Consider the following 267,322-nt stretch of genomic DNA (forward strand, 5'->3'; position numbering starts at 1 on the left):
GACTCCTTCATTCACGCTGGAGTTCTTCCCTTATCTGAGACAGGGGACTTTGCTCCGGCTCGGGGCATGGATTTGAATGTTCTGTTGGTTCCGTTGCACAAAGTAATGCTCCAGTGTGATTTCTTCCAGGGTGAGGCTGAGCTAGCGGTGCGCCCAGCTTTTCCAATACAGGGGATTTCGGTCATCCTGGGTAACTGTTTAGTTGGGGCACAAGTCTGGGCAGATGTACCTTCTCCAGTGTTGGCCCCTGGGCCACTGAAAGCCGGCCCAGGCGAAAAGGAGCGAGGCTGTCCGGGGGGTTTCGCGGCCTGTGAGGTCACTCGGGCGATGGCAGCTTCAAGACCGGTGTCTCAGACAGATAGGGAAATGCCAAACCGATTAGACAAAGGTTTTATCGGGTAAATGCGAATAAGCGCAAGTACTTGGATGCCGAGGTGGATTATATGCTGGAGAACCATATTGCGGTACCATGTTCTTCCAGTTGGTCCTCGCCTTGCTTGTTGGTTCCGAAGGCTGATAATACGCTTCTGCTCTGACTTTCGTAAGGTGACTTACGACGTGGATGACGTGGTGGTTTATTCGGACACATGGGAAACCCATTTGGCGCGTATCCAGGAACTGTTTGCTCGTTTGGCGGCGGCAAGGCTCACGATAAACCTTGCAAAGTGTGAGTTTGCACGGGCTGCCGCGACCTACCTTGGCCGGGTGGTAGGACAGGGTAACGTGCGGCCGGTGAGTACAAAAGTTCGGACTGTTGAGCAGTATGCAGTTCCAGAAACCAAAAAAGAGCTGATGCGCTTTCTTGGTCTCGTTGGCTATTACAGGAGCTTCTGTAAAAGCTTTTCAACGGTTGTGGCGCCACCGATTTGCTTAAGGGGAAGGCGAAATTTGTCTGGTCACCGTGCTGTCAGAAGGCGTTCGATCAGGTGAAGGCACTCCTCTGTTCTTCACCAGTTCTGGCTGCCCCTCGTTTTGACAGACCATTTAAGCTGTTTGTGGATGCCAGATATGTAGGAGCAGGATCCGTCCTCATGCAGGCAGATGACCGGTGTATGGACAGGCCTGTGGGCTTCTTTTCAAGGAAGTTTAACTCTTGCGGCAACTCTGAGCAGCACCCGGGCATAAAGCTCTGCCCCGGTGACGGCTCTCTCTCTCTCACTGTAGCTGCGCCGATGTATGGCCTGTCAGCCGGCAGCGATTCTATGTTTGTCTGTATTCTTGGCTGCGTTGGGGCTTCGCCAGCCACTTTACTTAATTAATAAACCCTCTTTTTGGTTGGAACGCTGCGTCTCCCGTACGTTTTGTCGCGGCGCCTGAGCCGGGTTGTGACAAGGGGTGACTGTGACTCATTGGGGAGCAGGGATGTCCTTCAATTAGAGGACTGGTGGTTCGAACACCTGCTCCGCTAGCCCATGTCGAAGTGTCCTTCAGCAAGACACTAAACTCCAAAATTGCTCCTGTAGCTGTGCTGGAAAGTCTACTGTTCTCAGACTTTATTGAGGAAAATCAAGAAACTATGTATTCTTCAAAAAAATCCACTTTTGGCATCGTTCCAGCCTTAACGTCTCTTCTGAGCATAAAAGGTGGAAATGCAGCTTTAAGGTAGTAATGTGATAAAAGCATCAGGTAAATATGATGAAACAGGAAAGTCTACTGTTTTAAGACTTTGAGGAAATTCAAGAAACTATGTATTTCTACAAAAAATCCACCTTTGACCTCTTTCCAGTCTGAAATGTCTTTTCAGAGCCTAAAAAGGTGGAATGCCACTTTAAGACGCAACAAAGTGATGAAAGCATCAGGTATTCATGAAAAGATGTGCCTACGGTATGTGAATGTCTGTGAATGTTACTTAGTCCTGAAGGGCAGGTGACTCCTCCGATCAGTGTATGAATGGGTGATGTGTGATGTCTTTAGAGCTCGGGATCGGCTTGCGAGGCACACAATCAGGACGACAGTGGTTTCTAACTCAAAATTCTGTAGTTACCAAAAGATAAACTTGCCACAAAGGTCGCTACACAACAAACACAAGTATTCTCAGTTTTCTTCTGGTTGATTGTCTTCAACATAACATAAACACTCTTTCATCTTGTCTGCTCCTGTCCTTTGTTCTCCCTCATGCCAGCCTCTCTAGTGTAATCAGCCAGCTCCCTTTCAGCTAGACAGCAGCCCTGGCCGTCCTGCTGACTATGGGAATTGGATTTCATTAACCAGCTGCCATGATGGGTTGTAGTATCGGCTGCAACCACTGGAAGGGGATGTATCTCCCATTGATGACACTTTCTCTCATGACATCACTTATGTTAAAGCGCTTTGAATGGTCGGAAGAGTAGAAAAGTGCATTCCCAATACAGGTCCATTTACAATTTACAACTCACATATAAAATTACCACAAATTAAAATTCATTATTGGCAAGAATGGTGACAGTGGAAACAAAATTAAAAAGTCTAACGCCAGCTCGTCCGATAAATGATTAAAATGTAACTAACTATAAACCTGAGCCAGCCCTAACTATAAGCAATATCAAAAAGGAAAGTCTTAAGTCTAGTCTTAAATATGGTGACTGTCTTCCCCCAGGACTGAACGTGTAAGCTGTTTCCAGTATGTACATGTGTGTGTGTGTGGTAGGGGATGGACCATTACTTGTAAACCCTCAGGACTTCCATATTGTATGGAATGTGGGGATTAGCAGTTCAAACTGTGAACTTCTCAAATTTGATTTCTAGTGCTGGAATTTATGTATTATACCCAGACCCTTACTCACTCAATAAAAAATAAAGAAGTAGAAAGTAAGAGAGAATGGAGAAGAATGACGGAAAGTGTGGAATCCTGACTTGTGAGTCCGAAACTCAATACAGGCGCACTTCACACATGTTGCAAGCTCATTGCAACAGCTTACATATTTATAGTTGGTTGGCTGTGATAATTATACACAGACTGCACAGGCTAGCCTGTTTATTAACACATACAATATCAGACTTTAAACCATTAGTCAAAGTCTACAAAAGATCAAACAAGCATGTCGTCCAATTGGAGGAACTACACAGAGTAGAAGTTATCTGATATTCCAATCATGCATGTCCTTTCCTCTAAAAAAAAAAAGAATAACAGTAATTGGGACGAAATCTTTTATTTTACTTAATATTTGAAAGGGATAATTCTGGAGTTTGTAAATGTGGATGTACAAGGTATGTATAGGCAGTGTATTCCCTACAGTTGATGGAGTTTGAAGAAACAGACAGGAGACCCATTACAAGAGCAAAGTGATGTGCTGCTCTTCATGAACATTGTCACAAACTTCATGATAACGCTTATAGTTAGAGCTGGCTCAGGTTTGTCCTGTTTCCTCATTGGCCCTGACTCATGCCTCTGTGGCTCTCTCGCAATGCCTAATGGGCCGACCTCCTGCCCCCGTGGTCCTGCCTCCTGCCATGGCCCTGCTGATGCCCCTCCACTCTACCTCCTTCTGTTTACATCGATTGTGGAAATCTGGATCGTGGTCCATGCCTACTACTCATTATTCATACATTTAATTAGAAGGGTTTTTTTGGGGAGTTTTCCCTAATCCGATGTAAGGTTCTGGGACAGGGATATCGTATGTGTACAGATTGTAATTGGTAATTTATAAATTACCCTTTGAAGGTAATTTATAATTTGTGCAATACAAGATAAATTGAATTGAATTGAATGTCGACTTGCATGAAAGGATATGAAATGAATGACACACATGTCTCAAGTTGATCAATTTCACAAAACCTGTTCTCAAACTCTTGCACTAGTCTTTTTATGACTTGAGAGTACTTTTCTACAGCTTTGTCTAAAGCCCCAGCTGTAGAAGCATTGCCATTCAACACTGACTGTACGGAGGGAAAGTACATCCAAAAAATTGCACACAATTTTTTTTTCATATTTGCTTTAAATGGATTAACAGGGTTGATCATGTCGGCGACAGTTTTACCTTTGCCTTGCAGCTCAAATGGTTCAGTTTCCCAGTGATGACTGTTAAAAATGCAAGGTATCCACTCAGTTTCCTCGAGCTGCGAGTCATCAGTGAGTCCCACTTTTGCCATGAGTGAGATGTTCCATCATTATCATGAACACACATATTGCAGTTACATTTTTGACACAATTCCACATATACCTTCCACAAATATAACTAGATTTAGATTAGATTTCACTTTATTCATCCTCAGGGGGAAATTACTTGAAGCAGATGCAAACATTTTTTTACAAATATACAATACAATAAAATAAAATAGCAGGGCATATTACATTTAAGAATTTAAATGAAAATAAACAAAATGAAAATGTAAAAGATAAAAATGAAATTGTATATAAGTTAGCTTGGGTTAAATGGCTGACTGTGTGTGTGTCTATGTGCGTGCGCAAGTACGGCCACGTGCACGTTTGCATGTGTGTATGTCTCTTTAAATACAGAGATGAGAGGAGTAACCGCTCCAGTCGCTCACGGTCACATTTTAGCTCCACAAGCATTTCAGCATGTTCGGCAGAGTCTTTCCTCTCTGTTGATTGTAATATTTTGGTGATTTGACCGTGTTTTTGCCTTGGAAGCCAGATGGTTCTTGTAGAACATCCAAGATCTTCACCCTGGTTCCCCAATCACCATGGGTAACCAGTGACCTTTGTCTATGAAGCAATAGCTGCTCTCAAGTCCATCACAAATACAGAAATGATACCTCAACCTCAAATAACACATCTCACTACTGGTAATGTTGATGTATATTGCAGTAGTCGCCACATCGAAATTGCTTGTGTAATGTTTATTTTCTGCTACTGTCATGATGTAACATACATACAGAATGTAGATTTTTGTTTTGATTTTATGTAACAAATAATGTGTGTGAGTGTGAGAGAGTGTGGCACAGTCGTCTGAGGGAAGTTATTGAAGCTTCTCCATGTGGCCCTCAGGAACAAACACAGCTGTGGATGTCCAGTCCACTGACAGGCCAGACCTCTACCGTGGAGGCCAGAGCATCCGTCTGCCTGAGGGGTCCAAACCCCATGATACATTCCCGCCACATGCCGTTCGCTTTATTTACTCTCTGGTCACATGTTACCTGCTTGGTCGCAGCGGCTCTGGCAGAAGTTAAATTCACCAAGCCTCCCCTCTCTCTTTCTGCAGATGTTACTGAGGTTTATTTGTATTTAGAAGGCCTTTGTTTTCTTCAGTTGCATCAGTAAGCTGTTTCTCCACCGGTGGGGTCATATGCCTTTGTGTCAGGCTGTTTCTAGCAGTGGGACAGCTGAATCTTCTGGGGCCAGAGTGCTCACGTGCTCCAGTCGAACCTCAAGAGGGGTCTTACTGCCTGTGATGCACCGACTCAAGATCTGGTGGTGAACTTCGAGAATGTTTTTTTTTAAATGTCTGCACTTTGAATTGAGTCAAAGAAGTGAAACATATTTGCTGTTGTCCTTTTTACAGAAGTGATTCTTTGGATAGTTGTTGTTATTAAATGTACATTTTTACAAATTTTCTCTAATATCCAAGACACTTCATGGTCCTTGGATCTCATTTTGGAAACTGTCTCCTTTTGGTGAACGGTAATCTACTACTTCTAGTAATCTACTGTCGAGGTCACTTAGATCATCCCCCTCCATTTAAAAAGGGGATATATGATGAAACATTTGCTAATACATTTGGGATTTGGAGTCCCTACTAACTGAGATATAAGACAACCCAGGTTTGGGGCTGCATAGATCAGAAGACATGAGATGCAAGAAGCCATTCAGATTTGGCTCCCCTTTTGTCATATGCATTAGGGGTGGGAGGATTGACCCACAGATATCGATACTACACTCTCTCTTTTATTCTCAATTTTTATTTTAAAGGTATCTGTATAAGTGATTCTGGCTTGCCCCGTTGGTATAGGAACAAAACCAAATTATGCGGTGTCACTCACACAACATGCAAGCTCATTTGAATAGTATGTCCCTAATCTGAGGATGAGCCATCTCTTGACTTGAACTGTCTTTTCCTTAAGTAAGCACTCACCAAGAAGATGTATAAACCATACCACACAATAGACTTAGGCAGTTAGGGACTGGCTACAGGAGAGGATGCAATAGCAAAGTAGTTTGACATGTTGGTAGGAGGACGTGTTTGCTGATTGAGCGGTGCAGGACATGTTAGCTTTGCATGGGAAGGTGACCAGCATCAGTCTAAATAGCCGGACATGTCCAGCCTTCAACTCTAAATTTGACTTATTTAAATGTGGTGTCTTGTTGGCTGGCTAACTAGTCCTTACTACACTGAAATACAAGGGTTCCTTCAGAAATGGAGGGTGTGTGAGCCCCAAGTGTGAACAGGACACCCGGCATACCTGGAATCTTCCCCTTGGGTCAAGTGGCCTTTTAGGCTAATGCATGGGTCGGCAACCCGCATCTCCGGAGCCACATATGGCTCTTCAGCGTTTTGACCCTTTGACAAAAGATTACATGGAAATAAATATTGGTTATTTTTATTTTATTTTTCCACAGTGGACGGTCTTTCAAACGGAACACCTCTTATCTTGGAGTTTAAGGTGATACTGTGTCACTGAAAATAAAAATTAAAAAATGTAATATTTTTAACATCCTATTACGTAGCTGTCAAGTTTCTTTCACTGCAGGTGGCTAATCATGATTTGACGAGCCCGCCCTCAGTAAACTACCAATGGATAAATGTAAAATACAAAAAGTACGAGAAAAATAGAGTTTAATTCTGTGCAGACGTATTAATTTGCTTTCACTGCCAACAATGCTGTATTACCTCTATGCTTGATATGTGGTGAGAAATTAGCAAACAACAACAAATGTAATGTTGAAAGACTCTTCCAGAACAAGCACACAGCATTTGCTGAAAAGTATCAAGCTGTAAACGAGCGAAAAAGAGTGATTTCTCACCTGCTGCAGCAAACTGAGCAAATTAAATATACTTTCTCGAAGTGGATCAAGTCTCCAAACTCAACTACTGTTGCTGGTTCTGTGGCAGCTCGTGAGATATTAAGGCGTCCGTTAGTAAAAATGTATCCTTCCTCGGGAGCGTTTCTAAACTCCTCCGTTTTCGGTGCTCTAGTCTAAAACTCTGGCGTAGTGTAAACGTACCAGAAGATATGAGTTTTTAAATGGAAACGTAGTAGTATGGACATGGTCTATTTATTTCAGAGTTATTTTATTTAAACAATAAGTTATTGCATTTAAACCATCCTTAGCATTCTAGGAGCAGTGGGCTGCTGTGAAGCGCCCGGGTAGTAACTGGGGGTTCAGTGTCTTGTTAAAGGACCTTCGGCATGCAAACTCTGTGGAGGACAGGTATCGAATCTGCTACCTTGTGGTTACAGATTGACCATTCTACCCCATGAGCAACAAATATGGGGAGTGGTCAAGAACTGCATAGTTGGGTGTTTAATTGACCTCAATGTAGGACTACACATGACAGTGTATTTTTTTTCACCTCTTCATATGAGTTTGATATTGTTATAATTTCATAAATACCCAAAAAGTTTTTATATATATAATATGACTATATATAACACTTTATAAGCTGTGATATCAATTGGCTTTGCAGGGCCCAGACAATTTTTATTTGGTGAAAAATAGGGCAAAATGGCTTTTTGGATAGGAAAGGTTTCCAACCTCTGGGCTAACACAACTGTCTTTTTTTCTTTCTTTTTTTGACCAGCCCATAAAACAGGTAGCCTATATCAACCCATTGTTTGTTTGGTTTTTTTCTTCATTGACACCAGGTTGGCCCAGTCACATCTTTGGACCTGGAATTGGAGAACAGCTGCTTCTCCTGAACAAAGAATTTCAAGTTGGCATGGATTGTACACTGCTGAGTAAATCGCCACCTTTTTATACACACCACCTTCTGTAGTGACTATTTGGATGGTTTAATGGGGTCCTTGAAATAGTCCAAATATGGTCGGTCACAATTCTGGTGGAGAGCAAAGAAGAGGAAAAATGCCAATAGACACATTGTCCTCCTTATATACACACCCATCAGCCATGTTGGCTCTTCTGTAGAGTAGAAGTTTATGATTGGTGGCTGCCTCTCCCCTTTCTTTCTTTTCATGCTCTTCAAAGTCTGTGGCCAATGGACGAAGGATTCTGCCTGTGATAGATTCTGCAATGAGCCTTATCCCTTTACAGTAATTTGGAATGTTCACAGTGCTCTACGTGGAGCAAGGTTGCTGCTTTGTTGTCAGATTTCCCTTTCAATCCCTTTTTGTCAGAAAATAAATAAATAAGTAGAGGTAGTAACTACTTCTTGTCTAAGGGCTGCACTGGTCAAAGGCTGGGCTGTGCTTTGTTGCTTGTCACTCGCAACATTAGAATGCTTGAGTATACTGTACTTTGTATTACTTCTGTTATCTTGCACTGATTGAACAGGAGGAAGTTTATCGTCTTTTTCATGTTGTAAGAATCAGCTTTTTAAGATTTAAAATATATCCTCTGAATACGTGCATGTGTTTTGGGCAAGCCTAATTCAATTCAATTCAGTGTATAGCCCCAAATCACCAAATCACCTCAGAGGGCTGTACAATCTGGACACAGATGACATCCCTGTCCCAGGACCTCACATCAGATCAGGAAAAACTCCATCATGTCACTTCCTCCTGGCTGCTGAAAGTCATAGCATCTTAAGTTTTTCCACCTACTCCTCTGCTTCTGGTGTTAGGCCCGCCAGAGCAAACCGTCGGAAGTCAAAGCCTCCATGTTGATTCAGCTTCCTCGCATCCAAGGCATCCCCTGAGGAACAGATCCTGTGTCAGGAAAATCAGGAAAAAGAAAAAACCCTTTCACAGGAAAAAGAAGACACCTTCAGGAGAGCAACAGAGGAGGATCCCTCTCCCCAGATGGACAGAAGCAATAGATGTCATGTGTACAGATGAACAGCGTTACAACACATTCAATGAATGTGACAGAAATGATTAATAATGAGTAGTAGGCATGGACCACGATGCAGATAACCACGATCCATGAAAACAGAAGGAGATAGAGAGGAGGGGCATCAGCAGGGCCATGACAGGAGACAGGGCCAATAAGGCAGGGGGCAGACACAGACACGATCCATGGAAACCTGTGAGGCGAGAAGGCAAGAAGGGAAGAAGTAGAATTAATAATGTACAATGAAGAGACATGAATTTGTTCAGAAGGAGAGAGAAGAGGAGAGGGCTCAGTGTATCCTAAAACATAGCCCAGAAGCCTATCAGCCTATAGCAGCATATCTAGAGGCTGGACCAGGGCAAACCACAAGGGACCCGGTTCGATCCCTGCTCTTCCTGTAGTTGCATGTCGAAGTGTCCTTGAGCAACACACTGAACCCTCATTTGTTCCCCAGGCGCTTCACTTCAGCCCACTTCTCCTTAATGCAGAGAATAATTTCCCCACAGGGATCAATAAAGGATATATTATTATTATTATTATTATTAAATTGTGGGGTAATATGGTACTACAAGCTCCTTAAGATATGATATATGCATCACCAATTAAGGCTTTGTAGGTGAGGAGAAAAATATTAAATGTGAGTTTTGATGTTACAGGGAGCCAGTGCAGAGCAGCTAATACAGGAGTAATGTGATCTTTTTTCTCAGTTTTTGTTAACACACAAGCTGCAGCATTCTGGATCAACTGGAGAGGACAGCTACGCGTCGGGCATAACAACACCCTTGAACAGGACATTATTGACGATACAGTACTGCCTCTCGTACCTTATTGCTTTTATAATACGGTTGCCTGCAACATTATAAATAGTAAGTAAATAGTAAGCTGCCTTTGAGCACAAAATAGTTGTAGCCACCAAATGTTGTGTATCACATTTTAGTAGCCTAGAGAAAATAGTCCCCGTGTGTGGGGCTGTTGCTATGCAACAGACAAACAGCATTGGGAACATCAAGTTTGTTAGCCTAGCTAGATCTTGCACCATCTCATTCATTCACATTGCTCATTTTATAAAAGTTGACAATGGGACACTTGCAATACGGTAATATTAAATTTAAACATTAACCTTTGTTCATGTTGATTTGGATATCTCCATTAATTGTGCATCAGTGGAAAACGTTTCTCATGTCCCCTTCATCTCTAATGATATCGCTTCCGACCACTGTTGCTCTTTTTGCCGGTGGCTCGGTGTTGGAAGTGCCTTCTCCAGCGAGGATATTATTCTAACGCCGTCTTTCATTTAGATTTGGTCCACAACATTTCATAGGTCTCGCATGACGTCCACCTGAAGTATCCTCTTCAGCTAACCACACATCCAAAGTCATTCCCCGCAAAATATGAAAGTTCACGCGAAACATGTTTGGTAACTGTCAAGCTTGAAATGACAACTAAAGGTCGCGCAAAATCTACCTGTTATTTTGTGTGCGCACTGTTATGGAACACTTAGATAAATGTAAACGGGTGTACAGGTCATTATGGCTCAATAAAGTACACCCCGTGACTCACACTCAACCAATCAGAATGCTTGATTTCATCTACCCATATTATGTCTGTTCACTTCTAACTCACTACTCTTAACCTGCCCCCGGCCGTTAGGGTCTGCAATTGATAACAAAGCTGAGTGCACCACCAAACAGTAATGTTTTGAGTTATCCTGCAGGTTCTCAATCGTATTATCAAGGATTCAATAAGTTTGTAAGTACCTATGGCCTAAAGACGTAGATACAAATACGCCGACATTTGTTCCATGGATTAAAGAGTTAAAAGTCTCCCACCGACCATCCTTTTTCTTGCAGAGAATATGTTGGATTGGAATTTAATCAGAATGGGACTAAACATTTTCAAACACATTGGTTTGTATACTGGTTTATTTATTTATTCTGTGGCTGTTCTGGAGCTTTCAAATGTATGAACAGGAATCGTAGAATTGTCATGGAATTGATCATTTTCACCGCATACATGTAAAACCATGGCACAGAAATAGTGTAGAGTTCAAAGGTCTGATTGTCATTGGAGATCTATAGTACAAATATATGCTCATTATACTAAGATGTGCTTTGAATAATCTTTTTTAGCAATCTGTGGTCATCAGCCACCTGGGAACTCAGGTAATAAGTACTGCCTGGCATCCAGAGATATATCTCACTGCTGCGTGTTGCTCTCTTGGCTGGAAAACAAGGCTTTTTAGCCTGAAAGATGTTCCAACTCAGTTCCCTCACTCGTTACACTGTCTTCCGGGTGGTCGAAGGGAATTGGGAGTTGCAATTCCAATGGGTGGGAAGTTTGAGCGCTTCACCAAGAAATCAATGACTAATTGCTATTGATTTAACAAACCTATCAACCTCGGCAAATATATGATAGACATTTTGTGTTGATGGCCAATACAAACTTTACTAAATGTATCTCTAAAATAATTAGAAGAAATCATAACAACTAGCTGTGGGAAATACATACAGCCATAGCCAACAACAGACTAGGCTGTCAGGATCTGGAGTTTTGTGTCTTGTTTCCTGTTTTATTTTGAAGTCCCCATCTCTCGTATCCTCTGTTTCCCTGCACTTCCTGTCCCTGTGATTGTCTGCCATGTCCCTGATTGTTTCCTCCTGTGTCCAATCACCTGCACCAGCCCTGTGTATTTAAACCCTGTTTGTGTCATTCTCCTGTGTTGGTTCGTCCTGGTTAGATCCCTAGAGATTGCGTGTGGTAGTCCTGTCGGTTTTTGGTGATTAAGAATAAAGTTTATTTTGTAAGTTGTCGCTGTTTGGGTCCTGTCTCCCGGTGGCTACACATGACATAGGCAAATTATACGAGTTTACTGTTAAAATAACACATCAGCTTGTACTCTGCAGCAAGCTGATTTGCTTTACATGGACACCTGTTTCCCTTTACTATCACAGTGGTTTCAAGTAAGCACGACATAACAGGAAGGTAATGAAAGAACAAGCGGTCGATCATTTATAGTGGTGTGCATTAAGGGTACATATTTGGACTTCATATGGTGAATAAGATCCTTGCTTCAGAATTTGGAAATTGAACGGTTTGTCAACTGAGAAAAAGGTGGTATGTCTACTACACTAAGAATCAGAAGAATAGCATTGGGACAACACTGAATCTCTTCATCAATTCCTTTTTTTTCTATGTAATACTATTTCCTGAAAGCGCTGTTAATTCTAGGTTAATTCTTGGTAATGTATACGGTAGTTTGAAAAGGTTTGCCTACTTTTAAAGCAGGAAACTCCCTCCTGGCAGGTCTACCTGCTAAGGCCATTCGACCTCTACAGCTCATCCAGAATGCAGCTGCTCGACTGGTCTTCAACCTCCCTAAATTCACCCACACTACTGCGCTCCTCCGCTCCCTTTACTGGTTACCAGTGGCTCCAGCATCCGCTTCAAAACATTGGTTCTTGTGTACCATGCTGCGAACGGATCGGGTCCCGTCTACATCCAGGACATGGTCTAACCTTACAGTCCAGCCCGTTTACTTCGCTCGGCATCTACCAATCGACTCGTGACTCCATCATTGCGAGCTAACCACTCGACAAAATCAAGACCCTTTGCTGTCCTGGCTCCTCAGTGGTAGAACGAGCTCCCCACTGACATCAGGACAGTAGAAAGTCTCTATATCTTTTCCGACTATACCTTGAATAGGGAAGGTAGCACTGTAGTAGCACTTTAGTAGCACTTAAATGGCTCTTACTGATAGCACTTTGTAGTTTTACTTTATTGAAGAAATTGTACCTTCTCGATTCTTGTTGTTTTGAGTTGTACTCATGGTTTAATGCACTTATTGTAAGTCGCTTTGGATAGAAGCGTCAGCTAAATGACATGTAATGTAATGTAACATTCAAACCGAGTAAAATGCCTTTACAGAGTTTGGCTTCCCAACCATTCAAATCACTATTATCACACAGGTAAGGGAATACAACAATCAGTACAATTAATGTCATCAATGTCAATGATTTCACACAAATCATCTCATCAACATGCCAAAAGCTTGTACGCAAAGCAAATATGGTCATTTACATTCATCGGTCAGTTGGGTCAGTCTTTATACAATCTTTTCATATTTCTAAAGTCAAAATATGACCTAGTATGTAAATCATCTCTAGTTGGTTGTATTTATTTCATTATTTTTACTACGTGTAGATGTCTAACTCTTAAGTTGTAACTTTCTCACCCCCTCCTCCAATGGGCAGGGTCCTGTCCTCCTTTGTTTGGTTTTGGCTTGAAAATCAGAGCAATCCAGAGGAGTGGAGTCTATTTATCACAATCAACAACCTTATCTACATTCAGAACCTATCCAGAACACAATGTTATTCTTTTTACACTAGCTTAAAACAACGTTGTACTATTTCCTTTCCAACCCATACACAGTCCCTGTCAACTCTAGCTGGTTCAGCGAACCACTTTTCAATTATCAGGAGCCTGATCCTGTATAGTTTAATTTGTTACGTATGTCCACATGTTGCCAAGTTTGTTACACAATTATTCCCACTTGCACATTGGAGTCGTTGTTTTCCTGAACCTACGGCGCAATTGTGGTACTATGTAGACGGCCGTCACCGCTACCCGTAATACACCCACAACACGTGGTCTGCCCAGTTGACTCAACACTTTAGAGTCACAGACTTTTTAACAACTTCCCCTTTGAAAGATATATTAGATATATTATTGTTCTTCACGCTAGCGTCAGACGCACCGTTCCCAGAACGTATCAACCCTGTTGATTTACTTTCGCAAATGCCCTCAAACGTATTTAATGATTGCAAGATATATTAGCGTCCTCCACGCTAGCATCGCAGACGCACACTCCCGGAACACCAAAACTGGGTTGGATTTTTTTTGCAATTAGAAAACACAGATATCGTATTCAATGTGTAATTATGCTTTAAATTTGAGTTTTTTACGGATCCTTCAAAATGTAATTAAAAAAGTATTTACTTTGAATTTGGTAGAAAGCAATTACACATTAAATCATACAGTATAACGAAAAAAGAAAATATAATATCCTATGGAATAGAGGACCAACACAAATCAGCACTTCATAAGGCTGCGACGTGGCGATTCTGAAGTCTTCCGAGTTTCAGCACTTCATCACGCTGCGTACCTCGCTCTTTTTCGACTCCACGTGCCGATTCCCGAATACTTCTGAGTTTCAGTACGTCATCATGCTGCAATCTCGTTCTGCTCCACTGTTGGGGGTCATTCAAATCGAAAGCCCGTAGGAGGAAGAATACAGCCGAACAACTTCTCTCCTTCTGGTAGATTTATTCGTCTGGTCATCAGTAAAGCACACACACTGCAATTGCAAAAGCAGGATGGTTCGTCCAGCTCGCAGGCTGGAGTCGAAGCACACACACAAACTGTAACTTTCAAGTTATATTTCCTCGAATTAGTCATTGTCATCGATTTCTAATTGGCCCTCTCTGCCAAAAGGGAGGAGTTCAGATCTGCCCTGGTGGCCTTTAGACACCCCGCGTTCAACACAGCTATGTCTTCTATTTAAGTGTATAATAAAAAACACATGTCTGTTGGAAGGTGTGAATATGTTTTATCATTTGGCTTAATTTAAGCCCCATGGCACCCAATTATAGTTACACTGTGTAAAACCTTACAATAAACATGAGCAAATATATTGATGTTATACATCAAATTAAACAAGAGAACTTGGACTCCACACAGATTCTAAATATCTTTTCAAAAATCCCTCTGCACCAAAGCATCACCAAGATATGAGCCAAAGAACACAGCAACATGAAACGCTTTAGCGCTTAGTCACAAATGTTGCTTATCTTTGGCTTTTTTTTTTTTAAATTCGATTTTCTTCTTCTAATCAACAAAGACTGGTATATTTGGATGTATTGAACACCATAAGTAATATACAAGTGAAATTTATGGTTGGTACATGAGAAAATTAAAATTGCCCAAATGCCCATTTCGCCTAATTAATCTGTACTAAAACCTCTCTAACTTTGTTCTGCTTTACTTTTTCAAAGTCAAACTTTGCAGAGAGACTGATCACATATTGTGCTATGTCAGAGAAGGACTGCCTTGCATTTCTAAGTTCCAAATTATAATTGTGAAGTCTCTCTTTATAGATAGCACAATTAACCTATAGCAAGATGGCGCCGTGCCTGTCGCAGTAGCTCATGTGTGTTTTAATTTAGTGTCTTTTTTTCACTTTTCTGCTCTTTTCTTTCATGATTGGTTTAAATTCCGGTCGGAAAACGAACCGTCCCTTTTTTCGTGGCTTTTCTGTTACTTTTCTGTTTGTAACGAGAGCCACACACAATGGCCATTGTCTATTCCTGCGATCAGCTGATTGCGGGCACCAGGCCTGTGATCAGGGCTGCAGGTCAGGTGCTAAGCGGAGAGCTAAGGCGAGGAAATATAAACCCTCAGTACCAGCGATTGTAATGGGGAACGTGAGGTCTTTGGCGAATAAGATGGACGAGCTTGGCGCGCTGGTAAAGCCTGAGAGGGACTTCTGTACGTGTCAACGGACTGGGATCTGCTGTGGACCACATGGGGAGGACATCAACAGCATGACGGACTGCATCACAGAATGTCCATTTTCTCATGTGTTTGTCATACTGTATTGTATCTGTGCTGTTTGTGTCACTTATCTGGACTGTGCTACTGCCTATTGCCAGGTCATCATTGTAAATGATAATTGTTTCTCAATTGATTTTACCTGGTTAAATAAAGGTCTAATTAAAAAACAAACAAACAGGGGGCTTCCTGGAGAGGGCCAACGAGCTAAACTGTTTCTTCAATAGATTTAGTTCACAGCCTTTTTTTCTTGAGGAAACTTGTATGATTTGATGTGTGCAGCAAGATGTTGGAGATGTTCTACCAGTCTGTTGGACCAGTGCTCTGTACTTCTCCGTAGTCTGCTGGACACTGAAGAAACTATTGTCCATATTGGATAACCCGGACCACCCTCTCCACCACCTAATGCAGGGGCAGAGGAGCACGTTCTGCAACAAACTGCTTCAGCTCCACTTCACAAGGACAGCTACAGGAGAACATTACTGATACAGGAGAACATTCCTGCCAACTGCAATTAGACTTTATAATAAATTACCTCTGGCCAGATCCTCCTCAAGTTGAACATCAATAAACTGCCCACTGTTAAGTTATTTACATATACCAAAAATGTGCAAATCAAGCAGAAAGGGAGCGATTTGGGTGAATGACGTGGCCCCTGATGTAGTCCAGGCTGACAGTACATACCCATATGATGGATTAGTGCAGCTGGCAAATTAAATCCCTCTAAAGTGTGTTACAATGTTTGGCTTGCCTTAATCTCAGCTAAACACAAGGTTGATGCTTTATGAGGCAAGTGAAAGTAAGCAGCACAGCTTAAGTTAAATTCTGGAATTTATTTTTATTTTCAATTAAGGTTTTGTGCAAAGTAGGATGAGCTATATATATAAGAATGATTCTGGTGTATCGGACCTATTTTTGTAGATCTTGCCATCATAACAGTGTTTTATGACAGCCAAGAGAAAACAAAGCCAAACAGTAATTATGACCTAAAATAATTACCTAAGCTGTCTGTTGTAAACATCTATCTCTGCTTGATGGTGTTCATGGTGTTGCACTCTGTGCGTCACAGAAAAACTGATGGAAGTAGTTATGTAAAGAATTAAATATCTGTCACTTCTCACTGTAAACTGTCACACCGATGAAAAAAGTGAGCTTGACAGAGAAGTTCAAAGCCTGCAGACTTTCTCACATACAAACAAATGATGTAGTTAGAGCTAGCCTGACTCTTGGGTTTTATATTTGTATATCTGGTCATCAGTTCAATCAAAAGTGAATGCATCTGCTGACATTTGTAGTATAATGTTATTTACACTAATAGAGATTAAGTAATTGTGGTCACCAGTGACAAGTGGGTGAGCTTAAACATCGTGACTCAGTATTGTCAGTTATGCAGCAATATCTAATTAAAGTTTTAGAACATAAGCAACATAAGCTTCTGGTCATACCAGACCAATTAAAGCTGGAACAGAAATTGAAATTAAATTGAAGCAGAGTTCTGTTTATAGCTTCAGTTTACTTTTCATATGAGGAGGGATGCATCATTAATTCTTAAAAAGTAAAAGCCAGAAATATCATCTCAGTCGATTTTTTAACAATCTACATAAAATTCAACGCATACAAAAACAATCACTCGTGTTTTTTCTGTGTAAATCCACAACATCGAGCGGGCTGTGGGCCTCCTTCTACTAAATGGTAATAACAGGCAGGGTCAGTCAAGGTTAGGCCTGTCAGTGTAGCTCCCAGGAGAAGCTCTCAAGGCCAAAAATCCAAACTATTTTTGAGTTCTATACAGGGGGCTGAGGCTGAGGTCTGAGACCAATTTGAGAAGGACTGTAGGGTAGGAAACTAATCAGTTAAATGCATGTAGGTGGAGTTTGTGCCTTCTCAGAGTTTAGTTAAAGTGTCTTACTTCACACAGTTTGTTTAATTTTATTGAAAAGCATACCTCTCTGTCTGATGTGATTCTACTTACTATATCCATTGATGCTTTTATTTTTGGTAGTCGTACCTTTTTCATCATCCTACTACTCTCATTATATGAATCATTTCTGTCATAAGCATTGAATGTGGTGTAACTCTTTTACGTTGTTCATTCTGCACACATGACATCTATTGCTTCTGTTCATCATGATAGAGGGATCCTCCTCTTTTTGCTCACCTGAAGATGTCTTCCCTTTTCTCCCTGTTAAAGGTTTACTAGAAACAAGACATAATTTGAAGATATGACAGTCAATAATTTCCTAAAACATTAGAAATAAGAATTTGTACAAAAGTATGGTTACAGGTGTGATTTTGAAAAAAATGCTACAAATGTGCTTATTCATACAAAACTGTCAATAAAGATATTTATAAAAATATCAGATGTTATACCGCTGACTTTCAAATGTTGAAACAGATTAACAGAAATAAATGGTGCATGTTTAAATGTGTTTCCTACCATCATTGTTGTGGAAATAATTATTAATAATTATGCTGAGGAATAATTAACATTGACGTGATCAGACCGTCACTTCACATGTATTATTATTATTATTATTCTAAGGTGATCTGTGCAACTTTGTTATTCAGGAAGTTTGTATCAAACAAGTAGCCGTTCGTACTACTCGGTACCCTTGAAGTAGCTCTTAGTTTCAAAAAGGTTGGTGACCCCCGCTCTAATCTGTGCAGCAGCTGTATTGCACGGCTTCATCTCTGCAGATAGGCGTTAATCAATCTCAATCTGACCCGCAAAACGTCAACTTTATGCATTAGTAGTCACATAAATGTCAGAGCTCTCCAAAAGGCTGCTCCTGCTGCTGGAAGTAGCTAGAAGCTGTCAAGGGTGTTCACTTTCTCCCCTGGTCGCAGTACCGCCCTGAATAAAGACGGTACTCTTCCAAACAATGTTCTTTATTATTGAATATTAGCAAAACGAGTAACCCTTCTTAAAGACGTTAACTGTCTGCGCACACACACATACCTTTGGGTACATTGCAATGACTTGCAATCATTTCCTGAAGACTGGCCTGAACCACTACCAGTCTTACACTAAACTTTAAATTAAAAGTATTCACCCTGTAATGTAATGATACCTTTTATGGGGACATGGCGAGTCCATACAATGTGACAGTGAAAACAGATTATTGTCCCCACAAGATGGGTAAAAGCCACTAGCAAACACATACACTCAACACACACAGTTAGCCTAGTGTTTGGCTGTACTGTGCAGAGTTAAATTAATCCACAGTTCCAAGATTGAACCTATTTCCATGCACTTCAAGCACTAACCAGCTGAGTGTTTAAGTTGGCCAAGTTATGTTTAAAAATGCAAATGTAAATTTTTGTTGGTTAGTTTGTAATGCAAATGTCAGGACATGGTGATGTAGGTTGGTTGTCATTTCTGTGCTGGTTTATAGTTGTGTCCCCTCCCTGGATCCTTTGTGGATGACATGCAAGGTAATCAAAGTCTGCATCCCATCGGTTCATATGTTCAACAGAAACAGGCGTGAAAGAAGGGATTAGATCCGTGCAGTTCTACTTTCTATTTAGAGTGATTATCCTGGTTGCTTGTGGTGTTATGGCAATTACATTTAATTAAAACAGTTTGGTCCCAGAGTTCCACTTAAATTCAGACGAATATCCACCACTGGGAGCAGAAAACACGTTGTGACTTCTTTGTCGTAATACATCCGAAGCAACAACTGATCCTAACCCCTAACCCTTAGCCAAACAACGCGTCATTCATCACCTCACATGGTTTTAGTAAAGAAGACTGGAAAAGACAGTAAATCATGTCAGATATACGGTAATAGGGAACTAATACTGAAAGTATAGTTTGAATGACCAAAGCATGGCAATTTTTGCTTTACAATTCATGTCCAGTTGCATAAAACAAAAAATGATGACTACAGATCTATACTTTTCTTGTTTAGTCATTAAAGTAACCACTAAGATCACTTTTGTCTCAGTCTAGCTATGCCTCTTGGCCAGTATCATTAAGACGCGTAGAAGAGCTGGTTAAGATTAACGGCTCAGCATACAACTTGAAGCATTAAAGTGTAGTGCAAGAGGCAGTCAAGCAGCATATGGGACAGTATGCGCTCAACACCTGAACATTTGGGAAAAGCTCAAAGATCACCAGATCACAACAGACAGTTAACAAACCATATATTTTAATTGTTTATTTGTTTCAATGTGAAACATTCCAACATTTCAGCTGTGAGACTGCTGAACACTCAGTAGTTGTGGGTGGCTGAGGGCTAAGGTGAGGGCTGCCTCTTATTCAAACATCATCAATGTGTTGTGGGCCTGAGCAGTCACCTAGAGGACTTGATGGGTCACACTGGTCAGGGCTTGTGTAGATGAACGTGTGTCCTCGGAGCGCTCAGCTCCAAGTGTTGAGCTCCACAGTTGAGGGCGACCAATCAGTATTTCTTCACCTCCACAATGAGCTTGACCCCCATTTATCAAAACCAAGTCTTGGCCCAGGCTAATGACACACTGCGACTGCGTTTGTCATCTAGACCATACATTATGTCAGTTAAAGCTGTTTGGATGATAGATAGTTCTTTATTGTTTTGTTATTTTTTTCTACTTATGTGAGAAATTCCAAGTTTAAACGTGGGAATGCATCGACTCTGCTATTGCTATGTTTAGATAGAAAAATGGGAAAATCTTACAGAACACATGTGATAGGATTTCTAATGTGGTGATATACGGAAAGCTGATAGTACAGTGGCATGTATCCAGTTCCTGAGACATGGCTTTAGTTAAACATGTAACAGATGGCTTTATTATACATCAAAAACTTGATCAGTGTGTGGAGTTTAATCTCTCAGACTAGTGGTGGGGAGGTTATGGTGCTGTGTGCTCACAATACCTTTATGTATCACTAGGATATAACAAAACACTTTAGTCTCATGAAGCGAGCGTAATCTTTTGGCTTGGGTCCATTTAGAATTATTTAATGTCTACCTTTGACCTGTCATCATCACAGCGTTGCCAGGTCTGGGCAACTTGAGGTTTGAATTTGTACTCCCCTGGTTGGGTAGACTCATTTTGCATGCAAATCACATGATTATTGATATATATTAATAAAAATCCAATTGAAATTAAAGCTGCAAGCAGAGATGAACGGGTCCTCGCTCCTTTGCATTAGTCGGAGGTGCTGGCTGGATGCCGGCCTGCTGAGCCCAGAACGTTCACCCGCCAGTCACACGTTTTTCCCCTCGTGGAGTGCGTGACACAGGAAGAAACAGTTTGCAAATACTTCACCGGTTCCTGTATCTGCCGTGCGGCGCTTGACGATACACTCAACAACATGCATCGTGTTTCTCTACGTGAAGTGTTGACCACGTTGTTTACATGTCATGTAAATCTGTAGCTGTTTGTCACGTAACACAGATTTGCTTTCGGCAGTGGGTGGCGCTTTGACTATGAGTGAAAATAGTCTTGTCAATATCCTCAGGCCGTGACTTTTATCAAGCATGACAAGTTTGGGGCAGATTCAAGGAAGTCCAGTGGAGCCAGTAGGTGGCGCTGTGACAATATGAACATATACATGCATCATGTGTCTCTAGTTAAATGTTATATTGGTTGGTTTGTATAATTTGTTTCTTCCTTCTTCCAGTTTAACCATAAATTGCATTTGAATTTGATATACAGCATGATATTATCATCTAACTGTAGGTTTAAGGGACTGCTTGCTTTTAACTGCAGCCATAAATGTGCTCATATTTTTCACATAGTTTGTATAAGGGTATAGCTTCGAAGCAGCTACTGGTTTGATGGGAAGCTGCAGAGCTGAAGCAGAGCAGCAGGGCCGGTCCCAGGATTATTTTTCTGTTACAAGCTCTGCTTTAGACCTGATGTTTTCCAGATGTTACAGATGTCGTTACCACATTATTGCTGCTGGTAGAGCCCCAACTGTGAAACCAACCACAACAGTCCCAATCTCAGCACCAGTGGTGGAAGTGGAATAGTTTGACTGTGTTGTTTCTTTTGGCTACATGCCACTGGTGCCTCTAAAGGCTTTAACTGATTTATTTAAGAAATCTGAGACAAAGAGATGATGATGACGTTTTTCAGTAGAATCTTGAAGTTGTAGAGTCTTGTCTACTATATGTACTTATACTTTATTTATAACTATAGTGCCACATTAATGTCCATATAATAATTGTAAATCTAATGTTTAATACAAATGATTACTGATTCCTTATTTAAGCTTCAATGCAAAAAAGAATATACCACAATAAGTAGTACAGATAACTACATAATACACATAACGAAAAAGCATCGCTGGCTCAGAAGTAACCCTCAAATGCCAACAAAATTCCTGCATGCTGTTCTTATTTACCACAAATGAAGCTATACATATCATGTTCGCTGGCTGTGGACAGTTGGTTTAAACAAGAAACAGATCCCAAGGTCAAGAATGAACATCTATCTATTAGTAACAGTGGGTATTTAACAAGGAGGTTGGACCCAATCTCAGCTGACATTGGGCGAGAGGTGGTAGATCCTGGTCAACTAGTCAGTCTCATGCTGCATTCACACCAAAAGCGTTTTTTTTCGCACGAGTAGATCCCATGCAAAGTCAATGCACAGACGCGAATGGTTGCGAATGACGCAAATGTTTGACGGGCGGCGCAAATGATGCGAACGGTGGGGCACGAATGACAGTATAAAGCAGAAATGGTGGATGGCGGAAATGATAACTGTTTCCACGGCAATAAGCCACGCCCACTCTAAGGCGTGAATGAAGCAAATGACGCGAATAAACCACAACTTGTCGGGCGAGTATACTCACACGAGTATATATACATACTGTACATACCTGCAAACTTGAAATCAAAATATGTCATCCACGTGAATCGTGTAGATCCGAAGAGTTTTTGTTTGAGGGGTGGGGGTCAACTGGCCAGCGTTTCTGAGATTGAGTGAGACAAGGAGAAAAGGTGATGTTATGATCTTCGCAATAAAACATCTTTGATGTGACGTATTGGCCAATCAGCATTAAGATGTCAACAGCGTCTTCATTGGGGGGTTAGGGTTAGCTTGAATGTCAGCCTGCAAGATCTACTGCTGCAGAGAAAAGGAAGCAGGAGGTGATGTTGCACGATACCCGTACGTTCAAAACGATACGATTTTGCATATTTTTAGTATTGATTGTTCATTCAAATTGCGTGCGGTCAGAAGGCAGTGTTCACTCACAGCGAGTGATCACTGGGGAGACATGGCGTCAAGTCAGAAGCTTTTGACGACCGTCCTCTGCATTTTGGAATAGAAAATGCCAGAAGTGAAATGTGGAAGTACTTTGGCTACATTGCAGACGGTGAAGGAAAGCCCACTGACATACAGAGAGCCGTCTGCAACACTTGTTTCAAAGCCACACAGACCAAGATTTTTTTCACCTCAAATACACATCTGTAAAACTATGTATCTCTACAATTGCTCATACTTGTGGAAGGAACTATGTAGCCATGTATAATCAATGCTAGCCTTTGATGGCACCATGTAGTTTTCATTAATATCTTGCTGTAGGCTAATACTAATATTAATGTTGTTCTGAGTTCGGACTCATGGTTTAATGCACTTATTGTAAGTCGCTTTGGATAAAAGCGTCAGCTAAATGACATGTAATGTAATGTAATGTAATTAATGCCATTTGTTAAGTGTTCAAAAAGCTGGGCAGGAACAAGCTTGTAAAAAAGTGAACCATGTTTTATTTATTACTATTATAGACCAATTTACCAGTAGCGTTTCGTATTTATGGTATCATATCATATTTCTGGTATTGTATCATGATATTTATGGCAGGTATTGTATCGAAGTTATAATTCGTGACAAACCTAGCAGGAGGTTGAGGCAGAAAAGACAAGGAAAAGGCTCATGGCTAAGCAGCGCAAACGAGTCCTTGAAGGACTTGTTCATGCCAAAAAAAGGAAGTTGGTTCATGAAGGACATTAACTATATATGTATATAATGAAAATGTATATTTGTTATTATTATTATGTGGGCCCGAGCACTGACGTAGTCAGAGCAGAGGACCTATTGTTCTTAAAATGTTTGTTGTTTACTAAAAGGTGGGGGTAGGTATGAAACCTCAATCCCGTATTGGTTCAGTCCAAAATGTGTATTATTATTACCGTACATGTTTCTATGTTCTTAATCAGATCAGTTTAGAACTTTGGTCAGAACAATCACCGTAGTTATAAAAGCTTGAGGTTTCATCAAACGACGAGGATGTGGTGTGGCAAACAAACATGGTCAAATCCACGCCCGGTGTCACCTTTTTCACCCCTTATGAGTTTGCAGGAATGAATAAATATGTATGGTCTTCTAGTCTTCTGACCACTCAAAGCACTTTAACATCATTCACACCCATTCATACACTGATGGAACAGCGGGAACAATTTGGGGTCTCGCCCAAGGACACATCAACATGGACTAGAGGAGTCCGATCAGCTTGAAGGTCAACCGCTCTAATACTGTGAGGTATATACCAATTTATATATATACACACTTTACATGTCACCCAGTTTATTAGAAAATGACGTACATTAAATGAGAGCGGCACAAGAGAGAATCAAATTTAAAATCCAATTGAAAGATGCATCTATCAAAGCTGAGTGCTTACTGTAGGAGCCTGGATTCAAAACCCGCCAGTGGCCCTTTGCTGTTGGAGCTAAGAAAAGGTCAGCAGGTCACCACAGACTAAATGTTGTGTTGAGATATCTAGTTCCGCCTCACATAATTGGACAGACAAAAGGATGGATCAGTGGACCAACACCACCCTCTCTGGGCCCTGCAGGGATAATTTCAGCTTTCTCCTTTCATCACACAGCTGTTCAGTGCTACTACTTTATAGAAAGAAATAGGATTAAACTGGTCAGGATGTGTGTGCAGACACATTTTCATCCTTTAACATACCATCCCCTGGACATTTTTTGGTACACAATTTGATGCAATCCAATAAAAGCGATCCGCCACCATCTCTACATTTAGGACGGTTATAATTATTATGGTGGTGGTATTGTTCTTGCTTGCATTCTATTGAACTGTGTTTCAGGCCTAGTGTGCAATATGTTTAAGAACCTGTAAAATGGTAATGCTTGAAATGTCTGCAACTGTGGCTCAGTGATAGAGCGGCTCATCCTTCATTCAATTCAATTCAGTTTATTTTATACAGCCCAATATCACAAATTACGAATTTGCCTCAGAGGGCTTTACAATCTGTACACATACGACATCCCTGTCCCAGGATCTCACATCGGATCAGGAAAAACTCCCAAAAAAACAGAAAAAAAACCTTTCACGGGGAAAAAGGGAAGAAACCTTCAGAGGATCCCTCTCCCCAGATGGACAGAAGCAATAGATGTCACGTGTACAGAATGAACATAATTACAGAGTTACATAAACACATTCAATGAATATGACGGAATGTATAAATGGACCTCCACAATCCATGAAATGAAGCGAATGATGCAAATAAATGATAATAAAATAGTCCTGTGAGTAATCTCTCGCGGGTTTTGGTGAGAACGTAGCATTAGCAAGCATGGCGGAGGCTTCACAAAAGGCAAAAACCTGATTGATGAACCATCTCAAAATGTAAATGAAAGTGTCTCAGAATATCATTTGGTTACCATGTGTGCATTTGGAGTCTCCAAATGTTTTTGGAGCTCCGCCTGGATCTTTTCATGAAAAACAGTGTAGAATGGTCATACTTTGTCCTATCTTCTTCAAATTTCAGGCATGTGTTTATTGATAGTGTAGTTACATGCCTATAATGTCATTTACCTGTACAGATACAGACACAGGCAGCTATTTATACTGAAAGATACTTTTTTATTTTAGGCTTCAGGATTTCTGACACTTTCACAATGGGTGTTGTCTTTCTGGAAAGACCTCATTGATGCATAAAGTCAGAGTGGTTCAGAAACTAAAGCCATTTTAATTTCGTTAGGTAATTTTAGGCGTTTTTGCTCCAAAATGTGTGTGGGGGGGGGTGGAAGAGGTTAAAAAACAAAGAGGACATAAAAGCTGCATTCCGTGCTGTACCGCTTGGTCCTGCAACAGTGACACGAAGGGTCGAGTTACTGTCAGAGGACGTTGGTCAACAGGTGTAGAAGAACTTGTCACTGTGAATATTTGTAACTGCAGTTTGATGAATCGCTGGATATAATGGACACAGCTCAGCTTGTTGTATTTGTCAGAATGGCTTTCCAGGACTTTACAACAAATGAGGACTTCCTCACTCTTCTCCAAGCAGAGAACAAGATGTGAAGATATTCACAATGTGTTTAAAAGCTATCTCCGTGAAAATAACATCCCCATTCATAAACTAGTGGCAATCACTACTGATGAGGCATCGGCAATGTGCGGTGTGCACGCTGGTTTTATAGCACTGTGCCGTAATGATCCGGAGTATCACTGTGATCACACAGTGATACTTTATCAGCAAGCCTTGGCTGGGAAAGTTGTGGACTTTTCTTCTCATGTAATGACACTGGTGGTCAAAGTGGTAAACTCGATTCGAGCAAAAGCGCTTATTCAAGGCATATTGGATGAGCTCGATTCCGCGTATGGAGACCTGCTTCTGCATGCTGATGTCCGGTGTTTGAATCACGGCAAAGTGCTGCAGCGATTTGTTGACTTGCTGCCTGAGATAAAGGAACAAGGAGCACGAGGAACTATCAGATGATGCGTGGCTACTGGACCTGGGGTTTCTGACAGACCTAACGGCAAAACTGAACTTACTCAACAATGAGCTCCAGGGAAAAGACCGGCACCTGCACCACATGATAAGCGCAGTGAATGTGTTCAAGGCCAAACTGTGTGTTTGGAACATGCATCTTAAGAAACGGAGGCTGACACACTTTACCAACCTGGAGAAAATGTAACATGCCATCAAAGACAATTATGATGTTCACCCTGAGCAGTACTGTGTGCACCTGGACAAACTGGGAGCAGAGTTTAGTCAATGTTTTGATGAGTTCGATGTCACGGAGGATATTGCTGCATTCGTTTCAAACCCATTCCTGCCTATTGATACAGAGGAGGTTGCACCTCCTTCACCTGGTTCTCACGCCCATCTCAACCCTCATTAGTCACTCACTACTTAGGTCCTGAAAGATATGTTCAGAACCTCGGGTCCCGTGGCCGCAGGAAATCCATGATTCAATGAATTAAAGTTTAACAATATTTAATGGCAAAGATAACATTCATATAGCGTTCACGATCGTGGAGCTGGTAAGGGAGCGCTCTCCACAGACGGACCCCTCTGCTCCCAAGGCCTCTCTCTCAGCCAGGCGCAGCGTAGAGCCCGGGGCTGTCTCAAGATCTCCCAAACCATATAGAACTCTGACTCCAGAACAAAGGTTACGACTATTAGTCTGGTCATACAAATGAATTCACACCTAAAGGTTAGTTCCATTGGCCAGTTCAAAGAATGCCGCCGTTCTGTTCGCTAAACTAATAGATAACCTGGCGGGGTCAAAGCTCACACTTCCAGTCAAGGCCAGGAAGTTCCCCTTCAGAATAAAACCTATTATCCTGCCTTCAGAATAAAAGCAACATCTCAGGTTTCAATCGGCATCCATTTTAACTATTGTCTAAACAATAAAACATAATTCTCATGCATTATACAGTTAATCATTACATTTGTCATCAACAAACAGAATAATAAAACTGTGATCCTCTCTATAATACATTCCTCATAATATCCCAAATTAATTACCATAACTTTCTTTATGTATTAATTTAAAAACATAAACTCTTATTTACATTACATTAAATTACATGTCATTTAGCTGACGCTTTTATCCAAAGCGACTTACAATAAATGCATTAAACCATGAGTCCAAACTCAGAACAACAAGAATCAAGCAAGTACAATTTCTTCAATAACGTTAAACTACAAAGTGCTATCAGTAAGAGCCATTTAAGTGCTACTAAAGTGTTAAACTACAAAGTGCTATCAGTAAGAGACATTTAAGTGCTACTAAAGTGCTACTACGGCTCTACCTTCCCTATTCAAGGTATAGTCAAAAAGATGTGTTTTTAGTTTGCGACGGAAGATGTAGAGACTTTCTCCTGTCCTGATGTCAATGGGGAGCTCGTTCCACCAATGAGGAGCCAGCACAGCAAACAGTCGTGACTTTGTTGAGTGTTTAGCTCGAAGTGAAGGAGCTACAAGCCGATTGGCAGAAGCCGAGCGAAGTGAACGAGCTGGGGTGTATGGTTTGACCACGTCCTGGATGTAGACCGGACCCGATCTGTTCGCAGCACGTTCATTGGCAAGTACCAATGTTTTGAAGCAGATGCGGGCGGCCACCGGTAACCAGTGAAGGTCGCGGAGGAGCGGAGTAGTGTGGGTAAATTTCGGGAGGTTGAAGGCCAGTTGAGCAGCTGCATTCTGGATGAGCTGTAGAGGTCGAATGACATTAGCAGGTAGACCTGCCAGGAGGGAGTTGCAATAGTCTAGCTGTGAGATGACAAGAGACTGGACCAGGAACTGTGCCGCCTTCTGAGTGAGAAGAGGTCGTATTCTCCTGATGTTGTACAGCATGTACCTACAGGAGCGTGTTATTGTGGTAATGTTGGCAGTCAGGGAGAGTTGACTGTCGAGTGTCACACCGAGGTTCCTGGCAGTCGGAGTCGGAGCCAACACTGAGTTGTTGAAGTTAATAGTCAGGTCGTGGGTGGGAGAGCCTTTTCCTGGAAGGAGGAGAAGTTCAGTCTTGTCTGGGTTAATTTTTAGGTGGTGTGCGGACATCCACTGAGAGATGTCAGTCAGACAGGCAGAGATTCGTGCTGCTACCTGTGTTTCAGATTGGGGAAACGAGAGGATCAGTTGGGTGTCGTCAGCATAGCTGTGGTAGGTGAAGCCATGTGAGCGAATGACAGAGCCGAGAGAGTTGGTGTACAGAGAAGAGAAGAGGACCAAGGACTGAGCCCTGAGGGACCCCAGTAGTCAGAGGACAAGGCTCAGACACAGATCCTCTCCAGGTTACCCAGTAAGTGCGGTCAGTGAGGTAGGATGAGAAGAGTGAGAGTGCAGTGCCTGAGATACCCAGGTCCTGGAGGGAGGAAATAAGGATCTGGTGGTTCACTGTGTCAAAGGCAGCGGAAAGGTCTAGAAAGATAAGGACAGAGGAGAGAGAGGCTGCTCTAGCCGTGTAAAGTTGCTCAGAGACAGCAAGAAGGGCAGTCTCTGTTGAGTGGCCTGCCTTGAATCCAGACTGGTGGGGGTCTAGAAGGTTGTTGCTGTGGAGATAGGAGGAGACTTGGTTAGAGATAGCTCGCTCTAGAGTTTTGGAAAGGAAGGGAAGGAGAGACAGGTCTGTAGTTATTGACTTCAGATGGGTCGAGAGTGGGTTTCTTCGGGAGAGGGTTGACTCTTGCCTCCTTCAGAGAGTTAGGGAAACAGCCGGTTGAGAGGGAGGTGTTAATAAGATGAGTGAGAAAGGGAAGAAGGTCAGGAGCAATAGACTGGAGAATGTGAGACGGGATGGGGTCAAGGGGGCAGGTGGTTGGGCGGGCAGAGGTTACCAAGGTAAGAACTTGATTGGGAGACAGGGGGATAAAAGAGGAAAACGAGGGGCAAGAAGATGAAGTTACCGGAGGTGTAGTTATAGAAGATGGATTAGTAAATGAGGAGCGTATGTCGTCTATCTTTTTTGTAAAGTAGTCAACAAAGTGGCTTGGTAAAAGGCTGGAGGGAGAGGGGGGTCAAGGAGGTTGGAAAAAATAGAGAAGAGCTTTTTGGGGTTAGACAAAGATGATTCGATTTTGGATTGGTAGAACAGACTTTTGCTGCAGAGATAGACGCAGAGAAGGAGGAGAGAAGAGATTGATAGGCGAGCAGGTCGCCTATCAGGACTTTTACTTTCCGATGCTCGCATAGTGGCTCTCTTGGCACGCACTGGTTCGGACAGCCACGGAGCCGGAGACGACTTGGGGACCTTTCGAGTCATAAGAGAATCAAGAGAGGAAGACAGCGTAGAGAGGAGAGTATCAGTGGCAAAGTTAGGCTGCATGAGTGCGGAGGAGTCAGTTGAAGTGAGAGCTGACAGAACAGACAAGGCCAGAGAGGAGAGTGAGAGGGTGCAGATGTTGCGACAGACAGGTGCAGAGTCCGTTGTGGGAGGGTTGTCAGTTCCAAAGAGTGGGAGAGAGTAAGAGATGAAGAAGTGGTCAGAGACATGAAGTGGAGTTACAGTGAGGTTAGATGTAGAGCAGTTTCTGGTGAAAATATAGTCAAGGTGGTTGCCAGCTTTGTGAGTAGGAGGGGATGGGCTGAGCGAGAGAGCAAAGGAAGACAGTAAGAGTAGCAGGTGGACGGTAGAGAACAACAATGGTTAGTCCATTTGGGTGAGATGAGTAGACCTGTGCCCCCACTTCGACCAGAGGGTCTGGGTGTGTGGCTGAAGGAGAAGGCCGAGGAGAGAGTAGCAGGGGTTGATGTGTTGTCTGGTGTGATCCAAGTCTCAGTGAGAGCCAGGAAGTCCAGCGATTGCTTGATAGTGAAGCCAGAGATGAAGTCCGCCTTGCGGTTAGCTGACTGGCAGTTCCAGAGGCCCCCTGTGACGAGGTGCTGGGTCTGTGTGGAGCGGGTGGGATAAATAAGAGAGGAGGGATTTTGATGCATGTGTGAGCGAGTCCACGGTCTATAGTATCTACGAGTAGATGTGCACACAGGTATGGAAAGAAAACACATTATCACAGGGAAATGTTCATACTCAGCCGCCCTCAGCCACCACCGAAGACTCCCACAAAAGACTCCCTAGTCTTTATCCTCCAAGTCCCACGAAAGACTCCCTAGTCTTTATCCTCCAAGTCCCACGAAAGACTCCTAGGTCTTTATCCTCCGAGTCTTCATACGAGGAGTCTTCCCTGACGCTTCGGCTGACGCTACAAGTCCCAACCTGGTTATACTCCCGAGTTGGCGATAATTAGTTACAGCTGTGTCAAGGCCGCCCACAGGTCGTTGAAGGAATTGCCAACTTAACGATCGATACTGGTAAGAGTCGGCACTCAGGCAGGGGATTCCTTGCTACCAGTGAAGTCTCAGTTTGCTAGAATGTGAAATTCTTGCCAAACTGATTAAGGACAAAAATCTGTTTACCTCAAGGTAAAAAGTAGAATATAGTCCCTAGTAGATTTGGATTACAGAGCAAATACTTAAATCCTAGCTGGTTTCGTTGACTTTTCAGTCACTTGTGTAAAAAAGCAAGAAATCGCAGCTCAAAATGTTCGAATTAGAAAGACAGTACAGACTAGCATTCTAATATACCTAAATACAGCAGATACAATAGTAGTATAGCAGAGAAACCTCTTTAAAGAATATACTCAGCAAGATACAGGAAGTCCCAGAAGGCAATGGACTCACAGCTCAGATGCACTACATGTGCAAGTGAGCTTGCCTTCTGCCAGATTGTCTTGTGTTTTCGTGCCAAGCTCGCCAGCATTACTTTAGTCGCTATTCCTGATCTGCCTGTTCTGACCCTGCCTGCCTTGACCCTGCCTGCCTTGACCTTCGATTCTCTGCCTGCCCCTTTTCGGACTTGTTTGCCTTGCGGACTGATCTCCTGGTTTTGACCCTGCCTGTACAAAGTAAAGACGTTCATCTTTGTTACCCCTGTCTCGAAGTCGTGCTTTTGGGTTCCAGTTTGTCAAACCGTCACAGAAATGGCATTTTCACAGATGACAATCACCAAATCAAAGTACAGGATGACTGACAGACACCTCACAGACTGCCTCAGACTGGCTGGCTGTGCTTATGAGTCCAACTACAAGGCACTCACAGACAGTGTTCAGTCACAGCCATCACACTGACTTGAGGGATGAACTGCACTGTTTTTTCTTGTTCATATTGTGTGCGGTTAACATATACTTTTCTTTTTATGTTGCACTGAAATTAAGTGTTTGAATTTATTCAATTAGGCCGATATACTCCCTGAAGTATAGTGCCTGAAGTTGTAAGTACAGTCTGGATAGTGTTTTTCTCTCAACGCCTCAATAGGGAGATCTTGCCTGTTACCGAGGCAGAGGTCAGGGATCTTGGGCTTAAAAAGGTTGGGGACCACTGATTAATAGGAAATGCAATGGTACTCCATTGTAGTTTCTGTAACTAAGCAACCAACTGCAAAGTACATAAGCTGCATCCTGTTTACACCGGTACGTGTATGCTTAGTGTACGTGTGGATGTAGCCTCCGGCATAAGGAGGGACAGTGTCAATGTAGCCTCAGGCTTTAGGGGGGACAGTGTCCAATCTAGCCTCAGGCTTTAGGGGGGGACAGTGTCAAAGTAGCCTCGGGCTTTAGGGGGGGCAGTGTCAATGTAGCCTCATGCTTTAGGGGGGACAGTGTAGATGTAGCCTCAGGCTTTAGGGGGGACAGTGTGGGTGTAGCCTCAGGCTTTAGGGGGGACAGTGTGGGTGTAGCCTCAGGCTTTAGGGGGGACAGTGTGGATGCCTTCACACCAAAAGCGAAGTACATTTTTCTAATAGTCAACAATCAAGCGTTAAGCATTATTACAACTACACATAAAATAAGAATATTCTACAACATGTGATTTTTGCTGTTAAATCTAAGAGCCAATCAGCTCTGTGATGTGGCGACAACCAGGCGTTTCCCATCATGCACTGGGCCATGCAGTCGGAGGAGAGCTACTGTGGCGCCTGGCTCTAAAATCTGCGGCCATTACTGTTTAACCCTACATGGAGATAAGCCACTCCCCCTCTCCCACGCGAATGAAGCGAATAACCACAAATAGTCCCGCGATTGAAAATTTGCTTTAAGCTTGAATGCAGCATTAGGCTTTAGAGAGGACAGTTGTCAGTTCTCTTTATGCAGCCACTATTTTAATTGTCACTTTTACGAGCTTCAACAAAGGCAACTGTCAGCCGTTGAGAATAGTGGCCATTTCTCAATATGCGTTCTTGTCCGTACTTGTGTTCTCGTGGACTTGTGAAACGTCATCAGTCGCAGTCCAAGTACTGTTCCAATTCAAAGTCTGCAGGGTAAAAATGCCCGCATATGACTTGATCCGCCCATTTCCCAAAGGATGCATCAGAGTTGACTCACGGAATGTAAGTTTAGGATGTTTTCAGGCAAGAAGTTTTTTGTTTAATCATCAAATCTGTGGTCGGTTTGTCGAGATTCAGCCGAGATTTGAGGTCATGCTCGCGGGACCAGTGAGCCTCGCAGCACCGGGCGGTCAGCGCTCACTGTGGCCGCCGAGAACAGCCTGATCTCGGCAGGACTTTTAAATGATCCGCTGGCTCTGATGTCTCCTCAAAATATTTTGACGTTGACCTAAAGCGGTGTCTTTTTACCGAATTTTTTGCAATTACATGTGTAATATAACTATTGTGGCAAAATTAGGTTTGTACAAAGTCTTACAGACTCGGACGACACTCAGGTTTCTTGTACGTAGTTCCAGTACAATCTTTATTGTAATCACAATGTTCAATAATACTATTAAATGCACTTTACTAATAAAAGAGCCGTTAATGAAAAGGAGTGTAGGGCGGGGACTGACCAGTGGCGAGCGAGGTGGACCAGCGCAGGTGAGGGTCCCGAAAAGAAAAGAAAGCACCCTGATCACACAGCCACACGTGAGGGTTACCAGGGGTAACCTAAAACACACCACACGAAGAGAGACCCCAACACCCGGAGGCACCACTCTCACCACCTTGGTCTAGCCGCACCTACAAACACACAAGAAACACAATTAACCCAGGCTCTGGTTTTCCAAACAAGACAAATAAGAAACAAAAGACAAATAAGAAACAGACAACAGAGAAATAGGGTAACCTAATATAAAACACACAGTAAAAGGGCTCGAGCTAATAGAGGTAGTTCCGTAAACACAAGGCTGATGGCGTCACACACCCGAAGCGGGACCACCGTGCTGGTTCAGTTCCACGTCCGGCCCTGTAGGTCAACACAGGAGGCCGACACAGCCGAAGCAGTCACTTATGCGCAACCCGACGTAGGTCAACGCTGGTCGGTAAACCGTGCACTATACAAAACGAAACAGGCGAAACCGAGCGTAGACAAAACCCGCCATAGGCAAAACCACAGCGTTCCTCCCAACCCGGCCAACAGTCCCCTCTAATCAGGGATGACATCCAATCAAATAGTAATAATTAACCCCTAAATTACAGGATTTAGCACAAGGAAGTCACCTACCGATCAGGCAAGAATTCCCATCTGCTCCAGAAGGAGGCAAGAGGCCATATGATGATGTCACCGCCGGCTATATATAAAATCAGGAAGAGTTACGAACATGTCAACATGAGACTATACAATCAGGAGTTACTCTGAACTCACCAACACCGATCTACGAGTGAATCTCCTGTGCAGGAGGAGGGGAGCCCAAGAGTGTCTGTAATCATGGCAGAAGTCCAGCCGACCGGAACACGGGCTTGACGTCAGGGAGGGAACCAAGGGGATCCCCGTCCCCTTTATAGGATGCCCGCCCACCGTGATTGGCTTATAAGAAAAAGGGTGGGCCGAAACTCAGCGAACACACACACACACACACACACACACACACACACACACACACACACACACACACACACACAATACAAAACAATACTTATGTACATGTTATGTTTTCGTTCTTTATTTTTAATAGATTTGCAAAAATTGAAGCGCTGTGAATACTTTCCGGATGCACTGTATATATAGAGAGAGATAAAGTCACGTTCTTAGGGCATCTAATCTAATGGTACAGGCTGTTATATTTTTGCATGTGAAGGCGTTTTAGAGATTTGTTTTAGCTCTATAAAGCAGTTCCTGTCCAGCTGAAGACGGAACCCAACCTTGCACTCCTCACACATCCATTGATAATGCTTCATTGTGAAGATTGTAAGAATTTGTTAAAGGGTGGCGCCTCGAGGAATTTTGATCCTTCGCCCTGAGCGAATAAACTGATGTAACTCGACTCCACATCATCAGATCCTTTCCAAATTGTTCATGTTTGATGAGACTCCAACCATGAATATATCTACAGCCCAATTTGTAATCTTAGTCATAGTGCCACCAACTGATAACAGGAAGTTAAAGTCACTATACTTTGGCTTGCTTCTCTTAATCGGTTAACCAGATTGACTTCAAATTTGACCTTTTGTGGAACACCGTTGATGTGTTAATGCATTCTTTGCCATGAAAAACAAAGGTGCTTTTGGTGGGTTAAAAATGCCCAAAACATAATCAAACTTGGCACACTCATTTACATTCCTAAATGTAATCTAATTTTAACACTTCAGAGTGTTAAGTTGGCTCGATAGCGGCCCCTAAACCTAGACAACAACACATGTATTAAACTAAACATCAAAAGAAAAAGCAATCTGTAAGTCTGGCTTGAAACAAGTAGACTTATGTTGGAAACAGGTTAAAATATTCACACTTCACTGGTGGACTCAATGATAGAGATAAATAGATAGTTACTTTATTAATCCTGCAAGGGGACAATTTCTTTGCTACAATAGTATTTATAGATACAGGTAAGCAATACAAAATGCACAGTATATATATATATTTTTTAATAGAATACTATTAAATTAAACAATGGTGCAAATATCTAAACAAACAAACTACCGGTATGTGTTATAGTTGTGTGATTGATTGTAAAGAAATTACTTTTTTAAGGTGCAATGATCTTTTGTACTGATGTCCCCATGACTATGAAGTGCTACAAATGCCAGCCACCTTATATTGTCTATGAGAAAATGAACATTATCTAAAGGTCTTCAGATAACAAATGTTATAACAATATTAGTCATCTCAGCCAGTGGTTTTACCTGATTGGGAATTTTGAGACTGGATAATACATTATTTTCTCTTGTTTCCTTAAATAAGCTTTCTGTAAATGTCTCTCATCGCTCAGAGGTAGGTCTGTTATCTTACTGTGCTTTAAGCCTCCACAATCAGGTGAGCATACTGTAATAGAATAATGCTCAGCAACTTGCCTCATTTACAGACTGCCTCATTTACACACAGGCTCCAGGGGAGGGGGAAGGGGAGGGGTTATCCAGGCTTCAGCCAACCATGACAGTTGCTCTGAGAGCAGTCATTAGCTGGGAATGTTTTCTCTCCAGGTCACCCGCAGATCAAGCACATCTCCCGACATGAAGTGTTTGCAAGACCCCCCCACCCCCCCACCGGATACGTAACGACTTTCTCACCTGTACTCTTCATTGGGATATTTTCTGGATCATTTATATAGGATTGCAAAGCAATGTATAAACACAGAGGCAGCCACTTTATCAGATCCCATGTAAACTGCTCCTGGGGCATGTTAAGCTAAATTCTATTTATTTTGCAAATAACTCCAATTAGTGCAATTACAGAGTTTAATGTTTTTAAATGGCACAGAAGTATTGGTTGATGCTGTGATGCCAATACACATGTGAGGGCCTCTCTCAGCCTGCTTATGCTTCAAGGTCCAACACATAATGGTTCAATCAAAAATGCATTAAATCTATCTATTCCTCAGCTTCTGTTGGACTGACTGTTCTCGCTGTGCTCAGGTCTCTAGTTTGATCAACTCATTGAAAACCCACATTGAAATAAGCACAACATGTCAAACTGTTCTCTTTTGATTTACATTTAAACATTTCAGCTTTAGTACTAGCTTTCATTTTGGGTTCTAGCTACTAAGTTAAGCTCTGTCTTTTTATTTTCTCTAGTGCACTGCAGTGAAGTGCAGTCTCCATCGGCAACCATTCAAATCACACATCTTTTACTGTCAATATGTTAAAGATGAAGATGCTAACTACATCTATAGTGATCAAGTCAAAGACCTCAGCTGAGGCATATAAAATGAATGAACCACCAAGCTGGAGACCAGTCAGATACAGTAGTATAGTACTTCCAAGAATGGTCAAAATCAAAACAGACACTGGATACTACATTTCCCATAATGCAACTCAAGCTACTAAAGGGGGCAATTGTGGGTCAGTGGTTACCAGGTCCGTCTTTCACGGAAAATGTTTTCTGCACAATTGCAAGGAAAAATTAAGCTACATTAGTATTATACTTTTTGTAGGATTGTTTCCCATTTGTGTAAGTCAAACATTTCTAATAACTACAAAGCATTGTAAAGTCCAAAAGTCTATGTCAAAGTAAATGTATTGGACAAAGAGAGAAATGTATTCATATCCAAAATCCACAACATTTTATTTTATCAAATATTCTGTTTTATTAAAAGTCAGTCCATTCATTTACTATTCGCTTATCTGGGGCAGGGTTGCAGAGGAAGTAGGCTTAGGAGGGTATTCTAGAGATGTCTCTCTCTACAGAAACGCTCTCCGTCTCTTCCTGGAGGACCCAGAGGCGCCTATTACCAGTTAGATGTTACCGGAACCTCTAAAGGGAGGCCCCCAGAAAGCATCCTGATCAGATGCTTGAACCCCTTCAGCGGCGCCTTTCGACTGAAAGGATCAGCGGCTCCACTCTGGATGTCTGAAATCCTCAACCTATCTCGAAGAATGAGCCCAGCCACGTGAAAGCCAATTTTGTTTGTTTTATTCAACAATTACATTCTTTCCGTCACTACCTAAACCACAGGTGAGCTTTGCTTTCCAGTTCAGCTACATCTCTGCTGCAAACCACCCTAGTGCTGCTGAAGATCACGTTCTGAAGGAACCAACAGAACCACATCATCTGCAAAGAACAGAGATGCAATTCCTCAAAGTGCACGCTCTCCTCCATCCAGCTGTGCCTTGAAATCCTGTCCATGAAAATCACAAACGCGACAGGTGACAAGGCACTAATAGGTCTCGACTGTGACAAATACTTTCACTAGTGTCAATTCTTCATCTATGTCTTTCATTTTCTTTGCTTGCACGAGCTAGAGCAGCACAAGCCTATGGCAGGCTGAAGGAAAAGAGCCGGCGTATTTAATTTGTCCCATGTCTAAATCTATTGTATGCTACTGTGGCCTTAGACCACCACACTTAACTCTTCAACTTACCCCAGGTGTATAACAAATGATGTTAAGCTTTTCTACCTTGTTTTTTAATGTTATTAATTGTTTAGATTTGAAACATACTAATTGGGGAGTGACAAATGACATATTAGGATTTGCACACATTCATGATTTATTTTCACATACTCACATTGGTAGGGTTCCAAGTTGACATGTAGGTTTTATTGATATGGAATTATATGAACATAGAAATATTACAGCAAGAAAAAAATGTGGGTGCTGCTCACTCTGAAAGTCAAATTTGAGAGCACACAGGTGCATATTAAACTGAATTGAATATTAGTAAGAGCAGCATCAGATCCCAATTTCAGATGATTTGAGCCAAAGGAATTGTATAACTATACTTGAGCCAATAGGGATTCTCACGCTTGTTCCTTGAGCTTAAACTCTGAGGAAAGTGTCCCCAGTTCAATTTGACCTGGAAGTGAAGGGTCATCCTGTTAGAATCCTTACTTAATTTTTCAAAATAAAAGCAGGGACAGTGGCATCTATGAACTACAAATAGACATGGAGCGGTATTTGGTATTATCTTGAACATATAAATGCACTGACACTAAAATAGCACACCTTCATTCAAAGGCATGGCAACCAATAAGTGTGTTTTGCCAACATGAAGTTGTTGTTGTAGGCCTAAGGACATTTACATAACAACGGACTCATAGCCCCACACCAACATTTAAACATACCACTTTCACAACTCGTAATTCATTCTGTACACATGACATCTATTGCTTCTGTCCATCCGGGGAGAGGGATCCTCCTCTGTTGCTCTCCTGAAGTTGTCTTGCCTTTTTTTCCATGTGAAAGTTTTTTTTTTCTATTTCTTGGAAGTTGTTCCTGAGCCGATGTGAGGTCCTGGGACAGGGATGTCGTATGTGTACAGATTGTTAAGCCCTCTGAGGCAAATTTGTGATTCTGGGTTATACAAAATAAACTGAATTGAATTGAACTACTGGACTGTGTCATAGACTCTGGTATAGAGGGCATCGTTGCACTGATCAGAGAGTTTCTTTTCCATTGGTGACGGTTATCCCCACCCCTTACATGTAAGCCCCGCCCCCTTCACAACCGCTTGAACCGTTTGTTGTATCAGAGTTCCTGTTTCATTGGGCCTGGCTGCGTCGACCAGCATCCCACCAGCACCCCCCCCACCTCATTAATCTATGCTTGCAGCTTTCATTAATTTGTGTGGGGTTGTTTTTCATGGTGAAAATCCAACATACTGATGATAATTAATATGTTGCTTTTTCTGTATAGGGAGGCAACCCTTGAGAAAACCATCTGGACTCATCTTAGCATTAAGATGGCCACACTTCAGATTCAGGGAATCAACTTATTCCAAACAGAATCTAATAATAATGCAATTGATACAAATACACTTTATAAAACTAATGCTGAGAATAGACGTTTAAAGTTTAAGCGGGCCTTACTTGCGGCTGATTGTTGACTGAATCAGTTATTTGACATGTGCAATGCTTGGTTAATGATGGGTCATCAAGCAGAGATCCCCGCCAGCCCGTGCTCTGGTGAATAAAAGGTTAGCAGGAGTGAGACTGAGAGGAGAGAGCCCATCAATCATCTGGAGGAGTTTAGTGTGGAGTACCAGGAGAGTTACTTGGGGCCCGGGGAGCGCTTGCCTTCAGCCTACCGCTTGGCCAGTGGGATTTGTTTGCTTTAACCAGTCCTAACAGTCAGGAGAAGAAAGTCTGGGCCTGCTCCTCGGGGCTGTCCTTCCCTTTCCCTCCACTGTCTGTCAAACATGCACACATGTTCCCTCACATATATTCTCTCTGGACAGGGGTCTGTGTATTCTCACGAATATGAACACGCTCTTTGGTTTATGCTAGCACTTCAGCAAAGAGTATTCTTTTCTCTAAGTCAGACTGTAAATGTAGGATAAAGAATGCTGCATGTTTCCTCTGTTACAAGGCCTCAAGCGGAATTGAACAATTAAAGGGTTATGTTGTGGTTTAGGTTAAAGGGTCAGGTCTAGGTTAGAACCATCAAAGGGTTACAGCCTGATCGGAGGTCCTTTGAAAGTCAAAAAAGTATTCTGTGAAGTACCGCAGCATGTACTGACGTTCACAGCTGTTACCGGAACTGTTTGGATGTACCTTCTAAAGCTGTAAAATCAATTTGTGGTTACATCAACCCTCTAATGATGATATTAGAAAAATGACAGGGTGTAAATCCAGGTCCACCATACACACCACTATCCTGCATTGCTGCAGGAATCATTCCACTGGTCAGCTTTGTTTTCTTTTTCAAATAGCTTTGACTAAACAGTTTTTTACCAACCTGTCTGATTAATGGATCTCTTTTTGCCATAACAAACAACTTTATAAAGGGGATTTAATTCATTACGGGTATTTTAAGAATTGTTTTTTGTTTCTGCATGAACATTTTGCCTTGTAGCTTGAATGATATCAAAAACAATGTTGCCATCCTTCAGCAAAACAGCATGAGTGAATGAGCAGTGTTTCTGTGATGGAGCTCAGTCTTGGGGCCTCCGAAGCAGAACCACAGAGCCAAAAGATATAATGGCTTTGTATTCGACCCTTTCAGCTCAAACACCACCTGAGGGACTGGATCCACCTGCTTGATTGGACTGGGACCTTTAAAAGTTACCCGTTGTTAATATCACAGTGAATTGTGTCGACATTTGCGCCCCCCTTTTCACTCTCCCAGCTCTTAAAGAAAGTTGTCTGCAGAACATCACTGACTGCGGTTGTCAGAGTCTGCTCGGACCCTCATACATCATGGAGGCTGTGTGAAAAATGAGTTCCTTTTCTTCCTCTGAAAGTTCCACAGTTCACACACACACACCTTGTTCTCCAGGACAATGTGACTAATACAGCAGTATTTCTGCAGCAAACCAAAGTTTGCCGTCAGGGCCATCATTCTAGTTATATCTATTTTATAATGTAATTGTTTTTCACAAATACACTACATGTATTATAATTATTTTTCCCTATTAGCTTATTTTCTCATTGCACAGACAGGAGTCTCATGTGTTCCTCTGCTTCAGGCCTCTGGTATTCCTCATGCATAGGTAGCTGCTTAACAGCATCATTATCCAATCACATCGCATGTTAATGGTCACGCGGGCCGTGTGACCAATCACACATCCAGGCTTCTAGAAACTATCTCAACTATTTTTAACGGGTTTGTCTTCCAACTATTTTAAACGGGCTCGTCTTGCATATTGAAGAAGCCCGTTTAAAATAGTTGAGAGAGTCTTCTAGAAGCCTGGACGTGTGATTGGTCACACGGCCCGCATGACCATTAACATGCGCTGTTATTGGTCAATCGGTTACCGTGACTCGTCGTCTAACAGAAAACTATAGCACGGTTCATGTTATTGAAACTGTTGTTTCAATAACATGAAATTGACTTTATAGTATGTTAGTTCTTTCATCTATGGCTGAAGGAGGAGTAGTAGAACCGGACTTGGTGGCAGATTTACTTCCAACGCCATTCTCAAGGAGGACGTTTGAGGAAAAGCAGGAAATCGTAGCATATGGCCGCCCTACCCCACAGCTAACAGCCTTGACCCAGCAAGAAAAAACATTTATGCGTCACTTTCAGTTCGCCAACTATGAACGATATTCCTGGATGACAGCATCGGAGAAGAGTTGCAAACTGTATTGAATGCCTTTTATTTGCGACTGAGCGTCTTGGTGTTTACTGCCACTGTGGAGCGGACATTCTCAGCCTTAAAACGCATCAAAACGTACTCCAGAAACGCAACTGGGGAGGCTCGGCTGGCGTCCATGGCCATTGAGATGGACCTGTTGGTGGAGCTGCGGCGCACTGATACACTTTACAACCGCGTCATCGAACTCTTTCTTCGCAAAGACAGGAGAATGGACTTTGTTTTTAAGTGAGTTCACTGCTTTTTTTTTGGGGTCCAAAATGCACGGCCCGCCACTGCAAATGACAAAGCAGTGGGTTGGAAAAGACTTCAAAAACAAGAAGTAAAACAAACTTTCTGTTGCATTTACAACTTTCTCAGTTCATGAATCCACAAAACATGTGGGACTAAAGCGGAATGTGTCCTCATTCAGTCCGTGAGAATGGTTTAACATTGCAAATGCGATGTTGTAGTTCCCTCTACTGTAATAACAGGGATTGATTTCTTTGAGAACTCTGGGTGAATTTACAGAAGAAACTGCGTTCTCCCAAAACCGAATGTAAAATAAATGACTGTGCACCCCCATCTATAACTCCATGTATGGTGTTCCCACACTGTGGACACTTCAATCAATTAATCATTCTAAATGACAAACATCATAATCCAGCTTGTTTTTCGGTTACAGCTGATAACGCCCTTCTGACTGACTGAGTTGCTATTCAAAATGCAGGCTGGATCCAAACTGTGAGGAAAAGATTAAGGAAAGCTGACACCTTGAAATGTCACTGTACACTGTACATGTTATTACATGTATAAATATTTATTCATCAACATATGTGATGATAGAATGAATGCCATGCAAGGTCTTGTTTTAGATCAAATATCTGCTATGTAAGTATTAAATAAAGCTTCACTAAATAAAACAACACAATGAAACCACTCCGGCCAGAGCTGAAGCTCCATTTCAAATTTCATAAACCTGGACCCAATTTGAAAATGCTGAAAAAAATCCTCAAAGCTCAGTAAATGATAATGCTTCAGTAGTCCAAAGTGATGAAAATGCAATCACTTATTTAATGTCCAGAGTGTGGAGAGTTTTCTTTGTAACAGTACTCAAGAGGTCTCATGGCGATTTCACCAGCCTGCCACACTCTGTAATGAAATAAGGCACCGGGTTCCCTAAATTCCCTAAGCACTCAAATAGACGGGGACAAAGAACATTTCCTCATTTTGACGTTACTGCTACAAATAAAAAATGTTGTTGCTTGAATCATAAAGATGTTCCTCCTGGTTTATTCTGGTGATTATTAGAATACAGTGACTAATGCAAAGAGCCCATAGAGCAGGGCACATGGGTACGCCACAAGCAGCTGTTGGCCCTCCATAGCCAGAGTGGAGATGAAGATCTTGGAGGCAGAGAGACTACACCAACCAATTCCGAACAAGGCCAGAACTGTACCCAGGATGCCTCTGTGAAAACAACAAAGAGGGATTTGAAGCATGAAAGTCAACTTTTAACTCTGCATGAGTCCTGCATGTTTGTGACATCTGACCGTCTCTTTGTCGGTCCGAATTAAAACAGATCATTAACGTGCTCATTCTCTCAGTTGGGGATGATGCTTGACAAAGTTAAATGGTGGTATCCGTGTCAGCAGCTGAACGCATTAAAGTGGGAGCAGCTATTACAGGTGGCTGTGATTACAGAGGTAAAAGTCCCATTAATTTCCCCACAGACACTAACTGCGTTTACATGCACACTATTTAACAACATTCCGAATTTCATGCGGGTCATGTAAACAACCAATTCCATTTTGATATTCCAAATGAAACATTATTCCATATGGAGCGTTTTCAGAAGGTGATATGCCTATATTAATCTGGTTTAAGGAGCATTATTTGGGCATGTAGACATCTTATTTGAAATATGTGCATCAAATGTAGTATTTACGGCAGTTTGCAACACACTTTCCTGTTCACAGGCAGCTTTATTAGTTGTACACATGGTTGTACACAAACCAACTAAACAACACTAACCCAAAAGAAAAGCTTTTAGGTTACACTCTACACATTCAATCACTGAGCTTTTAATTTTGTGAAGCTAAAAATAAACATACTCCAGTATAAATCAATTAAGTTTACAATTTGTTGTCAATTTTGGATGAATTTAGCGACTTCTGCTCTTTGTTTAGTTCTTTACTGCACCGTGTGTGACCAATGTAATTTTACAAGAACACAGTTACAGGAGTGCCTTTCAAAAGCTGATATTCCACCTATTGTGTTAATAGAAGTTAGAGATTTGATCTCTGAGCTGTACATTGTACAGCACCTTAGAGACACTGTAAGTGCTTTGCTCAACACAGTACCCTTACAACTAGATTTCCTGTTTCTACCAACAAATTTGACAACCACCCTCCATGCTAAACTCTTTTGAGTTTTAACATCCAAGTCATAAATATAAATGGTATAATAATACACAACCACTGAATGGACTTACTGCAAAGAGTAGAAGACAGCGAATGTAGAGAGGGCCACCATGGGCAGGAGGCAGTAGCCCAGGACACTGGCCACACAGCCATAAGACACTGCCAGAGAACTCATCAGACTCAGCAGAATGTACATCACAATACAGGCTGTAGCACTGATCCCATACACATAACCAAAGTGGGCTTTACCGGCCTGAATATATGAGAATAAAGAAATAAGCAGGCACTTGTTAAATCTCAATACTGTACATATCATACAGCAGCGAATGCTGAATAGTATTCCTAGTAATGGCATTATACTGGGTTGAGATAAGCTATGCTAGTAGCTCACCATCATTAAAGTGACCCCCAGTCCAACGCAGAAGAGGATGGGACCGGTTAGATCAGTCTCATTCATAATGCTGCCATCTGCAGGCTTAAAAGGATTTAACACGGTCAGTGTCTTCTGCCAGATATGATCAAAATTGATGCCAAGCTCTAGACAGGAACACAAATGTTGTTTTCAGTAATTAGTTGATTCCCCCGCTGTTTCCAGGAGTCATGGCATATGATCTCCCTATGAATGGACAATTGTTTGCTACATAGGTAGTTATAATGATCCAAAGAAAACATAGATTGGTTCAAATGCAGATCATTTTCACCCTCAAGAAGCGTAGGTTCCTCTTCAGAATAATCTGTTCCTGGGTTTACAACAGTCCCAGAAAGCATTTCAGGTTGGAAGAATTGTCCGGTGTACTGCTCCATGAAGGGATCCAGAGCCCCTGACACAAAAGCTTGTGCTCCACTGAAAAATATCGCAAGAAAAGATTTGATATGAACCCTTCCTAAAAGAGTCTAAAAGTAGAAATATTAGAATAATTCTGCATATGCTTTCAAAGTGGCAAAATCTATCAGCAAATAGTCCCTAGGTTCTCTGTGTCATCGATCAGTAATGTTCAAATCAATAAAGGATTTATTTGGTGTAAAAACTTAAATGTTTTGCAGTAAACGCTTTTCCAAAACCTGCCACACCTACTTTTACTTAAGTTTGTGCCTTACATATCCCATAATGCCTTTCAACAACCCAAATGAGAATGGCATTTGGCCTTTCTCATTTCCCAATGTTGTACCTCCTCTTCTCCTCATCTCTTCACTCTGGCTTGTGACACTTAAATTAATCTCAGCACTTCATCTTCTAGGGTGTCACTATTTCAAAAATACATCTCAAGGAGCGACAAATCAAGGGGGCTTGTCAGAGGAACTTTACCGAGAAGAGGCGCAGCTTGGGAAATGAGTTCAAATGTTTTTTCATTGTGCGTGATGAGATCCTGAGAAGTCTTTGAGGATTCTGGAAATACAGTACATGCTGTGTGGCGAAACAAAGTTTCTGTTTACTCTCAGGGTTTCTCACAAAAGAAATCCTTGAGGTCTACAAACATGTTACATTTTGCAGTCTTATTTGTTGCCTTGTGTCTTGATATATTACAGCACCTAGTTCCACACCGTGGAAGAGTGTGAAAGATAGCTATCCTCAAAAGTCGGAATACTTACACATCGTTTGTGGAATCGTAGGTATCGTAGTGGGCCGCGGTGTGACCCAGGTCATCTATGTAATATCTTGTCTGGTAGAAGTCCTGCTCCAATTGCTGAAGGTCCCCCATGCTAATCAGATAAACAAAGTCAAGACAAAATAACACACAATGCAACTGTTCACTAGAAACAAAAAAGCAGCACTCCATTATATTTGCTAGAAAAACAGAGATGCTTTATTAATGCCTTGTCGACCATCTTCATGTGAATAATGTTATGTTACCTACGTAACAGTTCAAAATCAGGCACATCTTGTCTCAAAGCGACGCAGAAAAATGTGTGAGATTATTGCAATTCCTTATTATCAGGCTGCTCTAATAAGTCTCTTAAGTCTCTCCAGTTAATCCAGAATGCTGCAGCTCGTGTACTCACACAAACTAAGAAAATAGATCACATTACTCCTGTATTAGCTGTTCTGCACTGGCTCCCTGTAAAATCAAGAATCACATTTAAAATTCTTCTCCTCACCTACAAAGCCTTGATTGGTGATGCAGCATCATATCTTAAGAAGCTTGTAGTACCATATTGCTCCACTAAAGCTAATAGTACCATATTACCCCACTAGAGAGCTCATAGTACCATATTACCCCACTAGAGAGCTTATATATATATATTAAATACATATTTGTTTTGAATATAAACTATATATTTATAGACACAATATATAAATAATCTGTACCTATATATTTATATATGTAACAGATTTGTATTGGGCAGGGAAGAAGTTTACTCGGATGATTTATTTTCCAGCATTTATTTGCTCCTGCAGAAGACAATAAAACACGCATATTGTCTTACAAAAGGTAAGAACAAAATAAAATGACAAGTTTTAGACACTAATATTTTCTAGCTATATGAGTTCCGATCAACAGATTTTCATAAAATTGGTTGCACAGTCAGATAAAACACATGCCTTTAGTGTGGGAGTTGTGTGTTCAAATCCAGGCCATATTTTTTTTTCGGGGGTTACGCGACAAACGGTAAAACGTACGACCGGCGGCCCCGCGTTCTCGGCCGTGCGGGTCGGCCCCAAACTTGTCATGCTTGTTACATGTCACGGCCTGAGGATATCGACATGTCTAATTTCAGTCGTAGTCAGAGCGCCACCTGCTGGCTCAACTGGACTTGCTTTAATCTGCCCCAAACTTGTCGTGCTTGTTACATGTCACGGCCTGAGGATATCGACAAGTCTAATTTCAGTCGTAGTCAGAGCGCCACCTGCTGGCTCAACTGGACTTGCTTTAATCTGCCCCAAACTTGTCGTGCTTGTTACATGTCACGGCCTGAGGATATCGACAAGTCTAATTTCAGTCGTAGTCAGAGCGCCACCTGCTGGCTCAACTAGACTTGCTCTAATCTGCCCCAAGCTCGTCGTGCTCATTACAAGTCGCGGCCTAAGGATATCGACAAGCTTATTTCCACTCGCAGTCGACGCGCCACCTACTGGAAAAAGAATATCGGGGTTACGCGACAAACGGTAAAACGCACGACCGGCGGCCCCGCATTCTCGGCTGAGCGGGTCGGCGTCCCGCCGGCGCCCCCGACTGGCGCGGGTGAGCGAGGACCCGTTCACTGCTGCTCGCAGCTTTAATTATCATTATTATTCTATTACATCCACTGTTGCTGTTTGTTTTTTTTCATCATGCCTACTACTCTCATTATATGAATAATTTCTGTCATATTCATTGAATGTGCTGTAACTCCGTTATGTTGTTCATTCTGTACACATGATATCTAATCCTGATAAAGGGATCCTCAGCAGCATACCAGTTCTCAGTTATTCTGCCTTATATAGTTGTCACTGAACAGCTATTTATCTATTATATTGTATTGGTTATTTGAATAACTTCCATGCTCTTTCTTCTTATTGCTGCTTTCCTTAGCAACAGTGTAATAGGCTACTGATGCATTCATTCAGAAAGGTCAACAATAACACAACATAGATGTTCAGTTTTACTGTCTGGTCCCCAAAAATTACTGTATGAATTAACTATCGAGAACAAGATAGGCTTCATTCTAATTAGTCCATCAGTCCAACATTTTTGTTTACTTTCTGAATAATTCTTGTTAGTTTTGTTGGCATCGGCACAACCGTGTTTCTTTATCGTTCCTAAAATGAATAAATTAGATTTTATGCACCTTTTCACATTCTTTCTTGTTACAATGCAATGCAGCAAATGATGATGTTATTTGTGTTAACTGTGACTGAGAAGTCAACAACGTCTGCTGTGGAAAAAGATCTATTCAACTTAAGTTGCAATCCTCATATTCTGCTCTGGTCAGTTTGAGAACCACTGATCAGCAATATAACTGTCAAAATATGTTCTTTGAATTATTCGCATTCTTCTGTACATATTTGAGGGTTCATAATGAACAGCTTGTCTTTTGCCAATAAACTCACCTGTTTGAGTGTACCGTACAGTGCTTCCTTCCAGCCACTTCACAGAGTAGTGTGGTGTTGTCAGGGCAGAGAATGTGTGAAGCCCAGTCTGCTCAGATGTTCTATTAATAGTTGCCTATATTTAGATTTGGTCTCAGGGATATGACAAGGGGGGTTTTGTGGGGGGAGCTGCGGGAGTATGGGGTGCCGGACCCGTTGGCACGGGCCATCCGGTCTCTGTACGCCTGCAGTAGGAGCTGTGTTCGTCTCCTCGGTAGTAAGTCAGACACGTTCCCGGTGGGTGTTGGCCTCCGCCAGGGCTGCCCTTTATCACCGGTCCTGTTCGTGACCTTCATGGACAGGATATCTAGGCGCAGCCAGGGGGCGGAGAGGATCCGGTTTGGGAGTCTCGGGATCGCCTCTCTGCTGTTTGCGGATGATGTGGTCCTGTTTGCCTCCTCGGACCGTGACCTCCAGCATTCACTGGGGCGTTTTGCAGCCGAGTGCGAAGCGGCAGGGATGAGAGTTAGCACCTCCAAATCTGAGGCCATGGTGTTCTGCCGGAAACCGGCGGATTGCTCCCTCCAGGTGGGGGCAAACTGCCTACCCCAAGCGAAGGAGTTCAAGTATCTCGGGGTCTTGTTCACGAGTGAGGGTAAGGTGGAGCGGGAGATCGACAGGCGGATCGGTGCGGCTGCAGCAGTAAAACAGGCGCTGTACCGGTCCGTCTTGGTGAAGAGGGAGCTGAGCCGGAAGGCAAAGCTCTCCATTTACTGGTCGGTCTACGTTCCAACCCTCACCTATGGTAACGAACTCTGGGTCGTGACCGAAAGAACGAGATCTCGGATACAAGCGGCCGAAATGAGCTTCCTCCGTAGGGTGGCCTGGCTCAGCCTTAGAGATAGGGTAAGGAGCTCGGACATCAGTGGGGAGCTTGGAGTCGAGTCGCTGCTCCTTCGTGTCGAAAGGAGTCAGCTGAGGTGGTTCGGGCATCTAGTCAGGATGCCTCCTGGCCTCCCATTAGAGGTTTTCCGGGCACGTCCAACTAGTAGGAGGCCCCGGGGAACACACGTGGAGGGATTATATCTCCCGGCTGGCCTTGGAACGCCTCGGGATCCCCCAGAATGTGCTGGAAAGTGTTGCGGGTGAGAGGGAAGCCTGGGTCGGCCTGCTGAACCTGCTGCCACCGCGACCCGACCCCGGATAAGCTGTTGATAATGGATGGATGGATGGATGGATATTACAACTACTCAGAACTCTCTATTCTATTATTACCAAATAAAAGATCAAACTAAACTAAACCATCGAAGGTTATTGTCTTTCCTTGGTGTTTTAAAACAACCATCGTCAAAAGAGGACAGATAATTTTCAAATATATATTTTTAATGAATTGCCGTAACAACCCTCTAATAAGACTGGAATGCAGAATTTTTTTTTTTTTTTTGTAGAATAAATAAATGAGTTGTTAACTGCCCTGTGCACCAATAACAAATACTAGGATTCTAAGACATTTGCTGGTGTTTTGGGTGATGCAGTTGCACCAATGAGTCACAATACTAAAGTCATTCCCAGTCCAGCGGTAGTTCTACCTCTTACTGTACTCCTGCCTCCTGCTGTAGGTCTACTTCCTGCTGTAGTCCTGCCTTCTGCTGTAGACCTGCTTCCTGCTGTAGGCCTGCTTCCTGCTGTAGGCCTGCTTCCTGCTGTAGTCCTGCCTTCTGCTGTACACCTGCTTCCTGCTGTAGTCCTGCCTTCTGCTGTAGACCTGCTTCCTGCCGTAGTCCTGCCTTCGGCTGTAGACCTGCCTCCGCATTGTGGTCTTGCCTGCTGCAGTAGGCCTGCTTTCTGCTGTAGTTCTGCTTCCTGATTTATGCCTGCTTCCAGAGATGTGCAGTATTCTTATTACGTGTATTTAAAATACGTATTTCAATTACTTTTGAGTATTTTGTAATTAGTATTTGATAGGGCCGATAAAAAATAATTTGTAACAAAATACTTTAGAGTGGAGTAATTTCATATTTAAAATACTCAAACTACTTTCTCCACGAATCAAAAAACAGTTCACGAGTTCAGTCTTCAGCTCTTCAAGTTTAGTGTCAAGGTAAATATTTATCTGAGTGTGAAAGATGTCAACTAACTTGATGTATAATGTATGTCTGGGTTTGGCTACATAGCCTATTGTACAAGGTGATGGTTATAATAAGCACTTAAATGCCGTAGTAGCACTTAAATGTCCCTTACCGATAGCACTTTGTTGTTTAGCACTTTAGTAGCACTTAAATGGCACTTACAGATAGTATTCTGTAGTTTAACATTATTGAAGAAATTGTACTTGCTTGATTCTTGTTGTTCTGAGTTTGGACTCATGGTTTAATGCACTTATTGTAAGTCGCTTTGGATAAAAGCGTCAGCTAAATGACATGTAATGTAATGTAATGTAATGTATAATATCAAGCTAACGATCGATGCTAACATGCTGATGACGCTAGCATGCTGTCTAGGCTAGTGCATGCTAGGTTAACTTATCAGTCGAGTAGCTAGCTATAGGAAGAGGGAGATTGGGAGCTTATATGTTCATGACAACCTTATCAAGAGAGGTCTGACCATCTAATCTTTGAACTGTCTATCCCAGGTGTAAGCGTTGTTCAAAATTGTCTGCCTGGTGGAGCCTTTGGATCTTTACCCAGGAAGATCTCTCTTACCTTTACGAGACTACAAAGACACTCTTAGATGAGCAAGACTGGACTTTGGTCGGAATGTACAAACTCAAACCAGTTTTATTTATTTTTTGCAATAAAAAGAAAAAAAAAGGTTTATAGAAATGGATAAAGTCAAAATAAGTAAAAGAAAAGACAAAATGTCAAAAGTTAAGATCCCCCAAAAGACCTTCAAGATACCTCAACAATAGTTTTTATGACGTGTTTATTGAAGAAAAGGAAATCTACTTAAACAGAGAATGGAGTCAGTCCTCTCTCCGACCGTGGACACCTCACTGATGACAATCATTTGTGGACAGACGAGTGCTGTGATTTGGAACAGCTCTTGGAAGCCAACATTTTGATGATGTAAATCATGCGAGCAGATTAACTGCAGACGAAAGAATCCGAAGAATTGAGATACAGCCATACAAGTCAAATACAGGAATATAATCCTGGTGAACTACCGCTGCACCATCGAGAGCATCCTTACAAACTGCATCAGTTTGGTGTGGGAACTGCTCTGCTTCAGACCGCAAACTACTGCAGAGGGTGGTTAAAATCGGCCAACGCATCACCGGGACTTCACTCCCTAACATTGAGTCCATCCACCTCAAGCGCTGCCTGCGGAGGGCACTCAGCGTCGTCAGGGACCCCACACACCCCAGCCACAGACTGTTTGCCCTCCTTCCCTCTGGGAGGCACTACAAGAATCTCCGTTCCAGGACCAGCAGGCTCAGGAACAGTTTATTCCCCTCAGTAGTCAACACACTCAACTCTGCACCACATTGACATCCCCCCTATTTACATATAGACACTTGCACTTTACTGTACATACATACTGTTTATATATATATTATACATAACCACGGCACACTATATCTGCATTGCACTTTGTTCGTAATATACTGCTCTGAGCTAAGGAAGGTCATGAGCTACTGCGCTGAGCTAAAGGTCATGAGCTGCTGATGTAAATGTGTTAGTGACCGACATGTAACCTGGGGAACCCAATGGCTCTGTTGCTCAGTTTTACAGGAAAAGCAAACTACCTAAATTAATATATTGTTATTTATATAATCAGAATCAGCTTTAAGTGTGTGAATACAATGAATATGACTTGTATTCTGTACATGCAGAGATATAGACACACAGCTAAAAACAAGCAACAACGCCTAACAATCATTTGACTACTATAAACTATGTGATGCATCTTAGAAATGTGAGTAGTTGTGCTCTCCATGTTTCAGTCTGATACAATAACTCATATAGTCAACTCCTCAAACAGTGTTCACACACAACACAGAGCTAAATCCTTCTCGAGACCAAAGTCCTATATTAGGATGATGTGATTTAGTCAGAGGGGCTAAGACACTGGCAGCAGAGTCAGAACAGAACAGGTTAGATGGTGATGATGATGACAGTAACAGTGATGATGTAGCAATGAAGGTCAAAGGTGAAGCACAGGTGGTGCTCTGACTGTGTGGTAACTGAAGAGCGGTCCACTGAAGGCTGCTTGATAAGAATAAACCAACTGTCTCTTTATTTTTCAATTGTCAATATTTATTGCCTTGTGATCAACACATGCTCACTCTTCCATGTAGGGATTTTTGGTTCTAAAATGACACAAATATAACAAGTAAATACATGATGTATATAACTATGCAGAAAATTAACCATGAACATAAAATATCAGAGGAAATAAACGGCATTAAATACATCTATAAATAACCTAGTTAATTAACAAAGACACTGGTAAATTTAACTAAATGTATGGTTTACATACACGTATACTGCCATCTAGTTGTAGAAAGGTAAACCCTTTACTCTGCGTCTCATACAGGCTCTATTGTGTTCACTCAGAAACATCACAATGAGGTGGACATATAAATATGATGCTAACAGCAACAACTCTACACACACACATTAGTTTGATTAAACTATATTAGGAACTGTGTTGCATTAAAAAACACAACGATTAATTGAAAAGTTGATTATTGCTGTGTACATGAATATTAAACTGCCTGTAGTCACTACTGTTGCTAACATATCCAGGTTTATTTATGAAGAAACCACGGTATTTCCGTATTTTCGAATGAATCATAAAAAACAAACGAATAAAACGTACACGGACCGACCTCCTTCTATGCGTTTAACCCTGCGCCAGATCGATGCGTTGCAGCAATGTTGCGCAGTATTGACTTACTTCAACACTTCTCCAGGAGCCGGAAACAAAACAAGTCTGTCATGTGATTTTCTGCTCGTGCCCGTTTTTGCCTCTTGTGTGTAACACAGCTAGCTATTAGCTGGATATAAAGTATATTCAACAGTATTCAAAGAAGGTATGTTAACCCATTTCATGTTTTTATTAATGATCTTGTTTTATACATGTATACGTTAGGTTAACATAAGCAGTTAACTAGTAGTTCAGCTTGTTCTATTAAAGTAAGAGACCCGACGGCAACATATCCCCAGTTATCGTGCTGGTTAGTTAGCATGCTTTAATCCACTTCAGGGACCCCTCGTGTGATAACGTAAAACTATGCTAACGCAGATTTCTCCCCGCAGAGCGGCCTGGATACCACGACCATACATCGGCTAACATGGCTGATGTGAGTATAGCCCGGCTGTCAAGAGTCCCCGCAGATAAAACACACGTTATTTAACGTTGAAGCTAAATAAAAAGGAGCATGTAACATGCAGCTCGAGGTCAAAAGCGACATGTATGAATGTAAACTTGGACAGTTTGTGCAACATGGCGTTAGCTTGTTGGCTTTCTGTGCTGCGTTCACGTCCTCCACACGGTATCCGGACATATGAACTGCTCTGAACATTCGGTTCACACACAGAACACTACCGTTAGCTTGTCAGTCAGGTGGTGACTGCCGCTCATGTAGAACCCTTTGTAACTTTTTTTATATAATAGTTGTTTATCTTTGCAGGATTTGAAGAGATATCTGTACAAACAGCTGCAAAGGTGTGTATGATTAATTATAATGTTGTAATAATAGCTTCACAGTTGACAGAATATGTTGTGTGAGTTATTTTGTAAAACGTACTGTGTGTTATCCTTTAGTGTTGAAGGTCTTCATGCTATCGTAGTGACAGACAGGGACGGTGTCCCAGTTATCAAAGGTAAGAAAGCTTTTTTCTGAAGCCTTCGTTCCTCATCTTGTATGTTGGACAAAATACTGTATCCTTTTCTCTCCATTTTCCACCAATTCAATTCATTTTGTATAACCCAAAATCCCAAATTTGCCTCAGAGGGTTAGGGCTACGACATCCTCATCAGAACAGGAAAAACTCCCCGCCAAAAAACATTAGAGTGATAAAACATATATACATACATACATTTTTCATATAATGAGAGTAGTAAGCAGAGCAAAAACATATGACTACTAATAATAACAGCAGTGGATGTAGTAGCATGATGATAATAAAAGCATTATTGGTATTAGTAATACAAATGCAACTAATTATAATAGTATCAGAATGTGTCGGGCAGGAGCAGGGTCCAGATAAAACGACAATCCATGTAAACTTGTGGGGCGAGAAAGCACAACAACTTGGGAAGAAGTAGAGTTAGTAATGTGCAATGATGGGACATGAATTCATACAAGAGGAGAGGAGAGAGGAGCTCAGTGTATCCTAAGATGTCCCCCAGCAGTCTAGGCCTATAGCAGCATATCTAGGGGCCAACATTCGTAGTCTTTCATTCATTGAGCGCACCTATTTGTTGGGGTAATATGGATCTATATAAGCTTTCTAGTGGGGTAATATGGTACTATGAACTCTAGTGGGGCAATATGGTACTATAAGATCTCTAGTGGGTTAATATGGTACTATAAGCTTTCTAGTGAGGTAATATGGTACTTTAAGCTCTCTCGTCGGTTAATGTGGTACTATAAGCTCTCTCGTGGGGTACTATGGTAAATTGACCCGTACTTCTATAGCTCTTTTCAGGTCTTCCGACTACTCAAAGCACTACATGACATCATTCACACCCATTCATTCATTGATGGGAGGGGCTAATGTTCCACCTGCACATCAGCAGTAACTAACATTCACACACATTCACACACCGTAGACACAGCTCCGGGAGCAATTGTAGGGTTAAGTGTCTTGCCCATGGACACATCGACATGGGCTAGCGGAGCCGGGAATTGAATTGCCGATCCTCTGATTGAAGTACGACCCTGTGAGTCACAGTTCTAGTCGGGTAGTATGGTACTATAAGCTCTCTAGTGGGGTAATATGGTACTATAAACTCGGTAGTGGGGTAATATGGTACTATGAGCTCTCTCGTATGCTACCATAAGCTCTCTAGTGGGTAGTATGGTACTATACGCTCTCTAGTGGGGTAATATGGTACTACCTGCTTAAGATATGATGGTGCATCACCAATCAATGCTTTGTAGGTGAGGAGAAGAATTTTAAATGTGATTCTTGATTTTGTGCAGAGCAGCTAATACAGGAGTTATGTGATCTCTTTTCTTAGTTTTTCTGAGTACATGAGCTGCAGCATTCTGGATTAACTGGAGGGATTTAAGAGACTTATTAGAGCAGCCTGATAATAAGGGGAACTCATTTTTCTGCATCTGAGTTAAGATGATTTTGGCGGACTTTGATGGAATGATCTGACTGGAGAAGAATCTCCTGAACAACTTATAACTGTCTCATTCCCACTCTAACATGGCTATTTTAACATAATTGACTTACTTGATAATAACGTCATGTTCATTGCACTGCTGTGAGACCTTCTCTGTGTGAAGAGATCTGAGTATAGGGGTGATGCGAGACTGTCTATTTGTCCATGTCAGTAATCTGGTAGCAGCAGAAAATCTGGATTACCTGCAACCGGTTAATCGCAGAGTTAGAGCGAGGAGAAAAGTGCATTACAATAGTCAATACGAGAAGAGATAACAGCATGTATGATCATCTAATTCAGCTGTTGATAATACAGATCTCGGCTTGCCAATGTTTCTTTGGTGGAAGAAACAAGATCTGGACAGCTGCTTAACATGGGGGTCAAACGACAAGGATTGGTCAAATATTACCCTGAGATTACACAGGTCGAGGTGGACATCAGAGGAGAGTGAACCAATGCTCTGCTTGACCGTAGGGACAGCATCATCAGATGCAATAACCAGAACCTCAGTCTTATTAGCATTCAGTTGTAAACTATTTACTGCTGTACAGTTCGTAATAGCATTGACACAATCAAGGAGCCTAGTTAACCTGAAGGCCTCACTGGGTTTGAAGGAAAGATGAAGTTGGATATCATTTGCATATAAATGATAAGCGACATAAGTTTTAATGGTCTTTCCCAAAGATAACAAGTATAAAAAAAGGCCCCAGAACCGAGCCCTGTGATGCACCACAAGACGGTGGAGAGACAGTCAAACATCTGTTAGCGAGGTAAGATAAAAACCACTCCAACCCTGTTCCAGATATGCCCACCCAATCACTTACCCGCTCAATCAGGATGTTATGGTCTACGGTGTCAAACGCAGAACTGATGTCGAGGAGCACTAAAACAGAAAAGTCACCTGTGTCAGAGGACATGAATAAATGGTAAATGGACCTGTACTTGTATATCGCTTTTCTAGTCTTCTGACCACTCAAGGTGCTTTAACACTACATGACATCATTCACATCCATTCATTCTTTGATGGGAGGGGCTAAAGTTCCACCTGCAGATCAGCAGTCATCATCGTACACCGTAGAACAGCTACGGGAGCAATTTGGGATTATGTGGCTTGCACAAGGACACACCTGCATGGGCTAGCGGACCGCCGATCCTCTGATTGAAGGCCGACCCTGCTCTCCACTGAGCCACAGTCGCCCACTAAGTCATTTGAAACCCTCAGGAGAGCGGTTTCAGTCAAGTGTTGTTTGCGAAACACTGCCGAGAACTTTTCAAACATATTCTCCAGTGCAGCAGTAAGTTTGCTGGGCACAACCTTCTCTAAGACTTTAGACAGAGAAGGCCGTTTTGATTTGGGCCTGCAGCTCATGGGCAAAGCAGGATTGCCCTGCCATTGTCTTTTTAGCATCTGAATAGTGGCATGTTTGAAATGGGGGCACTTCCTGTAGACAACGAGGAATTAAAAATCATTATTATAGCAGGACCAATAATTGGCAGGTTTTTCTGAAATGGAGAGGATGGTATAACATCCAGAGGTCAAGATGATGTTTTTGATTTCCTAAATACGTCCATCAGCTCTTGTAGGCTGATAGGCTGGAAAGAGTCAACAGAAAAGCATGGTAATATAGAGACTGACGGTGAAACAATGGTGTTAAACAAAATCTTAGGATTTATCTTTGAGGAAGAAATTAAGTTAGCAAAGTAAGCAGTTCTAGCTTACTTCACTACAAGATTAAAAGAAACTTTGAGACCTTTTAGATATGTACAATGCATTTCTAGTCCAGTGGCTTTCCACAGCTGTCCTGCGACACTTCCGTCATAGAGTAGACGGTGTCTGTCATCCATGGAGAAGTGTTTTCGGCAGCCCGAGTCCTTTTCTTAAAAAATGCCACTTTGTCCAGCAATGTTTATTAAAAGACTGCATTGAAAATTCAACTTCATTAAGATTTGTGTTAAAATCATAGCTAAAATGAAGAGATCAGCTGTACTCTTGAGTAATAATGCAGGAGTGGAATGTTTGTTTAAGAAACAAGGAGTCAGCATTTACCGAAAGATCAAAGAAAATATATTGATGATCACTGATCAGTAGGTCCTCACAACGGATATGATCAATATCTAGACCCGGAGAGAAAACAAGGTCCAAGGTGTTATCACCCCTGTGACTGGAGCCAGAAACATGTTGTGTGAAATTAATAGATTCAGTAATTTTCAGGAACTCAGTGCCTTTACGGTTTGTGTATCATTGATTTAAAAATCACCAACCAGTAGCACTTCATCTAGCTTGATAATAGAGGTCAGGAGGTCTGTGAACTCTGATTAAAAACCGACCTACTGCACCGGGAGGCCGATAAATTAAGACACAATAAAACGTCTTTAGCCAACCAACTTTAGTCAGCTGGAGCCATATTCCGTTGCCAGGTTTCAGTCCGAAAGAATTAAATACAAATTATGACTTGTGAGCCTTGTTCGCTACAGAACGTGCATTAATCAGACACAATTTAGTGGGGGAAGCCACTGTGTCGTCATCAGCACGGGAAGCTTTAGGGCTACGTGTGATTGGGCGTAACCCTCATGCAACACGGTAGTAGTCATAGTCTTTGTGATGTCACCCATTGGTTTGTGGACTGCCCTTTTTGAAACCTCGATTTGTCTGTCGCCATTTTGACTTTTTACAACTTGAGAACAGAAGTTACCATATTTGGAATGCGGAGGAGTGACCGTGAGACGCTGTATGCAGCTCTGGTAGCTGTAGAGACCTGTCAATCACCTTGTAGCCCCACCCTAAAGCATACCCTGCTTTATAGTCTGTTTGACTCCAAATGGACCATAATTTACTAAATGAACATCATGCTGTGTTGAAGACTTGAAACTAGAGATTGAGATCATAAACTCATGTTTACAATGTTTACTGAGGGAATAAATCAAGAGAGAAGTAGAGTCATTTAGGGCTGCAACTAACGATTATTTTAATAATCGATTAATCTGTCCATTATTTGTTCGATTAATCGATGAATCGGATAAAAAACAAAACAAAAAAACAGCATTAATTTCCAACCCTTTATTCAACAGAACTGTGCAATAAAATGCACAGGTAACATGTACCGTAAATTCAGGACTATAGAGCGCACCTATCTATAGGTCGCACCTGCTAATTTTTAAACAAATCTTTTTTTTTTACATAAATAAGACGCACTTGTCTATAAACCGCAGGAAAAGGGGGCGTGGCTTGTCTCGTTCCGCCGTTCTAAATAACCACTAGTTCTGCTTTATCCCACAACAAGGCTTGTCTCCGTAAAAACAGCCGTCCACCACCGGGAAATAAGTTAGTTCTCGCACAACGTTACTGGTCTCTCCGAAGGTCTTTGCTCTACCGGCTCCGTGCTCAACTCAACTTTAAAAAAAATATATATACTCAAACATCTCCGCGTCGACACAACATATTGATAATTCAATTCGTTGCCAACTATTTTAATAATCAATTTTATCGATTCGTTGTTGCAGCCCTAGAGTCATTTTATATAGACTTCTATACAACCAGAGGAGTCGCCCCCTGCTGGTCACTAGAGAGAATTTTTAAGACACTTTTGCATCAGCTTCACTCGTCAGAACTGGAAATTGCCACCTGCCCGGAACACACAAACTAACAGGTGGAGCATCGATGTTTTGGTCTCCAGGGATGGAAACAAACAAAACACAGGAAACCTGTTGGTCTTGAGGAGCTGCTGCATTTGTTTCTGCACAAACCGCAACTTCCTCTGTACATTCTTTTGGAAATCCTGGCTGCTAAACTAACTCTTTAACCTCACTACTAAATTCACCGCCGCTCTCTCTTGCTTCACCACTCGCCTACACTGGCTCTGCTATTCTCCGAATGACCCTACAGTACTCAAACAGCATCTGACTCTTCACATTTTCACGTTGGTCACCGCAGTTCTCCCATACGCTTGACCCACAGAAGACGTTTCAACTGGTCGTAATCTGCGACCTCACCGCTAGATGAGGCCAAATCCTACATCTCTTTCCTGTCATATATCATGCCCACCCATGTCTGCACTGGTATATCGACTAAATAGAAGTGTAGGTGTAGTGTTGTGAGCAGCACAGTTCCATTATACATATTTATTTTTTTATATATATTTTGAAATGAATGGTTGTCTGGAAGTGTCCGTCTGTTGTCACATTGCGTTGCCTCTGTGTGTCTGCAGTTGCCAATGACCACGCCCCGGTCCAGGCTCTGAGACCCGGCTTCTTGTCCACTTTTGCTCTGGCCACAGATCAGGGCAGCAAGCTCGGCCTCTCCAAGAACAAGAGCATCATCTGCTACTACAACACCTACCAGGTAATATCTCCGAAGGATGATCATGATTCTTCTATAGAGCTCTATTTGCATATAACCAATAAGTCCAGTGTTGTTCCCACTGCCCTGAGTATTTCAACATCAGCCAGACTACAACTGTCTGCTGGATGATTCTTAGGCCTTCAGTCCAACATTCAACCTCTGTCCACATGGTGCTGACACACCAAGCCACCAGTCATGTGACGATTGCCTCATGTTTGAGTTTTCTGTTGAGCCTAATAACCCCCTCACACGTGTGTGCTGTCTCTGTGTTGAACAGATTGTGCAGTTCAATCGGTTACCACTGGTCATCAGTTTTATTGCCAGCAGCAACTCCAACACAGGTACAATATTTTAGTAGTCCTGTGTCCACTGTGAGGATTACTTAACCAATTTCAAATATCTATCTTTCCATGCCATTTGTTGTTTGAAATGTATTCCATGAAGTCAGCAGCAGTGTGGGGGACACTATCAACATGTACTGAACATGAATATACTCTTTTAAAAAGCAGCACTCCTGAAGCAGATACTTCTGTCATCGATATGAATAATATTTTGTGACTATCTTCAGTGACAAATAATCTCTCCACAAATACTAAAGTGTTAACTGTTGTGGAGATTTAAATCAAATTATTACAACCTGCCAATTATTGGTTCTTTTTTACTTTATCTAGTTTTTTTCAATTCATCATATAAGAACACATTTTCTGTCAGTTATCAATGTTTAGTTTTAATGAGTAGTTTTCCAGTCTGTGTGTTACAGACTGAGCATTTGGAACACGCCCCCCCAGCTCACTGGACATTACTGCTGTGGGGAAAGAGTTCAGGCATACAAAGATCACGCATCTCATTACTTCCCCACAGACAAAATAAGCCGCTCTACAGATATTGAACATCATCGACAAATATCTGTTCTTGTAAAATGTTGTGTATAATGTCGTGGCATTCAGAGAAAGTAGAGGTCAAAAGGCCTAAAGCTCTGCACTCTTCTTTACTGCCACCATGCTGATGATCCCAGCAGGACTGAATAACAGGATGGTGGCGCTAGAGGAAAGGTCAGGGAGTTGGAGGAGTTAATAATATGCTCATGACTGTGAGATGTTGAATGTGTTGCACATGCTGAGCCTCCTCATGCCGGTCCACTGTGTGTGTCCTCAGGGCTGATCATGAGTCTGGAGAAGGAGTTGGCTCCACTAATAGAGGAGCTGAGGCAGGTGGTGGAGGTGACATAAGCTCTGACGGACAGGACCACCCTGAGCACAACCCCATGATCACATAATGGTGCATTGAGGGCCAGTGTGAACACCTGTCTGGTGGTTTTTACAGTTTCAAGTAACCACATCTTTATCTGTTTACATGTTTGGACTTTCCGGTTCACTTTTTGTTCTGTTGACTTTGCTTTCTTCCATTTTCTGTAGATATTAGGTGCTTCTCATCAGAGTTCTAATGTCTGAATAAATGTCTCTTTTAACACCTATGTGGTTTCCTTGTTGCCCATTGTTCATAAACAAGAACATTGTTCAGGTAAAGGTCAAAAACCCAGCCCTTCTTTGTCGGAGGGTTTGCCTGAAGGCCTCTCCCATGTAAAGCATTTCATGTTAGCAGCCAAAAGTATTTCATAGATCAGTTAAATTCATCTGCAAGATTTGATTAGATTGTGTCTAAATTCTTCACTATGTAGCTTAATTATGTACATATATATATATATATATATATATATATATTTTTTTATCACCAGAGATGCTCTTCCTGCTTTATTGTTCTTCAATAAGAAACAAAGCAGGATTTCTTTTTGGCATTTATTGACAGTGTAGAGATATGTGCCCAACCAACATATTCAACACTGCACATGTTGAACGTTGATTGAAAACGTACCCTTTGGAGTCATGATGGTGAGCACGACATTTATTTTGATCTTTGAACTAATTTATAGTTTATTTGTTTCTCCTCCATATTGTGTATTTTTCATCTGAATAGGTTTGACAATGAAGTGAGCCTCCAAGTTAACGGACCGCATATCTCATCCGAGCCAGCTATTTAGGCTTCATTCATCCGTACTTGTAGGTTCCATAGATTCTAGGTAACCGCCATATATTTTTACAGAAACATAATCCAGTTGGACCTCATATAGTTGTCTTTACCATGTGGGGAAAAGGACACGAGATATCACGCAACCACCAATATCCCAAGAAGGAAAAGTGTTTTGAAAAATAAAGACTCGACATTGATAATCATTCCTGCTCATGAGCCCTCAGAAGTGTGTCGTACAATCACTAATCAGGGGTATCTCTTTACTTCAAGCTCACAAAGTCACAGGATGTTACTGATGTTTATAAGACATTATTCCATTTCTGAACTTCAAGGGACAGGGGAGCCATGCACAATAAATATACATTTTTCTATACTGATTTGTGCTATAAATGTAATTTATGTATAATTCCAATAATTTCAAGCATTTGTATAATCACAATGTGCGCATGTCCTGTTTAAACAGAAGAGACGCACAAGGTGAGGCAGCGACGAGCTGTGCCTCATCTCAGACTGGGTTAACCGCATGCCTTTTGCTTACTCATTGTCACCACTGTAATATTTGTAGAAACTTTTATTGTATGTCTTTTCTTTCCATAGAATAGGTTATGTATTTCACGTATGTGGAGAACCTATTTAGTCTTGCTGTTTGCTTTTGCACTGCGGTTTCATGTCAAACAGTACCTCTGCCTCCATGAAGGGGGCGTGCTAGAGCCCATGGGTCTGGTTTATGCTTGTTCTGCCATTGCTTCTTCTACACGTTTTACAACAAAGTCACAGGTGTTTTTCCAGAAGAATAGACGTAATCTACAAGTAAAGGTAGGACCATGCATACGCTGCATTAGGCAATGTCGCCTATTTCTATTTGTATTGAATGAATTGTTTGTTGGAATTTTGATCTAAAAGCACACAAATGGTGTAGCGGTCGCTATGAATTGGTGTAATCAAATATGTACGTGTGTGTGTGTGTGTGTGTTCGTGTAAAGAATGCTGATATGAACTATGAAAAACAACCAGTAGTCAATGTACAAGCCAATTGAATGGTGAGTTAAGCTCCTCTATGTATTTGTAAATGTGACTCTTAAGAGTCGGTGCCTCACCATTCACAAACCTCACTGCATGTCAATGGCATGGATGTACAATGCTGCACATTATACAAAGCTTTTACTTTGTAATGACTTTAAATGTTTTCCAAGTATTAGTAAAACCTTGATGATGCTATCAAATCCATCAAGTGAACTAATGCAATACCCCATTTATCATTTAATAATTAAATACACGGTGGTGTGACCTCACAGCAAGAGGAGCCCGGGTTGGGTTCCCGGTCTGGGTTGAGTTTGCATGTTCTCTCCGTGGCAGCGTGGGTTCCATCCGGGTTCTCTGGCTTTCTCTCACAGCCCAAAGACATGCAGAACAGGTTAACTGGACTCTAAACTACCCGTTGGTGTGAGTGTGAGTGAGAATGTTTCTCTGTCTCTATATGAGCCCTGAGATCAAATGCACACCTGTACAGGTGAACCTGCCTTCACCCAATGTCAGCTGGGACCGGCTCCAGCGACCCTGAATATGAAATACATACCTCAGACAAACCTCATCTGTACTGGTACCTGTTTGGAATTAGTAAAAGTAAGTAAAAAGTAAAAATGTGTATCTGAAACATGTGAAAGACATACTGTACTGAACTACAAGCTGAGCAATTTTGCAACATACATGTGTTAAGAATGTACCTGCTATAAACTGCAATGTTTAAGACCTGACAATCTGTCAAATGCAGTGTTAATACCCCTGTATATAAGATAATAGTTACTTCAAACACTACTTGGGAGCTTATTCCAAGTGTCTATTGGTGTTGAGAGGATTTAATCAAAGAAAGAAGCTTTCCAGAGAAGTCTGAGCACCTTTAAAGGTGTCACTGATGAGCTTCTACTTTAACTTTGACATTGAAATGTCAGTATAGCATGCGGTTGCTTGTTGATTTAGTGCCTTCTAAATGAATGAGTGATTTAAATGGTGTTCAGTAAATGCTCATGCAGTTATTCTTAGTTGGACATAGAGAAGGACACAGATAATCTGACCGGACGCTGCTGGTACGGCTACATTCTAACAACCTATTTCAATGTAACAGACCTTGGCTGATTTAAAAAAAAAATTAATAAGGATTTATTTAAACTATAAACCGTATTTAGTTTAAAAACAAAATGTTGAGAACCCCATGCTTTGCAGTTATTAAAGGAGAAGACTTGACACACCCTATGCTTCTCTTATTGACTAAACCCAATGTGCAGACACAAACCAACCCAATGGATCTACTAACAGCTGTTGTGAGTGTATCAAAGCATATTAGCTCCATTACACACACCAATGAGCCACACTGTTGCACTGGGTGACGTGTTTCATAAACACACACTAGTTTATTCGTACTCAGTTCCACACACACTGTTCTGCTGACGGAAATACAAATTAACATCAGTGTGTAAATATTTCCACCTGTTTGTGTTAGTACTTCTAGGAAACAATGGTCTTGGAGCTGAGAGCCACAGACAGGTTAGGGAAGTCAGGAAGGACTGGGAGACACTCACACATCGTTGGTTTTGGTCAACAATCATGCAAGCAATATCCTTTCAGTAGATATTTATGTTAAAAATACAGGACCAAAGATACTGTGGTAAGGAAAGCAGAAAGTAAGACCCTCATGAGTAATGAAGCATCTTTCATAAAGTAAAGTGGAATCACACTGAAGTAGTTAGTCAGTACACTGAGGGGAATGTGTCCGCGCTCCACTTCACTCTTCACTTTTGAATGGTGCTGTTCGGTATTCCTTATCCAGCTGATGTGACGTCTTCTATGAACCCGAGGATTCTTTCCATCAGCAGTCATCGGCCTTTGAGAGTCTGTGACTGGAAATAAAGAGAAGCTCACTGCCGGCTGCAAAAACACATGTTGTCACTTAATGAAAGAAGTGATGCTTTAAATAATGTAAGTTTGTTCGTTTTAATCCCAGTCCACATACAAGTGCTGCTGCCACCTTCAGAACACTTGCGAGTTTAAGTAGTCGTACATGTCCCACTGAGCTTTCTCTGAAAATAATTAAAGGTATCACAAATAAGACCTTTTTTTCCCGCACTACGTCTTCACTGGCCTGGCTCACTCAGATGTACTGGATACTTGGCTTCTTGTCAGTACAGACCAGGTCTGGATCTCTAAATATATTGGAGGTCCTCAAGTTGCTCACATTTTAGGCCACATTAGTGCAGAGCTTACATTTAGTCATTCATGCTTCATTTTCTTTCACTCATATCTAGTTGGAGTCTCCACTAAGCTGATGACTCATGAAATATGTTGTATGTATCATGAAAGTATCCTACATGATAGGTGGAGACGATCACAATATTTCAATTATTTGGCAAAACAAGAAGCAGCACACAAGTTATGAAGTCCAAGTATGGAAGCTGACAGCAGCTGTGAGTATCTCCAAACACAACAGCCAGCCGGAATAGTATTATCAATAGTATTCCTATAGACCTCAGTAGTAATGACTTCATGAACTTCTTCAATGATAAGATTCTAACTATTAGAGGCAAGATTGATGATCTCTTGCCCTCAACTACTGCCGATCTGTCATCAAGAGGAGTGGCCTTGGAAACAGCTGTATGCCCTGGTGTATATTTGGATGTCTTTTCTCCCATTAACCTAGACCAACTGTCCTCAACGGTTTCTACTTCTAAACCGTCTACCTGTCTCTTGGACCCCATCCCAACGAGGCTGCTTAAAGACGTGTTGCCTTTAATTGGCACCTCTCTGCTGGATATTGTCAATGTGTCTTTGCTAACAGGGCATGTACCACATTCCTTCAAAGTAGCTGTAATTAAACCTCTCCTGAAAAAGCCCACTCTTAATCCAGAGGTGTTGGCTAACTACAGACCGATCTCTAACCTTCCCTTCCTCTCTAAGATCCTTGAGAAAGTAGTCGCAAATCAGTTGTGCGACTTTCTACATCAGAATAGTTTATTTGAGGAGTTTCAGTCAGGATTTAGAAAACACCACAGCACAGAGACAGCACTGGTGAAAATTACAAATGACCTCCTAATTGCATCAGATAAAGGACTCATCTCCGTACTGGTATTATTAGACCTTAGTGCTGCGTTCGACACCATTGACCATGACATCCTATTACAGAGACTGGATCAGTCGATTGGCATTTCAGGTACCGCTGGTACCGTTGGTTTAAATCCTATTTATCAGATCGATCTCAATTTGTATTTGTAAAGGATGAAGCCTCAATGACCACCAACGTTAATCATGGAGTTTCACAAGGTTCTGTGCTTTGACCAATTTTATTTACCTTATATATGCTTCCTTTGGGCAATATTATCAGGAAACATTCTGACATTCATTGAATGTGTTTATGTAACTCTGTAATTATGTTCATTCTGAACACATGACATCTATTCCTTCTGTCCATCCTGGCAGAAGGATCCTCCTCTGTTGCTCTCCTGAAGGTTTCTTCCCTTTTTTCCCTGTGAAAGTTTATTTTTGGGGAGTTTTTATGATCCGATGCGAGGCCCTGGGACAGGGATGTCGTACGTGTACAGATTGTCAAGAACCTCTGAGGCAAATTTGTAATTTGTGATATTGGACTTGTTGAGTTGTAGTGGATTTTATATACACTTGCATAGGTAAATGAGAGTCTGTTTTAAATGAATACATAAAGATAAGATAATTAATGAGGGATATTATGAGGAATATTCTGAATAATGTGTATTAAGAAAACATGCGTATGATCACTGTATTATTAACTGTAATGTGAATTGTAAGATGTTTTATGGTTGTCCTAATAATAAGTAGTATGAATGAAATGTATTGGTTCTGGTGACAGTAGGTTTCTCTAGAGAGATCGTTAAAAATGGCTGTTTCTGGGCGGAAGAAGCTTTTATTCTGAAGGCAGGATAATAGGTCTTATTCTGAAGGGGAACTTCCTGTCCTTGACCGGAAGTGTGCGCTTTGACCTCGCCAGCTTATCGATTGGCTTAGCGAACAGAATGGCGGCATTCTTTGAACTGGCCAATGGAACTAACCCTCAGGTGTGAACCTCACATCTTATTCGCTGGTCAGCAGCATGCTGTGTCTCTGAAAGGTATTTGCATGAATATCTCCACTAACCAATGGGAGCTTAGCTCAGCGAATGCACTGCGAATAAAACCAATTGTGAGACGTGAATTTGGTCTCTTACGGGGTGACGCCAGACAGAAACTGCTGGCTACGCCAGGAGCGCTCGAGGAGAAGAGCTCAGCCAGGAAGCGGAATCACGTGAGCGCGTCCGGTGCGGACCTTGTATGTACTGATGATCCTTCTTTGTTATGATTAAATACTTTTGATTATATATCTCTGGCTTCAGAACTTCTTCTCCCAAGCACCAGGCAGCTCGAGATTCTTCTGGACTTTTACAGGCTATATAAAATAAACTAAGGGTGGGTAACTGCTCTAATGGAAGTGCAGAGAAGGGTGTAAGACTACAACTCTGCTTCCTGATCTGAACTCTGGGTTGTCATGGATTAAGTCTGTTAATCAACTTGGTCATATTTTCAGAAATGAGAACCGCTCCATCCAAAGTGGGATGAATGCCGTCTCTCCTCACCAGCCGAAACTCAAAGGATCTCTCACGGCTTTTACCGGAGTATGGCATGTGAGTGCAGACCAGTACGTCCAGTCTGTGCCTTACTTCAGTAAGACGCTCTTTATAGTTGCAGGAGCAAGTTACTCCACGGTCCGAATACACTCAGGATATCATTGTCTGGAGGATTCAAGACGAGCAACACTCGGATCTCTCGGTTATACAGACTCAAAAGACAAAAACAAAGAAGATAAGACGCCAACCTTCTACCCCGACCGGAAGATCCGTTCACTGGTCCTGCGTCAACCTGCATTTCTGCGTTTGGCACCATTTTACAAGAAGGTAAACAGAGGGGATTGGTTTGGGTTGGAGTGGGTATGTCTGTGACAGGCTGGGGGGTGTAAATGGACCTGTGCTTGTATAGATTTGTTCTAGTATTCCGACCACTCAAAAATCTTTAACACTACATTCACCGATTCACAACCATTTATACACTGATGGGAGGAGCTAAGGTTCCACCTGCACATCAGCAGTAACTAACATTCACACACCGTAGAACAGCTACAGGAGCAATTTGCCCAAGGACACATCGACATGGGCTAGCGGATTCGGGATTGAACCACCGATCCTCTGATTGAAGGACGACCCTGCTCACCACTGAGCCACAGTTGCCCATGGAGTGAATAAACATATGATAGATTCCCATGATAGTGACAGCACATCGCTACAACAGGTGCAATTGTACAGAACTTCTTTTGTACTCCCAGATGGCTATATACAAGAGAATGTTTTTCAAATAGAAGTCATTTGTTTTTAAAAGATCATTTCAATAATTGCAGAGTTGTAATTATCATCCATAAAGTATGCTGCGACACCCTCCCCAGGGACCCGAATCAATCATCCTCATGTCTAATCACCGTGCCAGCTAGTGAGCTGTATATTGTCCAAATGATGCAACGTCTGACACTCTTTTTAGCGCTCCTTGGAATGCATTTCCACAGTCCTCATGGAAGTCAGCACTTGGCCAGAGATGCACATTATCAATAGTTCTTTAGCTAGGTTTTCTACCCCCTTTTGCTACACTGTGATATGGAGTAACTCCTCCGCGTGCTGCGGAGGAGTTACTGGTAAAATATGCCACTTTCTGCCAGCTCTGAGTAAAACATGCAGTCTGAACAAACTCACCAGTTTCCACCTCAGGATCTTGATCCACTCGTCTGCCTCCACACCTGTCTTTGCACAGAGATAAAATGTCCTCTCAGTAAACACCAGGCTGTGGACACAGGGAGATAAGACGAGCAGAGATGTGCATTACTTTATATTATCGAGGTTCTACACGTGAAGTTATAGCCAGTTCAGTCAGGGAGACTATACTTTTGTTTGCTAGTTTATTTCTCATACATCTGCCATTCACTCCTCAAACATGCTTACTCATTATTTACTTGCTGTCATTATTCGAGGCTGTCAATCAGGACATCAGCTGTGTAGATCAGCTGGTCTCCTCTATCCAATAAGCACGACTAAACAATTGCATCGTTAGCCTATCATTTTACTGCTGTCTTGTTTAAATGTGACTGTCTCTCTACCTTCAGTTCATTACTGTTGCCGTTACGCACCCCTCCATCTCCCCATCTCTGACCAGTTTTCATCAGATCCGTCAACTTATCATTCCATCAGCCTCATCAGCACCACCACCAGGTCTGGACTCCATGCGGGAATCATCTTATTACTGATCGGGGCAGTCGGCCCTCAATTACAACCTCCCTGTAGAGTCCAAGTGCCCAAGACTTTGTTGAGACTTCATCATCACGTATCATCTGTTAATAATAAACAATTATGTTTTCTCTCTCTGAAATGAAAGGCTTGTGCGCAAACTATAAAGCGGTTCTAACTCACACAGTTCCTACACTACTGGATTGTTCTCCTCCAACCACATATATGCATAAATGGCCAATCAGGAAACAACGAAAAAAAGCTGTTTACTCTCTCATGCTGGGACCACTCAAGAAGTCCAGTATCCAGCCAACTAGATTCAAACCCAGTTTAGCAAGATGAATTGGCTTTTCTTGGCATCATCCACACCTCTGCCAGAAATGTGTGGAAACTGCAAGGGGTGAAGAAACTTCTCTCCCTGAAAAAGACCTACTTTTTAATAAGCTTCTCACATGTCTTCAAAATTACAGATGTCAACGCTATTGGCCTAAAGTAATTTGATGTCAGAGGTGTTTTAGTCTGAGCAATCCTGTAATGTTTCTATTACTTAAAGATATTGTCCATATTGGATAACCCGGACCACCCTCTCCACCACCTACTGCAGGGGCACCAGAGCACGTTCTCCAACAAACTGCTTCAGCTCCGCTTCACAAGGACAGATACAGGAGAACATTACTGATGCAGGAGAACATACAGGAGAACATTCCTGATAGACGAATTCCTCTATTCCTGCCCACTGCTATTAGACTTTATAATAAATCACCTCTGGCCAGATCCTCCTCAAATTGAATCAACATCAATAACCCTTGCACCGCTTCACATATATATATATATATATATATATATATATATATATATATATATATATATATATATATATATATATATATATAATGATATTGCTGAAGAGATAGCATACAAATAAAATGGAAGATGCTACTTATTACTTATGGGTAATAAGATCCAGCGATTGATATCTTCTGTGGTAATGCAGCGTTGAACATTGTGTTAACAGTAAAAGGGGGTCAGTGGGTGTTACCTCTGTAAAGACAATAATGCCTCAATGTTCATGTGCACTTCTTCTTCCCTCCGTGTTTCCTTCTGCTATTTTACTGATCACACTTCCCTTTTACAAACAAAAATACAACTCGCTGTGGCCTCAGACTGCAGTGCTGTGACTTACAACATATATTTGATTTGTTTTTTTTAAATATTATTGTTGGTGTCATCTAATACATATTGCATTTATTTTTTATTTTGGTATCCATGTTTGTATTGTATCTCTATATTATATCATATATGCATGTTCATTTTGAGTGTGGCCAATGGTTGAATAAAGCCGATGAGCTCAGAAATTTAAAAAAACTCGCAACACCAACATTTAGTGTTTATTGGTATTGGAGGTCCAAGACTCACAGCACAAAGTGACCACAGTATATTTGTCCGACAGAGATATTGATCAGTACTTAAGTCATTAATTGGCTTGGATAATGTGCATCTTACTAACTCTGCTTCCTCCCCGGAGTCTTTGTGACTTCACGTCTCATAGGGTCCATTGGACCTGGCTATGTCTGAAGCCGGTCCTAGGGCCTGGGTCCTGACTCCTTGCCCCTGCTTCCTGCATTCAGCTTCTGCCCTAGACCTGGCCTCCTTCCCAACGGCCCTGCCTCAAAGGCCTGGCCTCATTGGTCTGGCCATTTTCACGATGCCTCCTGCCTCCGTGGCCCTGCATCCTGTCTCCTGCCTCCTGCCATGCCCTCCCCCCATTGTATTTTTCCTGATTCGATGAGAGGTCAAAGGTTATGGATGGCATGTGTACAGATTGTAAAGCCCTCTAAGAAGAATTTGTAATTTGTGATTTTGGGCTAAACTAAATACACTGAATTGAATTGAATAATTACATTAGTGAGATTTACAGTTTTCAAACCTCACATTTGGCCCAACTCCTCAGCCATGGTGGCAGACAGAGCTGTGAGCAAACAGGCGGTTGTTTCAGCTGCAAAGGCCGGCAGCAAGGTTGGATTACTATGTGGCGAAAGAATTGTCAATTACCCAATATAAAAAGGAAACATTTTCAAAATGTGTACATTTGTGCAATTTTGGGTATTCACAAATGTGTTTATGAATATATATATATATATATATATATATATATATATATATATATATATATATATATATATAGGCAATTCATTATATATCATTTTATATTCAAACCTAACCTAATGCAAATCAGGTTTAACAATCTGTATTACTACAAAAGAATATCAAAAATACATTTAGACATTTCTATACACAGAAGGCTTTTCAAAGGCAATAAACAATGCAATTTGTGAAGTTGAAGACCTGTACGTAAACTATTAATATTTATTCAATTCAATTCAAGTTGTGATGTGTAAAACTGTGTTACTGTTTATAAAATTGCCATTTATGAATAACCCAAATCAAGCATTGTCCACATTTGTAACTCATATTTCACATTTGTATATCATGTACACATTTGTGACCATTTTGAGATCAATTTCACTCCATAGATTATCTTGGTGGGCAAAGCTGGCAACTGCTCCGAGGCCATTTCACTGTGTGGGAGTTTGTTCTTGTTGTTGATTTAGTATGTTTGCCACCAGAAAACACTTGAACTGGCTCCTGTCCAATCTTGTTGTGCAGGCAATGCTGGCAGTATAATTATTAAAAAGAAGATCGCCAGTTCAATCCCCAGCTCCTCTAGTCCATGTCGATATGTCCTTGGACGAGACACTTAACCCCAAATTGCCCTGAAGGCTATCCCATCGGTGTGTGAATGTTAGTTAGTCCTGATGTGACCGCACGTACCGGGTAACCTGGAGAGGATCTGTGTCTGAGCCTTGTCCTCTCACTACTGGGGTCCCTCAGGGCTCAGTCCTGGGTCCTCTCCTCTTCTCTCTGTACACCATCTCTCTCGGCTCTGTAATTCGCTTGCATGGCTTCTCCTACCATAGCTACGCTCATGACACCCAACTGATCCTCTTGTTTCCCCAATCTGAAACACAGGTAGCAGCACGAATCTCTGCCTGTCTGACTGACATCTCTCAGTGGATGTCCGTACACCGCCTGAAAATGAACCCTGACAAACTGAACTACTTTTCCTTCCAGGAAAAGGCTCTCCCACCCACGACCTGACTATTACCTTCAACAACTCAGTGTTAGCCCTGACTCCGACTGCCAGGAACCTCGGTGTGACACTTGACAGTCAACTCTCCCTCACTGCCAACATTACCGCAACAACACGCTCCTGTAGGTACATGGTGTACAACATCAGGAGAATACGACCCCTTCTCACTCAGAAGGCGTCACAGGTTCTGGTCCAGGCTCTGATCATCTCACGTCTAGACTATTGCAACTCCCTCCTGGCAGGTCTACCTGCTAATGCCATTCGACCTTTACAGCTCATCCAGAATGCAGCAGCTCGACTGGTCTTTAACCTACCTAAATTTACCCACACGACCTTCACTGGTTACCGGTGGCCGCCCGTATCCGCTTCAAAACATTGGTTCTTGCGTACCGTGCTGCGAGCTGATCGGGTCCGGTCTACATCTAGTACATGGTAAACCCGTACACCCCAGCTCGTTCACTTCGCTCGGCTTCTGCCAATCGGCTTGTAGCTCCGTCACCGCGAGCTAAACACTCAAAGTCATGACTGTTTGCTGTCCTGGCTTCTCAATGGTGGAATGAGCTCCCCATTGACATCAGGGCAGCAGAAAGTCTCTATACCTTCCGTCGCAAACTAAAAACAAATATTTTTCGACTATACTGAGAAGACATGCTATTTATGTAAAATCAATTTGCTAATCAAAGAGGTCATATCTCTCTCTTAAACGCCAAAAAGAGCCAGAAATGTCGGGGTTATTGACCCTCCATCAACTCTGGGAGGGTTTGTTTTTATATTTGTGTTGACTTGTAAGGGTTAAAGATTCACAATGGGTTTATAAAGAGGGGGCAATGGTAGCTTAACGTTACAGTTCCGAACACAAAGGAGGAAGAAGAGGGACCATGATAGAGAAAAAGAAGCTGAGCCAGAGGCTCAACCTGGCCCCGTAGGATGGTTGTGAGGAGGTAAAGAATACATGCTCCCACACATTGAAGCAGACTGCTGCTAGGTACTTTTAATCAATTTAGAACAGCCTTTTACAACAGGCTAATAATTAAATATGACTTCATGACATTCAATTAAAAGTATGACACCTACATGTGTGGTTGGATTTTAATTTCCACATTCCTTTATAGTGCCTCCTCAGTGCTGATCACTGACTGACATCACTTACCAGAAACAATTGACTCTGTCCTGAGAGTAGTCAAACTGGACTGCAGAGCAGGCTCTCAGATCAAGGGTTCGAATGGGCTCTTCACACTGCAAGAGAAACTCTGCAGCTTACACCTCCACACTACAAGCCCCACCTGTGGTTTGTCTGCTGTGACTAGGAGCAGCTTAACACAATTGCTCCATCCACATACTGAAATCAAATATCAAATCGAAGCTGTGAAATAGCACATCTAACACACCATGTCCTTGAGCTGAAGAGAGACTCACCATTTTGTCTTTGAAGTATTTGAGTTCATATCTGTTCAGTGTGAACCACCTCGGTTTCCAGCTCTGCAAAAGGGTTTCAAAGTGGATTTTTTTTAAGTATCACCTCGTAAGTGGTCTGTGCTCAGGCTCTGAAAGAGTCCTGCTCCACTACATCTCCAGATTTTCTAATAAAAGCTGATTTGTGTTCAGACACGTTGACATGTCTTACCTTCACAATCGCTCCCTGTTTCACCAGATAGCCTTCCTTTGTGCCCAGCTGAAAAGACACGCTTTGTGTTGGTAGAAAAACAAGGTTTACTGTGACCAAAGTATTGAATTTCAATGATTATTCTCTTTTATTGCAACCTGGATCTGGGCCAAAATCACCTCAACTCAACATACTAACATTGTTTTTGAGCTTTTAACCACATCTCGCAGCTCTTCATCAGTGAAAGTTGTTTGACTCGTTAAGTCTGGGGGTTGGTTCAGTCAGTTCAGTTCAGTTAACACAACTATGGGTCTCCCATCACATGATAACCGGTGGTTGTATATGATTGGAGGTGGTAACGTCTGTCTCGGTTCAAAGGTGCTCTCTGGTGGGGTCTTTAGATCTTACGGTGTTGAATGGTTTGTGATGTTCTGAACGTCACCATGGAATTACTGTCTCATCATCCACTCCTCGTGTCTGTTGTGTTTCCTGTCACTCACCTGGTCTCTCGTTTCAGACACCTCCCTCCTTGTGTGTTCCCCTCCTGTGTGATTGCAAACTCCACCCTCATTGTTTCCACCTGTGCCTCGTTGCTTGCCTTCCTCGTGTATTTAGTCTGTGTCAATGATTTGTTGTGTGCCAGTTTGTCTCGGTCTGTTCCAGTGAGCTTACCAGCAATTCCCCATTGTGTTTTCTCTGTGTCTCGACCAGTTTTTGTGTACTAGTGAGTTCTTCCTGACGATTCTGATAACTTTGCCTATGTAACTGACTACCTGTGTACCAAACCTTGCTACAGTTAAACATTGTTTTAGCATCCTACTACCAAGTCTTGAGTCTGCATTTGAGTCCTGTGCCCCGTTCCTCGTAAGTGGATCAAATGTCCTATTAGCCAGCTTAAATTAACCCGATTATTGAAGTCAGGCTATCTCGGTTTCTCAGAGACTGAGACTCAAACTATCTCGTTAATTCGATCCAGACGTCAGTACTCAGGATAGTTGAACCAGACTGCCCGTCCGACTTCAAAAGGGGGAAGCGTCGATCACAGAAACCATGATTTTCTAAGAGCACAAAGGCAAATAAACTCAAAAGGAAGAGCCTCTTTTTTCTCCGCTGATGAATAGGAGATGATCATGATATGAGGAATTCCAGACCATAATCATGGCAAAATCAATCACTGCCACCAATGTGAGGGCAGCGCAATGCTGCGTTCACATGAATATTCACAACGCTTTACTCGTGTGAGTTTACTCCCCCGACTATTTGTGGTTTGTTCATTCGCGCTGGAGAGGGGGCGTGGCTTATCTCCGTGGCTTTATTCCGTGGAAACAGTTATAATTTCCATCCGGGGAGAGGGATCCTCCTCTGTTGCTCTCCTGAAGGTTTCTTCCCTTTTTTCCCCGTGAAAGGGATTTTTCTATTATTTTGGGAAGTTGTTCCTGATCTGATGTGAGGTCCTGGGACAGGGATGTCGTATGTGTACAGATTGTAAAGCCCTCTGATGAAAATTAGTAATTTGTGATTTTGGCTATACAAAATAAACTGAATTGAATGGAATTTCCGCCATCCACCATGGAAGAAATAACAACTATTTCTGCTTTGTACTTGTTGTGGAAATCCCACAAACGTGGGAACATCAAACCCTGATTGTTTGGGTTCATAACATTAATAAATATATTTATACATAACATCATCTGTAGGCTCACACAGCTCGGTAACTTTCACTGACTATAACTCGATGAAAATGTGCTTTATTCGCATCCATTCGTCTGTGCATTGACTTTCATGGAATCTACTCTCAACGCTTTTGGTGTGAACGCAGCATAAGTGTTGGGAAAATGTATCGGCTAATTTTAAGTGCCTCATCACCCCAATCAATCCGATTATATTTCTTTAAATGTGCCTGCTGGCAGTTGGCTTAATGGAATGCATCATCCAATGACATCTTGCTAGCGAAAATAATTATCTCAACTCTTTCAGAATAACTAGATAAAAACAAATAAATTGATACAAATGAATAGATACTTATGAGGATATATGTACTGTATGTGCTTATGTATCATGTACAGTATATATGTGTATATACATGTATGTGTAGATGACCATATAGAACTAGGAGTTTGAATGTGTGTCTGCGAATCTGTGTATGGGCGGATCAGTATGTATGTATGTATTATTCAGTGAACAGTCTCTGAGAAGATGTTTTCCAAACTGTTGGTCAAAACTATAAATATAATATCCATGTTGGAATAATCCAGAATTACCTTTTAAAAGGCGGACCTAGAGAGAGCTGAATGGAACCCATCTTGTAAGGTTACATTGATCACATGACATCACAGGGGGAAATCTGACACACTTTAAGATCAGCTGCTCACAGATGTGAGCGTACAGAAGGCGGCATACCGATGGGGCATTCGGTACCAGATCATTCTCTGTGCGGCCTGTCTGTATGGCTGTGTGAACTCGAACAGACTCGTAGATGGATGGCTCCTCCACACGCCATGGGTACGGACACTTGAGCACAATCAGGGTTCCTGTTTCAGAGGCAGAGGGGGGAGGCCTGACCAATTCACAATAACACACAGAAGAAATACAGCATCCAACAACACAACAGATGTGCTTTTCTCTTGTTGTTGCATTAAAAAATGTAGAGTGGATCAGTTATATTGTAAAATTGCCAATATGTCATGTTTGTTAACACGCATAACACTGATAGACTTCAATCATCCAATCCACCAAACAACACAACACAAGAGTCAATAGCAACAGCAGAATAAGCTGTTTGGCATTGGCAGAGAAGATTTGGCAAATGTTTCATGGGAGCAACCCACACACTCAGCTATGCTGCTCAGTCCAGGAACGCATGTTCCTTACAAATGGGGCACCATTTAAAAAAGGTAAATAAACTGGCTTTCCAACGATATACAATGTATTGCCAAGAAGCAGTGTTACAACAGAAAAAATAATCTACCAAACATTAATTCCCTAACTTTTTGTTCGATGTATATATACAGTATATATCGAACATGCTGAGCTATTGTACCCGTTATGTCACTAAGAGTTTATAACTTTTGGTTTGCATTCTCCCTGACAGTTTAATGCTGCCCTACTCTATAAATATAAATATAAATATATATATAAATATAACATTGTACAAAAAGTTAGGGAATTAGTGTTTGGTAGATTATTTTTCTGTTGTAACGCTGCTTCTTGGCAATACATTGTATATCGTTGAAATATTAGTATATATATATATATATATATATATATATATATATATATATATATATATATATGTCGTGAGCCACAGTGCAAACTGTGTTCTTTGGGACTCCCTGCCTGATTATATCGGGCTCGCCATCTCAGTAGCATACGTCTCTTCTGATTCTTTTCTACTTTTCTACTGTTTACATTATGTTCTGACTTTAAAAAGGCTGAAAGAATGTCAGCTTCGCTATGAAAGCTTTTCAGTAGAAAGATAGCCAATAGATCAAATGTGGTGTTTACTGCATATGAGCTGGTCATATGCAGTAAGCTTGCTAGTGAGAAGATGAAGAGATGAAGTTCTGCATACCTGTGTCACTACCCAGCAGCGGCTGGTTAGCAAAGTGGTTGACAAAGTCTCGAAGGGTTGCAAACTCGTTGAACCCAAACAGATAACCGTTGTCTTTGCGTGTCACATGAAAATGCTTCACAGAATCCTTCGCCCTATGTGTCAAATGACAGACAAACATTTAGCAATGCACTGTTAGTCATTAATCTGCACAAATGAGGTTGTCTCACTATTCTATAAGTATTTGTTAGATGGTTTCCCATCTTGGTAATGGCCTCCAGTTAATGACAATAACAGCATGTACATGAAGTGGATGCTAAAGTGGCATATTCATCACGCATACTTTTTGTTTAACCTGTGTAATAAAAAGTATTCCACTAGCGGGAAGATCACGGACAATCCATCGCTGGCTGACATCAGATTATCTACCTTGAGAGCTTCAGATTATGGTTGATTAGTTTCTCTTTAAAACTCCCTGCTACCGTTGTTGTGGTTTGTTCAGAGTCGACTATTTACTGCCTCCACCGTTGACGTGCTTAATTACATCCTGTTAATGAGCAGTGTTAATTTCTGAGGATGCAGAGAACGAATAGAATGAAAACACAAATGTAATGTAGAACAGGCCAGGTAGTTGTTGCAAGGTGACAAGATTAATTTATTGTCATTGTACAACAGGTTTTGCAAAGGAAATGCCGTTTGTTGCCTTGTTCTGCTACATAAGAAAAATAAAAGCAAAACAGAAGTCTGGTGGTACGACAGCTAATACTTGTGTTTCATTTGGAATTAAAGTTTTAGACAGACTGACCTGACAGACAGGGCAAAGCAGCCTGGCCCCTGGTTACTGTTTCTCAGGAGATAACTTCCATTATTCCCATTGGACAAGAGAAGAGCCTCTGCAGCATGACGGGACAGGTCATAGTGGTACCACCTTCAACAACATAAACACGATTAACCTGTAACTATACTGTGATGCAATATGTAATATATATATTCCATTTCTTGTGGGAAAAAAGAGATTATCTAAATTGCTACAATCTTTAAAAGGCAGGGTCAGTAATCGTCTTCAAAAACATTTTCGATATTTTGGTTTAAATTTTCATTACAACAGAAATCAATGAATCAAATAAATAAAATACGCCTGATTTCATTCGACCTGAGTCAGGTGTGTGGCTTTGGAGGGAGGCCTGAAGGGTCTGTGTTGCCGACTCGGCTACTTTCTTGCTAGCTTTAAGAGCTAATGGTAAATGGACGTGTACTTGTTTATCTTTTCTAGTCTTCTGACCACTCAAAACACTTTAACACTACATGACATCATTCACCCATTCATACCATGCAAGGTAACCTGATGTAACACATCAGGAGTAACACATCAGGAGTAACTGCTCATTCACACACATTCACACACATCGTAGCAATTTTGGGTTAAATGTCTTGCCCAAGAACACATCAACATGGACATGAACGGAGCCAGGGATCGAACCACGGAACCTCTGATCCACGGAGCAAACACTCTACCCCTGAGATGAGAAACAGCAATGGTCCACATTCACTGCATTAAGGTATGCTACGAGCATGTGTATCTTGAATAGAGCACAGATCTGATCCCTATGATCTGATCCCGATTCACTAATAAAGGCCCAGTCCGACCAGGCCAATTCATGCTGTTGATCAAGCCCACAGTTTTACATGTGAGGGACCCAGAGAGCCAGAGATTTCACCATGGAGGAAGCCAGCCGTAGTTCACGATCGCACTATCAAGTTTTATTCAACCCTCCTGGAGTATAAACCCTCCAGTTTGAACTGTTGGTTTTCAGACGAAATAGGGATGATTCTTGCTGATATACATTCTCCGACTGTAAGACAGATGCAGAGGAAACTAGTAAAGGGATGTGAAAGTACATTGTTTGCATAAAGAGTGTCTGAGAGTGTATACAAAACCAGCTTTCAATAACACACTCTCCTCCAGTCTTGATCTGCTTGCTCCCATTAAAACCCAAACTGTCTCATTCACTCACTCAGCTCCCTGGTATACTCCTGATCTCCACCAAATGAAATCCCGTAAGCGCCAGCTTGAAAGACTCTGCAGGAAAACTGGTTTAACAGTCCATCTCCAAGCCCACTCTGACTACCTTCAACAATACAAAGATGCTCTCATCTCAGCCCGGACCACCTACTACTCACACCTCATACACGCTGGCTCCTCCAACCCAAAGGCTCTCTTCTCAACAATAAACAAGCTTCTCAAACCCAGGGACAACACCTCCAAATCCTTTACAGTCGACAAGTGCAACTCTTTCCTTTCATTTTTCAATACAAAAATTGATATAATTTACAGCAACCTGAAGACCTCACCCGCCCTTTCTATCTCTCCACCCGCCCTCCCCATATTCACCCCTCAGCCCTTCAACCCTTTGGGGACAACAGAAATGAGAAGCTCCACCTGTATCCTGGATCCCATACCATCTACTCTCACCAAGGAATGTCTCCCAGCCATCGCTCCACTCATCATAGCAATAATCAACTCCTCCCTCAACTCCGGCTCAGTCCCCGACACACTTAAACTGGCTGCTGTCACCCCCATCCTGAAGAAACCTGGACTCGACCCTGAGACCATGAGCAATTTCCGGCCCATCTCAAATCTTCCCTTCCTGTCAAAAATACTGGAACGCGTCGTCGCTGCACAACTCAAAACCCACCTCATTTCCAACGATCTGTTCGAGCCATTTCAATCTGGTTTCCGCTCACAGCACAGCACCGAAACAGCCCTTCTCAAAGTCACCAATGACCTCCTCCTCTCCTCAGACTCTGGCCACCTCAACATTCTCCTTCTCCTGGATCTCACTGCAGCCTTCGACACCATCAACCACAACATCCTTCTCTCCCGCCTCGAATCGTCCCTCAACATCACCGGAACTGCTCTCTCCTGGCTCAAATCATATCTAACAAACAGACAACAATTCATCAGCATCAACAACTGCACCTCCTCCACTGCTCCTCTGTCTCAGGGCGTCCCCCAGGGTTCGGTGCTTGGTCCTCTTCTGTTCATCCTCTACCTGCTCCCTCTTGGTAACATCATACGTCATCACGGTCTCCTCTTCCACTGCTACGCTGATGATGTCCAGCTCTACATCTCCACAAAGGCCATTACCACTACTACTCACTCCACTCTGACAAACTGCCTCACTGACATTAAATCATGGATGCAAACCAATTTTCTCAAACTCAACTGTGATAAATCGGATATGATCATCATCGGCCCCAAATCTCTCACCAAAACCAGTCACAACTTCTGCCTCACCATTGACAACTCCACTCTGTCTCCCTCCCCTCACATCCGCAACCTCGGAGTCATGTTTGACAGCAACCTCTCATTTGAACATCACATCAAACAAATCACCAGAACCTCCTTCTTCCACCTAAAAAACATTGCCCGTCTCCGCCCATCACTTTCCTCATCTGCTGCTGAAACTTTAATCCACGCCTTCATCACCTCCAGAGTTGACTATTGCAATAGTATTCTTTATGGCACATCTTCCAAAATCCTAAACAAACTCCAATACATCCAGAACTCTGCTGCTCGCCTGCTCACCCACTCCCGTTCCCGTGATCACATCACCCCTGTTCTCCAGAGCCTTCACTGGCTCCCCATCCCACAACGGATCCAATACAAAATCCTTCTCCTCACTCACAAAGCCCTCCATAATCAGGCCCCCTCCTACCTCACCGACCTGTTCCACCACCACACTCCATCCTGTCAGCTCCGCTCCTCTGATGCCGATCTCCTGTCCATCCCACATAGGACCAAGCACCGGACGTGGGGGGACAGAGCCTTCTCCATATCTGCCCCCTCCCTCTGGAACTCTCTCCCCAAACTCATCCAAGACTGCACTGATCTTTCCTTATTCAAATCGCAAATCAAAACCCACCTGTTCAGAACTGCTTTTAATGTGTGATTGTTTATTTTTGTTTTCTTATCAGGGTCCGAGCGACTCAGAAAGTCCCTATTTATTTGTTTTATCTGTATTTTAGCTATTCTTATTTATTTATTTTTAGCTTTTAGGATGTTTTAATTATGTGAAGTGTCTTTGAGTATTATGAAAAGCGCTATATAAATTAAATGCATTATTATTATTATTATTATCTATGGGAGTGTGTAAACATAGCATGGAGGATTATGGACTGCAACATGCATGAGGGGCCAGAATATTAGACACACATAAGTTTAATAATTGTAGTAGAATGCATTGCTGAGCTATTGTATTATATTGCATTAGATTGCACAGATGTACCTGTTATGTCACTAAGAGTTTATAACGTTTGGTTTGCATTCTCCCTGACAGTTTAATATATATATATATATATATATATATGTATATATATATATATGTATATATATATGTATATATATATATATATATATATATATATATATATATATATATATATATATATATGTGTGTGTGTGTGTGTACGGATTGTAAAGCCCTCTGAGGCAAATTTGTAATTTGTGATATTGGGCTATACAAAATAAACTGAATTGAATTGAACAATTGAATTGAATATATATATATAAATATATAGCTAGCTAGATAGACATAACACTTGTAAGAGGCTATGTCGCCTGATATGCAGAACTACGCTTCAAAGCCATGAAAACAATAGAGTGGTATGAATGTATGACACTATAATATGTGGGAATTAATTTGACCAAGACGGTTAGTTTGTGAATACTCTCAACACATTGTGTAACCGGTGTCTGTTTGTGAGGCGGTCGGAACTTTAACTGACGACGTTGTGAGACGGAGTCTGGCTCAGTGTGGCAGGTCCGACTCGTGCCCCGTTTCCTTTTCTGGAAGAGATAGAAGCAGAAAGCTCTCCATCTAAAGTGACGGCAGTCCCACGCGCTCTTACCCCAAAGTCTCCAGCTCTTCGGCACGCGCGTCGCAGCAGAAAGTCACGTCAGTCATCACGGAGGAGCAGCAGGCGGAAGTGAAGCCGAGAGCTGCGGGCGGAAATACTCTGCCAGACCGGGATCATGGCCGGCCTCACTTTTCATATAACATACCGGAGGGACTAATAATAATAATAATAATAATAATAATAATAATAATAATAATAATAATAATAATAATAATAATAATAATGAATGTTCTGACCTGAACACCTGGAGATTCTAGTTGACTCGTGCTTTGATCCAAAGTGCATTCCACTCTGTGGCTACTCATGCCACAGCCTCAACTCCATCATGCCTCCATGTAGAGCTTTCAGGCCACCTGCTGTGCACCAGTGTGGAGCCAGGCCACTGCATAAGGCTGTGGAAATGTGTATTTAAAAACCAAAAGGTTGAAATGACGTGTATATGCGTATTACACGTGTCATAAATGTATTATTACATTGAATAAAGGAAGGGGGAGTTGTTGTGGGGTATACGTTATGCCCCCAGTGTGTTTTCACATGTGTGTTGATGTGTCATGTGTTGTCAACATGTTTCTACAGTGTGCACACTGGTATATTCTAGAAAGATTGAGATAAGATGTGCCCTGACGATGTGTGCAAGCCGGCACTCGTTCGGCACCCCTGGCATGTTTAAATGTATTTTGTCGTTTCTTATTGGCACTTTACACTTTACAATTGATGAATAAAGAATTAATTAATGCCGAGCTGAGTGGGTGGAGCCACATTTCCTGGCCGGTTGTAACTGTAACACTATAATTGTAACTACTGCCGAGAATATTGTTAAATAACTGTCTTTGCATTTGATTATTGTTAATTAAAGTTTTAAAATAATGAGATGATTTTATATAAATGTAAAAATATATGTAAGCAAATGTCTGTTATTATAACATATATCCATTTAATTTAGAGTTAAGAAACCATTACTCTATCAAAGATCAAACGCACGTTATTACATTAACTTTGTTCAACACTTTTCCGTCACAGTTGAGAAGGACATAACTCTGGCACTGCTGACCCGGAAGGGGGACAACGTCGGGCGGTGGTTTCCTCCGTAGGGTTGCCGGGCTCAGCCCAATTCAATTCAGTTTATTTTGTATAGCCCAATATTACAAATTACAAATTTGCCTCAGAGGGCTTGCCGATCTGTACACATAGAAAAAGGGTAAGGAGATGAGTTTCTCCGTAGGGTGGCCAGGCTCAGCCTTAGAGACAGGATAAGGAGCTTGGACATCAGGAGGGAACTTGGAGTTGAGCCGCTACTCATTCTTGTCGAAAGGAGTCAGCTGAGGTGGTTCAGGCATCTAATTCGGATGCCTCCTGGACTCCCTCCACTAGAGGTTTTCCAGGCACGTCCAACTGGCAGGAGACCCCGGGGAAGACCCAGGACACGTGGAGGGATGAGATCTCACAGCTTGCCTGGGAACGCCTCGGGATCCCCCAGAATGAACTAGCAAATGTTGCGGATGAGAGGGAAGCCTGGGTCAGCCTGCTGGGTCTGCTGCCACCGTGACCTGACCCCGGACTAAGCAGCTGTAAATGGATGCATGGATAATATTCCAATAATATAACTGTTATTAAAGCAGATCCTTAAAAGGTTATATTCTATTTCTACTGGATTGTTGTTCATGAAGACCCCTGCTGTCTGCATGTCCATGTCTATTTTCAAAGGTTATATTACACTTTCAATCAATTTCTGCTCCTACCAGCTGCTTTAAAACATATTTATTTATTAATGACTGTGTACATACTGTATATAGTGAAAGGTTAAAAAGCAAACAAAAATTTAAAAAATATAATTTCAATAATGTCAAAGTAAAATTACATGACATTTTAATAGACATATCAGGTGTCCTCCGTAACAACAATCCATTAGAAATAAAATATAACCTTTTCAGGATCTGCTTTAAAAAGTTTACATTACATTACATGTCATTTAGCTGACGCTTTTATCAAAAGCGACTTACAATAAGTGCATTAAACCATGAGTCAAAACTCAGAACAACAAGAATCAACCAAGTACAATTTCTTCAATAACGTTAAACTACAAAGTGCTATCGGTAAGGGACATTTAAGTGCTACTAAAGTGCTAAACAACAAAGTGTTATCAGTAAGAGACATTTAAGTGCTACTAAAGTGCTACTTTGGCTCTACCTTCCCTATTCAAGGTATAGTCGAAAAAGATGTGTTTTTAGTTTGCGACGGAAGATGTAGAGACTTTCTGCTGTCCTGATGTCAATGGGGAGCTCGTTCCACCAGTGAACCAGTGAAGGCCGGGGAGGAGCGGAGTAGTGTGGGTACATTTCGGGAGGTTGAAGACCAGTCGAGCTGCTGGTTAATTTTCAGGTGGTGTGCGGACATGGAGATGGATTAGTAAATGAGGAGCGTATGTCGTCTATCTTTTTTGTAAAGTAGTCAACAAAGTGGCTTGGTAGAAGGGTGGAGGGAGGGGGGGGGACCAGGGGGGTCAAGGAGGTTGGAAAAAATAGAGAAGAGCTTTTTGGGGTTAGACAAAGATGATTCGATTCTGGATTGGTAGAACAGACTTTTGCTGCAGAGATAGACGCAGAGAAGGAGGAGAGAAGAGAGTGATAGGCGGGCAGGTCGCTGGCGTTTTTGGATTTTCGCCATTTCCTTTCCGATGCTCGCATAGTGGCTCTCTCGGCGCGCACCGAGTCAGACAGCCACGGAGCCGGAGAGGACTTGCGGACCTTTCGAGTCATAAGAGGACAGAGAGAATCAAGAGAGGAAGACAGAGTAGAGAGGAGAGTGTCAGTGGCAAAGTTAGGCTACATGAGTGAGGAGGAGTCAGTTGAAGGGAGAGCTGACAGAACAGACAAGGCCAGAGAGGAGAGTGAGAGGGTGCGGATGTTGCGACGGACAGGTGCAGAGACCGTTGTGGGAGGGTTGTCAGTTCCAAAGAGTGGGAGAGAGTAAGAGATGAAGAAGTGGTCAGAGACATGAAGTGGAGTTACAGTGAGGTTAGATGTAGAGCAGTTTCTGGTGAAAATATAGTCAAGGTGGTTGCCAGCTTTGTGAGTAGGAGGGGAAGGACTGAGCGAGAGAGCAAAGGAAGACAGTAAGAGTAGCAGGTCCGATGACTTCTCTGTCTGGATGTTGAAGTCACCCAGAAGGATGAGCGGGGGGCCGTTTTCTGGGAAGTTTGATAGGAGGACGTCTAGTTCTTCCAAGAAGTCTCCCAAGGAGCCAGGTGGACGGTAGAGAACAACAATGGTTAGTTGAACCGGATATGAGTAACCGTCACTGCATGCAATTCAAAAGACAGTGGGGTAAATGGAAGTGGGTAGAGAGCAAAACTCCATTTGGGTGAGATGAGTAGACCTGTACCCCCACCCCGACCAGAAGGTCTGGGTGTGAGGCCGAGGAGAGAGCAGCAGGGGTTGATGTGTTGTCTGGTGTGATCCAAGTCTCAGTGAGAGCCAGGAAGTCCAGCGATTGCTTGATAGCGAAGCCAGAGATGAAGTCCGCCTTGATGAACAATAATCCAGTGGAAATAGAATTTCTATTTCTATTTCCAAATAGAATTTCTATTTCCACTGAATTATTGTTCATGAGGTGCCCATGTCTATTTCAATGAGATTTTACTGTTCAGGTTTTGTGAAAATTAAAAAGGCAAAGTCGGCTCAAATGAAATATTTCTAATTCACCGATATTTGAACTGTTATTAAAGCCTTAAAAGGTTATATTCCATTTCTACTGTTCATGAGGACCTCTTCTATGTCCTTTGTTATTTTCATGATATTGTTAAAAAGAAATAATGATATTCATAATCTCCTAATATTTGAACATGTTTAAAAGCAGATCCTTCAAAGATAATATAAATATGACACTGGATTGTTGTCCACGAGGACCTCTGCTATGTCCATGGTTATTTTCATGAGATGTTACTGTACAGTTTTGGGGGAAATTAAAAGACAAAGTCAGCTCAAAAGACCAAATTATATTAATAATTCCCAATTGATGTCCGAGCTCCTTACCTTATCTCTCAGGCCGAGCCCGGCCACACTATGGAGGAAACTCATTTCGGCCACCACGGTCAGACTATTGCCACTAGTCAGAGATGTACCACTACTCGTCAGAAAAGTGCCAGTAGTTGTCAGATGATTGCCACTAGTCAGAGGAGTGTGCTCCCTCCTCTTTTATTCACCTTTCTTCAGTAATTGAAAACACAACTTCCACTGACATTTTATCAAACCAATTTTTTATTGATGTGACTGCGGTGTCATTTTTCTAATTTCTTGGGTTTCATTCCATCAGCTGAGCATGTTGTCTTGTTCATCTCAGACTGCCATCAGATGTGCCAGGTTGTGACAGGGTGGCAAGTCTCTGACTAGTGGCACCTACCGACAACTAACTACATATAAGAAGAGGACAAGTGGAGATATTATTTGACTTTTATTTAAAAACGTTTTGAAAAATATTTTTTAATTATATTTAAAAGGATTGTTTTCATTATTCATTATTATTTTAGCCGATTATTGTGTGAAATCAGTGAAATCATACATAAATATAATTAATGATAAACAAAAAACGAGGTTGCTCGAAGGCCACAGACTCGCCACAGTCCTGATGCCTGCATGTCTTCCACAGACCTGAACCCGCATGTGGGGGGATGCCCTCGCAATCTGACAGATTTGCAGTGCTTTTGCAAAAAACAGGGGGCAAATATTGCCAAGTCAAGAAGTGCCATGTTAATAGACTCCTTTCCAAAAGTCAATCAAAAGGTGCTCCAACAAAGTATCAGTTTAAGGGTGTGAATATTTATGCAACCAGGTTATTGTAAGTTTTTTTTATTTTCCCCCCTAAAAGATTTCAGAATATTTTTCAATTGAGAAAGCTTGAAAAAGTTCGGACATGATTTATCTAAAAAATGTTTACATCACAAAAAGCTGGCATTTTAACAGGAGTGTGTATACTTTTTATATCCACTGTATGTGTCTATGTGCTGGAGAGGTGCTCTCTTTAGCCACATGCTAATCAATCAAAACATGGTTATGTCATACCTGAGCATTAGTGAGCATTAGTGAACAAAGTGGCGAGCAGAGGAGTTAGAAATACAGAATTTTTTTTTCTGAATTGTTCATGACCCGCATAATAACTTATATTACAGAGCTGGCACTCATGCTTATCTGAAAGTAAAACAATAAAACTGACATCTGACAAATATATCTGCCACTTCAATGTTCCAATGAACACCACTGTGTTAATATGCAGTGCAGGATGATGACGAATATCAAACAGCAAATGAAAAACCAATGATCATATACATGATCTATGAAATATGATTTTAATTGGTCTCTTTCCCCTGCAGTGTGAACATAACCTTGATAATCCATCAGTCTGCTAGCTCACAATGTTAACTGTAGTACAAACTGAAGGCCAATAGAGGTCTCATTCCTGATTTCTTGATGTGCAAATGATACATACAGCTAAATTGTAAAAATGTTCTCTACATGTTTCACAGATTCTGCTCCCATAAATGCTTGGTAAGATATTTAACAAATGCTCACTATTCATTCACTGAGTAGAACATCCATCTTTCATTGTTAGTTTCTCAAAACATCTTTGGCTGTTGACATGTCGTAAACAAGCATCTGTGAGCAGAATGTATGCATAGCTGAGGAATGGAGCAGTGCCACAGAAAGGGTACATCCATACATCGCCTTTTATTGCACAAGAAAATCTATTCTGCACCAGCATGTCCATATCAGTAGTCTTTCTGATGAACTTTCTTCTTACATTGCCTGCCTGAGTGCACGCATGTGTGTGTGTGTGTGTGTGTGTGTGTGTAAAGGGACGTCAGGACACCACTGAGGCTGTGCTGGGCTCCAGGCCCGGGTTGTCGGCACAGAGTGGCAGCCTGTTGCCTCTGGACTGGCTCAGGTTCCAGTGCTGCATTTTCCTGCAGTACTTCTCTGAATCCACTTTATCCATCCGAGCTGATTTTAGAACAGCAGAGGGGTGTAAGGTGTGGTACAGAGCTCGAAACAACAGCCTGCAGAGGAGAACACACAGGACAGTGTGAGTATGTGGCTTCACACGGATCAGAACATGATGAACTCAGGGCGGTGGCACAGTTAACACCCAACAGAGAAACAGCCTTCTTCCTCTCACTCGACTAACAAGTGGACCCTTTTCAGGCTCGTCTCCATGACAGGATGAAAGAACTTGACTAACAACAAATACAATGAAGTCTGATAGTTTGATCAAATCAGAGTTTGCGTTGAGTTCAGTTGTGATATTTCACTTAAAAAAAACTGGCACCAGATTAATCATAATTATAATATGTTGATGAACCACATGTCAACATGTTGTGCTTGTCATCCATTTGTTTATCCTGCCACAGATATATGATGACAAAAAGAGCAGAAACACATGGTCACATGATCTTTTTGTACGGAGTGCTGGCAATAGCCATTAGCTAGCTGTTTCTTGCAGATAAATGCTATTTGAAGGGAGAAAACCTCATTCAGTGAAGACATACATCCTTGTGATTGTGGGTTTGGAGATTTTCCAAAATCATTGATGTAGTTCAGCATCCTGAGGACGGGCTCCACTTCAAAGTTATTGATCATTTGAGATCCAATTATCAATGTGTAAGTCTTGTGTAGGCGGAGTCAATTAAAAACTGAATATGCTCTGCACATCTGCTTCTAGAAGAGGACTACATGTGTTTAACTGACTGAGAATAAAGGACATTCTATTAACAGCTGTCAACGACAATATTGGTAAGAATCAGTCATTAATCTGACAGTACACACCACTTTAAATTACATTACATTTCGCTGACGCTTTTATCCAAAGCGACTTACAATCATGTTACATTAATACACTGTAGAACAGCTACAGGGAACAATTCAGGGTTAAGTGTCTTGCTCAATGACACATCGACTAGGGCATTGATTGAACCGCCAACCCCCTGTTTGAAAGACGGACCTCCTAACCACTGACCCACAGTCCCCACAGGCACTAGAAGTTGTAGGTGGTGCATTTAAATCTGAACTTGAGATGTGTGTTGTTTATGTGTGAGGCAGGAGGGTGATATGAATGAATGGATTAACAATCCAAACAAAACCTCCTTTTATCATCTCAAAAACATCTCCAAACTCCGCTCCTCTTTAACCCTGCCAGATGCAGAGAAGCTTGTCCACGCCTTTATCTCCTCTAGACTGGACTACTGTAATTAACTCTTCACTGAGAGTCCGGAAATATGAGCACATAATACCCATTCTCCACTCACTCCACTGGCTCCCGGTCTCATTACGGATTGACTACAAAGTCCTACTACTCACCCATAAATGCATAAATGGAAATGCACCTCTGTACCTACAATAACTCCTCAAACCTCCACCCACATCCTCCACAAACAGCTCGGTCCTCCGGGTCCCCAACACCAAGCTCCGCCCCATGGGCGACCGGCCTTTTGCTTATGGAATAGTCTCCCTGAGCACGTGAGGGCAACACAGACCCTGGACTCTTTAAGACCGGCCTGAAAACCTTTTTATTCAGGAAGGCGTTTTTGACTTTGTGTTAAATCCCTGCCAGCTATTTTATTTTCTATTAGTTGGTTTTTAACTATCTACTGGCTCTGTAGCACCCGCTGATGAGAACCACTCACCTGCAGAATGAACATGGGACCAGCACACTGCACTTTGTCATACATATAATATAAGATTATATTGTGACATTCAGTCTTGAAGTGCAAACTTCAAACGAGGCGGCACTGAAATTGGGCCCATCTTGTGTGCATTTACAGCATTTACAGTATTTAAAGTGTTTAAAAGTGTGTGTGTGTGTGTGTGTGCGTGTGTACCTGGGTAACAGAGCTGTTACAGTAGTGAGAGCACATACAATGTAGAAAAGAGGCTGGGACATCTCCAGGGTTTCCACCCCCACAGGGTTGGTGGGGGGGCTGCAGGTCACACAGAACAAACTGAAGAGCAGCACAAAGCCGAAGTAGAACCCACCACTGAGCACCAACACCAGCACATGAATCCACGTCTGCAAAACACAGAGGTTTTGTTAATTTCACAACACAACTGGAGATGCAGTCCTGATGTCACTTCCTGTCTGGACTCCAATCACAAACAATGGGGATCAACTCTAGTTTGAATTCTATGAGAACCACTGCTACTGTATAGTATGAGTGTGTCTGACCAGAGTGTGACTCTCGATGACTTGGTGCAGCAGGATGATGAGAAGAGCTGAGGCGTTGATGGGAGAGCCGAAGGACAGCTCACTAACGCTGGATCCTGCGAAAGCCTGAGACACACATCACAACAGAGTTCCATTGGGGTGGGACCAGGACTGTATGAGCAGCATTTACAACTATGTGATAGGACATGTGAGGCAGTCAGGTAGAAAGTTAGTAAGATAAAACAAAAACAGTACACAACAGTAGTAAAGCACACATGCAGCTAGACGAGCAGGTCACCACTCATATTTACAGCAATGGAATAAATACAGCGATGTAGGAATGATGTGACAGAACTGAAGGGTTTGACAGTCTACTTACAAAGTAAGGCACGAAGAAGCAGATGAGGCTTTGGTAAAACGCATCCAGGACTGTGATCCAAAACATGTAGGGAACAGAGACCTGCAGAGACAAAGGTCCACTTAGTGCTTCTTAATACAGGTCCATGTTGAGGTCTGGGTCAGTGGTTAGCATGTCCGTCTTTCAAGCAGGGGGTTAGCATTGGCAGTTCAATCCCCGCCCTAGTCGATGTGTCCTTGAGCAAGACACTTAACCCTGCGTTGCTCGCCGTAGCTGTGTCTACGGTGTATAATGTAACATGTAAAGTGTCTTTAAATATCTTAAAAAGCGCTATGTAAACTAAATGTATTATTATTATTATGTTTCTTTTCTTGTTCACACATGAAAATAAAACAAAAGGTTATTGAATTCCTATTAGAATTATTGTGAAATGATTGATGCATTTTACTTTTTGCAACCATTCAAATTTATGACAGTGTATCTTTTTATCTTTTCTATTTTTGTGTTTAATCAGTAGACTATGACATAACCATGTTTTGATTGATTTTGTGCAAATATGCTATCCATGGCCCTTTTGACATGTTAGTTTTGCCTGAAGACCTGGTGGAGTCCCAGTATTTTAGTCTGTTATAGTACAATCTACTGCCACCTTTAGCAATGTAACAATCCTGCAAGAAACGCTACATCGTCATGAGGTCAAATAATACATTAGTTATCACTTAATTCATTGGATCATACAGTAATATCTGTCAACATATGAGCAGCAAACATTCAGTATCTTAACAAGTCCAGTTAGAGGAGGTCCTGAATGGAGGAACCTGTTTGAGGAAGTTTACCGATACTGATTTAAAGAGACCAACATTGTCATCTGACCTAAATTTAATGATATAATGTGGCTAACTGATTGATGATTATCCTAGTTATTACACATGCGGTAATTAAGTGTTCTTTAGTAAACTGGTTGTTTCTGAGAAGCCGATAACCTGGTGGGACCGGATGCCATTTGTATTGATATCATCCTGGGTCTTAGAGTAGAGCTTTTGCTCCTTGTGGTCCTATTTCAGTAGCTTCTGCATTTCTTAGCAATACTGGAATATTGTAGGAAATGTTTGACATGATAAAATAAATGAATAAACAATAAACACGAAACACGAACAATAGGCACTGTGATTGCAGGTTTGTGTGTGACGTCTTCTGTGCATGAAGTCACCTTGGAGGTCTGCACCGCCTGGTAGAGCTCAGGCAGCTCCATCAGAGTGTGTGCAGGAATGTCTCGTTCCAGGACGCCATAGATGAGTGGAGGAATGGAGGTGAAGATCAGGTTGAAGAGGATGAGCACCCAGGCATTGGTCATGACGCTCCCAGAGAAACCACAGAAGAACTGATACCAGAACAGCAGATTCACATACATCTGCACCACAGACAGACAGGAGTGAGGATTCTCTTAACATCTCCAATGTTTTGTTTCTTTTCATCTTCATTGTATTCTGTAGTGCTTGTGCCAACAAGGGGCTACCAAGTAGCTAACTCCGTTACAAAGCTTTGCTTGAAAGGAATCTGATTTTTATTTGTTTAAATCTAAAAAATAATGTAAACTATCAGTTGCTGATTGCAGTTAACATGGTATAGTTGAGGACACACATAAGTATGAATATACTGTTATTGAGTTATTATGGTTAATTAGCCTTGTCTTGTCTGTAGTAAGCATTTTTGAGCATTAGATCAAGTAGTTTTAGCTGTGTTTTTCTAATGTGGGAATCAAAGCCACAGACCTAACCAGAAACATAAATCATACACTCACAAACTAAGTAGTGTCAGTACAGAAATCTTACCACATTCTTGTAGATAAAATAGAAGATCATGTTTGCAAGACGAGAGTAACACCAGTGGCCATGGACAAGCAGCAATTTCCGGAGGTGTTTAAACCTGGAGATAGCAAAGTCACTGGACATCACAGCCTGGGGAACGGCACACAGGGACATGAGTATCACATACAAGTGTTTCTAGTCATTAAAAAAAGGAAAAGAAAGTGTTTCTAGTCGTTAAAAAGGAAAAGCCAGCTTGCTAAACTTGAAGCATGTCTTAAAGACATAAAAACATGGATGACCTGCAACTTCCTGATGTTAAACTCAGACAAAACTGAAGTTATTTTAGTCGGACCTGAACACCTCAGAGATCAATTATCTGGTGATGTAGATTCTGTAGATGGCATTGCCCTAGCATCCAACACCACTGTAAAGAATCTCAACGTTATCTTTGACCGAGACTTGTCCTTTAACTCCCACGTTAAGCAAATCTCAAGGACTGCATTTTTTCATCTACGTAACATTTCAAAAATCAGGCAAAAGATGCAGAAAAGCTGGTTCACGCGTGTGTTACTTCCAGACTAGATTACTGCAACTCCTTATTATCAGGCTGCTCTAATAAGTCTCTTAAATCCCTCCAGTTGACCCAGAATGCTGCAGCTCGTGTACTCACAAAAACTAAGAAAAGAGATCACATTACTCCTGTATTAGCTGCTCTGCACTGGCTCCCTGTAAAATCAAGAATCACATTTAAAATTAGTCTCTACAAAGCCTTGATTGGTATTATTAAGGAGCTTGTAGTACCATATTGCCCCACTAGAGAGCTGCGCTCACTAAATGCGGGGCTACTTGTGGTTCCTAGAGTCCTAAAAATTAGGATGGGAGCAAGAGCCTTCAGTTAACAAGCTCCTCTTTTATGGAACCAGCTTCCACTTTCAGTCCGGGAGGCAGACACAGTCACCTCATTTAAGAATAGACTTAAGACTTTCCTCTTTAATAGCCCTTATAGTTAGGGCTGAATCAGGTTTGCCCTGGTCCAGCCCCTAGATATGCTGCTATAGGCTTATAGGCTGCTGGGGGATGTTTTAGGATACACTGAGCACCTATCTCATATTCTCTCTCTCCTTATGGATGAATTTACATCTCTCCATTGCACCTTATTAACTCTGCTTCCTCCCCGGAGTCGTTGTGACTTCACGTCTCATAGGGTCCATTGGACCTGGAGGTGTCTGATGCCTGGTGAGCCGGCCTCCCGCGTTGGCCCTGCTGATCGCCCCGCCCCCCCTCCTCTCTACCTCCTTCTGTTTCATGGATTGTAAAGGCCCATTCATACATTGTCATATTCATGTAATATGTTTATGTAACACTGTAATGCTGTTCATTCTGTCCACATGACATGTATTGCATCTGTCCATCTGGGGAGAGGGATCCTCCTCTGTTGCTCTCCTGAAGGTTTCTTCCCTTTTTTCCCTGTGAAAGGTTATTTTTGGGGAGTTTTTCCTGATTCGATGTGAGGTCCTGGGACAGGGATGTCGTATGTGTACAGATTGTAAAGCCCTCTGTGGCAAATTTGTAATTTGTGATATTGGGCTATACAAAATAAACTGAATTTAATTGAAAATGTATACAGGCTGATGTGGTTTTAGTAGGTGTTTTCAGGATAGATGTACATTACCTGCATGCCCTCCTGACCAGATATCCCAACGCCCACATCAGCCACCTGGATCATGCTCACATCATTGGCTCCATCACCTGAATGAACAGAAACAACTCCCTATTTAAGTGTGTACAAAGCGTATCACATAATAGAAGGTTTTATCTTCATTGCCCACCCCCACAGCCAGTATTATATATTGTTCAACAATATAAATATATATATATATATATATATATATATATATATATATACACATATATATATATATATATACATACATATACAGGACTGTCTCAGAAAATTAGAATATTGTGATAAAGTTCTTTATTTTCTGTAATGCAATTAAAAAAAAAAAATGTCATGCATTCTGGATTCATTACAAATCAACTGAAATATTGCAAGCCTTTTATTCTTTTAATATTGCTGATTATGGCTTACAGCTTAAGAAAACTCAAATATCCTATCTCTAAATATTAGAATATTTCCTCAGACCAAGTAAAAAAAAAAGATTTATAACAGCAAAACAAAATCAAACATTTGAAAATGTCCATTAATGCACTCAGTACTTGGTTGGGAATCCTTTTGCACGGATTACTGCATCAATGCGGCGTGTCATGGAGGCAATCAGCCTGTGGCATTGCTGAGGTGTTATGGATGCCCAGGATGCTTCAATAGCGGCCTTTAGCTCATTTGCATTGTTGGGTCTGGTGTCTTTCAGCTTCCTCTTCACAATACCCCAATACATTCTCTATGGGGTTCAGGTCAGGGGAATTGGCAGGCCAATCGAGGACAGTAATGCCATGGTCAGTACACCAGTTACTGGTGGTTCTGGCACTGTGGGCAGGTGCCAGATCATGCTGGAAAATGAAATCCTCATCTCCATAGAGCTTTTCAGCAGACGGAAGCATGTAGTGCTCTAAAATCTCTTGGTACACAGCTGCATTTACTCTGGACTTGATGAAACACAGTGGACCAACACCAGCAGCTGACATGGCTCCCCAAACCATCACTGACTGTGGGAACTTCACACTGGATTTCAAGCAACTTGGATTTTGCTCCTCTCCAGCCTTTCTCCAGACTCTGGCGCCTTGACTTCCAAATGAAATACAACACTTGCTTTCGTCTGAAAAGAGGACTTTGGACCACTCTGCAACTGTCCGGTGCTTCTTTTCCATAGCCCAAGTCAGACGCTTCTTCCGTTGTCTTGAGTTCAGAAGTGGCTTGACCATGGGAATACGGCTATTGTAGCCCATTTCCCGGACACGTCTGTGAACAGTGGCTTTTGATACCTGGACTCCAGCTTCAGTCCACTGTCTTTGAAGCTCCCCCAAATTCTGGAAGCGACTCTTCTTCACAATGCTGTTAAGGCTGCGGTCATCTCTCTTGGTTGTGCAGCGTTTCCTGCCACATTTCCCCCTTCCAACAGACTTTTTGTGGATGTGCTTTGACACTGCACTCTGTGAACAGCTTGCTCTTTGAGAAATTTCTTTTTGTGTCTTACCCTCCTGATGGAGGGTGTCAATGATGGTCCTCTGGACAGCAGTCAGATCAGCAGTCTTCCCCATACTTGTGATTTTGTTTACTGAACCAAGCTGAGTGTTTTTCAAGGCTCAGGAAACCCGTGCAGGTGTTTCGAGTAAATTAGACAATTCAAGTGATTAGTTGAATACCCTACTAGTATACTTTTTCATGATATTCTAATATTTAGAGATAGGATATTTGAGTTTTCTTAAGCTGTAAGCCATAATCAGCAATATTAAAAGAATAAAAGGCTTGCAATATTTCAGTTGATTTGTAATGAATCCAGAATGCATGACATTTTTGTTTTTTTAATTGCATTACAGAAAATAAAGAACTTTATCACAATATTCTAATTTTCTGAGACAGTCCTGTGTATATATATATATATATATATATATATATATATATATATATATAAATATAAATAAATATGTATATATATATTCACTTAAAACTCAGCTGATTCGTAGATATGCCATCCTTGCAAATCACATCTTTAAATAGCAAGTAAAGGAGCTTCAGGACATAACAAGCCCAGTTCTCAGAGGAGCCACCCATGTCAACTATAGAGAGCATCATTCTAAGTTTGATGGGTTTTCAAAGCCGTCAGTAGTTTGTGTTCCACTGCAGTGCAAATCAAAGGACACTTTACTTTTAGATCTCTCCAAGCAGCGAGTCTTAAGTGTAGTCATTAGAGAAAATGAGTGGGAACATGCTTGTTTAAAAGGCCACCCCAGACTATCAACTCAACACTGGAACTGAAACAATATAAATGGCTATCAGAACCTTTGTAAACGTCATCCGTACCAGGCTCACATTCCTGACAACTGTACCAAACGCCATGACAATGTTACTCTGCTGCACTGGATGTGGGAATTCAGGACCTGCAAATTCTTTGAATGAATTCTTCCTTAAGGGACACATGTACACAGGCCAAGTCCTTACCCACAGCCAGGGTCATGACACCAAGCTGGTCCCGGATCAGCTGGACCACCTTGCTCTTCTGCAGCGGAGTGGACCTGCAGCAGATGACTGCCTTGCATCTCTGGCTCAGCTCCAGGAAGTCACTCCTCTGCTCCTCCTGCAGGGCCCAGTCCAGAGTCCGTCCGTCCAGAACCAGGATAAAGCCTTCCATTCTCCCCGAGGAGGATTCTTCAGGATCCCCTGCTGCAGTCTCACGGTCTCCACCACGCTGCACTTTCAGTTTGAGCTCCTCGAGCAAAGCTGCACATGCATCCTGATGTGTGAAAGAACTCCGTAATTACTGTTGTGTACATTTACTTTCCAGGGATAACTCTTGTTGTATATTTTGGAAAAGGATTTGGCAACGACTACTAAGGAGATTGTGACAAATTTAGCTTCTAGAGCATGAGACCCCCTGACTTCTTTTCTAGCTTCACATTTTGTACAACCGGAGTGTACACCGTTAGACAAAAGTTTCTACACCAGTTGTCTAACTGACAGTGATGGAGCTAAATTTAAAGAAGTGATTCCTTCTGCATTTGATTCAATACCACGTCTCAATGTGACAGAGGACTCCTGTGCTAACTTTAGTCCGTCCCAGATTGATCATCTTGTCGATAGTGCTACAGGCTCACTGAGAATTACACTAGACTTGATAGCTGGTGGGGCAAAGGAGGTTTGCTCACTGGTATAACCCTCAGACCCGCAAACTAAAGCAAACTTCACGAAAGCTTGAACGCATATGGTGTTCCACCAATCTGGAAGAATCACGCTTAGTTTGGCGAGACAGCCTTAAAACATATAAAAAGGCTCTCCGTAATGCCAGCGCAGCCTATTACTCATCAGTAATAGAGAAAAATAAGAACAACCCCAGGGTTCTCTTTAGCACTGTTGCCAGGTTGACAGAGAGTCACAGCTCTGTGGAGCCGTGTATTCCTATAGACCTCAGTAGTAATGACTTCATGAACTTCTTCAATGAAAAGATTTTAACTATTAGAGGCAAGATTGATGCTCTCTTGCCCTTAACTACTACCGATCTGTCATCAAGAGGAGTGGCCTTGGAAACGGCTGTATGCCCTGGTGTATATTTGGATGTGTTTTCTCCCATTAACCTAGACCAATTGTCTTCAACAATGTTTGTTACTTCCAGACTAGATTAACTCCCACATTAAGCAAATTTCAAGGACTGCATTTTTTCATCTACGTAACATTTAAAAAATCAGGCAAAAGATGCAGAAAAGCTGGTTCACGCGTGTGTTACTTCCAGACTAGATTACTGCAACTCCTTATAATCAGGCTGCTCTAATAAGTCTCTTAAGTCTCTCCAGTTGATTCAGAATGCTGCAGCTCGTGTACTCACAACAACTAAGAAAATTAGCTGCTCTGCACTGGCTCCCTGTAAAATCAAGAATCACATTTAAAATTCTTCTCCTCACCTACAAAGCCTTGATTGGTGATGCACCATCATATCTTAAGGAGCTTGTTGTACCATATTTCCCCACATTTTAGGATACATTGAGCTCCTCTCTCCTCTCTTCTCTCTCTCCTTTACGTCTCTCCATTTCACCTTAGTAACTCTACTTCTTCCCCGGGGTCTTTGTACCCTCTCGCCTCATAGGGTCCATTGGACCTGGCTGTCTGAAGCTGGTCCTGGCTCCTGCCTCCTGGATCATGGTCCATGCCTACTAATTATTCATGAACATATTCATTGAATGTGTTGTGACGCTGTAACGCTGTTCATTTTGATATATAATACAAAAGACCACAAAAAGTTAAATAGCAATGTAAAAAAAAATACTAATCACTGGTGCCATAGGTTTGAGAATTCTCAGCTGCTCTGCAGATGTCCATTTTGTCCAGAGCAATTGCCTTAACCTTACCATAAAACATTACATTTAAAATGAAATGGAATGTTTGCAGTGCTCATACAATGCAGGGAAATGAAATGAAATGAAAATGAAATTTTGGCAGTAGTAATGTAGTCATATTGTTCCAGGCAGAACAGCCTGCACACACACACTGACCTCAGCCCCAGATGGTCTGAGCTTAGAAACACACCTGCTGTAAACTGATCATGTCAAAAGGCGTCTAGTCGAGTGTTTAGTACTTGTAGAATGAGGACAGGAGATGACAATAAATGCACACTAGCCGCAGATCTGGATCAACAAGCTGAGTGGAAGAGAGGTAAAAAGGTAATGCAAGACCAAACGGCCGGACATAAACATGTCAACCTTTCAGAATATTCCCATATAACAGGGCCACAATCCCTCAGCCGCTGACCTTGCTTCCACAGTTGGCTGTCAGCAGTTGGTCGTTGGGACAAAGGAGTTTGCAGGCATAGGCGATGTTGATGGCTGTCTCTTTTTTGTCTCCAGTGAGGATCCAGACTTTGATCCCAGCCCTCTGAAGAGCTTCGATGGTGTCTGGGACCTCCTCCTGCAGTCTGTCCACGATCCCCGTGGTGCCTGTAACCACACAAAGATAGAGACAAAGTTCCTTAAGTACTGCTGCTCCAAGCTCTGATAGGGAAGTGGTCATGTGTCGGATGCACCTACCCAGCAGGGTGAGGTTGTTCTCCAGTCTCTGAGCTGCCTCCAGCAGCAGCTCCTCTCTGTTCTCTATGCTGCTCTCTGCCAGCAGCTGTCCCTTTAACCACACCTCATACTCCTCTTCTTCCAGGACCTGCTCCAGACACACACACACACACAAACAAACAATTATACAAATACGCCCCCCTAAACTGTAAAAACAGTTATAATTTCCGCCATCCACCACAGAAGAAATAACCACTAGTTCTGCTTTATACTTGTTGTGGACATCCCATAAACGTCGGAACATCTAACGCCCTGGTGTCTGGGTTCATAACATCACCCGTAGGCTCACACAGCTCGGGGAGTTTCACCGACTCCGTCTCGATAACTTCCGCTTCCAGCGCTACCAGAGCAGCAGCAGCCAGGCGGGCGGAGCATCTCAATGCTGATTGGCTTTCGCAACTTGGCGAGTTGCGGAAGTTTCTCCAAAGTTGAAATATATATCGCAACTCCGGCGAAATTCGCAACCATTCGCATCTGTGCATTGACTATGCATGGGATCTACTCGCGCGAAACATTCGCAACGAGTAGAACGCCCCATAACACCCCGCTGCTGGAGGCCCAGTCCGTATTGCACAGCCTGCTGGATGCCAGGGAGGCACAGACAGAACCAGAACCACTGTCAGAACCTGCTGCAGTAAAATGCGGCTTTCTAAATAGAATCTGGTTGCCGGAAACATTATTGCTTTTGTCCACAAGGACCGCTAACATAAACATAAAATGAAAGTTCCTCATTATAACTTTGAGATAATAAAAATAACCTTAACCTTCAACTTGATTCATGACTTGATTACGTTACTAGAACATTAATCTAAAGCAAATTACATAATCTATTGAAATGTAAACATTTCATACAGAGTTACAAGACTCCTCAAGTGAAAGGCTGTCTGCCTAACATAGGCCATAAACACAAATAAATTAACACAAACTCTCGCTAACACAAATAAACTCTTTCTACACAAGACAGATCTTTTCTAGCCATGACTAGCCAAAGTCCTCCAGATAGCCTGCTTAACAGATGCACAGTCGGTATCCATGAAACCATCGGCACAATCCATGGACACTTCTGCCTGGACAAACCGTTCCAACAGTGGAAATGGTCCAGAGATTAAGAGGTGTTTAAGTGTTTTGGTTTTTGAACTGAGTTTTTTGTCTTTCTGTGCAGTCTCCGTTTGAGCTATTGTTGGACATTTTTCTGAAGTGAGTTAAAGTGTGACTGAGTATTTAGTTTGTGTGTTTAATGTTTGTGAACCTGGCACAATACGGAACATATCTCTAAGAAACAGCTACAATATCTTTGTATTTTTATTGTGACACAGTAAATTCATCCATGAAAACAGATGATGTAGACATTTTAAATCTTCATACTATTCATATTATCTAGTCAGACATTTTCCAACTGGAGAAATCTTTGTATTAGTTGTGTAGTCTGGGACAATTGAACGATGTTTGGAGTTTGCAATAGGCTTAAGATAAGTCTATAACCATATCCACACAATACATATGCATAGGTACAGACAACAACACTGTGCAACAAGCCTCAATCAACTAATTATGCATTAGTCACAAATTATAAAGTCGGGCGTCAGCACAGAGCTGCACACACCCTGATGCACTTTAGAAATGCTATTGACTGACCATTGTTTTGGTTTTAGAGGCTCAACCCCCTCCCTCAGCTTTGCACTTAAAAGACAGACTTGGAGTTAAATAATGTGTCGTGAAAAAGTGTAGGAAAATGTGCTTTTTGGAAAATCTGGTCATTGGTAAATGGACTTGTATTAGCATAGTTCCATTAATTTCTTTTGACCACGCAAAGTCCTTCAATCAGAGGATCGGTGTTTGATCCTTGGCTCCCCTAGCCCATGTCCATGTGTCCTTGGGCAGGTGGCATAGCTCCTCCCATCAGTGTATGAATGGGTGAGTGATGACAAGTAGTGTGAAAGAGCTTTGAGTGGTCGGAAGACTAGAAAAGCACTTTACAAGTATAGGTCCATTTAACATTTAGTGACACCCATGCATTCTAATTCTAACTCACATCACATCCATTCCTACACTGATGGCATAGCCCTCAGGAGTGAAGCGCTGATTAGAAGACGACCATGTCTGAGCCACAGAGCTCCATAACACCGTTCAAAGCTATTCACCGACCTGAAGCGTTACCTTTTTAGCGATGCAGAGTGTGCGGAGGCCTTCTCTGGCATAGCTGTCTAAATGGTTTTGGGTTTGTTCTCTGATATGGCTGTAGATCTCCTGAGCCTGCTTTGAACCTGAACAAAACAGAATGACAGTGATACAGACAAACAATGCTATTAATATTATTATGTTTCAAACTGAGTCATATTCCTTCTGTTAATTACCTTTAGGTGTCTCAGTCAGGTCCATGATGACCGAGTCCGCTCCCTTAGTATAAACCACCACCTGCCCTGTGAGCGGGTGGCGGACCACCACTGACATCTTTTTCCTGTTGGAGTCAAAGGGAAGGATGTGGAGTAGCTGGACAGCCAGTGATCCGATTCCTGGAAAATCCACCAGCAGGCTCTCTGCAGAACGTCCCCTCAGGGTGCAGCAGTACGCATGGGCTGCATGAACCAGAGCCGCCTCGTCTGGACTCTCCGCCTCATACAGCAGGTCATCATCAGTGTCACTCTCACAATCCACTTCTCTGGTCAGGTCCTCGACATCCTGCCTGGCCTCCTCAGGGTTTGTCCTTGCACCCATGATATCATATTCTGTCTGTCTGTCCTCCGTCTGTCCAGCATCTCCTCCTTCCACTCTGGAGGACAAGTCCACTTCACTCCTCAGGTTGGAGGTTCCCTGGTTGCATTCTTGGCCTGGTTCTGACCCGTCTGTGGTGCCGTTAGTGGGTGTGTAGAAGGTGAAGGAGCCGGTCTTACCCCGGGAAAACAGCCTGCTGGTGAAGCTGTGAGGGCTGCCCTTGGTCTGAAGTGTGGACAGGCTGGAGAGCGCTGAGAAAGGAGAGAAGCTGAGGCGCTGGAAAATTAACTTGATTTCCTCCAGGGACTTGAGAGGCGTTTGTGTCTCAGGCACCTGCAGTGCAGAGAAATGCAAAGAGAACACAGGATCAGCTTCTGCAAGGAAACTCCTGAGCTGAACTGCTTTTTAGTTTAAATACTTTTTAAATAGACCCTGACTAGGGCCAGTTTTTGTATTTGTACCGAACCATCACAGAAGGTCGCAGTTCGGTACACGCAGCCATACACAGTACACACAACTTGTAGTTTGGCAATGAAACGTTTAGCAACATTTATTAGCTGAGGCTCGCACAACAAGCTGTTTATTTATATATACACACACATGTATATATATATATATATTTATATGTGTGTGTGTGTATGTATATGTATGTATGTATGTATGTATGTATGTATGTATGTATGTATGTATAAATGTGTGTATATACATACACACACAAATATATATATGTACATACATACATACACATACATATATATTTTAAGTCGTTGACGTGACATCCTTCACATATTGGTCTATTCACCGCATGTCGAGGCTGGTTGGGTGAGGACACCACCACGCTGTTACAGATGGCCAGAGCAAGGAAGAAGTCAGTGATGCAGGTGAGCTCCAAGCTGGATGGAGTTCCAGAGGAGCCGTCACTCAGAGCCAGCACGGGAGAGCAAAACCAATTTAACTTCCTCACCAGCTCAGGGTCTGGTACCACCTCCTTCGTCTGAACAGACAGAGAAGCAACAGGCGCTTATTCATCATGAAGGAGAGCAGAGTTCACACACACGTTATTAAGAAGGGCCACGTTGAAAACCAAAAGCCATCCATTACACTGTGTTAATGGACTCAGAGGCTCCTTCTACTGAACCACTCGGAAGGTCTTTCGTTCCAGCAGCACTTTTTAAGGAACACCTTTAAATTTGTTTTTTAGATTGAGTTTTTAGATTGAGCATCTTTCTGATGTCAATCAGGTTTCATATGGCATTTTCTGGTGTTATTTATTCTTTGTAATGCACTGTTGTCTGTATGAGATTTTGGTCGCAAGTGAGTTTCCACACTGGGGATTAATAAAGTTTTCTAATCTGATCTAATCATGTTAATGCATTTAGATTAGGGTTATGGGAGAAATCTCATTTCTGATCTGCTGCATGTATCCTACATTAACAGGTTACCATAGTGCATGTAGACAAATTGTTGAATTGCGATATCTGATTGCTTCTGGCAAACTGCTTTCCTGTGTGCATGTGGGTGTAGGAAACAGCTGGGTGAAGTAACTAAGTCAGCATCAACTTTACAGGGAGACAAAACAGTCTCACCACAGAGCGGTGAACAACATGTTTACAGCAAGGCTTTCAGTTACCAAGATCATTGTTCATCATTCGTGAATGAGTGTGCACCTCTGTGTCTCTCCACGGATAATCTCCCATCATGCTGCAGATGGTGGCCAGTTATGGCTGCATGCTCAATATACCGAAAATAGGGAACTCATTGCATACTGAATAGCAATCCCAATATTGGTCAACATTCAAACAAATGTAAATGTTTTCATCTGATTATTTTCTTAATCTACTCCAGTGATTTAGTACTACACTTCCATAAAGGTTGGCCACATGCAAACATCTCTGCAGCAGGCTAATATATCCTGACTGTCTCTAGCATGGGTCAAGTTTAAAAAACACTCTTACTCCTATATGTCTCCTAAAATGCAACCAATAGCATATTTTAATACTAACCATTACTAGTCCACTGATAAATAAAGAAATTGGTGGAGTGTCTATTTAAGGGCTAACTATTTAAATCTGAATTGAAGGAACCAGTGTGGAACCTTTACTGATATTTAGTGGTGTGTTGCAGGTTGCAACCAACTAAATACCCTCAGCTCCCTTTCAAAGCGTGTAGGAGAACGACAGCGGCCTTCAGGTAGAGTGAGGTTTCTTTAGGATTGTATAGGAGCTACACTTATCCTGTCTCACAGGAAGCAGCATGTGAAGCTGGTGAAACATGTCTCAGCCTCTCGGTCCATCAGCACCGGTCCCCCCCAAGTCTGCGTTCTCTGCTCTTCTCTGTACACCAACAGCTGCACCTCCAGTCACCAGTCCGTTAAGTACCTGACGTTTGCGGATGACACCTCCCTCACTGGACTCATCTCTGGTAGCATGAGTCCGCCTACAGGTGGGAGACTGACTCTCTAAAACCTAAAAATCAGGTTAGAAATCTAGGGGACATCTCCAGACACCCTTGCACATCTTTTCTTTTCTTAAAATACACTTATATGTTATAATATATACTTGTTCTAAAAGTACTGTTATCTGTTTATTGTTTTTATTATATTTTTAGTCTGTTTATTGTTATGCACCTTCACCTAGTCAAATTCCTTGTTCAACTTACTTGGCAAAAAAACGATTGTGATTGTGATACACAAGGTGGGACCTTGTGGTGTTTGACAACAGGGAGTCTGCTGCTCTTAAAGCCAACCTGCTCCGGAAAAGGTTCTAGATAAGAGATCAATCAATCAGAGCTTGGGACGTGGATCGTTAGATAATATTAGACAAATACAAAGAAGTTAAATTCTTAAACCAGACTAATAGCCACACAGTAAACGGCAGCTGGAAATGTCCCGTCCTCTCAAGGCGGGGCTTTGTCGATGACAGGAATATTTGTCTAAAAATGGTTCAGTGTATTATTTCCTCTGGTGGAGATGTGGGCATGCTGGTCGAATTTAGGCAAAAAAGATCTGAGGTTTGTTCGATTAAAATCCCCAAGAAAATAACCATCCGCTTGTTTTGTCTGCTGATGACACATTCCTGTAGTGCATTTTTAGATTTTGCATCGGGAGAAATGTAAACAGCAGCAACAAAAACACTGGTGAATTCTGAGCAGAGACATAATAATAATAATAATAAGTAAATAAATAAATAAGTTAATACATTTGACTACAGCGTGGAAATCAGCTGCACGAGTTGCAACAGATTCACAATTGTGGATGTCAACCAAATAATGTGTCCATTATGTGTGAGTGTGTGTGAGTGTGTGTTTGTCTGACCACGCGGCTGCAGAAGGCGCTGGTCCTGGGCTGGAAGTGATGGGACGGTTGGTCCTCCTCCTCCTCCTCCTCCTCCTCAGCAGTATGTGTGTGCAGAGACACAGCGCTGTGTTTGCAGCTGAGCGAGCGACAGCTCAGAGATTTACCACTGCAGCCCGACTTCAGAGTCACAGAGCGACCAGTCGCCTCCATCTTCTCCGTCTCATACACCTCCAGCCTCCGAGCTGACGCACAGCAACACAAACAGAGACCATTTACATCACTCACAGGGCAAAACTATGGACCTTTAGAATACTCGTATTGGAACATTCGATTAGATCCAATCGTATTGTCCGAACACACTGCAACTACCAGAACAACACAATTTGATGTTGGTTTACTTGATCATTGTCTCAAAAGAAGAAGAACAAGATAATTGAGTAATGAAATTGACATGAGAGTTTAATGGTGTGGAAAAGCAGACCATGAGTGCTTGTTTCTGCTATAAAGACCAATCACTAGTGGAATCCTTTGTAAATGTCAGAAACAAAGCTCTCCACATCTTCTGTGGCCATAAATGTAAACATTAAGATGTTTACATTTAGCAGTTATATATATATATATATATATATATATATATATATATATATATATATATATATATATATATATATATATATATATATATATATATATATATATATGAGATTGTTCTTTACTTCTGAATTTATATTATTTTATCATAAATAACCAGACTCCATTTGGGAGTGAGGAGAGCAAGCACAGGAATCTCTCTAGAGATGTTTGTAACCATAGTATGCATGGCAGGCCCAGTTGTAACATACCAAATTAGGCACAGAAAGCCATCCGTATCTGCGCTCCATCCCACTTTTGTGTTGTGTAAGTTTGGCATCCATGTGTAAGCCTCTCAGTACTCCATTCACCACTTTAAGGCTGTAGTTCCCAGGAGGCGGAGCCTCTACTACCAGAGTGTGTCTTTGGAATGCGATTTGTTTCGTCACCTGCCGTTCCAGCTGAACCATGTATGCTCTGATGAAGATCCTGTAGAACGAACGCTCAAATAAAGTGGAGTCTGCATAGCTCTAAGTGTGCGGATATCAGTTTGACTACTCCATACCTACCACTGGAGACACCCGTCTGTTCCTGTCATAATGTTTTATTCAATTTGATCATTTTGAGTTAAATATGAGATATAGATATATATATTACGGTGCTAAAGATTATTCCAGGAAATTCCAGATTCCAGACGGTGTTTGTACTAAGAAGATGTGAGATGATGGGATAACCAGATGCAGATACAACATAAATTAATCTAACACACGCCTTTAAAATAATATTCAGTGTTGACAACAAATGAAATAGAATGGTTCTCCAGTTTCATACCAGAGTGGATGCAGATTAAACTCCAGTTTACAAGAACAGACTTCACACTCAGACAACAACACTTTCCTCACCTAGCAGTCCTTAGCAATCTTAGAGATAATCTAAGTAAAACACAGACGTGGAACTTTTTACTGCACAAACAATACTTTTACTCTTACTACTCTAACCACACTTTGCTGATTACATACTTTTATTCAAGTTAAGTTCCGACTGACTTGCATGGCTTTTCCTTGTGTAGGTTTTACAGTGTGCTACTAGTATTTTAACTGCAGTAACTGATCTGAATCCTTCTTCTACTGCTGAACAGATAACTTGTATCTGATCATCAACAGCCAAACATGTCAGGGCTCCTGGTACACACAGCTATACATAAACAAACATGTTGTCTCTAATGCAGTCAGTCTTCACCGCAAGCAACGATATCCTTCAGTGGCACGCTGTCACCACCTCCATGCTAACGTCAGAGCAGGCCATGTGTGACTATTACACTTCTGAGCATGTTTTCTCCCTGATGAGAAAATACGTAAGTATTATAGTGCTCTTAATAATAGTAGTAGCACTTTAGTCAACGTAAATGGCTCTTTCTCAGTAAATGGCCATTTACTCAGTAAATGGCTCTTACTGATAGCACTTTGTAGCACTTTATTGAAGAAATTGTACTTTTTCGATTCTTGTTGTTCTGAGTTTGTACTCATGGATGAATGCACTTATTGTAAGTCGCTTTGGATAAAAACGTCAGCTAAATGAAATAAAAGGTCGGGCTTAACACATGAAATGTTCCTTCATAACCTTCCTCTATATACTCAAACGGACAGATTTCGTGGGATTTCTTTAAATAGATCATGAAATAAATTTGGTCCCACTTGTTTCCTCTCGGTTTCGTTGTTTTCTGATGTGTTGTGGATGAAGTCTCTTTCGTACTTGAGAGCATTTATGCTTTTGTTACTTTACAGTTTCTGTGTGGACTTCACAATAGTTGTGCAGAACAAAATAAGTATTAATAAGAAAAGTAAAGTCCTCCGTTTTGTGTCCATCGCCCTCCTCAAACTCCTCCATTTTCGGGGCTCTAAACCGCTGTGGACGCTCAGTGTAAGGGTGGCAAAAGACATGCGTTTTAAAATGGAAACTGTAGAACCGGCTACTTTTAAAAGAGAGCAGCTTTGCAATAACAGCAGGCTGAGATGGATTCTTTTTAAATCTGGGTAACACTAATGAGGTCAAATGGAACATATGGCTTCTTAATCAGCGACACAGTACTTTTAACAAAGAATCTGCATTTGTTTGGCTTTGTTTTCGCCGATACTGATCTATTCTAGATGTGTGGATTGCACTGAGCAGGATCAACGTCTGCTCATGGTCTGTGCTGGGCAGCTGACTGGGGTCCTGACTGACATCATCAACCTGTCACTGGCCCAAGCAGCTGTGCCAACGTGCTTTAAAACCACCTCAATGGTGCTAGAGCACAAACACGCCACTGCAGCGAGCCTTAACGACTTTCGCCATGTTGCACTTACACCCATCATCATGAAGAGCTTCGAGAGGCTGGTCCTGGCTCATCTCAAAACCTGCTTACCACCCACACTGGACCCCCTCCAAGTTGCCTACCACCAGAACAGTTGTACAGAAGACGCCATCTCCACAACGCCCTCTCTCACCTCGACAATAAAAACACGTGAAAATGCTGTTCATCGATTTCCGTCCAGCATTCAACACCATCATCCCCTCAAAACTGAAGGCCAAACTAGGTGACCTTAGCATCAAAACCGCCCTCTGCAGCTGGATACTGGATTTCCTAACCAACAGACCCCAGTGGGTTAGATTAGGTAATCACACCTCCTCTAACCTCCTCACTGGCGTTCCACAGAGCTGTGTGCTGAGTCCTCTCCTCTACTCCCTGTTCACCCACGACTGCACGCCTGTACTTGGTTCTAACACCATCATCAAGTTTTCAGACGACACAGCGGTGGTGGGCCTCATCAATAACAACGATGAGTCGGTCTACAGAGAGGAGGTCCGGCACCTGGCGGCGTGGTCCGCCAACAACAACCTGCCCTCAACACCGTTCCAGGACCAGCAGGCACAGGAACAGTTTCTTCCCCTCAGCGGCCAACACCCTCAACTCTGCACCACGTTGACATCCCCTATCCTCCTCACCAACCACCATCATCGCCAACCTCTCCCCACATCACACTGGCACCTTACTGTTTACATATAGACACTTGCACCTTCACTTTACTGTTTATATACATGATACATCCACTGTATATTATATCTGCATTGTACTTCTTTTTGTATATATATACTGCTCTCTTTGCACTGCTCTGGTTGGATGCTAACCGACATTGCGTTGCCTCAGCACGTGTACTCTGTGCAATGACAATAAAGTTGAATCTGAATCTGAATTAAAACATGCCTGCTTTCACTGTAATGATTAAAGCCCAATGTAGTTATTTTTTCTGACCTTTCACAATTAGTTTGTATTAAAACAGCTAGCATTGTTATTAACTGGATATCTACTCCAATTCCTCACTACTGTGAAAATAAGTCTCCAACCGAGGTGAATTAAAGTAATATTATTAGTTCTTACCATTTTCCTCGTGAGGGTATTCAACCCCATAGATACTGCAGCGGCGGAACACCATCTTGTTCTCTGTCAGAGTTCCTGTCTTATCAGAGAAAAGGTACTGGATCTGGCCCAGGTCCTCAGTGATGTTGAGGGCCCGGCACTGAATCCTGGAATCCAGCTGCTTGTTGTACAGGGCTAAGTCATTGTGGATGAAGTAGATCTGACCCAGTTTCACAATCTCAATGGACACGTACAGAGAAATGGGGATCAGCACCTGATGGACAGAAATGGATTATATGCATTATGCATTCATGGATATGACGAGCACTAACTCAACCAACTTTGATTGAACTTGACAGGTATAATAAATGTTCAAGGTAAGCACACATGTTTTATGCAACCAAGGTCTAGATATCCATTTTTCCTACCAAGTCACCAACCGTGTGCACAGCTGATCTGTTATGACAATTGTTCTGTTTAAGTCACAATCACTGTGATGGAGGTTAAATGGAGCATTCATTGTCATAACTTTGAAGAGAATGCCGGTGTTATGAACTGTTGTCCGGTATTTTTGTATAAAGCTTCAATCTCATAAATCTGTGACATGTTAGGGATTTGGGACAGCGCCTTTTTAGCAGGTTAGAAAGAAACTGTTCCTCAGCCACACCCTCTTCCCCATCACCATCCAACTGGAGACCTTCTAACTCCTCACATCTTATTCACAGTTCTGAAATCTACAGCATGCAAATACATGTTTGGCTCTTATTATTTGTCTTGTACCATACTGATTTTAGTATATGTTCTTGCCTATCAGTTGATGCTCGTGATAGCAGTCTGAATTTCTTTGGTTTGTAGCTACAGGGCGACTCTGGGTCAGCAGGTCTGTCTTTCAGTCAGCGGATCGGCGGTTCGATCCCTGCTCACGGGCCTAGTCGCAAAATACACCGTAGTTGTGTCTACAGTGTATGATTGGAAGTCTGTAAGTCACTTTGGATAAAAGTGTCAGCTAAATGAAAAGTAATGTAATGTACAGCAGGAGTCCAGTGGGCCTGCTCTCCTCGGCATAGATTTTGTTCTACCTTGTGACTTGTTCAACAGGACAAAAGCCTTTCCTGTTGAATAAGACCCACCAGGAAGTCACTGAGTGAATGTGTCTGAATGCGAGTAACCAAGGGGCAGCCAGTCAGAAACACTTTAACAAATTCAATAGTCATCTAAGAAAATAAAATAGCTTTTTCTCAAAGAAATGTGAGAACAAGTGACATTTTAAATACAAGGCGTCCCACCCGACCCTCCCTACTGTGCAGAAGTTATGGAAAATTCACTCCTTATTCATTCAACAAAAGAGTGCCTTTCTTGCCCAAGGACACATCGACATGGGCTATGGGAGCCGGGGCTCAAACCACCGATCCTCTGATTGAAGGACGACCCTGTTCACCCCTAACGAGAAGTAACGTTGTGTTAATACGATATCAGAACACAATGTTATTTTTCGCGAGGTATGGTTATGTTAAATGTTGGCGTGAACAGGTAGATCTGCCTTTATGAGCGTAGCTCCTGTTTTCATGCTATATGGTGATCCAAGCAACATGTTTGTTATTAACATGTTTGTATCAAGTTCTGTTCCCACTCATTCCTGATATAAAAAGGAGAATGTTAGAATATCCTATTGCTTCTGAAAGTGGTAGTTTATTGGTACTATTGCGGCTGGACAATCATGGTGTTGACCCTAAACTTCAGAAAGGTCGGACTGCTTCATCTTTTTGCTTCTCTTAATCAGTTTTGGCTTCTGTTCATTACTGGTTATGACATTGTTTTAAGCCCATCATAGCTATCACTTTCACCAACAATGACAAACATTTCATTTAATAGTTGGATAACTCTTATGAGCTGTCATATACGAAACCTTCAGAATTTAATAAATGTATGACCCTAAATCCTACATTCCATTTAAGCAATCCCAAAAAACTATTTTCAAAAGTCTTTGGTTAACCTGAAAAGTAATGTCTCTATAATTACAGCTAATAAGAGACTTTAATAAGTGTGCAAAAATGCAATTGTTAAAATGGGACTGAAACGGTTAACTGTATACCTGCAGCACAATGATCATTGTCCAGAAGACATAGAATGCAGCCAGGGCAGGAGACGTCTCCTTATCAACCTGAAAGATAGGGTCTTTGAGGTTCTTCAGCCAGAGGCCATGACCTGAAACACACCAAGGCACCAGCAACTCTAAGTTTCCCCGCCCATTTAAACAAAATGACCTGTTCACACAGGTGTCACACAGGTGACACACAGGTGTCACACAGGTGTCACACAGGTGTCACACAGGTGTCACACAGGTGACACACAGGTGTCACACAGGTGACACACAGGTGTCACACAGGTGTCACACAGGTGTCACACAGGTGACACACAGGTGACACACAGGTGTCACACAGGTGTCACACAGGTGTCACACAGGTGACACACAGGTGACACACAGGTGTCACACAGGTGACACACAGGTGACACACAGGTGACACACAAGTGACACACAGGTGACACACAGGTGACACACAGGTGACACACAGGTGACACACAAGTGACACACAGGTGACACACAGGTGTCACACAGGTGTCCACGGTGCTCGCCAGCTTGCACTCTTCAGGTATAGTTTCAGCATCTGGTCCATATCTCCAAATTATGAATTATATATATATATGACATAAATGAAAGGCATTCAATTCCCCCGATTTCCCTCCCACATGATCAGATTTCAAAATCCATTATTAGAAATAGGCTAGTGTCACTGCCCTTTGTGATTGTGAAATGACGTTCTTATTCCACATACATGTATTTAACCTTTATTCCAATTAAAATTTCAATCGCCAAACACATGCACACATGTACATACAGTACATGTTGACCCATATTTGGGTTCTGGTGTGAACAGCCAGGCTACTGATCTCACAACAACTGACATAGCTCAGCGCTTCCTGTGTGAACTGGGCAGCAGCCTCTGGAGCATTCACTGGCTCTTTGTCGGTGTCTTTTTGTTGACTGGTTTTCATGGCAATATTGGCTCTTAAGTGGTCTACATATGGCTTTACACGGTCAGCTACACCCTGCAATAATACTGCTGCTATTCCCCGCCGACTTGTGAAGCGAGAGCAGAGTTGGTACTCACCTATCGCAGAAGTCAGACACATGATGATGAGCAGAAGCACACACCACAGGACGTATGTGTTCAGCTGTTTCTCCAGCTGACTGCACTTATACCTTGGCCCACTGTTGTTCATCATGGCTTTAGTCTCATGACCTAAGTCACACAGGAAGAGAAACACAATTATATAGACCATTATACAGGAGGTACATCAGCAAAACTGGAGTCTACAGGAGTGAATGCACAGTCAAGACGTTTAGTAGAACGGACTCATTGCCCTAAAAGAATGTGAAAGTAGTGTAATTAAATCATTAGAGATTAAACTACTATTGTAGTCTAGTGTCCCGTATTCTTTGGGGCATGTTTAGTTTAAATGATGACTAGTTGATGAGGGCTACCGCTTCTCCTACAAATGAGTTGTAATTTGGAACTGTGATGTTGGAATCACATGTCACTGAAGTTACACAAAGCTACCCAGAGAAAGGTAACTGTAGGTTGCAAAGTATTGGTGAGAAGCAGACAAATACACTTCAAATCAATCACAATCACAGAGTGTGGACCTGCTTGTCAAGCACGTTGATTCAACTCATGATGGGAGTGGGGTTCAAAACTGAGATCAAATCCAGCATGAAAAAACAGCCATGTGTCACACATTCATACACCGATGGCAGAGGTTACCATACAAGGTGCACACACACACACACACACACACACACACACACACACACACACACACACACACACACACACACACACACACACACACACACACACACACACACACACACACACACACACACACACACACACACACACACACACACACACACACACACACACACACACACACACACACACACACACACACACACACACACACACACACACACGATAACATTCAGTCCTGTGGTTGGTCTGCTTTCTTTTCACACCACAGACTTAGAGGCAGGCCAAGAACCCCATTTGCAGGTGTTCTGATTGTTTAATCAGCACTAGAGTTTGCCCAAATGAACCACAATAAACATGCAGCATCATCAGCGTTAAATTGAACTGAACCAACGCACCCTGAAGGTGTGATCAGGCAGAACGCAAAGTAAATAGAGGGGCTCAGTTCCACGTGAAGTCAATGCAAAGATACAAGTGGACTCGATATGTCTGCATAAGTTGGCTCCACATGATGACGGTCGGTTTTGTAAGTGATGTTTTGCTCTTACCGGCGTAGACCACGATGCCCACCACAGTCTCAGTGTTACGGATGGTGCAGCTCCTCAACAGGAGGTTGCCGTTATGGAGGCCGACTCGGACCCCACTGGGGTGCTCCCTATGGAACCACACGCAGACGTACACATGCTTAGCTGCATAGCATAATCCAGTTAGAACCACTGACAGCTATATTTAGAAGACAGGTGCGTTTGAAGCAGTGTTACTGCATTATTTAGTGGTAGCCAAAAGCATCTTCCTTCCATCAGATTGTGATCACATCTTAATTGTCTCACTGTCTTAATGGATACATGGTGCAAGTCCTAATAGTGTCATTATTGATTTTCAAAATTGTTATATCACTTCAGAATTTGTGACAGTAGTCATACTTCATGACAATACATGTTTTTATTGTATGCATTTCTGTCTGTTTTGTAATATGTCAATGCATGTTTATTCATAGGCTATATACAGTATGTTAGCATTGAAAAAGACAATGTTATTACAACATCATAAACACATAGGTATGAGTTGAGAATGACTTTGGTTTCTCAATAAAAAGGAGACACCAAAGAGTTATTATAAAATGAGGAGCAAATATGGCTTTTTTGGAGTGACACTGTGACGATACATGTTTTAACTCGTGTTTTTAAAAATGTTTACATACAAGTCTAGATTAATAATTAATTGGCTGACAGTGCTACTGCCTGCAACTTTTTTATTGGAAGTACTTCAACAAAGCCTGATTTCTTTTCCCACTAATTGAGCTGTCCTAAATGAAGACATACAGATATACATTGCACAGGATACGAAACAATTACACAGGGCTAATATATATCCTGCGAAGATTGTTATAACGATTCCAGATATCAGTGTCATGCCGCTATGTACTAAACAGAGGAGAACTCACATGTAACCTCTGAACCTGCTGAGGTCATTGTTGGGGTTCTCACACTCAATCAGGCAGTGGAAGCTCTCAGCGGTGAACTCTACTCCCTGGAACACACAATTCAATTCAATTCAATTCAGTTTATTTTGTATAGCCCAATATCACAAATTACAAATTTGCCTCAGAGGGCTTTACAATCTGTACACATACGACATCCCTGTCCCAGGACCTCACATCGGATCAGGAAAAACTCCCCAAAAATAACCTTTGACAGGGAAAAAAGGGAAGAAACACACACACAAGTTCAATCAAACACCGATTTAAAACATGTGGGCCTATTTTGGGTCAGCTGTGGTTCAAAGGTAGAGCTGTTGCTCTCCTGAAGGTTTCTTCCCTTTTTCTCCCCGTTAAAGGGCGTTTTCCTGATCTGATGTGAGGTCAAAGGTCAGGGATGTCGTATGTGTACATATTGTAATATTGAGGATAATTTGTAATATTGGGCTATACAATATACTGCATCTAGTGTAATAGCACTTGGAGTGGTCGGAAGACTAGAATAAGCGCTGTATAAAAAATATGTAAAAACAACAACTTTTACTTATATAATAATATTTTTATAAATGTACAAAAAATATAATCAATACGCTGTTCTCAATTCCACCAGACTCCAATGAAAAACAAAGCAATTTTACTTCGATTGAAAAAAATATCTCATTCAAACTCAACAAAATGAAACTCATCAGAACGGTCTCAGTTAGCAGATTCTTTCCAATTACAACAATCACCAACTCTGGTTTGGTCAAAATAAACCCTTTCACCATTACCATTAATAGGATGGTTAAAAAGAGTGCTCTTGTTGTAAAATAATTGGCAACATGAATTGCATTTGAAGAAACACACCTTTTCTAAATGTAATAAAGTAAAATTAACAATATATAAGAAATCCACATGCATTATTACCTGCAATGAAACCACCTGTCTCTGTTTCAGGTTGGTCTCTCCATCCAGGTTGGCGGTATCGATGTAACAAATCCCACGTGGGTCAGAGGAATACAGCAACAACATGTCAGCTGGGATGATTTCATTACAGGACAGACGGACAAAGTCTCCAACTTGCACATCCTTCCAGCACTGGTCAATGTAGGCTTTCAGCTTGCTACGGGTAGACACATATAAGACAGAAGACAGTGTCTCAGGCAGATATTACATACTGAGAAAAAGAGCACACAGATACAGAGAGAGAGCAACAAGAGTAATAACAGCTATAAATGGTCTGTACTTGAACATCTCTTTTCTAGTCTTCTGACCACTCTGAGCACTTTAACACTATGACATCATTCACCCATTCATACACTGATGGGAGGAGCTACGGTTCCACCTGCACATCAGCAGTAACACACATTCATCTTGCCCAAGGACACATCAACTTGGGCTAGCGTAGCCAGGGATCAAACCCTGATCGTCTGATTAAAGGACGACCCTGCTCAGCACTGAGCCACAGTCTCCCCCTGTAATAAAAGTAATAATAATAATAATGACAACAACAACAACAACAATACTTTGAATTGATATAGCGCTTTTCTAGACACTCAAAGACGCTTTACATAAGGCATAGACAAACAGAACAAAACTGAATGGAAAGACAAAGAGCAAACAAAAACAAACAAACAGAACATTTTGGGTAAAAAAGAAAAAATGGAGAAGGTAAGCGGAGTGAGTAATGCAGTGGAGGGTAGGGTGGAGGACTGAGCCATGTAGTGGAGGGTAGGGTGGAGGACTGAGCCATGTAATAATAATAATAATAATAATGATACATTTATTTATATAGCACCTTTAAAAACAGAGTTTACAAAGTGCTCTACATATAAGCAAGGTAAAAACATAACATCAATACAAGTAAAAATTTCAGAAAATACAGGAGGCAATGAACACAATAGAGGAATAGAAAATTACAAATACAAAATAAAGCAGAACAGACAAACTAAAATAGGGGAAACTGCATAAAAGGACGACATCACTTAAAAGCATTTCTATAAAATGGGTTTTAAGAAGTGATTTAAAAGAAGCTACTGATTCTGCTAGTCTTATCCCCTCAAGTCGTTAGGGTTAGGTCGTTCCAAAGTCGAGGGGCTCTGATGGCAAAAGCACGGTCACACTTTGATTAACAATATTACAATAACAATAAAGTCTTGACTTTGGAACAGCCAGAAGGGCCCCACCGGAGGATCTAAGGCTGCGAGCTGGCTCATATGGGGCTAACATTTCAATGATGTATCTTGGGGCCAGACCCAGGCGTGCTTTAAAAGTGATCAGCAAAATCTTAAAATCAATTCTAAAACGAACAGGGAGCCAGTGGAGAGAGGCCAGGGCTGGAGTCATGTGATGCCGTCTGTTAGAACCAGTCAGAAGCCGAGCTGCTGCATTCTAGACTAGTTGGAGGCGGGAGATGGATTTTTGATTTATGCCGGAAAGGAGCTAGTTGCAGTAGTCGAGTCGAGAGAAAATGAGTGCATCGGAGCGTGACAATATGGGTTTGATTTTTGAGATTATTCTTAATTGAAAGAAGCAGGACTGGACCATTTTTTTGATCTGTGATTCAAAATTTTATTGAGAGTCAAACATTACACCCAAATTGTTGGCAACAGGTTTTAAATAAGCAGCCAGGGGACCAAGTTGACTCTTGATGAGACTGGTGTTATTGTTTGGGGAATTGAATAATTCTGATTTGGAGTTATTGAGCTGAAGAAAATGTTGAGCCATCCAGCAGTTAACGTCAGAGAGACAATCTAAGACAGCAGCCAAGCTCTCTGGGTCACCAGGTCTCAGCGGAAGGTATATCTGTGTGTCGTCTGCATAGCAATGAAAAGATACATTGTGTCGCTGGAGGATTTGGCCGAGTGGAAGCATGTAGATAGAAAATAAAAGTGGACCTAAAATTGAACCTTGTGGTACACCACAGGTAATGTGAGTCGTGGAAGACGAGTGATTACCTATGGTGACCGAGTACGATCTTTCTAAAAGGTAAGAATAAAACCAGCCAAGTGCAGTGTCCTTGATGCCAACCCAGGTTTTGAGGCGATCGATTAAAATGGCGTGATCTACAGTATCAAAAGCTGCACTAAGGTCTAAAAGAATTAAAACGGCCCTGTCTGCTGCTAAAAGGAGGTCATTAGTTACCTTGAGGAGGGCAGTTTCTGTGCTATGAAGTGCTCTAAAACCTGACTGAAATTTCTCAAATATATTATTATGATTCATAAAAGCTAGGAGTTGTGTTGAAACCACTTTTTCTAAAACTTTTGATAAAAATCGAAGTTTTGAAATTGGCCTAAAATTGGAAACAACAGAAGGATCAAGCTTAGGTTTCTTTAAAAGAGGTTGTACGATTGCATGTTTAAAAATCGATGGGAAAGTACCACTTGCTAAGGAGCTATTTATAATTAATAAAATACTGGGCCCTACAGTGCCAATAACCTCTTTGAGAAATTTAGTAGGAATAAAATCAAGGCTGCATGTGGCTGATTTCATGTGTGATAAAAGTTGGGATAAAAAGGGCAATGATACAGGCTGAAAATGACTAAAATAGTTTTGAATGTCCCTACCGGTATGTCAAACTTGGGTTGGAGGGGTAATTTGTTGTCTTATTTCATTTACCTTATTATTAAAATAATGTAAAAACTTCTCACACATCTCTTGTGAGGCATCAATAAAATGACAGGGGGAGGGGTTTATGACCTTGTCTATGACCTTGAATAAGACTCTGGGGTTTGAATGATTGTTTAGAATTAAATTGGAGAAGAAAGAGGTTTTTGATTCTTTAACTGCCTTTTGATAGTTATTCATTGCCTCTTTCCAAATATTATAAAATATGTGGAGGGCAGTTTTTTCCTATTTTCTTTCCTTTCTCCTACAGTCTCTCTTAAGTTCTTTGGTGGATTCATTTAGCCAGGGCTGTGGTGTTCTGTTTAACTTGTTGACCCTGTAGGGGGCAACAGAGTCCAGGACAGTCTGACAGGTATGATTAAAAAGAGAGACCAGCTCCTCAGTATCAGAATGTGGATTAAAAGCAGTTAAAGAAGCAGCAGTAAAACGCTCAGAAAATTTGCTAGCAGACATGGAATTAAAAACCCGGCAATGAGCAGGTGTACTGTGAGTTGTGGGAAGTTGGGATAAAACCACACTGAATAAAATTGCTTTGTGATCAGACACACAGATATCCTTAATTTTAAAGTTTTCAGGGCTGAGACCATTATACAGGACGAGGTCGAGGATGTGACCCTTTGAATGTGTCGGCTGTTGTATTGCCTGAGTGAGGTTAAAAGATTCCAAAGTGTCCATAAAATCTTTGACAAGAGTCTGAGATGGGCAGCAGACATGTATGTTAAAATCCCCTAAAATAAGAATGTTGTCATATTGTGACATAAAATAGGCTAAAAGTTCGGCAAACTTGGATAAAAACACTGTTAGACTTTGGCGGTCTGTATATTATAACAATTATGACAGGGCCTTTAGAGTTAACCATAACACCAAGATGTTCAAAAGATGTATAGTTACCATGTGAAATGGGAGAGCATTTGAAACCTTTTCTGTGAATAATAGCAAACCCCCCCTCCCCTGCCTGACAGCCGGGGTTGATGAAGGTGGGTAAAATCAGGGAGGGTTGCCTCTATAAGAGGTCTACAATCTCCCTCAGATAACCAAGTTTCTGTGATGAGGAGGTAGTGAGGGATGTTGCAGGGGAACTCTAATCAAATTATTATGGTTAGCAGCAGCAGGATATGCCACTGAGCGTGCTGCAGTGGGTATGCGGTAGGGACTAATGGAGGTAATAAAAGGTGTACCAGTCCGGTTTTGGGGTGTGGAGTCAGCAGGAAGAGTAGAGGGTGGTGGGAGAGCTGTAACAGTTCCTACTTTCGTGCCACCATCTCGCTCTTGGGGACTTTTGTTGCGATGACGAGCTGCAGCAATGCGCTCGGCCGACCAGAGGGAGGGGATGGAAAGCGTGGAGCGATCAGGCCAGGAGTAAACAAACTTTCTGCGGGAGGCTCTGTGGATGTAACGGGGCCGACGAAGGAGTCCGAGTGCCTTGATGGCTGAGATGAACGGAGGAGCAGAGAAGTTGTTGAGCCCGAGGAGCTGCGAGGTGGAATACTGCAGAACCATGCCAGCCGGGGAGGATGCAATCAATGGTGAAGCCACAGAGCCAGCGCAGCTGGGGCAGAGGAGCGGAGCACGCCGGCAGTAGCTTCGCTGGAGTTGGGGAAACCAGCCGGATGGCGTCGGATATCAGCAGCAGGCCAGCCAGTCTAACATTCACAATCCTAATTAAAGTTGTCCAGGCGGTGGAGAGCAGGAGCCAGAATAATTAACTTAGAAGAATGGCTACACTGTTAAATAGAATTAAAAATAATTAAAATGAATGTTAAATTGTAAAAAAAGTAGGAAAAAAAAAAAATAAGAATAAGAATAATAAAAACAGTCCTAGATGGAGCGGCGTTAAATTTCGCCAGCGTTGCCAGGACAACAAATTGTGGAGGGTAGGGTGGAGGGGTTATTAGGTGAAGGCCAGTTTGAAGAGGTGGGTTTTGAGGGCTTGTTGGAATGATGACATAGTGGAAGCCTGACGGATGTGGATGGGGAGAGCGTTCCAGAGGGGGGTGGGGGGCAGCAGCCAAGAAGGCCCTGTCACCCCAGGTCCGGCGCTTGGTCCTGATGGTCTTCAGAGTGTTTGCACCGGTGGACCTGAGGCAACGGGTTGGGGTGTAGAGGGGGAGGAGGTCTGAAAGGTAGGGAAACCACCTCCATCATTGAGTCCATCCTCTGCTCCGCCATCAGCGTCTGTCACTCTGCAGCCACTAACAAGGACCAGGGCAGACTGCAGCGCATCATCTGCTCTTCTGAGAGGTGATTGGCTGCAATCTGCCTTCCCTTGTTCGCTTCAAGGACCCTGAAGCGAACAAGAAAGATTGTAGCTGACCGCTCTCACATTTTCTTTCCAGCTGCAGTCGGGTTCATCAAAAAAGACCAGGACCCCCACGAACTGACTGAGTCTCAAATCTCCAGAAACCCTTGCACATCTTTTCTTTTCTTAAAATACACTTGCCACTTATATATATTATAATATATACTTGTTTTAAAGTACTGATATCCATTTGTTTATTGTTTTGATTATATTTTGATTGTATGTTTATTGTTATGCACCTTCCCTGAGTCAAATTCCTTGTATGTTCAACGTACTTGGCAAATAAACAATTCTGATTCTGATACATAAGGTGATAACTCCTTGTGGTGTTTGCCAACAGGGAGTCTGCTGCTTCTTAAAAGCTCATAGAGAAAATAATTCAAACCCATTTGTTGACAGGTAGTATAAACACATAGTGGATACAATAACTGGTTAATTATTACACTCAGTCAAACACCCTTTCCTGGCAGGACAGGAGAACTACTGGAACTGTACAATTACGTACAATGTAAGGTTATGAGGTCTTCAAAGATAAACTTTGTAATTGCAATCTAAATATATAGTTTGATATAATGTTGTGCAACATGTTTGCGTTTTCGTATTTTGACTGTTATTATTAAATTGCACTTTACACGCACACAATTGAGGTGTGAATGTCTAAATTAATACATTTTCAAAAAATCCTTTTGGCTTTCTCCTTGATATAACTATTTGGGACAGTTTTGTGGTCAATACCACCGAAACCGAGAGCAAGACTTTGAGTGGTTGAGACCAAGTCAAAACCAAGGCAGGGTGAGACAGAGTCAAGACCAAGACCAGAGCACCAAACTGCATGGCAAGATGTTAAGCTGAAAAACCACATTCCCAGAGTATGATATTAACTTTACTGAGGCTCAGGGGTGAACAGGGTCGTCCTTCAATCAGAGGATTGGTGGCTTGATCCCCGACTCCGCTAGCCCATGGCGATGTGTCCTTGGGAAATCTTTTCACAAACTGTATGTGTGTGTGTGTAACAGCATTTTCTTTTTTGCATTGGGAGGGGCTTAACACTGCTGCACACATTGACCGAGATCATGGAGAAAGGCACTTTTAAAATAGACATTTTCATTTTAAATCTCTACCAGAAAGCAGAAAAGCAAAGTTATTTGTAACCACTGCAAACTGGAGTTATCTTATCACTGGAGGACTACGAGCATGTAGTACCACATAAATGTTACACAGCATTGATGCCAGCCAAGAGCTACCCAAACAACCAGTGGAGCGAAACTTCGGCAGACTACTTTGGATTTGGAGGGGTCGGTCATCAACCCCCTCTCTCTAGCCAATCATGGGGAGGCAGTGTGCGTGCTGGTCGAGCTGCGTGCCTGTGATTGGTGGAGCAGAGGGGAGGCGGGTTTGACCTGTTCTGGGGACGGGAGTGAGTTAAGCTAGTTAGACGAGTTGATGAAACCGAGCGCACACCGTGCTGTTAGCGTAAGAGTGCCTCGTCAATGTTGTTAATCAATAAAGTATTCCTGAAGGACATCAATCAATAAAGTATTCCTGAAGGACATCAAACAATAAAGTATTCCTGTAGGACGTCAATCAATAAAGTATTCCTGAAGGACATCAATCAATAAAGTATTCCTGAAGGACGTCAAACAATAAAGTATTCCTGTAGGACGTCAATCAATAACATATTCCTGTAGGACGTCAATAAATAAAGTATTCCTGTAGGACATCAATCAATAACGTATTCCTGTAGGACGTCAATAAATAAAGTATTCCTGTAGGACATCAATCAATAACGTATTCCTGTAGGACGTCAATAAATAAAGTATTCCTGTAGGACATCAATCAATAAAGTATTCCTGAAGGACGTCAAACAATAAAGTATTCCTGTAGGACGTCAATCAATAAAGTATTCCTGTAGGACGTCAATCTGTCTCCGCGCCGTGAGTGGAACATATTCTCCTAAAGAAATCCAGAGGTTTACACACTAAAAAGTCCCCTGCACAGTAAATTGCAGCTGTGTACTTTAGTTTGTGCTAGACCACCTTAGCTCACTAACAGGGACCCTAACTACTGAACAGAAACAAAAGAAAACAGATTTATATTCTGTATGTTAACTTGCTGTTGCTCTGAGAGTGCCTGTTATATTGTTCTGATAACATACAGTCCACATCTCCACAGTCATGGAGTGATACAAAGCGATCTCCAAATTCCACCTGACTTTATCTAAGGTTCAGATTTCTGTTCTTGAAATGTACGCAATTTGCACAAATTTGATAATATAATGCCTCATTTGTATTTTTAGACATATTTTTAAAATCCTTCACAATATGGAAAATAAGATGCACACAACTGAGTCACAACTGTCCTTCTTGGACAACGCAAAGGAGAATAGCCAGTCCCACAAGAAAAAGATATCTTGTTGACACATTAAACTGACTGAAAGCAACATTTAACTCACCTGCTGTAAATGTGGCACAGAAGCCTGTTGATAGAATGATCCAATTTAAACCTGCGAAAGTCTTCCCATATATTCTTGACAGCCGTCACGGACAGAACCAATGTGATAGGAGCCAAAGCGATCTCTGGCTGGAAGGCCTCCACCACGGGAACAAAGTTCAGAGCAGCAAGGAAGATAAAGTAGATATTGGCAAAGCGATGGAGCTGCTCAAACAGATTCTTGGGCAGGAAGGAGAAGAGAGAATACTTTGTGGTCTGGATCTTGTTGCTTTCATACAACTTCAGGAATTGACTCAGTTCTTCATTCTCTGTGCAGGAAGGTACTACCGTCCTCTTCTTCCGGATGTGCTCCTTGGAAGAGTGAAGACAGGGCGGACAATCCAAGCTATACATGAGATCACTGTTCACATGGATTATCCCCCTGCCAGTCTATGTCTCCACTAATACACCCTACCTACCTGCAACTGTTCTCCAGTTGCAATTTTCCTTCTACATACATGCAGTTCATTCTGATGTGGAAAGCAAGGTGGGAATGGGAGGGATGAAGGGATAGTTAGTACCTTTGAGCCGGAATTCCCTGCCACTCCTCTAAAAGCCACTCACGCTATAAACAAACAAAAGGTATAGGTTTTAAAGCTGCCTCAAAAGACGGATTGTGTAACCAGATTTAGGACAAAAAAGGTCATTGGTTTCTAGCCAATCCTTCCAGATCTGAGCAGTAGTCCAATTGATATACCCGCTAGTGAAATTGAACATTATGGTTTGAACAAATGTTCCTGATGATGTAATATTACTTCCACTCCAAAAATGGGTCTGCTAAATGGAAGAAAGTGTTACTTTCTTGTACCACACAGATAAGGTGGATGGTAGGCGTAAAAAAAACAGGATGTTAACACTAGCCTCAGTACTGCATTTATCTCATGATAGAAACCCATGAGATAAAACACACCCTCAACCTTGTTCTGGTGTATTGCATTGAGCGATTCCATCTAAATTGAATTGAATATGACTCAGTATAGCAGGAGGACTGCTTTGCTAACTTTAGTTATCTTTAATCATCTTGACAATAGTGCTACATGCTTTTCCCCTCTAAAAACATTAATAATTAACCAACGGTAGTTAGCTTGATGGCATAACACTAAAACATGCAAATTAAAGCAACAATTACGTAAACACTAAAGGATATGGCGTTACACAAATTCAGGAAGATTCTCTGAATTTAAATATAAATGTTGAATTAATCAAATCATGCCTGTTATAGGCATGTTTTTCGGAGTGAACGCCCAATTGGAACAGACCGATTGCATACTTTTGGTATATTATTAGCACAATACTAATATATTTAGAATATGATTATAGTACACCAAAAGTATACTTTCGGTATACTATAAGCACACTAAATATATTTAGAATGTGATGTTTACATATTTGTAATATACTCAAAATATATTTCAAATATACTTAAAATACAATAAAAATATACTTTAAGTGAACTATCGGCATGCATATTAGCACATACAGGCATGTACTTAAAGTGCACTAAGTATACTTAAAGTAATTTAGCACCAAAAAAAATACTAAATATACTTCAAATTGTACTTAAATACTACATAAATATATTAAGTACAAAATAAATAGCACACTTTAAGTATACTTATGATTAGTAGGGCTTCAAGTAGGCAATTCAGTCCGGGAGGCAGACACAGTCACCTCATTTAAGAATAGACTTAAGACTTTCCTCTTAATTAGTGCTTATAGTTAGGGCTGAATCAGGTTTGCCCTGGTCGAGCCCCTTGATATGCTGCTATAGGCTTATAGGCTGCTGGGGGATGTTTTAGGATACACTGAGCACCTATCTCATCTTCTCTCTCTCCTTATTGATGAATTTACATCTCTCCATTGCACCTTATTAACTCTGCTTCCTCCCCGGAGTCGTTGTGACTTCACGTCTCATAGGGTCCATTGGACCTGGAGGTGTCTGATGCCTGGTGAGCCGGCCTCCCGTGTTGGCCCTGCTGATGCGCCCCGCCCCCCCTCCTCTCTACCTCCTTCTGTTTCATGGATTGGAGTTCCATTCATACATTGTCATATTCATGTAATGTGTTTATGTAACTTTGTTAATGCTGTTCATTCTGTACACATGACATCTATTGCTTCTGTCCATCCGGGGAGAGGGATCCTCCTCTGTTGATCTCCTGAAGGTTTCTTCCCTTTTTTCCCTGTGAAAGGTTATTTTTGGGGAGTTTTTCCTGATCCGATGTGAGGTCCTGGGACAGGGATGTCGTATGTGTACAGATTGTAAAGCCCTCTGAGGCAAATTTGTAATTTGTGATATTGGGCTATACAAAATAAACTGAATTGAAGTATACTAAAGTATGCTAAGATTAAATATACTTAGCATATTTTTTTTTCACCTTTGCAATTGCCAGAGGAGAACATTTCTTATCATCTGAAGGCAGATCAAGGTTCACTCACCCACAGAACACTTGCACCACATTGTTGTTGACCTTCCTGTCAAACAAGTAGCGTCTGTAGTCTTCCAGGGCATCTTTGATGGCAATAACAGTGAGGACCACCAGCAGAGGAATCATGGTAATTTCCTTTTGAAAGGCTTCAACAACTGGCACCCAGTTCAGTAACACCAGGAACAGGAAGTAGAGGTTGGCAGCCCTACAAAAGGAAGGAAACAAGTTAGTGTAGAAACTACAAAGAAACAACAGATGCTGTGGAAGTACAACCAAGTGCTACCATCATTTCCACTGGTATATGTATGTATGTATGTATGTATGTATGTATGTATGTATGTAGAATAATATTTTTGTACGTTTCTGTGCCATTATACAATGTGAGCCAAGAGTCAAATTACTTTTAAGTGTTCACATTGACTAGGCCATTACAGCTGATTCTAAATTCTGAAGATACAAAATGAGCCGTGTTGAGAACGATACATAGCTGTGTAAGGTTTTATAATAAAAGTGATTAAGGGCTGGTTAATCCAAATTCACGAAAGATCCACACTGTTAGAAAGTAGTTTTAAATCAAAAGAATGGTTTCTGTTAGTTAATCCCACAGATTGATGACACACTGATCTTGCTTTGCAATACAGACCACGTTCAACAACGCCAGGAAGTGTCTTCAAGTACAAATCTGACCTGTGGAACTGCTGGAACAGGTTCATGGGGATGAAAGTCAACAAGCTGTACTTGGTAGTGCAGATGGCATTGGACTTGTAGCTTTTGAAGATTGCTTCGGATTCGTGTCGGGGGGGCCTATGGCGAGCAAACACAGTTCTCCGCCTTCCACGGTCCCTCTGTGGAGAGCTGTGGGTGTCTCGGGAGGATTTACTGGGCAGGCCATCGGGGGAAGAGTACGAGCTTCTTCCGGAACGTTCTGGCAGCATCTCCCGACAACGATGTTGCACCCAGTGGAGCCGCTCCATTTGCAGACACTCTAGCTGAGCTGTGAGAGTGGCTGCCCCCTCTTTTGTGCTCCACACTGGACTTTCACAATGTCCTCATCCTGCAAAGAGAGAATCTCAAAATCATTTCTTTCTCTACTTTGTTCTTATAGGCAAGTTTAAAGGATCGATCAGGTGTTATTCTATGCATTTAAAATCAAAATCCCATTAAAAGACCCACACCAACAATGTGTTGAGTCAGAACATTCAACAGTTTCTGATACCATGTCAGTTAGGGGTTCAATATGTTGTAATAAAAAGAGATGTTTTTGGGACTACTTTCAGATGTGGAATAAAATACATGTGGTGTTCTGAGTATTTGAAGCAGCAGGATGGTGTTTGAAATTGAGTCGAAATAAACTACAGTAGGTGGTAATGAAATGTCCCCCAGTGCGACTCAAATATGTGGTTTTTAATAACAATGTCGTCTATGGCTCAGAGGAGGAAAGACCAGGCTTTGATACACACGGAATACATGTTAGTAGCAAAAAATAAAAAGACAAAAGGAAAAAACTAAAACAAACAGAACATTTTGGCTAAAAAAGAAAAACTAGAGAAGCAGGTGTTAGCAGGCAAGTTTGAAGAGGTGGGTTTTGAGGGCTTGCTTGAATGATGATACAGTGGGAGCCTGACAGATGTGGATTGGGAGCTTGTTCCAGAGGGGGGTGGGGGGCAGCAGCTGAGAAGACCCCGTCACCCCAGGTCCGGCGCTTGGTCCTGATGGTCTTCAGAGTGTTTGCACCGGTGGACCTGAGGCAACGGGTTGGGGTGTAGAGGGGGAGGAGGTCTGAAAGGTAGGGAGGGGCCAGGTAGTTTAGGGCTTTGTAGGTGGTGAGTAATATTTTAAAGTCTATCGTGTATTTGACCGGGAGCCAGTGAAGTGGGGTGATGTTTTCATAGTGGCAGTTGGAGGTGAGCAGTCGAGCGGCAGATTCTGAACATTATGCCAAGGGAGTACTGGAGACGTGAGAGGAGGATGGAGTGGCGCTGAGGTCAAGGAGGATGAGGATTGTGAGGAAGCTATATATATATATCCCTACATTTGTGATTTTCAGTAGGGCGGTTTCTGTGCTGTGTTTTGAACGAAAACCGGATTAGAAGGGTTCGTAGAGATTATGGAGATTGAGATGCAACATGTCTCTCAAGGACTTTGGACAGGTAGGGGAGGTTGGTAGTTGTTGGGGATGTCAGGGTCAAGACCAGGTTTTTTCAGCACAGGGGTGACAGCAGCGAGCTTGAGTGTGTGTGTGTGTGTGTGGAGGAGGGGCGGGGGGGAGGTCTTCATGCTAGAGTCTATGGAGAGGTCCGTTTCAGTGTTTGAACTGAAGGATGAGAGTGAGTGGGTTGGATGTAAGGGAGGATCATGGTGAGGGCTGGGGGAGTGGTAGTGGAGGGGAATGGGGCAGCCAGCTGGTTGTGTATTGCGAAGATGTTGTCATTGAAAAAGGATAGAAATGAGTTGCATCTGCTGGTGGTGAAGTAGTTTGTTGATGGTGGAGAAAAGCGTTTTGGGGTTGTTGGAGACAGATTAGATGGATGGAGGAGTAGTGAGAGGAGCGGGCGGTGTTGAGGGCATCTTTATATTGTTGTTGGTGGAGCATCAAGGTGAACAGTGAGTCCAGTTTTATTGGCAAGACGTTCCAGTTGATGGCCCTGCACTTCTGAGGTGGCGAAGTTGGTCAGTGTACCAGGGGACGGAGTGGGTGAAAGAGACAAGTTTGGATTTTCTGGGGGCGACGACGAAAAGTCATTATTGTAATTGACCAGGGCAGTGGGGGAGGCAGTCGAAATATGGGCAGAGATGGTGGCAGCCAAGGTGGAGGAGAAGTTGATGGACTTGATGTTCCTGAATGTTATGGTGCGAATCTGCTTAACATGGGGGGCAGGGATGTCTATGTCCAAGGTGATAGCCAGGTGGTCAGAGATGGTGAGGTCGATGCTGGTTAGATTGCTGTAATAACTGGAGGTGCAGACCAGGTCAAGTGTGTGTCCTTTTTTATGGGTGGGAAAGTCAACATGTTGGGTGATGTTGAAGTAGTGGCTTGTCCATGTATGAATATCCGGGGTGTGTGGTTTGGTCTAATGAAAATTAATCCTGTTGGTTTTGCCATGTTTCAGTTAGACACAGAAAGTCCAGATTATTGTCAGTTATGAATTCATTGAGTAAGAGGCCCTGGTTGCTTAGGGATCGGGTGTTAAACAGAGCAATTTTGAGATGTGGATGAATTTGGACAGGCTGGGGTGCTTTGTTAAGGGGGCGGAGGCAGGCACTCGCTTGTGTAGGTTGTTGTTGTGATGACGTGCAGCGATGCTCTCAGCTGACTAGAAGGAGGGGATGGAAAGAGTGGAGCGATCAGGCCAGGAGTAAACTAACTTTCTGCAGGAGGCTCTGTGGATGTAATGGGGCCAACAGCAGTCCACGTGTTTTGATCGCTGAGATGAACGGAGGAGCAGAAAAGTTGTTGAGTTTGAGGAGTTGCGAGGTGGAGTATTGCAGAACCATGCCAGCCGGGGACGATGTAATGATAAGCCTGAGGTCTTTTGTCGGTAGCCACGGACTTGATCACCGGAGTTGGAGAAGTGACAGGCACGTCAGGATAATCCACAGCAGGCAAGTGATCGGAGCTGAGTGAAAAAGTGGTGATGTATAAGGTGAGGAAATGGAGAAGGCAGTTCAGTCAACTGCCAACGTTAGCTACACGCTGAATGGAGGGTGGCAAGCTAACAGCTAGCTGAAGAAGCAGCAGTCAGACTGACCACACCAGGACAGTTGAAAGGCTATCAGGCAACCCCCCTCTGAGCATCAGCATGGACAGGAGAATCCAGCAGGGAGCCGGCTGGCTCGTCAGTAGCCACCGGCTGGCGAGAGACTGCCAGCTAGCCAGCTAGTTGTCCAGGGAGTAGACGTAGCAGTGGAGAGCAGATGCAACAGGTAAGCAAATAAATCCAAGACGAAGCGTTTGCAGAATAATTAAAAACAGAGAAGAATGGCTATTGAACTTAACTACACTGTTAAAATAAAACTAAAATGTTAAATTGTAAGTAAGGTAGAAAATCAAACAAAAACAGTCCCAGACGGAGCGGCGTTAGACTCGCCAGCGTCCCACTGCGGTCAAGCAAGCCTCCACTTCGAAAAACAGTCAAGCCAGCCCTAGTACACGTATATACTAGGCATTATGGTACAAGCGTGTAAAAACTGACTTAAAAAAAAGATCAAACTTCCGGTGAACGTGATACGATGAAATACGCCTTTAAATACAGATACAGTAATAGATTAAACTAATAATGAATTTTATGAATGATGAATAGAAAACAATAGGAAGGTAACTCTTCCAATATTGGGACATTTTGATTTTGAATTTCAAAATAAAAGATATAGAAAATCACATTCATGAGCAAACGTATCTCTAATTTCAGACTAGATTTAGAAGGAAATGGTGCATAGTTAAAAACTAATTTCACTTCTGATTCATAGTAGACCATCTCAGGATGTCCCTCAGAGACAATCAGGACATTCTGATGTTTCATTTCAAGATGAGAGCCTGTCAAAATCTCCTTCCTGAGCTGACTTCAATTCAGCTCACAAGACCATTTATGTCTAACTTTAGATAATATTTAAAAAAGAATGGCCCATAGTTATGAACTCATTCCACTTCTGATGCATAGTAGACCATCTCAGGATGTTCCTCAGAGACAATCAAGACATTCTGATGTTCCATCATTCATACAATGCATGATTAGTTTAATCTATTACTGTATCTGTATTTAAAAGGCGTATTTTATCATATCACGTTCACCGAAAGTTTGCTCTTATTTTGAAGTCAATTTGTACACGCTCGTACCGTAATGCCTAGTATATACGTGTCGTGAAAAAAACCATGCGGGCTGACTTGACTGTTTTTCGAAGTGGAGGCTGGCTTGACCGCAGTAGCGTCCCTGTAGCACACTTCTAGGTCTCTAGTGGGGCACAGTGGTATTACAGGTGGGGCGCAGGGAAAAATGCAGAAATACCTAATTGAGAACTTCACATATTACAAAAGTATAAAGTCATTAATAAATACATGGGGAAATGCCTGTACCTTTGTGTAAATGTTTATGTTATGGTGTTAACAGGTTACAATTGCGCATGCGCAACGGCCAAGATTCTTGGCGACTCGCCACATCCTACCTCCATGAGATCGCCAGATCTAAGCTCAACATTGAGCATGAATTGAGAGTGGCCGTATCAAGTCTGCAACCCCGTTTTAGTGGAAAGCAGGTTCATTGCAGCCACTGAAGATACAACGTGATGGCTCATACATACCTGCACTCATTTTGTTTTGTTTTGCACAGGTAGCATGTTAGTTATTATCTAGAAACAATATTCAGTGCAAAACAGGTTAATTGCATGCCCCACCCAATAAGCTATTTCTTAATAATAATACAATAAAATATCAAGTTTGGATATTTAAGTCATTTTGTGGATCATCAGATCGAGTTATGATGGTAGCAGTCGCCCAATTGCAGATTCAGCTTGAGCAAACCCTTTGCCTATTGTGTTCAAATCAGGCCCAGAGGAGTTTACAAGGCAGGTGTCCTTTCTCAAAACACTGACCAACTTGATGCATCAGTTGGTTTTATTTTATACAATATTATGCATTTGCCCTCTACATCTTATAGTCAGAATGAGCATACTTATAAACGCACTGATACAACTCCTTCATAGTGTCATATTGCTTTTCTAAGAATGATGATGGTAAGTTCATAGTAGTGTGTGTGTGTGTTTTGTATTTATTTATATTTATTTAAGTATACTGCATACAGGTTGAAGAAAAAAAAGTGCCTTAGCAATAACAAATAAAAAAGCCTTTCTTTAATGTCGTTAATCGTCGTTTGTGTTTTTCTTAGTTTTTTTTTTAAATGTATCACCGGCAATGGTATCGTTTTAGCACGGGTATCGGAAAAAACCCAAACAAAGCCCTCTGCCGAGAATTATATTCTGTATCAGCACCGTTGTTAGTTATTAGTATTATTTTTTTAATAAATGCTTTTTATTATAAACTTTTCGTCTCTGGACTTTTCTTCGGGTCCACACCCAAAAGTTTTTGAACATAACAATAGGCCACTCTGAAAGTATGCTCATTTCATTTGATCATTTAGAATGTTATTAGGAAAAATGTGAAGCAGGCTGATTATAGGGTTTACAACACAGAACCTCAAGAACCATTTAGACCACTGAACCCCATCGGGTCACATGATCTCCACTGCTATACTTGAGGGTGCTTTCACATCAAGGACCTGGGCCTGGATCGGAGTACACTTGACCCAAAACTGATAGTATTAACATTGTCTATCGTAATTGGGCGTGGATGGTCACCCCGTGCCCGAGTCCACTTGAAAAGATCGTCTTGGGCATTATTCACGTGTTCTCGGGTACGCAGCATGTTAAACTGTTTCTGTAATTATTTTCGAAAATGAATACCATCTCTCTGAGTCTGAACGACATGAAACTGCTTGGAACTGCTATTGGTGGTGAAGAAGTTGCGGGTGAGGCATTTGGAGTACAGCCAGTGAGTTGTTAGTACAGTATGGCCCTCTTACTGAGTAGATGCACTCTGAGGATGGGGAACGTGATGGTCGGACAGTGCTGATGAAAAATTTAGCATATTTTGGTTTGATTGGATTACATATTTTACCACTGAAAGATTCTTATAGAATAGCTTTCTAAACTGTGGTCATGTAACAAATGTGGTGTGGATGAGGACGCAAGCGTACTATGGTACGGAACAGAAATTGTAATGTAAAAGATGAGCTGAAAGGGGGAGCAATCAACCTAATATGAATACGACTTGAATGGGAAACTTTTAACTGAACTGAACCTGAGTAAATAACACCAAGGTACTTTATGTGGGAATAAATATGTATGGCGAAGACAAATGATGATTTGATCACCGTTTGAGTTGTGCCATAATCGCATCCATACACGTCTGCATTGACTTTGTATGCAAAAGAACCCAATTGTGAATTCCTCCATTCAATGTTACACTAAGGTTGAAGTGAGTGCTGCTTCATTTTCTTCAAAGCACAATGTTTTCCAGTATTTACCTCCTGATAAGGTAATCAGAAGAAAGGTTAAGTGTATACTTTAATCTTTTTGCACTTTGTGTTCAATTTATTTTAAGGTTTGTGGGTAAAAGCTGCTATTCAAGACACTGACTTGTTTCCATAGTGCAACGTTGGTTGTCTTAGATTCAGTGAGTGAGAATTCTCAGCTAAAGTTACATCATTTCAGTCTTTTTTAAACTACTTCTCAATAGCTGGACTTTTTTATTTCATGTTTGTGCATGAAAGCACTGTTGAGTATTTCCAAAAAGACTCAAGTTACTGAATTGTATTACCTTGTGTCCTTTGGTTTTTAATTGACTGTAAAAGAGAATATTTCGAACTATTTTTTTTTTCCTGTTGGCATACTGTGATATTCGGTAACATCTCAGCTTCAAACTGCACCATCTTTTCATTAAATACATTTGAGAAGTGGAAAATGTTCCTCGATTTTGGATGATGGTGTGTTGAGAACAAGTTGAGAACCTCTGCCCCAGACCACAGCTGTCACACATGTTCTTAGCAGCTCACACTTATTTGTTAGAACAGAGTTATGTCCTTCTCAACTGTGACAGAAAAGTTAATGTAATAATGTGCATTTGATCTTTGATACAGTAATGTGGGTTTCTTAACTCTAAATTAAATGGATTTATGTTATAACAGAGACATATTTTTACATTTATAACATCTCATTATTTTTAAACTTGAATAAACAATAATCAAATGCAAAGACAATATTTTCGGTTGTAAACAATATTTACAGTTACAACCGTCCCTTTGAGGGCAACCATGGTGCTGTGAAAATGAGTTGGACACCCCTAAACAGTTACAGGAAGTGAGCAGGAAATACTGGTACAGCCAGAGTTCATGGTGCACTTAGTTAGGATTTAAAGAATGATATGTATAGAAGGTACAGCATCAGCACATCTGAATCAAATACGCATGTGCATTAATAACTTAGTGGATTATCATGGAACATGCTAAATGTAATAGCATTTATTTATACAGCTCCACTTTAACACTACCACCCATCCACACACTGATAACAGGGGCTATCGTGCAAGGTGCCCCCTACCCACCAGGACTATCGAACCATTCACACACCGATGGCACAGCCTTTGAGACCAATGTTGGGGTTGAGCCTCTTGCCCAAGGACACATGGACTAAAGGAGCCCGGGATCAACCTGATTGAAGGACCACCCGCTTGCTCCTCGAGCCACATCCGCCCATGTGGGACCAATCATGGGATAGAGCCATACATTAACCCTTCCTTCATGATTCATCCACAAACTAGAACAGGTAGACTGGATGCTTGATTTGATCAACTAGACTAGATTGAACACCTCCATTCACGTCTCTTCCTGAAAGCGAGCCGGGCAGAAAAGGTTTTCTTTTCACACACCGAGCCGCGAGGGTTTGTAGTCGAACCTCGAGGAGCAAACTACTCCTCTGTGGCCGCCCCAGTCCACAGCAGACATGGTGAAAGACAGCACTTACCCGGCTGGTAGTTTCCACACGCTGTCTTAGAGCGAAGCCACAGCGGCTACCGTGTGGCTTCGGTCACATCCCCGTTTGTACACCGAGAGCCAGCCTGCGACACGAAGCCCCGTATGCAGTACGAGCAGCTGTCAATAGGCTGCGAGACGTTCATCAACAGAACCACCGAACAGACATATCCTGGTATGTGCAGCACAGTATTCCATCCACTACCGTGCTATGACTTAGAAGCCAGTGGAGACGGCGAAGGGCATTTCCCCCAGTGATTTGAACGCAGCTCATTTCTACCACGTGACTGACATCAGCTGATCGGCAGGCGGAACGAAACGGAAACATGGCGGTCTCGCTGAACAGGTTGCCTGTCACAGAATGTCTAAAAGTAAGTACCAAAGGCAGCATTGACGAAGAATTTGACTCGTGTTCTTTTCTAAGTGTCTAACGAGACCCAGCAGGCGGCGGCACCTCTCCGGACATGAAGATAGAACATGCCTTGATGAGTGAATACATATGCTACCTGCTATGCAATACACAGTATTTCACAAACGCTGGTGCACATGGCGAATGTAAATGAATGTGTGTGCACTGTGTGTTTAATGTTGCCCAGTGGTGTACCATGCCTGTCGGTTTTAAAGCCAACTCCATGTAGCCACATGGAGGACCGATGGGGGTCTCCTCCATAGCCCACAGTTTTTAAATGATAGTTGTTGCACAACGTTTCTATAATAACTGCATTAAAAAAAATGGATGAAATGACAACAGCCAGGGACTAGCTTGGTCCTCTCTACCGAATACCAAAATCCAATCCTCACAGCATTGTCTGCTGTGCAGCTCTGTCACAAGGTGGTGGATGGACTGTGTGGGCGGGAGCCTCCTTGCAGGGGGGAGTGCAGCGCCCCCTGGAGCCCGGAGGAGTGGCTGCAGTTGCTCAGCTCTCTGACCGCCCTCTTCCGCCTGGCAGTGGGAAACAACAGCTCTGATGAAGAGGTGAGAGAGCTACAGGACATAATGGACTGTTTAGACACAGTTTCAAGTAAAGAGAGCTGCCTTTTAATCATTGCATTATGTGAGGTTATTACCCAGACTGTTGCTTTATTATTGAATTTAGGTTTTAAATGCAGTGTTATATCACAGCTATCTGTATATAGAATCAGAATTGTTTATTTGCCAAGTACGTTGAACATACGAGGAATTTTACTCTGTGAAAGGTGCATAACAATAAACATAGACATAGAATACAATACAAATACATAAAAACAATAAACAGGGAAATATGACAAATAACAAGTATAATGGTATATTTTAAATCTGTATAAAAGTGGCAAGTATATTTTAATAAGAAAAGAAGAATGCAAAGGTGCTGGGGAGGTGTGGGTCCTGGTCTTTGTTGATGAAGCCGACTGCAGCTGGAAAGAAACTGTTCTTGTGGGGTGACGTCTTGGTCCTGATGGACCGCAGCCAGAGGGAAGGGACTGCAACAGTTTGTGTCCAGGGTGAGAGTCAGCTACAATCTTTCTTGTTCGCTTCAGGGTCCTGGAGGCAAACAAGTTTTTTATATATATATAATCGAAACATTTAATTATTTCATTAATTCAATTCAAAAAGTAAAACTCATATATTACAGTATATATATTAATTACACACAGGGTGATATATTTCAAGTGTGTATTTCTTTTAATTTGGATGATTATGGCTTGCAGCTAATGGTAAATGGTCTCAGTCTGGTTCAGTAGGCTCCACCATCATGGGGAAGACTACTGACCTGACAGTTGTCCAGTAGATGGTCATTGACGCCCTCCACAAGGAAGGTAAGCCACAAAAGGTCATTACTAAAGAATCTGGCTGTATCCAAGCATATGAATGGAAGGTGTGGTAGAAAAAGCTCAAGCAACAGGGATAACCACAGCCTTGTGAGGATTGTGAAGCAAAGCCCATTCAAGAAGAGTAGACTGCGGCTGGAGTCAGAGCTTCAAGAGCCACCACATTCCTGGTGTCAAGCCACTCCTGAACCAGAGCCATGTCATCTGCTGGTGTCGGTCCACTGTGTTTCATCAAGTCCAAAGTCTACCAGGACATTTTAGAGCACTTCATGCTTCCCTCTGGTGACCAGCTTGATGGAGATGCTGATTTCCTTTTCTAGCAGTAACCTGGCACCTGCCCCCACTGCCAAAGGTACCAATACCTGGTTTCATGACCACGGTATCACTGTGCTTGATTGACCAGTGACGAGCTGAAGGCTGCTATCAAAGCACCTCAGCAGTGCCACAGGCTAATCGCCTCCATGCCGCCGCATTGGTGCAGTAATTAATGCAAAATAATCAACTTTTGAGTGCATATTGTATACAGTACATATACATACTTTTCAGTAGGTCAACATTTCTGTATTACAAATCCTTTTTTAAATTGGTTGTGTAATATTTTAATTTTCTGAGAAACTGAAATTTGGTTTTTCAATGAGCTGTACGCCATAATCATCAACATTAAAATAAATAAATGCTTGAAATATATCACCCTGTGTGTAATGAGTCTATATAATATATGAGTTTGAATTAAATTACTGAATTAATGTAACTTTTTAATGTCATTCTAATTAATTGGTATGTATGTATGTGTTCATACAGCAGTTCAAGAGCAGCTGGATGTGTAGTGGCTGTGCAGCAGCCATTGTTTTGTCATCGCAGGTTCAACACGGGTGTAATTGATACAATGGTGCAGTTCTAGTTAATGTCCCAGCTATTCACGCCTGTGTTTACGCAGCAATAGGATTGTTCAAGATGAGCCCGTCCTGTGCAGACGATCACTGGCAATAACGTCAAGAGATCCAGGCGGCCGTGGATTTCAGAGCCAGGCGCCACAGTTGCTCTCAACCAACGGTGTAACCCAATGCATGGTGGGAAACATCTGGCTGACGCCGGATCAAAGGGCTGATTGGCTCTTAGATTTGACAACAAACACCACGTTTCATAGAAATCCTAAATATTTCTGTGTAATTGTAATACTTCACGCTAGATTTTTGGCTCATGTTGTGCAACGAAGGTTTAATATCTTGTGTGATTGATAATAATGAAGCTTATTTATTCAACACATATTAAAACGACCATAAAAAGAGCAAAGGTTAGCATACACACACATTTCAACATGAATATATTTTTATAAATGTATCCAAAAGAGGTTTGTAAACTACAAGTAGCCTGCAGATCGGATTTAACAGGAAGTAACTGTTTCCTTGACTTCCTGTTCATTCATTGAAGGCAGCTGAAAACTGTCCGACTTGGCCGCAGTAGTTGTTCATCAGCCCTGCTGCTGCCGCCTGCTCTCGTCCACTTTCCAAGCGAGAAGCGGTTCATCTCCAACGAGCCTAATAGCCTGTAGCAGTAATATTCTGTGCTGGATGTGGACAGGTCCTGGCAGGGTTGGCAGATGTGGGCAGCAGCCATGCTGAGGCAGTGCTGAGTGTGTTGAAAGCTAGACGGGAAGAGATCCGTGACGCTTTGCTGGACAGAACCAACTCCATCTCCTCTACTACTCTGCAGGACTTTGACTGGCAACTTAAGGTGACTGGATGCTTCACTCATTATTTCTAATTGGTTCCAAGTTTAAACACCATAATTGGACTGGCATTATATTGTAAAGTCAGTAAGTTATTGAATGCATCTGCACACTTATGTCTTCTGCAAACACCCAGTTCAAACTAGTGGTGAAAGCTTGTGGTGCTCTGAGGAAATGATACATTATTAAACCACACAAAACAAAAACTGGTCCCCTGAAGGGGCAATATTACGAAGCATCACATGAAGATACGCTTACTATTTACATCCTTAAATCTTTTTACATGTTCATCTTTGACAGGATGACCAAAATGGAAGACAGAGAGGCCTAACATAACGGGTAAACTTAAAACATGTTCCCATATACAATCATCAATACAAAACAAACCCAGAAAAAAATATGGGCCTGTGAAAGGTTTTTTCACTTTTTTGGGTGTTTTTCCTGATCCGATGTGAGGTCGAAGGTCGGGGATGTCGTATGTGTACAGATTGTAAAGCCCTCTGAGGGGAGTTTAATATACGGAATTGAATATAGGCACAGAACAGTGACATAAAAAAAGACAAACTTATGAATTCGGAACGGTTATCTTTGGTACATTTGTTCATCAGGGGTCGCCAAAACGTTTTTGAACAATAATTATTCACATTAATGTCAATTTATTATTACCATATTCAGTTTGAGACACTGACTATTTTCAAAAGTTAATAAGTTCGGTATTCAATTTCATAGAAACTATTAAATAATGTGTGCAGGCTGCATCCCTGATTGGTCAAATAGCTGAATTCAGCATTCAGTTGAATGAATCCTGTGTGGCTACCTTGGGAAGACAAGTCATACTTAAAACACAGGCATTGTGAACTGTCTTCTCCACAGTCCACAGGCTGTTCCTGCAGCACTCTGTATTAATGCAGTAGTTCTTCTATTTCCTCTTCCTGTCTCCTGTCCGCTCCTTCAGTTAGCGCTGTCCAGTGATAAGATCTCATCTCTCCACACGCCTCTGCTCAGTCTCATTCTGGATGTGAGGGAGAACAGAGCCCTCCAGTCTGTCACCATGGAGATGAACAGAGAGGAGTTAAACACACTCATCAGTTCACTAGAGGCTGCTAATAAGGTACACAACACACACACACACTAAATACTTCATTAGTTTTGGTTAGCTAAAGATGCTAAATACAAAATCCCAAGCATTGATACAGGGGAGACAATTTCTTCACGTTACACTCATGACATTATGGTGTGGCAAGTGACAGTTGAGAACAATCCTGAGACTTCACAGAGACTAAAACACTGCAGTCGTTTGAACAAGGTTGAACATGAATAAATGAACTAGTAGATGTTTATTATCATCTAATAAAATAAACACTGTCACCTGCTACATGTTCCTCATACATGGAGAATCAACACTAGGTGGTGGCAGTGTTGCAGCATACAGCGAGAGCTCAACATGAGAAATAATTTGAATGTGTGGTCTGTTTAGCTTCATTATGACTCTCAGGATGCACTGAAACAAGTACAGTATACTTCCTATTAAATCACTATAGCTCTGTTTTCCTGCCTTTTAAAACAAATGATGTATATCACACACACACACACACACACACACACACACACACACACACCAACCAATGCATGAACACTCAGAATTCAAATCAGGGTTTTATTTTTATTATTGCTCATGCTGTTATTGCCACAAGCAGATGAAAACTGTTCAGGAAATCACCTTTAAAAAAAATAAACATTAGGTGTTTTAAAAAAAGTCTTCAGTAGGAACTAGTGAGCTTTGAGCTGAGAGCCACACACTGAAGTCAAAAAGTATTACGTACATAGTTTTGGTCTTTGATGTGATCCATGTGAAGAAAAATACAGAAAAATGCAGGTCAAACTTTGCAGCATTTTTAGCAAACTGTCAACCATCTGCAGATAATTTAGCTATGATATCTATTTTGTGACACTGATTTTATGCAAGTAGTAGATATCTGCACCTGATCAGTCAAATGAAATGCTAAGGATTGATATGTATTTATTTCTTGCAGGTGGTGCTGCAGTTGAAATGATTGAAAGATTTTGGACCACGGATCCCATTATTAAAGGAAGCCCAGAGGATGAATGTCATGTGTTGGAGACGCAATGTTTTTCAGATGTAATGAGGAGTTAAATGAGCACTTGAACATTCTACATATATTAAGTAGTTTGCCAGCTCTCAGTGGGGACTTTTACTTTTTATTAAAACAACTTTAGTTCCTTTGTTAGTTTTCTCAATTCCTTTAAATACAAGGAACCGATCAAAATGTGTCATTAGGACACTGAACAAGCCACTAGTATTCTACATGCAACTGATTGTAATATAGCATATTTGTTATCAGTAACTAATAAACCATCAAACTGGTCTATATGGTAAAGTCTTTTAGCATGGATTCAGGAAGAGAATCTAACATTCAATCTTGTGGCACCGCAATGAACTAGCATGTCTTGGTTTCCGTCTATGCTGCAGCGGCCGTCAGGGGAAACCTGGCAGCTCCCAGCTGGACACCTGGAAGGTGCGATCCTCCACCTCCCGGAGATAGGGAACTGGTTCTGGGACCACTGAGGCCGGTTAGGGCTGCCCCCCAGCTTCTGTACCTATGGAGACAATGGCCGCCTAAGTCTGCAGTGTACTGCTGATTCAGTGCTGGCCTGGGTCCAAGCTTTTATAGTTGAACTTTTCTTTTCTTCGAGAGATGATCTTATAGTATGCTAACCTCTAGTCAATGCAGTGAGAATTTCAAATGGCTGGCACATACCGGAAAAGAAAGCAAACATCTGAGGGTAATGAAGAAGGGTCATTTACACAATGCAAAGGACAGCAGAAGACTTGTTAATAAACTGGCTTCCAGACTGCGTCATGCTCTTTCTTGCGCACTCTGCCCAGGCACTAGCCCTTGCCTAAACCAAACAGTATTTCTAGAAGGTGAGAATGAGTCTTCTGTTTCTTTATGTGTAAATGGGCACCTCCGAATAATGTGAGATAACATGCCGAGCCCGAACACCGTCGTCTTACACCAAGAGGGACCTGGCTTTGTACTTACAAATAAATGCAAGAGTAACTGAGTGGATTCCCCTACTGTGGTGAATTAACTGACTGCAATGGAACAACTGGAAGGTAGTAAAGTCCTCTAAGTGTTGGAATAGTCTGAAGAAAGGTATCTGGGAAATAAGGTGCATGTTAATTTTCATATCAGATACAATAAACAACAAAAGTGCCACAGTTCTTTTTGAGATTTTGATAATTTTCTGAGATTTAAAAAATAAATGTCATCAAATTTACAAGTGGTTGCTTCACTTACTGTAAAGCAGTCAACAGTTGTCTTCAATGTCCACCATCCCATCTGCACTTGTACAGCAGTCAACTGCACATGGATAAATATAGCCTCATTGGGTCAAACTGTTTGGATGCTGGGGGGGGGGGGGGGGGTCCATTTCCCCCGCAGATTGTAAGGCATCCAAACAGAAAGAAAGTTTCAGTCCAATGAAAAACAAAAAACACTTGTTGACAAACTGATAAGCCAACAAAAATACACCTTGGGTAGAGATGTCAGCAATTTTATTTAAACTGTATGAAGTCTGTATGTTGACAGAGAATTTGTATTTTGTGTTTTCTCCCTCTCACACTCATCCATATGCTCATACTCATATACACACACACACAAACACTCACATGGACAATGACTTTCCTGCACAGTGTCCTATGTTTGCCTCTAAATAAGCAGAAAGACGAACGCAAGGAAACATTTTCTATTCCACCTGTGGGCACATCTAGAGAATGAGAGAAACATTGTACAGTAATATTACACAATAAGAGTCCAGCACATGTCCTCCCCCTCCACAGCCTGTAGGCACATTTTTTCAGGCCTTCCATTTGCTCGTCTGTTCACAGAAAACGTGTCCATCAGATTCCTTTGTTGTAAAGAAAGCCAAGTTGTCTTTGTTTTTCTTTCACTTCTGTCCGTCCACTCTGCTTAGTCTAAAAGCAGCATGGAGACCAGCCTTACAGGAGATTCTTTTTCAGCATTGAATTCAAAAGATTGTCATCGTAATGCTGGAATGTCTTACTACTATAATCTACACTTAGATAAGGGTACTGTACTTTACAGCCTAATAAAAGATCCTAAATAGTCCACTCTTGTGTTTGGTTCTCTTTCTTATGATGATTTCTTTCAAATTCTACTCACTAGATGTAAGTTAAACCCTGCGAAATATTAAGATTCTTGTTAAAGGCACAATATTCAGCCATCAGGAAAGAGCACACTGCATCCTGTAAAAGTATGTCTGGTTATGCAGGTTTTATCTCTTTTTTTAAAGCCCTGATAAGACCAGCAACCCACATCTTTCATAACCATCAATTTGCAGTTGCAGCCACAACTGGACATTTTGATGTAAATCTGATTATTTCATTTTTTTCTATTTTTATCAGTCATACTAGATGGAAAGGTGGGAACATGCTAAGCTAAAGGATAGGATAGCTTTCAAAGACCAACTTTGGAAAATACCCGCTAGATTTCTTCCACTTATTAGCGATATTTCAGGTGCTCTCACTTATTTTACCTCCAAATATGTAATTTAGATAATCTAGATATGTTATTTGTTTACAGCCTTTCTGATTATCTGATTTCTCCGGTTTCTTGACCCGTCAGTTTGTCGCTGTAATCTCCGCAATTAAGTTTATGAGCACAATTTTAGCATAACTGACTAAATGATGGCCAAAGCTATGAAAATGAGGCCCAAGTTGTCCTTTAAGAAAACTCTAATTAGACTAATTCACTCAGTGACCAGAAAAATGGAGACCCTGCCTGAGCCAAAGAAGTGAACCCTCTGTTACTATTTGCATATGTCGCTACGAAAGCCAACAACACATTCCCTGTTTGTTTTGCAAGTGGGCAGATGACAGAAAATCAACACAATTGTGTTTCACTATGACTGTATAGTTGATCGGCTTTAAAAGGTAGCTTCTTCAAAGTGAAACAAGACTCATTTTGGGAGATATCAGGTGACTCTGGCCAGAATAAGGAACTACACAAACACTCAATGTGTTACATTCTACTTTTATGGGGGTGTACCAGCAGACAAGTACACAGGTTGCTTCTCCCGTAAATGGCAAACTGTTGAAAGTGTTAAGTGGTTAAAAACAGCTTAGCATCCCAGAAAATTATGCCCATATTGGACAAATGTGTATACCGCAATCTAAACCTAATATTAGCATTCAGTACCAATTCAAGCAGTAGGGTTTGAGGTGTAGAGGTAGCAAACTAAATCCATCATAATGGACATTTTCAACAAAATAATGTTGAATTTCCAGGAACTGTTCAAGGAACACTAAGATGGAATGACCTGGCAACAACTGATCAAATATAAGATTATGCCCAACAGTACAGACATATATTAAAGCAAAAACCTGAATGAAAGAGTGGGGCAAACAGTAAGAATGTGATGTTTCCATTCAGATCATGAAAGCTTCAATATCTCAAACCAAGTGAACATCTTTGGGAGATCCACCATCATCACTGAAAACACCAACTGGGGGGATAGACTTTGGAGTTTGTCCAGTGGTGTATACCGGCTTGGAGAAGCTACAATATGACAAACAGAGCACAAGCTGTTCTGGGGAATCCTGAAGGAAGACCACCTTACTAACACACTGCGTGTACATTTTTATTTTCATTTGTCACCCATGTGTAGCTGTTAGTTCCTTAGGTAAAAGCAATGTCCACGTCATATAACATTGGACATGAACTTGTGCTGCCACAAATGATGTGGAAGTGGGAAAGGCTTCTGTCCAGAATGGGATGTGTTTCCGTAAAGAATGCTTGTACCATTGGGAAGTCAACAGCCAATATATAACCTTTATTTAATCAGGTGATCTCATTATCTCTGTTGCAAGAGAGACCTGAGTACAGCAGAGAAAAGAAAGGCCCACATCTCCTTTCTCTTCTTTTACAGTTTTCAGCACATACGATCTGCCTCAGCAGGGGACACATCACAGAGTGTTGCTTCACTTTGGTTTCCTGTGATTGTAAAGCTAAGTCCTATCTTTCATGTGACACAATATTAGACATGTTGGACAATTCTGCAAATCCCTTGATTACGTTCAATGGTAATATATATATATATATATATATATATATATATATATATATATATTTTACATTCAATGTATTTTATGTGCATGGCAACCATGTTAAGGGTAGGACAAGATTGGTTATGACAAATAGAATTGTGGTTGCCAACACTCACAAACTGACTGCTACCTTGGTCTCGAGCCCTAAGGTAACAGTTAGGCAATTAAAACACTTGGCAAATGTTGGGGACAGATTATAAAAAATAAAAAGAGACAAATCTTAATTGCAGGTCTTCAACATAACTCAAACTCCACTCTTCTGCAGGAAACTCAGACTTAAATGCTCATCCATGTCACTGACCTATACACCCTAACTTTCCGCCTCACTATATACTGTAAAGGAGACACTACTTCCTACATTGGCCATGATTTGTGAGGTGAGAAATGATCTATGTCATTATCTATATGATTTATAAACTTGTAGCTAAACTTACTAAATATACTACAGTGTGATACTAATTTGTCACACCTACTCTTGCTAGTTTGTCTTGAAGAATGTTTTTGAACCTGACTGAGGACTGGAGCAACCTTGAACCTGGGTCATACACCTGATCCTTAGCCTTGATAATAACCTGAAAAATAAAAGTAACTTTCACCTTGGACTTGCCGTTTAATTATTTAACATATTGAGGTGGATGAACCTCTATGCAGTTAAAACAGTTATGTACAGTATAATTTGAAGTTTCAAACAAAAATGTTCAATGATGGTCTGTAATGCCACGTATTTCAAAACCAGCAGCGAGTTTTATCAGGGCTTGAAATTTTGAATGTGATTTTGAGCATATGGCGACATCATTGCTTATTCTTAACCTGATTTCCTTTAAAGAAAATTACATTGTACATGCCCCTAGACAGTGTGAGAATATAGTAGGTACAAATTTGACAATTGTTTTTTTGGAGAAATCAGTGGAATTCCAATTACCTTCTGTCTTATACTTACCTTAAATTCAATGATTGTTCAAAGCATACAGTATAATGATTATAATACAATACTGAAGCAGAGTGTCTCAGTAGAGCCATGTGAAGCTTTGTTTTTACAGAAATGAAAAGAAACTTTTCAGAAAAAACACATCATTCATGAAAAGCAATCTGAGATGTTTGTTAGCTCAAGCATGACTGGCTGAGAAGGATTTCAACACAATGATACATATTCAACTCTTTTCAAAATTAGCTCAGTTAGAGCACTGGGTTTGAACCAAATAAGGACTACCTCATTACAATGTAATTCAACAAACCCCATCAAACCCCATCAGTTGAAGAAGTCATGTAAAAACAGTTACTACTACTTGTTTTGTTCTGGTTTTCCTTTTCTCTGTTTTTTTTACCTAAGCAAACACAAAGTTGTGTTCCATTCACATGCAAAAAGTGAGATAACAGAAGGTAAGAAAAAAGATATAGAGCAAATTGAAAGATCATTGCCCGTAATCTTGGAGTCAGCAAAGTCTTTTCTGCATGTTTGACCTTAGAAATACCATACCTTACTGTCTTAAATTCCATTATTTTGATCTATCTATTTTGTATAGATGAGTACAGGAAAAGTGATTTTTAATAAATTATAACTCTGTTATATATATATATATATATATATATATATACAGTACATATATATATATATATATATATATATATATATATATATGTATATATTTATATATTAAATTGTATTTACATTGTAAAGACATCCAGTACTACTCATTCGAAAACAGGATTTATACAAATGGACTGAGCGCTCCTTAAGTTTTCATTGCTGTACAAGACCTAGGTAGCTTTTCTATCAAATCTTGAGCAGTGGTGCGACCACATAGGCTTACTACTGCCACCTTAATGAACATAGTAAAGCCAGTAGACCAGGTTGAAGAAGGTGAATGCGATTGGGAAGATGACGCGAGACCACTTGTCTATGGCGTTGACATCCGTGAGGTCAGGGATCTTGACTTTGAGCTGGGAGGCCCTCCTCCGCAAGCGGCCCTTCTTGTTGCCCACTGGCCGGTCAATGGGTGGTCGCCCATATAGGTCTCGGCTGGTCATGGGTTTACGGTACTGTATGCTGGCACTGTCATAAGAGAACATGGTAGCCCGAGGGTCGTTGAGAACGCCCATCATGTCTGCTCCACTCATCTCACTGGTTAGGTTGGTCAGGAGGATGTTCCCATGAGCATCGACCTGAGGAAGGAAGTTATCAGATTCATTATATTGATTTTGTAACCAAAACAATAGAATGGCTGGGTCCCTAATAATTTGCAGCCTCCAGTTTAGGAGAAATGCATGATAATTTGAACATTGGATTCTGGACTGCCCCATACTGGTAACATTTTGAAGGAAGCACATAGTGTTTTTTTTTAGGAGCTGGAAATAGAACAACACTCCAGGTCAATAGCATCAGCATTTGAAGCACCCTGCTCTAACACTTGCATTCAACAATTTTTGCAATTTTATGAAACCGACACACCATCACGTCCACTTTATGTAATGATTGGCCAGGTATACGGAGGTGTTACAGTGGGAAAGGTTTGTACTTCACTATTTAATTCCTGACACAACTACTTTTGTCAAATTTGGATTTGGAGAGGTAAAACAACATTATGCAGAACAACATTATTTTTTAGACTAGTGATGTCTTCAACTCTTAAGTCTTTTTCCCTTCTCCATGTTGTGCCATACATTTCTGCTCTTCTTTTCCATTGGGAGGCAGCCTTTTCACCCCACTTTTGACTGGGAACCAGTATACACTTTTGCCTATAGACATGGTCAGACAACAGGTCTCAGAACCTGGTTACTTTTAAGATTACAAAAAGACGTCTCATTCAAGGGAGTTCATATGACCAACAGTGTGAAACTTACTTTGATGTTTTGGATTTCTGGTGCGCAACAACTTTGTTGTAATTGTTCCTTTAAAACTGAGCTACCAAATTCACACAACTGGTAAATTGTTTCAATCATATGCTTGGAATACTTACAAAAATATGTCTAAATTAAAGTTACTGTAAAGTTGAAAATAAGGTGACACCCACTAAATTGGTGGATTACTAATTTGCTAAGATGAATAGCCTGTCAATCAGCTTTCAAACAATGAGCATCATACAAAAAATCCTTGTATGACCAGATATGCGCATTTATGAGGGATTTCAGGAAAACTTAAATTGTAATAATCTGATTCAATTTACTCATGCATTAAAAGGTGCCGGTTGATGTGGCTTGGGCATTTGATCTAGATGCCTCCTGGACGCCTCCCTGCAGAGGTTGGCCGGGCACGTAAGAAGCCTGGACTAGACCCAGAGCAGGCTGGAAAGATTATATATCTGTACTGTAAAAACCCTGGGGTCCCCCAGGAAGAACTGTAAAATGTTGCTAGGCCTATATATATTTATATATATATATTCAAACTCCGAGTTTATCAATGGAATTCAAATTCTTTTTACTCTTGGATGTCATATTTGTGAATAAAACCTGCCCATAAATACAAGAGATGCCTATCCTTAGTAATACAACAATTGCCTTCTGATGACCAAGTGTTGGCTTAGCGTGATGTCATTAACCAAAGAGTTAAGCCCCTTTCCCACCTGCACTTTGTTGCTCTCCAGTCTACTCTTATTCTCGTTGTTGGACTTGGCAGCCTTTTCTGCCACCTTCTTCTGCAGGTGGGGACCTCGACCGAAGAAGATGTAGTTGACAAAGGCATACTCCAGCAAGGCCAGAAAGACAAACACAAAGCAACCCATGAGGAAAATGTCAATGGCCTTGACGTAGGGGATCTTGGGAAGAGTCTCCCGAAGGTGGGTATTGATGGTGGTCATTGTCAGAACCGTGGTTATACCTGCAGACAAGCAGATGGGGAGGGAAGGGAGGGGTAGAAGGAGGTCTTTCAGCAAGGCACCATGCTGAGGGAACACCTTAACTACAGAAGAAGAAGAAGGCTTTCATACAAAACAACGATAATAAACATTATGGGGCTGTTAAATAGGATTTGCGATCATTTGCAGTGACTCCGCGTTCATAGGCATGACAAGTAATGTTTTCTAGCTGTACTAGATTGTACATTTGTGCTTCCCAAACATTACCAATCACCATGACATTCACAAGCATTCCCTTTTCTGTTTAGGTTGTGGTGTGGCTCGGGGGATATACTGGTCAATTGGTTGTTCAGTCCACCACTTTATTCGAGACTGAAATAACACATATTGGATAAATTGTCATACAATGTTTTGAGACATTCAAGGTTGTATCTTAATGTATCTTAATGACTTTGGTTATGCCCTTGTACCTCCACCATGGTGAATTTATTTTTAGTTCAGATTGCAATTAGGGATGCACCAATACATGTACCTACAATGGGTATCGAGTCCATTACTGTACTCCATGTACTTAAACTCTTAAAACTACTCTGATACAACCTCATCCATTACCCGTAATGCAACATGACGTTAACCTGGTTAATGGTGCGTACATTGTTGTGGACACATGCAGCTACTTTAGTCTCCACATTATTTAGTTTAGCAGCAAGGTTGTGAGCTGTGTGTCTTACTGGCATATCAAGGTTTCCGCCAGTGCAAGCCTGGCGTAAAATTTGAGAGTGTCAGGTCCATCGAGAGAGAGAGTAAACACTCTGGACTTTGCAATGCAGTTTGTGATCTTTTTATTGTTGGGTGAATTAATGCTGCAACTGCTCAATACCTATGAGGAGACCCAAGCTAAGTTCCTGTGTCTTGCTCGTCTGCCAGCTGATGATTACAGTGAGCTGGGTTAGCACCGAAGGTTAATCATTCCTCCTTCCTCCTGGACCCTGCCCCATGGCCATGCCCTGGGCCCGGCCCCCTGCCTCCTTGGCCCTGCCTCCTGCCTCATGGGCCCGGCCTCCTGCCATAGTCCCGCTGATGCCCCTCGTCTCTTCCTCCGTCTCTTCACATGGATTATAATTATCTTGATCGAGGTCCATGCCTACTACTCATTATTAATAATTTATGTCATATTCATTGAATGTGTTGTAACTCTGTAACGCTGTTCATCTGTGGATGTCCCCACACCACCTGAAAATTAACCCGGACAAGACTGAACTTCTCCTCCTTCCAGGGAAAGGCTCTCCCACCCACGACCTAACTATTAACTTCACCAACTCAGTGTTGGCTCCGACTCCGACTGCCAGGAACCTCGGTGTGACGCTCGACAGTCAACTCTCCCTGATTGCCAACATTACCACAACAACACGCTCCTGTAGGTACATGCTGTACAACATCAGGAGAATACGACCCCTTCTCACTCAGAAGGCGGCACAGTTCCTGGTCCAGTCTCTTGTCATCTCACGGCTGGACTATTGCAACTCCCTCTTGGCAGGTCTACCTGCTAATGTCATTCGACCTCTACAGCTCATCCAGAATGCAGCTGCTCGACCGGTCTTCAACCTATCGAAATGTACCCACACTACTCCGCTCCTCCGCGACCTTCACTGGTTACCGGTGGCCGCCCGCATCCGCTTCAAAACATTGGTACTTGCGTACCGTGCTGCGAACAGATCGGGTCCGGTCTACATCCAGGACATGGTCTAACCGTACACCCCACCTCGTTCACTTCGCTCGGCTTCTGCCAATCGGCTTGTAGCTCCTTCACTTCGAGCTAAACACTCAACAAAGTCACGACTGTTTGCTGTGCTGGCTCCTCATTGGTGGAACGAGCTCCCCATTGACATCAGGACAGCAGAAAGTCTCTACATCTTCCGTCGCAAACTAAAAAGACATCTTTTTCGACTATACCTTGAATAGGGAAGGTAGAGCCGTAGTAGCACTTAAATGTCTCTTACTGATAGCACTTTGTAGTTTAACACTTTAGTAGCACTTAAATGTCTCTTACTGATAGCACTTTGTAGTTTAACGTTATTGAAGAAATTGTACTTGCTTGATTCTTGTTGTTCTGAGTTTGGACTCATGGTTTAATTCACTTATTGTAAGTCGCTTTGGATAAAAGCGTCAGCTAAATGACATGTAATGTAATGTAATCTGTACACATGACAACTCTTATTGCTTCTTTTTTATTATATTGTGAGAAAAACAAACCTGTACATTCCTTTACATTTGTGATATCGAGAGTTCTCAGCAACTATAATGTATAATGTAGCCGCAGTTTGGATCATTTTCTTCTCTCTGCCATGATGTTTCTCACGCTGTACTGAGCCGGTGTGTGTGTGTCAGAGTAAAGCCCAAAGACATCCACACTACTACATTTCTGTGTGAGGATACTGCTATTCTCCGCCATAACTTCTAAGTAAGTTGTATGAGTAATGCACATCAGCGTTTTTTTGTGTGCAAATTTAAAAAGTTACTACAATGTTTTGTTGTTGTATATATATATACACAACGTTTTTGTTCTACCAACTATAACTTATCTATGTATTTTAGTTTCCCTTTGAGCCAAAGTCCTCTCTTTTACCCACCATTCACTTCACAAGTTATAATTGTTGAACTGCTCGTCAATGCAATTATCTAATCCGGCAATCATGAGAAATATGTCTCTAAATGTCTACGCCCTCTCCCAATTGACTCGTCTCTAAGCCCCTCCCACTTGGTTACTGTTGCCAGTCCGTCACGCTTTTGCACCCGGCATGTCAATATGGAGTTTTCAACAATATCAGTAAGATATATTCCAAATGAGATACAAGCAAATGTCCATGAAAGTATTATGATTGTAGAGGCCATTATAATCGAGGAAAAAGCTCATCGGACCAAGTGCACGCGTCAGACAGCATTATCATCTTGCCATCTTGCCAAATTCAACAATTTTCTCTTAATTTGAATTTTATTATAGATAGCAAAAAAAATTAGAAGTAGTCTGAACCTGTAGTAGCAGTCATGTGCAAATAGTATTCTGTTATTCAATATTAGTTTTTCCCCAATGGATTAATTTCTCTGAAGCAATTTGCATTAGAAAATACGATATCAATTACACTTTATAATTATGTATTTTTACGTTTGACTTTTAATTTGAATTATAATATAAAATTGGCTTTTGATGCGACTGTATCACACTACAATATCAATATAAACATCTCTAACTGCAAACATTTTTTGATTGTGTACTTACTTAAGGTTAATTTGTCTCTGTATATAAATGAGAAGTGCAATCAGGGACATCATGGCTAACTTACTTTGTTTGGAGGCCTCAGGCCTCAGGAAGAGAGTGTCTTTAGAAAGTGTCATGATATTGGCAGAGACAAATGGATGGTTTAACACATGCATCTTGGCATAATAATAATAATAATAATAATAATAATAATAATAATAATAATAATAACTTCATTTATTTAGCACCTTTAAAAACCAAGTTACAAAGAAAAACATATGCACATATGCACACAACCCAAGACGTAAAACAAGATGGAGCATAATTGTACAAGTGCAACAAATAGGATCAGTAACAGTAATAAGCCAGATGGTGGGAGTGAGTCTTTAGAAAATCTTTAAAAGAAGACACTGAATTGGCCTGACCATAGATCTCCAGGCATGGAGTTCCAAAGCTGAGGGGTCTGGATTCACAACGATGATCTCAAGTAGCTGTCAGGCTCATAGGGAGTCCGCAGATCACAGATAAAGGAAGGAGCAGTCCAATCTTAAAATCAATTCTCGATCTGTATCAATTGCAGTCTCTGTATCAAATGCAGCAGTCATGTCTGGAGAGATAAAAGCATGAATGACTTTTTCAAGGTCTGCACATGAAAGGAATCACCTTATTTTGGTTGGTTGAGCAAAGCGGGGCTGCACATCTGTCACCTGAGCATCACATGTCGGGTTAGAATACAAAATGCACCCAGGTTGCAGGCTTCGTATTGAACATTACTACATAAGGCGCCCAGATTTAGGCAGCAGGAGAGATTATTGATGCAGCTAGTGCTGGGGCCAGCAGGGGTAATTAATATTGGATCCGATTTGGAGTAATTTAATATGTATGATGATCCCAAAGGTAGCCTATATGGTAAACAGGAGGAGACCCAAAAAAGACCCCTGGTGGACCCCAGAGAAAAGGAGGATCTCCAAGTGTTACAGACAATTACCTGTTTGACAGATAAGACATTAACCAATCCAGCACCACATCACTGATGCCAACATCATTTGTCAGACTTTAAATGGAATACCGGCCTGTGTCAGCGGCAAGCAGAAGGTCACTGGTAACCTTAATCAGAGCAGTTTCAGTGCTGTGTTGGGAGTGAAAGACAATTTTCTCAAAGATTTCATTAAAGAAATCAAAATAATCAGTTGAGTGGAAACAGTTTAAAAAAACCAACCATCTGAACTAAAGCTTTCAAAACCAAGACACAATTAAAAATACAACAGATCTTCTTGAGAAAATATGTTGTATTTTATGCAAACTGTTTTTTTTAGCTCCTCCTTGAGGGTTTATTCAATTTCTTTCAGATTTCGTTGGAATAACCCTCCGGCTAATGTGACGCTCTATTGCCAAAGAATAATCGATACCTCATACGATGAAATCATAGTTAACAATACACTATTTTAGCCACCGTATCGAAATGTTTTGGATTTCCTTCAAGGGGCATGTTCACAACATTTGGTAGGATCATAGCTCTCATCCTTAAGAACACATCAAATAGTTTTTTAGATGTTTTCCCTCCAGGAAGTCAGCCACATGGATGTCATACTTATAATCTGTATTTTTGATGTTCTATTTCATATTTGCACTTTCCCACTTTGTACTGCAACAAAATAAAATATTTTTTTATCTAAAAATACTGAGTCACAACCTTGAGTCAGGATGCGCCTGTTCATTTTCTGGAAATAATGTATGCTTGAATACCACCTGGTGAATCTTTGTGAAACACATAGATTAAAGTTAATGAGTATACACAGGTAGAAACTAGCAGATCTGGTAGAAAAATAAAAAGGGCAGATGTCAATAGGAGACACATTTCTATTGGAAACAAGATGAAAAGTCAGAGAATCACCAAAGTTATTTGGATTTATTGCCTGGGGACCATGAATGTCTGTAAAAAAAAGTGATGGCATTAACATGACGAAAAATCACATCAGCAAACATAATTGCTAATGTAAAGAATTGAAAAGTCACTGACCTAAGGCTACTCTGGCAGCCGAGGCATCGTAGTTGATCCAGAAGGAGACCCAGGACAAGATCGTGATCAGGGTGGAGGGCATATAGGTTTGCAGGATGAAATAGCCAATGTTCCTCTTCAGCTTAAAGCTCAGGGACAGACGTGGATAAGAGCCTGTTACACACAGGGTTGCAGATATGTATTCAGATTTAAGAACATTGTTAATGTAATGTTACATATCAAAGAACTATAAAATATGATGGACAGTCACAAAGACAACCATCTCTGTGACCAATCACTTTAAATATCACACAGCTGTTGATATTAACCTGGAGTTAAGTGGATTTTGGAGCAGATTTTGGGCCAGTGCGGTTGCTTGGGAATGATTGCTGGTAACATGCAACTTTATGAGCCATGAACAATCACTTTTGCATACTTGTCTGACAACAGAGAAACAACTACATATATGTGAATGAAAATAACTATATTGTAAATTTGATGAATGAAAACACAGAGGGTGACAAAAAACAGAAGGAGGTTTAATGGGCTGGTACTCAGCAGAGTAACTGGCTTTATCTTGATACAATGTCTCAGTCATCAACATATAAACAGGGATCTCTAGTAAAAAAAATACGTAAGCTATACACTGTGGATACAACGTTTTTACAATTCTCTCATTTTATTGGAATACATTAGTAAATGAAAACAGTATAATATCAAAAAGAAAGAAAAGAAAGTGAGAGTAGTGAAAAATTAAATGACTGCAATTGTAGTGATGGAATTAGTACTGAGGAAATGTACATTATGCTGAATTTACCATATTATATCCCACCAATTGTTGTTCAACAAATTCCATTCTTTTGTACTGAAATGCACAGGTGAAAAGGTTTGAACTGATAACACATGACTCTGTTACCTGTGGCAAACACAGCTTTCTTGGATTGGGTTTGGTAGTCTATAATGTCGAACTGGGGCAGTTCAATGTTCTCCACACCAGTGACTGAGCCTGCGTTGCTTCCTCCCTGCCAGTAGAATTCTATGTCGTCAGTGGTGTATCCATCTGAGAGAGACAGGGGAAAACAACAAGTTGAACTTCAACTGAAACATAAAGACAAGCACATGGGATTCAGGCACAATGCAGTATATATGAACAGAATGCCATCACGAGTGTACAGCTAAAGACACTTTCACACCAGTCGGGTTTAGTTTGGAATTCAAAAGCGTTTTCTCCCTTTGGTACCTGGACAGGAGAGAAGCTGTTATCACACCTGGTCACATACCTTGTCTACCTGATAGAGTTCATCGTGGAGAAATGAAACAGCTGATCCCGGTGACTTAATTAGGGTGATAAAAGAGCTAAAAACTGATCTCAAGGGGGACAATGACTGCGCGAGACAGGAAATTAAACAGAGATACATTGTTTATTGGTGCTCCCCGCAGTATCAAGCTGGATGGAAGCATATTGAAGTAAATCAACCAATCTCAACTCCAGGTAAGGCTAGGTGGAAAAGAATATACTGACCCAAAGGGAGAAAGTTATTCAGACTCTGGAGAAGATATGCTACAAGATTCCAAGGGATCCACGGATTGTGTACCTGGGACTGACACCCAGAGACATAATTCAAAAGAAGGACATCTACCTCTTTAAAATCCTGATACTCGCAAGTAAAAAGGCCATCACAAGGAGCTGGATGACAGGTGACCCTCCAGGCCCAGAACACTGGCTTGACATTGTAGAGGAAATATACTCTATGGAAAAATGTACTCTCTTCCAAACAATCAAAGAAGGGTTGCACGAACAACGCTGGGGAAAGATGAGTAATGTTCTCAGCTGACCTGAAAAGAATGGATAAAAAATTGTAAAGAGCGATTGGTGACCCACTATTAATTTACTTTATCTTTCTTTTTTTTCCCCTCTCTTTGTCATTTACGATGTTTTGTCGCGTTTTTTGTTCAGTGAAACAGCAACTGAAAAAATTTATAAAAAGTTACAACAAATTCTGTTGTTGTTGCTAATGGCAGATCGTGACAGAGCTGTAAGTGGCCTGAACCTGGCCTCCTTCAAAATGGCCCTGCCTCCTTCTTTGTGCCTCCTGCCTCAAAGGCTTGGCCTCATTGGTCCGGCCTCCTTCACGATGCCTCCTGCCTAATGGGCCGGCCTCCTGGCTCCGTGGCCGTGGTGATGCCCCCCCCCCTGGATTGTGGAGGTCTGGATCGTGGTCCATGCCTACTACTAATTATTAATAATTGATGTCATATTCATTGAATGTGTTGTAACTCTGTAACGTTGTTCATTCTGTACACATGACATCTATTGCTTCTGTCCATCTGGGGAGAGGGATCCTCCTCTGTTGCTCTCCTGAAGGGAAAAAAGAGCACTTTGTTTTGTTTTTTGCACAAAGTGAATGGCAGGGTGATATTTATGAATAACTTTAGCCTATATATTATTAACTAACTGATTCCAACATGCCATGACACATGGGATAGTGATGATATTTCTTTTAAACAGAGCAGGCGTTGTTATTATTTTGGGTATGTAATGAGAGTCCTCCATAAAGAGAACAATCCAGAGGTGGCCTTGTCTTCAATCCAGTTTGGCAGAAATGGTGAACGCTGACCATTCTCCCCTCACTCCATCTGTTATTCTGGAAAAATGTGTTCCATCATCAGGGTTCATCTCTGCAGAGCAATGTTACACATATCAGTGTTCACAGACCGTCCCCCTTTGGATGGACTGGGATATGCCAGTCTCAAGTTCTGAGGAAATTGGGGAATCCTTTAACCCACCACAAAGGCTGTCTGGAGTCATTCATGGCACTAAAAATACTGCAACATCTCATAACAAATATGCCATTGTTAGGACAAGCAGGAAGTTGAGCACTCAGCCCTGCTGCTGAAAATAGCCAGGACAAAGAGACACCTACTCTACAATCCTCTACCATCAGAGTGGTGAAAATCCTTGGACTACAGTATCTCGCTGCAGATGTATTGACTTGCGGCGGTCCATCCCACAATAACCCTCCATTAGGAGTGGATCAGAGACTGTGTCTCCTCTAAACATGTGTCCCTCAGTTGCTCTGATTCCTCACCTCTTAAGCCTATGAATGCACATTCAGGAAGAGTATCGGTCATTCTGGTGGCATCAACAACAGCTAAAGTATACTCACATGTATCTCGGCCAGTAATGTTGTTGTTTTTACTATTTGTATGCAGATAAATAAAGCTTAAACAAAGTAGATCCATTATCAAATCTCTCATTGCACATTACTAACTCTACTTCTCCCCCGGAGTCTTTGTGCCTTCTCACTTCTCAGGCTTCCATGGATCGTGGCTGTGTCTTGAGCCGGTCCTGCCTCCTTGGTCCTGCTTCCTGCCTCATCGTTAGTCAAAAGTTTCTACACCAGATGTCTAACTGACAGTGCTGTAGCTAAATTTAAAGAAGCGATTCCTTCTGCATTTGATTCAATACCACGTCTCAATGTGACGGATGACTCCTGTGCTAACTTTAGTCCGTCCCAGATTGATCATCTTGTCGATTGTGCTACAGGCTCACTGAGAATGACACTAGACTCGATAGCCCCTCTGAAGAAGAAGACGGTGAGGCAAAGGAGGTTTTTGCTCCCTGGTATAACCCTCAGACCCGCAAACTAAAGCAAACATCACAAAAGCTCGAAAGCATATGGCATTCCACCAATCTGGAAGAATCACGCTTAGTTTGGCGAGATAGCCTTAAAACATATAAGAAGGCTCTCCGTAATGCCAGAGCAGCCTATTACTTATCAGTAATAGAGAAAAATAAGAACAACCCCAGGGTTCTCTTTAGCACTGTTGCCAGGTTGACAGAGAGTCACAGCTCTGTGGAGCCGTGTATTCCTATAGACCTCAGTAGTAATGACTTCATGAACTTCTTCAATGAAAAGATTTTAACTATTAGAGGCAAGATTGATGATCTCTTGCCCTCAACCACTGCCGATCTGTCATCAAGAGGAGTGGCCTTGGAAACGGCTGGATGCCCTGGTGTATATTTGGATGGCTTTTCTCCCATTAACCTAGACCAACTGTCCTCAACGGTTTCTACTTCTAAACCGTCTACCTGTCTCTTAGACCCCATCCCAACGAGGCTGCTTAAAGACGTGTTGCCTTTAATTGGCACCTCTCTGCTGGATATTGTCAATGTGTCTTTGCTAACAGGGCATGTACCACATTCCTTCAAAGTAGCTGTAATTAAACCTCTCATAAAGAAGCCCACTCTTGATCCAGAGGTGTTAGCTAACTACAGATTCATCTCTCCATCTCTCTTGGAACGTTGGTAAAAGTTGTGACGACCCACCTCCCATGCGCGAGATGTCACTGCCTCAGTTCTCTGTTACAGGTGCTGATTGGCGTGTCGTCAGCCGGGATGAGCCACACCTGAGCCGGAGTGGCCTGGCCATAAAAAGGCCCTCTGCATTGGGCTCGCTCTCGCTGGGGGAGGACATCCGGTGTGTTGCTGACATTGACACCATTGCTGTCTGATCTTTTGCGTTGTATCTTGGTGCACACTGCCACATACCCATACATACCCATACATACCCATACATACTGATAACTGATACCTCCACTTCAGTTGGTTTGACTTGTGTTGTTAAAAATAAATTGCTTTTTGTTAGCAGGCCGCTCGTTTGTCTCCTTGTTTGTTGCTGCCTTTGAGCCGGGTCGTGACAGTACAAGTACAAAAGTATTAACATTTTTTATAATATTTGTAGTGGAGTAGAAGTATAAAGTAGCATATGCTGCTGAGTACACACACAGACTTCAAAATGTTACTTATTGCCTAAGTTACACCACTGAAAATCTTGGTTTATTGTGTCGAAAATATGTCATAACAATTGATAAACTAATGCAAGGCAATCAAAATTAACGTTACAGTCACTACTGTAAGTCTGAGAGACATAATTATGGCCTAAACAAAGAAATAAAATCCTTTATTTACTTCAATTGGTTTATGTATTTTGTGAAAGAAGCATTATCTCATCATACAGCAATTGAATGAATGGGCATGTTTATCATCGAATCTATACACATCCTGTCAGGAAACTGTGGGGGAAACTATACGTTGGCTAGGAACTGGCTGGGAACCATCCGACTGGGAGCTGGGGGAGGAAAATCTATATGACCATTCATGCACACACAAAACACATGAAACAAGCTTGTCACTTACAGCTCTCAATCTCCAAGGTGCAGTTCTGCTCATCTAGTGGGTATCTGCGCAGGTCCATCATGCAGGCAGCTGTCGTGGTGATCCTAAAAGAAAAAAAGGTTTTCAGTCATGTACTGAGAAAAAATAAAACTTTAATTCCCTCATCCCGGGGGAAAACACTTGACTTCATGAAAGAACTAGTGCAGTGCCTGTTGAAAATATGCCAGATCAGAATGGTCCAAATGCTTGGCCTGTGGTATTGCTGCTTGCGGTTGCTCATTCAAACAGCTTCACACATGACACTGTGGCCCTCACCACAAACCTGAGTTGTGTAACACACCCAAGGTGTGGCTACTGATGGTCAGAAATACCAGTGAAATACTCTGATTCAATTCAATTGATTTTGTATAACCCAAAATCACAAATCAGCCTCAGAGGGCATTACAATCTGTACACATATGACATTGTCGATCCCGGGAACTCACATCGGTTCAGGAAAAAAAAACAAAAAAAACATGTAACGAGGAGAATAAAAGGAAGAAACCTTCAGGAGAGCAACAGAGGAGGATCCATCTATCAGGATGGACAGAAGTACAATGGATGTCATTTGTACAGAATGATGAAAATAAAAGAATTACAACAACAATCCATATTACATAATTGATACTTCAGGTTTTACTGCTGTTTCTACGGTTACTCTATTTGAGGATGGATCAGTATGTGTTGACGGTCTATAGCAGGGGTCGACAACCCGTGGTTCCCTGAGGCCTTGACAAAAAATAAAAATATTTTTTTTTGACTTAAGCAACTGTATCGGTGTGTTTATGTAAGTTTTGGCTTTTACTGCCAACGATGCTGGCTAATTGACCTCAATGTAGGCCGACACATGACAATTTGTATTTGTAAACGATGAAGCCTCGATGACCACCAACGTTAATTATGGAGTTCCACAAGGTTCTGTGCTTGGACCAATTTTATTTAACTTAGCTTCCTTTGGGCAATATTATCAGACACTCAAACACTCCATAAACTTTCATTGTTATGCAAATGATACTCAATTATATATATGGATCAAACCAGAATAGACCAACCAGCTCGCTAAACTTCAAGCATGTCTTAAAGACATACAAACATGGATGACCTGCAACTTCCTGATGTTAAACTCAGACAAAACTTATTTTAAGTTATTTTACTGGGCTCTGAACACCTCAGAGATCAATTATCTGGTGATGTGGTTTCTGTAGATGGCATTACCCTGGCATCCAACACCACTGTAAAGAATCTCGGTGTTATCTTTGACCGGGACTTGTCCTTTAACTCCCAAGTGAAGCGAATCTCAAGAACTGCATTTTTTCATCTACGTAACATTTCAAAAATCTGGCACATCTTGTCTGCCCGTTTAGACCTAGCCTTCTGTCCCCGACCACGAGAACTGCCTCCGCTCCCTCTAAACAAAAAGCCATTATTGCTCAAAATCTGTGTGGCTGTGTCGTTGTTGGTGTGATGCTACTGCTTTATGCAAATATTTTTTTTATGACATTTGATTAATGACTGGCCTGAAATCCAGGGTATATGAAATTAAACTTGTAGTCCCTGTTGATAAAGCAGTATCTGAGTAAGCAAACTTATTGACATATGGTTTAAACTGCAGCTTTTAAGTATACAGTCAAGAGAACATTAATTCTCAGATCAAGAATGTACTTCAACAGTTATTGTATTTAATTACAGCAGCACACAGAGAAGTACAAAACCACTTTGACTCTTGATCTGCAGGACTTTCTTGAATGACTGGATGGAGTTTTTTTTTACTTTAAACAACAAGGTTCTGTGCAAAGTTGTATTTGTACTTGACACACAGAGGTGGTTTGAAATGATCTTGACAGATACTGTATCTGTATCATGTGCATCTCTAGTAAGGAGTCCGTTCCGTTTGTGGCAGTGGTTTGGATTTCTGATCATCAGGGCTGTGCAGAGCTAAGACATTTTGTACCTATACATATTTTGAGCTTAAATTATGTTTCTTCTCACTTATTGGAAACTATGTCTTAAATTAAGTGCAAGCATAGCTTTACTGGTGAGAGAAAAAGTGTGACTTCGGAAACCAAAACGTACTGGTTATGTTCATCCTTGATCATCTTTCTTCACTTAGTGACAATCCAGCTACACGCTTATCTCAGCTATTACAGTTTCAAGGCGTAAAAACACCCTCAAGATATGAATATTCATTATTTTCTTACCTGGAAACACTGAATGCATTAGGCAGCACTCGATGAATTATAAAGCAGGTGCAGAGTGTGGAAGGCCAGAAACACTGAACGCATTAGCAAGCGCTAGATGAATTATAAAGCAGGTGCAGAGAGTTTGGACGGCCAGTAAAAATAGTGTCGGGTCAGGAAGGACTGATGTTGCAGTTCAGCAGTTTCATAATTCCAATCATTCAGTCATCACTAAACCCACTGTTGTTTATCTACCAAAAATGTAGTCGGCCCCAAAGTCACATGCGCACATCCTTAAATGATGTGGTGCTGAGACAAAAGTATCCACATGCTACTTTGTCATTCCCAAATCTTTTATGTGGACTGCAAGGGAAAACAACTGACTGTGATTTTGTTGGGGGGAAATAAATTATTGAATGCAAATACTGTAGTCGATTTTATCACATAATGCATTGAAAAACAATAGCCTTATGCTGCGTTAACACCAAAAGCATCAATGCACAGATGAGAATGGATACGAATGCCGTGAAGTTCCACCAAGCGGAGCAAGGTGCGAATGACACAAATCGAAAAATTCGCCGGACGCTGAGTAGCGAAATCCAATCAGCGTTGAGACTCTGCCCGTCATCACTGACATCGTGCCGTTCGTGAATCTAACTGGCTGCTGCTACTATAGTAGCGCTGGAAGCGGAAATTATCCAGACTTAGTCGATGAAATTCACCGAGCTGTGTGAGCCTACGGATGATATTATGAACCCAAACACGAGGGCGTTAGTGTTATGTGTAGCTACAGGAACTGAACCCAAACGCCGACAACTTGAAAAAGGCAACTTTATTGCTCACTCGAAGACTAATTCCAAGCACAAGAGACAGACTCACACACGTGATCATAACAAGACGAACCGACAAAGGGGAATGACACAAACAGGGTTTAAATACATAGGGCTGGTGCAGGTGATTGGACACAGGAGGAAACAATCAGGGACATGGCAGACAATCACAGAGACAGGAAGTGCAGGGAAACAGAGGACACGAGAGACGTACTTCAAAGTTCTTCAAAATAAAACAGGAAACACGACACACAACTAAAGATCCTGACAGTTAGATGTTCCGACGTTTGTGGGATGTCCACAACAAGTAAGGAGCTTGTAGTACCATATTGCCCCACTAGAGAGCTGTGCTCACTAAATGTGGGGCTACTCGTGGTTCCTAGAATCCTAAAAAGTAGGATGGGAGCCAGAGCCTTCAGTTATCAAGCTCCTCTTTTATGGAACCAGCTTCCATTTTCAGTCCGGGAGGCAGACACAATCACCGCATTTAAGAATAGACTTAAGACTTTCCTCTTTAATAGTGCTTATAGATAGGGCTGAATCAGGTTTGACCTGGTCCAGCCCCTAGATATGCTGCTATAGGCTTATAGGCTGCTGGGGGATGTTTTAGGATACACTGAGCACCTATCTCCTCTTCTCTCTCTACTTATGGATATCTCCATTGCACTTTACTAACTCTGCTTCCTCCCCGGAGTCTTTGTCACTTCACATTTCATTGGGTCCATTGGACCTGGAGGTGTCTGATGCCTGGTGAGCCGGCCTCCCGCGTTGGCCCTGCTGATCGCCCCGCCCCCCCTCCTCTCTACCTCCTTCTGTTTCATGGATTGGAGTTCCTTTCATACATTGTCATATTCATTGAATATGTTTATGTAACTCTGTAATGCTGTTCATTCTGTACACATGACATCTATTGCACCTGTCCATCCAGGGAGAGGGATCCTCCTATGTTGCTCTACTGAAGGTTTCTTCCCTTTTTTCCCTGTGAAAGGTTATTTTTGGGGGTTATTTCTTCCGTGGTGGATCGAGGAAGTTATAACTGTTTCCACGGAGTAAAGCCACGGAGATAAGCCACGGAGATAAGCCACGCCCCCTCTAAGGCGCGAATGACGCGAATAATCCACAAATAGTCTGGCGAGTAAACTCGCGAGTAAACAATACCATGAGAATATTCGCAACGCTTTTGGTGTGAAACATACCCATGACCTTGTTCTTGCATATGGCATTAACATAGTAAATTTCTTTTTTATTTCCACGGAACCCTTTTTTATTGGATCATTATCGAATTTTACACTATTAGGAATAGTTTCTACTCTAGATAGTGCTGTAGCTACATTTAAAGAAGTGATTCCACCTGCACTTAACTCAATGTCATGTCCTAATATAACTCCTGGAGAACTCCTGTGCTAATTTCAGTTCCTCCCAAATGTATCATCTTGTCTATAGTGCTTCAGGGTCATTGCAAATTACATTTATTTTGCGCCTCTGAAAAAGAAAATAATAAAAGGAAGTTTGCTCCATGGTATAGATGTCAAACACATAAATTAAAACAAACATCACGAAACCTTGAAAGGATATGGCGTTCCACTATTCCAACATTTTGAAAGAATGCATGTGTTACTTCTAGACCAGATTACTGCAATTCCAGGCTGCTCTAATAAGTCTCTTAAATCACTCCAGTTGATCCAGAATGCTGCAACTCGTGTACTCACAAAAACTAAGAAAAGAGATCACATTGCTCCTGTATTAGCTGCACTGCACTGGCTCCCTGTAAAATCAAGAATCACATTTTAAATTCTTCTCCTCACTTACAAAGCCTTGATTGGTGATGCACCATCATATCTTAAGGAGCTTGTAGTACCATATTGCCCCACTAGAGAGCTGCGCTCACTAAATGCGGGGCTACTTGTGGTTCCTAGAGTCCTAAAAAGTAGGATGGGAGCAAGAGCCTTCAGTTATCAAGCTCCTATTTTATGGAACCAGCTTCCATTTTCAGTCCGGGAGGCAGACAGTCACCACATTTAAAAATAGACTTAAGACTTTCCTCTTTAATAGCGCTTATAGTTAGGGCTGAATCAGGTTTGTCCTGGTCCACTGCTGCGATAGTCCCAGACTGCTGGGGGACTTCCTAAGATACACTGGGCTCCCGTCTCCTCTTCTCGAGGCGACTGTGGTTCAGTAGTGAGCAGAGTCATCCTTCAATCAGAGAATTAGTGGTTCGATCCCCGGCTCCGCTAGCCCCTGTCGATATGTCTTTGGGCAAGACACTTAACACCAGATTGCTCCCGTAGCTGTGACTACGGTGTGTGAATGTGTGTATGACTGTTAGTTACTCCTGATGGGAAAGTGCCACCTTAGCCCCTCCCATCAGTGTATGAATGGGTGAATGATGACAAGTATTGTTAGTGTTTTGAGTGGCTGGAAGACTAGAAAAGCGCTTTACCAGTACAGTATTTACCATTCTCTCTCTCTCTCTCTCTGGATGAATTCATGTTACATTATTGTACATTAGTAACTTTGCTTCTTCCCCAGATTCTTTGTGCTTTCTTACAGATTTCCAAAGATTGTGGTAACACTGCCAGCTGTTACGTCTCTTAACATTATTAGTCACATTTCTATTACTGTTACTTTTACTCCTTTTATTATAATATAATCATAATTCTGTTGTATCTAGTATATGGACCGACTATGCTGTTGTTCTATTATGTTAATTCTGTACACACATGACATATATTGCACTTCAGTCCATCCTGGGAGAGGGATCCCTCCTCTGTTGCTCTCCCTAAGGCAGGGGTGTCAAACTCATTTTCAGCATGGGCCACATCAGCATTATGGCTGCACTCAAAGGGCCGGTTGTAACTGTCACACTGTATAAACTACTCCCTCACATATTGTTAAATAACTGTCTTTGCATTTGATTATTGTTTATTCAAGTGTAAAAATAGTGTACATGAATTTATATAGATTAAAAAAATATGTATTACATTTCTGTTACAACATAAATCCATTTACTTTAGTGTTAAGAAACCCACATCACACAAAGATCAAACTTAAAATAAAGAAAATAACAAAGTTCTTGTTCAAAGCTTTTCTGTCACAGTTGAGAGGGACTTAACTCTGGTACAACACATAATTGTGACAGATGTGGTATGGGGCACACCTGCTCACATACCTGTAGGTGGTCTGGGGCTCACCTGCTCACATACCTGTATGTGGTCTGGGGCTCACCTGCTCACATACCTGTATGTGGTCTGGGGCTCACCTGCTCACATACCTGTATGTGGTCTGGGGCTCACCTGCTCACATACCTGTATGTGGTCTGGGGCTCACCTGCTCACATACCTGTATGTGGTCTGGGGCTCACCTGCTCACATACCTGTAGGTGGTCTGGGGCTCACCTATTTCTGATCAAATGGCTCATTAACGCCTCCTACAAATGTGATTTTGAATAGGCCACGCCCCTCTCATGGTGATTCCAAGTGTTGTGAGATTTGGCATACTTTTGATTGAGCTCAATGTGCTCTATAAAAAAGCCTCTTGATTTTCCGCCATTTACATTTTTTCAAATGCACATTTCTGACATCTCCCTGTTTAACAGTAGATCTGATTGCATCAATACGTTATAAATATATTTTCCGAATACAATAACATTCCTAACTACCAATATTCTACCATATCCTACGCTGCAGTCTTAACTTCCCATCATTATTCCGCTTACCACTCTAATGACGGGAATCAGTTACATCATACCGAATGTGTCGTAACCCCATTACGTTGTAGTAAAGACGAGATAAGAAGTCCTTTGGGGCTCCGCGTCCAGCCTCAACCCACTCACACATAGCCATGCTATGTAAAGGTCTCCATAAAGCTGAACCACACTTCACACCTAACCGTCTGCCCTGACACTTCAGACCTCCTCACCTGCCGCAGCCGTACACAAGGCTTAGGCTACCTGTCTCTCCCTTCACGGACAAAGTATGCTCCTGCCGGCCGGAGTTTACCGCCACAAACTCCAACCACCATCCGTCACAACATGCCACCACGTCCAACATCGACACCATCGTCTATCACCTCAAACGCAGCAAGGCCAACTAACATGGTCCACCTCAACCCACGTTCCCCTTCCGACTAGACTCGTACCTAAATCCTTACAAACCTAACTGCGACTACTTAAGCTCGACAGCAGCCAACCAAACTACTTAGCGAAACCACATCATTAAGATGCTTGGCCGGTGGTCCTCCCCCGCATACCTCTCCTATATCTGCTCCAACCTCATGACATCAGTAACGTCCACTCGCACTCTTTTTTATGAAGCTATCTTTTGGGGATTCCGCACTGCCAAAAACATGAGACCAAAGTGATGAAAGAAATGGGTTCATGGGTAACTTGGTCAGTGACACTATAAACACTGCAATGTGATGCTGGTCCTAGATGACAGGCCTTGCTGTATGCAGCACCTTTTTAAAATGTGCAGCTTTGTCTTAAAGCTTAAACAATGTATTTTAGCCAGAGACTGTCAAGTCATCATTCCTCTTTCTCTGAAACACAGGATGGCTTTGAACTCAGAGGACTGAATTATTGACAGTGACAGGCCCAGAGTTTTCTCAGTTAACTCCACACTGCTCACTTCATTGTGACTGTGCTCTGCTGCAGAGGGCATGGCCCTGTGTACACTGCACCAGGGAAGGCTTCATTAATGATTTACCAGCTGCTTCTCCCTCAAAGACACTCCAGAGATACAGACAGCAATAGTAATGGAACGTATTTAATTCAATTCTGTTTATTTTGTATAGCCCAAAATCACCTCAGAGGGCGCTACAATCTGTACACATACGACATCCCTGTCCCAGGACCTCACATCAGATAAGGGAAAATTCCCAAAAAAGGAGGAAAAAATCCTTTCACGGGGGAAAAAAAGGGAAGAAACATTCAGGAGAGCAACAGAGGATGATCCCTCTCCCCGGTACAGATGAACAGCATTACAGAGTTACATAAACACATTCAATGAATATGACAGAAATGTATGAATAATGAGTAGTAGGCATGGACCATGATCCAGATTTCCACAATCCATGAAACAGAAGGTGAAACAGAGGAGGGTGGCAGGGCATCAGCTGGGCCATGGCAGGGGGTATGGCCACGGAGGCAGGAGACCGGCCCACCAGGCAGGAGGCATCGAGAAGGAGGCCGGACCAATGAGGCCAGGCCTTTGAGGCAGGAGGCACAGAGAAGGAGGCAGGGCCATTGGGAAGGAGGCCAGGTCCAGGCCAGAAGGCTGGATGCATGAAGCAGGGGCAAGGAGGCAGGACCAGATTCAGACACAGCCAGGTTCAATGGACCCGATGAGGCGAGAAGGCACAACGACTCCAGGGAAGAAGTAGAGTTAGTAATGTCAATGGAGAGATGTAAATTCATCCATAAGTAGAGAGAGAAGAGGAAAGAGGACCTCGGTGTATCCTAAAACGTCCCCCAGCAGCCTATAAGCCTATAGCAGCATATATAGCAGCATATATATATGACAATGTATGAATGGACCTCCAATCCATGAAACAGAAGAAGGTAGAGAGGAGGGGGGGCGGGGCGCATCAGCAGGGCCAACGCGGGAGGCCGGCTCACCAAGCATCAGACACCTCCAGGTCCAATGGACCCTATGAGACGTGAAGTGACAAAGACTCCGGGGAGGAAGCAGAGGTGAGGTGCAATGGAGAGATGTAAATTCATCCATAAGTAGAGAGAGCGTCCCCCAGCAGCCTATAAGCCTATAGCAGCATATCTAGGGGCTGGACCAGGGCAAACCTGAGCCAGCCCTAACTATAAGCACTATTAAAGAGGAAAGTCTTAAGTCTGTTGTTAAATGCCCCCCGGACTGAAAGTGGAAGCTGGTTCCATAAAAGAGGAGCTTGATAACTGAAGGCTCTGGCTCCCATCCTAATTTTTAGGACTCTAGGAACCACAAGTAGCCCCGCATTTATTCCTGCTGATTTATTTATTCCTGTAATTTGTGATATTGGGCTATACAAAATGAAATGAACTGAATTGAATTGAAATTTAGTCAGTGCAGCGCTCTAGTGGGGCAATATGGTACTACAAGCTCCCTAAGATATGATGGTGCATCACCAATCAAGGTTTTCTAGGTGAGGAGAAGAATTTTAAATGTTATTCTTGATTTTACAGGGAGCCAGTGCAGAGCAGCTAATACAGGAGTAATATGATCTCTTTTCTTATTTTTGTGAGTACACGAGCTGCAGCATTCTGGATTAAATGGAGAGATTTGACCTGCCTGTGTCTGATGCCTCCTGCCTTGGCCCTGCTGATCGCCCCGCCCCCCCCCCCCTCCTCTCTACCTCCTTCTGTTTCATGGATTGTGGAGGTCCATTCATACATTGTCATATTCATTGAATGTGTTGTAACTCTGTAACTCTGTTCATCTGTACACATGACATCTATTGCTTCTGTCCATCCGGGGAGAGGGATCCTCCTCTGTTACTCTCCTGAAGGTTTATTCCCTTTTTTCCCTGTGAAAGGTTATTTTTGGGGAGTTTTTCCTGATCCGATGTGAGGTCCTGGGACAGGGATGTTGTATGTGTACAGATTGTAAAGCCCTCTGAGGCAAATTTGAAATTTGTGATATTGGGCTATATAAAATAAACTGAAAATTAAATTTAAGAGACTTATTAGAGCAGCCTGATGATAAGCAATTGCAGTAATCTAGTCTAGAAGTAAACCAGTTCTGCATCTTTTTGAGACAAGATGTGCCAGATTTTTTAAATGTTACGTAATTGAAAAAATGCAGTCCTTGAGATTTACTTCACGTGGGAGTTAAAGGACAAGTCCCGGTCAAAGATAACGCCGAGATTCTTTACAGTGGTGTTGGATGCAAGGGCAATGCCATCTACAGAAACCACATCACCAGATAATTGATCTCTGAGGTGTAAAATAACTGTAATTTTGTCTGAGTTTAACATCAGGAAGTTGCAGGTCATCCAAATAAACACCAGGGCATACAGCCGTTTCCAAGGCCACTCCACTTGAGGACAGATCGGCACTGGTTGAGGGCAAGAGATGATCAATCTTGTCTCTAATTTTAGGAATGTTCTCCATGCTAATCAGCTGGTACTGACTAAGTCATATTCTAATTAAGAGTTGCACAATTATTGCCCCTCTTTGAAAAGCCAATCACCTTTTAAAAGATGAAGTAAACATTTATGAAATCATTAAAAAGTTGTGAAATGTAATAAAATATTTGTTTCCCCTTATTTACCGATCATTACACTTAGTTCCAACTTTGCAGTGTGAGTATGGCTCACTATAATTACTGCCAATTCATCATGTCATAGTGAAGCTCTCCCTTCTGGAGCAGTTCCCAAACAGGGTGCTCTGAGAATGGGCCAAGGTTGCTGCAAGATGTGCTTATTTTTCGTTATAGCAATGGCGCCAGTAGCTCCCATGACTTTTTTTACTCTTGATCTTTTCACAGAGACCCGGGCCCTATTTCTCGTACGTGGTTCAAGTAAGTCGATCAAATGTCCTATTAGCCAGCTTAAATGAACCCGATGATTGAAATCACGCTATCCCGGTTTCTCAAAGGCTGATCCGCGCTCAAACGATCTTGTTAATTCGATCCAGACTTCAGTACTCAGGGTAGTTGTGCGTGCCTGTCCGACTTCAAAAGGGGGAAGCGTCGATCACAGAAACCATGATTTTCTAACAGCACAAAGGCAAACTCAAAGGAACAGCCTCCCTTTTCTCCGCTGACGAGCAGGAGATGATCAGGAACGTATATGAGGAATTCCAGACCATAATCATGGATCTAACACCGCCACCGTTGCGAGGGCAAGACAAGAAGCATGGCAACATATCAGACAAGTTAAATGTGTAATGCTGCGTTCACATGAATATTCACAACGCTTTACTCGCTATTTCTGCTTTATACTTGTTGTGGAAATCCCAACAAACGTTGGAACATATAATGTCCTTGTGTTTGGGTTCATAACATTAATATCATATCATATATATATATATATATATATATATATATATATATATATATATATATATATATATACATAACATCACCCGTAGGCTCACACAGTTCAGCAACTTTCACCAACTATGTCTAGTGGATGAAAATGTGCTTTATTCGCATCCATTCGTCTGTGCATTGACTTTGATGGAATCTACTCTAAACGCTTTTGGTGTAAACGCAGCATAAGTGTTGGGAAATTGTATTGACTAATTTTAAGTTCCTCATCACCACATTCAATCTGATTATATTTCTTTAAATGCTGCTGGCAGTCGGCTTAATGGAATGCATCATCCAATGAGATCTAAAATAACTATCTCAACTGAACAAGTAGATAATATGTACATGTATACATGTATGTGGAGATGACCATATATAACTTGTATTGCATTTACTCGGACATGGCCAGGGAACGTAATGAACACATCCAGAAGTCTCTTAAGCGCTAAATAAACGTTCCGAACAACACGCAGCTTTCCCGATGTTCTGCATCGCCGACACTGTACCACAAAGTACCACACTGTACCACAATGTAGCACACTGTACAACAATGTACCACACTGTACAACAATGTAGCACAATGTAGCACAATGTACCACACTGTACCACACTGTACAACAATGTAGCACACTGTACCACACTGTACCACACTATACCACAATGTAGCACACTGTACAACAATGTACCACACTGTACAACAATGTAGCACAATGTAGCACAATGTACCACACTGTACCACACTGTACAACAATGTAGCACAATGTACCACAATGTACCACGCTGTACCACACTGTACCACACTGTACAACAATGTAGCACACTGTACCACACTGTACCACAATGTACCACAATGTAGCACACTGTACCACAATGTACCACACTGTACAACAATGTAGCACACTGTACCACAATGTACCACACTGTACCACACTGTACAACAATGTAGCACAATGTAGCGCAATGTACCACACTGTACCACACTGTACCACACTGTACAACAATGTAGCACAATGTACCACAATGTACCACGCTGTACCACACTGTACCACAATGTACCACACTGTACAACAATGTAGCACACTGTACCACACTGTACCACAATGTACCACACTGTACAACAATGTACCACAAGGCTCTGCAAACAGTCTGTGAGACCGGCTGCAGCGTGTGGTATTCAATGTATGGCTCGAGAAGGTCTGTAAATAATTGATTCCTTGAGGGCAGAATGGATAAAACTCGTATAGGAGGTCATCATGGCGTGATAAGAACTCTCTCCCTATAAAACGCTAATCTGACTAATATCGCTCCTTCCTCAATGAGATCTCTGAGGAAGGGAGCTGCCATTTTCTTCCGGGGGCGTGGACAGTTTATCCAGCTAGACTAAATGAGCCTGCGCTGGAGCAGGTTAACATTTTTGGATGTGTTGCTATGGTGATTTTGCCAAACTTGTTTCGTGGAACCAAAAGGCCTGATTTGTGTAATCTCATCCGGAAAATTATCCCGCTAACCGCGTTAGCCAGGTACGAGAAATAGGGCCCAAGCTGCACTTGTCGGGTGGACAGCAGGACTCCGGTGGTATGAGAGGAGGTGGACTCTTTGTTTACATCATGATGCTTCGTGCTTAAACAGTCAAAGCTGATGGAAAATGTTTTCCTCATGTTTAATGTGAAGATGTTCGCCATATTATCTGCCCAGATAATATTTTTTCTTGCTGCTGTTTACATTACTTATGAAGAAAATATGTTTGTCATGTGTTTTGTTGTGTTGAACATGGGCTACAACATAATTGTGTTGTGCATTCATGTGTTGCATAATGACAATAAATAATCCTAGAACATTCCAACACATAAAAATGGCAACAATTAAATATTTACCTTTTTCACAATGGACACAAAGAGCAGTTACCTGGGTGAAAGTCTTGTTTGACCTGTCCGTCCTCCCCTCCCTCCCCCTTACTTGGACTTTGGAGCTATTTAAACTACGTCACTTGCTCTAACCGTTAAATGATGAGTATACATTGGAGATATACATTGTGATACACTGCATCGGATAATGTATATTTTTTTCATCCCTAACAAATATTCATGAAATGAAAATGAGTTTGTTAAAAGCCCACTGGATGTAAAGTTAAACTAACATTGGTCATTCACCTTCCTCCATCTGCGTGTTAGCGTTTTGCGAGGGCAAAAACAAGCCAGAGCGTTTTCCCTAATTGCAAAATTATGATGTGCTTTTTTTTTTTAGCACTGACACTGCTGTGGAGATACGTCTGATACTAATGCACACACCACAGTTCCTTTATGTTAAATGTTTTCTATGACAAACCAGTGGGAGGCTTGTATTGTCAAGCAGGTATATAAAATGCAATGTGTCTGTAGATGCAAGCTTCACAGAGTTAGTGAAGCTTTGTTAGTGGTGCTAGTTTTCAATAAAAAACGGGTCCACACAACTTTATATAGATATATTCAGCAGCATTATGGGGTACCTTTGGAATATTGCAAGGAGGACCGTATATTACAGAAATAGGCATACAACATAGGCGGAGGAAAAAAACGTTAAGATTATGGGAAAATCCAAAAGGTCAGGGACCTGGATCTACAGTTCAAAAAAAATGTGAGACAAAAGCAACAGCATCAATGCTACTACTTGCACTGTTGACCGTTAACAACCGCTTACTTTTCTCATCTACCATATAACACATACAAATGATGTAGTCAAACAACACATTTAAGAGTAGAAATGGCTCTTACCTGAGACCGTAGAGCACAGTTCCATCAGGATGCAGTCTAATCATCCGGTTCTTGACTGTCACCCCATGTACAAAAGACTTCTTGTCATTAATGAAGTAGGTGTCAGGGACCCAGAGCTGGTCTGCCACCCGGTTATCCAAAGTGAGATTGAGAGGAATGCCTGTGTAGGAGAGGCGCTTGTCTCTCCAGGACTGCTGGAAGTACATGGTGATGGTGTAGTCCTGTGGGAAAAACACAAATAAAGAGGGATGTTAGCACACCAACATTAATGGGCCAATGTCTCATGTATCTCTCTTGTTTCTCTTCCCTTTATTGTTTGATTTCAGAAATTATAACAACATTTTAAAAAACACAACAATACACAAAACATAAAAGCAAAAAGAAAATAGAAGGCATTAAGGTGAGACACAAACCAGAACAGGTAGAATTGTAGTGGGCAAGGATGTTTCAGTCTGGGACAAACAAGAACTTCTTCTTTAACATTTCCGGTAGACTGGATGCCTTGTGGCATATTGCTGCCCCTCGTAGGGCAGAATAATATACAATAACACTTTATTTATCCTAATGGAAATGGCTGTGCAGCAGTTAGGCTATGTGGGAAAATTGTAAATACAAATAGTGCAAATATAAACCTATTAAATTGCAGTTCAGAGTGTCAAACACAGAAGTTGCTTTTGTTTTATAATATTAAAGAGAGGGACCACGTTGGAAGATGATGAGCAGGTGGTGCTGTCACATAATGCAACATGTTTTACTAGTTATTATCAGTTATTGTCACTATATTCAATAACCATTACTGCTGTTATCCACTGTTATATAATTTTCGCCCTTGTCATTTCCAACATACGAGAACATCCTCTAGGACAGTGGTCGCCAACTCGTCAATCACGATCTCGAGCAGCGTTCTCAGCTGTGTTCCCCCGAATGAGGATTCTTAAAGTGAACGTGGATTCTTGTGCACCTGGATTTGCATACAACCTTGTAGAATCATGACTATAAATGTGAAACATAATTGTTAATGATTATTATTATAATTATTTAAATCTGAGGATGTCTGTAGAGTTGATGTGAACGTAATCACCAACGGTCTAAGTTCAGAACGAATCCCAGATGAGAACACTTTCATGAATGCCAAATTTTTCCCGAAAACCACAGAAGTGGAGTTTAGAAAATCATCAAATCAAAGTCCAGGAGCCGGATGACTGACAGACCGCTCACAGACGGCCTCCGACTGGCTGGCTGTGCTGATGAGCCCCAACTACAAGCTCACAGACAGTGTTCAGTCACAGCCATCACACTGACTGGAGTCACATGACTTCTCATGGCATTGTGATGGGACACAGAGCTGAACTGCACTTACATTAGTAACTGACTGAGAATGTTGTCAGTGTTGTAACTTCAGTTGATAAATACAACAGTTAATATTGGTAGTTCATCCAGCCTGCTCATTGCAAATGTGTTTTTTCTTGTTCATATTGTATGCTGTTAACAATTTCCTTTTTATGTTGCACTGAAATTAAGTCATTGAGTGTGTTCTTGGTCACATCAATATGAAAGCTGGACCAAAGTGTTTGATTTCATTGAATTACAATGAGGCCAAATAAAAAGCCTCAAGTTGTAAGTCCAGTCTGGACAGTGTTTTTCTCTCAACGCCTCAATAGGGAGCTCTTGCCTGTCACCAAGGCAGAGGTCAGGGATCTTGGGCTTAAAAAGGTTGGGGACCACTGGTCTAGGAGTATAGACTGTGACCGCGATCAAACAATTCAATCGGACAAAGGGGAATGTGGAGGGGAGCATGTCAATTACATTCACAGGCACAGGCACAGGCACACACACACACACACACACACACACACACGCACACACACACACGCACACACACTGTAGATAATGCTTGGATACCTTTGGGTCCCCCAACGGCTCCTATCACTGGCCTATGAACACCTTAAATCTGGTGTTTTAATAACTACATTATATCAGCATTGTCATACACTCCCTTCCACTGCACTGTAATGCAGGACTTTCCTGTGGGAATAAAAAGGATAGCGCTATGAAAGCACTGCAAACAATACTTCAGTTAGTTGTAGCCTCATCTCTGAAATGCAATTAAATATATATTTATATAATACTATTTGCACTCTTTCAATTTTGGATTGCAACTGCTGCACAGTAATTTCCCTATGCATAAATAAACATAAGAAAAATGGCTACCATGAATAGAATGAAAAGGTAGATTGATAGAATACAGATCCAATACATTTAAATGAGTCTCTGAAGTACGCAGTCTAACTGCCGTGGCAGTAACACAATCAGCTGTTCGCTAGTGGTGGACCGGACTGTAGTGCACCCGTAAACTGTATAGATCTCCCCTGACGGGTTGGTACGCATGTGAGCTACACAGTGTAACCATCTTAGTGTAAAATAAATTTTTACTACCGATTGTTATCGGTAAGAATATGTGATCGGGAGATTGTCATTAATGTATCACTGATAATCCTACATAGGAAACTACAAATCTGTGTTGAAATTAGCACAGAGAAATATTGGCTGCCATCTAACGAACAGATGTTTTATTCAGCAACATGTGTCTCATTTTTGCAATGTTACATATTTTATAAAAGGCAGTCCTTCAAGTGTGTTTTATGTGGGAGCTGAAGGCCATGGCAATGAGTAACTATATCTAACAATACCTTTAATTGTTTGTTTATTGTTTATTTAGTAATGACAAAGCAAAATACATATATAGTACCAGATAGACCAGAAAGAATAAGAACAAGGCTTTCGAGTGAGTTATAATTTAGTTTCGGCTTAGGGTTTGTTAATAGACTTGAGTCGAAGATGGCTGCTCCTCTGGATCGGAATTTGAGTATCAATATGACTAGGGGGAGTGGATCAATTTAGGCTGATATATTCTTAATGACAAATCCAGGTTTAAGTAAGACAAAATTAATCAATATGATAATTTGATATTAAATGATTTACAAGTAGCTTTAGATGTCAGTGATGATTTAAGAGTCCACATTACATTCTATTTTGTCGTGGCTGTTAAAACTCAGTACTGTAACCATGCCACAGGTCCAGAAAAACAGGAACAAAGCTGATCATTAACTAACAGGATGGGTGCTGGTCTTCAAAATAGCAAGGTCAGTGAGAAAAGACATGACAGAGGTAGTTATGAAGCAATCAAGAGGCAAGAAAATAAACGGCTTCATTTATGCAATTTATCTAAGCTCCTAAAAGCCTTGCAAGCATTCTGATGTACTGCTCATCCAAATGCTTCAGTTGACTGCAGTTAACCTTGGGGGCAGCTCGCAGGAGAATGTTGCATCACTCCTCTTCTATCAAGCTAATCTGAGGTGCAAAGCTGCAGTTAAGATTCCACTCACAGCTCTCTGGTTTTCCAGCATTCGTTGCATTTTGTAAAAATGCTTATGCATGCATTTCCCAACAAGTTGGAAGGAAACTTTCTGAAAAAAGGGAAGGACTTAAAATGAAAGTGTTACAGTTTGCAACATGATTGCAGTATTTCAGTATTCCAGGTTCTGCAGCAGAACAGAATGCCCATTTGTCATGGAACAGATATGTAACTGTGACAGTCCAGTACCAGGTATTTTTAGTGGCACTTTATTTAAATCAGTGTAACTGTGGCTTAAACAGTCCATTACCAGGTATTTTTTTATTTAAATCAATGTAACTGTGGCTTGGCTTATTCTTTCTGTTATCTTAGTAAATACCCCGCAAACAAAAATATTGCAGTGACCCTGACAGTCATTTTGCAATATGCATTGTAAATATCCAGCAAGGCTTGTTTAATTCACCTGGGAATCTCTTTAATATTGAGAATGACTTCCTTTCACCAAAACAGTGTCAGGCCTCAAGATCCAATATCTGTTCACAGAAACAGAAGACAAGATACACGTGTCATGCTCTGTGTTGCACAGCAATAATAAAACAGACGGATTAGTCCTCTAGCCTGCCAATGGATCTGTTAGTGGCAAATAAAAAACTGAAGATGACATCACTGCTCATGAGGCAGCAGTGAGAAACTGCTACCTCATGGAGTTGGGAGGCAGCAGAAGAGGCGGAGCTCCACAACTGCTGCAGCATTGCACTGCACCGCACTGCACCGCACTGAGCTCCAGGCGGACAGGAGAACAGGGCCAGCAAATGCCCTTGGTTTGTTTTCTTTCTTTTTCATTCTATTCTGACGTATGAATGGCGATCTCTTCTGTGCTGCTATATTTTCCTTGTGCTGCTTCTTTCTCAACATATGTCGACATATCTATCTACCTCTCTGTCCATATTTTTTCTGCAGCAAACAGACAAGCAGAGCAACAGAACATGGGCTCCTATGGCATGCAAACCACTGCAGTATGCTCCTGTCTGACCTACTTCTACCCATAGCCAGCTCTGGGTGCAGCCTGGAAGACATCATAAGAAAGGGGGGGGGCGGTTAGGTGATGGGGTGGCAGTGAAGTATTTCTGCAGCTTACATGATCTAAGAAAAATGTGAACTGCAGACAGTAGTCTTGCCCACACATTTTGATAGCTTGAATCCACATGATTGGGCCAAAATCATTTGCATGTGGGCCTGCAAAGGCTAAAATAACTGTGTGTAATGGGAAAGGCCAAACTCGTGACAAACCCATAACTCTGCAGTTCCCCTCAGCTCTACAGAGCTTTTGGTTTTGGTGTTATGTTGAATAGTGTTACAGTGCTGGTTCTTCAGCCATGTGGCTCTTATCAACCCATCATACACAGTACCAAACTGCACACAGACATTGAGACAGAATTCTTTTTTTTCCAGGCGTTGGTGGAGACCAATCGAGAGCTAAAAGAACAGTGAATATTGAAATTTCATTAATCAGGCACACGACTCAAATAAATAAATGCTGATGTTGCTCTTTGTCAGCTGGATGTGATAAGGTGTTACTATTGTATTTTACAGCTTGTTGTGCTTTCCCCAAGTGGCCAAAAACACTGCTCTCAATGTATAACTCAAGGACAATATAATGGGAAATGTTATATACTTTGGAATATTTTCTTTTTTCATCTTAGTAAATAGCGTAGACTATCAAACCTTGCCCCACTGCATGCATTTCCTCATTTGTGTCTTGGAACAATCAAATGAAAGTGTTACACTACAAAGGGGGAACCTACAGGATGTTCCTAATACATCCCAAAGCATGTCCCTCCACCAGTTTGGTTCTCTCCATATCCCCCAGACAGGAGGTTTCTCCCAACCCAATGCACGTCTCCCCCAACCATGTGTTCAATCGCCATATAGTTGGATGTGACTTTAAGTCTGGAGGTCTCACTTCCACAGACTCCTTGTGACTCTGTGTAACTGTTCCTCTTCTTGCAAGAATAAATGATTTCACAGATAAGTTCAGTTTTACAATGTTCCTCATTTGAGCTTTAAAGTATTCACAGCGGCTAAGATCAATTTATTCCACAACATTTTACAGGAAGATACAACTAGGCCCAACCAAAACAAGAAAAACAAAGAAAAAAACATGAACATAGTATTTTTATATATTTAAGTAATTGGAAAAATAGGTTATGTTCAATTCAATTCAGTTTATTTTATATAGACCAATATCACAAATTACAAATTTGCCTCAGAGGGCTATATATATATATATATATGTATATATATATATATATATATATATATATATATATATATATATATATATATATATATATATGGTGTCACATGCATATGAGAAGACACAATGGCAGTATGTGAGGCAGGTGGTTGAACACATTTATGTTGTCATTGATACGTTCATGTAATATAGAGAAGACTTATTGATTAATTGTGAATTGTGTTGGTAATGGCATACTTAGTCTTTAGTTTAAGCAGTATGGAGTACATGCTGATTGTAGTAAACAGTGGTTAGTTTGTGGTTTCAAACGCAACCATGATCAAATAATAAATCATTAATGAAGGAAATGTGCATTTTTTTGTCATTAACTAAACTATGGTCAACTTCTAACTTTTATATATTTAAATAATTTGTCTATGGCGGTAGCCTTTGCATGTTGATGTGAAAATGCGTGAGGCCACGAACATAGAGCCAGCAGTGTCCTCTTGTGCCCACAGAGCAGCAGTAACTATAGAAAGAAATGAAAGCTCTGTGCAGAGAAAGTTCTGATAGCTGCTGCTCCAGAGGACAGACTGAAAATATAAGAATTGTGCGTCATTAGTAACTTTTGAATGAATCAATCATCTTTTTTATATCTTTTTTTTTTTTCTGTGTAAAATAATGTAAAAGTAGGTGAACAAGTGTGTTTATGGTCTGTCACAATTCTGGCTGGTGGGATAAGGTGCAGACATTTATCGACTGATTTAAAATATTTCTCTGAGTCCAACTTCTTATACAGTATATCCCAGACCAGTTATTAACACATTTAAAACTCACTGGCAAACTTTATTAGGCCACTTTATTAGGTACTTCAACACAACTGCTCGTAAACACAAATATATTATCAGCGAATCGCGTGGAAGCAGCTCGATGCATGTAGACATAGTGAAGACGTTATTAAGTTCAAGTGTACTTAATGTTTCATTTAACAGCATTGACCATCACATTCCACATTCCATTGCAGAGACTGGAACATTTCAATGTCATGAAAGGAACTACAGCAAGCTGTTTTAAGTTCTATTCATCAGATCCATCTCAGTTTGTACGTTAAACGATTAATCCATCATCCACACCAAAGTTCGTCACAGAGTTTCTGTGCTTGGACCGATTCTATTCACCCAATATATACTTTTACATTACATTACATTACATGTCATTTAGCTGACGCTTTTATCCAAAGCGACTTACAATAAGTGCATTAAACCATGAGTCCAAACTCAGAACAACAAGAATCAAGCAAGTACAATTTCATCAATAAAGTTAAACTACAAAGTACTATCCGTAAGTGCTACTAAAGTGCTAAACAACAAAGTGCTATTGGTAAGGGACATTTAAGTGCTCCTACGGCATTTAAGTGCTACCTATTCAAGGTATAGTCGAAAAAGATGTGTTTTTAGTTTGCGACGGAAGATGTAGAGACTTTCTGCTGTCCTGATGTCAATGGGGAGCTCGTTCCACCAATGAGGAGCCAGCACAGCAAACAGTCGTGATTTTGTTGAGTGTTTAGCTCGAAGTGAAGGAGCTACAAGCAGATTGGCAGAAGCCGAGCGAAGTGAACGGGCTGGGGTGTACGGTTTGACCATGTCCTGGATATAGACTGGACCCGATCTGTTCGCAGCACGGTACGCAAGTACCAATGTTTTGAAGCGGATGCGGGCGGCCACCGGTAACCAGTGAAGGTCGCGGAGGAGCGGAGTAGTGTGGGTAAATTTCGGGAGGTTGAAGACCAGTCGAGCAGCTGCATTCTGGATGAGCTGTAGAGGTCGAATGGCATTAGCAGGTAGACCTGCCAAGAGGGAGTTGCAATAGTCCAGCCGTGAGATGACCAGAGCCTGGACCAGAACCTGTGCCGCCTTCTGAGTGAGAAGGGGTCGTATTCTCCTGATACTTCCTTTAGGGGGCATTCACGTGTCTCATTTTTTGCACCCTCAAATCCATTGTTGTCAGTTTAGACACTCGTTGTTACTCCTAGACTAGATTTGTCAAGGTCTTATTAGGAAAACATCCCATCCATCCATCCATTATCACCCGCTTATCCGGGGTCGGGTCGCGGTGGCAGCAGGTTCAGCAGGCCGACCCAGGCTTCCCTCTCACCCGCAACACTTTCCAGCTCATTCTGGGGGATCCCGAGGTGTTCCAAGGCCAGCCGGGAGATATAATCCCTCCAGCGTGTCCTCGGTCTTCCCCGGGGCCTCCTACCAGTTGGACGTGCCCGGAAAACCTCTAATGGGAGGCGTCCAGGAGGCATCCTGACTAGATGCCCGAACCACCTCAGCTGACTCCTTTGGACACGAAGGAGCAGCGACTCGACTCCAAGCTCCCCCCTGATGTCCGAGCTCCTTACCCTATCTCTAAGGCTGAGCCCGGCCACCCTACGGAGGAAGCTCATTTCGGCCGCTTGTATCTGAGATCTCGTTCTTTCGGTCACGACCCAGAGTTCGTTACCATAGGTGAGGATTGGAACGTAGACCGACCAGTAAATGGAGAGCTTTGCCTTCCGGCTCAGCTCCCTCTTCACCAAGACGGACCGGTACAGCGCCTGTTTTACTGCTGCAGCTGCACCAATCCGCCTGTCAATCTCCCGCTCCACCTTGCCCTCAATCGTGAACAAGACCCCGAGATACTTGAACTCCTTCGCTTGGGGTAGGCAGTTTGCCCCCACCTGGAGGGAGCAATCCGCCGGTTTCCGGCAGAGCACCATGGCCTCAGATTTGGAGGTGCTAACTCTCATCCCTGCCGCTTCGCACTCCGCTGCAAAACGCCCCAGTGAATGCTGGAGGTCACGGTCCGAGGAGGCAAACAGGACCACATCATCTGCAAACAGCAGAGAGGCGATCCCGAGACTCCCGAACCGGATCCTCTTCGCCCCCTGGCTGCGCCTAGATATCCTGTCCGTGAAGGTCACGAACAGGACCGGTGATAAAGGGCAGCCCTGGCGGAGGCCAACACCCACCGGGAACGTGTCTGACTTACTACCGAGGAGACGAACACAGCTCCTACTGGAGGCGTACAGAGACCGGATGGCCCGTGCCAACGGGTCCGGCACCCCATACTCCCGCAGCACCCCCCACAAAAACCCCCGAGGGACCCGGTCGAAAGCCTTCTCCAGGTCTATTAGGAAAACAGATCATATCTATTAGCCCACTAGAACACTGCTTAGGCTTGGCCCTGATTGACACCCACTATTACCATTATTATTCGTGCTATTTCTATTACTGCTTTTTAATGTTTTTGTTAAATAAAACACCACGGTTAGTGGTTATCAGCTTGAAATAGATATGTGTAGAATATGGGAAAGAATATGAGACATGGCTGAACGCTAGAATAATCACACTGTGGCTGGAGCGGTTTTGGTTAGCAAGTATAAAAAATAAAAATATTAATACCAATAGGATTATTAACATGGATAAATAACAACAGGACACCACCCTAGGATCAGGTACCAATAACTAAACTGTAAAGTCCCACAAGGGTTCACTCACAATGTCGATAGTTAAAGTACAATTCCATATTCAGAGTAAACAGTGAAGGGTTGAATCCAAGCACTGACTGTAGCAACCAATTATAAGTATACATTTATCTATCTTATTATCACAACACATATGCACAAAATAAGCTTTGGTAGTAAACCTAAAAGCAACAACAAAGCAAGTAGAGAGAGAGAGATGTTGACAGATAGAGAGAGTTAGAGAGAGGTATAGAGAGTAATAGACAGAGAGAGAGAGAGAGAGAGAGAGAGAGAGAGAGAGAGAGAGAGAGAGAGAGAGACACCATGCAAGACTCCACAATGGCAACGTGGCCGCGATTATTTAAGTGGGGAATGAGACACACGATGGAGGCCGCACTCAAACACACCAAGTGTGTATGAAGGTGTGTAACAGCATGAGTGTGTGTGTATGTGTGTATAAGTGTAAGGAAAGGAAAGCACTCAAAGAAAGGCAGAGGATCCTCACTGCAGCAGTACAGTAACTGTAACTCTAGCACACAGAAGCCCGACTGGAGAACTCAGGTTCAGCAGCACTGGACTTATAACATCATCAGGAACTCAATAGGGGCACACAGATTCATTATACTGATGAGCCAAACCAGGGGTGCACCAAACCCCACAGGACACAAAGAGGCACCCACCTCAGGCCCAGCAGCTCCTACAAAGACAGGGAACATAATGAACCCGGCTCCACTGCACGGAAAGAAAAATAGGAAAACAATCAAACAACCAAAAGAACTCGGGTTAGCTGACCAGCTGGGGGGACGATCAGCTACCCAATTACTATAACCAAAAATGCCACAGTGGACCTAAACAGCCCCAAAATACACACTCAATAAAATGGGGTTTTCTTTATTAAAACAACAGTGTGACGCTGACATGAAACAGTGCTGTCAAGAGCAACAAGCCCGGTGGTTGGGCAGCGCCAGGCACTGTAGACACCAGCAGCGCACAGTACGGCAAGCCGGGTAAGTCAAACAGCCGCGTTCTTAAGCGTGAGCAGGGTTAGCGGCGGCCACTTCCTGGCAAACTTCCGCGCCAACACGCCAAAAGTCCCCTGTGATACAAGATGAGCATCAAATTAATAGAATAATAATACTTAGTACTAAAGTATGTAAACTAGCACAATACATACCGATCAGGCAACGTTTGTCCGCTCCAGAAGGAGGAGGGCGCCCACCGTGATTGCCTTGTAATTAAGGTGTGACACCAAAGCCCAGAGAGTTATCAAAGCTCCCTTATGCGACAAATAGGAAGAGAGCGGGCGTAGAAATGATCCTTCTCTTCCTCTGAAGTATACAGGGATTACGTACATCTTTCTTCTGCCGGTAATTTAGGAGAGCCTGGGGGTGTAGAAGTTATCTTGCAGGATCCAAGTGTTTGTGGACACAGTCTGCTGCTCGTCCAGCAAGGCTAGGTCATTGAGGCTAGGCTAGGTTGTGATTTAAACCAGATCTCTTGCTCAGGTGACATGTTTGGCATGGTTTCATAGACTAGGGCTGCGGTGGAATCGTCCTTTTTGGTTAGGAAGGTTCCTAACTGAATGAAATGACCCGGAAGTATCTAAGTGGCCGCCATGATAAGTGCTGGTCGAATTCTCGAAATGCAAAGGAAAGGTGCTTCAATGCTTCTTTACTTAGCTCCTTTAGCATAGGAAACATTGGAACTTCCAAGGAAAGGAGATAATTCGGCCACACAATTCCTTGCGGCGGCAACACTTAAAGTGACGCGCCGTTCAAGAGAACAAACGATCATGACTGACAATGCAGATCATCATGACCGTTGTCATAACTTGGAAATACGTTCAATCATCTGTTAAACATGCTGGCAAACTACCAATGTTACATTGCTGAAAACTGCTGTAAAGTGATCAAACTGACATATTGATCTGATCTCTCTGGTGTTAAACTGCAGCCTCAGCCCTCATTCTTTTATTTGACTTCTATTACTGAAGCTTTGATAAAAGGTTTAAACTGGACAAGCTCTTTTGTCTGAGTCAGGCTTTTGATTATCATCTTTTTAATCAACTATTTTGTCACATTACAATAAAAAACACTGTCAAGTCAACACTTGGGTCACACTATTGTCTGTATATTCTTATGATCAGATTATAATCTGCATATAAACAACAAAGAGGGATATGAGACATTGTTAGTGGGAGAACATATTTTATTCAGAACAATGAGACAGTTTAGTAACTTCGTTCTCCCTGTGACAATCCCTTGGTTTAACTTATTGTGGTGGTGGGGCGTGGTTAGGCTCAGCTGCAGAGGGGAATTGGGGGAGTGCGCTCAGGGAACGGTACCAGGTGGAGGCCTAATTGGCCTCAGCTGGGTCTAATGATGTGCTTTCCCTATAAAATGGCAGTAGAACGGAAGGAGGAGGTGTTGGACGTTGCCGTGACGGGAGCCGAGTACGGACACAGGAGGGCGCTCAGGGGCAAGGCCGAAGAGCACGACTGTCTCTGGGACAAATAAAGATCCGTAAACTGAGTTTGAGTCTCCTGTCCATGGTTGTGGGTCTGGAGCCGATCCCAGCTGACATTGGGCAAAAGCAGCAAAGGCTGCAAAGGCTGTCTCTATGCTGACAACCATTCACGCTCACATTCACACCCATAGACAATTTAGAGCAATCACTTAACCCAAACTGCATGTCTTTGGACTGTGTGAGGAAGCTGGAGAAGAGACCTGCGCTGTCACAGGGAGAACATGCAAACTCCCCTCAGAAGGGCCGTCTAACCTGGGAACAGATCTTCTCCACTTAGCCTGTGGAAAGATCTCTTTTTAGTTCACCTGCCTTGGTCTGCCAACCGTCAACATCCCAGCTTTGGTTGCCTTCATCTCACCAGAACCCCTTAAGCCCTGCTCAAACTACCAGGCCAAACTTGAAACATGTCATACACTATTTTCTATTCCAGCTTTTTTCAATGATATTAATTAAACAGAAAACACACATTTAATTATATTTTAGGTTATTTAAGCCAGGAAACAAAAATATATCATTATATTTTATGATGAACTCTCTTTGAAGTATAGGCTTTTAGGCGTATTTACACTTACTATGTGACTGGTCGTTTCACACCGCTCTGTATGAACGCTAATGCAAACACAAATTGATTTTTATCATGGTAATGATAGTTAGCGGTATGTAATCAATTGATCTGGTGTTTGGCATACCCTAATGTGTTATTATTTTACAACATGTTGCTGTTGAGCAAATTAACAAACAATATAGCATAACACCTGTATTTACAATAAATGTACTCAATAAATATACAGAGTTCAAACTGACACAATGGTGACATTTAGTTAATTCATTCTGATCTTTTTTACTTTGTTGTCCTTTAATCCCGTCCAAATGATGTATATGGCATGCCTAGAAATATTTCACTATGAAAAATGTAGGGAATCTGTCCACTGACAAGCTACTACGCTTTTAATTTGGATAGTTACAATAAGTGTATAAACAGCATAAGGCATAAGGACTAGAAGCTCTAAAGTATAAAAAATTACACCTTTTGTTACCAAAGGGACATTTTTTTATAATATCTGAGATTTTTGTCTTCACCCAAACATACCGCCAAGATTTTTCATAGGATCGAGCCTCTCCTGAAAAAATGTATTCGATGTCATAACCTTAAACAGTGAAGTCTATGGTTTATCCGGAGTAAGAGCAACAAACAATGTTTCAGATGTTGCAGTTGTACTTATGAAAGCATAATTATCCACATGGCTAGATGACACTAGAGGGGAGTAAGAATGTGTTTCTGAGAGGACAATAGTGTTTTTAAGAATCTTTCACTGGGGTGGCCCAGTGGTGGCAAATGGATGTGTAGAGGTAGCCACAAGTTGCTTTGTATGTGTGCGTGCAGCATGCAGAATTTGTTGTAATGCATTAATGTTATTCTGGTAATAGTAGTGTGCTAAATACTCATTGGCAATCGGGGGGTTCCCCTCACACCACCTAACGCTCCAGTATTATGTCCTAAACAGACTCAAAATTCAATAAACATGATTTCATGAATGCAAGCCAGGAAACTTGGCAGTACACACTTTGCACACGCATCACTAAGGAGAATATCGATAACAATAAGGCCACTCGCACAAACTACTCAACACAACAGCTACACCTTGCAACATAATATGGGCAGCGCACTCCCCTCTCTCCAGGCCATATATCCAGGGCATAAAATAAAGAAGTGAGAGCTGGTGGATATGCTGTTAACTTCTTCCCTTTGAAGTAACATATGCAGGTATTCCAGTAATCATGCATAAACAGTTGGGTATTTATGTCTGGTTGTGGTTTATATAAAGAGAAATAATGACCAATACTGAATACTAAATGATGGATAACATACAGTATATACATTCATTTCAACCACGTAGTTATATGCAAAACATAACCAAACTTACGATGAACCTCAATCAGGCTGCATGACAATGATACGATTGCAATAATTGTTAACAGAGGAAGTAAACTATTGCATTTCTCTCCCTTATAGATTAGCACAGACTTCCGAAACCCTTCTTCTCCGAGTTCGGTATCGACTTTATCTTCCATCTGCCGTAATGGGTAACGTGATATCTCTGGTGAATAAGAAACTTGAAACATGACTGCATTATATGACATACCGGACTCTATGCTTTAGGCTGCTGACGTCCTCAACTCCGTTACTGCGAGACTACAGACTCTTTACCCAAGTGCCCTCTTGGCGATCTCTGGATTTCTTCGACGTCACCTCGACTACAACCATGCCAAAAACTGTTTATGAACTGAAAGACTAGAGAACATACAACACTGGACCTGTTAAGGAAGCACACAGCTCCTTGAGAGCCATGGTATTTGACTTTCCCAGTGAGTTTACCCCATAAGACCTGCCCTGCTCAGGACTAAGCAACTGGACATGAATGCGGGTGCTCTACTACCCATCACAAGCTACCTCACAGGTCATCCAAAGCATGTGAGGCAGCAGAGCAACGTGTCCAACAAAATAGTGAGTAGCACGCGGGCAACTCAGGAAACTGTCCGGTCTCCCTACTTGTTCACACTCCTCAACTAAGACTTCAGATACTGCTCACAGTTCTGGCACTTGCAGAAGTGTTGGGATGCTATCAGTAGGGGACAGGAAGCTGAGTACAGGAGTGTGGTGGACCGGTTTGTTGAGTGGTGTGAACTGAATCACATGCAACTCAACAACCCAAAGGCTGAAGAGCTTGTGGTAGATTTTAGGAGGCAAAGGACCTGTCCAAAACCAGCATCAGGGGAACAGAGGTGGACAATACCTAGGCGTCTAGATAGACAATGAGATGGACTGGACTAAAAACAACTGGGAATCTGTACAAGAAAGGTCAGAGCCGCCTGTATTTCTTCAGGCAACTCAGATCGTTCAGTGTCTTGAGAAGCATGCTGCAGATGTTTGATCACTTGGTGGCCAGCGTCATCTTTTATACTGTAGTGTGCTGAGGCAGCAGGGTGAAGACAGCTGATGACAATAGACTCAGTCACCTGATGGAGGAGGTAGAGGAAAGAATTCTGTATTCTGGATAGTGCCTCTCCTCCCCTGCACGCCACACTGAAGTTACTTCAGAGCACCTTTTACATTACATTTCATTTAGCTGACACTTTTATCCAAAGCGACTTACAATTATGTTACAATCATACGCTCTATACACAGCTACAGGGAACAATGCAGGGTTAAAAGTGTCTTGCTCAAGGACACAGTCGCCCACCTTCAGCCATAAACTGAGACCACTGAGGTGCACCACAGAACATTCAATTTAAATGTTATATTAAATATGCAATATTATTTTCATTATACTATGTGCAATATATTTTCATACTTCTTTTCAATATCATTGACAATATCACTCTCAATATGAGGCACACTTTGCTATTTTAGTTTCTATTAGACACTGGTGTTAGTACCACTTCTTATACACTTTGTATTTTAACTCTTCATTCCTTCCCCATTCAAATCTTTATTGTATTGTATTTTACTTTTTTCGATTTTAGTTAACATGTTTTACTTAAATAAGTAATGCAGTGGATAAATACTTTCAATTCAATTCAGTTTATTTTGTATAGCCCAAAATCACAAATTACAAATTTGCCTCAGGGGGGCTTTACTATCTGTACACATACGACATCCCTGACATTTGACCTCACATCAGATCAGAAAAAACTCCCCAAAAACCTTTCAAGAAGAAAAAAGGGAAGAAACCTTCATGCATATCTCTCCCCTTTAAATTAACAGAACATGTTCAAACCCGAGCAGTGCAAAATTTGACACATTGTATTCCAGCTCAACAATGACCATTTATTAGTAATAATTTGTAATACAGGTAATTACTGTATTGAACTCAACATTACATACATCGTTCTGAGATGCTTAGTCAGGTGAGGCCGAAAACTAGTGCATGATATACCAAGTAGTGAAGTGAACAATGTTACAAGATTCCTTACTTAGCTGCATCTATCCTTACTGCATATATTCCTTACTTAGCTGCATATATCACTTTCCATAACGCACCGATCCCTTCTCATGAAAGTTATTGCCAATGAAGCATACTGCTTTTAAGTATTAAACAAAAAATGCATTATGCAAATCCTTTTATTTAACTCAAAATGACATGAATTATATAGTGTACTGTACATTATAGCATATATTGGTATAACAAAGGTCATAAGCCTGGCTGATTTTGGATAAAGAAAAAAAAGGTATTTGTGGTCATAGATCTGTAACAAGCCATTGAAAGACCTGAATAAACCTTTTACCAAAAGGTCAGTTTAATGTAGATATGTGTTGATGGGACTGAAGGAAAGCATTTTCATTAACGGCCGATTAACTGCATCTTGCTTGTGTGCTGATATTATGGATTGATTTTTGGCAGCAGAAAGCTTTCTCCAGCCACTGGGGCGGTGTTCTCTATCAGAAGACATGTCATTAAAACACATATCCACATATTTGTGGAAAATAAATAAATAATCTAAAAGGCCATGTCCACACTGCTATGTTTCCATTTTAAAATGCATAACTTTTGCTACGTTTACACTGAGCGTCCACACTACGCCGGAGTTTTAGAGGAAACGCTCCTGAGGACGGATACGTTTTTACTAATGGCCGCCTCACTATCTCACGAGCTGCCACAGAACCAGCAGCTGTAGTTGAGTTTGGAGACTGGATCCACTTCCTGAAAGTAGATCTACTTTGCTCAGTTTGCTGCAGCAGGTGAGACATCGCTCTTCTTCGCTCGCCTGCAGCTTGACTCCTTTTAGTTAATGCTGTGTGCTTGTTCTGGAAGAGTCTTGCTAATTTCTTGCCACATATCATAAGCATAAGCATCGTTTGTAGTGAAAGCAAATGAATACGTCCACGCAGAATGAAACTCTATTTTCAGGGAAAGGTGCTAGACAGCAACGTAATAGGATGTGATGCACATTTTAGTTAAAAAAAAAGAATTACATTTCTTTTATTTTCAGTGACACAGTATCACCTCAAATTCCGAGATAAAAGATGTTCCCTTTGAAAGATTGTCTGTGCAATTGTACTGTGCAAAAATAAAATTTAAATAAGTAAAATACTAATAAAAGAAGTTGTTTATTTACATGTTATTTTTGGGATCTGGACCTACTTTACGGGTGGCCGTCTACTGTCCTACAGCAGAACAATGGCGGCCGACTCCACAATATGTAAAGATATTGGCTCATTCTAAAATAACACAGCATTTATTTTACACACAAAAGAAAACATAGTAATTCATATTATATTCAAATGTCTCCTAAAGGTTACACACTGTACCTTTAATTTATTCAAGTAGGACAGCTATACTTACAGTGAGGTGCCAAGAATTAGTCAGCTTTGTGCAGCTGATGATTCACAAATTGCAACAAGAAAGAAAACCCCAACTTTACTGGTGAAAAACATGGATGTCATAATATACTATTTTAAGCAAACAGTTTGTAATTATCCACTGTGAAAGATGTCCATCTCCGTATGTTACATTAACCGACATCTTCCTGCATGAACATATTCTTTTGCACATTCCTTCAAAAATGAAAAGAAAAGTTTACGTTATTGTAACCATTCTTCTATGAACACAGCAGAGCCCTAAACTGGACCCTATGGGTAATACTCTCTCCAAATCCTTGCATAACATAGAAAAACTGCCAAACCCTACAGTAGAACACACCTCTGTCTGCCATACCTCCTCAGTAAGCAGCGTAAGAGCATTAGGGCCCCCTTGGTGCAGTGCTCCGCCTGTGCTTATAGACGTACGGTTGCAAAATTGGAACCTTTGTTCAAACTCTGTCAGGCTCCGCCCTCTTCTGGACTCTATGGGTACAGTGGGTGAAGATCAATGAATGCACGCCATACGTCATAACATCGTCCCGCCCACTGTAATTCTAACCACCTACTTCTTTCATAGCAGAGAAGTAGGGGGCCCGAGCAAACTCAGGTAGTACCTAACAGAACTGGGTAGAGCCATGGCCTAACCTTGCAGGGGTCAACAAACAAGCAGTAGTTATCCTGCACACCACATTTCACAGTTCAAGGGACACAACATGCCCAGAGTGGGGTCAGGTGCAATACAACTGACACACACCATGCCTTTTCACCAGTCCTATTCTCTATTCAGACCCTGAAAAGGAGCACAAGTAGAACAGTATGAATGGACAAGGCATTGACCACGATACTGCCGTAGATGTCCTCCACTTTCATCTCACCGAACAGGTACACTGTCATGCTGCAGGTAGAGTGTGCACGGACCACAGAAGGAGGGTCTTTTCCTGCCTGCCTATTGGCTTGGGAGAAGCCCTCACAATGCAACCCTGCCAAGTGTTTCTTGGAAAGGGCTGTACATACCATGTGATCCTAGAGGCACATAAACAGCTCTACGGTGTGCCTGTTGGGGGTTGGTGTTAAATAGAACAGGCCAATAATGAACTGGGCAAAGCAGATGTAACTTTCGATAGAGGACACTCATCCCAATGGCATTCCCTCCAACAGGTGTTTTTGGGATCCCCAAAAGACCATAGATAATTCTTTACCAATAAGATAATGGTAACCAAGACCGCTTGTGCTGCATGGCATCCAAACGGAAGACTCTCCCCACAAACACATGACTTTTCTGTGTTTTAGAGCCACTTTCTCATGAAAATATGCTTAATTTAAGTTAATGATAGTGAATCGATCACCTGGCTGAACCAGCTCCAGTAACTGCCTGATGGTCAGCAAGTCTTGCGGGCAATGTCCGGAGATCCAAAATGGGTCTGAAGTCTCCTGTCTTCTTGGTAACTAGGAAGTACACATAGTATAAACCTCCCTTTCTGTTGTGAGTGGGGACGGCAGACATGGTTGACACAGCAGTTACAGTTACCATGACAGGGCCCAGAGCTCTGCTGCTCTCTCCTCCTGGGAGAACTGATACACCTCCTTGACCTCATGAACGGGGAGGGATGCTGCACAACTGGACGGGATCCAATCTTAGTGTCATGATCATCCTTTCTGTTCACGCGCAGGTGCATCACTACTTCCCGTAAAACTGTTTTAGAGGACGAGCCAGTGCTAGGGCACAGCAGCTATCAAACCATGATATCCTGTCTCGGCCCTCTCTGCAGCCAGACCTTCCGTAAACTGGAGGCTGGCCGGACCAGCATGGAAAGGGCAGAGCCAGCTATAAGGTCTGTAATGGTACCACCGGTGAGCCTGTAAATGTTAAACAGGTCATAATTCCCTCTCTTATATATATTTTACATTGCTGTGAAAACATCTCCTCCAAACGACTGTATTAATAAGTTTTTAAGTTTATCACATCTCTTACATTTGAACACATCATGATGACGTTCTAATTTATCTTCGATCAATAAAAAACGGTACTGAATCACATTAGAAGTAACATAAATGTACTTTTGTGCAACTGTTCACAAATATCCGGTTTTGAGTCACAGATTGGGGCGACTGTGGCTCAGTGGTAGAGCAGGGTTGTCCTTCAATTAGATGGTTGGCGGTTTGATCCCCAGCTCCGCTAGCCCATGTGTTTGTGTCCTTGGGCAAGACACTTAACCCCAAATTGCTTCCATAGATGTTCCTGCAGTGGTATGAATGATTAGGAATTAATTATTAGCTAGATTATTTGGTTATGCACCAGAACAAATTCCTAGTATGTGCACATTTTACAACTTCTTTTGATTCTGTTGACCTGTGTCACATACTAAAGAGAGAAGCCCCTTTATCCGCCTGGAATGTTGGTATAGCCAGTGTTTGACATCCACAAGACAAATATCATGTTTCCCTAGACATGAATGTATGACATGTCCTTTTTGCATCACTTGGGCAGAAACGGTGCCACAGCCAATCAATCTACATGCTGAGAGAAGGAGCCGGACCTCGGCGACGTACAGCAAAACCGTGTGCCGCATCACCGTCGCATTAACTCACCAGCTGCCCTTGCATCTGACAGCACAGCATGTCTGATGACTAAGGCCAGTACAGGCTTGACAATGATCTAAAATCCCCCTGAAATCTGTTCACTTACTGCCAAGTTCAGTAGAGCTTCTCAAGCATACCTTGTAGGCCTTGTCTGCCGGATTCACGTCAATATTTGGGAAAAGGTTATTTGATTTGTCAGCATGTGGCACAGGGAAATCTTAAGGAAGCAGCCTCTTGCACCTGGCTCTTTGTCCTTACCAGTATAAGTTAGTCCATCCTTTGATGTAACGTTTTGGAACAAGAAATATAAACTATGAACAGATGACCATGAAAACTGGTATTTAATACTTCTGGTCCCCAGAGAATGAATTATAATCATTCTAATGACCCCTTGAACTTTAAACTAGTGTTATGGTCAACTATGCCCCCATTGAATAATGGCTGCATTTTAATGAAATTATTTCAGTGATCCTTTGCTTTTCCCATAACTTCTACTTGCACTCAAGAATTATCAGTATGGCTTACAATAAAACAGACTGAGATTACTCTTGCTTCCAGATGATGAACCCTTTCTATTTTAAACTCTTTACAAGCGTCCCTCTAATTCCACTCTAATGCCTAATGTCTTTCCAACCTCATACCATAGTCTCAGAGGTGGGTAGGATAGCCATAAATTGAATTCAAATAAAAGTACAGAAGCCAAAAAAATACTCAATTCGAAGTAAAAGTAGTCATCAAAAAATGAAAAGTATTCACTGAAAAAATAGTAACTTCAACAATTTGATAAGAAGGCCCAGGGGACGATGAAACATACCTCTGGTGAAAAGAGGTGTAGCGTGATGGCCGTTATACCTGGCTTAGACCACTTTATTACTATTACACTTGAACGTATTGTTGTCTCCCCTATTTATGCACCAGTGAAATGCACACTACTTCTTAAAACCATCTTCACCGAATAGAGTGACATTACTTCAAATATCTGATTTAAACCAATGTGAGTTTTAATTGATATGGGATTTGGGATGATGTAGACAGATATTAACTACCCAAACAATAACATATTGGCTGCTATTGTCTTGCAACATAGGAAGAGACACTAGTTGCACAGGGCTTTTTTTCCCAGAGTAAATTCCTTTTTGAAACTTTTCTTTCAAAAGAATACTCTAATGATTTAGCATTGCATTAGTGGTAATTTGCGTAATTAACCTTAGTTTATACTCGGTGAGGCCCGCGGGAGATGCACCAGAAAACAGTATGCGTTGTGTGCGAAGGCTGTGGTTCATAAAAAACTTGGTAATAAAAAAATATTTTACTTCTACAAAAGCACATTAACATTTCTGAGGATTTTACAAAGACGGACAATTTGTTTTTAAATGCTTTTGATACATTTCATTACAATTTCTCTAAAGCATTGTACCGCCCTTTGTCGTATTGGTGAATAATTCAAATAACATCTTTGTTTGTGCTTGTAGCTTTTGGTACCACACCCTATGGGTTGCCATGTCCTATGGTACCACACCCTATGGGTTGCCATGCCCTATGGTGCCTCGCCCTATGGGTTGCCATGTCCTATGGTACCAATGCTCTTTGGGTTGCCATGTCCTATGGTACCACACCCTATGGGTTGCCATGCCCTATGGTACCTCGCCCTATGGGTTGCCATGTCCTATGGTACCACACCCTATGGGTTGCCATGTCCTATGGTACCATGCTCTTTGGGTTGCCATGTCCTATGGTACCACACCCTATGGGTTGCCATGCCCTATGGTACCTCGCCCTATGGGTTGCCATGTCCTATGGTACCACACCCTATGGGTTGCCATGTCCTATGGTACCACGCTCTTTGGGTTGCCATGCCCTATGGTGCCTCGCCCTATGGGTTGCCATGTCCTATGGTACCACACCCTATGGGTTGCCATGCCCTATGGTGCCACGCCCTATGGGTTGCCATGTCCTATGGTACCATGCCCTATGGGTTGCCATGCCCTATGGTACCACGCCCTATGGTTGCCATGCCGTATGGTACCGCGCCCTATGGTTGCCATGCCGTATGGTACCACGCCCTATGGTTGCCATGGCCTATGGTACCACGCCCTATGGGTCGCCATGTCCTACGGTACCGTCCCCTATGGTTGCCATGTCCTATGGTGCCACACCCTATGGTTGACATGCCCTATGGTGCCATGCCCTATGGGTTGCCATGCCTTATGGTACCACGCCCTATGGGTTGCCATGTCCTAGGGTACCACGCCCTATGGTTTCCACGCCCTATGGTTGCCATGCCCTATGGTACCACGCCCTATGGTTGCCATGGCCTATGGTACCACGCCCTATGGTTGCCATGGCCTATGGTACCACGCCCTATGGTTGTCATGGCCTATGGTACCACACCCTATGGGATGCTATGTCCTATGGTACCACGCCCTATGGTGCCACGCCCTATGAGTTGCCCTGCCCTATGGTGCTACGCCCTATGGGTTGCCATGCCTTATGGTACCACGCCCTATGGGTTGCCATGTCCTATGGTGCCACGCCCTATGGTTGCCATGCCCTATGGTACCACGCCCTATGGGTTGCCATGCCTTATGGTACCACGCCCTATGGTTGCCATGTCCTATGGTACCGCGCCCTATGAGTTGCCATGTCCTATGGTGCCACGCCCTATGGTTGCCATGTCCTATGGTACCACGCCCTATGGGTTGCCATGCCTTATGGTACCACGCCCTATGGTTGCCATGTCCTATGGTACCACGCCCTATGGGTTGCCATGTCCTATGGTGCCACGCCCTATGGTTGCCATGTCCTATGGTACCACGCCCTATGGGTTGCCATGCCTTATGGTACCACGCCCTATGGGTTGCCATGCCTTATGGTACCACACCCTATGGGTTGCCATGCCCTAAAGTGCCACTCTCTATGCACACTGAGTATAAACAATGTTTTAGCGTGTGACCAACAGGGGGCACTTAAGTTAATTTGCATTTATTTCTAACACCTGGGGGTTGTTGCATAATTAAAAAGCTACCAGGTGACAGCTGTGAGCTAGCTTGAGCCCATCCCAATTTACTGTACCATGGTAGTCCTCCTGTTGAATGCACTTTACTGCAAAACATTGATTGAAAGGGAGAGGTACACAAAAGAAACACTAGGAACATGAAACATACATTGAGTAACATGTAGTAAGAAGCTTAGAAATGCACAGGCGATTGTTGTAAAACAGGAGGATTAAAATAAATGTTTTTTTTACATAAAGAAAAGAAGGGTAAAATATTACATAACAACAAGAATTGTGCGTTGACAATTTCTAAAACAATGCTCATGGTATTAGCCCTCAACAGTAACATAGTTGGATATCCAGTGGAGGATAAATATGTATATCTTTATCCAAGTTAGCATTGCCCTGGTTCCCTCAATAAAAAGCAAAAGGTTATTTTTGGGGAGTTTTTCCTGATCCGATGTGAGGTCCTGGGACAGGGATGTAGTATGTGTACAGATTTTAAAGCCCTCTGAGGCAAATTTGTAATTTGTGATATTGGGCTATACAAAATAAACTGAATTGAAAATTTAATTGAAAGATTTGTCAGCGGTTGTCTTCCAATCGGAATACCTTACGATTGAACACCTGAACTATCCACGATCAACAAAATTCTGCTTTTGTTTTCACCACTCTGCTCCCACTTTGCGGATGAGTCCCTGAACTATATTTGGGAATTTTTTCCAGGACCTGTTTAAGTTCCACATACTTTGATAAACTGAAAAATTCTTCATCGGGATTGTTCTGACAGAAGTGACACCACATTTAAACAAGGACAACAACAACAAATACAACTGAAGTGATCATTCTACTGCATCTGTAGCAGGACAACTGACTTTTAACTCCCAGTTAGAGCTTCTTTAGCTTCTGTTCTTTGTAACGTAATAACGATGTACAGTTACTAGAGGGAATTAAAATCAATTCCTTTTCCTTTGTTTGGATCACTATAATATTGGCGGGCTTAGAATGTTGTCCATACACAGCTAAGGAGGGCTGTGGCACCACACGCTGTGTCGCTAAAAGTTACAGATTGATTGAGGGATGGATGTCGTAATATTATTTATTGAAACATCATCCTATTTTGTTTTACAGGGGGGAAAAAGATGAATGGATTACGTTATGAAATATCAAGAAATAGATGTTTGGAATTGTTTGCCTATTGTTATACGTGCACAATTAGACCATGCACCCGATCTAAAGGGGAGAAAATTGCGTTTTTCATTTCCTGTCACCATTTAGAAAAAGAATGGGGAGAATGTTCAACCAATACATTTCAAACTTTGCTAAACAAGACTTGGTGGTATCAATACTGTAGCAACTGAAAAACAACGGCCCAGCTGTTTTAGTAAATGAATGACCCTTTTTTAAAGTAAGTAGGCTATATTATCAATAGGCTTTGTGCCAATGGCTTAATCCCAACAGCAGACACAGTATTATGGACTTCTCACAGTGGGATAACACCGGCCGCTGCATTGTACCCTGTTTAAGTGGTCCAATCACATTTTGTCGACACTGCTTTTCTGGCCTCCCGCTGACTCACTGACAGCCGTTATATAATTACTGCACTGAGGCCAAAAATAGGCAAAAATATGCACACAGACGTCTTATTCTTTTCCAAGCCGGTTAGAACCCCGCTCTCCCCATATTTGCATGTCGAAGTCTCCTTGAGCAAGACACTGAACCTGCGCGCTTCACTGCAGCCCACTGCTCCTTAATAAGTAAGTAAGAAGAAGAATTTCCCTACTGTGGGATCAATAACGGATATTTTATTATTTGTGTCCGTTATATAGCTGCCCTTCTCAGACACCGGGCTGATGGATGTGTGTGAAATCACTGAACAGCCTCTCTCTCTCTCTCTCTCTCTGGTCCTACGTGGTCTAATTCTCCGTCTCTCTCTGGTTATTCTCAGCCTCCGACGGTTTAGACACTGCGGGGAAGTACTTGATGCATATGAATTGGCTTTGACACATTGCGGAAGTGTGTGTGTGTGTGTGTGTGTGTGTGTGTGCGTGTGTGCGCGTGCGTGTGTCGGGCATGGATGTCTCTGTCTCTGTCTCCATCTGTTTGAAGCAGAGCGCACTGAAAGGCAAGAACTCCTCCGACATGTGTCACGTGGCAGCAGTCTCATACTGCAGGGAGAATGTGGAGGGGAACTTACCATGTTGACTTCAGACACCATGTCGATGCTGGCGATGTCTATGCTCATGCCGACATCCACAGGGGCGCCTACGGAGAACATGACAGCAGAGTGTAAGCACGAGGCTACAGCGCAACAGCACATCAGCACTTGGACGCAGGACACCGGGGATGTTACCTCCAAAATCAGGCCGCAGTCGGATGTCATAGCCCTTCAGCAGCTTGTCCACCGTGGCTTTCACAAAGGACATGTTGCTAGGTTCGTTGGCTCTGATGACACAAATAAGGAAATGTTACACGGCCTGTCTGAAATCATAGCCTACATATGGTATTATAATCAGAGCTCACCTTTGCGCACCGCAGACGACAGACGCCAATAGGGACAGGCAGAAGAACCCCCAGCATCCGCGGTCCAGAATAGTCCACATCACTAACTCTGATCCTGCCAACGACTTTGACACAAGGTCCCAGGGATAAAACTTAGGCTGCAAAATTATTCCAAGTGCAACGCATGCGCGTCGTTTTATAAACGTCCAAGCGTCACTGGCAATGACAAAACAAATGTGGATGGAAATGTAGCTGCGATGAAAAAAAAAAAAAAGAAGCAGCCTATATGTGTGGAGAGCTCACTGTAAGAGTGGATGCTGGCGGATGTGGCGGCACATACATGCTGATAGCATCCTAGATGTCGACACACAGACCAGCCTCCGCCAGCGCGCTCCTCCAGAAGACACAGCAGATCTGCGGCAAGCTTCCCATCCGCCTCCCGCTGTCGCTCAATGTGAAGACATTAAATAATGAGCAGTGAGTGCGGCTCCCCGGTCACATTTAGTACACCGGTAGAGAGAGAGAGAGAGAGAGAGAGAGAGAGAGAGAGAGAGAGAGAGAGAGAGCCGTCATGCAACACAAGCACGTCTGAGAAGCTGCGCATTTTCGGGGCTCCACCAGTCTTTTCGCGTCAAGGGCTGCACAGCAACTTAATTATTATTTTAAATCCCAGGCAATGCATAAAAGATCCAACGCACGAAAAACTGTGGAGAGAGGAGATAAGATATATGCTGCATGGGACTCAAGATGGCTTCTGTTTGGACCGCAGGGCGTGATGGGAATGGATAAGTACTCTGCATTTAACCTGTCATATATTGGCAGCAGATTTAGAGAATTTGTCAGGATTATTTTGATCAATTTATTTCATTTTTACATTCTCACAATTACAATACAATCAATGAAATGCAATGATTCCTCACATCCTTCTGCCAGATGGAAACATCTCTTCATTGTTTAAAGACCAAAGGAAACCCGTGAAGGACATTGGTCAAGAACACTCTGAAGGATTACCTGGACACGCCTGCACGACCAGAGCTTCCTACAGAAATCAGTCTCGGCTAATGGAAGGATTTGTGTATAATCATAATGAGCATTTAGTGTATGAAACACAAAGTGCTTTGCACAGGAATAAAAACGGAAAGCAGTGACAGGACACAGAGTGCCAGGATAGAAGAAATAATATCCTCCAAGGAACTGAAGACAGAGATTGTTGATTGATGAATTGTGTTTCACTTGATATTACAAATTGCAAAATGCAACTTATTTTAGAAGACAAGGGCTCCGGAGGCCCGGGGGTCAGCTGCCTTGTCCTGTGGGTAAACAAGCCTGCATGGCTAATGAAGTGCAGTGAATTATAAAATCTAAATTATTATTATAATATGTTAGTTAAACCATCATTGGATGGCTGCAATCCAAGGAATTACTTTTTCCCCCTACATCTTTCATTGCAATTAACTGTACTCCTGTTTCTGAATCTGAAAATTGCCCTCTTACTTTGCTTTAAATTAGTTATGAAATAGATGTTGGTATCTCTTGTGTAAAAGTTCAAATTTCTTCTTAAAAAATACATTTATATTAGGCTTTTTTTTCCACAAAAATGTAACTCCATGTTATGACTTTATGTGACACAACTTTTTCCAAAAATAAAACAAAATTCTCTTAATAGGACTACAGTGTTTTGTTGTGTTTATAAAAACTAAGGCTATATATCATATGGTTATGACTTTTTGTAGTAGATTTAGAGATATCAAGAAGTATTTCAATTTTTTCTCATAAAATTATGACTTTAATCTAGAATAATATCTCTTCACCCCTTCACACTACACACACAAAGAACATTTGTACACATTTTAAAATGGAAGTAGAATACAAATTAGATACAACAATACTGTTATTTATACACTTGTTTATACTTAAACAACTCTTCCTTCATACATAACGTATGTGCAGTGTGTGAAATGGGAGTGGTGAAGCCATAAGTAGAATAGGCCATCTAGTGGTATAGCAGGGTGAACAGACTGATGCTTGGGTAGGTATTGTCTCTTAGTATTGTTAGGGCTCTGCACAGGCACTGTACCTCAACATATCACTTAGGCTTGATACATGGGTACCAACGATGTGCCAATGAGGCTAGGAAGATGGGTACCAACGATGTGCCAACGAGGCTTGGTAGATGGGTACCAACGATGTGCCAACAAGACTAGGAAGATGGGTACCAACGATGTGCCAACGAGGCTAGGAAGATGGGTACCAACGATGTGCCAACGAGACTAGGAAGATGGGTACCAACGATGTGCCAACGAGGCTAGGAAGATGGGTACCAACAATGTACCAACGAGGCTAGGTAAGTGGGTACCAACAATGTACCAACGAGCCTAGGTAGATGGGTACCAACGATGTACCAACGAGGCTTGGTAGATGGGTACCAACGATGTTCCAACGAGGGTCAGTAGATGGGTACTAACGAAGTGCCAACGAGGCTAAGTAGATGGGTACTAACGAGGCTCGGTACATGGGTACCAACGATGTACCAACGATGTACCAACGAGGCTCGGTAGATGGGTACTAACGATGTTCCAACAAGGGTCAGTAGATGGGTACCAACGATGTACCAACAAGGCTCGGTAGATGGGTACTAACGATGTTCCAACGAGGGTCAGTAGATGGGTACTAACGAAGTGCCAACGAGGCTAGGTAGATGGGTACTAATGAGGCTCGGTTACAGGGGTACCAACGATGTACCAACGAGGCTCGGTAGATGGGTACTAACGATGTTGCAACGAGGGTCAGTAGATGGGTACTAACGAAGTGCCAACGAGGCTAGGTAGATGGGTACTAACGAGGCTCGGTACATGGGTACCAACGATGTACCAATGAGGCTCGGTAGATGGGTACTAACGATGTTCCAACAAGGGTCAGTAGATGGGTACCAACAATGTACCAACGAGGCTCGGTACATGGGTACCAACAATGAAGACTTTCTCACCTGTACTCTTCATTGGGATATTTTCTGGATCAATTATATAGGATTGCAAAGCAATGTATAAACACAGAGGCAGCCACTTTATCAGATCCCATGTAAACTGCTCCTGGGGCATGTTAAGCTCCATTCTATTTATTTTACAAATAACTATAATTAGTGCAATTACAGAGTTTAATGTTTTTAAATGGCACAGAAGTATTGGTTGATGCTGTGATGCCAATACACATGTGAGGGCCTCTCTCAGCCTGCTTATGCTTCAAGGTCCAACACATAATGGTCCAATCAAAAATGCATTAAATCTATCTATTCCTCAGCTTCTGTTGGACTGACTGTTCTCGCTGTGCTCAGGTCTCTAGTTTGATCAACTCATTGAAAACCCACATTGAAATAAGCACAACATGTCAAACTGTTCTCTTTTGATTTACATTTAAACATTTCAGCTTTAGTACTAGCTTTCATTTTGGGTTCTAGCTACTAAGTTAAGCTCTGTCTTTTTTATTTTCTCTGATGCACTGCAGTGAAGTGCAGTCTCCATCGGCAACCATTCAAATCACACATCTTTTACTGTCAATATGTTAAAGATGAAGATGCTAACTACATCTATAGTGATCAAGTCAAAGACCTCAGCTGAGGCATATAAAATGAATGAACCACCAAGCTGGAGACCAGTCAGATACAGTAGTACTTCCAAGAATGGTCAAAATCAAAGTAGACACGGGATACTACATTTCCTATAATGCAACTGTGGTTATCAGATCCGTGTTTCATTCAGAGGATCAGCAGTTCGATCCCCGCTCACAGCCCGCCCGAGTCGTCGATGTGTCCTTGAGCAAGACACTTATCCCTGAATTGCTCCCTGTACCTACGGTGTATGAATGTATCATGATTGTAAGTCGCTTTGGATAAGCGTCAGCTAAATGAAATGTAATATGTAATATGATAGGTTTCAATAATGTGCAGCATTTTAAAAAACATTTTTACTCACTTTTTATTTAGTTTTCAACAACATAACATGTCACAGTCACTTTCCTTGTCAATTTTTCAGTTGTATGTCTTAGTACACATGATATTCAAGTACAGTGTACAGCACGCAGAAAGAACCACACAAATCAAATGGTGTTCAAGAGAAAAAAAGAGTGAATAATTAAATACAAATAATAATACAAATAAAATAAATTTAAATGTGATGCCAAACTAATAATTGTCCAGTCCTGTGTAGTATTGTATTTGCTATAGATGCTTTTCAGAGAGGACTGTGTATGGTGTGTGTGTAACGAGAGCAGTTCAACCAGAGGGCCGAGCAACATAATAACCCTCATTGTAATAATAATGCTGTGACAGGACCCCATTGTTTACTAAAGATAGGCTTCTGGAGCCTTAATGAATATGTGATTCGCTCCATTTGAACACAAGTTAGAATGTGTTGGGCCAATCTTGGCTACTATTTCTGGTGTTCTGAAGAATCTGGTAATTATTTTCCATTTAAATTCCCTCCAGGTGTTTGATTTTGAAACATGTCCTCCTTCCTTCTATGTGTGTTAGAAAAGTTCTCAGTTGTAGGTATCTGTAGAAATCTGTTTTGAGGAGATCAAAATCAGCTGATTGAATGTCTTGAGGTTATCCTCATTAAATAACTGGTGCAGGTGAACCAGTCCCACGTCTGACCACTTTCTAAAGCCTGGGCCTAGATTGTTAGGTGTGAAGGTCTTCATAGATCCAATGCTTGTTAGTAATGAAATAAACTTCAGAAGCCCAAAAGATGTCTGTATTTTGTTCCAGATTTTAAATGTAATCTTAGTCCACTCTGCCACTTCTTTTATGGGTGCATCTAAAAAAGCAAGATTTGTAAGGGCATACTGGGCATACGTTTTTCTCAATATTAAGCCAGCGAGTGTATGTGCTATCCTGAATCCACACTATCAAAGGTTTCATTTGTGCAGCCCAGAAGTAATATTTTAAGTTTGGGAGTTTAAGGCCGTCATTTAGCTTAGAAGGTTTTAAGTCTAAATTTAGGAAGCTATTTTTTGCAAGATAAATTAAAAAAATATTTTATCCAGGTTATCCAAACTAGATTTTGCAATTTCTATAGGGAGCATATAAAATAAGTAGAGAAGTCATTCATGCGAATACTTTCAACACGACCAATCAGGGACAAAGAGAGCGTAGTCCATCGTTCCAGGTTACTGTCAATGCACCAAATTATTTTACTATAATTGGTCTCATATACATTCTGTAAGGAGGAGGGGATGTATATGCCAAGGTATTTTATACCTTTTTTTGTTAATTTAAATGCACTTTGGAGTTATAAACGTCTTGAGATGTTTCCATTGACATCCATAGCCTCTGTTTCTTCCACATTTACCTTGTATCCTGAGTAGTATCCATAGTGTGAGATGAGCTACTTTAGATGTGGTATTGTTGATTCAGGTTGCGTCAGATATAATAATACATCATCAGGCTAAAGGGACATTTCATGCTCTTCTATTACATTTCCTTTTATTTGATCATCATCTCTGATGAGCTGGGCCAGGGGTTCAATACTAATTGCGAACATCAGGGGTGATAACGGGCAGACTTGTCTGCAGCCGTATTACAATGTGAACCTTTGTGATCTATATCCATTCGCTTCAGCTGCTTGTGGTGATGAATATAATGTTCGTATCCAATTCAAAAAGTTGGGTCCAAATCTGAACCGTTTTAATGTTTGGAATAAACAAGTCAAATAAGTCAAATGCTTTTTAAGCATCTAGGGACATATTCATTGCTTCTGCTTTCTCTTCTTTTTGATGGGATATTATGTTTAATAAGTGTCGTAAGTTATCGCCATAGTATCTTCCAGTGATAAATCCCGTCTGATCAGGATGGATGATTTTAGTGATTATATGATTAACTCTTCTTGCTAGGATTGCTGTTAGAATGCACAGGTCCCCGTTCAGCAGTGCTTTCGGTCTATATGATTGGCACTCTGTGGGGTCTTTTCCTTCTTTATGAATTACCACTATAGTTGCCTCAGCCCAAGACGGTGCCATGGTTTTAGATTCTAATGCATGGTGGTATGCTTTTAGCAACAGTGGAGACAACATATCCTTGAAGGTTTTATCAAATTCATTAATATATCCATCTGGTCCTAGGCTTTTATTATTTTTGAGTGTTGAGATCACCTGTTTGATCTCCCATTCCTCAATATGCTTATCTAATTCGTGGCTGCTGATTCTGTCAGTTCAGTTAATTTGATAGGATTTAGGAACTCTGTAAGTTTTGCATTATCAGAGCAGGTATCCTTATTTTTGTTTTGTAAAACTCTGCAAAGGATTCTGGTATTTTATCTGGTTTTGTAACAAAAGTTTCTTTTGATTTAATTTTCTGTACGCCATTTTCTGTGAGGCAAACGAAAGCACCAAGACTCTGGAAAAGTTAGTAATGTGCATTGATGGGATATGAATTCATACAAAAGGAGAGAGAGAAGAGGAGAGAGAAGCTCAGTGTATCCTAAGCACGCAAAGCATTCAAATAAATCCTATTTAGAATATAATGTAATATAATAGCTGTTATGAAGTCATGATTATCATTATTAATTCTTATTTCTTAGTTTTAATGTTGTTATACACCTTTCATAGTGCCCTTTTTCATTCATACTTTAATATATAACTGTTATTTTATCCTGTATACTGAGTCTTAGGCACACACAATGTCATATCATTTCATCTTACAAGAACCATAAACAACTTCATAACGAACTGTTGTCTTTTGTTCTTTTATTCCATGCAATTATATAAATGGTGTTGTCAAATCTGATTGACCACAGTGCGAGACAATGATTTTGTCTATCTTGCGCTTTAATAATTATACAAGGTGATACAAACTTGTAGCCATAATTGTGACTTTGTAATATATTTTAAATCTAATATTAGTTTTGCATTTATGGGCCTTACACAGCATGAACTGTTTCCTATTCTCCAGTAAGTAAAGAAACGGGCAACAACAACAAACACACAGTGCCACCTAGTGGACTTGTGGCCTAGCATTGGCTAAACCTGAGCAGGTACTATGCATTACAACATTCATTTCTTTTATATATACTCCAGGTGCCCACCAACACTAGTAATAAGTCCTCTCTTAGTCCAGCTGGAAGTCTTTAACTGAACAACTTTGTTTCCCTTTTTGTCCGTCTCCTCACTGGACTTGTCTCTGCTACTGCCTCGGATATTTTCTCAGCTTCTGTGGCTGCTGGCTCTTCAAGGTCCAGCCATGCCTCTTTTTCTCATGTTATTTTTCTGGTCTCTTAGTGGTGAGCATGTATCTGGTCCACATGTCTCCTAACTACTCTCCCATCACTGTACATCACTTAGTGTTAAACAGATTTTGTCACTGGCTATGATTCCCAGAATCCTCTTGGGTCCAAGACGGAAGTTCAGGGTCATTACAAAATCTCCTGCGTTCCTTTTCCTTTTTGTAATGATCTTTTTGTGATGGTCTGGGTTGATCAAATCCAATGTGCTTCCTAGCTTCCTCCCGAGAACCGGGACTGGAGAGTACCGAGTCCTTGTCGGTCCAGACTTGATCGGCAGTCACCAGTGTGATGTCAGATCTCTCCAGCATGAGAGCCCTCTCTTCTGACCTCTGGCATCTGCATTGTTGTGGTACTTCTCTTCTTTGTACATTATTGTGTATTCATAGGCTCTCAAGGTTACAGCTCACCAATGCACCCTGGGCGATAGGTGCTCATGATGTCACTAAGGTGAGCAATAGCAGTTGACAGTTTAGCAGGAACTTTTTATAATAGTTTAACAGCCTTTAGCTCCGTCACGTTTTAAGGTGTGGGTGCCTCCTTGATTGCTTGCACCTTCTCATGGACTGGATGCAGTCCTGATGCGTACACTTTCTGTCCGGGGAACAACTCCTCTTCACTCATGTCTCGGGACCTCACATCGGTTGAGGAAAAACTCCCCCAAAAACCCTTTAAAAAGGAGAAAAAGGGAAGAAACCTTCGGGAGATCAACAGAGGAGGATCCCTCTATCACGACAGACAGAAGTGCAATAGATGTCATGTGTACAGAACACTTTCAATAAATATGACAGACATTATTCATATAATGAGAGTAGTAGGCATGATGAAAAAGTGGAGGGAGGCAGGAGGCAGGTCCCAAGATGCAGGACCGGCTCCAGAGACAACCATGGAAACCTGTGAGGAGAGGAAGCACAAAGACTTCGGGGAAGAAGTAGACCTTGAGCAATAAGGAGGGCCAAAGTCTCATCACTATCCTGACTGCTCAAGAGGGTCCTGATGTGGACATCATGGCAGCCGCCCTTATCCGCCCATCAGGACTAGCTAACGTTCATACACTGATGGGAGGAGCTACCACGAAAGGTACCACCTGTCCATCACGACTAACTAACATTCATACACTGATGGGAGGAGCTACCACGAAAGGTACCACCTGTCCATCAGGACTAACTAACATTCACACAGTGCAGGAACAGCCTTAGGAAGCAATTTGGTTCCGTGTCTTGCATCAACATGGAATAGCGGAGCCGGGGATTGAACCACCGATCCTGTTTGAAAGATGGCGCTGCTCTACCATTGAATCACAGTCAATGCCGATGTAGATGTATGAAATAATTATGTGATAGAGTAAAACATGTAAGTGTTACTGCTTCTTATACAAAACATATTTATACATCAATGTAAGCATTAAACAACACAAACTATTATGATTTGGCATTCAATTCAAAAATAAGCAACTCTTATTTTGAAAGATTCACAACACTTTGTAAAAGTTTAGGTTAGGAGAGACATGTTTATCACAAGGATCGAAACACCTCCCCATGCCATACTTCACTTAATCTTTGAAACTAATTTGGATGAAAACTTAAACTCTAACTTCTGACGGACAACAGAGTCAGCAGTAAGACAACCAATTATTTTCCCTCCTTCCTCCAAACCCTGATCCTGGGGGACCGCTCTGACTCCCTGCTGGTTAGACCCCGTCCAGGCACACTTGTTACTCCCAGCACTGAGGTTTACACAGGCTGGAGTTGAGTCGGTACAGCCACCAACTGAAGGTCCGTCTCATGGAGTTTTATTATTTCTGCTACTTTGGACTTACTAATCGAAACGGGCTCCGGTTCCTTTAACCCGATTGACAAGCCTGTCTATGTCTTCATCCTCTTATGTCTGACTGAGGAGACTCTTGAGCTGCAAGTCTTATAAGACAGGACTGACCAAGCCCGCTGCTAATGCAGTGTTTAAGTCACAGCTTTATGAATTGGGTAATTTCCTCAGACAACACTATAAAGAAATGCAGACTGAAGTAAAGTGTGCATAAAGGGCTCAAAATGTCTGTGAGCACTCAGACCATTCACAATTTGACAGTGCAGCAGGTCTCTCCGTGTGGAGATTGGGCCTAGAATGTCTTTGAAAGACTGTAATCTTCACATTCAGACCTAATGTTAGTTAATTTTTTTACAAATTCTGTCCAGATTTGACTCATTTTAATCCCATCCCATGTAGTTTAAAGTCACTTCAAGAGCACACGTTTGAAACATGAAGATGAGCTCATCAAATCGGGCTTTTCTGAAACGTCAGACACAGAACCTCTAGACCAATGAACTGCTCTGCTGATAAAACATAACATTCATAAAAAGTTAATCTATAACTGACTTTAAAGACCAATGTAATGCATACATGTATTACATCAACAGGGAAATTACTACAATTAGTGGACACATTTCTGGTTTGTTTTATTGCATTAAAAAAAGATAAACATCTACAGCATTTTTGAAAGGGTTTGCTTCTGTATTCACAACATTAAATATACCAAATAAGCTCCTGAAAGGTGTTTCTTTACAAATTAAAGAAAGCAAATGGTGTTATATACCAGTTAAATAAAAGTGGAAACAATCATTTCTGCAGGAATTGAACAGAAATGGTTGTTCTTTAATGCAAATCTTTTTTTAGAGAAAAAGACAAACAGACAAATGTATTTTTAAAAAAAAGCTTCCTTTTAAATCAGTGTTCTTTTTAATAGGCTAATAAACAGGTATAAAAAAACAGTATGGAACACTGTCTTCCTAGCCATATTAAATTAGGATATGAAGCAATAACAGATTATCCAAGCAAAGGATAATACAGATGAGAATACTGTTGACATTAAAATATGACAATGCGAAAAAGAAGAGCTAATGGAAGACATTTTACAATCCTGTGTCTCTGCCAACACTGAACTCAAGAACTGGAACCGTCACATTTGTTTAAACGTATACATATTTTCAGAATTGCGATAACAAAAGTTGGCACATATTAGGTACCATTGCTTTCCCATCGTTAACTGCTCCACAGAACAATGAATTGCTGCCTTTTATCTTAAAAAGGTAAACATTGTGATTTCAAGTCAATCAGAACATTTTAAAAACATTTAAACCTTTCTTTGTGATATTCATCTCATCCACGTACCTCGACTTAGACCGCTGACTGGAGGCATCCCGGGTGGCAGCGGAGGGGGGAGCTGATTGTGTCCAGCAGTTGATGGTGGTGGGTACCCACTACTTAAACTAGGGGCCATCCCCAACACTGACGGAGGAGGAGCAAGCAAGTAGCTGTAGGCTGAGAGTGGAGGTGTGTGGTAGGATGTGGTGCCTGGGGGGTAGTGGTGGTAGCCCAGTGGTGGAGCACAGGCCTGGGGTACAGTGGTATAACAGGAGCCCGCTGTCTTCATCATGGATTGGAGCGTCTGGTAACCTTCGCTGGACACCAGGGAGCTGGAGGAGGGGAGTTCCATGGGAGGAGGAGGTGGTGGAGGTGGGCAATAGGGCAAAGGTGGGGGCGGGGGTTTAGATGACAGATCTGGGGCTGGTGGGTAGGAGGAAGGGGGTTTAAGGTCTGTGGGAGAAAAGAAAGATGCAGTGAATGTTGATACAATATATATATATATATATATATATATATATATATATATATATATATATATATATATATATATATATATATATATACCTGTGTATAAGCCAACTTAATAATGACGCATAATCTTTACTTGAAAAGACTTGTAATCATAACTCAACATTCAGTTTATTTAGAGTTAAAGTGTGGATCCTAGTTGCAATAATGCATATGGTAATTAACTTGTATTGTGTCTTCTGACCACTCAAAGCACTTCAACACCCATTCATAGACTGATGACTACCATCCAAAGTGCCACCTGCACATCAGGCCTCTGATTAATCAACCATACGAATACCAATGGCACAGCCCATGGGAGCAATTTGGGGTCAAGTGTCATGCAGATGGACATGTTCTAGTAGAGCGGGGATCGAACCAGATCCTCTGATTGAAGGACGACGCTGCTCTACCATACACACTCAGCAGAGTTCTGGATTTTTTTCATCCTCAAAAGTCTCTTACCACATTGCTGAGCACCTGGGAAGCAAAAAAAAACAAACATACAAGGCCAAAATCGATACTGTAACCAGACATTTAATATCCCAAGCAGTAGGTGAACCCCATTATAGCTCCACAACCAAAACAGAAATCAACAAGGCAAACATTTTGGCTCAAAACCTAAACTTCAGCACTGTTGTAACGTAACAGAGCAACAGAGGAGGATCCCTCTCCCCGGATGGACAGAAGCAATTGTGGGAAAAAATAAATACATTACACTGTTGGCAAATAACTTGAGACACATAGGCTTGTATTACTTTATTGTTTTAACTTTTGACGCATGCGCAGTAAGGCCCCCTGAGGACAGTGACCCTAGAGTGGAAGCTCCACACAGCAGAAAGCTACAGAAAGGAACGGAGGTTGCTCGAGGGCAAGGACTCAAGGTTAGTTGAGAAGCACTCACTGATAACAGGGAGCGAGAAGACAGACAGTGGCTTACTGATGCTCGTACACATAGAACAACTCCTATGCTGAGAGAACAGTTACAGCTAGTTCTCAGGAGCTGCAGCTGTGGTTATCAAGGCCACCTCATCCCGCCGACAACGCCATGCCCCCACCTTCTCACACCGTACAACATGCACGCGCACTGATAAGAAGATGCCGGGACGTGAGCCAGTGTGGGTGGAGGTTGCCCAGAGCTCCTACCGGACAGGCTTGGGATAACCCATGCCCCGTCTGCATCAGTTTTGACTTTTAACCCAATGGGACCTCACAAGAGGAATCCTATATGAAGCTTCCGCGCACTCTGTTTAAGTGCCTTTTTCCTTGGACACTCAACCCTGTTGGATGTTCAACGTAGGACCGTGCACGTTTAACTGTACGGGAGCATTAACTCTGTTTCTTATTACTGAATAAATATTGAGAACTAACTTTAGTTCACCGGACTCCATTTGCTCATTAATTGTTGGGTTGTACTCCACAACACAATAGATGTCATGTGTACAAAAGACGTAATGTGTATGGTTGACTCTCTGGTCTTAATCCACGTGACCGGCTGGCTCAGATCAGGCCATTCCTCGTTGAAGCAAGCCCGCTCTTTGATATTGATGTTCAGGGTACAAAGTGGACAGTGATAGTTCTTGGTGGTGTCTGGGACCAGTGCTTTCTCATTCTTCCAAAAAGGGTCTGAAGCTGGGTTGGACACTAAGAAGACCTCCTAGTGTCCAATCCAGCTCAAACCCCCAAAACTTCACTGATGAGTCAAATCCATCACGCCCAAGTGTGACATCTTAAACCACAACTAAATCTACCTAAAACCAGAGCCGGTTTGACACACCACCAACCCGGTCTGCCAGTCCATGGGCACTGTTCCCGACCCAACAATGTCCAGCGCCTTCAGCATCTCAGGGCCGATCTCATCCACCAAGGAGCTTTTTGACTACCTTAGCGGCCACTGCCAGGGATATGGGTGTGAAATAAAAATATAAAGAATGTGGGCACACAATATTATTACTGTGGTCAACCACTCGTTTCATTCCAGTTTTACTCACCTGGGTTTACGGCGACTGGAGGAGGAGGAGGAGGCTCTACATTTGTGAGCTCTGGGAAATAAAAAGACAAGATACAGAAAAATCATGTACAATTTACAGTATATGGAGCTTAAACGCACAAATCATGCAGTGGCTTTGAAGGATTTGTACTTACTAGTGGGCTTGCTGTCATCTTTGGGAGAAGGCTAAAAAACAAGAGAACCAGGATCAGTCAGACTCAGAAAAAGCTGGCAAGTTAAGGCATAAAATTAAACACAGACCCACTCACCTGAGCTAGTCTCGGTGGCCTGGGGCTGGTCTGAGGGGAGGCCTTCTTGGCCAGCGGTGGGGCAGTGGGGGGCAGGATGGAAGGTGGTGGGGCGTCTTCACCAGTCCCCATCACCCCATCAGTTATCTGCTGCTTGGCCTGAGAATATAAGTCCAGGATCTGGTGACAGATATCTTTGTAATGGAGGAGAGTAGGAAAAAGGAGAATAAGTAGGAAGATATGAAAACCTTATACTAAATATACTATGAAAAATGTGGCAGTATTCCCTTTACCTTCCAGCACCTCCACAGGCACATCATGGACAAATTGCTCCCACCAGCGCCGGGATGATTGCTTGGAGGTCCAGTCCTGGATGTCGAACTTACTGAGACGTCCAGCCAGATACATGACAGCCACAGCTATGATCTGCGGCTCCCATTGCAGGGCCACCATGGTGCAAAGGCTTAGGAGGAGCACAATGGATAAAAGAGTCACATTAACCATATTCACAATTGTTAATCTTGTACATGATAAACTCCACAGAGTGCAAGTGAAACGGTTTAATTGATTCTTTGACACTTAAGGTTACTCTGACCTAAAGAACCATTACAATAACTAGAGTTTACCATCCTATCATCCTTACTAAGTCTGCATAAATTACCAAGTAAAAAGTTAATATACTGATTATTGGCACAAATGTGTTATTTCCTGGGTCAGTCTTAAAATCCATATTTCAATCACAAATATTGGTTGTTAGCTTACCTGTCATTCACAAAGGTCCAGGCCATCTGGACCAGCTTCTGCACCTTGTTCTTGTCACCTAAAATCAGAACCAGTTTGTCCATCAGCTTCTTTCCTCCCTCTGCAACTGGATACTGGACTCTCTTACCAACAGAATGCACACACCAGAACCAGAACACCACCTGGCATAGGGGGTTACATGCCGAGTCTTCTACTCCCTCCTCACTTTTGACTGCACATGGTTTCAACATCATTATTAAGTTCAGACCAAGGTGAGTGAGAGAGTGGTGAAACCTGCCCACCAAATCACCACTTCTCTACTAATGGAAATTGAGGCTGTCCAGTGCAAGTGGTGTCTGCAGAGGCTGCACAGTATCGCCAGGTGCACCTCTCACCAAGACCACGGGCTGTTTGCCCTCCTCCCCTCTGAAAGGCACAGGACTCTCCGATCCAGGACCAGCAGGCACAGCTTCTTCCCCTTGAAGCTGAATTATGCACCACGTTGACAGCAACCCTCCCTTTCCTAACCATGGTATGTGTGCTCTGTGCAATGACGATAAAGTTGACTCAAACCTAAAAATGTTGTAAATGTAGGCGAATATATTGTTTCAATACCAACAATCCTGGCACAGATTTAGACAAACAAATGAATGCAGGCACACAAGGTCAAGGTCTCAAGTCAAGATACAATTATGTCCCTATTTTTCTCTACGTAATTGTATATGCTGGATTTTTGCCAAATGCTCAATGAATGGACAAAAAGAAACAGAAGTACCTTTTAGTTGCTTGGCATAGCGCAGCAGGAACTGGTAGGGATGCTCCACCTGCAGGTCAAACTTGATGGTCTGCAGCAGGATGCGTTCCAACACCATCACCTCCTCCTGTAGGGAACAGCATTCTTCCTTGAGCAAATGGTGAATGACTTTATAAGGAAGCCCGACCTAGCACTCCATAGATGGATACACATACAGGTGATCCGTCACAATTCTGAAGGTAGAAGACGAAGCAGTCAGTCGTGTGGCAGCATGAAATGCATGTTTTCACTAAATGTAATCAGAGAGCCCCAGAAAGCCACCATTTCCCCAACGCACTGCGATGGTAGAACAGTATCCTTACATTTGAGGGTAGGGGAGGTTCCATAAAGCATTTGACCTAAAGACACTAAACCACAAACGTTTGAAGCTTGATGAGCATTAAGGCCGTCTTAGGAAGTGTATGAGCTTAAGGAGTAAATGCTGACAGGGTTTTTGTTCATTTAACCTTTTATGCTGCAAATTGACTACATGGTCTTTTCTGCAAGGGAAAGAAAGGGACTGGAGCACACCGATTGATTTGCAGCCTTTAATCATCCCAACAGCTTTGTAAAACCATCTGTGAGCTCCAGTCCCTATTGTTCCCTTGGAGGTTTGCTCAAGCTGCACAAGAAAGAAAGAAATGTACACTTTTATTGATCCTGTGGGTAAATTCTTCTCTGCATATGACCCATCCTTAGTTCTTAAGGAGCAGTGGGCTGCAGTGAAGCACCCGGGGAGCAACTGGAGGTTCAGTGTCTTGCTCAAGGACACTTCAACATGAATTATGGGGAGAGCGGGGATGGAACTGGCTACTTTGTGGTTACAGTACGACCACTCTCCCCACGAGCTACAGCTGATCCAAAAGACATCCTTAGCAGAACACTAGTTTAGGAGAAATGGAAGCCAGATGGTGGCTGGACATCCCACGGTTTTGAACTCTGCAGCTCCTGTTACTGCAGTGTGGCGGAGAACTGCAGTGGCCTTCAGGTAGCACAAGAGGCTAAAGGTGCTCAATAAAGCCAGTGATTTTTGTTTTGGGCTGCTGTAGAAACGTACAGTGGACTTCGTGAAGAGGACCCGCTCCCTGGGTAGATATTAGGTGTTCATTCTAAGCTAACATGACTTGGTTTTAGGTAAGAGACATGAATACACTAATGAAAACAGTTATAGATCTCATATTCCATTTATGCCAATAATTCCTGAAATGCTGTGCAAAGGACCTTCACGAAGGATGCAGCATGCTTGTAATCACTTCCACATAGCTTTTTAAGCTGGAAGAGAGAGGTGGGCTTACTGGCCAGAGTTGGACACTATGACTACATACATGGACCTCTGGTTCAACAGTACAGCCCATGAATTATCCTCAAATTATAAAAAGCATTATTACAAACAATCTCACCACGGCTAAATATACAAGACAAAAGAAGCCAAACCATAGACAGGACATAATTTTGTAAATAGCTTTTTAAATTCAAATATTTGGGAAGTTTTCACATAAAATGTGACTTGCACTGACAGTTCAATTACACAACTGCTCAATGCTCTTTTTTCCAGCACCATGGACAGTGACATTAAGACACTTGACAGCTATATGGGCATTTTTGGAAGGTGCATGTACACATTTAAGGTTTGTACAATTTCACTGTGAACCGTGTGTTAATTGTTATAGAGAAACAGAGCTGAAAATAGACAACTAAAGGCTTGTGGATGTCATTTCTTCTAGGAACCCCTCTCTCAATGTGCCATCATTTCAGTGCTTCCATCAAGACAGTACAAGTCACACCCTGGTGAAAAGAGCTCTTGCTACAGACCTTGGGGTCATCTCCAAACTGGGCAAACTGGATGTCGTTGAGCAGGCTGCGAGCCGTCTTGATGATGTCTTTGCACTTCTTTGGAGTTTCCTCCACTTTTCCTGCTAGGAAAAGGCAGCATCCTCCAGTCACCTACAGAAACAAAATGCATTCCTTCAAACTAGACAGCAGCTTCTGTTGTCACTGCGCTGTTTAGGAAATGTGTAGATGCTGCTATGGAAGATATAATATGAAAAAGATCAGGGTCATTGGAGGTAGTCCTTGTCTAAACAGGGCTGTGTACAGTGCTTCCAAAACACAGTACAGCATTTCCTCAATGAACAACATTTAGAAAACATTACAAGCTCACATATAAACGTACAGTATGTTTAATGGTAAAACAGTGCTCTTCGTGGTGCACTGATGGCTGTGTGAACAACTGTGTGTGTCCAGTATACACACTGGAGACATAAAGTTCTCCAGACTGACGGGGAACTACATACTTACATATCTGGGAAACTGCTTGAAGGAGTGGAACATGTAGAAGCGGTGGAAGTAAACGATCCCAGTTGCCAGTGTGTCATAGTGCCTGCAGCCATAGAGGTTAAGAAGATTGACAGACGATGTCAATGGTCAGAATTGAGATGAGGCAATTCCTGCTGATGAGGGGTAGCTGCAGTGTAACCTAAAGACACGGGACGTTCAAATGATACGAGTTTACTCGGTCAGGTGGAAGTGTGTCTTGACTGGAAAGCTACATGTGCACAATGCAGCCTAGCCTTAGCATTACATTAACCGGTCACACAGAGCAGATGACAGGACCACATACCGGCTCAGCTGGTACGCGTTCTATAACCACTAACGTTAATGGTTAGGACTTCATGGAACCGACTACTATCTGTCATGTACATGTCACAGCTAGCTGACAGTCATTATGTTCCCCACAGAAGGATACAGCCCAAGCCGCGTGCCCACGTCAAAGATGAACCGAGCCCCCTCTCTGCGGTACCGGGCCTCAGTGGCAGGGTCCAGTCCCTCTGACTGGGATGGAGTGTGGGCAAGGTCCTTTTTGTCCCAGTACCAGCATGGCTTGATGTGTTCCAGGGTGGCCGCGTCCTTCCTGTCCCAGATTAACAGGGGTTTGATGTGGTCCAGGGTGGACAGGTCCTCTTTCTATCCTGCTAGCAGCAGGAACTAAGGCCGGGGTGGAACGTGGTTGTCTTATTTGTGTGAAGGGAAACGGCATCCAGCCAGGCGATGGACGACGGATGCTACTAGCTACAGTTACATCTAACGTTACTAGACAGCAATGGCAGTGACTAAAGCAATTAACTACTGGAAAGCACGTCACAATTTGTTCAACCTAACCACTGTTGTATTTACACACAGGTGAGGAGTCCCATAAATGTATACAAAGTTAGTCTGCATTTGTAGCTGTATTCTCTACTGCAGCTGCACGCGAGGGAAGCCACTCCATCCAAACAAAGACCACCGGCTCACAGCGGAGCAAAATGTGTGATTGACACGTCATCGTCCAATCATCGTAGCTAACATGACCATTTATAGTCATTTCAACCTTTCTAAAAGTAAGTGTCCAATTGTAAGGCGTGGTGGGAGGGTCATCGGCACATTCACATAAATTAGCTCCTTCCATGGACCCTATAGGCTGTTCCGCGGGCGTGCTGCCCCATAACCAATTAGAATGCCAGGATTTAGTGTCGTGTCTGGGGTTGTATTTCCTGACTACTCCAATCACATGCGCGGCTCAGTCAAGATAGGGTTCAGTGCAGGAATAGAGGAACTGCTGCTGTCACTTAAAAAAGGTATGACTGAATCAGAGAAATTTTTATGTTCTGGTTTAGTAAACCTCTGACTTGGTGTTGAGTGTTATTTGAATACATGCTTGCATTTGGTTTAGAGGCATTTGTATTTTAACAGGCTAGGTTAGCTAGTCGGCAGATCTCGCAGATTAGCTTCCTCTAAAACTCAGACTGATCCTTTTATCACTTAACAGCATAGCAGCTAACAGCTAGCCTTGGACCGTTTAGTCAGTGCAGCCAGTGTAGCGTTAGATGAATGAGCGCTGCACCCTGTTCCCATGCCCGCTCTCCGCACAGATGGGCGTGATTCCTCCAATGCTAGTAAGCTAAAGTTAGCTGCTGGCCTTGTGGGGAATCCTACCAACGACCCGAGAGGTTAGCGATCCTAACTCTTGTTTGGAGGATACAACATTGGCAATATCTCACTTATGCTGTGTTCGAAATTAAGTTACATTGTTAAATATATATCGTTAGAAGGTGTTATGTTTGGAAACCGGTTGATTTCAGTGGTCAGTTTGCTGATAAGTAACGTTAGCTACAGCCAGACTTGCTAGAGAGGAGTTGAAATGTGCATTAGAGGGACATTGGTGACAAACCACGCTGCTCACGGAGACGTTACCCCACGGATGTGTGAAGCTATATTCTAGTGCATTACCTCTCCCTGCAAGTTCAGCTATCTCAATTTAGGCGTATTTGGTTCGCTTAGATGTGAGGTCCCGGGACAGATGGTGTCGTATGTGTACAGCTTGTAAAGCCCTTTGAGGCAAACTTTTGATTTTGGATTATACAAAATCATCCATCCATCCATCCATTTTCAATACCGCTTATCCTCATTAGGGTCGCGGGGGCGCTGGAGCCTATCCCAGCTGACATAGGGCTCAATTGAATTAAATTAGGCTCCGGTCAGCTACATGTATTTTTTAAGAAACAATGTTTCTACCATGAAACTTGTGAAAATCAGTCAGATAAGTTGAGTTGTGTTCAACAGTGTTATTTATTTCCTCCCAGCCATGTCAGCCAAGGTTCTCCCATCTTAAAGCCACGACGATGAACTTTATTTGAATACTAATTTTGTACCGAGGTACGAGGCGTGCATGATCAGTGCTTTCCTGACGTGTCTGCCACAAATATGGCAATGCACTGATATAAGTACTATAAACGGTACTTTTAGGTTCTTTAGAATTTACAGCGATTTTGAGGCCGAATCAAATCATTTAATGAATATTCAACCTGTGCTTCTTTACAATGCATTTAATACTTGACTTCTTCATTTATATGGTTTGCCTAAAGGCAATACATTAGTCCATAAATATGACATGAGTTTACGGTAATTTCAATTCCTCCTCTTCTGTAGGTTGTTCTGTGGCTCTTACACTTGTTATCTTAATGTTCACAGTACAGTTTGTTTGTGTGCTCTGGCGTTTCAGTGAATAATGCAACAAACAGCTAGTTGAGCATGAACACCTTTTGTGCATGCTTGTATCTCACGTCTGTGGAGGCTCGTGCAAGTATAAACACAGCTTTAGTAAACTAAAATGTAGTGCAGCAGGGTCTGACCAAGGCAACGTTTACATAGGGGCCAAGCCGGGGAATTACAACTTCCAGGTCCATCACGGGCCCAACACAACCTTTTCCCCATAGACTTGCATTGGGAAAGAGACTAAGCAGCCCTTGTTTAAAACAAGGGTTTTAAAACACAAACGTCTCCATCCACACGGGTGTTTCAGCATTGTTTGCAAAATAATTTCCATCCTCACTTGCAAGCCTGAAAACTAATATCACATGACCATTCACGTACACTGGGCGGTGTAAATGGAATGTAGATGTGATTGCTTAGTTACAGAAAATATGACATGATACTTAAGATCTTTACTCAAGCAGTCACATTTCAGGGGAAGTTTTAGAAGTTTTATTTTTCTAACTTGGTTACACGGCTGCAGGTCTTTCACACACACATACATACGTATGTGTGTGTGTATATATATGAATATGAATATGAGGGGGGAGTTCCATGGATGGAGGAGGTGGTGGGCAGTAGGGCAAAAGTGGGGGCGGGGGTTTAGATGACAGATCTGGGGCTGGTGGGTAGGAGGAAGGGGGGTTGTGGGAGAAAAGGAAGATGCAGTGAATGTTGATACAGTGTGTGTGTGTGTGTGTATATGTATATGTATATGTATGTATATATATATATATATATATATATATATATATATATATATATATATATATATATATATATATATATATATATACACACACAAATCAAAGTTTACTAGATTATGGGTCAATAACAGGACACTGATTTGTGCTGAAGTGTTGAGTTTAATCTTATCCATTTATTTATTATGCATAGGTACACATATCTACATAGGCATGTCTGTTGTATAATTTGTATACACTAAGTGTCATGATAACAAGGTTTTATTTAGTGATTGATATCAAAGACTTTAATACTGTTCTGCAGCTTAGATAGCCCAGCTTTCAATTTGGAAGAATTAAATGGATTATGTAAGTAAACCAGTATTAATTCTGTAAATGAAAACAAATCTAATAGTTGTTGAAGTGGATGGGAGTGGTTTGCTGTTTGCCCCAAACACCACACCCCTTTCCCAGAAGATGGTAGACATCTCTTTTCTACTCTCCTGTTCTGTCCCTTTGCAGCGTTGAAGGAAGCCTCTTCTTTCCCTCGGGTTCTAGGATGCTAAACACTCAAACACTTTGAATCCTGCATGCCAAATCTCTCGCCGCTCTACTGGTTCTCTTTTGAATTCAATTTTATCCGTAAACGTCAAATTGTTCAATGATATGAGTCACTGATTCTATCTGGTCACATGTTATACTTTTCATTCAAAATGGTTAATTGTTTTTCACTGTATTCTTCATCGTATCCTTTATTTATTTTGTTCATTGTATGGTTTATTCCTTCTCAGTCTAGTAGTGTAGTCACGTAGTTGGTTTAGAAAATAGTAAATTTTTAAAGAAATTGTTAATTTGTGTCACTGTGCACCATGCCAAAAACTCAGAAGCTATCCTAAGATTGAGAATAAATTGATTAATATCAAATGTTGATGTTTTCCTGTTCTTCCAAAATTGGGTGGCATCCTACATTTTGTAATTGCATTTTATTCATATTTTGAGTTATTAATTATTGGTACATATCCAGGAATTGAGTCATTATTAAATATGCTTCAAAGAATAAAACTACAGCTAACGGTAATACTGTCTTCCCAGTCCAGTTGTCCATCCATCCAGCACCATGGGAAAGAAGAGTCGAGTGAAGATTCAGAAGTCCAGCTCAGGAGCCAGCACTGTGGTTTCCCCCAAGGAGATGATGAATCTGATCTCTGAGCTGCTGCAGAGTATGTTTGACTTCACTCTTTACACCCTGTTTTATTATTCAGTTCACTGAGGCCCCTGCATTGTGGGGTGCCCACACAGACGTCAGGGGCTAAAAATACAAAATACATTAGAAAATGTGCATTTCCACAAGGTGTGAGAATGCATTCACCAAAGACCCAATGGCCAGCAGGTCGCAGCAACTTTGTTTTTAAGAAGTTTAATTGTAAAGAAGTCTATGACAAATATTGTGTCTATTTTTGCACAACATGCCCATGGTGCTGTGTCCTAACTGCCCATACCACTGCGTGAGCAAAACGTTTTGCCAGACGCCCTGTTTCTATTTAATACTGTAGTTCGCTTTGAAAGTGCCAATATGGACAAGGAACAGCTGACTGGGCAAGTTGAAATGAAGAGTTATCCATACGATACTTCATCCTTTCACTACAGACACTTAAATAAGAGGTGGCTGGAGGGCGATTACCAGTGTGCTCAAAGTTTCCTACTTGCCCTTGACTGTATTGTAATTTCCAGTCAATATCACAATAGGAAACGTGGGTATTCTGTGTAAAAAGTACAAACATCAGTAGATGGGAAGTACTACTCACTCATCTGATCTCAGCACACAGCTGATATGTATGTGGTTTGTTTACATTCCTTAACGTAACGCTTGCTGTTAGGACGGGGTGTCTCTCCAGTCCACAAATGAATGGGTGACGTCACATAACTATGTCCACTTCTTCTATACAGTCTATGGTCATAATGCCTTAACGGTTACTTTGAACAGCTGCTTTTCATGTCGGCAAACTAAAACACCAGAGATGAAGGAAGTAGAAAGTGAGACAGGGAAACAGTTGTCAAAGACAGTATAACTGATGTTACATTACTCTGAGTTAGCTTTCGCGAGAATTGCATCGAGGTTTGAGGCGGTAGAAAGCAGTGCGTCAGCAGGTTTCTGCACTTTATGATGTCATATTGATTTGCTCCATAGGATGTCGTGTTTTAGATTTGTATGTTTTTATGTTAACATGTCATGGTTAAGGTTTGAGCTGGCTCTACTGTTAATTTAGAGCGATAAAGTGAAGGTGTTTATGGTCAGCATTCTTCCCCAGAATGCAGCAGTGCAGCACCCTCTGCTGGTAAAGAGTGGGAGGAGTACATCCAGATCAGAGGCCTAGTGGACAAGATTCGCAAAAAACAAAAGGGTGAGTAAGCTTGCATGCAGCTAAGCACACAGTATTATAGTAACGTTAAGTGGTAAGCAGTATTGTATTGCATTTCATTTAAAATTAGAGATTAGTTTATAGGTGAAAATAATTAATGTGTGTATTCAGGTATGTCGGTAGTGTTTGACGGCAGCAGAAAGGACTACTTTCCAGACTTGTTGTCCTGGGCTCAGGAAAGCGGGGCGTCCTGTGACAGCTTCACTGTGGCCAACTTTGGAACCGAGGGCTACGGCTTGCGGGCCACCAGAGACATCAAGGTGAGCTCAGCCCTGGGGTGGTCACTTATATTCTTGAGGTTTCCCCAGTACTTAAACCACTTCACTGACTCCCGGTGTTGAATAGAATCGACCTCAACTTTTTACTTAATACTCAATTTACCAACTGGGCTCTAGGGCATAGGTGTCTAACTCGAGGCCTGCCATGTCATTTTATGTGCCATGAATGAACGGCATCCTACCACGTTTAACTAAAGACGAATGATTTAAGTTTAAAAACATCGACAAATAATCCCAACATGTCTTCTGTGCTATGAGGCAGTGTTGGTGATGAAGGAATATAATTCACGTCGCTATTTTGACACCAGAAACGGAGCCAGAAACGGCAGCAGAGTATATTTACAAATGTTACAGCCAAAAATGCTGCTGCTGTGAAAGCTAGCGTCATTCTGCCAAGCTTCTGAGCAGTGCATGTTAAAGGTATGTGAGCGGGTGAGCCCCAGACCACATACAGGTATTTAACAATATGTGAGGTAGTAGTTTATACAGTGTTACCCTTTTGAGGGCAGCCATAATGCTGATGTGGCCCACGCTGAAAATGAGTTTGACACCCCTGCTCTAGAGGTATACCTGTCAATCAATGTGTTCCTTAAGACTTCATATCATTGTTTTTCTATTTTTAATTCCTCTTCTTTTTTTGTATTGGTAGTCAAAAGCACCAAATTGCAGCTTATGATAAATTAAAAAGAATAATTGATAAAATGGGTCCAAAGTCTTCCCGACAACAATGCTACAAGCCGATATGTTCTATGAAATGTTGACACCTCATATTGGCAGATATGAAACAAGTACAGCACAGCTTGTATGGTGGACGGCAAAAATCAGAAAGGAGGTTGGATTCAACCCAACCTAAAAAAGCATTGTCTTCTTTCTAAAAAAGCTCCATTACCAAAGACTATACGTCGTCATACTCAGTCACACTGGAGGAGGTGACGAGCCATGGCTGTATCTACCTCGACAATACCTGGACAGAAATATACAACTGGACTGACCTTTTCGAATGCAATTACATCATGACGTTTGAACGAATACCCTCTTCCAAATTGAGTACTTGAGTAACGTTACTCATGTCAACCGCTAGCTATCTATCTCATAGAAACCATATTCCCAGTTCTCTCATCTGGCATTCATGTCGTCAACCTGGCTACTCATGTGAGCTTCGGATCTGGGCAGGAGGGGCTGGGGCAGACTCTTTTTGATGGCTCGGCGTAGTCACATGCATGTAACTTCTGCTGCTTGTGGTTGCAGATTGAGCAAGTTTGTTACAGTGTGTTGAGTCATGCTTGAACTGTTTGTGTGTTTGTTTTGTGTGTGTGTGTGTGTGTGCAGGCAGAGGAACTATTCCTGTGGATTCCCAGGAAGATGCTAATGACTGTGGAGTCGGCCCAGAACTCTGTACTGGGTAAGGATTTCAGATGATAAGTTTATAGTATCAAACTCTTTGAGCTCCATGAGGAAATGGGACCATTGCAGTACTAGAAAAGTGCACCCAGTAGAGTGCAGATCTCTACTGGGCCATGTGTATCTTCTGTTCCTGAGCAATTCTGTCATGAAAATATCAGTCTGATGGGTCCAGTAGTGTATGTGATGAGCCGTGGACAGACGGCTCATCACATACACTACTGGCATATTGTTACATACTGTTTTAGATATCTCAGTTACATATAAACATAGCTTCAACAGCATTTCAATAACTATTACAGTGTGAAGACCACACATGAAATTGTACTCTAGCAAGATTCACTTTTTGAACTTTGACATATAGACAAATGGAATTTGGAATTTGCCTTATCACTTCCTCTGAGGCTTTTTTTTCATTTGATTTTTCTTCCACCACAGGTGTTCTGTGAGATTAGAACTTTTTCACCCTGAGATGTTGTAATGTCCAACCTGTAGGACCGCAGATTTCCTGTGTGCTCCGGTAGCATCCTTCTATCCCGTAACCGGTTGTAAACTCTGTCTCAGGTCCTCTGTACAGCCAGGACAGGATTTTACAGGCCATGGGCAACGTGACACTGGCCTTTCACCTTCTGTGTGAGAGGGCCGACCCCGCTTCACCCTGGTTGCCGTACATCCGCAGTCTTCCTCAGGAGTACGACACACCGCTTTTCTATCAGCAGGAAGAGGTGCAGGTGCTTCTGGGCACGCAGGCAGTTCAGGACGTGCTGAGCCAGTATAAAAACACGGCACGCCAGTACGCTTACTTCTACAAACTGGTACAGGTGGGCAGGAGCACTGAACACACAGATGCATACAGATGTATAGATACTATAAATGCAGTCCATTACTAGATAATGCACAGTAAATATATGCCAAATGTTTTGTGAGCATTCCTATGGAAGCCCAGAAAATACCATTTAATCACCTTGCCTTTTTAATATGCATTAGTTTCAGATCTGGGAAGTCACTAAGTACCATAGACCTTTTTTTCACAGTAGACATTTTGACATTTTGTGTGTGTGAAAATATTGTATGCATACATATGATGTAATGTTTCAGACCCTGAAGAAGTTTCTCTCTCTCCCTCCACGCTGACATTCATTCAATTCAGTTTATTTTGTATAGCCCAAAATAACAAATTATCCTCAGAGGGCTTTACAATCTGTACACATACGACATCCCTGTCCCAGGACCTCACATCGGATCAGGAACAACTCTCATAAAACCCTTTCACGGGGACATGTTTTTTCAAAAGGTTTATAGTATAGGTGACCAGTATATAGGTGACTTTTATATAGTATAAGGTGACCAGTTAGTGTTTGCACTCAGCAGCTCAGGTTCTAGAAACCTGGAGCGGCCTCTCTCCGGCTGAATCTGAGTCGGACAAAACACTGTATGATGTACACAGTAAAAAATCTCGTCTATCTCATGTTTTGATGATGCCGTTCCAATTGTTAGCAATTTAACTAGTTTACAATAGAAGCAAAGAGAACAAGGAGGTTTTTGAAAAGCATTGTGTCCCATAACTACCATCGAGCAATCTTCCTTGCCTCCAATGACTCATCACGTCAAGGCTCAAGACCTGTGAATTCCTTTTTATAGAATTCTGACCACCAGGACCTCAGATGTGAGCATGTCTCTGCTTCATTATTACAAAGCTACACAGCTCATTATGGCAGCCCACTACCACTCACGGCAAACACACACCATTGCATTTGGCAACAATGACAACTTTAGCTGTTATTACACTTTATTCTAACAGTTTTTCTCAATATACATTAAAATAGTTTATGTCTTCAACAAAATAGTGGAAATGCCTCAGAATAACTTAGTTGATGCAACAATGATGTAAGCTTAGTGAACCAGGATAATGATATATATATATATATATATATATATATATATATATATATATATATATATATATATATATATATATATATATATATATATATATATATATATATATATATATATATATATATATATATATATACATACTAATCTTCTGATTAGCTCGCTAATTGAACGAAAGCAGTTGGAATTGTAGAGGAAGTAAAATGGTGAAATAATGTACAGTCTATTTAAAAAAAAAAAAAAAAAAGATGCAGACATTTCCTGATGTCTGAACACTTTGGCTTCAATCACCCTCTTACTGTGGTGAGCAGCAGCGCTAAAAAGCAGCTCCTTTTGAAAGACTCTACCAGTACCATAATAGATTTCAAATGACCACGGTTTAGTTTGAGGAAATGCAGCCAGAGTTGGACTAACATGGTCTGATCTATTGTCATTAGTGAACTAATGGTCAATGGTATTTTCCTGCCCTTGAATTTGGCATATAAACATGTTCTTATCACAATTTGATGTATGATAAGTATTCTTTTTCATTTCTTTTAAATGAAAAGTGCTTTTACTTAAGTGTGGCGCAATGTTTACCCTCTGTACCACTGTCTGAATTCTAACATTTGATGCCATATCTTTTTGGCAGGATTTGCCTGCCTAGGGACTGCTGCAATAAATAACTAACTCTGGAACAGTCAATGACTGTCCCTGTTGAATGAATAAATACAATGCATTTACACATTACATTTAGCTGATTCATCCAGAGCGACTTCAAACCGGACACCATAGACACAACTACAGGGTTCAGTGTCTCGCTCAAGGACACATCGACTAGGGCTAGCAACCGGCGATCCTCTGATTGAAGGACGGACCTGCTAACCACTGACCCACAGTCAGGGGGTACATATGAGGAGCAGAAATACCCCCTTTCAAAAAGTTTGGAAACTTTTGATCGTTCAAAGACTTTTAGTCCAGTAATGTTCAAACACATATAATGATATATAAACACAATGATTACCAGGCCCAAGCAACACATATTGAGATGGTTGTATCCAAATATGCTAATTTCCTATTACTAACTGTAACATGGTGAAATGACAGCCAAGCTTTGATCAGCACTCACCACATCCCTTCTCTCTGAAGTCCTCTTGTATCAAAGAAGCACTGACATAAATAGTTTTCAAAGAATGAATTGTATTTGTCAGGTGTTTGTTTTAATTGGATAATGAACATGCTGTGGAGTGAAGGATTTGCATGTTAAGATAACAGTCATGCTATCTATAAATTGAATGGAATATCTCAGAGTTTGTTTAAGATAAATGTGATGCTTATCCTCTTTGCAATGCCATTTCATTGGACTGCACTGGATGGCAGTGTTGCATTCTAAATGATTTGATGTCAGTGAGGTAGAAGAAGAATCCCAGCACTTAGTTACTGATCCAGTACGCTTTGTTTCAATGGTATGATGATTGATGTTGATTCTCAGGGTGCCATGGAGACTCTGACATTTTGTGTGACTGCTGTTTGTTGTCTTAGTGTTGGACTATAGTGTTTGTTGTCTTAGTGTTGGACTATACTGTTTGTTGTCTTAGTGTTGGACTATACTGTTGTCTTCGTGTTGGACTATACTGTTTGTTGTCTTAGTGTTGGACTATACTGTTGTCTTTGTGTTGGACTATACTGTTTGTTGTCTTAGTGTTGGACTATAGTGTTGTCTTAGTGTTGGACTATAGTGTTTGTTGTCTTAGTGTTGGACTATACTGTTTATTGTCTTAGTGTTGGACTATACTGTTTATTGTCTTAGTGTTGGACTATACTGTTGTCTTTGTGTTGGACTATAGTGTTTGTTGTCTTAGTGTTGGACTATAGTGTTTATTGTCTTAGTGTTGGACTATAGTGTTTATTGTCTTAGTGTTGGACTATAGTGTTTGTTGTCTTAGTGTTGGACTATAGTGTTTATTGTCTTAGTGTTGGACTATACTGTTTATTGTCTTAGTGTTGGACTATAGTGTTTATTGTCTTAGTGTTGGACTATACTGTTTATTGTCTTAGTGTTGGACTATAGTGTGTGTTGTCTTAGTGTTGGACTATACTGTTTGTTGTCTTAGTGTTGGACTATACTGTTTGTTGTCTTAGTGTTGGACTATAGTGTTTATTGTCTTAGTGTTGGACTATACTGTTTATTGTCTTAGTGTTGGACTATACTGTTTGTTGTCTTAGTGTTGGACTATAGTGTTTATTGTCTTAGTGTTGGACTATAGTGTTGTCTTAGTGTTGGACTATAGTGTGAGTTTTAGTGTTGGATTATACTGTGTGTGTGTGTGTTGCCTTAGTGTTGGGCTGTAGTGTGTGTGTGTGTGTTTTAGTGTTGGACTATAGTGTGTGTTGCCTTATTGTTGGACTATACTGTGTGTGTGTGTTGCCTTAGTGTTGGGCTGTAGTGTGTGTGTGTGTGTGTTGCCTTAGTGTTGGGCTGTAGTGTGTGTGTGTGTGTGTGTTGCCTTAGTGTTGGGCTGTAGTGTGTGTTTTAGTGTTGGACTATAGTGTGTGTTGCCTTAGTGTTGGACTATACTGTGTGTGTGTTGCCTTAGTGTTGGGCTGTAGTGTGTGTTTTAGTGTTGGGCTGTAGTGTGTGTTTTAGTGTTGGACTATAGTGTGTGTTGCCTTAGTGTTGGAGTATAATGTGTGTGTGTGTGTGTTGCCTTAGTGTTGAGTTTGCTTGAGATGGAGACTGAACGTGGAGGTGTGTGTGTCCTGCTTCCTCTCATTTCTTAACACACACACTCTTCTCATGTAGCCCCTAACTCTCAGCCCTCCCCCTTCCCCCTCCTCAGATGACCGGGCTGTAAAATTAGCTTGTCACATTGACTTTGCATTGAATTGACCTGAATGTACCTTCAACCCCCCTCCCCTCTGTCTGTCCTGTGTGTTGGAGGTATGATCAGCCACACAGACGGATGTATGCTGATGTATAGAGACAGGCACAACCACTGCTGACATTCCCCTAAACAATGAGATGTGCCTCTTGCATTTAAGCACTTCCCAACCTACATGCATTACCTTTTTGGGACCATTTAAATAAAAAAAACTATCTTTTTCAGATCTCTAATTTGATCACTTCAGTTTACCGTCTTCTATGTTACTTTAGCGTGGCAATTTCCTTTTTCTATTTTACTTTGTTTTGTAATGTGGTGGAAAATCCAAGGCTGAAACTTTAACTACCCCGATTATAAAACTTATAATACTAAAAAACAGGGATGTTATGTAAAACGCAACTTCAGTATAATGCAATATTTAGCTTACCTGTAGTTCATTTAGGCTATTTGCCACCCCAGTTATTAATATAACTATTATGAGCTTCATCTGGCCCGGTCAAACTGGTATCCAAACGGTTGCTTTTTTAAATATGAAAGACTATTTATGCTATGGCTTGGCTGATTACTTGAAGGTTATTGTATGGCCTGCTAGTCAACATTTTTTAATTTTGACCAGAAGGATACTTCTGCTTCATGCCCACAAAAAAAAACATTCAGACCCAAGTGTTGATTCCAAATATACAAATATAATGCAGTAAGGCTCTCAAATGTTGTATTGCTTTCAAATATGTATTCATTACATTACATGTAATTTAGCTGACACTTTTATCCAAATGACTTACAATAAGTGCATTAAACCACAAGTCCAAACTCAAGCAAGTACAATTTCTTCAATAAAGTTAAACTACAAAGTTCAATTAAATTCTATTCAATTCAGTTTATTTTGTATAGCCCAATATCACAAATAACAAATTTGCGTCAGAGGGCTTTACAATCTGTACACATACGACATCCCTGTCCCAGGACCTCACATCGGATCAGGAAAAACTCCCCAAAAATAACCTTTCACAGGGAAAAAAGGGAGAAATCTTCAGGAGATCAACAGAGGAGGATCCCTCTCCCCGGATGGAGAGAAGCAATAGATGTCATGTGTACAGAATGAACAGCATTTACAAAGTTACATAAACACATTACATGAATATGACAATGTATGAAAGGAACTCCAATCCATGAAACAGAAGGAAGTAGAGAGGAGGGTGGGGGGGGCGGCGGGGCGAATCAGCAGGGCCAACGTGGGAGGCCGGCTCACCAGACATCAGACACCTCCAGGTCCAATGGACCCTATGAGACGTGAAGTCACAAAGACTCCGGAGAGGAAGCAGAATTAATAAGGTGCAATGGAGAGATGTAAATTCATCCATAAGGAGAGAGAGAAGAGGAGATAGGTGCTCAGTGTATCCTAAAACATCCCCCAGCAGCCATAAAGCCTATAGCAGCATATCAAGGGGCTCGACCAGGGCAAACCTGATTCAGCCCTAACTATAAGCACTATTAAACAGGAAAGTCTTAAGTATATTCTTAAATGTGGTGACTGTCTGCCTCCCGGACTGAAAGTGGAAGCTGGTTCCATAAAAGAGGAGCTTTATAACTGAAGGCTCTTGCTCCCATCCTAATTTTTAGGACTCTAGGAACCACAAGTAGCCGAGATTCTTTACAGTGGTGTTGGATGCCAGGGAAATGCCATCTACAGAAACCACATCACCAGATAATTGATCTCTGAGGTGTTCAGGGCCCAGTAAAATAACTTCAGTTTTGTCTGAGTTTAACATCAGGAAGTTGCAGGTCATCCATGTTTTTATGTCTTTAAGACATTCTTGAATTTTAGCGAGCTGCTTGGTCTCCTCTGGTTTGATCGATGGATATAATTAAGTATCATCTGCATAGCAATGAAAGTTTATCGAGTGTTTCCTGATAATGTTGCCCAAAGGAAGCATATATAAGGTAAATAAAATTGGTCCAAGCACAGAACCTTGTGGAACTCCGTGATTAACGTTGGTGGTCATTGAGGGTTCATCCTTTACAAATACAAATTGAGATCGATCTGATAAATAGGATTTAAACCAACTTAGTGCGGTACCTGAAATGCCAATCGACTGATCCAGTCTCTGTAATAGGATGTCATGGTCAATGGTGTCGAACGCAGCACTAAGGTCTAATAATACCAGTACGGAGATGAGTCCTTTATCTGATGCAATTAGGAGGTCATTTGTAATTTTCACCAGTGCTGTCTCTGTGCTGTGGTGTTTTCTAAATCCTGACTGAAACTCTCTTCATCTCTTCTTCTTCTTTCGGTTCTTTGTTGTTGCGTCTATGAGGGATGTGTGTGTTTTAGAAGGTGATCATATGAAAAATGTGTTTGATGCTGAACTAGAGGAGCTGTTGTAAATACTCATTGAATACTGATGGATGTTTACCAAAACATGTCGGCGACTCAAACCTGTATCCCATGAGGAGGAGGATGCAGATATGGTCCTTTCATTCATTACAATCATCTTCAATGTACCTTTTTAAAGTAACAGTGTATTTTCATGGTTCCTGCTCACAACTTGAAGATGGATTATTTATTTATTTTTATTTTTAGAAGTAATAAAATGGTTATGTAAATATTATGATGGTCCTCCTAAAATCACAAATGGTCTATTTTACGTGTATTTACAGATTACACAAACAATACATTGTGTTAACAAGTGAGCTTTGGAGGTGTTTGTTGAGGCTATCCATGTCTTCACTCAAAATTCAATGTACTCAACAACTGTGTCTCAGTGGTGAGCAGAGTCGTCCTTCAATCAGAGGATCGGCGGTTCGATCCCCGGCTCCGCTAGCCCATGTTGATGTGTCGTTGGGCAAGATACTTAACACCAAAATGTCTCCCGTAGCTGTTCTACAGTGTATGAATGTGTGTGAATGTTAGTTACTGCTGATGTGCAGATGGAACCGTAGCTCCTCCCATCAGTGTATGAATGTGTGTGAATGATGTCATGTAGTGTTAAAGCGCTTTGAGTGTTCAGAAGACTAGAAAAGAGATGTACAAGTACAGGTCCATTCACAGTTTAAGACACTGACATGAAAGTGGTAACCATCTTATTTCTTCTAATTAAAGTTGTTTGTACTTTGTAATAACTTGATTTTCACAATACAGACGTTTTCACAATACAGACATTTTACACATCTTGCAACAAGATTCAAATTGATCAAAAATAATTAGATATTTTGGACTGCACGCTGGGCGGTCCTTCTTTGTGGAGTTTGCCGTGGCAGCGTGAGTTCCTTTCCGAGTTCTCCGGTATCTTCCTCCAGTCCAAAGACATGCAGCTTCAGTGGAGACTCTAAACTGGCCGTAGGTGTCAGTGTGAAGGTGAATGGTCCTGTCTCTAGCATGAAAACAAATGTGCATATATCCCATAACGCCAGACTATACCTTTTTTTATTATGCAAACGTGTTTGGTTTGGAAAGTGGTCGGTGACACTGTAAATATAACAGGCATTGTAGATAAAGGGCTTTAAACCATCAGCTGTACAGTGATGTATTATGAGAGCAGGGTAGCACTTCCTTTCATTGACTCTCTTCTACTCTGCTTTCCTCTCTTACTTCTGCTGTTGGCTCTCTCTCACCCCTCCTCCTGTTCCTTAAGCTCAGGGCCAGGATCAAGAAAGGTTCCATCTAGTACTACACCTACCAGAGCCGTTTGCTAAAGGCTCTGGTAGGTGTAGGCTTAAATGGAGACACCAAACCGGTTGCATAGACACACACACACACACACGCACACACTGTTGCAGGCCCAACTTGAGGCCGATTTAAGGCGGCTGCTGGCCAAAACAAATTAGGTTGACAGTGATGTATGTGAGGGTGGTTTAAACATACACATGCATGCACACCCCAGTGGTGGCCTCCTGCTACCAGTCCTTGTTAGGCATCCCTGTCAGGCAGAACCCCTCCAACATACCTGCATGATGATATTCCACATCTGATTGTGTATTTTTTTCCTTCTCCCTCCTTTTTTCCTCTCCTCCACCTTCTTCCCCCCCATCCCCAGACTCATCCCGCCGCCAGCCAACTGCCCCTGAAGGACAGCTTCACATTTGATGACTACAGGTCAGTGTGTGTGTGTGTGTGTGTGTGTGGGCCTGGGCCTGGGCCTGGGCCTGTTTTTTAAATGGTCATATCATCTATAACATTTGTGTGTCCTTTCTCAAAGAATATGTTCCTAAGAATAATTCTGGTTTACCATAACTTGGGTCTTAAATTGGTAGGTTTGGTCATCACTCCTTTGGTAATAATAACATTGCACTGAATAACAACAACTACAAGTTAGATGATCAGAAAAGAAAAGAAAAATGGAAAAGAAAAAAGCCATCTTATTCAAACTTAATTTGAAGAGAAACCAAAAGCAAACAGGAACAATTGTTACAAACATCTTTTGCAATTTACATTCTGGCTTATTGGTTCAACTTTTATTCCTGTTCTATTCTTTGAGAATCTCAGTTTGCTTTCTATTCCTCATGTTCTGATTATTGGCAGAGAGGGGCCCACTATACACAATACATGCCATTGCCAACGTGCAGGCTTGATGAAGGTCAATGTTGGACTAAAAACTTTAATTGTTTTTTAAATGACTGATTATTATGAGATATGAGCAGGTAGTACATCAGCAATGACTCTGTTCACCAACTAACTCTGAGTGCAATGTTACCATAACTCATGGAGACAATGGTCAAACATGTAAAACACATCACCTGAGTAGTAATGGACATTCTCCATTAAGCTACATTCTTCCACATGAAAGGAGGAGTGACGGTTATTCCTTCAAATCTCTTCCCTACACTATCTGCCCTCCATCTTCCTTCCTTCTTACTCTCTTCATCCTCATCTCTCTCTCTCTCTCTCTCTCTGCAATACCACTGTTGGAGTCACTTACTTCTCCTATTGAGGAGACCTGCTATTGTCCAGGATGTCCAACGTGATCTCACAGAAGTCTGACCTGACCATGACCTGTAATTGGGTACTACATATCGGTGGCATGTAATATGTTAAAATGACATGTTGGCACCACGGAAACAAGTCAACGTTAGATTTAGGGAACAGGACCAAGTAGTTAGGTTACTCGGTTACTTATCGTCAGACTACAATAGGGTCAATGCAGTGTGTAGTCTCATTTCACAAGAAAAACCAAGTGTGTGTTGTATGGTGGTACTTCAGCTGATGCTAATGTATCTCTTTCTAGCAGCATGGCAAATAGCCTGCGCCTGGGTGGCTTTTGTCTTTTAATATCTTTTGTGCTTTTTGCAGACACCTGTTGTGATCAATATCACAAATATTGACTTCATAATAACCCAACCTGCCCTCCGGTAGTTTTCTCACAGTTCGTACTACGCCACTAGCTCTGAGCGATGCTTAGTAACGTGGATACATTTTAATATGTGTGTCCACCATGGAAAAGAATCCTTATTGACTTTGCATTGGCCTTCCGTGGTGATGACACGTCATTTGCTCACATTATTTCATGTCGACACTGTTAACAGGTCAGTGGAGTAAATAACAAGCAGGGATTGGTTGATTTCTGTGACAGGTGGGCAGTGTCCTCTGTGATGACCCGCCAGAACCAGATCCCAACTGAAGACGGCAGCCGGATCATTTTGGCCCTGATCCCCCTCTGGGACATGTGTAACCACACCAATGGACTGGTAAAGTCTTCCTCTCACACGCGCATGTACTTGCATACACTATTGTTGATTTGATGAACATCAAAAGGTATTTATTCAAAGTTGTTGCTGATCTGCAGATCACCACCGGCTACAACCTGGAGGATGATCGCTGCGAGTGTGTGGCACTGCAGGACTACAAGGAGAACGAACAGGTCCAGATACTATTACTACTCCTACTTAGCATTAACTGTCTCAACTGCAAAAGGAGAGACGGAGGAGAGAGCATCAACACAAAATGACCATTTGAACCTCATGGGAGCCTGTGACACAGCTGCTGCTAAACACGGGTTAACCCAGTTAGATTTGGATCCATTCAGACAAACTGAACACTGCACTAGAATTTTCACAGCAATAAAATGTTTTGCTATATTCATACTCGCCGTCACACCTGCTAATGTTATGCAGATTCAGCAGGACGGTAAGGTGAACAGTGTTGGACCAGTGGAAGACTTTTTTTCACTGGTCCTCAAGGGCACACTACAGAAGACACACTTCAAAGTGCCTTTTTCTGCTTTAAATTGATTTCTTTGTTTTACAATGTGTTTTATTGTACAGATTCACATACGTTTATTACTCCGTACTCCCGACAAATTTATATTTTCAGCTAAAGCTTCATGGGAACTCTGGTGAAAGGAAAACACAAATCATATACATCTTAAATATAAATAAATGATAAGAAAATAGTAGGAGTGACCAAATCCATTTAAAAATATTTTGATGATTTAATTTTTAAAGGTACAAGATACGGGGTGGAGAGCATTTCAATTGTGTCTCAGCGGCTCTCAACATGTTGACGGCTCACAGCTAAATTGATGATTGAGCTTATAGTGTTTACCAGTGGCACCGGAGGATGGGTGCTACGCTTCCCCAAGAACGGTGTAGTTTGGAACAGCGTCATCAGCTGTTACCGCAGTATGAGAGCAGACACATTCATTCACATAGAGATACTTTCTGCGTGACCTGTACATAATATGGATTACAAATCTGTGAATGAAAAGCTCCTCCTTAAGAGAAAGGTGATGATAATGTTGTTGATGGTGATGATTTATTCTTCCTGTAGATTTACATCTTCTATGGCACACGATCCAATGCCGAGTTTGTCATCCACAACGGCTTCTTCTTCCAAGACAATGCCCACGACAGAGTGAAGATCAAGCTGGGTGTCAGTAAGAGCGAACGCCTCTACGCCATGAAGGCCGAAGTGCTGGCACGAGCCGGCATCCCAGCGTATGTTTAACTCCTCCTTTCTTCCTCTTTTCGGTCTGCTCCAAATGGTGTCTGCTGTCAGAAGGGAACACTTGTGAAAACTCAGCCAGAAAGCTTCAGGTTCATGACTAACTCCACCTTTCATATTGCCGGGGTGCACTTTAGACTAGATGAACAGTAGGCCCCCTCTGGCGTAATTGAAACGCATACTATAAATGTTGCAGTAGGTGCTTTTTATTTTTTTCTCTCCCACCCCACCAAGTATCAATTTGCCAACCGCCCCAACACTTTAATCACCAAGAAGCTTAATCATTTTATCATTAGCCCCTTAATTGTATGCAGCATTCTCTGCTCTGCAATTTTAATCAGACTCCTTTTAATCTCTTATTGATGACAGTCTAAATCTCAACAGTGGAAATTAAATGAAACAATCCCTGTTGTTGCCGCGACGCTCTATTAAACTGACAGATATGCTCATAGATCATTTTCAAAGGATTCCGTGTCGTGCCTCGCTGAGATGTCGAGCGGCTGCTGTCGTCAGACCTTTTTTACAATGTGGAAATCACTCTTTTACTCCTTCATTTCTGTTTGACAAGTAGAATTGTAAGAATTAAGTAAGCATATTTGACTATTCATATTAAAATTTGTTCTACCCTTTTGTAAAAACAGCAGTTTTTACAAAGGGTTCCTGTTCCTGAGCTGGCTGCTGCTGGAGCAGTGGACAGACATTCTTTCATATGGGCGGAAGGGGGGTATTCTAATAATAAGACATTCTAATAATGTCAACCCTGTGCTACAATCTGGGAAAATGTTGTGTACTTTGAGGCCCGAATCATACTTGTTTGAAATATTCCTCAGATTGTGAAGCAAAGTGACAGGAAGTATATGAAACAACATTATCTTTAGAGACATAAGAATGGCAAGACTTTGACTTAATGTAATCGGTGGATTTGCAGGTCGAGGTGTTGTCTTCAGTCGTACATTTAAACTGGCAGATCATCTGTGTGCAAACATTCCCATTAGTTGTTCCTTCTCTAGTCAAAGACAAACCAAAAAGGATGGCTTTGGCGTGGGCAATATGTTCAACTATACAGTTATTGTATGGCATTAGTTCTTATTTCAAACAATGATAATGTAAAGAAACAGTACGCTTATTTGCTCATGCTGGAATTTAACTTGCTGCATGAAGACTGTAAACCGCTGGTCTGGTTCTGGGTAATAGTGGAAAGTGGTCACTAATGAACACGTGGTCTGTTGGTCTTGTTGGTTTGACCCGTACATGAACACGTGGTCTGTTGGTTTGACCCGTACATAAACACGTGGTCTGTTGGTTTGACCCCTACATGAACACGTGGTCTGTTGCTTTGACTCGTATATGAACAAGTGGTCTGTTGGTTTGACCCGTACATGAACACGTGGTCTTGTTGGTTTGACCCGTACATGAACACGTGGTCTGTTGCTTTGACTCGTATATGAACACGTGGTCTGTTGGTTTGACCCGTACATGAACACGTGGTCTTGTTGGTTTGACCCGTACATAAACACGTGGTCTGTTGGTTTGACCCCTACATGAACACGTGGTCTGTTGCTTTGACTCGTATATGAACAAGTGGTCTGTTGGTTTGACCCGTACATGAACACGTGGTCTTGTTGGTTTGACCCGTACATGAACACGTGGTCTGTTGCTTTGACTCGTATATGAACACGTGGTCTGTTGGTTTGACCCGTACATGAACACGTGGTCTGTTGCTTTGACTCGTATATGAACACGTGGTCTGTTGGTTTGACCCGTACATGAACACGTGGTCTGTTGCTTTGACTCGTATATGAACAAGTGGTCTGTTGGTTTGACCCGTACATGAACACGTGGTCTGTTGGTTTGACCCGTACATGAACACGTGGTCTGTTGCTTTGACTCGTATATGAACAAGTGGTCTGTTGGTTTGACCCGTACATGAACACGTGGTCTGTTGGTTTGACCCATACATGAACACGTGGTCTGTTGCTTTGACTCGTATATGAACAAGTGGTCTGTTGGTTTGACCCGTACATGAACACGTGGTCTTGTTGGTTTGACCCGTACATGAACACGTGGTCTGTTGGTTTGACCCATACATGAACACGTGGTCTTGTTGGTTTGACCCGTACAGGAACACGTGGTCTGTTGGTTTGACCCCTACATGAACACGTGGTCTTGTTGGTTTGACCCGTACAGGAACACGTGGTCTGTTGGTTTGACTCGTACATGAACACGTAGTCTGTTGGTTTGACCCGTACATGAACACGTGGTCTTGTTGGTTTGACCCATACATGAACACGTGGTCTTGTTGGTTTGACCCGTACATGAACACGTGGTCTTGTTGGTTTGACCCGTACATAAACACGTGGTCTGTTGGTTTGACCCGTACATGAACACGTAGTCTTGTTGGTTTGACCCGTATATGAACACGTGGTCTGTTGCTTTGACTCGTATATGAACAAGTGGTCTGTTGGTTTGACCCGTACATGAACACGTGGTCTTGTTGGTTTGACCCGTACATGAACACGTGGTCTGTTGCTTTGACTCGTATATGAACAAGTGGTCTGTTGGTTTGACCCGTACATGAACACGTGGTCTGTTGGTTTGACCCGTACATGAACACGTGGTCTGTTGCTTTGACTCGTATATGAACAAGTGGTCTGTTGGTTTGACCCGTACATGAACACGTGGTCTTGTTGGTTTGACCCGTACATGAACACGTGGTCTGTTGGTTTGACCCATACATGAACACGTGGTCTTGTTGGTTTGACCCGTACAGGAACACGTGGTCTGTTGGTTTGACTCGTACATGAACACGTAGTCTGTTGGTTTGACCCGTACATGAACACGTGGTCTGTTGGTTTGACCCGTACATGAACACGTGGTCTTGTTGGTTTGACCCATACATGAACACGTAGTCTTGTTGGTTTGACCCGTATATGAACACGTAGTCTGTTGCTTTGACTCGTATATGAACAAGTGGTCTGTTGGTTTGACCCGTACATGAACACGTGGTCTTGTTGGTTTGACCCGTATATGAACACGTGGTCTGTTGCTTTGACTCGTATATGAACAAGTGGTCTGTTGGTTTGACCCGTACAGGAACACGTGGTCTTGTTGGTTTGACCCGTACATGAACACGTGGTCTGTTGGTTTGACCCGTACATGAACACGTAGTCTTGTTGGTTTGACCCGTACATGAACACGTAGTCTTGTTGGTTTGACCCGTACATGAACACGTGGTCTGTTGGTTTGACCCGTACATGAACACGTGGTCTGTTGGTTTGACCCGTACAGGAACACGTAGTCTTGTTGGTTTGACCCGTACATGAACACGTGGTCTGTTGGTTTGACCCGTACATGAACACGTGGTCTTGTTGGTTTGACCCGTACATGAACACATGGTCTGTTGGTTTGACCCGTACATGAACACGTGGTCTTGTTGATTTGACCCGTACATGAACACGTGGTCTTGTTGATTTGACCCGTACATGAACACGTAGTCTTGTTGGTTTGACCCGTACAGGAACACGTAGTCTTGTTGGTTTGACCCGTACAGGAACACGTAGTCTTGTTGGTTTGACCCGTACAGGAACACGTGGTCTGTTGGTTTGACCCATACATGAACACGTGGTCTGTTGCTTTGACTCGTATATGAACAAGTGGTCTGTTGGTTTGACCCGTACATGAACACGTGGTCTTGTTGGTTTGACCCGTACATGAACACGTGGTCTGTTGGTTTGACCCATACATGAACACGTGGTCTTGTTGGTTTGACCCGTACAGGAACACGTGGTCTGTTGGTTTGACCCCTACATGAACACGTGGTCTTGTTGGTTTGACCCGTACAGGAACACGTGGTCTGTTGGTTTGACTCGTACATGAACACGTAGTCTGTTGGTTTGACCCGTACATGAACACGTGGTCTTGTTGGTTTGACCCATACATGAACACGTGGTCTTGTTGGTTTGACCCGTACATGAACACGTGGTCTTGTTGGTTTGACCCGTACATAAACACGTGGTCTGTTGGTTTGACCCGTACATGAACACGTAGTCTTGTTGGTTTGACCCGTATATGAACACGTGGTCTGTTGCTTTGACTCGTATATGAACAAGTGGTCTGTTGGTTTGACCCGTACATGAACACGTGGTCTTGTTGGTTTGACCCGTACATGAACACGTGGTCTGTTGCTTTGACTCGTATATGAACAAGTGGTCTGTTGGTTTGACCCGTACATGAACACGTGGTCTGTTGGTTTGACCCGTACATGAACACGTGGTCTGTTGCTTTGACTCGTATATGAACAAGTGGTCTGTTGGTTTGACCCGTACATGAACACGTGGTCTTGTTGGTTTGACCCGTACATGAACACGTGGTCTGTTGGTTTGACCCATACATGAACACGTGGTCTTGTTGGTTTGACCCGTACAGGAACACGTGGTCTGTTGGTTTGACTCGTACATGAACACGTAGTCTGTTGGTTTGACCCGTACATGAACACGTGGTCTGTTGGTTTGACCCGTACATGAACACGTGGTCTTGTTGGTTTGACCCATACATGAACACGTAGTCTTGTTGGTTTGACCCGTATATGAACACGTAGTCTGTTGCTTTGACTCGTATATGAACAAGTGGTCTGTTGGTTTGACCCGTACATGAACACGTGGTCTTGTTGGTTTGACCCGTATATGAACACGTGGTCTGTTGCTTTGACTCGTATATGAACAAGTGGTCTGTTGGTTTGACCCGTACAGGAACACGTGGTCTTGTTGGTTTGACCCGTACATGAACACGTGGTCTGTTGGTTTGACCCGTACATGAACACGTAGTCTTGTTGGTTTGACCCGTACATGAACACGTAGTCTTGTTGGTTTGACCCGTACATGAACACGTGGTCTGTTGGTTTGACCCGTACATGAACACGTGGTCTGTTGGTTTGACCCGTACAGGAACACGTAGTCTTGTTGGTTTGACCCGTACATGAACACGTGGTCTGTTGGTTTGACCCGTACATGAACACGTGGTCTTGTTGGTTTGACCCGTACATGAACACATGGTCTGTTGGTTTGACCCGTACATGAACACGTGGTCTTGTTGATTTGACCCGTACATGAACACGTGGTCTTGTTGATTTGACCCGTACATGAACACGTAGTCTTGTTGGTTTGACCCGTACAGGAACACGTAGTCTTGTTGGTTTGACCCGTACAGGAACACGTAGTCTTGTTGGTTTGACCCGTACAGGAACACGTAGTCTTGTTGGTTTGACCCGTACATGAACACATGGTCTTGTTGGTTTGACCCGTACATGAACACGTAGTCTTGTTGGTTTGACCCGTACATGAACACGTGATTTAAAGGGCAGAGACATTGTGGCACTATTTGTTGGTGGCAGTTTATTAATTCACCCATTGCGCGGATGAACACAGGTTTGAGATTAATAGATAGATGCTCTTTAGTTAAAGCAAATTAGGAAATCATTGTGTTGCACAGGAACAATAAATATACACTCATAAGTCATGAGATTGATATTAATCTTCTCATCTAAAGAAAGAAAGCAAGTCAGCTCTTTTCCCAAAATGTTGAACTATTCCGTTGTGGCTGCTGTCAGTTCAGAATGTGTTTGACATTCTGCTTATTGTGCTAGAAGAGTGTGTTTTATATGTAAACATTTTACACATTGTCTTTTTGATTGATGGATGTGTATATTGATTTACTGTTCAAATGTTTGTATGTTTTGTTTTCAGATCCTGTATCTTTGCTCTGCACAGTAATGAACCCCCCATTTCAGCCCAGCTCCTAGCCTTCCTCAGAGTCTTCTGCATGACAGAGGGTAAGAGACACACACACACACACACACACACTTACACACACACACACACACACACTGAAATACCTGCAGCAGGGCATTTCCCATGGAACATCAAAGCCACAAACATGGCAGCACTCTAAAAGTAAACACGCCACAGTTTCTGATGCTCCTCCGAGACTGCTTCCTGGAGAGGAGAGGAGAGGAGAGGAGAGGAGAGGAGAGGAGAGGAGAGGAGAGGAGAGGAGAGGAGAGGAGAGGAGAGGAGAGGAGAGGAGAGGAGAGGAGAGGAGAGGAGAGGAGAGGAGAGGAGAGGAGAGGAGAGGAGAGGAGAGGAGAGGAGAGGAGAGGAGAGGAGAGGTTTTTAAAGTCCATTTATTTCTCCACACTCAGGGAGACACCAAAACATCATCACATTAGTTCAGCCTCGAAAAATTACAGTAAATAAAATAAAACCAACTCTTTCGGGCACATGGCAAAAAAAACACACAACACAAACAAACCCATCTTTACATTCTAGCACACAGCTCCCCCTCATCCCCCACAGAGCAGAACCCCCCCCCCCCTACCAGAGAGAGGCAGAGAAGAGAGTCAGTCCAAAAATAACAAAGTAAAACCAGTGACTGTGACATCCTCTTTTAGCTCTTTTAACAACTTTCCCTTTCTGTACTCTCCGTAGATTTGTGATATGTTTGTTCAACCGGTAGCGCTTCCTTTCATCCAGCAGGTCAACGCCGACCAGTTTTTTAAGCATGTCCACTGATCTGATGAATTTATTAGTGTCACCAAAAAAATCGCTCACTTTAGCTGTTTTGTTAAAAGTTCTGTCCAGAAACGAGTTTATGTCCTCTAGAGAATAGACATCGGTGCTCTTTCTTATGGTTGCACTGAGAGATGCATCGTCCGACCCAGAGTCAAACCATGGCGCCTCCACAGGACACCTGGCTGTTGGAGACCCCCTGCTCTTCACCTGTACCCCCAAAGAGGTTTTTCACACTGGTGGAAGCCTCTTCCTCCATGTTCTCTATAGCCTGAGAACTGATGATCTCTGCAGCAGCAGTAACCTGCTGCTCCTCGGCTTGCTTCTGCTGTTCCTCTTGCTTGTTCCCCAGCTGTGCGTCAGTGCCACCAACAGCCGCTCACCCTGCAATCTGTCGCGGACTCGGACGCCGGTTCGCGGACTCGGACGCCGTTTCGCCAGGTCGCCATTTCGCCAGTCGTCGTTTCATTTCGCACTCGCCAGCAACCGCAGAGCCGGCCTGCTTTCTGCGTGGACACGTAAACCGCTTGTGGCCCATCTCTCCACACTCGAAACAGCGGAGCTGCCCCGAGCTGGCGTACACCATGTGTACCGTCTCCGTGCTTCACCCTGAAGGACACCTCCAGGCTCTGTGCAGGTGAGTCCAGGTACATGAACACCTGCCTTCTCAGAGACTGGACGTGCTTCAGTTTGGGGTCTTTGCATCCCAAACTCACCGTCTTTAATTCACTGGCGAATTTGCCAAACCTCCGGAGCTCAATTAAAACCGATTCACTCGGGATGAACGGTGGCACACCGGACACAGTGATCCGCGTAGAGGGCGCTGACAGCGGGGACACCTGCACATGAGTGTCCCTGACGACCACGCCGCTCTCAATCAGCTTGTACACATACATCTCTTCTTTGAGGAACACGACCACCACTCGGTTCATTCGGGACGCGAAGGACAGGTTCTTATGTCCGACCTGCTCCCCCACAGCCAGCAGCACCTATCCGGCGGCACGATCCTCACTCCCTTCTCGGAGGACGCCATTCCTCCGAGAGCACCTCGACAAACAAAGTCAGGTTATAGACTCTCCTGGTCAGCACATGAGGCAGGTACGCACCCTGTAGAAACCAGGGAAACTATCCACTAACTAATTGGAAAAACCCGCCACTCTCATATCCTCCACCACCGCTCACACTCACCGGAACCGGAAAGAGGGAGGAGAGGAAAGGAAGAAGGGAAAGGGCAAGATCTGTCCATTCCTTGGCTGGTTAATTGATCAAGGCAGGCCACCAGATGTGTGGAGGGAGCTACCAGGGGATTTACAATATTCATAGATATGAATGCAGACTGGCACCGGCGTCATAAATCCCACAAGGCCACATCCTCCTCTGTCACGGGCTCATCTTCAGGACCTGCTTGATTTTTGTGTGTGTGTGTACTTTTTATACATTTCTTTTGATTCCAGGGGAACTGAAGGACTACCTGCTGGGAGATGGAGCCGTCAATAAGATCGTCACTCTGGGTAACAGCGAGTTCCCCGTCAGCTGGGAAAATGAGATCAAGTTGTGGACTTTCCTGGAGACCCGAGCTGCCCTGCTGCTCAAGACCTACAAGACCACCTCACAGGTCGGTCGGCTGGATTTAAAGTTTAAAGGTTTATAGGATTCAAACAAACTGTATTGTACAACGGTTCAATGGCCACAATCATACGATTGTTGGATTAAAGACTCGGGAACAACACAAAAATGATAGGCTGCAGCTACCCAAATTCTGTAGTCGGAAAGATGTGGGGGCGAGTATTTTGAAGATCTGATAAGTGCTTGTTGAATATGTGAAGTTTAATTTTTTAACTGACGTTATGTTTTGCCTTGCTTCTATGTAGAGCACTTTGTAAACCCTGTTTTTAAAGGTACTATATAAATAAAGTTATTATTCTTATTATGGCCCTCCCACTTTCTTAACCTATTAAAAACGTATCTGGTCTCTTCTAGGAGGACTGCACCATGCTGGAGAAACCTGATCTATCTCTCCATTCCCGCGTGGCGATCCAGCTTCGGCTGGCCGAGAAGCAGATCCTCGAGACGGCGTCGGCCAGCGGACGTGCCAAACGCCTGCACTTTGAGAAGAAGCTGGAGGACGGCGCTCCGCTGCCTCGGTACGAGGAAAGCGATATCGCTTTGCTAGAGAATACTGACGTGGATGCAAAGCTTCCCATCATCCTACGCAAGCTTGAGGAGGTTGAAGAAGGCCAGGAGTTGCAGGTGGAGGAGCACAGTCACCTCCTCAATGGGGAGAAGGATGTGTATGGTATGGAGATGGAGGCTAATGGAGAGCCAGTACAGGAGGAGACTGAGGAGAAGGTCAGGAAAGATGCTTTTTCAACTTTGGACTCAATTGGCAGTTCAACCCAGAGCGGCCAAAGGGGCGGGGCCAGTCGAACTGAAGATGATCCCAAAGAGAACCGTGAATAAATTGATTTAACTTACTGCCATAGCCCATGCTATTTATTTATTTTTGCGTCTGTTAAATGACTCAGAAATATAGAAGCTGAAAAAATTCAAAAGAAAATCAAAGTCACAGAAGTGTTCTGATTGTATGTTCATCCAGCATGGCTTTTCTTAGTTTAATGCTGCTGAACTTATTTAAAGATGCTGCCAGTGTGATCCTTTGCCTTCTGTGCAGAACAGCTGTTGCCTACTACGAGCTTCTTTCTTTGTTACATTTGAAACTTTACATTGAAACAGCTGGAAGCCTACAGGATGGAAATAAAGTGATCGGGGGAGGGGGGAAACTGGTTCCAGCTAATTGGTCAATTCAATCCAGTTTATTTTATATAGCCCAAAATCACAAATTACTAATTATCCTCAGAGGGCTTTACAATCTGTAAACATACGACATCCCTGACCTTTGACCTCACATCAGATCAGAAAAAACCCTTTCAGGTGTAGAGAGGTTAAAAACCTGAATATGTTTTCTCCACAAAGCCAAAATGTCTCTTATCTTGTGAATTGGTTTATTACTCCGGTTTGTCTCCCTCCATGTCCCGCATGCTTTGAGTTGACAATCATATATTCTCCAGTGCATTTTGGGATGTGTTGCTGAGTTAGGACTGTCACTGCCCTCTACTCCCCTTTGTGTCTAGATGAATTGATTTCAAGATAAAAGGATCCGTTTATGAGAACACTTTTTCTCAATTGATGCTAAATGTAATGGTTCAGCATGATGGGACAAAATAGAAGCTGGCTTTTCCTTTGTTAATGAAAATGTTAGTTTTTACCATCAAAATGTACGGAAGAAACATGGACTAATGTTTTACTGTGTGTTTTAAGAAGTATATTAATGAATGTACCCAGTTTACGTTGCAGTGATTATTTGCAGATGTGATGAGTGACCCAGTGATGCTGCACTGAGGACGCAGTGACACTTTTAGTGAGTTCTCTGGTTGGAAGCTGTATTTCAACATGACACTTTTTGTATGAAAAATACTGAGCAGTGTCGGTAAGATCTTGTTTTAATCATGATAACTTTAACTCTCGCACTGAAGAGCCACGACTGCCTGAGTCCCTGACAGCCAATACATCTTCGAGAGAAATGTGCAATGTTGGCTATAATTTCAATCAGCCTTATTGTAGAAGATTCTAGTTCAACCCATTTACTCAAACCAGTAATTTGGTTGTGAATAAGTCAAGTGTAATTCCAACGTCGTAACCATTAACCCATTACTTTACTCTTCTACAGGTTTGTTTATAGTGTTACTGTATGTAGCTCAATGGCATTACATGAATTATTTGGATTGATAAAATATTCTCACGTGAATAATTTTTTTTGGAGCCTTTGACCACATTTCCGTCGTCATGAAGTTGTTGGTCAAGATGTCCTCCCATCACTTGGGTCAGGTGACAACAATAAGCGGCGCCCTAATGGCGTCAACGCAGTAGAACCGCATGGCACGCTGTCCACTTTGAGTTGTGTCTCAAAGGGACCCAACACAAAGCTGTGGTGGTGTAAAGGGAGGGGGGAGGGGGGAGGGGGGGCGGGGGGCACTTCCTGTGCTGAAGCCAGGCGCTGGTTCTGCTGAGCTGTCCGCTGCCAACCAGCAGAGACCATTTCACAACTGATCCATGAGCGAAGCTCCATCACGTGATCAGCATTAAAATAAGAGTGGTTGGCTGCCACAACACTGTCACTGGGCATCATATATTTCAGATTCATATGTATGAATATATGGTGGAATGGAAAACCACCCTTGGTATTGAGTATAACATGTCACTAGAGGCTCTGAGTGGGCTCTAAATATCCTGGCAGGCCTTCGTATCACCTTTTGATGTCCTGGATCTGCTCCAGACGGCCTCTGACTCCATGACGTTGACCCCTTCAAGTCCATGTCTCAGTCGGGGTCAAAGGAGGACATTCCCATCAGAGACTCCAGAGGTTTCCTTCTCCAGCCAATATGCAACCACCTGTCACATGATCATGTGCCATATTTACTGTTGGTCACATGATGACATCTAAACCAACTTTAAGCCAAAAAGATGTGGTTAAAAGCCCCTGAAAACAGGAATACGTGCACCTTTAGTGTTTTTGAGCTTTAACACCCTGTAGAACTGCAGTAGAATAGAAGTGTTTCACTGCAGCTTCAGTCAAGGTGAGCAGTAGTTGCATAGTACCAAACTTACTCAAGGAATTACTATATTTCTGGAAATGATAGACAGAACACATGTTTTGACTGCTTGGTGGTTCTAAATATAACTTTTTGTAATCTAGTATCCCATTTAGAATTGGATGAACGGAGTGAATCAAACACCACTGTTCATTGTTAGTGGGTTATATAGGTAGTGTGATTTTGAATGTCTTGAAAGCCAGACTGCTGTCTCACCTACACTGTATAAATCTTCACAAACATTGTATCTCTTTGTACCTGATGTGCGGTGACTATCAGTGAGCCTCCACTAGGCCACCTCCTAGTTAACCGTGGTAAGGTTCTGAGGGCGTGGTGCTAAATGATCACGCCCACAGTGGTATGCATTGACCAGAACTAAAGGTTCTGGTTCCTTACGGTCGGATGTCCACGAGCACTTTGCACTCCGATGCGCTGCTTTTGTATCACGTTTAATGTGTCACTTCTTTCTGTGGCTCCAGCACTTTTCCATCATAAATCTGTCATTGTTATGCAATCATGTACTTTTCACAACCTTATTGGAGACTGCGTGTGTGTCTGTGTGTGTGTGTGTGTGTCTGTGTGCATGCCCGTTGGGCGTCCTAGGTGGCTTTATTGTTCCAAGCTGAACCGGATCCCACTTTACCGGATGCAGTAGTTCTGGGTTTGTCGGCGTAAACAGACCCAGAGTCTGCAGTAAAGCAGAGATTAAACTTCATCGGTGTTTCATGTTGTCTTCAACCTCTGGTCATTGGATCAAGCCGTATATGAGGTCATCGGCCTTCTATTATCCCTCTCCTCTTTTTGCCGGGGAAAATGTTTTTTTAATGTATTTTTCCCTTCTTTGCCCCCTCGCCCTATTACCAATTTATAAAAGAAACATTATCTTGAATCATTTAATTCGGGGCAATTAAATTTTGAAATGCTCCATTCATAATTCATGGATCTCTAAGATAAAAAACCCCTTTAATCCTTGAATATATTATAATAATGGGCATTGGGGTGGGCAGTGGAGAGCGAGGCATGTCCAGTATTGTTAGTACTCAAGCCTGGGACCAGCACTTCCAAGTAATCCTGCCCAATGAATTATAAACTGCCTTCCATATTAATATATAATGGCAGCAGCAATGGTGGGGCCCGTCTCATTGTGGGACGCCACCAAAGTGTTTACCGGTGTCTGGGTGGGGGAGTGGGTGGGGAGGGGTCAGAGCTCCTTTGTTGGAAGAGAGTTGAGGTGATGGACATTTACATTGTTCTATCACTTTCTGCCATCTGCTCATTAACTGCATTAAGACCAATGCTTATTGTTTTGGTTACTTATTCTAGTACTTTGTTTAGTCATGTGTATTTTCAATCAATTATTGAATTTCTAAAAACCTAATCTGGCAAAGTTGGCGAATGTTCTTTTAACTGCTGAAACAACATATGCATTACATGATCTAGTAAAATTGGGTGTTTGAGCCAAAAATAAAATGTTCAATGCAGAATATTCTAAAAGGAGTTTTAGTGCATTTTGGGGAAAAAAGCATACCTTGCTACACAATAATAAATATGGCAACATAATGTTCTAATATTAAAATAAAAAGAAGGAATACTATGACAGTCACCATATTTTTAGAAAGTCAAACTTTAGACTTTTCAAGAGGTTTAATATTTTAAGGATCAAGTCAAGAGATGTTAGTCTATATATAACAAGCCTTGTAAATAAGTTCTTCATGGAGGTAAGCATATAACGAGCCTATAACTAATAAAGATCATCGTGTCTCATCATGTGCATATCTCCTCTTTCAGAAGCACTTTGTAATGGTTTCACACGTGGAGGATGAAGTTGTCTCCTTTGAGGAGGAGAAGCTGTAGGAGTGAACTCCATCATGCATTCTAATGAGATGCGTTCTAACTGATTAAATGACCACATTGTACACCCTTCATGCAGTAGCTTTGTGTTTGGCTTGGCCACGTTGGACATAAAGAAAGCCCCCTTTGATGTTCTCTAACAAATATGTTTAACCATCATAATAAAACCAGTCAGGTAGGCAGTTTTAGTAATTACTGACTCAGCACATACCACAGAGTTTTATTGGACTCCACCTGCATTAAAAGTATCTTTTTATCTATATCCGCACAAATAACAGTTATTTTATTTGCCATTATACAACGGGATTTTTGCTACATTAAAAAATATATATATACATGTGGAGTTTTTGAAATGTATTTATTGGAAATGGATAATGATACTTTATACTGTTCTGCTCATATTTAGCCCTTCAGGTAAAAATTGCCTGACCTTTTCTGAGACACCCAAATTCACCAATTCTCACGGTTCACGTAACTTGCAAAAATCTTGGTGAAAGGTATCAGAATTGTACAAATATGTTCATGGGTATTGATGATCGTGGCACCACGTTGGCTTTACGGCCTTCTGTCCCCTAGCTGTCCCCCTTTCTCCATAGCATGACTGACTATGATCCAGCGCATAATGTAAGCATCCATTTATTATTGGAGCCATGGGGTGGACAGGGGAGAGCTGGAGGTGTTGCTGGTCTTCATCACAAAGGAACTGAGGAATGAGGAGACAAGGATGAATGAAGGTGGAGAAGAGGACTGAACAACAACAGCAGCAGCGCTCAGAGGAGATGTTGGATGATTACATTTATTATCTGTGATAACATGAAAAGTAACAATAATAATGTAATAATGACACAGAACTGTTGGGCTATTTATTCACCTTCCCATAAGATCGGGTTGTTTCTAATCGTAGTCAGCAAAAGGCCAAGTGAGGATGAGGATGGGGTGTAAGCGCTGCACACTGCTTTTTGTTTAGTTTATATTCACAACATGAGCCACTCACAGCATTATCCGGGAGAACATGTTTTTCTCTCTAAATATAATTCAGAATGCATTTTAGTTTCATTTTCTAACATCATTTTCAGATGACTCTCCAATATAAGACCCGTTTGAAATGATTTGAGTCTTTTTAGCGGTACCCTCTGAAGGTTCTAACTTTCATGAGCGGGTTGTTGCTCTTGCATGATAATGAACGTGACTGTGTGATACATATCGCTGGCAATGGTTTCACACCGTTTGTGATCAACAGTAGATGTGCCAAGAAGAAAAGGGAAACTACAAGCTCACAGACATGAATGTTTCACTATAAAATTAGTTTTATGTAACCATAAGTTTGTTTCTTTACAGGCAGGCAATCATCATTTTGAACTCTATTATTACCAAATATTTTACCTAATTGACATCTCAACCCTCACCCTGAAATATCTTTCATCTTGGAGGCTCAGCGTAATATAATTTTAGCCCTAAACCCCCGACCCTAATCCTGTATTTGTGAATCCTTTTTTGCAATCCTAATTGAAAAGCAGCCTCCTGGTGGATGTGGAAGGCTGGGAGGAGTTCAGAAACTCTCATGAACGACACATCCCGGCCCCTCGATCTAGTCCACCGCCACAAGCAACATTTCATTTGCTATCAACCTTTAGCCGACTGCGACAGTGAAAGTGCCCAATGCACTGGCAGCCGAGTGGCTATATGGGGTCAGAGGTCACAGTGAGTCCAGTCAAAGGGGATTACATCTTGGGTTGTTTTAGAAAATATTTCAATTTTCTTTGTATTTTTAGCGACATACATTTAAGCTTGTGCAATGGCTGTAAAGTGACTGATAATACCAAAACACTGTGTGAGTGTGTGTGTGTGTGTGTGTGTGTGCGCATGTGGTCTACCTAAATACCCCCCAACCCCCACACACACACCAGCTCTCATGCTTTTATGAGTTATGAAACCGGATTTCATGTCTTTCCTCCTCCCTTTGACTTGTCTCCTTTCCTTTCTTCTTCTCTCTGCTGGTAATTGACCTAGAAACAGAAAAGATAGATAGAGAAAAAAAAAGAAACTCAGAAATGAAAAGAGAGACCAGCAACGTTGCCCTATCCATCTGATTTAAAAGTAATAGCCAGTTCTTTCTTTCTTTCTTTCTCTCTCTCTTTCCATCTCTTCTCAGGGGGAGGAAACATCATTCTCTGTTCTCCAGGTCAGAGAGGGAACAATTAAGTGTGGAGGGCGCTGGGAGTCGCCGACAGGTGATGAATGGCCGGGCCGGCTGCAGCTGACAATATGCAGACAAGCCAGATCATTTGCAAATAGATGCGGAGAGATGGAGGAGGGGTTGGGTTGATGTGTGTCGGAGGGAAGAACGTGGGGCAAACTGGAAGAGGAGGAGGGGAGTCCGAATGGAGCAGGTGTCTGTGTGTGGTGGGGTTAACCCTTTCCAGGATAATTTCTTATCATGAAAACAGGGAGGAGGAGGAGGAGGAGGAGGAGGAGGAGGAAACCCCATCTAGCTGCACCGGCTCTGTGCGGGCGCCGGCTCACAGGCGGTACCGCGTCTTGAAGCATTTATTTAAGCTTCAAGTATAATGGAGTGGCGGAAATGCAGTCAGCTGTGTGTGTAGTTCAGGGCTGTTTTGTGTAGCTTTCAGCTGATAGCCAAATGGAGACATGGATGGGGAGTCGGAGATGCTCTCAGCTGTGTTAATTGTGGCCTCTACCGAACGGGGGCTGGTTGAGTCTAGTGAGTGATGAGTAAGTGGGCAGTCAATGGCAGTATGAAAAAGGCAATAACATATGTTTTCTATTCAATTTTATTTGTATAGCCCAAAATCACACATTTCCCTCATATGGCCTTTACACAATCTGTACATCATACAGCATCCTCTGTCCCAGGACCTCATAAGGAGAAACTTCCCTCCCCCAAAAAAGGAAGAAACCTCTGAAAGAAGATCCCTCTCTCAGAATGGCCAGAACTACAATAGATACCACGTGTACAGAAAGAACGTGTTGACAACGGGCAAAAGGTCCTTGAGCATGTGATCATAACTGGCCACACAACAATGTGTGCAGTTTGCTGAAGAAGAATGAGATTAGCTGTCGACAAACACAGCTGCACCTTTACTCACTCTCGGATGCAGAGATAAATAACAATAATGTCAACAAATCCCTTAAATTGTAAGTTATAGAAATGTTCGACAAAAAGCTGGAGACAAGCTACAAAACATTGCTGACATTTGCATCTAAATAAAACAACTAGAATCAATGTGGTTAATTAAAAAAGAGCAAAACTCTTTGTTCGCAAAGAAAGCAAGTCAGTGTGTGTCAGTGTGTGTGCGTGTGTCAGTGTGTGTGTGTGTCAGTGTTAACAGATTGTGACACGCCTTCAACAGGTGAGCAAAGATAACACAACGCGTGTGTCCTTGGGCAATACCCTTAACCCTTAACCCTGCCTGCTGTGTGTAAGTGTTGTGTGAATGTTAGTTGGTCCTGATGGGGTTAGGGTTAGGGTTAGGGGGCAAGAGGCAGCTTCTGCCAGTGGGAGGTGCCAACAAAGAGATGCGGTGGATAAACTCATGTACTTGATGACGATGAGATTGTCATATTCTCTGCAAGGATGACCGTTAGTAATGTTAGCAATGTTAGCAATGTTAGCAATGTTAGTAATGTTAGCAATGTTAGCAATGTTAGCAATGTTAGCAATGTCAGTAATGTTAGCAATGTTAGCAATGTTAGCAATGTTAGCAATGTTAGTAATGTTAGTAATGTTAGCAATGTTAGCAATGTTAGCAATGTTAGTAATGTTAGTAATGTTAGCAATGTTAGCAATGTTAGTAATGTTAGTAATGTTAGCAATGTTAGTAATGTTAGTAATGTTAGCAATGTTAGTAATGTTAGTAATGTTAGCAGCGGCTTGCTTTTCTCACAGCAAAGCATCATCAGAGTGTCGGATGTGATCCCGCCTGCTGGTGTGTAACCTTGCAGCGCTTGTCATGGCGGCTGCTGGTTGCTGAACGCCACTCTCTGGTCGAGGCATTCCAAGCAGGTGTTGCAGGCCTCACACACTGTGGGACGTATCGGGGTAGACACGTCCTGATTGGCCGGCTACGCTTATGCAAAGTGTCAGTTGGCGAATGTATGATCGGAGGAGAGTATTACCCATAGTCCAGTCTACCAAAGGGATGCTAGAGGGCTACCTAGAGATAACACGTAGGGCCACTGATCAAGAGTTGGGAGTGAGAATGTCAAACACATCCTTCTCTTTCTCCTTTTGAACTGTCATGGCTTTTCTCCTCAATCTTTCTTCTCCTTAATCACCTCTCTCCTTCCCTCTCTCACTGAAACACACACACACACACTCTTCTTAATTGACCTGAGGTGTGGACAGAAGCACCACTTAGTCACCTGACATGTAGATCAATCACTTACTTGATCACTAATACCCTTAACAAAGTGTGTCTGCGCTGGAGGACATCTGAGTCATTCACACATACACACGTACACACGTACACACATACACACATACACACATACATACACACATACACATACACACACACACGTACACACATGCACACATACACATACACACGTACACACATACACACATACACATACACACGTACACACATACACACGTGCACACATACACATACACACGTACACACATGCACACATAGACACAACCACACACATACACACATACACACATGCACACATACACGTACACACGTGCACACATACACATACACATACACATACACACATACACACATGCACATACACACATACACACATACACACATACACACATACACATACACACGTACACACATACACATACACACGTACACACGTGCACACATACACATACACATACACACATACACACATGCACATACACACATACACACATACACACATACACATACACACGTACACACATACACACATACACATACACACGTACACACATACACAAATGCACACATACACATACACACATACACACATGCACACATACACATACACACGTACACACATGCACACATGCACACATACACACAACCACACACATACACAGACATACACACAACCACACACATGCACACATACACACAACCACACAACCACACACATACACACATGCACACATACACACAATGGTGGTGTCCTTGTTTTGCATGTGGCAGGCGTTGACTGTACAGGAGCACTCCTCGTCATGTACATATGATGTACTGTATATATATGATATATATCATATACATGTATATATGATATATATATATACACAGTACGTAATGGTACTTCAATGTGCTTAAACACTCCACCATCCACACACTGATGACAGGGGCTAAGCAAGGTGCCACCTGCCCATCAGGACTAACTACATACACACAAATACACAAATACACAAATACACAAATACACAAGAGCAATACTAGATAGAAAACTGCAGGAAGGGAAACAAACTGGAAGCAGTTTGGCTTTGTTGGAAGTACATGCTCCCTAAATATTGTGTTGTACATCACGTGTTGAAGCCAGACAAACAGAAATGTAAAATAATTGTACAGGATGATATGTGCAACCTTTTTTTTTTTTAAATGAAGTTTTAATTTGGACAAAGCCATGATATTGTTTCCTGGTCTTCAATTATTCTGCTCTGCTCGGTGAACCACGTCCTGAATCCAGCTCTACACTGAACGCACAGACATCCAAGTAAAGTAACTAAATGTCAAGATTAGACTCCCCTCATGAATTATTGAAACACTTTATTTCAGTTTGTTAAAAGATTAATTTAAAGTGGCTTACAGCTACAAACACACGTTAGAAAGAAGTGCCCGATAGAGAATAGAAGAGTAGTAGATTAGACATAAAATAGAACACACTGTGATGACACTAAATCATACACTTTGATCTGAGAGTAGGAGTTGTTTGTATGTCATGTCCAACACAATGATCTGTTCCTGCTCCGACATGACAATACACGCCATAGATGTCCATGGTCAAACATTCAAACATATGGCTTTTTAGATGTGTATGTTGTTCAATATAAGCTGTTTAGGTATTATCATCAACATCATTTTCATAGTAATGCTAATGATACACAGCTGTATATTTTGCCTACTGGGATGGCAGCAGATACAAATTGGATGACATTGAACAAAGATAACCCTGAAATATTCAAGCTAAAAGAAGTAACATGCTTTTGCTTTGTTCTAGATTCAGATTTCAATGTTATAGATTTCATATCATGGTGACTCAAGAGCTTTTCATCAATTGAGAAACATTGTCAAAGTGCAGCCGTTACTTTCCCATAAAGTTCTGAAAACCCTATGCTTTTATTTCAAATATATATTTGTATTGGTCTCCTAAACAGTCGATTGACAAGAAATAAAGAGCTGTTGGGTTTTTAAAAACACACGTGAATACGCAGCACATCTTTTACTGTTGGAATACCAAAAGCTCAAAGAGATGCTCTGTGAACCTGTACCGACAGCCAGCCTTGCACCTACTGTAGGAATACCCCGTCTATGGATACTCATACAGCCCCACTTCAAAAACCCCAAGCTATCCTTTAAACCAGGAGCGTTAACCTGCAAAATCATTATTGAAGGAAACCATTTTTAATATTCATGCAGAATTATAGCATCCCTAATGAGGCTCAGCCAATTGTGGAGGCTGGAGCTAGGATACCTTTCCAAAAACTGAGTCTCATGCCAGAAGAAATTGACAGTTTATCACCAGTCCATAGAGATGCACAGAGGGACCTCCCATTCCTTTAACCTGCCTCCCCCCATCCTCTCTGGTCCTTCTCCTGGTTATGGTGTGATGGCCTGTCAGGAGATGCTGCTGAGAGGGCATTGAGATGACAAAATCAGCTCAGATCAGACCTGATCCCCTCACACACACATACAGACACCGCGCGGTGTGCTGACCAGTGAGCGGTGAAGAGGCCCAGTGTCTGTGTCCCACCTCATTCTCATCAGACCTCCCAGCCCTGACCCAGAATCCTCCAGACCTGCCGTGTGTGTGTGTGTGTGTGTGTGTGTGTCCTCTGACCACAGCTATCTGCTCAGGTGGACAGAGAGTGTGTGTGATGTGATGGCTTTTGGCACAGTGGGCTCTCCTGCCCAGTAGCCTGACTGTCAGGCCAAATATCTAAGAGTGGCGAAGAATGAAGGGATGGAAGACGGAAGGATGGAGGAGAAAGGGGTGATGAAAAATATAGTGTTCACTGTGAAGTCATAGAGGGCATTACGTTCCTTACTCACATGGTCTTCTCAGCTCTTGTATCAGAGGACGCCTTCATATTTATTATAAATGATTGTCTCCTTTCTTCATTTTCTTTTCTTTTCTCTTCTCTTACTCTTCTCCCAGATTCACTTGGTTTATTTGTGACTTGAAGTGTTGCTCTGTTATTTCATCACTGTAATAAGTAACATGTTGACGTTCTTATTATCATCATTTCTGTTATGTTTATTGAATGTGTTGTAACTCTGTAATGCTGTTCATCTGTACACATGACATCTATTGCTGTGAAAAGGTTTTTTTCTATTATTTGGGAGTCTTTCCTGATCTGATGTGAGGTCAAAGGTCAGGGATATCATTTGTGTACAGATTGTAAAGCCCTGTAAGGATAATATGTGATTCAGTTTTTTTTTTTGTATCTGTAGAATTTGGTGACATCACTAGTCTGGAGGCCAATCAGGTTCCTGCAAGAACACGTAGAATGGACTGGTAGAGTAGGAGACAACTTGAGTCCAGCTTTGAACTCAATCATTTGCATAGTCAGATTGCTGATTTTTTTTTCAATGAGAGATCAGGTGTAACTTTAAGAACAAGGTAACTGGGACATTAATATTAGACAGATTATTACTGTAAGCAGAGGCTTTTTTACATATCCTGCGATGATTATTTATTTATTTGTTACTAAGCTCTGTAACTCAAAGGATTAGCAGATTCACATGGCCATTCACTACCACAAACACCTTTCACACCAAACATGGGTTTCACATTGTTATTAATACACTGTTGTTAAAAATAATATTAATTATAGCCGGTTTAACAGGATAAGCATGCATACAGTGCAGTAGATTATAGCAGTGCATGGCAATCTGAAATTGTCAGATCAAATTAATTAAAAGACCAATTTTGGAAGTCCGATCCCCCTCTGTTCAGGCCTGGGATGCATGTGAAACCCGACCGAGGGTGAACCGAGCCGACCAACCTGGTGGACGTGCGTTTACCCCTCATGTGCCCCAGAAGAGCAGAGATCACTTTAATAGGATGTATAGACAGGTCCATAAAGGAAATTTAAAAAGTATTGTGAAAGGACTGCTCCACTCAAACAATAACAAAGGTATTGTATAAGAATATGTGAACAAATATAAAAATGTAGAATATCAAAATATAGTATCAGTACAAAAGTATGAAATGAAACAAAAAACAGTATTGCTACAGATTAACCTTATTACATGTTTTACAATAGTAAGTACTATTGTAAAATATTGCAATTCAATTGAATAATAACATAAATCACAATGACAGGACATCATGGGAAATGGAAGCCCTGTAGCATCAGCATAAAAGTATTATTATTATTATTATTATTATTATTATTATTATTATTATTATTATTATTATCACTACCCATCACAAAGTGAAACCATGTAGCACTATAGGAAACATAAAGAACAAACCAGTTAACATGTGGAGCTGCAAAAGCTGATTGCTGATGACAGAGTGACCAGAAGAGGGCAGCGGAGGACAGTTAACCAAGCACATATAGTTTATTAACCCACACTGAGAGCGAGAATAATATAACATGTATCACTTCTTACTGAAAAGGATTTAAGAAATGTTTTCTGAATATAAATAATGAAGTCTTCAGTTTATCCTCAGAAACAGACATATCTATGTGGGGAGAAAAATATAATATAATAATATAAAAATATAAATAATATAAGCTGCAAAATATGTTGCCAAAGATGAGCGGTGCTACAAACTCTATAGTTTCTGATTGCGGTCTGCATATCTGTAAATGATGGTGTGTGTTTAAGGTGTATTTGTAATCTTGTGATTAACTCATTTGTTTTCTTGTTTTTTTGTCTTTGTTCAACAATACGCAATTTAGGTTCAGAAATAATGTAACCTGAACATTCATGCCATTAAAGCTTATTTGAGAGTTGAGTTGAATTGAGCGAGAGACACACTGAGAGAGAGAGAGAGAGTTCTGAACTAGCTTACCTTACTCTCTGCAACACATTCTTATTCCATCTTGTCACATACTAACACTTTGTCATGACCCTCTGCATCTCTTTATAAGTAGTGGGTCACACTATGACACTAGGCTTAGAACAAACTTAAAATAATTAGGCTTCAATCCAACCCATAAACAAAGTAAAACATAAACAACATGATATAAATACAGAAGACACATCAGAAATATCATTAACTTAAAAATACTTGAACCACAATTTAGGAAACAAGCAACTAATCCAACTTTCAACAGAATGAATCTCTTGCCTATAAGGCCAAATAGAATGGGTTTTTTTATGGAGTGAGTCCAGGAGTACTGATGCGGGGTTGGATGAAGAGGCCTTGTCCAAATGGATGATGTGGTTGCTGGATGATGTGGTTCCTGGTGGTTTCTATCTAGAGCTGCATTGTCTAGCTTTTGTGGCTGAGAAAGCTCTGGTGAAGAAATAACCACGTTCTACATTTATCTTTGATGTATTGTCCTCGGATACCATTTTTCTTTTTTCTATCTTTTAAATATTAAGGCTTGATTCTGTACTTTTTCTGATCATTTTAATTTGACCCACCATCAAACACTAACTCTACTCTTGCTTTCTGTCCAAAGGGTTTCTTTAACCTGGCCTGGTCTTCCTGCTTATCGTGCCGAAACATTTAATTGTTTCAGAAGAAATCATCCACTTTTAATTTCAAGGAGCTGTGAACGGAATTCTTAATCTGGGCCGGGATTGTCTGCACACAGCGGACGTCAAAAGAAAACATGTAGGAATCTGAGCCTGAAATGGGCATTGGCTAGTAGTGCTAGCTGCTCTAGTAGTGCTAGCTGCTCTTTAGCTGCTCTAGTAGTGCTAGCTGCTCTTTCGCTGCTCTAGTAGTGCTAGCTGCTCTAGTAGTGCTAGCTGCTCTTTTGCTGCTCTAGTAGTGCTAGCTGCTCTAGTAGCGCTAGCTGCTCTATCGCTGCACTAGTAGTGCTAGCTGCTCTAGTAGTGCTAGCTGCTCTTTCGCTGCTCTAGTAGTGCTAGCTGCTCTTTAGCTGCTCTAGTAGTGCTAGCTGCTCTAGTAGTGCTAGCTGCTCTTCGCTGCTCTAGTAGTGCTAGCTGCTCTAGTAGTGCTAACTGCTCTTTCGCTGCTCTAGTATTGCTAGCTGCTCTTTCGCTGCTCTAGTAGTGCTAGCTGCTCTAGTAGTGCTAGCTGCTCTAGTAGTGCTAACTGCTCTTTCGCTGCTCTAGTAGTGCTAGCTGCTCTTTAGCTGCTCTAGTAGTGCTAGCTGCTCTAGTAGTGCTAACTGCTCTTTCGCTGCTCTAGTAGTGCTAGCTGCTCTAGTAGTGCTAGCTGCTCTTTAGCTGCTCTAGTAGTGCTAGCTGCTCTAATAGTGTCACTAGACGGTTGGCTCTAGAGGTAGATCTATGATTTGTTTGCTCTCCGGCTGAATGTGTCTCCAATATTTATACAATGTGCTTATAGTTGCCAATCTTCACACATGCTCTCCAGCTTCTGAATGTTGCTGTATCTTGCTTAACATAAGAGGAGTCTTAAATATTCTCATTATAGTTTTTCATTCAAACTCTATCCAGGTAGGGCTGATAGCTTGTGACCATCAAGTCATGCTCTTTTCCCCACTTCCCATTTCATCAGTGACACTAATATTCATTTGTAACTCTGTAAACTGAGTATTCTCTTGAAGCCTTCTGTATAAGTGGGCTATCAGGTCCCTCCATAGTCATCATGGAGATCCTTTGTAGATACTAGTTTACATATCTGCTCTCACTCTGCATGTGTCTGTACTTAGTTTAAAGAAATCTACAGAAATCCATTGACAAGCCATATTCTTTATACAAATGTTCACATTATTTCAAAGTTTCACTGATCCACAATAGTTGGATCCGCCCAATTTCTGAAGCCATTGTCTATTTTGCTCGCTAGGAATTCTAGAACAGCTGCTATATTGAATGCTCTGGATATATAATTACAAAGGTTTAGTTTTGTTCTTATAACCAACCAATTTTTCATTGTTAATTTAATCTATTCATTATCTTTTTTATAGTTTTGTCCAATTTTCTTGGTTTAGGAATGGTATCTTGCCTAGAGAAATATTGAGGCATGACATTTGCTCTATAGTCACCCACCCCATTTCCCTATCTTTTCTGCTATTTTTTTGAATGTTGTAAAGTTCCTTTGAATTTAATTTGATTAAGCTCCTTGGCTCTTATTTTAACATCATGTACACTTGACCTCTAAAAGTCATGACACCTGAGGAGACAGCTGAGGAGAATCATTTTGATCAGGGACACTAACCTTCAGTGTCTGGCCAATTCTTGACCTAGTATTACAACAGAACAGTTCATCCTAGAAGCAGATTTCAATCCATCATAGCAAACAGTTTCACCTACCACTGAACAACCTACTGGCATGCCGGTATGTTGGTTTGTCCAAGTGAAAGAAAACAAGCAGAAAGAGTTAGAAACGTCACATCCTCTGACACACTCAGAGAGAGACAGTTCAGTTTATTTAATTTCAATTCAGTTTATTTTATATAGCCCAATATCACAAATTACAAATTTGCCTCAGAGGGCTTTACAATCTGTACACATACGACATCCCTGTCCCAGGACGTCACATCGGATCAGGAAAAACTCCCAAATAATAGAACAAACCCTTTCACAGGAAAACAGGTAAGAACCCTTCAGGAGAGCAACAGAGGAGGAGATTGTGCATCTTTTTTTTGTTCCAACGTGATCTACTGATTTAAATCAACAAGCTTGTATGAGTTTACATATTGAGTTTGTGCCTGTTCATAGCCTGCAATAACACTTTGACATCCAAATAATATCCTGCTATCATCTTTCATCAATCAATCTCATCAAGCCTTATCTCTCAGACAATTGGAGGAGACTTGTTTTTGTGATTTGGCCCTGGATAGTTATTGTGTTATTGTTTTCAAAAGGAGAAAGTGTGGGGTGAGGCAGCCAAAAGTCATGTCAGCACTGGAACAGAAAAAGGACATGAGAGCTTCTTTAAAACAAAAGCGTGGACTTGGCTCACCACCTCTGGGTTTAGGATGAGCGTCTGAGGAAGGAGCTAATTGTGGGGAATACAGAGCTTGGCAGTGCTGGCTTTCATTTTCAGATGCCAACATTTGCATGTGTGTTTGTGTGTGTGTTATGGGCTGTGCATTCCCTCACTCTCCTTGCTCCTCCAGGGACTCTGATGAAAGGAGGCCTGCCGTCCGGCTGCCAAGCTAACCTGATTTAGCCATTTTTATTTGACACAACAATTGTGTTGGGTCTGGTGGCCGGTCGTCTCCGGGCCCTTGAATGGGTCCAGGTGGACAACCTACGTCAGATCTCATTTAGCCTTTCACACCCAAACAGCTAACACTCCTCAGTGTTAGCTGTTTGGGTGTGTTTTCAAGGTGGACTTCTATGTATTCCAATTCAATCTTCAGATTTCTGCTGTTAATGTAAGAAATATACCCATGTACAGTTTTTTTTAACTTCTGGAGCTTTATAATTGTTGTATTATGGTATATATAATGGTATATATATGTTTGTACATCACTTACCTGACTTCAGCATCATCCTCCATGTTCACAATACTTTTATCCAATTTATTTCTCTCTCATACTAATTTCTCTATGTTTATGACCAAAGCTTACTCTGATTTTGGAAGAATTCTCAAATAGTTCATTAATAAACAAAACAATTCTGTAAGTCTAACTCCTGTTCCTCTATTGGAAATAACCAAGTTACCAATGTCACACCTGTATGTCAAGTTGGGTTTTTGTCCTGTCTCCATGTTTGTTTTGTGACTTCCTGTTTTATTTTGGAAATTAACTCTCCTTTCGTTTCAGGTTCCGTGCCCTTCCTCTTGTGTCACCAGTCTGATTGTCTTCCCTGATTCCTGATTGTGTCCACCTGTTTCCCCACTTCCCTCATGTGTACTTATAGTCTGTGTCTCCCCTTGTCCTGTGCCAGTGTGTCTGATCCCTCGTCCTGCACACACGCCTAGTCATGGTCATGTCCAGGAACCTAGTGTTAGTCATTTCCAGTTTTTTTTCCCTGTGATTTTTTGTTAGTTGTTTCCAGGTTTTTTCCCTGTGTTTTTTTGTTATGGAATAAATATACGGTTAGTTAAATCTCCACTCTGTGTCCGAGTCTCCTCCACAGTTCCCGCCGCGTGACAACCAAGGTTTCATCAACTAGTTTCCTTGGAGTCCTAACTGAATGAGTCACAAAATATCAAAATGTATTGGCATCGTTGCCAAAATTCAAAGTTTGGTTCATCAGAATGGTTTCTTAACTCTTTATCATAGCTTGATTTATTCTTACCTCATATACTACAGTATCCTTTTGGGAGCTACTTATCCCTCTTAACTCCGTTAGCCTTATATTTGACAGCTTTTGCAGAACTGCTACATTTAGCGGCAGGGCGGAAGATCATATCAATTTATAACATAAATGGTTTACTTTAGTTGATTATAAGACTTTTGTATTTGCTCAAGATGTTTCCTAAGGTGAGAATTTTTTTAATCTCAACTGCACAACTTGATTTTTTTGTTATGTTTTTGCTGCTTTGGTTTAATGTACAAACAACTAAATCTCAAATCTCAATGTGTTAAACTTGATTTGTTAAGTTAAGGATGTGAGCAATTTGATCTTGGCTTTTTATGCTTTTGAGCTTTGAAATGCATGAATTAATCCAGAAAAAACTACTTTGATGATATATATATATATATATATAATATATATATTTATACTTTAGTATAAAGTTGCTTTGACTAAGGTGCTAGCAAAGTGTTGCTAAGGAGGAACATGATGAGTCATCTGTCACTCACCAACACTCATTCTCGTCATAGCTCTGCTTGCTCTTTGTCTCTTTAGCTGCTAGCTAGTTGCTAACTTTGTAGCACCAATAAATTCAGACATCCATTCGCGAAGCGAACAATAAAATGCTAAAGATAAATAGCAATAAGGAAAAATGTTAACTGTTGGATGGTACCTTTTGAACAACTTTTGGTCTTTTTAGACTTGAGGAAGGTGACTGAGTGTTTGAGCCTTATTTCCCATCATTAGGTCAAATGTGTTTACAGGCTATCAGACTAAATACTCTTCCTCCTGTTTTATCTTCCTAAACATAATGTTCTGTTTTCTTTGGATCAAACTCCCACTGAATTTGTTTAGTATGGAATAAAACATGACAATAAGATATATTCTATGACTCACTTGTTCACTGTAAAGATGCAGCCTGCTCTCACAAAGAGATGTGAAACGCCCTCCGCTGTTCCAATCACAAATGCCCAGGTTGAACAGAAAGCCGTTAGTTTGCATACGGAGGATGTCATGGTGGGTCGACGGGTCAAACTAGAGACTTTCCCCCAGGAGGCTGCTGTTTGTGTGCTGTGTGAAACCAACAGTCCATGGTGACTTACTTTAAATGGCACAGGATGTAAGAAGGTAAACGTGACACCGCTTTTCTTTCCTCAACCTAGTCAAGCGGTTTTGTTGCTTAAACCTAAATTGTGTAACGTGTTAAATTGAGAAAGTTATGCACTGTTAAGCGGTCGTGGTCATTTCAAATTCTGGCTTATAAAGATTGGAAAATATTCTAAATGAAAGTTTTCTTACTTAATGTTTTTTATTTGTATGTCTTCAGAACAAACTCATGAACGGTTTCTCTGGTCTTTTATCTTACTATTTAAGTCTCAAGGAGCCTTATAGGATAAAACCATTGTGTGAGTGTGACTTTGGGTTTCTCTCCGCACATGAAGGTATTACAGGGCTGTTCTGCTCATCTTCAGGCTCTAATTGAAGGCAAAGCTAATTAGGACATTACACTTTGAGTTGAGAACGCATCCTCTTTTCTTGTTTCCACTCTCTGCCTCATTATATGAGACCCTGAATAATGACCAACATATATATTAACCACGGCTCTAATTGCGTTGGAATTAATTATTCTGAAAATAAATCTCTTTGAAAAGAGAGGAGGGAGGAAAAAAAGTATGAGAGAGTAAAAGGTCTTGAAGTGAGAGTGCACACATGTTTGTGTGCGAGAGTGTGTGTGTTGGTAATGAGAGCTCAGTGCTGCTTCTAACTTGCTCTAAATAAATCTATGATTAGCATTTCCCGTTTAAAAGGAATAATTTCAACTTTGATATCCATAATTGTGCTTAAGGGCTTCTGCGTTTCTCTGCTAGCCCTCAAACGCTCGCTCTTCAACCCATGCAGAGACTATCACAGCAGCGCTTTATTCACTTAACACTTCATTTAGAACCTGTAATAATGAGCCTCACTGAATACCATTTTTAATAAACCATTGCAAGCCCCAAATAGAAGCACATACAAGATGTGTAAAGTGTTGAAATCCGCCTGCAGGCTACAGCATGCAACAGTGTGTGCAGATACACGGAACACTGGGAGAGATCAATCTTCTGTCACACTTTCAAACAGGCTCGGACACTCAGAATAATCCACTACTCTGCACACACTGGACTGTGTGGCTCAGTGGTGAGCAGGGTCGTCCTCCAATCAGAGGATCGGCGGTTCCATCCCCGGCTCCACTAGTCCATGTCCATGTGTCCTTGGGCAAGACACTTAACCCCAAATGTCTCCCGTAGCCGTTCTACAGTGTATCAATGTTAGTCACTCCTGGTGTGCAGGTGGAACCTTAGCTCCTCCCATCAGTGTGTGAATGATGTCATGTAGTGTTAAAGTGCTTTGAGTGGTCGGAAGACTAGAAAAGAGATGTCCAAGTACAGGTCCATTCATACACTCTCATTATGAAAAGAGGTGACACACGGGGAGCTCACTCCAGTGAAACTGAGGGGCTTGTTATTTGCATGTGGCAGTGGCTAACCAATAGAGGGTGGTGTTGCATTGCAGGTCTGAGTACAGAGGGTCATCATTCTCAGCTGGGTGCTCGGGCAGAGCTCATCGCATCAACATTTCTATACTGGGTTTCATTACTGATGACGATGAAAAAAGAAAATCACCCTTTTGATGGTATTTGCTGACATTAAGACGTGATGGGTGATGTTAAAGAGGACGTGTCAGCTGCTCATTGATAAACAGGAGCTGGTAAAGCTACTACTACATTTTGCATGTAATTTTGTTTTAACAGACACAAAATTATCTTCTTTGTTTTGAGTAAACACTCTCAACCTAAGGTCCATTCTGGAGCTTTCTACCAGACCACAAGATCTTAATTTGCTGATAAAACCTTGTTTTCAAGGTCAAGAATGAACTTTGAGAAGAAACGCCTGAAAGTGCTCAGAAAGAAAACCCCATCTGCTGATAAAGATCATTTGATAAGATCAAAAGCCATGAAATAAAAACTAAATGGAGCCTGAGGTGCTATTTCCAAGAATTAACCTTTAAAGCGTGGCTAATTTGCTTCATGATTTGACAAAGAAGAATACATAAAAAAGTTACACTGAATTATTTAATTTTCAGGAGATATCAACTGCATTTCACATACTTCATCAGCATATGAGATTTTTTCAGATAAAAGCTGCTCAATTAAAATGGTATTCATCAGCTGCATCTCTCCCCAGAACACTAGTTTGCTATTGGCTGACAGCCTGGCCTTCGCTATGCTTAAAAAAAGACAACATGTAGCATTCCCATCATAGATTTTCTTAGTTGAGAACTCAATGTGCAGATTTGTTCCTCCCCACACCCTGCTTTATCTCCCAGAATGCATCTGAACACATAAACATCAATATTAGCAGTTTAGTGGTGAACAGTTGTTGGGAAAGTGATCTTAAAACTCTAAAGGACACCTCCACGTCCCTCTAATTAAAACTTAACCACCCAACCGAGGCGATGTGAGATAGGAGGGGGGAGAAAAAAGGCTTATTTAGCATTAACATAAAAACAAACAACCGCATATATATATGCAAATGAAGGAAGGGCAAAAGCAGGATGCCGGGAGCCATCCGCCATAACTCACACTGATGGCCTTTAAGTGAGAAATCGCCTTCCAAGAAATGTCCAATAAGAAAGTGGGAATGATGCACCTGTCGCCCATCTGACTAATGAGCCAATCAGGTTGCAAGGACAAGAAGCACATCCGGGTAGTGGTGTTGGCCTGGAGTGTCACTTGGCACAAAATGCACTCATGATTCCATGACAGTGAGGATTTAGGAGCCTGCGATGATATGGAAATGGTCCACAAAGGCAACATAACATTTTAAAAACATTAAATCTGCAATAGGAAATGATTTACAAGTTGTAACATGAGCAGGGCTCAAACCAGAAGCAGTGGCAACCTGAACACGAGTGTTTCCAGGCATCCCTGATTTGTGTGTGTGGATTGAATATGAGCGACAATGAAGACAGCTTCGTTTTCTCTCCTTTCGTCCGTCCAACAAGCCGCTCAAAGCAGCTTTAATCCCATATCTTCATGAAAAAACAAACAAACACTGGCACTGAGTCGCACCTTAAAAATGACAATGATTTACATTTCAACATAATGCTCTCTGTCGGCTGTTATTGTGACAAAGTGCTGCATGTATCGCTCCCAAATGAAAGTGGGTGTTCTGTTATGCGTGCGACAAAGACATTTGGACGAACCTGCCATCCTCTCCTTTTTCTTGTAAATGAGCATGGGAAATCTATTTATGTCCTCCTACAGTAGACTGCTGAAATAAGGAGAGGCTTTTGGCTTATTGGAGACAGCCCGAGCAGCCGAGATGAGCTCCCGTGAAGATATATAGAAAGGAAGAGAGAAGAAGGACGGAGGAAGAAGCGGGCAGCACTCGAGGCGATGCAGGAAAAGCAGCAAGAAGTCCAAACACAAAGCCGGGCGAATGAGGGATGGGGAAGCGTTCTCTGCGGATGATCTGCCGCTCTGACAACACCTGGCCCAGGAACAAACTAGAGGCTTGTCTAGATGCGAGGTAGAGTGGGATAAAAAAAAAAAAAGCCTGAGGCCTGTATCCCCCTCCCCCCTTTCTTCTGTAAGCCATGGGGTTGAGGATAGAGATGGAGCGACAAAGTTGAGACGCAGACATGCAGATGAAGAAGGGGAAAAAAATAAGGAGTGTTTTTGGAATGTGATAGCAGCTAATCCAGCTCAGATGAGGCGCTGTAGGGATGAAGGGGCTGGCAGCTGTAGTTTCTAGTCAAGGCTGCTGGTTACTAGTTCACACCTCTGCTTTAAAAAAAACTCTGATGTTTTTCTAATCTAAACCTGAGCTAGGTGGGGTTTCATTAGATGCCACTGTTCAGCTACTGGAACTTAGACATTCACTCTCCCACACTTTTCTGTCTGCACTCCAACATACACACTCCCCATAAAACACTGAATTTTACTTTTGCTTTTGACTCTCCCGCTTCCCTCCCAAAGGGACGTGTGAGGATGAACATCACTGAGTCTGCCTCTCTTTTTAACGGTGGGTGCAGCTGCAGAGGCAGCCAGCATGCAAAGATGCCGCTTTCTGCCACCAAACCATCATCAGCACCCATGCACCAACACATGCACACTCACTGTAAGAGCATGCACACACACACACACACACACACACACACACATATATATATATATATATATATATATATATATATATATGTGTGTGTGTGTGTGTGTGTGTATATATATATATATACATATATATATATATATATATATACATATATATATATATATATATATATATATATATATATATATATATATATATATATATATACACACACACACATATATATATATATATATATATATATATATATATATACACACAGTGCCTACCAGTAGAGTAGTTTCAGCACCTATATTTGATGGTGTTGATCTGTAGCAGTTTTCTCTTGTGCTCTGTTTTAATTCTCATTTTATTTTGAAACCCTCTTGATGAGCAGGATGACACATCACTGTTAATCCTAATTTACTTTTTCCTCTTTCACTTCCCGTGAGGTCACCATAAGGTCACAACGCTGACCTATTAAAAGTCCAAAACCTAATTTGATAATTATTTTCTGATATTGATACCAATTTCTATTAATACGATGAATCAATTCTGTGTATATTCATAAACTGTAAGCTCCTTATTAAATGTTAAATATAAATACATTTTGGTGGAATGTGTGTATGTGATCCATACATTTGTGCGCATTTTTAGGACACAGTGAGAATATGTTGTATTAAACTACAGCCAGCTATATAAAAGAGTTGATGAATGCGTACATCCATATTGGATCTGATCAGTTGGTCAATCAAAAAAAAAATTAAACAACAACCAAAATAGTAAATTAATTCTAAAGGATTGTATTACAGGCCTCTATTGTGGTAATGGTGTGTGCACGCACGTGGAACAAAGTGGGTTTAAAGAGTCAAATGTTAATTAGATGTAGAGTTTAAAGAATATTTAATAATCAGATAATTGTATGCACGCTATCCAGCAAAAGGATGTGTGTAAGGATCGGCGCATAATTGCGACCTACAAGCCTGCATGCGTTTTACAACGTGAATGCAGGCTCGCTCAAAGGGTCCAGCATCCTGTGGATGAGGTACGGAAGCCCCTCAGGTCACAATTTAACAGGAATAAAGCCCATTCTAACCGTGATGGGACACCGGTGAGATGACTTGAGCGGCTCTGACCGCTGCTGCCGTGCGCGCCACTCGCCGGGGTGTGTGCGAGGGTGTGAGAGCACGCGGGTGTGTGTGTGTGTGTGTGTGTGTGTCAGTGTGTGTGAAAGCCACCACTAGTCGCCCCCAGTGCTCTTCAGTCTCCACTCTCCCTTCTCACCGCAGACTGAACGTCACGTCCGCACTTGAACTTGAGTTTTCTCCCATTGTAGAAGCCAGAGAGCCGCACAGAGCCGCACAGAGCCACACGCAGCCCGGGGATGCGGGACTCTGCAGTAGCACACAGAGCAAAGAGGGTGGCAGTCTGTCCTCCAACCAGCACCGGGCTTTGACTTCAAGAGTTCAAGTCGAACCCGCTCGGCTGCTGGCGCTGCCACTGAGCAGAAGAAGTGCCCACCACTTGGCACCCAGAGAAGTACCGACAAGGACATTGGATTCCTATTTTACACACTTCCAGACGTCAACTGGCGTCATTTCACCTGCTTTCTCCGGACAGGGACGCGCGGTGTCCAGGGTGGCCGGAGAGTGGACACAAGTAGTGACTGTCCATCAGGAGGGAGCCGCCGACCCCCCGCGCCTTGCCGCGGCTCTGCTGCACTTTTACTCCAACAAACTCCGCTCCCTTTTCGGCTCTTTTCTGACAGATGGTGTGAACGCGGCGGAAGGTAGAACCGGACTACCGCCCCTCGCCACCAGAAGAGAGGCGCGCCACCACGTTGGCACTGAACTCCGACCGACGACCCGGCCGCCCAGCGCTACGCCACGGCCGGTCACCGCAGAGCGCAGGAGCCGCTGCTCGCTGGAGGGAGATCCACCGCGCAAGGGTCAATTCAAAGGGCCACATTTGGGGCCAGTGCAGAGTGGTCAGTTTGGAGTGGCCAGCCAGCGGACGGTTTTGGGGGCCAGTTTGCGGCCGGTATACACAAGCAGCAGGAGGAGGAGAGCCGACCCTTCCAGTGCCGCTCTCCGGGCGATGCCAGTGTAAATGCCAGGGCGATGTCCCGACGCAAGCAGGGGAACCCGCAGCACCTGTCCCAGAGAGAAATCACACGTAAGTATCCCTGCACACATGCACATCTCGTCTCCGCTGTCATTCTGAGGAGTTGGGCTGATTTATTGCACCTGGATCATCGCTGCGTACACAATAAAATGTTCTGACTCGGAGCAGAAAGTTTGTTGAAGTCCTGAAGGCCAGTTCTCTCCTCTCCTGCTTTACGGGCAACATTTGATAAAGGCCATGCTGTACTTATCTGATTATTACGCTCTATAAATAGTCCGCTATTATTAAAGTACATGTACACATCAGCGGAAAGTCTGAGGTTGCGTGTTGGATTCTCCCGTGGAAGGAGTTCAAAGAGAGATGACTTCTTCAATATTCCGTTTTTAATTTGAAATGAATCATAACCAGCGCTGTCGTCAGGGAGAATATTACTCTTACATTTTAACTGGGAACAAAAATATAATTCCCTCTCCATCAATTTAAATCAGAAATAAAATACTTTTTTACGCACTTTCACAAGCAGATATCGTTCCTTCCGATTAGCATATTAAATACCAGCTATGTCTAGATTGTTCTATATTACATGAACACCACACACACACACACACACACACACACACACACACACACACAAACACACACGCACACACACGCGCACGCACGCACGCACACACACAAATAAGTCAGTTATGATTTAACAGTATTTCATTCTAACAAATTATTTTCGTATTTCGTATTTTCGACAACGGCCAATAATTTATTTGAACATAAGAGACAACTACTAAACTTAATTATTATTATGGTGCCAGCTGCCGTACAGGAACATGATGGAATCCACTAAAGGAGCAGCGGACCTCT

General features: G+C 41.9%; 10 protein-coding genes across 18 annotated transcripts in view; 4 read left to right on the forward strand and 6 right to left on the reverse strand.

The window, feature by feature from the left end:
• Positions 1-41,919: 41,919 nt before the first annotated feature.
• LOC117751717 (protein YIPF7-like) lies at positions 41,920-47,627 on the reverse strand. The gene is made up of 6 exons (XM_034563686.1): positions 47,569-47,627; positions 45,129-45,239; positions 44,240-44,382; positions 43,930-44,075; positions 43,610-43,791; positions 41,920-42,585 (listed from the first exon to the last, which is right to left on the reverse strand). Exons 2-6 carry the CDS (start codon positions 45,236-45,238, stop codon positions 42,423-42,425), a joined length of 744 nt encoding a protein of 247 aa, XP_034419577.1. The 5' UTR covers position 45,239; positions 47,569-47,627; the 3' UTR covers positions 41,920-42,422.
• Positions 47,628-52,445: 4,818 nt separating this feature from the next.
• Positions 52,446-60,701, forward strand: lamtor3 (late endosomal/lysosomal adaptor, MAPK and MTOR activator 3). The gene is made up of 7 exons (XM_034563687.1): positions 52,446-52,582; positions 52,809-52,852; positions 53,183-53,217; positions 53,317-53,375; positions 59,094-59,227; positions 59,505-59,568; positions 60,383-60,701. The coding sequence occupies exons 2-7, from the start codon at positions 52,844-52,846 to the stop codon at positions 60,454-60,456; spliced, it is 375 nt and encodes a 124-aa protein (XP_034419578.1). The 5' UTR covers positions 52,446-52,582; positions 52,809-52,843; the 3' UTR covers positions 60,457-60,701.
• A 2,925-nt stretch (positions 60,702-63,626) lies between these two features.
• dapp1 (dual adaptor of phosphotyrosine and 3-phosphoinositides) lies at positions 63,627-82,287 on the reverse strand. 4 transcript variants are annotated; one of them, XM_034563363.1, is made up of 10 exons: positions 82,037-82,285; positions 81,792-81,899; positions 77,686-77,808; positions 76,902-77,035; positions 75,731-75,861; positions 73,352-73,399; positions 73,144-73,206; positions 72,878-72,963; positions 68,049-68,096; positions 63,627-64,149 (listed from the first exon to the last, which is right to left on the reverse strand). In XM_034563363.1, coding segments are annotated over exons 2-9 (642 nt in total). In that variant the 5' UTR covers positions 81,848-81,899; positions 82,037-82,285; the 3' UTR covers positions 63,627-64,149; positions 68,049-68,095. The 4 variants fall into 4 exon arrangements, with proteins under 4 accessions (XP_034419254.1, XP_034419251.1, XP_034419253.1 ...); XM_034563360.1 differs by having other exon boundaries at positions 68,049-68,136; positions 82,037-82,280; XM_034563362.1 differs by lacking the exon at positions 68,049-68,096 and having other exon boundaries at positions 82,037-82,287.
• Positions 82,288-87,120: 4,833 nt separating this feature from the next.
• On the reverse strand, positions 87,121-133,945 carry atp10d (ATPase phospholipid transporting 10D). The gene is made up of 23 exons (XM_034563359.1): positions 133,544-133,945; positions 125,660-126,026; positions 124,983-125,177; positions 115,058-115,253; positions 114,119-114,204; positions 113,223-113,329; positions 112,033-112,164; positions 110,955-111,067; positions 108,884-109,136; positions 104,914-105,137; positions 102,403-102,594; positions 101,243-101,933; positions 101,046-101,152; positions 98,850-98,976; positions 98,575-98,759; positions 96,277-96,568; positions 93,829-93,905; positions 92,181-92,306; positions 91,559-91,759; positions 90,370-90,450; positions 90,012-90,116; positions 89,668-89,855; positions 87,121-87,849 (listed from the first exon to the last, which is right to left on the reverse strand). The coding sequence occupies exons 2-23, from the start codon at positions 125,944-125,946 to the stop codon at positions 87,654-87,656; spliced, it is 4,161 nt and encodes a 1,386-aa protein (XP_034419250.1). The 5' UTR covers positions 125,947-126,026; positions 133,544-133,945; the 3' UTR covers positions 87,121-87,653.
• On the reverse strand, positions 119,493-124,125 carry LOC117751477 (probable phospholipid-transporting ATPase VA). The gene is made up of 2 exons (XM_034563365.1): positions 122,509-124,125; positions 119,493-120,041 (listed from the first exon to the last, which is right to left on the reverse strand). Exons 1-2 carry the CDS (start codon positions 122,898-122,900, stop codon positions 119,936-119,938), a joined length of 498 nt encoding a protein of 165 aa, XP_034419256.1. The 5' UTR covers positions 122,901-124,125; the 3' UTR covers positions 119,493-119,935.
• commd8 (COMM domain containing 8) lies at positions 133,808-140,392 on the forward strand. The gene is made up of 5 exons (XM_034563364.1): positions 133,808-133,922; positions 134,372-134,527; positions 136,942-137,094; positions 138,045-138,200; positions 139,123-140,392. The coding sequence occupies exons 1-5, from the start codon at positions 133,878-133,880 to the stop codon at positions 139,141-139,143; spliced, it is 531 nt and encodes a 176-aa protein (XP_034419255.1). The 5' UTR covers positions 133,808-133,877; the 3' UTR covers positions 139,144-140,392.
• A 4,669-nt stretch (positions 140,393-145,061) lies between these two features.
• gabrb1 (gamma-aminobutyric acid type A receptor subunit beta1) lies at positions 145,062-196,447 on the reverse strand. Of its 3 annotated transcripts, none has more exons than XM_034563389.1 (9): positions 196,368-196,447; positions 196,198-196,289; positions 196,042-196,109; positions 171,283-171,503; positions 157,487-157,569; positions 153,203-153,346; positions 152,308-152,460; positions 146,807-147,054; positions 145,062-145,403 (listed from the first exon to the last, which is right to left on the reverse strand). In XM_034563389.1, exons 1-9 carry the CDS (start codon positions 196,445-196,447, stop codon positions 145,062-145,064), a joined length of 1,431 nt encoding a protein of 476 aa, XP_034419280.1. The 3 variants fall into 3 exon arrangements, with proteins under 3 accessions (XP_034419280.1, XP_034419279.1, XP_034419278.1); XM_034563388.1 differs by having other exon boundaries at positions 146,801-147,054; XM_034563387.1 differs by having other exon boundaries at positions 145,062-145,413; positions 146,733-147,054.
• Positions 196,448-206,045: 9,598 nt separating this feature from the next.
• On the reverse strand, positions 206,046-214,328 carry LOC117725467 (cyclin-K-like). Its single transcript, XM_034525651.1, has 10 exons — positions 213,784-214,328; positions 213,336-213,417; positions 212,850-212,981; positions 211,020-211,125; positions 210,266-210,323; positions 209,797-209,966; positions 209,525-209,697; positions 209,411-209,441; positions 209,257-209,307; positions 206,046-207,208 (listed from the first exon to the last, which is right to left on the reverse strand). Exons 2-10 carry the CDS (start codon positions 213,366-213,368, stop codon positions 206,766-206,768), a joined length of 1,197 nt encoding a protein of 398 aa, XP_034381542.1. The 5' UTR covers positions 213,369-213,417; positions 213,784-214,328; the 3' UTR covers positions 206,046-206,765.
• A 263-nt stretch (positions 214,329-214,591) lies between these two features.
• Positions 214,592-242,728, forward strand: setd3 (SET domain containing 3, actin histidine methyltransferase). 3 transcript variants are annotated; one of them, XM_034563262.1, is made up of 13 exons: positions 214,592-214,651; positions 217,880-218,007; positions 219,097-219,189; positions 219,319-219,467; positions 220,815-220,887; positions 221,451-221,707; positions 229,678-229,736; positions 231,211-231,325; positions 231,424-231,498; positions 232,407-232,573; positions 238,322-238,407; positions 240,598-240,758; positions 241,124-242,728. In XM_034563262.1, the coding sequence occupies exons 2-13, from the start codon at positions 217,905-217,907 to the stop codon at positions 241,601-241,603; spliced, it is 1,818 nt and encodes a 605-aa protein (XP_034419153.1). In that variant the 5' UTR covers positions 214,592-214,651; positions 217,880-217,904; the 3' UTR covers positions 241,604-242,728. The 3 variants fall into 3 exon arrangements, with proteins under 3 accessions (XP_034419153.1, XP_034419154.1, XP_034419155.1); XM_034563263.1 differs by having other exon boundaries at positions 214,595-214,651; positions 217,885-218,007; XM_034563264.1 differs by lacking the exon at positions 214,592-214,651 and having other exon boundaries at positions 217,896-218,007; positions 219,084-219,189.
• Positions 242,729-265,701: 22,973 nt separating this feature from the next.
• Positions 265,702-267,322, forward strand: part of bcl11ba (BAF chromatin remodeling complex subunit BCL11B a) — a 41,184-nt gene continuing 39,563 nt past the window's right edge. Inside the window, exon 1 of one of the 2 annotated variants that reach the window (XM_034525435.1) lies at positions 265,702-266,515. In XM_034525435.1, the coding sequence (XP_034381326.1) occupies positions 266,461-266,515 (55 nt within the window). In that variant the 5' untranslated portion in view covers positions 265,702-266,460. The remainder of the gene's footprint in view (positions 266,516-267,322) is intronic. The other variant, XM_034525436.1, reaches the window with a different exon arrangement.

This window comes from Cyclopterus lumpus, chromosome 22 (assembly GCF_009769545.1).
Source record: "Cyclopterus lumpus isolate fCycLum1 chromosome 22, fCycLum1.pri, whole genome shotgun sequence".
Classification (NCBI taxonomy): Eukaryota; Metazoa; Chordata; class Actinopteri; order Perciformes; family Cyclopteridae; genus Cyclopterus; species Cyclopterus lumpus.

Excerpts from the sequence above, each read along its gene's own strand:
- LOC117751717 (XM_034563686.1), bottom strand. The coding sequence starts at position 45,238 with ATGGGGGACCTTCAGCAATTGGAGCAGGACTTCTACCAGACAAGATAT. Across the intron at positions 44,383-45,128 it reads TACGATTCCACAAACGATGT|TGGAGCACAAGCTTTTGTGT; the intron begins GTAAGTATTCCG and ends GATATTTTTCAG. Across the intron at positions 43,792-43,929 it reads TGGGGGTCACTTTAATGATG|GCCGGTAAAGCCCACTTTGG; the intron begins GTGAGCTACTAG and ends TCATATATTCAG.
- lamtor3 (XM_034563687.1), top strand. Across the intron at positions 53,218-53,316 it reads CTGTACAAACAGCTGCAAAG|TGTTGAAGGTCTTCATGCTA; the intron begins GTGTGTATGATT and ends GTTATCCTTTAG. Across the intron at positions 59,569-60,382 it reads CAGCAGCAACTCCAACACAG|GGCTGATCATGAGTCTGGAG; the intron begins GTACAATATTTT and ends GTGTGTCCTCAG.
- dapp1 (XM_034563360.1), bottom strand. The coding sequence starts at position 81,847 with ATGACTGACGTGACTTTCTGCTGCGACGCGCGTGCCGAAGAGCTGGAG. Across the intron at positions 75,862-76,901 it reads GCTGCTGGGTAGTGACACAG|GAACCCTGATTGTGCTCAAG; the intron begins GTATGCAGAACT and ends CCTCTGAAACAG. Across the intron at positions 68,137-72,877 it reads GACAGAGTCAATTGTTTCTG|CCTGGTGTTTACTGAGAGGA; the intron begins GTAAGTGATGTC and ends CTGTGTCCACAG.
- LOC117751477 (XM_034563365.1), bottom strand. The coding sequence starts at position 122,900 with ATGTATAGCTTGGATTGTCCGCCCTGTCTTCACTCTTCCAAGGAGCAC. Across the intron at positions 120,042-122,508 it reads CTGTGCCACATTTACAGCAG|GGTCCTTGAAGCGAACAAGG; the intron begins GTGAGTTAAATG and ends TGTTCGCTTCAG.
- atp10d (XM_034563359.1), bottom strand. The coding sequence starts at position 125,946 with ATGGAGCGGCTCCACTGGGTGCAACATCGTTGTCGGGAGATGCTGCCA. Across the intron at positions 114,205-115,057 it reads GACAGGTGGTTTCATTGCAG|GGAGTAGAGTTCACCGCTGA; the intron begins GTAATAATGCAT and ends TGTGTGTTCCAG. Across the intron at positions 87,850-89,667 it reads GTAACAGCTCTGTTACCCAG|GCTGTTGTTTCGAGCTCTGT; the intron begins GTACACACGCAC and ends TCTCCTCTGCAG.
- commd8 (XM_034563364.1), top strand. The coding sequence starts at position 133,878 with ATGGCGGTCTCGCTGAACAGGTTGCCTGTCACAGAATGTCTAAAA. Across the intron at positions 133,923-134,371 it reads CTGTCACAGAATGTCTAAAA|CTCTGTCACAAGGTGGTGGA; the intron begins GTAAGTACCAAA and ends TCTGCTGTGCAG. Across the intron at positions 134,528-136,941 it reads ACAACAGCTCTGATGAAGAG|GTCCTGGCAGGGTTGGCAGA; the intron begins GTGAGAGAGCTA and ends GGATGTGGACAG.
- gabrb1 (XM_034563387.1), bottom strand. The coding sequence starts at position 196,447 with ATGTGGACTATTCTGGACCGCGGATGCTGGGGGTTCTTCTGCCTGTCC. Across the intron at positions 152,461-153,202 it reads GAAAGCTGTGTTTGCCACAG|GCTCTTATCCACGTCTGTCC; the intron begins GTAACAGAGTCA and ends TGTGTGTAACAG. Across the intron at positions 145,414-146,732 it reads CACTTGGTCATCAGAAGGCA|CCTTCCTCAGGTCGATGCTC; the intron begins ATTGTTGTATTA and ends ATCTGATAACTT.
- LOC117725467 (XM_034525651.1), bottom strand. The coding sequence starts at position 213,368 with ATGTTCCACTCCTTCAAGCAGTTTCCCAGATAT. Across the intron at positions 209,442-209,524 it reads GGCCACCGAGACTAGCTCAG|CCTTCTCCCAAAGATGACAG; the intron begins GTGAGTGGGTCT and ends CTTGTTTTTTAG. Across the intron at positions 207,209-209,256 it reads TCCAGTCGCCGTAAACCCAG|ACCTTAAACCCCCTTCCTCC; the intron begins GTGAGTAAAACT and ends TTTCTCCCACAG.
- setd3 (XM_034563262.1), top strand. The coding sequence starts at position 217,905 with ATGGGAAAGAAGAGTCGAGTGAAGATTCAGAAGTCCAGCTCAGGAGCC. Across the intron at positions 219,190-219,318 it reads GATTCGCAAAAAACAAAAGG|GTATGTCGGTAGTGTTTGAC; the intron begins GTGAGTAAGCTT and ends GTGTGTATTCAG. Across the intron at positions 220,888-221,450 it reads GGCCCAGAACTCTGTACTGG|GTCCTCTGTACAGCCAGGAC; the intron begins GTAAGGATTTCA and ends ACTCTGTCTCAG.